At 40.9% G+C, this 245,312-nt stretch overlaps 13 protein-coding genes and 3 long non-coding RNA genes across 30 annotated transcripts; 9 read left to right on the top strand and 7 right to left on the bottom strand.

Moving 5' to 3' along the window:
• Positions 1-4,449: 4,449 nt before the first annotated feature.
• LOC125885219 (OX-2 membrane glycoprotein-like) lies at positions 4,450-37,992 on the bottom strand. 6 transcript variants are annotated; one of them, XM_049570767.1, is made up of 6 exons: positions 37,693-37,992; positions 25,953-26,291; positions 5,624-5,911; positions 5,408-5,504; positions 5,218-5,277; positions 4,450-5,031 (listed from the first exon to the last, which is right to left on the bottom strand). In XM_049570767.1, exons 1-6 carry the CDS (start codon positions 37,745-37,747, stop codon positions 4,899-4,901), a joined length of 972 nt encoding a protein of 323 aa, XP_049426724.1. In that variant the 5' UTR covers positions 37,748-37,992; the 3' UTR covers positions 4,450-4,898. The 6 variants fall into 6 exon arrangements, with proteins under 6 accessions (XP_049426724.1, XP_049426727.1, XP_049426726.1 ...); XM_049570770.1 differs by lacking the exon at positions 25,953-26,291 and adding an exon at positions 13,158-13,496; XM_049570769.1 differs by lacking the exon at positions 25,953-26,291 and adding an exon at positions 6,010-6,348.
• On the bottom strand, positions 25,512-25,868 carry LOC125885220 (uncharacterized). The gene is made up of 3 exons (XR_007448826.1): positions 25,835-25,868; positions 25,717-25,755; positions 25,512-25,609 (listed from the first exon to the last, which is right to left on the bottom strand). It is a non-coding gene; the product is annotated as an uncharacterized LOC125885220 (long non-coding RNA).
• Positions 37,993-39,271: 1,279 nt separating the features above from the next.
• Positions 39,272-43,778, bottom strand: LOC125885264 (OX-2 membrane glycoprotein-like). Its single transcript, XM_049570814.1, has 6 exons — positions 43,689-43,778; positions 40,451-40,655; positions 40,065-40,352; positions 39,819-39,909; positions 39,621-39,680; positions 39,272-39,419 (listed from the first exon to the last, which is right to left on the bottom strand). The coding sequence occupies exons 1-6, from the start codon at positions 43,776-43,778 to the stop codon at positions 39,272-39,274; spliced, it is 882 nt and encodes a 293-aa protein (XP_049426771.1).
• Positions 43,779-43,817: 39 nt separating this feature from the next.
• LOC125885263 (homeodomain-interacting protein kinase 1-like) lies at positions 43,818-49,481 on the top strand. The gene is made up of 12 exons (XM_049570813.1): positions 43,818-43,898; positions 45,887-46,141; positions 46,233-46,424; positions 47,120-47,301; positions 47,400-47,523; positions 47,733-47,849; positions 47,964-48,032; positions 48,166-48,353; positions 48,440-48,835; positions 48,950-49,014; positions 49,123-49,237; positions 49,319-49,481. The coding sequence occupies exons 1-12, from the start codon at positions 43,863-43,865 to the stop codon at positions 49,479-49,481; spliced, it is 1,902 nt and encodes a 633-aa protein (XP_049426770.1). The 5' UTR covers positions 43,818-43,862.
• A 112-nt stretch (positions 49,482-49,593) lies between these two features.
• LOC125885218 (uncharacterized) lies at positions 49,594-50,971 on the top strand. Its single transcript, XR_007448825.1, has 6 exons — positions 49,594-49,702; positions 49,784-49,936; positions 50,018-50,273; positions 50,361-50,465; positions 50,554-50,629; positions 50,784-50,971. It is a non-coding gene; the product is annotated as an uncharacterized LOC125885218 (long non-coding RNA).
• A 6,478-nt stretch (positions 50,972-57,449) lies between these two features.
• LOC125885216 (inosine-uridine preferring nucleoside hydrolase-like) lies at positions 57,450-61,443 on the top strand. Its single transcript, XM_049570762.1, has 8 exons — positions 57,450-58,037; positions 58,341-58,525; positions 58,619-58,798; positions 58,949-59,060; positions 59,170-59,306; positions 59,406-59,483; positions 59,579-59,695; positions 60,611-61,443. The coding sequence occupies exons 1-8, from the start codon at positions 57,869-57,871 to the stop codon at positions 60,761-60,763; spliced, it is 1,131 nt and encodes a 376-aa protein (XP_049426719.1). The 5' UTR covers positions 57,450-57,868; the 3' UTR covers positions 60,764-61,443.
• A 345-nt stretch (positions 61,444-61,788) lies between these two features.
• On the bottom strand, positions 61,789-66,671 carry unc50 (unc-50 homolog (C. elegans)). Its single transcript, XM_049570763.1, has 6 exons — positions 66,548-66,671; positions 64,852-65,117; positions 64,647-64,767; positions 64,334-64,473; positions 63,261-63,368; positions 61,789-62,462 (listed from the first exon to the last, which is right to left on the bottom strand). The coding sequence occupies exons 2-6, from the start codon at positions 65,111-65,113 to the stop codon at positions 62,326-62,328; spliced, it is 768 nt and encodes a 255-aa protein (XP_049426720.1). The 5' UTR covers positions 65,114-65,117; positions 66,548-66,671; the 3' UTR covers positions 61,789-62,325.
• Positions 66,672-67,025: 354 nt separating this feature from the next.
• Positions 67,026-75,494, top strand: LOC125885215 (NADH-ubiquinone oxidoreductase 75 kDa subunit, mitochondrial-like). The gene is made up of 19 exons (XM_049570761.1): positions 67,026-67,123; positions 69,521-69,597; positions 70,051-70,142; positions 70,384-70,491; positions 70,622-70,698; positions 70,815-70,896; positions 71,091-71,221; positions 71,324-71,509; positions 71,649-71,783; positions 71,911-72,025; positions 72,166-72,311; positions 72,427-72,555; positions 72,716-72,845; positions 73,000-73,160; positions 73,324-73,478; positions 74,512-74,687; positions 74,796-74,930; positions 75,032-75,104; positions 75,206-75,494. Exons 2-19 carry the CDS (start codon positions 69,525-69,527, stop codon positions 75,295-75,297), a joined length of 2,196 nt encoding a protein of 731 aa, XP_049426718.1. The 5' UTR covers positions 67,026-67,123; positions 69,521-69,524; the 3' UTR covers positions 75,298-75,494.
• Positions 75,495-76,640: 1,146 nt separating this feature from the next.
• Positions 76,641-83,190, top strand: zgc:110699 (uncharacterized protein LOC325371 homolog). The gene is made up of 8 exons (XM_049570759.1): positions 76,641-76,831; positions 77,002-77,103; positions 79,623-79,679; positions 79,763-79,836; positions 79,936-80,074; positions 80,605-80,698; positions 80,842-80,913; positions 81,482-83,190. The coding sequence occupies exons 2-8, from the start codon at positions 77,052-77,054 to the stop codon at positions 81,588-81,590; spliced, it is 597 nt and encodes a 198-aa protein (XP_049426716.1). The 5' UTR covers positions 76,641-76,831; positions 77,002-77,051; the 3' UTR covers positions 81,591-83,190.
• Positions 83,191-89,555: 6,365 nt separating this feature from the next.
• creb3l1 (cAMP responsive element binding protein 3-like 1) lies at positions 89,556-132,361 on the top strand. Its single transcript, XM_049570756.1, has 13 exons — positions 89,556-89,960; positions 101,683-101,818; positions 105,249-105,335; positions 117,287-117,441; positions 117,538-117,619; positions 118,443-118,648; positions 119,862-120,008; positions 120,443-120,501; positions 122,025-122,093; positions 126,860-126,962; positions 127,231-127,393; positions 127,885-128,041; positions 128,121-132,361. The coding sequence occupies exons 1-13, from the start codon at positions 89,850-89,852 to the stop codon at positions 128,155-128,157; spliced, it is 1,512 nt and encodes a 503-aa protein (XP_049426713.1). The 5' UTR covers positions 89,556-89,849; the 3' UTR covers positions 128,158-132,361.
• On the bottom strand, positions 132,328-134,894 carry harbi1 (harbinger transposase derived 1). 2 transcript variants are annotated; one of them, XM_049570758.1, is made up of 7 exons: positions 134,825-134,894; positions 133,915-134,080; positions 133,628-133,830; positions 133,442-133,529; positions 133,147-133,354; positions 132,883-133,058; positions 132,328-132,748 (listed from the first exon to the last, which is right to left on the bottom strand). In XM_049570758.1, the coding sequence occupies exons 2-7, from the start codon at positions 134,077-134,079 to the stop codon at positions 132,548-132,550; spliced, it is 1,041 nt and encodes a 346-aa protein (XP_049426715.1). In that variant the 5' UTR covers position 134,080; positions 134,825-134,894; the 3' UTR covers positions 132,328-132,547. The 2 variants fall into 2 exon arrangements, with proteins under 2 accessions (XP_049426715.1, XP_049426714.1); XM_049570757.1 differs by lacking the exon at positions 134,825-134,894 and adding an exon at positions 134,552-134,814.
• A 210-nt stretch (positions 134,895-135,104) lies between these two features.
• Positions 135,105-143,211, top strand: atg13 (ATG13 autophagy related 13 homolog (S. cerevisiae)). 2 transcript variants are annotated; one of them, XM_049570754.1, is made up of 18 exons: positions 135,105-135,265; positions 136,030-136,110; positions 136,853-136,933; positions 137,073-137,192; positions 137,359-137,405; positions 137,769-137,909; positions 138,046-138,086; positions 138,973-139,069; positions 139,186-139,293; positions 139,414-139,501; positions 139,674-139,772; positions 140,141-140,224; positions 140,395-140,507; positions 140,650-140,791; positions 140,924-141,001; positions 141,100-141,207; positions 141,784-141,912; positions 142,015-143,211. In XM_049570754.1, the coding sequence occupies exons 2-18, from the start codon at positions 136,042-136,044 to the stop codon at positions 142,090-142,092; spliced, it is 1,623 nt and encodes a 540-aa protein (XP_049426711.1). In that variant the 5' UTR covers positions 135,105-135,265; positions 136,030-136,041; the 3' UTR covers positions 142,093-143,211. The 2 variants fall into 2 exon arrangements, with proteins under 2 accessions (XP_049426711.1, XP_049426712.1); XM_049570755.1 differs by lacking the exon at positions 139,674-139,772.
• Positions 143,212-145,856: 2,645 nt separating this feature from the next.
• kpnb3 (karyopherin (importin) beta 3) lies at positions 145,857-157,572 on the bottom strand. Its single transcript, XM_049570749.1, has 26 exons — positions 157,429-157,572; positions 154,428-154,508; positions 153,397-153,589; positions 153,203-153,305; positions 152,979-153,075; positions 152,788-152,892; positions 152,007-152,129; positions 151,778-151,898; positions 151,603-151,690; positions 151,392-151,498; positions 151,182-151,306; positions 150,988-151,077; positions 150,721-150,894; positions 150,400-150,618; positions 150,223-150,306; positions 150,002-150,134; positions 149,800-149,921; positions 149,546-149,642; positions 149,273-149,445; positions 149,050-149,161; positions 148,879-148,934; positions 148,657-148,779; positions 148,297-148,516; positions 147,979-148,207; positions 147,751-147,892; positions 145,857-146,977 (listed from the first exon to the last, which is right to left on the bottom strand). The coding sequence occupies exons 1-26, from the start codon at positions 157,507-157,509 to the stop codon at positions 146,891-146,893; spliced, it is 3,285 nt and encodes a 1,094-aa protein (XP_049426706.1). The 5' UTR covers positions 157,510-157,572; the 3' UTR covers positions 145,857-146,890.
• Positions 151,611-201,820, top strand: LOC125885210 (semaphorin-5B-like). 3 transcript variants are annotated; one of them, XM_049570750.1, is made up of 24 exons: positions 151,611-151,709; positions 159,880-160,000; positions 168,269-168,318; positions 178,327-178,515; positions 181,272-181,371; positions 181,480-181,525; positions 182,817-182,879; positions 183,187-183,285; positions 184,383-184,596; positions 184,681-184,966; positions 185,066-185,201; positions 186,342-186,549; positions 186,654-186,861; positions 187,478-187,595; positions 188,924-189,108; positions 189,551-189,694; positions 189,803-189,950; positions 190,853-191,078; positions 191,967-192,188; positions 192,265-192,435; positions 194,582-194,731; positions 195,064-195,099; positions 197,274-197,485; positions 197,623-201,820. In XM_049570750.1, exons 4-24 carry the CDS (start codon positions 178,371-178,373, stop codon positions 197,782-197,784), a joined length of 3,279 nt encoding a protein of 1,092 aa, XP_049426707.1. In that variant the 5' UTR covers positions 151,611-151,709; positions 159,880-160,000; positions 168,269-168,318; positions 178,327-178,370; the 3' UTR covers positions 197,785-201,820. The 3 variants fall into 3 exon arrangements, with proteins under 3 accessions (XP_049426707.1, XP_049426709.1, XP_049426710.1); XM_049570752.1 differs by lacking the exons at positions 151,611-151,709; positions 159,880-160,000 and having other exon boundaries at positions 168,192-168,318; XM_049570753.1 differs by lacking the exons at positions 151,611-151,709; positions 159,880-160,000 and having other exon boundaries at positions 168,218-168,310.
• Positions 201,821-208,704: 6,884 nt separating this feature from the next.
• LOC125885207 (voltage-dependent L-type calcium channel subunit beta-4-like) lies at positions 208,705-239,365 on the top strand. Of its 6 annotated transcripts, none has more exons than XM_049570744.1 (15): positions 208,705-208,811; positions 209,001-209,309; positions 211,740-211,823; positions 220,544-220,714; positions 221,318-221,440; positions 221,585-221,712; positions 226,254-226,330; positions 226,800-226,819; positions 229,166-229,246; positions 229,952-230,010; positions 232,096-232,205; positions 232,393-232,544; positions 233,926-234,021; positions 234,352-234,537; positions 235,017-239,365. In XM_049570744.1, the coding sequence occupies exons 2-15, from the start codon at positions 209,247-209,249 to the stop codon at positions 235,263-235,265; spliced, it is 1,599 nt and encodes a 532-aa protein (XP_049426701.1). In that variant the 5' UTR covers positions 208,705-208,811; positions 209,001-209,246; the 3' UTR covers positions 235,266-239,365. The 6 variants fall into 6 exon arrangements, with proteins under 6 accessions (XP_049426701.1, XP_049426705.1, XP_049426700.1 ...); XM_049570743.1 differs by having other exon boundaries at positions 208,715-208,811; positions 235,014-239,364; XM_049570748.1 differs by lacking the exon at positions 235,017-239,365 and having other exon boundaries at positions 234,306-234,402.
• Positions 239,366-241,301: 1,936 nt separating this feature from the next.
• On the bottom strand, positions 241,302-244,649 carry LOC125885206 (uncharacterized). The gene is made up of 5 exons (XR_007448824.1): positions 244,305-244,649; positions 243,400-243,457; positions 243,175-243,274; positions 242,631-242,700; positions 241,302-241,407 (listed from the first exon to the last, which is right to left on the bottom strand). It is a non-coding gene; the product is annotated as an uncharacterized LOC125885206 (long non-coding RNA).
• Between the last annotated feature and the right edge of the window lie 663 nt (positions 244,650-245,312).

The following is a 245,312-nucleotide window of genomic DNA, read 5'->3' as shown; positions in this document are numbered from 1 at the left end:
GCCCTGCAGTTTGGTTATGAAGCCACTCACTTTCATATAAACTAAACTGGAGGAAAACCTTAGTGTTTCTGTGCTGCAGACTGTTGCCATTTGATGTGTTCTGTTCCACATCTGCAGACATGCATTATCTTGCATAGACCAAACTACTCCTCGTCCTGCGTCCTTGCAAGCATTACTGGCAGACGTGGTTTAATCTGTTTTTTTCTCAGGCCTTCCAGTGCAATAGCATGTGATCTAGACCAGGGGTCTCAAACTCAATTTAGTTCATGGGCCACATTCAACCGAATTTGATCTCAGATGGGCCGGACCAATAAAACCATGGCACAATAAGCTATAAGTACCATCAGCTCCAATATTTTAATTTTTTGTGTAAAGAATTGGAAGCACATATGTAGACATTCATCCTTTCACAAAACAGATGAACAGCCTGAGATGTCTCAAGAAAAATAAGTGCAGTTTCAATAGTGTCTGTTTCTCCACATTCAGTCAGTCTACGTCTCACTGTCATTACATGTGCATTTATCCAGACATTTCCTGAAACAGATTCTTTTGAATCTGTTTCAGGAACTCAGTCCCTTTATTGTTGGTTCACTTTTTGGTGCACTTAAAGAGTTGTTTAAAAAGGACTATATATGAAAACATCCTTACGGTACACCAAAAAGAGGACCAACAGCAAAGGGAATCAGATATAGACCTGCTGATTTCTTAAACACAAGACTCACATTCATCATTTACCCTTAGTATACATACAGGCCCCTATGGAAACCAAGAATGGCTGTGCTTACAATTATTACATTTTATTTAATAGCAGCATCATAAAAAATGGAAGAATAGCTGTTGTTTTTAGCATCCGTAGTCGCCTGTAAACATCTTTGCCATATTTCAGTTTACATATATATATAAAAAAAAAAATACAAAGAGAAGCATTCATAAAATTATGTATACATCTATACATACATAACAGTGAATTGCTGTAAGACTTTTACAGATACAGTGGTGGAAAAAAGTTTTCAGACACCCCGTGCATTTGTGATAAATCCTAAAAAAGCCATTAAAAACTTAAAATTGATTGGTTCCATAAAAATACATAAGAAATTTTGAGTATTGGGTCATTTTGGTACCAGTGATGAAGGTCGTTCTTTTTATTAAAAGACACAATTTTTGTTGCCAAGCTTCGTGTCTACATAAAGCCAGCACATTTGAAAGTTCTTCAGACACAAAAATGGCTAAAACAAGGAACCTAACGCAGGAAACACGCCTGAAGATAAAGATTCTCAGCCAGGAAGGGTACAGCTGCCGCCAGATAGCCAGGAAGTGCAGATGCAGTCCTTCAGCAGTTGGATACACTCTGCAGAAATACAGACGAACCAACAGCTTGGAAGACAAACCAAGATCTGGGCGTCCAAGGGTTTCTTCAGCAAGAAATGACCGCATCCTGATCCGCATGTGCAGGCAAAACCGCCGAATGACATCACAGGAGCTTCAGCAGCAGTGGTCAAACCAAACTGGTGTCCAGTGTCCCGACTTTTAGATCATGGCTTAAGGTCCTACAAGGCTATCAAGAAGCCCCTGATCAATGAGAGACAGAGGTTAGCCCGGCGTCGTTGGGCCCAGGCACACAAGAACTGGACAGCCAGGAAAAGATTTTGTGGTCAGATGAGTCCAGTTTCCAGCTTTATCTTCCTCCTACTAATGTGAGGGTACGCAGAAGGCCAGGCGAAGCATTATCTCCAGCATGTACAGTACCTACTGTCAAGCATGGTGGAGGCAGTATCATGGTTTGGGGATGCATGAGTGCTGCTGGTGTTGGTCATCTCACTGTCTGTGATGGCACATTGAACTCTACCAAGTATTGTACCATTCTCAAACCCACATGCTCCCTTCTGCGCGTGTACTATTCCTCGAGGTAAAAACTGGATGTTTCAACAAGATAATGCCCCTTGACACACATCCAAGGCCAGTAGAACTTGGCTGCAGGAGCACAGGATCCAGGTCTTAGAGTGGCCAGCTCAATCCCCGGACATGAGCCCCATTGAAAATCTGTGGTGGATTATCAAAAGGTCTGTTTCAAAGCATAAACCAAAGAATTTAGAAGAATTAAAAGCAGTAATTCAAGAAGAATGGGACAAGATTACCCCTCAACAGTGTGAAAGGCTCGTGGGGAACATGCCAGCCAGGATTAGAGCTCTACTACGTGCCAATGGCAGGACTACTAAATATCAATTTGATGATGTGATGGTTTATTTATTTTTTGTTCAGTTTTGAACACATTCTCTGTTATTTGTTGACTTTGATACAGACAATGTTGAGAACTGACATATTGAAACTGTCAAGAATTTAGTTTTGTTAGTTTTTCTTGTAAACAATAAACAAAAAAATATAATTTGTATTTGTTTGTATCTGTCTAATGCAGCCACACCTTTTGAAACACAAAAAAGATTTTTCCACAAATATTTCATGATAATATTTGAGATTGTGTAAAATTTTAAGGGTGTCCGAAAACTTTTTTCCACCACTGTGTGACAAAATATTTACATGAAAAGATCATGGCAGAGAATAATTGTGTGGCTAAATCATTTCATTTCTCCATCAAGTGTTACTGACTCACAGTTCTTTGTGGCAGGTTGGTGCAGTGAAATGATTTTCTAAACACTCTCATATTTTTTCAGTTATAACTATCCAGAGACATACGTCACTGGACAAACACCTGTCATAAGTAAGAATCAGAGGCAACAAAACGTGTAGTGCACAGACGCCAAATCTCTCGTGACATTAACACACTTGTTTTATAAACAAAATAAAAATAAATTAACAAACAGTCAGAGAATAATTATCAAATCTAAAACATTCGATCATTAGAAATGCGTTGGATATACTGCACAGCACATCAAGTGCAGAAACATACAGTACAGGCCAAAAGTTTGGACACACCTTCTCATTCAATGCGTTTTCTTTATTTTCATGACTATTTACATTGTAGATTCTCACTGAAGGCATCAAAACTATGAATGAACACATGTGGAGTTATGTACTTAACAAAAAAAGGTGAAATAACTGAAAACATGTTTTATATTCTAGTTTCTTCAAAATAGCCACCCTTTGCTCTGATTACTGCTTTGCACACTCTTGGCATTCTCTCCATGAGCTTCAAGAGGTAGTCACCTGAAATGGTTTTCCAACAGTCTTGAAGGAGTTCCCAGAGGTGTTTAGCACTTGTTGGCCCCTTTGCCTTCACTCTGCGGTCCAGCTCACCCCAAACCATCTCGATTGGGTTCAGGTCCGGTGACTGTGGAGGCCAGGTCATCTGCCGCAGCACTCCATCACTCTCCTTCTTGGTCAAATAGCCCTTACACAGCCTGGAGGTGTGTTTGGGGTCATTGTCCTGTTGAAAAATAAATGATCGTCCAACTAAACGCAAACCGGATGGGATGGCATGTCGCTGCAGGATGCTGTGGTAGCCATGCTGGTTCAGTGTGCCTTCAATTTTGAATAAATCCCCAACAGTGTCACCAGCAAAACACCCCCACACCATCACACCTCCTCCTCCATGCTTCACAGTGGGAACCAGGCATGTGGAATCCATCCGTTCACCTTTTCTGCGTCTCACAAAGACACAGCGGTTGGAACCAAAGATCTCAAATTTAGACTCATCAGACCAAAGCACAGATTTCCACTGGTCTAATGTCCATTCCTTGTGTTTCTTGGCCCAAACAAATCTCTTCTGCTTGTTGCCTCTCCTTAGCAGTGGTTTCCTCGCAGCTATTTGACCATGAAGGCCTGATTCGCGCAGTCTCCTCTTAACAGTTGTTCTAGAGATGGGTCTGCTGCTAGAACTCTGTGTGGCATTCATCTGGTCTCTGATCTGAGCTGCTGTTAACTTGCTATTTCTGAGGCTGGTGACTCGGATGAACTTATCCTCAGAAGCAGAGGTGACTCTTGGTCTTCCTTTCCTGGGTCGGTCCTCATGTGTGCCAGTTTCGTTGTAGCGCTTGATGGTTTTTGCAACTCCACTTGGGGACACATTTAAAGTTTTTGCAATTTTCCGGACTGACTGACCTTCATTTCTTAAAGTAATGATGGCCACTCTTTTTCTTTAGTTAGCTGATTGGTTCTTGCCATAATATGAATTTTAACAGTTGTCCAATAGGGCTGTCGGCTGTGTATTAACCTGACTTCTGCACAACACAACTGATGGTCCCAACCCCATTGATAAAGCAAGAAATTCCACTAATTAACCCTGATAAGGCACACCTGTGAAGTGGAAACCATTTCAGGTGACTACCTCTTGAAGCTCATGGAGAGAATGCCAAGAGTGTGCAAAGCAGTAATCAGAGCAAAGGGTGGCTATTTTGAAGAAACTAGAATATAAAACATGTTTTCAGTTATTTCACCTTTTTTTGTTAAGTACATAACTTCACATGTGTTCATTCATAGTTTTGATGCCTTCAGTGAGAATCTACAATGTAAATAGTCATGAAAATAAAGAAAACACGTTGAATGGGGTGTGTCCAAACTTTTGGCCTGTACTGTATAAGTGCAAACACAGAAAATATTAAGCAGAATATAACATTATGTGTGTTATTTAATACTTTGAGCTTTGAGTTAGCTTTGAATTAAGCTTTATAGCTGCATTATAGTGTGTGCTTATTTGGAATAAAATAATCACCTGACCACCTCACAGGACATTTCCTTGTTCTCATCAAAACACATCAGCTTGTATTCTGGTCATCTGCCTGTTAGATTAGTTTGAATCAAAGCTTTACTGTTGCACTGTGTTGCAGTCACTGTGACTCTGAGTTAGAGTGAAGTTACCTGCTTCAGAGCTCTACATGTGACTGTTGAAGCTCCAGGGAGCTGCTTTCTTCAAGTTCCTCTGTTTTGGTTTAACAGTCTTGTGGCTACGGTAAAAACAGCTGTCGCTGACACCCTGCTATCAGAGATGATTCTTTTGGGGAGCCATTTTCTTTATTTTTCTCAGGAGACGTCCGTTGCCGTACATTGTTCTCTCCATTCATTAAAGGTGTTTTGGACCTTCAGATAAAAACAAGATATTAGTCAGTTTCCAAATCACTCTAAACAACAGTGATGATAAACATGCTGACTATGAATACACAAAGGTCCATGAAGAGTACAGTGCATTGTGATTGACTACATAAAACACATGAGTTAGGGAGGTACAGATGAAAGTACATGTGAAAAATGAATTCAGTGACTTACTCAGTCCGTTCAGTTGTTTTTTGTGGTGTCCTGTTCTCCTCACAGTCTCTGTGTGACACACTGAAGGATTTAAGAAAAGTCAGTGCTGAACAAACATTTATTTGTGGGTTTTGTCTAAATAAATCTCAATCAGTAATTATAATATTAACTGTGAGACACTGATGTTACAACAAGGCAAGTTTAAATTTACCTTTTCTGATGTTTCCTTATAAGCAGGATGATGATGATGACTGCAGCAGCAACACAAACACAGGACACCACGACCAACACAGTGATCAAAGTGACATCTGTGAGAAGAGAGGAAAATTAGTAACACTCAACATTCATAAAGCAACTACAGATGAAATAGTGAGACTGACATGAGAACACATAAAGGTTCACTTAGTGACGCCGAGGTGTTTCTCACCATCAGCAGACGACAGTGTGACCTCAGGAATCATGGTAAACACCTCTATCTGAGGACCAGAGAGCACTCGCACTGCACATCCAACCTGTGTGCTGTTGCCATGGAGACGAGGCAGCACGGCTGTAGCAGTGACAGTGACTGTAGCGTTGGTGTTGGTGACACTAGTAGAGTTGTAGTGAGGGACAGTCAGTGTTACTGTGGGAGCAGGTCGACCTGTGGCCGAGCAGGACACAACTGCCTCTTCAGGAGAGTTTGATTCTCTGACATGTAGAACGGGTTCATGCAGCTCTGCACACACCACACATTTAAAAACATCACATCAAGTTTTTACAGGACAGACTTTAAGGATGATGGAGATGTCTTTAATAACACTGTAAGGTTCTTACCATAGAGTTGGAGGCAGGTTGAACCAGTCAGAGCTCCATCAGGGTAGGAGTTAAACAAACAGTGATAGCATCCTTCATCTTCCTCCGTCACATTATTAATAACTATGGAGCTGTTCTGCAGTCCAGCATATTTAAACTTCATTTTATCTCTAAAACCAGGGTTCACTCTCTGACCAAAGTATTTGGTGTAAGTAGCGACATTCTGCTCCTTGTCAGGTAAAATTTTCTGCCATGTGACTTGAACAACATCTTTAGGTTGCATCAGCTGACAGTTTAAAAGAGCGTCTTCTCCCACTGCTGCCATCACAGTCTGCTGAGTCTCTATCACAGCTGCTAGACCTGCAGGGAGGACAGTGTCAGAGGTGAGGCAGTGTGTTCCTCTGTTGGTCAAGTGTCCTGAGTGACTGCCTACCTTCACCTGACCATAACGTTGAGAGGAGCTGCTGAACACAACTGTCCACAGCAAATCAGTGGCACAAAAAAATATATAACGCATCACATTTCTTCACTTAAAATAGTCCAAAAACAAAATAATACAGGATTAAGGATAAAGGGGCGGGGCAAAAGTTTATACCTGATAGGTAAACCACACCTGCGTTCCCGCGCGCGCCCGTTGTTGTTGTTATTGTTGTTGTTGTCGTGATATAGGCTAATAGGCTACAATAGTCAGGTTTAACTCAGTGATGAAGTCTCATTTGTTAAGTATCTGTTGCTTTGTAAACTTCTATGTAAACAGTAATATTGTCATCAAACAAAGTAAAAGTATTTTCACAATTACCCGCCTAAAACACATTACACGCCTGCAATAATAAGAACAGAGCCGACAGGAGTCACACAGCTGTGCTTTCAGTTTCATTACAATAAATAACTTACAGGCTATGAAATGACTGTGTTATCTCTTTCTCACCTTTCTGAAGGAATCCCAACAAATAAAAGAGAAGGATGACTGCTCGGTGCACCATTTCTGCTGCTGGACTGGATTTACCGCCAAAAGTCTGAAGTGAAACTTATTAATGTAAGGGGCGTGTCCTTCTTCTTCTCCGTGGTTTTACGGTAGTTTGCATCCTTAGCGTCGCATTACCGCCATCTTCTGGAGTTATTTGACTCCTATATTATCCAGTGCCTCATATTCTCCATATCAATCCAGTTCTTTTTAGAAAGCACATCGGACACTTTCTGCCTTTCCCAGTCTCACCACACGCCAGTATGTCCTTTTTTATGCTTGATCCTGTAAGTCCTTCTCTCCTCATCTCCTCCAGCATTTCCTTCCGTTCCTTTCTGTATTTGTTGCAGTAATCACATGTTCCACTGTTTCTGGTGTCTGACAATAGTCACATAATCCATTTACATGTTTCCCTATAATGTGAATTGTCCCATTACCATACTCTAACATCCACACAGGGGTTGCAGGCCACAATACTGTCGGGCCGAACTGCATTTCATACACCCCCAGGTCTCTTGCTGTTTCATCTCCTGTCCATCCAAAACTTAAATTCATTGTTCTCTCCCTTTCCCAACATTGTTGTAACACTTTTCCGGTTGGGTGATTTTATTCATGTCCTCTTAGATTCATCCAATAATTAACTCTTCCTACATAAAGACAGTGGCATTTCTCCTGCTTCAACTTGCGAGGCACACACAGGTGATGTTCTTCTTGCCCCTACACACAGCCTAAGAGCCTGAGCCTGGATCACAGTTAATACAGTTTTTGCAGCAGAACCATACACTACACTTCCATAATCCTCCCTATCCGAAATCCACTTTGAAATCCTTCAATTAAACCATGTTTCTCTATAAAATACATCAATCTTTCATTTACCATTCTCTCCATAAGTTTGCAGATATTAAATGTTCATGCTATTGGTCTGTAAGTTGTTGGTTTACTAGCATCTTTCCCTGGTTTCCTTATGGGAACAATGACTATCTCCTTCCAATTCTCTTGTGCTGGTTTTGTGTCTCTTTATTTTGTCCTTTTTTGTTTTTGTCTTTTTGCAGTTCTTTTGCATCTCTTTGTGTAGTGTTCTAGGCATTTCGAGTCTCTTCCAGGTTGCTAGGCTATGTGCTAATTTGACATATTGTAGGTGAAGCTCAGAGGGGCCCCTGACAGTTTGGGACTTGGCTCAGTAATCCACACAAATATTCATTTTAATTCAAGGTTTATTTTGCCGACACATTTTTAATTTACCAAAAAAGCTCAGTTAAAAGCCCAGTCCCTTTTATCAGCCCGGTGTGGCAAAAGAAATGTGTTTGTAATTCCTGATCTTTGCTGAGCAACAGTTCTGTGTGAAAGGAATCAAAGGCCTGTTCCAAATATAGGCCTGTTGATGTCAGTGATTTAAATAATAGTGTGGGCTATTAAATGAGGTTTTACAGTAGCTGAATGTCTCTTTAACACAAGACTCACACACATTCATCATTTAGCCTCAGTGTACATACAAGCAAAGAATGCCATGCTTACAATTATGTTTTTTAAGGCCATTATAACAAAGCTCATTTTCTCAAAAATAATAAATAACTAAATCTTGATCTCGAGATAAGGGCATTAAAAAAATAACTGAAATAATGACTGTTCTCGGCTTCTAGAATAATTGTGTGGCTAAATTATATTGTTTCTTCAGTAGGTGTTATTAATTCAAAGTCCTTCATTGGTGCAGTGAAAAGAGGAAGATTAAATCTTTCTGAACACTCATATATTTCAGTTATGTTTTTAGAACATGGACGTCCTGGTTTCCAGACAGTTAAACGTCCTCTAACTATCCAGAGACATACATCACTGGACAATAAATAAATAAGAATCAGGGGCAACAACAACATGAAGTGAACAGAAGTGAAACCACTCGTGAAACATACAGCTGTTTTATAAACAAAACAAAAATAAATTAAAATAAACAGTCAGAATAAATTATTAAATCTACAACATTAGATCATTAGAAACACCATGGACATACAGTAATGCACAGCACATCAAGTGCAGAAACATATAAACAGACAGAAGACAACAACAAAATCCACCTGACCCACATACAGTCAGCACTTTACCACAATTACAACTACATAATGTGTCCAGACAGAAAAAAACAGAGTCAAGTGCAAAATTAAGAACACACAGAAAATATTATGCAGAAAATAACATCATGTGTGTTATTTAATATGTTAGCTGTAAATTAAACTTTATAGCTGCATACAGTTATAGTTATATACAAATGTGCTATGTGCACACACTTGGGCTCATGTGAACGTCTTCCTCCTCACAAAGCACACTAGATGGCGCTATAACCTCACAGGACATTTCGTTTTTCTCATCAAAACACATGAGGTTGTATTCTGGTCATCTGCCTGTTAGATTAGTTTGAATCAAAGCTTTACTGTTGCACTGTGTTGCGGTCACTGTGACTCTGAGTTAGAGTGAAGTTACCTGCTTCAGAGCTCTACATGTGACTGTTGAAGCTCCAGGGAGCTGCTTTCTTCTAGTTCGTTTTTTGGCGTGACAGTGTTGTGGCGCAGGTCACAACTGCTGTCACTGACACCCTGCTATCAGAGACAATTCTTTTGGGGAGCCATTTTCTTTCCTTTTCCCAGAAGACGTCTTCTTATGCACCTCGTTCTCTTGAATCATTAAAGGTGCTTTGGACCTTCAGATAAAAACATGATGATAGTCAGTTTCCAAATCACTCTGAACAACAGTGATGATAAACATGCTGACTATGAATACACAAAGGTCCATGAAGAGTACAGTGCATTGTAGTTGACTTAATAAATATGTTAATACATAATTTAGGGAGGTAAAGATGAAAGTGAAAAATGAATAAAGTGTCTTACTCTTCAGTATATGTGGTTGTTCTTTGCGGTGTCCAGAGGGGTATTCCAGAAAGTATATTAAAGTATATTAACCCTGAAATGAGGGTTTTCAGTTGCAGAAAGAGAGGTAAATCAAACTCTGAGTCAATCACCATGGCAACTGAGTCTGTGAACCTAACCTGCTTGCTGGCAGGTTTTCTTCAATAAACCCTGAGTTTTTCTCTGTCTCTTTCCTCTTACAGGCTGTTTCATTTCCTCATTCATTCAGTCCGTGTCAAAGCTTGTATCGAAGCGCATTCATTAGCGGAGATTTACCGTCTGTCACAATCTAAATCCTGCTGGATATTAGTTTGTTACTCAGGACTGTCTTAAGTTACTGAATTTATGCACATCAGTCATTTCTTTGGACATCAGTTTTTGTCTTTACATTCAAATATTACACAGCGAGAATTCATCCTCAGCTCAGAATCAAATCTCTGTCCTTTTTATATTTATTCCTTTTTATAACACTGTGCACAAGGATCAGACTGTCAGTCTGTTAGAGCAGCTCCGAAATGTTTATTGCACATAATGTGTAGGTCTAATTATTTAAATTTAAAAAATCGGTATGAAGCTTTAGACATGTAGTATCAATGACTAATGATCTCTATCACTGATGTCATTGGTCGCACTGATGGAACATAATTCCTATAGCCTAATATTGGGGATTATAGCCTATGTTAATATTTCTGAGTGAGCAATGGTGCAGCATTTCAGTGTCTTTAAATTTACTACATTTGTAGCTGAAATAAAGTCACTGAATGCTGTTGAGTCAAGATACAAATAGACGTCCAACATTTTAAAATCTACTGTATTTTAACCTCTTAATGTCTTTTCAAGTGCAAATCACCAAACATATTACTGGGTCAGACTGTGAGTTTACAGTCATGTCTTTATGTCTTTGATCTATAGCCTAGCCATTATGTTTTAAATCTTCCTATTTTTCAGTTGCTGCCTCCTGTTTTTCCCCATCAGATTAAATCTGAACAAATATATTATTATATATTATTAATATAATGTAATGTATCTACATCCTGATACACAGATTCCACCACTTTATCTTCATTAAGGAAATGTGAGTCCGATAAATGATGAATAAACGGACAACACTGAATCAAACTTTTTTATTAACTTCATGGTTAACTTATTTACACTTTCCTCGCTCTGACTCAGGCTCTTGTTTTAAAGATAAACGTGCACCGTCTGCTACACATGCATTAATATCTCTACATCCACTGGATTAAAATGGAGGCACTGTCTTTTATTTACCTGTTGCCATGGTGAATCGTGGAGTCGGAGCTCCATTGATGATGGCTTTTTATTGTCGGCTTAACCCAGAGTGAACATGCTCGGAGTTGACTGAACTAACTCAAATCAGCTGTTCTGGAACCGGTAACTCAGAGTTTCCTTCTCAGGGTAAATCAACTCAGGGTTCAGGGTTAGACTCAGAGTTTGTTGAACCCCCTACCTGGAATAACCTTATGTTCTCCTCTCTGTGTGACAGACTGAAAGATTTAAGAAAAGTCAGTGCTGAACAAACATTTATTTGTGAGTTTTGTCAAAATATATCTCAGTGAGTCATTATTTTATTAACTGTGAGTTACTGGTGTTACAAGGTCAGTTTATAATTACCTGTCACAAAGTTTCCTTATAAGCAGGATGACTGCAGCAGCAACACAAACACAGGACACCACGACCAACACAGTGATCAAAGTGACATCTGTGAGAAGAGAGGAAAATTAGTAACACTCAACATTCATAAAGCAACTACAGATCAAATGGTGAGACTGACATGAGACCACATAAAGGTTCACTTACTGTGATCACTGTTATCAGAGCCAGATTCCTCATCAAAACCTGGAAAAAGAAAGTCAAACATCAGAACCATAAAGTGTTTATCAGTCTATCAGTCAGTATCTTCTCAAGTGTTTCTCACCATCAGCAGATGACAGTGTGACCTCAGGAATCATGGTAACATGATATCACATCAAGTTTTTACAGGACAAACTTTAACCCTATGGGCCCGAACGATGCATAGTGCATCCAAATTCACACCTGTTCTTCTCTATTGATTTTCTCCGCGACCGTGCGTCATAGCGAGAAGCCACGTGAAACAGCAGAATCATAGCTTTCCGACAAGACCTGACAAGACTTGTCGGTAGTCCAATGTTTTCACAGCGGAAAAAATGATAAAGTTACACTAAAATCATGAATAACAGAGCTTTCATGCAGCTTTGCACACACATTACTCTTAGATGGATTACTCGCGAATGCAGGGTCGCACAGAAATGCCACGCATATCATATGAAAGCGCAGGACAGGAGCTTTCCAGTGATACCACATACGTCATTGTGCTGTCATCCCATCATGCTATAAATACAGATTGATTGTCTACAAAATAAAAACCTGACGAATTTCTTTACAGTCCATCTTGTTATCAGTCACTTCATATAGTGAGGAATATCGTATCTTACCACATCTTAGGCTAGCGTGTGTTTCTCCCTGTCTATCCACATTTGTAGTCCGGCTTTCAAGATGCAAATATCTCCATATTGTCCAGTTGACACTCGTCAAACTTTGTATGACAAGACCAGCGTACTTCACCTTTGCGCACCCAGACAACTGTAGCCTAATTATGCATGCATGACAGGGCCATAGTCACCATATACATTGAGGGGGACATGTGTCCCCCCTCCAATGCCCAAAATGTCCCCCCAATATATAACTGAAACTGAAAAACAACAAAAAACTTTGTTTACTGCAAACAAAGTGGTAAATATTATCTTGGAGGACAGCATTGCACTTGGTTGACTATTTTTCTATTATCTTAGATGTAAATATTGCACGTTTCTTTCAGATAAAACACATTTTTGACTTGTGAATGACTCAATGGAATTTCTTGCAATAATGAATAAATACTGGCAATTATGTCTGCCTGGCACAAACCACTTGTTTTGGACAACTGTTAAGTGACAGAATGTCCCACCATCATGGTTCTTATATTGCCAGATTCCAGAGAGTCTCCCCTCTGCATATATATAGATACATGTAATGATGTAAGAATTTAGTCACACAGATTTGTTTTTTTCATTGATATAAAAATTAATATAAAATACAGGTACATAGAAGGACATGAAATGATGGCAAATCTGGTTAGCACAGATTGTCCTGAAAAAAAACAAGATATAGCATGTGTATGTAGCCTTTATAATGACTGTGATATGAGCTTAAAAGTAAAGGCAGTAAAAATACCCAAAAAACGCCTAGGGCCCATGATGAAGATGTCTTTAACAACACTGTAAGGTTCTTACCATAGAGTTGGAGGCAGGTTGAACCAGTGAGAGCTCCGTCAGGGTAGGTGTTGAACAAACAGTGATAGCATCCTTCATCTTCCTCCGTCACCCTCCTGATAACTATGGAGCTGTTCTGCAGTCCAGCATATTTAAACTCCACTTTATCTCTAAAGTCAGGATTCACTTTCTTACCAAAGTATTCGCTGTAAGATGCGACATTCTGCTCCTTGTCAGGTAAAATTTTCTGCCATGTGACTTGAAGAACATCTTTAGGTTGCATCAGCTGACAGTTTAAAAGAGCGTCTTCTCCCACTGCTGCCATCACAGTCTGCTGAGTCTCTATCACAGCTGCTAGACCTGCAGGGAGGGACAGTGTCAGAGGTGAGGCAGTGTGTTCCTCTGTAGGTCAAGTGTGAAACATACAGTAGAAAGATAAATGTGTGATTTCATGTCTAAGTATCCTGAGTGGCTGCCTGCCTTCATCTGACCATAACATTGAGAGGAGCTGCTGAACACAACTGTCCACAGCAAATCAGTGGCACAAAAAGTAATATAACACATTTCTTCACTTCAAATAGTCCAGAATCTAATACAGGATTTAGGATAAAGGGGCGGGGCTTAACCTTTTACCTGATAGGTAAACTACACCTGCATTCCCGCGCGCGCCTGTAGTTGTTGTTGCTGCAAGACAATAAAACAGCTCCACTTATCTCTCCCACTTTTCTTTCTTTTAGTACCCCCCCCCCCCAAATTTTGTTACTGTCCATGTGAACTTACAGGTTCAGTCTGCTGGGAGGCCGTATCTGACGGCCATAACGCGAGAGAGCAGGGGAATGAGATGATGATGGGACAGCTGCTGTTTCTGAGGTCTGTGGAGAGTCAGGGGCATGTGGACCCTCTGAACCTGTCATAGAGTTTTGTGATGGTATCGGTTCTGTCATATGTAGGTTGACATGGTTGCGACGATAGAGAGAGCCCTCGACCTCCACCAGATAGGACCGTGGAGCTACTTTGCGCAGACACACTCCCCGCTGCCACATGCCTGTCCTGTTCCCAGGCAGTGGTTTCATTCGAACTGCTTCACCCACTGCAAGTTCAGGTAAGTCCTTTGCAGTCCTGTCATAGATGGGTTTAGACACCTGTTTCCTGTGGCACAATTTGTCAACTACATTTGTAATGACTCGTGGCTCAAGAAGTGCAGGAGCCACTGGCAGAGCTGACTTCAGACGCTGTGCCATCAGACGCTGGGCAGGATTGCTGTCCATTCCCTCTGTAGGGGTGTTTCGCCACTATAATATTGCTTTCCAGGAGTCCTTGCCTTCCCGAAGTACTTTCTTGCATAGATTCTTTGCAATTTTAACAGCTGCCTCTGCCTTTCCGTTGGCCTTGGGATGCCTTGGTGAGGAGGTGACATGTTCAAACTCCCATTCCACAGAAAAATGGCGAAACTGAGTACAGGCAAACTGGGGCCCGTTGTCAGTGATGACCCTGTCAGGTTGCCCGTACCAAGCAAACTGAGCCTTGCATCGTTTTATTGTAGTCTCTGCACTGAGGTCTGGCAGACCATCAATCTCCCAGTAATCTGAGTAATGATCCACCAACATCAGAAAGTCTTTCCCACTGTGTTGAAACAGATCTAGGCTCACAATTTGCCAGGGGCGTGTGGGCAGTTCATGGCTCAGCATCATCTCTTTCTCATGCTCTACAGCGTATTCGCTGCATGTTGTGCATTTACTGACAAAGTCCTTAATTTCACTCTGCATTCCAGGCCAGTATATGGTCTCCCGTGCCTGTCTGTAGCAGGCGTTGCCTCCGATGTGACTGCAGTGTACTCTGGCGAGCATTTCAGCTCGCACTGACTTGGGGATCACAACTCTCTGTCCTCTAAACAACACCCCATTTTGAACACTTAACTCCTCTTTGATAGGCCAGTACTCTCTTACTGCCTGCTCAGTTTCTCCTTGTCGACTGGCCAGCCATTCAGGATGATAGCCTTCACGGCTTGCAGCTGTGTGTCATTGTCTGTGTGTTGCTTTATCTGCAACAATCTTTTGTCAGTGACGTTGAGATAGTCAGTCATATTTATGTGCTCAATTGCCCGCTGCTCATCCACCATACTACAGACTGTGTGCTGCACATGCATAGAGCTGGGGTGTGCGTTGGGCGCAACAGCCCTGCTCAGTGTGTCACTCACGAACATTTCCGGTCCTGGCTTGTAGATAACTTGCAGGTTGTAGTTCTGGAGAGCCAGTAGCATGCTCTGCAAGCATTAAGAAGGGGCTTACTGAAGATTGCTACGAGGGGCTATGAGGGGATGGAAACGCTGGCAGGCAAACACTATGCTGAGGCACTCCTTCTCTATCTGCGCATAGTTTTGTTCAGTGGGTGTGAGTGCCCTTGAAGCAAACGCAATAGGCTGTCCCTCCTGCATCAGACAGCAGCTCAAGTCATGCTGGCTGGAGTCACTCTGCACTGTGACGGGTTTTGCGACATCATAGTATCGTAGCACAGGCGTCATGGTCACAAGCCATTTTATCTCCCTGACAGCTGCATCATGCTTTGGCAGCCAGTGCCACACTGTGTCCTTTTTGGTGAGTCTCCTCAGAGGCTCACATACTTCTGAAAGCTGTGGAAGGAACTTGGCCAGGTAAGTGACGAATCCAATGAGTCTCTGCGCACTCTTGACTTCAGATGGGGCTGGCATGTCCAAAATGGCCCTGACTTTTTCTGGGTCGGCCTTGAGTCCCACAGCTGGCAATATGTGGCCATGGAAACGCACTTCAGATACTTTAAACTGAAGCTTGCTTCATGCTGCTTCCTCTGGTAGACCTCTGGAGCCACTGACACACCAAATGGAAGTTTCAACCATCTCTTTCGGCCCCAGGGTGTCCAAAAGGTGGTCGTGAGGCTACTGACTTCATCCAGCTTACACTGCAGAAAAGCATCTCTTGCATCAACCAGTGTGAAAACTTTGGCTTTGGGCAGCTTGTAAAGCACATCCTCCAGCATGGGCATGATGTAATGAGATCGCTTGAGTGCACGGTTGAGGTGTGCAGCCATAAACATATGTGCAGCTTTTCTGGTCTTTTGACGATGACCATATTGCTGATCCAGTCCGTGGGCTCACTGACAGACGTGATATGGCCCTCCGCTTCATATCTGTCCAGCTGAGCCTTCACAGCGTCCTTCATGGCTACAGGGACATTGCGTGGTGCACACTGTACCAGCTGAACTGCTAGATCCAGCTCAGAGTGAACCTCTCCAGGGAGTGCCTCCACCGGACTCATGAAGACATCATGATATGCTGTGATGACTGCATTTCTGGAGAGAGGATTGGTGAGGCTGTCATTCACTCTGTTGAGCTCCTCCACTCTGAGCTCCTCTGGGATGGTAAAGTGTATGATCCCCATCTCCTCTGACATGGATCCTAACAGCAGTGGCAACTGCCGTGTGTTCACAACCTCAAACTGCAATTTGTATTTGTGACCCCGCACCACACAATCCGTAAAGACCCCTAGTGATGGCAGCCTGTGGTCTGAATACAGCTTAAGTGTGGTGCTGCTGTGTTTTAGCTTTTCTCTCGGAGCCAGTCTCTTCTTGTCTCTGAGACTCATGACGTTGCACGTAGCTCCCGAATCAAGCTGGCATCTCTGTAATCTTACATTTAGCCTAAGATTGACAAACCATTTTTTACCTTTTGTCCTCACTGCTCCAATGCTCTCTGCAGCATACACATCATTTGTTTCCATCACTGTGTTTTCTTTGTCAATGTTCAGTCCCTCGACTGTGTGGAGTTTTCCATCTTTTCTCTTGGTTTTGTTGCAAACTCTTGCAAAATGATCGGCTGTGCCACAAGCATTACAATTCTTGCCATATGCTGGGCAGTGTTCCTTTCCCCACCCATGTGATGTGCCACAGTACTTACATGTGGAGGGACTCTCAACCTGTGATCTGGGATGAGCACTCATTTTCTCTGCAGTGCTAGCTTGTCTTTTGAATGTTTTCCTATGGTGTTGACATTGTCCAAGTGAGATCTCTCCTGCTCCATAGATCTCAACTGCCAACCACTCAGCTCAGCTGCTCAACATGCTTCAATAGCGCTGGATAGCATCAAGTCCTTTTCCCTCAGCAGCCGTCTACGTGTGCTCTGATTAGCAATGCCGATAACTATTTTGTCTCTGATTAATTCATGAGGCACCGTATTCACAAGTAGCAGCTTTCTCTCTGAGTTGAGTCACAAAACAGTCTATTGCCTCACCTTCCTCCTGTTTACAGCAGCCGAATATGTAGCGCTTGTATATCACATTTTTGCAGGTTTAAAGTACTGTTCCAGTGAGTTCAGGATGACGGTCACGTCCGCGTCACTCAGAGTCAAGTTGTGTTTGTAGACATTTCGACACTCTGCTGCTCCCATAACATTTCTCAATGTCGCCGCCTGGACCTCCTTGGGCTTGTTCACTAGCCCCATTGCTAAAGCATAATCCTCATATTCTGCTCGGAAGATTTTCCAATTCACACTCAGGTTGCCGCTGAGCTTCATCGGAGTTGGCGGGGGTTTGTTCGCGGCCATGGCTATTTCCTGGTGCTGCTCCGGTGTATCAGGCATTATCAGTCAAAAACGTGCAAAACTCACTTGGCAACTTTATGTAGCTGTAGACACCAGATTGCATCCACTTCTGACACCATGTTTGGGTTCGTGGTGTAACAATGATGAAACTGCACATATAGCTTCGCTGATATCAAACTTTAAGAGTCGCTCAGATCACAGCACAGATTAGTGAGGAGTGTTTGTGGGGAGCTCCGAAACTATAAACTGTACCACGACACCAAAGGCAACTAAACCGAAAATTATCACCACTACGAGCCGAGAACGCCTTAAGCTGCATGCTATAGAGTGACTTTGTGACTAAAATAATATCTAAAATTGACGCTTGCAGGCGAAAGAAAGCTATCTTAGCTGCTAGCTAACCAAGCTAACACTACTTCAGATCCTGTGTTGTGTAGCACGTAGCCGCTACACCATGATGAAAAGAGTGAAAGATATTAAGGAAAAAAGCTTCACTGCTACGCAACGACATCGAGCGCTATGATGCTTTGTTCACACCGTTACCCATTACACTCACTAAAGGCCCAGACCCTAAAAAAAAAACAACAAGCAAAAGATGAATCAACTAAATGCGCTTCAAATGATGACATCCTGAAAGCTGTGCTGGAGCTAACAACCCAGTTTGCAATTCTGGAGGAGAAATTATCCAGCAACACGGATGCCATTACAGAGATATGCAAGCTAAAGCACTGCAGCTAAAAGCAGTGGAAATGCAGGTTCAACACAACCAGAAGGAAATAAAAGACATGTCGGGACAAATCACTAAACTACAGCAGAAATGTGACGACGCCGAGCACTACAGCAGACGCTGGAACCTGAGGCTATATGGGATGAAAGAAACACCCGGGGAGAGCGTCAGAGTTGAAATAATGAAGCTTTTTGCTGTGCTTGCACCCGACGACAAGGAGAAGATGGGCTTTCTCATCGACACGGTGCACAGGATTGGAGTTCCCCGTGACAACTCAAACCGACCCATCATCATCCAGTTCAACATGAGGTCCTACGGCTATGGCCTGTGATCGAAGAAGCCAGAAAACTGGGGAAACGAGCCAGCTTTCGTGGCCCCGATGCGTATATTGAAGGGAAAAAAATGACTCGCCAGTGACGTCTACAAAAACCAACAACGGCTAGCAGTGATACAGGGTGTTAATTAAGGTAAACGGTTTAAAATGTAAAACCAGAACCATGGTACTTATGGTTGAGCCAAAAGTTTGTAAGTACTACTAGTAATATTTTGCAGAGTTATTTGTTCTGCAGATATAAGCTAATTTTTGTTAAAAATGTCATGTTTAAGTTTTAAGGCACTGAATTTGTGTTCTTTGAATGTAAGAGGTCTACGTGATAATACTAAAAGGAAAGCAGTATTTTTTATTTCCCAGAAATTGCAGTACAGACATAATATTTTTGCAAAAAACTCACTCATGTAAGGAAGATGAAAGGTTTTGGAAATCACAATGAGGTGATACAATATTTTTTTTTCTCATGGCTCAAATCATTCTGCCGGTGTTGGAGTATTGTTTAACAGATTTGAAGGTGATGTTTTGGAATCCATAACTTCAAATGAAGGATGGTGGATTATTTTAGTTTTAAAGGGAAAGAAAAGAAACAGGAAAAGGAATATTACATCTCTTAACATAAATGGTATCATAAGTTCAGACCCCAACATCATCTCCAATCATATTACCTCATTTTACAACAATCGATATACATCTAAGTTTAATTAGACTAAATGTGAAACATTTTTAAATTAAAGAGTTTACACCTCTGATTTCTGAAAACTTTAGAGATGCTTGCGATACTGAGCTCTCTTGCTAACTGAACTGAACTGAAGCTGTACGCTCAATGAGCTTAAAGAAATCACCTGGAAGTGATGGTCTGACAGTAGAGTTCTATCTTTGTTTTTGGGATTTGATTAAGGATCATCTCCTACTTATGTTTAAGGATTGTATAAGGAGGCAGGAAATGACAACCACAATGAAACAAGGTTTGTTAACCTTGATTCCAAAACCTGGTGAAGACCACTTAATAATTGAGAATTGGAGACCCATCTCACTTCTAAATATAGATTATAAAATCATTGCACAAGTTTACGCTAAGCGACTAAAAAAGAACTTAGTTGAGATAATAAGTGAAAATCAAAATGGCTTTTCATATTAGTTCTAATATTACATTACTGTTAGATCTAACTGACTATTCTGATTTTATAAACTCTAACGCACTGATGCTTTTCCTTGACTTCTACAAGGCATTTCATTCGATAGAACATTCTTTTATTATACAGACCTTACATACCCTAGGTCTTGGAAGCAGTTTCATGAATGTTATTGCCATGTTCTATAAAGCTCATAACCAGCTCAGTTATCTTGTATCCCACAATGTCTAAAAGGTTTTCTGTATCAAGAGGTGTTTTCTATTTCTAATTGTTGCTGAACTTTTATTTTTGAACATCTCGCAGAATTCCAATATTCATGGTTTAACAATCTTTGAAAGAGAGGTAAAGATTTCCCAGCTAGCAGACGACACGGTTTTATTTCTTAAGAATAAATCACAAATACAAGCTGCGGTACAGACTACTCAGGAATTTTCAGATGCTTCAGGCCTTAAACTTAACATCAACAAATCTGAAATATTATGTCTCTATGAGACTGATGAACAATTTAGGTTTAATATTCCTGTCAAGCAATGTGTTAAATATTTAGGGATTCATATTACAAAAAACCTCACCCAGAGACAGCAATTAAACTTTACCCCTAAAATCAAAAAGGCGAAATCCATCTTTAAAGGTGATAGCTACAACTTTTTCATCAAAACGAATACTTTTAAAAAAATAATACATCTACAGAACGTTTAGAGGGGTGTAGAATAAAAGTATTAATTTTACTGAAAAAAATATTCATTCATTCATTCATCTTCTAACCGCTTCATCCTCTTGAGGGTCGCGGGGGGGCTGGAGCCTATCCCAGCTGACATCGGGCGAGAGGCAGGGTACACCCTGGACAGGTCGCCAGACTATCGCAGGGCTGACACATAGAGACAGACAACCATTCATGCTCACATTCACACCTACGGACAATTTAGAGTTACCAATTAACCTAGTCCCCAATCTGCATGACTTTAGACTGTGGGAGGAAGCCGGAGTGCCCGGAGAGAACCCACGCTGACACGGGGAGAACAGGCAAACTCCACATAGAAGGGCTCCCACGCCCGGGATCGAACCGGCAACCCTCTTGCTGTGAGGCGAGAGTGCTAACCACCACACCGCCGTGCCGCCCTGAAAAAAATATTATAGTATAGAAATAATTGATTTATAAATTTTGACAGGTCCAAAATATATAAATATTTACATCTGGTTACGTTGGCTACGTCGACATGAAATGATCCCTGAGCCAATAGCATGAGTACGTTGATGTCACGTGAGGCGGAGCTCAGGGGTCGCCAGATCGTGATAGCTCTGTGGAGAAATGGCATCGTCTTGGCGTTATATGTCTCAAATTCGAGCAGACCAACAACAAAGCAGGACCAGAGTGAACATCGGTCAAGCTTTTGAGCGTTGGTGCCAGCTGAAGGAAGAAAAGGGGCTAAAAAGCCACGCAGAGGTCGCCGCTTTCCTTCTGGACAGGTAAGCTAAATGTTTGCTAATGCTAACTAACATTGCTAGCTAACGTGAAGAGCAAAACTCTTGCCAAAATGCAACCTAGGATGTTTTTGTAAATGTACCCGAGTCAAACTTTAGTTTAAAACCATAACTACGACTGAAAAGCCATTTTTAAGATTGAGCATATTTTCGTTTTCAAAATGCCCTTTGAATGGGTTCTGTAGCGGCACTAACGTTACTATGAACACATCAAGAGGGCCCTAGCTCTCGTGCCCTCCTCATTTGGCCCTGTGCCCTTGAAAAAAATATCTGCCCTAAGGCCACAGTGGCCTTGATGCCCCGCCCGCACTGCCCCAGGTGATTTTGCGGTTTTCTCCTCTGCCTCTTTCCTGTCAACATGGCTTTGACACCTGCGTCTATTGAGAAAAAAATAATGCGATGACATTTTGGAGTCTTACTGAGCAACATCAAATGAGACGGGGTTTGATTTGAGCCTGGCATGAACCGTTGGGACGGGCTGTAACGACAGTTAGACACCACTTCACTCTGTAAAGATATCAATAGTTTGTTTGTACATTTTGTTTGGAAAAACAAACACCACCATCTCAAAAAAGACATCCTTAGTTTAGAGAGAGCAGAAGGTGGGTTGGAACTTCTGATTTTTTTTTTCATTTAAATTCCACTTTTAAAATCAAATGGCTTAAGAAATGTTTGGAGCAACCGACGTCACTGTGGTATTTTATTCCACACAGTTTATTTTAAATGGTAGGTGGCTTAAAATTTTTACTAAGTTGCAATTTTACTGTCGTTAAATTACCAGTTAAATTTTCAAAGTTTTATCAGCAGGCCTTATTGGCATGGAAATTGTGTTATGTGCAAAACTTCTCTCCTCATAAGGAAATAATTTGGAACAATGGCAATATTACTGTCAAAACAAGACTTTATATAAGGAAAGCTGGATTGAAAGGGGTATAATTTTTGTTGCGGATCTATTTGAAGGTAATGGCAATCTTTATAGATATGAAAATTTCTTAAAAACAAAATCCTTTCCAGTCAAATTCAAAGAATTTGCTTCTGTTGTAAAGGCCATTCCTCAGAGTATACTCGGGTTAATGAAGTGTCACTTAAATTAGCAAAAGATTGAGGTTCAGACACCTTCTCTCATGATTAGAGGGATTGATATACTTGATAGAAAATTTACCAATAAGCGTGTTAGGAATGCACTTCATAGCTATAATAAGATCTCCCCCAGAGGAAAGTTCTTCTGGAATTGACAATTAGTTAATATTAATTGCCGTAAAACATGGTTGTGCCACTTTCAATTCTGTATTTCAAATAAAATAAGAGAACTTCATTTCAAAATACTACACAACATTTATTCTTGTAACAACACAATTTCCAGGTTCACTGACTTGGACGATAAATGCACTTTTCGTGGGATTGAGTCAGAGACAATTGCACATTTATTCTGTATTTGCCCTGTGTCATCTGTGTTTTGGAGGGATTTTGAAAAATAGACATATCATCACAGTCGGTCTGAAGGATATTATTACAAAATTTGTATGTAATGATAAATCTTTGTCCTTTGTAATTAATCTTATGCTACTAATCGGCAAATTTTACTTACATAAAATGAGAATGTCCAAATCCCTGTATGTATGTATGTATGTATGTATGTATGTATGTATCCCTTGTATGCCTTGAAATTTCAAATAAAGATTAAAGATTATTTAAAAAAAAAAAAAAAAAAATCAAACTTTACTGCGTCGACTCAATAACAAAGCCGAGACTGCAAGGCATACTGGGAGACGACATGACATTTCGTAAGGTGCAGTGCCACTAAACATCCAATAGGTGGTACTATAATACCACCTATAACATTACCCGCCTAAAACACATCACACACCTGCAATAGCAAGAACAGAGCCGACAGGCTATGAAATGACTGCGTTATCTCTTTCTCACCTTTCTGAAGGAATCCCAACAAACAAAGGAGGAGGATGACTACTCGGTGCACCATTTCTGCTGCTGGTCTGGGTCTGCCGCTGAAAGTCGAAAGTGAAACTATTTATGGCCTAAGGACGTGTCCACGCCGGTCAGCTGGCATTACGTCTGTGCACATGCGCACAAACAAGCCAGAACAGCATGTATCACTGCAGCAGTGGTTTCCAACTTGTGGGTCGCGGGTCCACCCTGGATGGACCTTAAAAAGACACTTTATTTTTAAGTGCAGTGAATTTCCAACACAAAGCTTTTATTTTTAAGTGCTGTTTCCTGCTCTGGAATGAGTGACAGCCAGACATCTACCTAACAGAGACAGCCAAAGCCACATACTGTATGCCCAAATGACTAATGTTACAGTAACTAACAGTTCTGTGTTTCCATTTTTAATTTTAAAGAAAAATGAACCTACTAATCACAACACAAGAGTAGCACCATGCAGAATCAGCTGAATATAAAGCTTCCACACTTTATTCTTTAAGTCAAGTTATTGATTCAAAGTCCTTTATGGCACGTTGGTGCAGTGAGAAGAGGAGGATAAAATCTTTCTAAACACTCTCATATATTTTCAGTTATGTTTCCAGAACATGGACGTCTTGGTTAATGACCTTTGTTTCTGTGTCCCAGGACCTCCAGACAGAGAAGTTAAAGGGTCCTCTCACTATCCAGAGACATACATCACTGGACAAACACCTCACTGTCATGAATAGTGAGGTGGGTTGCTGGTTCGATCCCGGGCGTGGGAGCCCTTCTGTGTGGAGTTTGCATGTTCTCCCCGTGTCAGCGTGGGTTCTCTCCGGGCACTCCGGCTTCCTCCCACAGTCCAAAGACATGCAGATTGGGGACTAGGTTAATTGGTAACTCTAAATTGTCCGTAGGTGTGAATGTGAGCGTGAATGGTTGTTTGTCTCTATGTGTCAGCCCTGCGATAGTCTGGCGACCTGTCCAGGGTGTACCCTGCCTCTCGCCCGATGTCAGCTGGGATAGGCTCCAGCCCCCCCCGCGACCCTCAAGAGGATGAAGCGGTTAGAAGATGAATGAATAAACAGTCAGAGAAGAATTATTAAATCTACAACATTAGATCATTAGAAATGCCTTGGACATACTGCACAGCACATCAAGTGCAGAAACATATAAACAGACAGAAGATGACAACAACAAAAAAACATCTGACCCATATACAGTCAACACTTTACCACAATTACAACTACATAATGTGTCCAGACAGAAAAAAACAGAGTCAAGTGCAAAATTAAGAACACACAGAAATATTATGCAGAAAATAACATCATGTGTGTTATTTAATATGTTAGCTGTAAATTAAACTTTATAGCTGCATACAGTTATAGTTATATACAAATGTGCTGTGTGCACGCACTTGGGCTCATGTGAACGTCTTCCTCCTCACAAAGCACACTAGATGGCGCTGTAACCTCACAGGACATTTCCTTGTTGTCATCAAAACACATGAGCTTGTATTCTGGTCATCTGCCTGTTAGATTAGTTTGAATCAAAGCTTTACTGTTGCACTGTGTTGCAGTCACTGTGACTCTGAGTTACAGTGAAGTTACCTGCTTCAGAGCTCTACATGTGACTGTTGAAGCTCCAGGGAGCTGCTTTCTTCTAGTTCCTCTGTTTTGGTTTAACAGTCCTGTGGCGATGGTAAAAACAGCTGTTGCTGACACCCTGCTATCAGAGATGATTCTTTTGGTGAGCCATTTTCTTTATTTTTCCCAGGAGACATCTGTTGCCGCACCTCGTTCTCTTGAATCATTAAAGGTGTTTTGGGCCTTCAGATAAAAACAAAATATAAGTCAGTTTCCAAATCACTCTGAACAACAGTGATGATAAACAAGCTGACTATGAATACACAAAGGTCCATGAAGAGTACAGTGCATTGCAGTTGCCTTAATAAATATGTTAATACATAAGTCAGGGAGGTACAGATGAAAGCTCAAGTGAAAAATGAATAAAGTGTCTTACTGAGTGTCTGGTTGTTCTTCGTGGTGTCCTGTTCTCCTCAGAGTCTCTGTGTGACAGCCTGAAGGATTTAAAAAAAGTCAGTGCTGAACAAACATTTATTTATGGGTTTTGTCGAAACACATCTCAATGAATCATTATTTTATTAACTGTGAGACACTGATGTTACAACAAGGTCAGTTTAAAATCACCTGTTCTGATGTTTCCTTATAAGCAGGATGATGATGATGACTGCAGCAGCAACACAAACACAGGACACCACGACCAACACAGTGATCAAAGTGACATCTGTGAGAAGAGAGGAAAATTAGTAACACTCAACATTCATAAAGCAACTACAGATCAAATGGTGAGACTGACATGAGACCACATAAAGGTTCACTTACTGTGATCACTGTGATCACTGTTATCAGAGCCAGATTCCTCATCAACACCTGGAAAAAGAAAGTCAAAGATCAGAACCATAAAGTGTTTATCAGTCTATCAGTCAGTATCTTCTCAAGTGTTTCTCACCATCAGCAGACGACAGTGTGACCTCAGGAATCATGGTAATATGATATCACATCAAGTTTTTACAGGACAGACTTTAAGGATGATGGAGATGTCTTTAATAACACTGTAAGGTTCTTACCATAGAGTTGGAGGCAGGTTGAACCAGTCAGAGCTCCGTCAGGGTAGGTGTTAAACAAACAGTGATAGCATCCTTCATCTTCCTCCGTCACCCTCCTGATAACTATGGAGCTGTTCTGCAGTCCAGCATATTTAAACTCCACTTTATCTCTAAAGTCAGGATTCACTTTCTGACCAAAGTATTCGGTGTAAGTAGCGATATTCTTCACCCCCTCAGGTAAAATTTTCTGCCATGTGACTTGAACAACATCTTTAGGTTGCATCAGCTGACAGTTTAAAAGAGCGTCTTCTCCCACTGCTGCCATCACAGTCTGCTGAGTCTCTATCACAGCTGCTAGACCTGCAGGGAGGACAGTGTCAGAGGTGAGGCAGTGTGTTCCTCTGTAGGTCAAGTGTGAAACATATGGTACAGTAGAAAGATAAACATGTGTGATTTCATGTCTAAGTATCCTGAGTGACTGCCTACCTTCACCTGACCATAAGTCTGAGAGGAGCTGCTGAACACAACTGTCCACAGCAAATCAGTGGTACAAAAAATAATATAACACATCATATTTCTTCACTTCAAATAGTCCAAAAACAAAAGAATACAGGATTTAGGATAGAGGGGCGGAGCATAACCTTTTACCTGATAGGTAAACTACACCTGCATTCCCGCTCGCGCCTGTTGTTGTTGTTGTTGTTGTGATATAATAGGCTACAATAGTCAGGTTTAACTCAGTGATGTCTCATTTGTTAAGTATCTGTTGCTTTGCAAACTTCTATGTAAAACTGGAATATTGTCAATGAACAATGTAAAAGCATTTTCACAATTACCTGTTTGGGTTCGTGGTGTAACAATGATGAAACTGCACACATATAGCTTCGTTGATATCAAACTTTAAGAGTCGCTCAGATCACAGCACAGATTAGTGTTTGTGGGGAGCTCCAAAACTATAAACTCTGTGAAGTGCTTGCTTGCATAGATTAGTTGCAATTTTAACAGCTGCCTCTGCCTTTCTGTTGGCCTTGAGATGCCTTGGTGAGGAAGTCACATGTTCAAACTCCCATTCCACAGAAAACTAGCGGAACTGAGTACAGGCAAACTGGGGCCCGTTGTCAGTGATGACCCTGTCAGGTTGCCTGTACCGAGCAAAATGAGCCTTGCACCGTTTTATTGTAGTCTCTGCACTGAGGTCTGGCAGACCATCAATCTCCCAGTAATCTGAGTAATGATCCACCAACATCAGAAAGTCTTTCCCACTGTGTTGAAACAGATCTAGGCTCACAATTTGCCAGGGGCGTGTGGGCAGTTCATGGCTCAGCATCGTCTCTTTCTCATGCTCTACAGCGTATTCGCTGCATGTTGTGCATTTACTGACAAAGTCCTTAATTTCACTCTGCATTCCAGGCCAGTATATGGTCTCCCGTGCCTGTCTGTAGCAGGCGTTGCCTCCGATGTGACTGCAGTGTACTCTGGCGAGCATTTCAGCTCGCAGTGACTTGGGGATCACAACTCTCTGTCCTCTAAACAACACCCCATTTTGAACACTTAACTCCTCTTTGATAGGCCAGTACTCTCTTACTGCCTGCTCAGTTTCGTCCTTGTCGACTGGCCAGCCATTCAGGATGATAGCCTTCACGGCTTGCAGCTGTGTGTCATTGTCTGTGTGTTGCTTTATCTGCAACAATCTTTTGTCAGTGACGTTGAGATAGTCAGTCATATTTATGTGCTCAATTGCCCGCTGCTCATCCACCATACTACAGACTGTGTGCTGCACATGCATAGAGCTGGGGTGTGCGCGCAACAGCCCTGCTCAGTGTGTCACTCACGAACATTTCCGGTCCTGGCTTGTAGATAACTTGCAGGTTGTAGTTCTGGAGAGCCAGTAGCATGCTCTGCAAGCATTAAGAAGGGGCTTACTGAAGATTGCTAAGAGGGGCTATGAGGGGATGGAAACGCTGGCAGGCAAACACTATGCTGAGGCACTCCTTCTCTATCTGCGCATAGTTTTGTTCAGTGGGTGTGAGTGCCCTTGAAGCAAACGCAATAGGCTGTCCCTCCTGCATCAGACAGCAGCTCAAGTCATGCTGGCTGGAGTCACTCTGCACTGTGACGGGTTTTGCGACATCATAGTATCGTAGCACAGGCGTCATGGTCACAAGCCATTTTATCTCCCTGACAGCTGCATCATGCTTTGGCAGCCAGTGCCACACTGTGTCCTTTTTGGTGAGTCTCCTCAGAGGCTCACATACTTCTGAAAGCTGTGGAAGGAACTTGGCCAGGTAAGTGACAAATCCAATGAGTCTCTGCGCACTCTTGACTTCAGATGGGGCTGGCATGTCCAAAATGGCCCTGACTTTTTCTGGGTCGGCCTTGAGTCCCACAGCTGGCAATATGTGGCCATGGAAACGCACTTCAGATACTTTAAACTGAAGCTTGCTTCATGCTGCTTCCTCTGGTAGACCTCTGGAGCCACTGACACACCAAATGGAAGTTTCAACCATCTCTTTCGGCCCCAGGGTGTCCAAAAGGTGGTCGTGAGGCTACTGACTTCATCCAGCTTACACTGCAGAAAAGCATCTCTTGCATCAACCAGTGTGAAAACTTTGGCATTGGGCAGCTTGTAAAGCACATCCTCCAGCATGGGCATGATGTAATGAGATCGCTTGAGTGCACGGTTGAGGTGTGCAGCCGTAAACATATGTGCAGCTTTTCTGGTCTTTTGACGATGACCATATTGCTGATCCAGTCCGTGGGCTCACTGACAGACGTGATATGGCCCTCCGCTTCATATCTGTCCAGCTGAGCCTTCACAGCGTCCTTCATGGCTCATCGGAGTTGGCGGGGGTATGTTCGCGGCCATGGCTATTTCCTGGTGCTGCTCCGGTATATCAGGGATTATCAGTCAAAAACGTGCAAAACTCACTTGGCGACTTTATGTAGCTGTAGACACCAGATTGCATCCACTTCTGACACCATGTTTGGGTTCATGGTGTAACAATGATGAAACTGCACATATAGCTTTGCTGATATCAAACTTTAAGAGTCGCTCAGATCACAGCACAGATTAGTGAGGAGTGTTTGTGGGGAGCTCCAAAACTATAAACTGTACCACGACACCAAAGGCAACTAAACTGAAAATTATCACCACTACGAGCCGAGAACGCCTTAAGCTGCATGCTATAGAGTGACTTTGTGACTAAAATAATATCTAAAATTGACGCTTGCGGGCGAAAGAAAGCTATCTTAGCTGCTAGCTAACCAAGCTAACACTACTTCAGATCCTGTGTTGTGTAGCGCGTAGCCACTACACCATGACGAAAAGAGTGAAAGATATTAAGGAAAAAAGCTTCACTGCTACACAACGACATCGAGCGCTATGATGCTTTGTTCACACCGTTACCCATTACACTCACTAAAGGCCCAGACCCCAAAAAAAAACAACAAGCAAAAGATGAATCAACTAAAAGCGCTTCAAATGATGACATCCTGAAAGCTGTGCTGGAGCTAACAATCCAGTTTGCAACTCTGGAGGAGAAATTATCCAGCAACACGGATGCCATTACAGAGATATGCAAGCTAAAGCACTGCAGCTAAAAGCAGTGGAAATGCAGGTTCAACACAACGAGAAGGAAATAAAAAACATGTCGGGACAAATCACTAAACTACAGCAGAAATGTGACGACGCCGAGCACTACAGCAGACGCTGGAACCTGAGGCTATATGGGATGAAAGAAACACCCGGGGAGAACGTCAGAGCTGAAATAATGAAGCTTTTTGCTGTGCTTGCACCCGACGACAAGGAGAAGATGGGCTTTCTCATTGACACGGTGCACAGGATTGGAGTTCCCTGTGACAACTCAAACCAACCCATCATCATCCAGTTCAACATGAGGTCCTACGGCTATGGCCTGTGATCGAAGAAGCCAGAAAACAGGGGAAACGAGCCAGCTTTCGTGGCCCCGATGCGTATATTGAAGGGAAAAAAATGACTCGCCAGTGACGTCTACAAAAACCAACAACGGCTAGCAGTGATACAGGGTGTTAATTAAGGTAAACGGTTTAAAATGTAAAACCAGAACCATGGTACTTATGGTTGAGCCAAAAGTTTGTAAGTACTACTAGTAATATTTTGCAGTTATTTGTTCTGCAGACATAAGCTAATTTTTGTTAAAAATGTCATGTTTAAGTTTTAAGGCACTGAATTTGTGTTCTTTGAATGTAAGAGGTCTACGTGATAATATTAAAAGGAAAGCAGTATTTTTATTTCCCAGAAATTGCAGTACAGACATAATATTTTTGCAAAAAAACTCACTCATGTAAGGAAGATGAAAGGTTTTGGAAATCACAATGGGGTGATACAATATTTTTTTCTCATGGCTCAAATCATTCTGCTGGTGTTGCAGTATTGTTTAACAGATTTGCTTCAAATGAAGGATGGTGGATTATTTTAGTTTTAAAGGGAAAGAAAAGAAACAGGAAAAGGAATATTACATCTCTTAACATAAATGGTATCATAAGTTCAGACCCCAACATCATCTCCAATCATATTACCTCATTTTACAACAATCGATATACATCTAATTTTAATTAGACTAAATGTGAAACATTTATAAACCGCATTAAAGAGTTTACACCTCTGATTTCTGAAAACTTTAGAGATGCTTGCGATACTGAGCTCTCTTGCTAACTGAACTGAGCTTAAAGAAATCACCTGGAAGTGATGGTCTGACAGTAGAGTTCTATCTTTGTTTTTGGGATTTGATTAAGGATCATCTCCTACTTATGTTTAAGGATTGTATAAGGAGGCAGGAAATGACAACCACAATGAAACAAGGTTTGTTAACCTTGATTCCAAAACCTGGTGAAGACCACTTAATAATTGAGAACTGGAGACCCATCTCACTTCTAAATATAGATTATAAAATCATTGCACAAGTTTACGCTAAGCGACTAAAAAAGAACTTAGATGAGATAATAAGTGAAAATCAAAATGGCTTTTCATATTAGTTCTAATATTACATTACTGTTAGATCTAACTGACTATTCTGATTTTATAAACTCTAATGCATTGATGCTTTTCCTTGACTTCTACAAGGCATTTCATTCGATAGAACATTCTTTTATTATACAGACCTTACATACCCTAGGTTTTGGAAGCAGTTTCATGAATGTTATTGCCATGTTCTATAAAGCTCATAACCAGCTCAGTTATCTTGTATCCCACAATGTCTAAAAGGTTTTCTGTATCAAGAGGTGTACGTCAAGGCTGTCCTATTTCTTGTTTTCTATTTCTAATTGTTGCTGAACTTTTATTTTTGAACATCTCGCAGAATTCCAATATTCATGGTTTAACAATCTTTGAAAGAGAGGTAAAGATTTCCCAGCTAGCAGACGACACGGTTTTATTTCTTAAGAATAAATCACAAATACAAGCTGCGGTACAGACTACTCAGGAATTTTCAGATGCTTCAGGCCTTAAACTTAACATCAACAAATCTGAAATATTATGTCTCTATGAGACTGATGAACAATTTAGGTTTAATATTCCTGTCAAGCAATGTGTTAAATATTTAGGGATTCATATTACAAAAAACCTCACCCAGAGACAGCAATTAAACTTTCCCCCTAAAATCAAAAAGGCGAAATCCATCTTTAAAGGTGATAGCTACAACTTTTTCATCAAAATGAATACTTTTAAAAAAATAATACATCTACCGAACATTTAGAGGAGTGTAGAATAAAAGTATTAATTTTACTGAAAAAAATATTCATTCATTCATTCATCTTCTAACCGCTTCATCCTCTTGAGGGTCGCGGGGGGGCTGGAGCCTATCCCAGCTGACATCGGGCGAGAGGCAGGGTACACCCTGGACAGGTCGCCAGACTATCGCAGGGCTGACACATAGAGACAAACAACCATTCACGCTCACATTCACACCTACGGACAATTCAGAGTTACCAATTAACCTAGTCCCCAATCTGCATGTCTTTGGACTGTGGGAGGAAGCCGGAGGCGGAGCTCAGGGGTCGCCAGATCGTGATAGCTCTGTGGAGAAATGGCATCGTCTCGGCGTTATATGTCCCAAATTCGAGCAGACCAACAACGAAACAGGACCAGAGTGAACATCGGTCAAGCTTTTGAGCGTTGGTGCCAGCTGAAGGAAGAAAAGGGGCTAAAAAGCCACGCAGAGGTCGCCACTTTCCTTCTGGACAGGTAAGCTAAATGTTTGCTAATGCTAACTAACATTGCTAGCTAACGTGAAGAGCAAAACTCTTGCCAAAATGCAACCTAGGATGTTTTTGTAAATGTACCCGAGTCAAACTTTAGTTTAAAACCATAACTACGACTGAAAAGCCATTTTTAAGATTGAGCATATTTTCGTTTTCAAAATGCCCTTTGAATGGGTTCTGTAGCGGCACTAACGTTACTATGAACACATCAAGAGGGCCCTAGCTCTCGTGCCCTCCTCATTTGGCCCTGTGCCCTTGAAAAAAATATCTGCCCTAAGGCCACAGTGGCCTTGATGCCCCGCCCGCACTGCCCCAGGTGATTTTGCGGTTTTCTCCTCTGCCTCTTTCCTGTCAACATGGCTTTGAAACCTGCGTCTATTGAGAAAAAAACAATGCAATGACAAATTGGAGTCTTACTGAGCAACATCAAATGAGACGGGGTTTGATTTGAGCCTGGCATGAACCGTTGGGACGGGCTGTAACGACAGTTAGACACCACTTCACTCTGTAAAGATATCAATAGTTTGTTTCTACATTTTGTTTGGAAAAACAAACACCACCATCTCAAAAAAGACATCCTTAGTTTAGAGAGAGCAGAAGGTGGGTTGGAACTTCTGATTTTTTTTTTCATTTAAATTCCACTTTTAAAATCAAATGGCTTAAGAAATGTTTGGAGCAACCGACGTCACTGTGGTATTTTATTCCACACAGTTTATTTTAAATGGTAGGTGGCTTAAAATTTTTACTAAGTTGCAATTTTACTGTCGTTAAATTACCAGTTAAATTTTCAAAGTTTTATCAGCAGGCCTTATTGGCATGGAAATTGTGTTATGTGCAAAACTTCTCTCCTCATAAGGAAATAATTTGGAACAATGGCAATATTACTGTCAAAAACAAGACTTTATATAAGGAAAGCTGGATTGAAAGGGGTATAATTTTTGTTGCGGATCTATTTGAAGGTAATGGCAATCTTTATAGATATGAAAATTTCTTAAAAACAAAATCCTTTCCAGTCAAATTCAAAGAATTTGCTTCTGTTGTAAAGGCCATTCCTCAGAGTATACTCGGGTTAATGAAGTGTCACTTAAATTAGCAAAAGATTGAGGTTCAGACACCTTCTCTCATGATTAGAGGGATTGATATACTTGATAGAAAATTTACCAATAAGCGTGATAGGAATGCACTTCATAGCTATAATAAGATCTCCCCCAGAGGAAAGTTCTTCTGGAATTGACAATTAGTTGATATTAATTGCCGTAAAACATGGTTGTGCCCCTTTCAATTCTGTATTTCAAATAAAATAAGAGAACTTCATTTCAAAATACTACACAACATTTATTCTTGTAACAACACAATTTCCAGGTTCACTGACTTGGACGATAAATGCACTTTTCGTGGGATTGAGTCAGAGACAATTGCACATTTATTCTGTATTTGCCCTGTGTCATCTGTGTTTTGGAGGGATTTTGAAAAATAGACATATCATCACAGTCGGACCAAGGTACCTTTTAACCGTTTGTTTTCTGGGAATAACTGACACATTCAGAAACCAGAAACAAGTCGTTTTCTCGTTTTTTTTGTTTTTGGCAAAAAAACGAAAAAACGAAATTCAGCTCAATTTCTTGTTTTCTGATCCTACTGCAAAAAACAAATTTACCACTCCATATTTCGTTTCATTGGTGGGCGGGCTCTCAGCGCTCCCTTACTTCTGATTGGCTAACGTGCTCTGTCACTTACATTTGGGCTGTGCCCTTCAAAATAAGGTTACCTCTTGGCCTTTACGCCAGCAGGATGGCTCTGCAGACCCAGAGGCTGCAGACGCACAGACAGGCAATGAAGTAATGCGACAGCCTTTTATTGTATTGCCTGTTAATATGCAGCTGATAGACCATGAAAATGAAAGCTCTATAGTAACAGTAAGTTTTCTTCAGGATGTACAGTGAACAGTGAAGTCTGTTCTCAGTAAAACTCAACATGACAAGCAAGCACGCCGAAAGTAGTTATTAAAATGACCAGCAGGTGTCGCGCTGCATCAAAGTTGTCATCAGGTATCAGTTGTACATTTGAACACAGGCAAAGATACAGATAGTCAAATCAATTTTATTTCATACACATACCTAGATATTATTTCTTCTCTGAATATCACAAACACATCAGGTAGGGTTTGAGTGAATAGCGGCTACAGACAAAATTGTGCTAAGTGGTAAGATTAAGATGTCCTTTATTGAACCCAGGCACTGACACACAGTGCAAATATAAAAATAAGAGAAGAATACAATCAAAACAATTTGAGCAAAAATATACACATGATGTGAGAAAAGTATCAATAAAATGGAAAGTATGTACAAATGAACAGGGGATAGTATGTAGCCTATGATAGATGCTATACACAGTACAGCACAATGCTACATGTACAAAACGCTGCATGTTATATACAACACAGTGTTTCTTGGAATCTGATAAACTGTTCAATGCTGTTTAAACACACTCAGACTATTAAAGAAACTCACTTTGAAGCTACATTTTGCAGCTGCACCACGATCCTGCTCACTCACAAATATTAATAATCTCCACTATTAGACTATATGAATTATGTTCCATCAGTGCGACCAATCACATCGATAGAGATCGTTATTCATTGATCCTACGGGTCTAACGCTTCACACTGATTTTTATAATTTTAACTGAGATTACACATTTGCAATAAACATTTCAGTGCAGGCGCTGCTCTGACAGACTGACAGCTGTCTGATCCATGTGCACAGAGGCACAGACTCAGGCTATATATATATATTTTTAAAAAAACAAGATGGTTCTTCTTACTCCACCATAGCAGGTAGTGTGAATCTCTAAACTGTCTGCACAACTATTATTATTATTATTATTATTATTATTATTATTATTATTATCATCAAGTGTCTCCATGTGACCACAACTGAGGGGAAAGTCCAGTAACAGCTTAACTCTAACTGATAGTAGCCTATAGTAAATGCCTTTCCATAGATGTACATCTGTTTTTCCCATCTGGCTGTCAACATAGGCCTATTCATTCATATTTGTATTTTTGATGACAACTTTGATGCACTTTCGGCGTGCTTGCTTGTCATGTTGAGTTTTACTGAGAACAGACTTCACTGTTCACTGTACATCCTGAAGAAAACTTACTGTTACTATAGAGCTTTCATTTTCATGGTCTATCAGCTGCATATTAACAGGCAATACAATAAAAGGCTGTCGCATTACTTCATTGCCTGTCTGTGCGTCTGCAGCCTCTGGGTCTGCAGAGTCATCCTGCTGGCGTAAAGGCCAAGAGGTAACCTTATTTTGAAGGGCACAGCCCAAATGTAAGTGACAGAGCACGTTAGCCAATCAGAAGTAAGGGAGCGCTGAGAGCCCGCCCACCAATGAAACGAAATATGGAGTGGTAAATTTGTTTTTTTGCAGTAGGATCAGAAAACAAGAAATTGAGCTGAATTTCGTTTTTTCGTTTTTTTTTGCCAAAAACGAGAAAACGACTTGTTTCTGGTTTCTGATTGTGTCAGTTATTCCCAGAAAACAAACGGTTAAAAGGTACCTTGGTCCAGTCGGTCTGGGTCCGTGTATATTTTGATAGTTTGATGTTTCGTTTTCAAAATAAAACGGATTTACGGAAATACGGCCGTTTTTCCGTTTTTCGTTTTGAGACACATAACCAAATAACGGAAGTACTTCCGTTATTTGGTTTTGAAAAAACGGAAAAACCAAATCGACAAAACGGCCCAATTTTGATTTCTGCAAATTATTATTATTATTATTATTTTTTATTTTTATTTTTTTTTTTTTTTTACCGGTGACAACGACCCACGGGAAGCGGAAGTTAAGTGTAAGAACTTCAAAATAAAACTTTAGCGTGCTAACTGCTAACTTCTTATATTACAGGCTACCGCTCTCTTTCTCAACCATATGGTTCATATTTATTTTACTACTGTGAAAGTATAAGAGCTGGTTGTTTGGAAGAATGCGATAGGCATATAATTGTCATTTAAGCTTGAGTGCGTGAATGCATTTTGTGGAAAAACCTTACGTTCCCTGAGCATCTATAACGTTAAGTCACAGAGGTCCCGGTCAATAGGCTAGTGGCCTGTTAGTATTGCGATTATTATCAGCAGCAGGCATTATTGGAGGCATTATTTACAGGCTAATCATTAGAAAATGAGAACTTGTTATGGCTTTAGTGTACTTGGTGTTTAGCCACAGGGTGGCGCAGTGTTTACACAAATAGTAGACATGCTTTGAGGTTCAAAACAGCAGGCTCTGTGTCTCATCAATCATTGCATTTCAACCGAGAGGTGTGTGGAGGTCGATTCAATGGGGAGCTGCAAGGAATACAAATTGTGTTTTATTAGTCCTTTGGCGATCATTTTATCCGACTGCTAGTCATTTCTCCCGGCTTTGCACCGGGCGTCATCGGTTGCTATAACAACGGCGACAGAGACTCCTTTCCCGAGTCAAAATCCTTGAGGCCAACTGGCCGTGATGACTTCTGTATTTTAACTGCTACACTACTCAGCCGTTATAAGCAATGTAAACTGTAATGTGACCTCAATTTAACAGGCCACTAGCCTATTGACCGGGACCTCTGTGACTTAACGTTATAGATGCTCAGGGAACGTAAGGTTTTTCCACAAAATGCATTCACGCACTCAAGCTTAAATGACAATTATATGCCTATCGCATTCTTCCAAACAACCAGCTCTTATACTTTCACAGTAGTAAAATAAATATGAACCATATGGTTGAGAAAGAGAGCGGTAGCCTGTAATATAAGAAGTTAGCAGTTAGCACGCTAAAGTTTTATTTTGAAGTTCTTACACTTAACTTCCGCTTCCCGTGGGTCGTTGTCACCGGTAAAAAAAAAAAAAAAAAAAAAAATAATAATAATAATAATAATAATAATAATAATTTGCAGAAATCAAAATTGGGCCGTTTTGTCGATTTGGATTTTTCCGTTTTTTCGTTTTGAGACACAAAACCAAATTTTTTGGAAAAACCAAAAAACGGAAAAACGGCCGTATTTCCGTAAATCCGTTTTATTTTGAAAACATCAAACTATCAAAATATACACGGACCGGTCTGAAGGATATTATTACAAAATTTGTATGTAATGATAAATCTTTGTCCTTTGTAATTAATCTTATGCTACTAATCGGCAAATTTTACTTACATAAAATGAGAATGTCCAAATCCCTGTATGTATGTATGTATGTATGTATCCCTTGTATGCCTTTAAATTTCAAATAAAGATTAAGATTATTTAAAAAAAAAAATAAATCAAACTTTACTGCGTCGGCTCAACAACAAAGCCGAGACTGCAAGGCATACTGGGAGACGACATGACATTTCGTAAGGTGCAGTGCCACTAAACATCCAATAGGTGGTACTATAATACCACCTATAACATTACCCGCCTAAAACACATCACACACCTGCAATAGTAAGAACAGAGCCGACAGGCTATGAAATGACTGCGTTATCTCTTTCTCACCTTTCTGAGGGAATCCCAACAAACAAAGGAGGAGGATGACTACTCGGTGCACCATTTCTGCTGCTGGTCTGGGTCTGCCGCTGAAAGTCGAAAGTGAAACTATTTATGTAGCCTAGGGACATGGCCTAGGGACGTGTCCACGCCGGTCAGCTGGCATTACGTCTGTGCACATGCGCACAAACAAGCCAGAACAGCATGTATCACTGCAGCAGTGGTTTCCAACTTGTGGGTCGCGGGTCCACCCTGGATGGACCTTAAAAAGACACTTTATTTTTAAGTGCAGTGAATTTCCAACACAAAGCTTTTATTTTGAAGTGCTGTTTCCTGCTCTGGAATGAGTGACAGCCAGACATCTACCTAACAGAGACAGCCAAAGCCACATACTGTATGCCCAAATGACTAATGTTACAGTAACTAACAGTTCTGTGTTTCCATTTTTAATTTTAAAGAAAAATGAACCTACTAATCACAACACAAGAGTAGCACCATGCAGAATCAGCTGAATATAAAGCTTCCACACTTTATTCTTTAAGTCAAGTTATTGATTCAAAGTCCTTTATGGCACGTTGGTGCAGTGAGAAGAGGAGGATAAAATCTTTCTAAACACTCTCATATATTTTCAGTTATGTTTCCAGAACATGGACGTCTTGGTTAATGACCTTTGTTTCTGTGTCCCAGGACCTCCAGACAGAGAAGTTAAAGGGTCCTCTCACTATCCAGAGACATACATCACTGGACAAACACCTCACTGTCATGAATAAGAATCAGGGGCAACAGCAACATGAAGTGAACAGAAGTGAAACCACTCGTGACATTAACACATCTGTTTAATAAACAAAACAAAAATAAATTAACATAAACAGTCAGAGAACAATTATTAAATCTACAACATTAGATCATTAGAAATGCCTTGGACATAAAGCACAGCACATCAAGTGCAGAAACATATAAACAGACAGAAGACAACAGCAAAAAACATCTGACCCATATACAGTCAACACTTTACCACAATTACAACTACATAATGTGTCCAGACAGAAAAAAAACAGAGTCAAGTGCAAAATTAAGAACACACAGAAATATTATGCAGAAAATAACATCGTGTGTGTTATTTAATATGTTAGCTGTAAATTAAACTTTATAGCTGCATACAGTTATAGTTATATACAAATGTGCTAATTTGGAATAAAATAATCACCTGATTACTTCACATGTCAACTTTATGGATCACTGAATCAAATACACAGCTCCAGTTAGCTGTGTATTATATTCCTTAGTGAGACCTATTTTTATACAGTGTATGGGTGAGACGCACTTGGGCTCATGTCAATGTCTTCCTCCTCACAAAGCACACTAGATGGCGCTATAACCTCACAGGACATTTCCTTGTTCTCATCAAAACACATGAGCTTGTATTCTGGTCATCTGCCTGTTAGATTAGTTTGAATCAAAGCTTTACTGTTGCACTGTGTTGCAGTCACTGTGACTCTGAGTTACAGTGAAGTTACCTGCTTCAGAGCTCTACATGTGACTGTTGAAGCTCCAGGGAGCTGCTTTCTTCTAGTTCCCCTGTTTTGGTTTAACAGTCTTGTGGCGATGGTAAAAACAGCTGTCGCTGACACCCTGCTATCAGAGATGATTCTTTTGGGGAGCCATTTTCTTTCTTTTTCCCAGAAGACGTCTTCTGACGCACCTCGTTCTCTTGACTCAGTAAAGGTGTTTTGGGCCTTCAGATAAAAATAAGATATAAGTCAGTTTCCAAATCACTCTGAACAACAGTGATGGAGATAAACTTGCTGACTGTGAACACATAATGGTCCAAGAACAGTAGGCTACAATGCATCACGGTTGACTTCATAAATATGTTAATACATGAGTTACAGAGGTACAGATGAAAGCACAAATGAAAAATGAATTAAGTGACTTACTCAGTGTCTTTGGTTGTTTTTTGTGGTGTCCTGTTCTCCTCACAGTCTCTGTGTGACAGCCTGAAGGATTTAAGAAAAGTCAGTGCTGAACAAACATTTATTTGTGGGTTTTGTCTAAATAAATCTCAATCAGTAATTATAATATTAACTGTGAGACACTGATGTTACAACAAGGCAAGTTTAAAAGTTTATAATTACCAGTTGCAATGTTTTTTAATAAGCAGGCCGGCAATAATGATAGCAACACAAACACAGGACACCACGACCAACACAATGATCAAAGTGGCATCTGTGAGAAGAGAGGAAAATTAGTAACACTCAACATTCATAAAGCAACTACAGATCAAATGGTGATACTGACATGAGACCACATAAAGGTTCACTTAGTGAAATCACCTTTGTCAGACGCAGATTCCTCATTGGATCTTTGGAAGTGTTTCTCACCATCAGCAGACGACAGTGTGACCTCAGGAATCATGGTAAACACCTCTATCTGAGGACCAGAGAGCACTCGCACTGCACATCCAACCTGTGTGCTGTTGCCATGGAGACGAGGCAACACGGCTATAGCGGTGACAGTGACTGTAGCGTTGGTGTTGGTGACACTGGTAGAGTTGTAGTGAGGGACAGTCAGTGTTACTGTGGGAGCAGGTCGACCTGTGGCCGAGCAGGATACAACTGCCTCTTCAGGAGAGTTTGATTCTCTGACATGTAGAACGGGTTCATGCAGCTCTGCACACACCACACATTTAAAAACATCACATCAAGTTTTTACAGGCCAGACTTTAAGGATGATGGGGATGTCTTTAATAACACTGTAAGGTTCTTACCATAGAGTTGGAGGCAGGTTGAACCAGTGAAAACTCCATCAGGGAAAGTGCTGTACAAACAGTGATAGCATCCTTCATCTTCCTCATTTACATTATTAATAACTATGGAGCTGTTCTGCAGTCCAGCATATTTAAACTCCACTTTATCTCTAAAACCAGGGTTCACTCTCTGACCAAAGTATTCGGTGTAAGGACGTGCCCACACCTATCAGGTGGCATTCCGTCTGTGCACATGCACACAAACAAGCCTGAACAGCATGAATCACTACAGCAGTGGTTCCCAACTCATGGGTCGCGGGTCCACTCTGAATGGACCTTAAAAAGACACTATTTTTAAGTTCAGTGAATTTCCAGCACAAAGCTTTTATTTTGAAGTGCTGTTTCCTGCTCTGGAATGAGTGTTTTAGAGGTGAGGCTTTACCCGAGTGTGTCTGTAGGTGTAGCCTATAGTTTTCGTACATTTAAATATTTGTTTTTTTAACACTCTCTGCATTTTGGATGCGTTTTTCCTATTGTACTTCGAGTATGAAAAATATGGTACAGTAGGAAGATACAGCACAGATGATAATGAAGGACTGAAACATTTGCTGGTGTTGCATTTTCTTTGTGCACAGATGTTGAATAAATAGACTATTTTTGCACTGATCTCAGCATGTGAATGTTTTTGTGGACATTTTAGCCCAGTTCCATTGGTTTGCGGGTGTCCCCTCTGATTGTTTGCCTATTGTACCAACACACCCAAGACAAACTTTTTTGTTGCCAAAAGGCAAAGCAGTTTTATTCGTATGGCAGATTTCACACACCAGGGTCATTCAAAGTGCTTTACAGAGCAATAAAATATGAAACATAATAAAATGACACAGATTTACAATAAAAGACTGAAGACGAAATATTTAAAAGGTAAAGTCTGATTAATTAATAATTACTTTTTTTTTTTTTTGGTTAATAAAAGTAAAGCAGTTTCACAGCAGCCCTGAGACTTTACACTTCATGCCTTATACCCATCACTGCTCCAGCAGAAAATAAGGGGGACTATAAGAGGATATGGATAGGGGGGATAGAGGATATATTACCTATTAACACACTCAGCAGTCTTTTCCCATCACACCTGCAATGCTTCTCACAATGCTTCTCACTTTGAAAAGTTGGGTTCAAGCATATGCGTCGTTAAAGAGCAAAACCTTTCAATATCTGAATAGTTTCTCTAACTGACAGTATGCAGGAGCAGTAGTCGATTAAAAAATGTACAGGAGACCTTTCATCACTTTGTAACCTGTTTAAAAAAAAGTCTGAATGTATCAGACAGCAAAAGCACAAACACTCAAGCTGTGGTGAGGTGAGCCGACGCTGACACACCACCAAGACGAATGGCAGTTTAGAGGCAAACATCAAAACATTTAAAATATAAAAGTAATGCACATCAAGAATTATAATGAGGTGCTGATCACTGGTAATAGACTTGACTGTAGTAAACAAGTGTCACACTTTTATTTTGATGACCTTTCAGCCTTTGGGCCTTCTTCAAGATTAACAAACATACTGAGACACGGGCACACTGATCTGTTATATGGACCACACCTTTGTCACACAGCTGATGATGATTAGGTGATCATGCTTCACCATTAGGTTCAGCAAACCACAGTCACACAGCTGATAGTGGTTAGGTTGCGGGGGCAGCAGGCCAAGCAAAGCATCCCAGACGTCCCTCTCCCCAGCAACGCTCTCCAGCTCCTCCTGGGGGACCCCAAGGTGTTCGCAGGCCAGATGAGATACATAATCCCTCCAGCGTGTTCTGGGTCTGCCCCGGGACCTCCTACCAGTGGGACATAACCGAAACATGGCCAGCAGGAGGCGCCAGGGAGGATCCGGATCAGATGCCTGTACCTCCTCAACTGACCCCTTTCGACTCAAAGGAGCAGAAGCTCTACTTCGAGCTCCCTCTGGATGTCCGAGCTCCTTACCCTATCTATAAGGCTGAGCCCAGCCACCCCACGGAGAAAACTCATTCTGGTTGCTCATATCTGTGACCTCATTCTTTCAGTCACTACATAGAGCTCATGACCATAGGTGAGATTTGGGACGTACTAGATGGACCAGAAAATCGAAAGCTTTACCTTCCGGCTCAACTCCCTTTTCACTCAGATTTGGAGGTGCTGACTCTCATCCTGACCGCTTCACACTCAGCTGCAAACTGCCCCAGTGCATGCTGGAGGTCACGGTGTGATGAAGCAACAGAACCACATCATCTGTGAAAAGCGGAGATGCAATTCTGAGGTCCCCAATCCGGACCCCTTCCTCCCCATTTTGGGGCTACAGCTCAAATAAATTGAAGTTTTCTTGTCAGTGACACTGTGTCCTTGTATTCTGTATTCTGTGCCTTGAGTCAATAACCAGTCAGACGTCTTGATGAGGTAATGGTGTTATGTATGTGAGGTAGATGGACACATTGTTGTCGGAGAGTTTATGTATTAGACACTGAAAGTGACAGCTCAATAAGCAGTACAACAATAAGTCAACACTGTGTTACACTTTTACAAATGAAGCCACGCCCACTCTTGGTGCACCACGATTATTTCCTGTAGAAAATGTGAAAACAGTTCAGATCAAGAGCTCTCTCTGTAGCTTGCACACTGCAACTCACTCATCCTGTACTGGCTGCTACTTCTGCTCTGCTGGCGTCAGCCACTGATGTATCTTATACTGCTATCCTATACTCTATTACACCTTAAACAAATACCAATAACCATAAGGGTCCATGTCATTGTTTCGACAGCCCATTGGTTCGACATCCCATTAGTCCGACTGTCCGCGGTGCTGAACGGCTCGCGGCGGGCGTATGGTGCGCCGCGACCGGCTTGAGGCGGAGCAGGCTCACGGCTTATGTGTTTGTCACTTTCTTTTTCATTTTAACCCACACCATGATCTTTTCCTGACCCTAACCAAGTGGTTTTTGTGCCTAAACCTAACCAGACCTTAACCACAGGGCATCATGATGATTTCGGAACGGACTTCGTAACAATGAGTTTTATATGGTCGGAACAATGGGATGTCGAACCAATGGGCTGTCGAACCAATGGGCAGTTCCCTAACCATAATACATCTTATCGTACCAGTATGGGATGCTCCATGAATATAAAGTCATGCATCTGGAAAGCCATCAGAATTTAAATACTGTAGTAACATTCAGTGACAACTATCAAAATAACGTGAGCAAGAAAAGGTATGATAAAACATTGACCTTGGGAACATAGCTGAAGGTCACAGAATCTGATGTGTCACGAATGTTGGAATGTTTCATCATAGAGGACTCTAGAATGGAATTCCTCATGGAACTGACCAAGCCTACAAATAGCCGGTTCACCATTTCAACTGGCACACTTCGACGAGAGGGATCGACTTCAACTTTTCAACTATGACGATCTCTCAAGATACAACAAGCGACAAAATGGTAAATTGATTCAATTTGTTTGTTTCTGTGAAAATCAGTTTCCCTGCAAAGATGTATACTATGAGACACTGGCAACAATTTGTACAGTCACAGCAGAAATGAATAAATTAAAAATGTGGTTTGTCAGAAACAAATTAGGTAAGGGCTATTTTCACCCTGGTGCAAATATCAACATATTGCTATTTGTACCGGGAAACAATTAGAAGAGGATGCTATTTGTACCCTGGTGTATAGCAGTGTATGCTAACGAATCGTTAGCTATGTAGCTAACCTAGGGTTTGTCGTACCCTGGATTATAGTGACGTGTGCTGTTTATACCCACCTTGGTGCAAATATTTGTACCCTCATTTTGTACAACTAAACTATTATCTTGTCAACCTCAACCCTCAGGACTTACGTTAGCTATATAGCTAGTGGTTTAGTTAGCCCACGCCGTTGTGAGCATTTTTAATTGCGCGGTGGTCATTCTGCAGTTACACCTCCAAAACACTTGTCGGCGGTTGTTTCAGTTAAGCACTGTAAAGTTTAGTTGATTTAAAACACACCCAAAACACACATTAAACATGGCTTAATAGCAACAGTTTCAAACACAAGTACACAAATCAGCTTCACTATAACTCGCAGCATTCACAGACAAATGTTTGTGTTAATCCAGACACATTTTCCCCACAAATACAACATGCTGATGTTATTAGCACAAGCCTATGGCATTTTACATTGTATAAATTAGCCGAGCAACTAGCGATCTTTCCCTCCTCTCATATAAAACCAGGGACAACAGCAACATTTCATGAAGGTAACAGCACACAGTTTGGCTCCATTACAAGTCACAAGATTCACCGACAAAACAACTGTCATACTAAACATGTGTTCCAAACAAATACAAAATGCTAACGTTATTAGTACAAGCCTATGGCATTTTACATTGTGTAAATTAGCCGAGCGACGAGCAGAGATTTCCTCTGCTCGTATGAAACCTGGATAAATCCCAAAGTATAAATCCCTGAAGCATAAGTCACACACAAGACTTTACTATCTTCACAATTTATAGGTTTTTTGTACCCACAAAGTTTGTTGTCACACGTCATACAGGGGTGAAAATAGCTCAGCTGTGAGGCCAAGGCTATTTATACTGGGGTACTTAAATAGTCACTCTGAACAAATTATCATTAAATTTAAACAAAACCAAACTCATGGTGTCAGGAAACAGTAAAATACACACACAAGTACAAGTTGTGATAGACAATGTTATTATACACTGTAAACAAGCATCCACTGGTTTAACTTTTAAAAATTAAGGCAACAATTTGCATGCATCTTTTGAAGTAGTTCCAACTCTGGCATTATCGAGTCAATCCTATGAGTATTTAATAATCTGACAAACTCAATTAATTTAGTACAACCAACATGATTTGCTTTGACATCGAAAAGACAGGTCACCAGACTATCACGGGCTGACACATCAAGACAGACAACCATTCACACTCACATTCACACCTACGGCCAATTTAGAGTCACCAATTAACCTGCATGTCTTTGGACTGTGGGAGGAAGTTAAAGTAGACTCCAGTGATCTGCTTTTATTAACTAATAAGCAGATATGTTTATGTGACTACATACGCAGGATAAGCTGAGATAGTTGCACCCCATCTCACACCTTATTTTAAGTTTGTATTTTCATGAAGGTTGTATTAAGTCTGATAAGAAAAACAAAAAATGGCATGTGGCATCATGGTTGCTTTTCAGACAGAGATGTGATCAGTTATCTTTATTTGAAATCAGTGGGGGTAAATCTTCTAAATATAGTGGAATTTAGGAAATGGGTTTTCAAATCTTTATCTCTCTGATTTACTCTGCACTAAAACAAAAAGAGGGCATGATAAATATCATCTCTGCATGTAAACTCTTCATACTACTATTGCTGGTGTCTTGTTTTGGGACAAAATGTGACGACATGTTGTCTCCATCACTCTTTCCTTCTCCTCTAGTCTACAAGTTACCGGGACATAGTTCAGTATGCTACAACATCTGAAGAGGACACCACATCCTCCTCCTCATCTTCAGATGATGAGTCCCAGGTCATCCTTGGCGTCCTCTCCTCCCCCTCCTCAGATTACTTGATCTGCTCGTTTTTGGGGCAGGGAGTCTTTGGAAAAGTCGCCAAGTGCACCAAGTCAGCCACTAAGGAAACAGTGGCTGTGAAGATCATCAACAACACCTATAAATTTGAGGCATTGAACGAGGTAGGTATCAAAGGTTTCATTTGTACAGTGCAATGCTTCAAATGTACTTTAAATCATTTGCCTGAAATCTAACATCTGATATGTTCCCCAGGCTGCCATCCTTAAACAACTGAGAGCTTTCGACTCAGACAGATACAACTTTGTCAGATACTACGGTGCTTTTACTGACAAAGAGCGATTTTGTCTTGAGTTTGAAATGCTGGACATGAGTTTGTGCACTTTCTTGGAAAAGAGACCTCGCAACTGTTTCTCTGTGAAAGAGATCCGCCCCATCCTGCACCAGGTATGTACTGCATACAGGAGATGGTCACATTAAAATACAATTCACCAAGCCTTGTCACTGTTACTCTACCTGTCAAGTTTCCCATTCCCACAAGATACAGCTTACAATGATAACAGTGACAGTGAGTTTTCAGGCTGACCTTTTAATGTTTCCAGCCGATCAGTTTTAAAATGAGAATCCTGTAAAAGGTATCTGAAATATGCACTTGGCAGCTACATACATGCAGTGCTAACAACTGAGGCTAAAGCAACATGTCCAAGGTTAAAGGTCAGCCTCCTCACCTGTTTATGATCAATGTAGCTATTGCCAAGGTTGCCAAGGTGTGACTGGACTTTGCTGTTTGGCAACCAGAGTAGTGTTTTTGAGGGTATTCTGTGGTGCTGTCATATAGAGTCTCAAAACCTGGGAATAAGTTTGCATTTTTGATCCCTGGAGCACACTGTTGTGGTGAATTTCCTGCTATTTTGTCCACCAGGTGGACTATAATCCATATTGTACAGGACTCAGATCCACTGCATTAAATTGTCAGGTGTTTCTGTTTCTGTTCCACCAACTGGAAATAACTAATTTGCTCTGAAATTATACTCAGCTCAGATCTTACAGGGCCCTCAGCCTGGCAAAGCCCATGTTCAGAAACAAAAACTGACCTGTATACAGCGACTGACTTTATAACATGATTCATTCGTGACTTTCAGATGGCCACGACTCTACAACTCCTGGGAAGCCTTGGACTCGTGCACACAGATCTCAAGCCAGACAATATCATGATGGTGGACCATGTAAACCAGCCTTTGAAGGTTAAGATGATTGACTTTGGCTTGTCCCGTCATGCTTCCCAGATGAAGAGTGGTGAAGAAATGCAGGCGCTTTACTACAGGTAAGTAACAGATGGCAGAGTTCAGGATTTAGATTTTATATCTACTAAAGCAACTAAAACAAATAACCTAAACAATGTATTTGTATTTCTTTTCTCAGGTCTCCAGAGGTCATCCTGGGACATCCCTGCACAGCAGCCATTGCCATGTGGTCTTTAGGCTGCACTGATGCGGAGTTGTTCCTAGGCTATGCCCTGTACCCTGGCAGCAGCGAGTATGACATGGTCAGTATTACAACTAAAGGCGGATTTATGTTTGTGTGTCATTTCTACACAGAGGCTAGGCCATGGGCTCTGCTGTAATGAGCATTTATATTTGTGCAGTAGTGTGTCACTTTGCAGTTACTCCTCTAACAAAACAAATAAAACAACAAAAAGAAATCTTTATATTTAATAAGTGTAACTGACTTTGTGACTTTGTGTTGTGCCAACAGCTACGACATATGGTTCAGACCCAGGGTCAGCTGCCGCTCGGACTTCTGGACAATGGCAGCAAAACAAGGGACTTCTTCTGCAGTGGCAGACGCCATGGACGCCGCTGGAGATTGAAGGTATGAACACTGTCAGCCAGAATGGCTTCCTTTTTATCTTTGTATCCATCAGTGTCTTTGTCTTTGTCATGCTGCTCACTGTGTTTAAGCTAATCGAACGAAATTTCTCTTCAGACACATTTGGAATACGGACAAGTCACCAGGGGCAATAGCAAGTTCAACTCCCTGGATGATTTGAAGAAGGTAGGAAGTTGCATTTGGCAAATCAGATTTTTTTTTCTTCTTAAAAATGAGTACATTCGCCACAAATCATAAGCACCATTAAGATAAACAGAGATTTTTCTGACCTTTGTGATTTATTCTGATTTATTCTCAGATTAGACCAGTCTGCCATCTGTCAGATGAGGACACCATGGCACAAGTTGAAGATGTGGACAACTTCATTGATTTACTCAAGAAGATGCTTTATCTGGACCCAAGGAAACGGATATCGCCCAGCCTTCTTCTTGAGGATCCATTCATCACCATGACTGACCTCATTGACAGCTACCCCAACAGCTTCTAGTAGGTCTACATTAAAATGCTGTGTGTAGAACATCTGTGCTGGTGCGGATGGACGAATGTTGATTTAATTATTGATCTTCTCTTAGCACCAAATCAGCTTGTGAGATGATGGAAGTCTGTCGGGATCAGAGTCAGAGATCAGAAGACATGGAACAGGATTCATGGCTCAACCCGCAGGCCTCCACCAGCACAGCCACCCTGGACCAGCACAATACCCCCAGCCAGGTTGCTCCTGCTTGGCACAATCACCAGGAGCATCCCCTGGTACTGGAGGTTGCATCGGCCATCTTCAGTAGCCTCTCCATCTGTGACGACCAGAGTCCACCACGGCCACAGCAACTCAGCTGTTCCGTTGCCAAGGGAAAGGCAACGCCAGAGCACCAGTTGCCCACCACCTCTGTGGCTACATCCGATACTGGCAAAGTATCGGATGTGAGGAAACTGAAGAGGAGGTTTTCTGAAACCTCACAGAGCGGTGACAGGTGAGTGTTGTATACCCTTCCTGGTCTTACTTTGCAGTATACGTGTATATATACAGATTACCTGATATTTGCTGTTAAAATTGAAAAGACTGAAACTGTATTTGATCTATGCAGAAGTCTGGAGAGCGGCCCAGCCCCGAAGAAGAAGATGAGGATGGATCTAATCGAGACACATGCAGGTAGAATCATCTATAGCAGCACACATTTGAGATCAGCTTTAAATGAATAACACGTTGAAGCATTGTAAGCATCATAACTTTATATTTTTCATTTTTCCTTTTATGCAGAGCAACACGAAACCTCCAAAGAGGCTCCAGCTGAGGCTTCATCCAGCATGGCCACAGCTACGCCTCAGAGGAAAAGGACGTGGGCGACCTTTGTAGCCTCATACACTGGGTCAAGGTGGGTGTTATTCTATTTGTCTATACTTAATAAAGATTGCTGTTCAAGTTCAAGACATTCAAACATATTTCATCTATGCAGAACTCCATACACTGGATCACTGGAGAGGAAGAAAAGGAAGATGACAGTGATGGATTCTTTAAGCGAGGCCCAAACTGAAGCTCCGTCCACTGAGGCCAAAATTAATCCTCAGAGAAAAAGGACGTGGGCGACCTTTGTAGCCTCGCACCCTGGGTTAAGGTAAGTGTTCTTTTATTTGTCTGAACTTATTTATGCCAACTGTTTAAATTCAAGACATTCAAACACATTTCATCCATGCAGATCTCCATTCAGCAGCTCACCAGAGAGGAAGAAGAGGAAGATGAGCCTGCTGCTTGAATTGAAAGAGGCTGAAGCTCCGTCCACAATAACAACTCAGAGGAAGAGGACATGGGCCACTTTTGTAGCTTCCTATAGTGGATTGAGGTACGTGCTCTTTGATTTGTCTAAATTATTTTAAGCTAACTGCTAAAATTCAAGACATTCAAACATATTTCATCTATGCAGAACTCCATGCTCGCCAGAGAGGAAGAAGAGGAAGATGGAAGTGATGGATTCATCAAGTGAGACCCAAACTGAAGCTCCGTCCACTGAGGCCAAAATTAAACCTCAGAGGAAAAGGACGTGGGTGACTTTTGTGGCCTTGCACCCTGAGTTAAGGTAAGTGTTCTTTTATTTGTCTGAACTTATTTATGCCAACTGTTTAAATTCAAGACATTCAAACACATTTCATCTATGCAGAACTCCATGCTCGCCAGAGGGGAAGAAGAGGAAGATGAGCCAGTCACATGATTCAAATAAGGCTCCAACTGATGAGTCTGAGACACAAAAGAAAAGCAAGCTTATCTTTGACTCCTGTTCAGTGGGTCTCAGTCTCAGTTAAAAACAAAGCAGGTGGTTTTGGTGAAACCTTAAAACTTTTTTTCCCCACAGGGAAGCGCCAGGAATCTAACCAGGCATCATCCAGCGAGGCCAAAAATCCAGAGATCATTGAAAAGTTTGTATTTTGTCACTTCCCAGTTTTAAAGAGATTGTGCTGTTACTGTAGGATTCAAGATATTTAAACAACATTTCATCTTTGCAGGAACCCAGACTGCTCATCTCCAAAGAGGAAAAAAAAAGAAAAAGATCCTCTCCGGTGACAGTGGCCCAAACCAGACCTCTGAGGAAAAGGAAAGTGTCCGATTAGGTAGGTGTTGCGTCACATCCCTCTTTAGTCGGTCTGTCCCATTAGACTTTATGATTCAAGAGATTCAAACAAGTTTTGATGTGTGCAGAAATCCAGACTGCAGCTCCTCCACAGAGGAAAAAGAGAGAGAGGAGCCTGGATTGAGGGTGCACCTTCACGTGCAGGTAAGCTCTTCTAATGCAACTCACGCTCAGGATCAGCTGATTGTAAATCAAGAAACTTTAGGTCTGATACTTGTGAGGATTAAAATTTGTTACTGAAAGTTTGCTATGCAAACTTGAGAACTTGCCATAACTAAACTTTGTTGTTGTTGGACAGTGGCAGGCCACCAGAGCCACGACGGCCGACAGAGGCCGACGGAGGACGACGGAGGACGACGGAGCCAGGACAAAGGATCAGGACCACAGATCAACGGTTCAGGGTAATATCAGGTCATTAGGAGGTTGGTAAGTAACGCCTGCACAGGAGACGTCTGTTATGACTGTCTGTTTGATATGCTGCCCATAAGACACTACACTATCTCTGGAAGGGAGTTCCCTCTCGTGTGGTCCTTCCCAAGGTTTCTTCCAGCTCTCCCGTGAAGGGTGAGTTTGGGAGTTTTTCCTTGCCCGCTTGAGGGAAGTGTCATCATGATTTGGGCATAATTTTTCGTTACTCTTGACATGAGTAATTGGATAATCTAAAATAGCATAAAATTGGATGATATCAAATGAAATAAAATAAATTCATTAATTGGATATAAGGTGTTGTCGTTGTATTATTATTATAGAATAATGAAATAGAATACAAAAAATATAACGTACTACATATACAGTATTAAATTGTAAATCATTTTATGCTGTATTACTCTATATTTTATTATGTGATATAATTTTTCAAATAATATTATATAAATAATACATATTATCCTTTATACTTATTTGATATATAATGTGAAATAATATAATGTAATATATGTGTAAAAATACTTTGTTAGTTTATACATTATTACATTATATAATTTTATATTATATTGCATTATATAATATAATGTTTTTTTCAAAAATAATATAATACAATACACAATAAAAAAAATATAATATAATGTAATATATATGTAAAAAATATTTTATATTTGATATAATATTACATTATATCATATTATATCGTATAATGTAATATAATATATTAAGATAAGATAAGATAAGAAAAGATATACTTTATTGATCCCCCAGGGGAGATATTCAAGTGTCACAACAGCACAAGACAAAATCAAAGGACCTTAAATAGAATAAGATTAAAGAGAAGACATAAAATGTAAAAATTAAAGATAATAATAGATAAATAAGAGATAAAATAAAATTGCTACAACAGATGAATATAGTGACTAAAAAATGGCAGACAAAGTGTTGAATGAAATAAAGTGACAGGTGGCAGATAAAGTGTCATATTGGACGGATGCAAAATAAGTCAGTTCAGAGCTGGATGTTGCTTGTTGTACAGTCTGATGGCAGTGGGCACATACAAGCGTCTGAATTGTTCAGTTCTGCTCCTGGGTGGGATAATCTGCTGGCTGAATGAGCTGCCCATCAGCCACAGCTCGTTGTGCAGAGGGTGAGAAGGATTGTCCAGGATTGCACAGATTTTGTCCTTCACTCTCCTCTCAGCCACTGTCTCCAGACTGTCCAGGTCCAGTCCCACCACAGAGTGAGCTTTCCTCACAAGCTTGTTGAGCCTGTTGACCTCACCAGTCTTAACTCCACCCCACCAGCACACTACAGCAAAGAAGAGTGCACTGGCAACCAGACTGGTAGAAGGTCTTGAGGAGCCCACTACAAACGCCAAACGATCTGAGTCTCTTCAGGAAGAACATCCTGCTCTGTCCTTTCCTATAGAGGGCATCTGTGTTATGAATCCAGTCCAGTTTATTGTTGATGTAGATCCCAAGGTACTTGTACGAGTCCACCATCTCCACCTCCTCGCCCTGGATGGTGACTGGGGCAGGTTGCCTCTGGTTCCTCCGGTTGTCCACCACACCTCCTTAGTCTTACTGATGTTGAGTTGAAGGTGGTTTCGGTTGCTCCACGCGACAAAGCTCTGAATCAGTCCTCTGTACTCCTCCTTGTCATCATTTCTGGCGCACCCGACTATAGAGGAGTCATCGGAAAACTTTTGGAGGTGGCAGGAACCAGAATTGAACCGGAAATCAGAGGTGTAGAGGGTGAAGAAGAATGGTGCCAGAACAGTTCCTTGGGGCACCCTGGTGTCACTTGACACCACCTCAGATACGTAGCCACCCACCCAGACATACTGCAGCCGGCCCGTGAGGTAATCCAAAGTCCAGGCAGTGATGTCCGGGTGAAGTTGCATATCCAGCAACTTGTCTCTCAGGAGGCTGGGTTGAATGCTGTTGAAGGCACTGGAGAAGTCAAAGAATATGACTCACAGTGCTTCCAGCACTCTCCAAGTTAGACAGGGCCTTGTGAGTGAGGAAGATGATGGCATCCTCCACACCAATGATATATATATATATATACATATATATATATATATGTATACCAATATTATAATATATATATATATATTATAATAATATAATATAATATAATATAACATAACATAATATAATATGTACAGTACAGGCCAAAAGTTTGGACACACCTTCTCATTCAATGCGTTTTCTTTATTTTCATGACTATTTACATTGTAGATTCTCACTGAAGGCATCAAAACTATGAATGAACACATGTGGAGTTATGTACTTAACAAAAAAGGTGAAATAACTGAAAACATGTTTTATATTCTAGTTTCTTCAAAATAGCCACCCTTTGCTCTGATTACTGCTTTGCACACTCTTGGCATTCTCTCCATGAGCTTCAAGAGGTAGTCACCTGAAATGGTTTCCACTTCACAGGTGTGCCTTATCAGGGTTAATTAGTGGAATTTCTTGCTTTATCAATGGGGTTGGGACCATCAGTTGTGTTGTGCAGAAGTCAGGTTAATACACAGCCGACAGCCCTATTGGACAACTGTTAAAATTCATATTATGGCAAGAACCAATCAGCTAACTGAAGAAAAAGGAGTGGCCATCATTACTTTAAGAAATGAAGGTCAGTCAGTCTGGAAAATTGCAAAAACTTTAAATGTGTCCCCAAGTGGAGTCGCAAAAACCATCAAGCGCTACAACGAAACTGGCACACATGAGGACCGACCCAGGAAAGGAAGACCAAGAGTCACCTCTGCTTCTGAGGATAAGTTCATCCGAGTCACCAGCCTCAGAAATCGCAAGTTAACAGCAGCTCAGATCAGAGACCAGATGAATGCCACACAGAGTTCTAGCAGCAGACCCATCTCTAGAACAACTGTTAAGAGGAGACTGCACAAATCAGGCCTTCATGGTCAAATAGCTGCTAGGAAACCACTGCTAAGGAGAGGCAACAAGCAGAAGAGATTTGTTTGGGCCAAGAAACACAAGGAATGGACATTAGACCAGTGGAAATCTGTGCTTTGATCTGATGAGTCCAAATTTGAGATCTTTGGTTCCAACCGCCGTGTCTTTGTGAGACGCAGAAAAGGTGAATGGATGGATTCCACATGCCTGGTTCCCACTGTGAAGCATGGAGGAGGAGGTGTGATGGTGTGTGGGTGTTTTGCTGGTGACACTGTTGGGGATTTATTCAAAATTGAAGGCACACTGAACCAGCATGGCTACCACAGCATCCTGCAGCGACATGCCATCCCATCCAGTTTGCGTTTAGTTGGACGATCATTTATTTTTCAACAGGACAATGACCCCAAACACACCTCCAGGCTGTGTAAGGGCTATTTGACCAAGAAGGAGAGTGATGGAGTGCTGCGGCAGATGACCTGGCCTCCACAGTCACCGGACCTGAACCCAATCGAGATGGTTTGGGGTGAGCTGGACCGCAGAGTGAAGGCAAAGGGGCCAACAAGTGCTAAACACCTCTGGGAACTCCTTCAAGACTGTTGGAAAACCATTTCAGGTGACTACCTCTTGAAGCTCATGGAGAGAATGCCAAGAGTGTGCAAAGCAGTAATCAGAGCAAAGGGTGGCTATTTTGAAGAAACTAGAATATAAAACATGTTTTCAGTTATTTCACCTTTTTGTTAAGTACATAACTCCACATGTGTTCATTCATAGTTTTGATGCCTTCAGTGAGAATCTACAATGTAAATAGTCATGAAAATAAAGAAAACGCATTGAATGAGAAGGTGTGTCCAAACTTTTGGCCTGTACTGTATGTCACATATCATTTTATGTTATACTATATTAGACTATGTAATATAATATTTTTTTTAAATAATATAATAATATAAATTTAAATACTTAATTTACTTTAATTAAAATACTCTTATTATTATTATTACATATTATATTATCACATAATATGATATAGGACAAGATCACAATAGAAAAAAAACAGAAATAACAATAACAATAGAAGTGTTATGATATATATGTTATTATATATGCTATTTTCTTTTTCATGTAATATAATATATTTTATGAAAAATATACGTACAATATATTTTATTAAAAATATAAAAATATAAATTCATACATTTAAAAATTTAAGGCGGTTTTTGCATTCCATTATTTTATGTCTCTTCCTGCATTACATCTCATCATTTGTATCCTGCTAATGGATCAACAGTTTCAATTGTGTCCATACAATTCAAATGAAATACACCTATTTAGTTTGGAGAGTCTAATTACTTTAGAGAAACACAGTATAGGAGTCACAGTAAAAACTTCCTGCAGAAAGTGTGTGAATGCTGAAAGCTCAAATCAAATTTAGAAGAACTGCTGAAAATGCACAAATGTTAAATGAATGACCTTAACGATCTGGATTAAATCTGAGGTTACAAGTCCTGGTGTGATCCTAGAGTCAGATTTAAACCTTCAGGTCCCACATTAACAAAGTGACGGAAACCACCTCAGAAACATCGCTAAGGTACGACCATTTCTAAATGAAAGAGATGCAGAGAAATTGATTCATGCCTTTATTTCAAGCTGTAACTACTGTAACACACTTTTTACTGGCCTCCCAAAAACACCACTGAGAGACTTCAGCTCATTCAAAGCTCTGCAGCTCGGCTATGAACCAGCACCAGGAGGAGAGAGCACATCAGGCCACTCTGAGCTGCTCTGCACTGACTTCCTGTTCGACTTTGAATTGATTTTAAGCTCCTCCTCCTTGTATACAAAACCCCACATGGGCTGGGACCGAGCTACATCACTAACTCCCTTGTTAAGTATTTGCTTCCAAGGACACTGCGATCATCTGCTGCTGGTTTACTGGAGGTTCCCAGGAACAGCCGGAAGAACATCAGGGATGTGGCATTTGTCAATTATGGAAAGCACAGGGACGGACAGGTGAAACATATTTTATAAATGATGGCTAAGTGCCTTTAAGGTGTCCCACTAAGCCATGCCTTGAGCCAGCATGCACACTTTCAGGACCCTGAAACTGAAGGTTACTGTGCCTTTCCTGCTATGAGACGTCAAAATGTCTCCTGTGAATATGGGCTATACTGGGATTAAATAACCACAGAAGCGTTTAATTGAGAAGCTTTTAATTATCTTCTTTAATGGAATGATTTATGTGTGTAAGGAAAGTACATGAAGATGTAATGTACAGTTCTTGGGTTTGATATGGTAAACAAAAACACTGACAGACAGCAGAGCCCTAAAATCGAACGTTAGGCTCAGAGGGGTCTTGAGCCAGTTCAGAGGCTGCAGGCCTGTACTTCTCGTCAGCCAGCTTGAGAGACACTGAGGTGTTGAGCATGGAGGCCCTCAGTTTGCACCACACCAGGTGATCAGTCAGCCCGAAGATCTGCGCGGCAAACTAAGCAGTCAGGACTGAGAGATGGGCAGTTGATGATGGAATACTCCATGTTTCCTGGCACCACAGGACCAAGGCTTCTTACTTCTGCCAGCTACGGCCACAAACACGGTGGATACGCTGTCACCTGAGGAAAATCATACAGATATTATTACATACTTGATAACTAAATCCTCTCTCCTCTCTAAATTTAACATTTAGATTTCATATTTAGATTTAAAATTTAGATTTAGATTTAACATTTGACATTTAGATTTGGATTTAACATTTAGATTTAACATTTAATATTTTGTTTTAGATTTAACATTTAGATTCAACATTTAACATTTGGATTTAGATTTAACATTTGGATTTAGATTTAACATTTAGATTTAACATTTAACATTTAGATTTGGATTTAACATTTAGATTTAACATTTAGTATTTTGTTTTAGATTTAACATTTAGATTCAACATTTAACATTTGGATTTAGATTTAACATTTAGATTTAGATTTAACATTTAACATTTTGATTTAGATTTAACATTTAGATTTAGATTCAACATTTAACATTTGGATTTAGATTTAACATTTAGATTTAGATTTGGATTTAGATTTAACCTTTAGATTCAACATTTAACATTTTGATTTAGATTTAACATTTAGATTTAACATTTAACATTTAGATTTAACATTTAGATTTGGATTGAACATTTAACATTTAGATTTAGATTTAACATTTAGATTTAACATTAACGTGTCCTGAGATTTAACATTTAACATTTTGATTTAGATTTAACATTTAGATTTAAATATTGCTGTAAATGTGGTAAAAAAAAAAGTGACTTTAAAAAATTCCACTTTTTTTAAACATTGTTTGAAGCTAAATGTGGCAAAATGTTGCTGTTAATTTCAGTGTGAGCCACTTTACAAACAGCACCTCATAGAGTCTACTGTATATTAACATTGGACTGTTCTGATTATTGAAGTGTTTCGCAACACAAGGACATGACATCCTCAGGATCCCTGACTATATGTGACTGATCTTTAAAGAAAGCTGTTGTGAAAACTACAGCTAACTTCCTGTACAGACTGAAGGCTGTCTGACTTTTTTGTCACCGCCTCCCGCTGCAGCCGCCTGCTCTCGTCTGCTTTGCAGGCGAGGTACAGTTCACGAACGAACCTTGTCTTAGAGGTTTTGCAACCTGTTTTAGGGTGTGTTTTGCTGAGCAGTGACTGGGGGGCACTGAATAGTTTGCATAGTCGACAGGACATGCAAAAATAGCCCAAAAGAAAAAAAAAACGTGTGGTTTTCGACTTTACGCATTGAAACACGAGGAAAAAAAGTGCACTCAAGAAGAAAGAGGAATCGATCCGTGCCAAAAATGCCCTATAACCTGAAGAATGCATTGATAAGAAACGATTTCCAAACCAAAATAACTGCCTGCAGCTAACACAAGACCCTCAGTCTAAATACTTCTAGTAGTAGTAGTTGGGGGGGACTATGTCGTCATGCAAATCCAACAAGATCCTTTCCATCCTGAGTGTTGAGCTGACAACACCCAGTCTCAGCTATGCACGCGCTGGTAAAGATTATACGTGGACGTGGTGATACGCGTTTCCTAAGCCAAACCTTCTCCTGCCTGCAGTATTCAAGGCAGAGTGCGCCAGACAAAGGCTTCACTTCACAGTCCCTGTGCGCTCTGGGAAGGGATCGAACTTGTGGCCGAAACTTTTCGACAGGTAACTTAATCCCTCTGCTCTCTGCATGGTTTCTCACCCAGTGTTTTCAGTGATTGATCAAGACTGTGTTAAGCAACAGCATGCGCACTTGGAGCGATCCGAGTGCAACTGTAACATCTGTGTGGCTGTTTTCACCAGCTGAACTTAAGCTGGGAATGTTTGCTGCTCACATGGGCGCAAAAACAGCTGGTAGTTGAGATTTTGGAGGACATTTGCAGGGTCACAGCGACAGGGAGAGAGGATCGGACCCACATTTGTGATTTATCATCTAAATACACCCCCTCCTTCTTGACTTTCCTCCAGATACGATGAAGAAGAAGTTAATACTCGACGTGGACACAGGTGTGGATGACGCACAGGCCATCATGATGGCCCTCGCGGCCCCCGATGTGGAGATTTTGGGGATCACCTGCTCCCACGGGAACACACCCTTGGACAACGCCTGCAAGAACACGCTGCGTGTCCTGAAAGCATGCGGCAGGCTGGATGTAATGACATGTCAAAGCTTTTATGTGATGTAATAGTGACTAAAGGTGTGTGTGTGTGTGGCGTTGGCGTGTTAAACCGGTTATGCTCCACAGATCCCGGTATATACAGGCTGTGCACAGCCCATGCTGGGCCGCAAACGTCACGCTGGGGATTTCCACGGGAAGGACGGGCTGGGTGACGTCCCAGATCCAGATGCTCCAGGTCTGGAGCTGCTGCAGAAGAAAAGAGCTCCGCAGGCCATTGTCAAGATGGTCAATGAAAACCCTGGAGAGGTGGGTGGATGTTAAACCCCAAACACTGTTTCAATCCCAGTCTAAAAAATAAAAGTTTGTAAAATTAGTAGCTAAATTAGTGTATTTTTATGCCTTACACTTATTTGATGCTTAATGATAGATGTACTTGCATCTTAATATAAACTGCAGGTGAGTCTGGTGGCTACAGCGCCCCTCACTAACCTGGCCGTCGCAGTCCAGCTGAACCCTAACTTCCAGAAGAAACTGAAGGGGCTCTACATCATGGGAGGAAACACTGAGTGTACGTATATCTCTGTGTCAACATGCACTGTAAGTGTTAACCTTGACGGTCAGCGTGAAGGGTAATGTATTTGGTGTGTGTGTGTGTGTGTGTGTGTGTGTGTGTGTAGCCAGGGGTAACACCACAGTGTGTGGAGAGTTTAACTTTGTAGCTGACCCTGAGGCTGCCTACATTGTGCTGGACCGATACACCTGCCCCACCTACATCGCCACCTGGGAGTTCACCTGCAGGAACAGCCTGCCGTGGGTCAGTAATTAACTGATCAAATAGACCACCTAATTGATGTATTTCAATCAGTGTTGTGGGAGTAAAAGATGGCTTACTTCCTGTCTTTGTCTCCCCAAGTCTTTCTGTGACACATGGCTGGCGCAAGACACCGACAAGGCGCGTTTCATGGACAAGATTTACCTCCACACCAGAAAGGTACGACGGTGTGCTGCTTTATTTCAACACACACTGAACAAGAATTGGGAATAAAAGTCACTTGTATGTCTCATGTTCAATTGTTGTCACCGCAGATGGTCCAGACTGACCGTTACCAAAAGGAGCTGCTGGGAGGACCTGGGTTCAACACCTGCGACACCTACGCTCTAGCCGCAGCCATCGACGACAATCTGATAACGGAGAGTGAAGAGGTTAGGATACTGCTTTCATTCCTTTAACATGTTCTGTTGGGAAACCATTACCCAAACAGGTACAATTAAAGGAATGATTCACCCACTAAATGACCGTTTGTATATCAGTTCCTCACCCCGTGGTACTTTGAGTTGCTGAGGAAAATTTTGTTTTTCCCACATGCCTCCACGGTGAACGAAGAATCCAAAAACGGAGAAAATTCTTGATGAACTAAATTGATAGGGGTCCATGTTAAACCACAGCAAAACCGTATTAAACATCATTTACAAACTCTCACACAACTTGTGCACCATAATCCAAGTCTCATTTATGCAGTCATATGCTCAGTACTTCGCACACAAACAGCCCTTTACGACGGGGAACTTTACAGCCAGACTCCATTAACAAAAACTGTAATTTTACCTTGCTGAATACAGGAGCTGCTGGTCTACTTCTGCCTCACTCAGGTGGTTTTTTTGTGTTATTGTGTGACTTTTGTGATTTCGAACTAACCCTTTAAATCACCAAAGTCACACAATAATACAATTAAACTAACTGATTGGGGCAGATGTAGACCAGCAGCACCTGTGTGCAGTGAGGTAAAATTGCTGTTTTTGTCAATGGAGTCTGGCTTTGAAGATAGTATACTGTAGGTAAGTTTAATGAGTTAGGTGAGTGTTTCGACATAATTTTGCCGTTGTTAAACATGGACCCCTGTGACTTCAATTCATCAAGAATTTTTGGATTCTTCGTTCACCATGGAGGCACATGAGAAAAGCAACGTTTTCTTCACAAATTCAACATGACACGCACTTAATAATTGATAAACAAATTATCATTTTGTAGATTAAGTATTCCTTTAAAGTGCAGTTTTCTACTTTCACCACACATCAGAAAGATATTTCAGTATTCACAACTTCATCTCCCTCCACCAGGTTGCAGTGACAGTGGAGCTGGAGGGAACCTACACCCGAGGCATGATGGTCGTAGACCACATGGAGATGCTGAAGAAGAAACACAAGGCCGTCATCTTGAAGAAAGTCGACTTGGAGAGGCACAAACAACTGTTGATGAATGCACTGAAGTAGTTGGACATCTCTGGGCGAGTAAACATCATAACCTTTGCAAAGTCCAGTGCAGACCACTCTTTTGTAATCATTCCAGACACAACATTTCAATGTCTTGCATACAGTATGATGATATGTGGTAGTGTGCAGCGACTGAGGAAATGTTGCAGCAATAAAAACATCAGCCACATTTTAAGAGCCCTGAAGGGAGAAAACTATTCAGCTTTCCTGTTTTCTGAAGAAGTCCTTTGTGGAGACACAATGGAAAGCTCTTTTTAAGAATTTTCCTGGTATTTTATTCCTCATAGCAAAACAGGTGATCCAGCGCAGAAATTTTTCTGACTATTTCTCACTTTTTCTGACTATTGGTGTTTGTCTGTCTTTAATAGTAGGTTAGTAGTAGGTTTTAGAAACCTTAGTCTTAAGGTGGTGGTAGTCTCCCATATTTTTACATTTATTGGTTAGCATTTTCTATATTTGAGGTTTTATTGTATTTTATGGGCTGTGAGAGACATTGTCTCATCCCAGGGATGGTTTTTTTTATCCATTATTGATGGTGTAATTGTAGCAACTTGAGTGTAAAGAAAGATGACGACTCATATTGTGCTACCGTGAAATCATTACATCTATGCACGTACATAATTACTATGCAATATACTGGTTCTTTTTGTTTTTTAATCAAATAAATGAGCTGATACTCACTGTGTGTACTGTCTCACAATGTTACCTCTATTTTTCTTTGAATAAGAGCTAAAAAATGTATCAGGAAATTATTATTGATGACTGTCGTCCTGAATTAAATAAGACAAAAGGATCACACCATAAATCTAATAATATCTAATAAGATTTTTGATTAAATGCAATACTAATGTTGTGTTCTGGGGAGGTTAAGGTGTATTTGTACACTAGAATGAAAGAAAAAAAAAATCTCAGGAACATTACAAACTCATATGGTGAGGCACTTCCTGGTTGGAGGTTTAAACATCTCAGACTGGATGACCAGTAGGAAGGCACTTGTTCCTCCAGGAAGTCAAACGGAGGCAGCCTAAGTTAATAAAACCTTTTATTGAAAGTGCTCTGGAATGTACACTTTAAGAAAAAACGAAAAGGAAAAAGAAATTGCATCCCATGTTCCTCCACTTTCCTTTTTTCTCTTCAATAAGCAGGATTTGATTTTTTTTCAGTCTTTTTTTTAAAGAAAACTCAAAGAAACAAAGCAACCTTTTCTCTTCAGAAACAATCATTTGTTTATATATTACAACCTGCCAGAACAATATTTACAAGTCATACAAAAAAGAACAACAATAAAAGCTGTATGCCATCCATCCCCGTTTCTGCAACTAGTCCATACACACCACTGTTCACGGACTGTGGAGCTCCAGCTCAACATAAGAGCCAAACAGAAAGTTGATCAACAGTCAACCAGCTCAGTGTCAACCAACGCAGCTTACTGAGAGTCATTCCACACCAGATGTTGACTGACAGTAGCTGGAAATAGATTTGTAGTCACCTAGATGTGAGTTGAAAACAGATCTTGAGTCAGCCTGGAGCCAACTAGAGTCCACAGTAGAGACAAACTGGTCCTACTGCACTCTGAACTTGTAAAACCAGCAGAGACCCTTGGTGAAATTCCAGCCCAGAGACACGGAGAGGACGTAGATGAGGCCGAGCAGAGCGAAAGGGTAGAGCAGCACCACTGTGTTCTTCAGGAAGGGCAGAGCTGCATGGATAACACGAGATGAATACATGAAAACACTGATAGGCACTTTGTGCAAACATTACAGATCTATAAATTCACAGTGAAACATTAACTACATTCCAACTCCTTCACAGGAAACAGGGTATGTTTAATGGTGACTGCTTCCCCAGATGGCAATAAACACTCCAAACAATAAAATGATTTTTGAAAAGCCCAAGAACTTGCAAATGTTTGGTAGTTTTGCAGTCATTCACACCTTTGGAAAATGCAAATGTGTCCTTAGAATCAGTTGTGGTTTGTAACAGAACACCATTATTACCAGAAGTTATAAATCTTACTGCAAGAGCCAAATATGTCATTCGCTCAGCAGGCATTAATTGTATTGACCATGTATGCACACTGGGTGGCACTGTTTTGATATTTTGAGCATTACTGTTTAAAAGTCAGAACAATATTGATGCCATCGGGTGTTTCACCCCAGAAGGGCAAAAGGTTTTTGACCACTGTGGGGATTTTCTTGAACTTGCAGTGGTGAGGTGACACAGTCTGTCTCTCCTCTGCCTGTGGATAAACACCATGCGCCATAAAACGCACACTGAGCTGAAACGAACTGACTGCTCATATTTTTGTGTTGTCTTTGGCCGCAGGCGGAACAGGAGCTCAGCTGAGTGGAGGAGAAAAGGATCTTTGAGACTGTGGCTGGACATCCCTAAATCTGACCCAATCTGAAATACTGTTGCACTGATACAGTGATGTACTTACAGAAACTGTCTATTCACTGCATTTTTAGTATCATATTTAAACGTGAATGGGACTTACCGTTGTACCCAAGGAAAGTGATGTAGAGATAATAACTAATGGCGATAAGCCACAAAGTGTTCCCGACAAAGTATCCCAGGAACCAGTCGGAGTTTATTACCACCACATCTGAAACACACAAAACAAACTGTAAGAATAATGATGAGGGGGGCAGGGGTAATCCAAACAGGGGTCATTTTGACAACTGATATTGATTTAGTTTTGTCTTAGTCTTGTGACAAAAACAGACTTGCTGAAGTCACACATTGTTAGTATGATTTTTAGTTGATGAAGTAAATTAAAAATGGTCACACATGGTCACGTCATAGCTTTTCTTCACAGTGGGCAATTTGAAGACGGAGTACACGGACGTACACAGATGGAGAGCTCATTGAAATTGAAGAGCAGACGAGGAGAGAGAGGGAGCAGTGTTACTTCGGTAGCACATATACAAAAATTGCAACAGGCAGAGGAACATGTCCGAATCCAGCTAAAGGTAAACACAGACCTTTATTTCTCCTTTCTGTTATGTTGTTGGATAATTATACTAACAATCCAAGCCTATCTGTGTGAAAAAAAATGCACTTTTAGTGGACGTATTTTGACGTTGTTTGACGCTGTCTGAGTGCCCTATTAGTTAATATAGCGAGCCCGTGCTCGAACTGGAGAAATGTCAAATATTGAACATCCTATCACTCATTTAGACAAAAGTAGACTGGAAAATAGGGCCCAGGTTGAAAAAAAATGTTAGTTCCCCTTAAAGATCCAGACGTTCAGGAAGTTTTCACTGGGAGCCCTTGCCACGGAGGGGCTGGGAACAATGATGGCCAGGGCAAAAATGCAATCTGTTCTGGGTCACTGTAGAAACACGGTGGTGCAACATGGCAATCTCCATTGATGAGGACCCCGCTACCTATCGATGTAACAGCTCATTCTAAGGTAACAAAAACACGATTCTTTTTTTTTTTAGGTGATCATCATTTCTGCCAATATACCCCCCCTAAATCCTACACACTGGATCTTTAATGCCTTGTAGTGGGAGATGTAATTTCAGACATAGTTACATAAGTCTGACAGAGTCGCAATATACTCACGGTTGATGAAGAAGAGCTGCAGGAAATGAAGGATGACAAGAAGGGGATAGAAGGCATTGAGGTGAACATCAAATGCGTAGCCCCACTCCACATCAAAGTTTCTGCTGGGATGTTTCAGCAGGTACTTGTTGCTCACAACCCTAAAAAAAGAAATTCAGATATGGTAAAGAATCCGACTTAAAGTTAAATTTTAACATTAGCAAGGTAAAAAAAAAAAAAGGTTTGGCATACATAAATAAAATGTCTCAATTACAGTGACTCAAGGAAATGCTATTCATTACTTCCATCTGAGGTAGGCAAACCCACTACTCACCACATGAGGGTTGATATGAGCAGACCGACTCCTATACAGTCAACAAAGACCACCCACAGCAGCAGCTTCAGAGTTTCCACGACTCCCATGTCCAGCACCAGACCAAAGCCTATTGTTGACACTGCAGGGGAACAGCATTCACTAATGATAGCAGAGTGATAACATCAGGATTCAACTGGCTACATTTGATTGAATAAAGACTTACCACAGAGCCAGATGCTGAGCAGCACCAGGAAAGCAGGGTCGTCCCTGGCCCACTGGTCCTTTGTCTGTTTCCTGTAGTGAAAGTTGCGGTAGACTCTCTGTGGTGATGTGAACAAGTAAAGCATCTGCCACAGGGCAAATTCAAAGTCCATCTGTTTGAAGTGGAGCAGCCGTCGCAGGTACTTGTAGCGCTTGGCGCCTGCCGTGTGACGTGCAGCGTCCCTAGAACCGAGGGCACCGTTGCTGTGCGTTGTCGGCAACATGGTGCTGAATGTCAGATGAAAAAAGAGGGAGGTAGGAAACAGGGAGAGAGGAGAGATGACAGACAGGTTAAATTGCTGCAAACATCCTGAGGAGGCTCAGCACTCAAGAAACAACATAAATATAACTAAACTAAAGATTACACTGTACTATGCAATATTTTGGGTTATATAAATGCTCAATTTGAGCACCTGATGCTTTTTTTCGAACTTTGAAATTCAGTTAAGTGTAGAGTAAAACTTCCAGTCTGCAGCTGATAGTGGACATTGACTTCTGTATCTTTGAGATGAAATGTAAACTTAATCTGAACAATTAATTAGCCTGTCAGATATCTTAGTCTTCATACACTTACTATTTGTTGTGTTCAGGAGGAGACAATCTGACCTAGCATTCTCTCCTCTTAATGACTATTATATGATCAAGATTTCCTCCAAGGTATGCATTTAAACACGAATGTCAAACTCAGCAGGCTTTCTGCACAATTTAAATATTCCATATTTTGCTCAAACTGAAATTATTCTATTATATTTGTACATTTTTAGTGATCATTTTGATGTTTTGTTTATTCTGTCACTTGTCTTGTACTCAGTCTAACCTTCACAGTGACTCGGTGACAAATATAACAGCACAGTAACTGTATTTATATCAGTCAGGACAGCAAGACAATATAATATAATATATTTTAAGGCTTACATGCAATATTCAAACATTAGAGCCCCTGATATGCTATGAATAATGTACTAAGCTATATAAATGTAGGGGGACATTTAGGATTAGGGGTTGCAAGGATCAGGTGGAGCTTCATTTGTGCCATTATATAAAGTAATTCAAAAAAATAGGAATAAACCCATAGTAGTACTATTTTGATGAGCTGACATGATGTTTTTAGACCACTACTGACCTACTGACACAGAGAGAGCAGTTACTACCACGTCAAACTAGTCATGTACCTTTGTTATGACGGGTTTACAAACAATTACAGTGTCCAGTATCTCAAATTTCTTTAATATACCCTGTAAATGTGTTACATATGTCCTAATGCATGCTATAACTGAACAGTGTCGAACATTGCTAACGCAAACTGCTTAAAAAAGAATGACAACACAGAAACAGAGGATGCTATTGCCAACAATGCTACATATGGACTATGTTACATCAAAAGCCCTAAAATTAGGCATATGTGTATTCCTATATAATAGTTACATAGTATAGTCACTGCGCAGCAGCAGTTTTATCACCAAAAAGCACTGACATATTGAATTTCCTTGCTAGTTGACGCTGTGTTTGCTAGCAGACACTGTTAGCTAGATGCTAATTAGTTTAACAAGATGGGAGGGCCTCGCCAGGCTTATTTGTAATTAACTTGGCGTAAACGCAGCGGTGACAGTTTGACATTAGCTAGATAACTAAAATTCATTACTCTGGGGAATATTCACCTGTTTTGCTGCACTCCTTCGCAGGAGAAAGCACCAACTCTTGCTCGTTTCTGTAGCTGTTCGTAGATGCTTCCTGAACTGTCGTAAAAATGAACACGTAGCTACTTCCGGTATCAGCCGGTTCATCATGGGAAATGTAGTCAGCGGTAGAAGCCAGTGATGTAACTATAAAAATTAAATTAGATAACAAAATTGGATTTCATTTCCATGTGTACGCCCATCTGTCATGTAATTTAAAGACAAATAACTTAATTAATCTCCGATTTCCAGATGTAAAATTCAGGTGCTGCAGCGGCACAAAGACGGAGTACAGATAAAAATATAAATATAAAAAATAAGAATGAATAAAATAAAATGTCAATGTTATATAACACGATGGCAATTCGGATATAATATTATAGTGATGTAAATTAAAATTTCTTTACTGTTGTTAGACTGCGATATTTATTTTTATTGTGAATTTGGTGATAAACGGAAGTGGAACATTGTGCTATTTCCGCTAATACGCCATAGCTATTTGACTGGGAGTAAACTCAGATCACCGCTGTTCTGGTCCAGAAGGCCAAATAGCGAAAGGTAAGAATCAGAAACATATTTTGCACGCATAAACGCATAAAACTAGTTATTCTTTAATTGCAATATAAGCGGAAAGTTATGTGTTTGACCTTATTAGCCGCTGTTAGCCCTTTACAACATTGCAGTGCCCGTGTCCTTGAATACTCTTAGCTAACGCTGTTAGCCTGCAAGTAACGAATCCACATTGGAAGGTCCATGCTACACAGTGGCTTCGTCTACTGACCACATTACTGTAAAAACTGTACATTATCGTGTCCGACATTTTGCTATGTCAGTATGCTTTGGAATATCTCCTTTTCGTCTCTGTTCATTATCTCCTTGAAACGTTGACTTCGTGGTTGAGTGGCTTGTTGTTGTTGACAGTGCTGTTAAGATAGCTAACATTAGCTATGTAGGAATTGTTGAGTTCGTGCAGTAACGTTAACTGAAAAATAAACTCCATTGAAAGAGCCCAGTATGATTTCTTGGATAAGAGAGCAACAGTATCCAGGCTTTGTTGTCCTCTAACTGAGACCTCAACCCTAAAGATATACATATAACATAATCTCAAAGCTTTCTGAATCTGAATCCAAACTCCAAACTAAAACAGAGAGTTTTGGCATCTACGACCATGCTTCTGGCTCAAAAGCAAAATAATTATAACTTTTGTCAAATAAATATTAATGATCAAAACCTGCAGCTATGCAGCTTTGTATGAAATCTAAGCAGTGCAAGATAACGTTGATGGTGTTATTGTCAGTGGCATATTAATAATTGTTATGAAACCATGGCTGTACTTAATTATGGCTGAACCATATATCTCTATTATCTATTGTGATAAATGGCTGGATACTGTCTTCAATTTTGCATATTGGAATATTGTAAGTGTTGGCTCTTCTTGGTTAACAGTGTTTTTAATTATTTATCAAAATTCCAACTGTGTAAATATTTAGTGAAAGCACCAGTAGTCAACCTTGTAATATCATCACAATATTGATATTGGGATATTTAGCAAAACAATATATTATATTGTAACTATCAAAAAAAAACAAACATTTATATTATTACATTATATTTATATATTATATTTGATTTTCTTCTTTTTGCCAAGTGGGGTACTTAATTTTGCATAGTTGTCAGTCATTTGAATTTTGCAACTTGTTGATTAACAAGTTTATTTTGTTGAAAACATATTATGTATCCCTAGTCTCGCTCACCAGACATTTCTCAAGAAAAGAAAGGTCTGGCTGGGCCGACTCTCACTTTAAGATTGGAGAAAAAAAAAACGCCCCGGCTGCTTGTATTTCTCTCAACCAATCACAGTCTTTCTGGGCGGTGTCACACCAACGATGCGCTTGCAAAAATATTGCCGGGGGGAAACAGGTTTTGGTGTAACACGGCCACAAAAATATCCCCTACAGGATGCGAACCATGGCAGAAAAATGGCTACATCCCCACAAGACCAAACGCCGCAAAAGTTAGTAAAGGACTTGTTGAAAACGGTTGAAAACTGCTACACAACCGGAGGTTGTAGGGCGGGACTTCAGTGGGTGGTTCGTTCTGCCCAATGAGAGGCTGATCTATGCAGCGAACTTCCGCCCACTCAGACTAATGTATCCCAGACTTTAAATTTTAAAATAATGTTGTGGCAAAACAAGTTGTGCAAAACCCTCAAGATGTACAAACCCTTTTAGATGACTGTATATTCTCTATAGTACAGATTGTGAAAAGATTGACCAAATAATTTGTCAGCTTTGTTGAATTTACACCAAACAAATTCAGTTCAAGGTTATCAACAGCAAAGTAATCTGTGTAAGAATATAAATGATCAATTACTCATAATATGAGAATAAGGTTAGCTTGGTCACGTCCAAAGTCTGGCCCAGGGGCTAAGTGGATTGATTTTAAACATCTCACGGCTTGTCTTTCAAAATATACAATATGATTAATGCAGTATTGGTAAACTGGTTAAGCAAGCTCACCTTGCATTTTTTTCTTTTCACCTCATGGTGGCAGAACTGTCACACAGTTTGTAGACATGCACTAAGTAGCAACAACAGATGCAGAACTAATACAATTTCATAAACAAACGGTAATCAAGCAAACAGACTGTTATCTAACAGCAGACATTTCCGGCTAGGTGACAGATGTGGCAACAACAAAGAAGCATAAAGTCGACAGTGAGGGCTGCTGCTTTCATAAGCTGTGGAAAGATAAATAGTTTTTCACTGATAGATGAAACAGTTGCATTTTTCTCATACTTACGTGATTTTTTTTTTAATAACCCATGTGATGCAAGAAGCAGCTGGCTTCCAGGTATTGCCACGTTTATCTAGTCTGGCTCCCATTTGAAAAAGCTTGGATGCCCCGGGGTTAGCTCAGATGTTGACAGCTTTCTTTTCTGTTTTCCTTTCTCAGAGTCATGTTGCGACTGCCAAACGTCGGCCGGGCTCTAGCCGGAGCTGCCAAGAGCAGCCTGGCTCCATCCAACACTGGTAAGACGAATATGTGTGTGTGTGTCACATCTGTATGTGTGTCAAGGTCAAGGTAGCAGTTATTCTACTTAGTTTTAATGAGCAGTTTGTTAGTATACTGTTTTAAATCAGATAACTTAATGATTTTATTCTGTTATCATTTGTATTTTATTTCCTGTTTTAAACTCAGTTGTGTTTCTGTGTGTTAGCTGATTTTTCCTAGTTTATATATTTTTCAGAAGCATCCCATGAATAGTTTCCTTTATTTTGGGTTCAGTCTGTTTCCGTCATTTTGTGTCGAAACATATTCATTTACATCATTTAAAGATAGACAGTATCAGTCCAAAGCTTCATTCCCCTAAAGTCCATTTTTGTCTCACTTTTTTTTGGGAAACTGAATATACTTAGATCCATTTTATTTATCAGGTGTTGTTAAATTTCAGTAAATTTAACCATTGTGTTTATCATTTCCAGTGCGTACTCCAGTGCGTGCAGCCAGCAACATGGTGGAAGTGTTTGTAGACGGGAAACCACTGGAGGTGGAGCCTGGAACGACTGTGCTGCAGGTAAAGAAAACATCAGATTATGTTACTGCAAACCAATACAGGTATTTCATGTGGTCCCTTCCTTCATATTACATACTGTATTTTGTATGTATCGAGTCACCAATAGGCACTATTTTGTCGTATGCTGTCCTGACATGATTTAGTCCATTAATGAAGACACGTTTAAATATAATGGATGTGAACCTGTTGTGTATTTTTGGTTTCTTGTCCGTATAATCTGACTGTTGTCTTTCTCCTTCAGGCCTGTGAGAAGGCAGGAATCCAGATTCCCAGGTTCTGTTACCACGAGCGTCTCTCAGTGGCAGGAAACTGTCGCATGTGTCTGGTGGAGATTGAGAAAGCTCCAAAGGTAACAAAGCACACGCAGCCAATAGGCTGAAAGTGCATTAAACTGAACATTTAAAAGTCATTAGACTAGGTGCCTTTGCTTAGGAACACTTGCAGTACCACTGTCTAATTGATGTGTGTGTGCCTTTCAGCCGGTAGCAGCTTGTGCCATGCCTGTCATGAAGGGTTGGAACATCCTCACCAACTCAGAGAAGACGCGCAAAGCCAGGTACAAATTTAAACTTTCTAATATGATTATGATTTTTTGCAAACTTTTAAAATGTCACCCAAGTTAATAAAGTACTAAAACTGGCTTGATGAGGATCTGTGTGTGTGTCTCATCAGAGAGGGAGTGATGGAGTTCCTGTTGGCCAACCACCCACTGGACTGTCCCATTTGTGATCAGGGAGGAGAATGTGACCTACAGGTAACTGTGGACTGATGTGCAACACATCGGTGTGGGACTTATTTTTCCTTTGGACGAGAGGCTAGATCTTGAGGGTGAACTGTCCCTTAAACCTCCCTCAAATGATTACCTTTAGGTTAAACGGCTAGTTCGCCTAAATTACATGCAGATAGTTTTGATTTTGAGGTTTTATTATTTGCCTTCTGTGTTCTCAGGATCAGTCCATGCAGTTTGGTTCAGACCGCAGTCGTTTCTCAGAAGGAAAAAGGGCAGTGGAGGACAAGAACATCGGGCCGCTCATCAAAACCATCATGACCCGCTGCATCCAGTGCACACGCTGCGTCCGGTAAGTCCATCATAAACATCCTTACTTATATCAATCATCATATACTGGCGGTGGTGGACCATATGACATCCTCTAACAGCACTGTTATGCATTCCTGTGTAGTTTTGCCAGTGAGATCGCAGGTGTTGAAGACTTGGGAACGACAGGAAGGGGAAACAACCTGCAGATCGGGACATATGTGGAGAAGATGTTCATGTCAGAGCTGTCGGGCAATGTTATCGATGTCTGTCCAGTCGGAGCGCTCACCTCTAAACCCTACGCTTTCACTGCACGACCATGGGAGACCAGGTAGGGCAGGAACTATCACCACAAAAAATGTTATGAGCTGTTTTTTTGGAAACTACAGTACCTTATTTGGTTCAGCAGTGAAAGCCATTTTGTTCAGTAAATGTGTTTTCTTTAACCTCCTCCTCTGATTTCTTTGCAGGAAAACAGAGTCGATCGATGTGCTGGATGCTGTGGGCAGTAACATCGTGGTGAGCACAAGAGGAGGGGAGGTGATGAGGGTGATGCCCAGGCTGAACGAAGACGTCAACGAAGAGTGGATCTCCGACAAGACCAGGTAAAACCCAAACGTTAAAATACTTCTGACTGGATTAAAGAAGTGAAATCAGTCTTCTTTCAGAGTTAGATCAGTTGCTATGTAGCTCAACAAAGGAGAACAAAAATCACCAAATGTGTGTCCTCAGGTTTGCATACGATGGTCTGAAGAGGCAGAGGTTGACCCAACCAATGGTGAAAGATGAGGCAGGTCAGCTGACCCCGACCACCTGGGAGGACGCTCTCACTCGTGTCGCTGGAGCTGTAAGTTTGCCTGTTTATTCCTCTTCCTACAGTTGATACAGGTGATGTTTATGCCTTCTTATTTTTACAAGCCATGTTTACTGTATCGTATTTGAGTCTGTATGTATGAATATGTGTTTGTGTTGTGTGTGTGTGTGTAGCTGCAGGGCGTACAGGGCAGTGAGGTCGCAGCCATCGCAGGAGGCATGGCAGACGCTGAAGCTCTGGTCTCCCTCAAAGACCTCCTCAACAGACTCAATTCCGAAAACCTCTGCACTGAGGAGCTCTTCCCTATGGCGGGGGCAGGGTAAGACTGTGTGTGTGTCTGTAGTTGTATTCAGTTAAAGTAAATATGTAATGTACAGGGTCGACAAAGTGTCTTTAGTTGTACTGGACACAGTTTTTTCTTTCTCTTTCTTCAGCACTGACCTGCGCTCCAACTACCTGTTGAACTCTCGCATCACCGGCATCGAGGAGTGTGACCTGCTGCTGCTCATAGGAACCAACCCACGCTACGAAGCACCGCTGTTCAATGCCAGAATCCGCAAGAGGTATACTCATACATCACTCGTTGCATTTATCATTTCAGTGCTCCTCCTGGAAACAGCAGAAGTGGCTTTTATACTGGATGAGATCAAAGTTATGTAATCAGTGTTATTTGTTTGCCTCCCTCTTTTCTGTCTGTCTCTTTTCCTCCTCTTCCTCTGTCAGTTGGCTCCATAATGAGCTGCGTGTTGCCATGGTGGGTCACCAGGTTGATCTGAGTTTCTCATACGACCATCTGGGAGAGGAGACTTCAGTCCTGAGTGAGCTGGCAAACGGCACACACCCCTTCTGCCAGGTAAAGGACTTGCACACAGTCTGACTCAGAGGATGTTTGGAGGGAGCTTTGGTGCTGATTGATGAACTGATGGGACTTTCCTTTTTTGGCAGCTCTCTGATGAATTTCTGGCAATTTATGCGTAAAATTTTCCTTTCCTTTTTCCTGTCTCCAGGTCCTCTCCGCTGCTAAGCGTCCTGTGGTGGTTGTGGGCAGCAGCGCTCTGCAGAGAGAAGACGGAGCTGCAATTTTGAGGACCGTCTCCACCATCGCTCAGAACGCCAGAACCAGCAGTGGAGTGGAAGAGGGGTGGAAAGTCCTCAATGTCCTGCACAGGTAAAACTTGGCAATCGTTTTAGGTGTGGACTTGTGACGCTGTCGACAGTTTCTGCAGATTCAAGTTGTTTGTGATTGACTGTTTTGCACATGAAGTTGGCCTCTATTAGCGAAGTACAGTAGCTGCTTCCTGCTCATTCTTTATGTGTTTGTGTGTGAGCAGAGTGGCCAGTCAGGTGGCTGCGTTGGACCTGGGCTACAAGCCTGGTGTGGACGCCATCAGAGCAAATCCACCCAAAGTCCTGTTTCTGCTGGGAGCTGATGCTGGCTGCATCACCAGAGCCGACCTGCCTAAAGACAGCCTCATCATCTACCAGGGTACACACACACACACACACACACACACACACACACACACACACACACACACACACAAACACAGATATGGAGCAACATTAGCCTTCCGGTATAACTTGAGTATCAGTGAATGAATGTATAAATAATACAGGAATTAATAAATAGATACAGGGAAAAATGTATTAATAAATACATGAGTAAGTAAAAACAGAAATAGATAATTAAATGTAAAAAAAAAAATACCATAATAAATAATTACAAATAGATATAAATATATGACTAAATAAAAGAATAAATGGCTAAATATAGAAAAAAACTAAATTTATAAATAAATACAGGAATAAAAAAAATATAGAAAATTTTATAAATAAATACAGGAATAAATAGCTGGATAGAGAAATAAAAACTTAATGTATAGATAAATACAGGAATAAATAGATAAATACCTAAATAAAATAAAGAAATGTATAAATAAGTACAGGAATAAATAATTAAATAAATACGTAAATAAATGCAGAATAAAAAGGAAATACGGAAATTATTTTTAAAAAATAATTATTTATATTTTGCACCATCTTACTTTTCTTCACCACTTACCATCAAGAATTTCCACAAAGACAAAGTTCAGTCTCATCTTATCCTATCTGTAAATGCATAAATAAATGTATGAATAAATGAAATAATTAATGAATAAACATTTTTACAGTATATGTAATGCATATGGAAATAAATGCATAAATAAATAAAGGTTGATAATTAAGAGGACATAAATAAATGTCAAATACATTTAGACAGTTTTTGTAGAACTACTTTATTTATTTATTTATGTATTCCTTTGTCTGTTTGTGATGAGGTAGGAGGTCCTAACCTCTGTATTTCTTTCTTTATACATTTATTTATTTTAGCATTTATTTATTCTCATATGTATTTATTTTTATATGTATTGTATATATAGTTTTCGTCATCCATACAGACACATGCCACAAAGCACACACAAATTCAGTGGAAACCATGAGAATGAAAATATATTAAAGATCATTTTCATCCCCTCCAGGTCACCATGGTGACGTAGGAGCACCAATGGCAGACATCATCCTACCCAGTGCTGCATACACAGAGAAAAACGCCACCTACGTCAACACCGAAGGCAGGAGCCAACACACCCGAGTGGCCGTCACCCCGCCTGGGCTGGCCAGAGAGGACTGGAAGATCCTCAGGGCTGTATCTGAAGTACGCAGGACGTCACTGACATGGCACAAACTAACCTTCATACTGTTGTTAACAATTGAATCTGACCAAAAAGCAGAGTGTTTAAAAGTTATGTCTGTGTGTTTGCAGCTGGCTGGTTTGACGCTGCCTTACGACTCTCTGGATGATGTCCGATCCAGACTAGCCGAGGTTTCTCCTAATCTGGTTCGTTATGATGATGTAGAGGAGGCAAACTACTTCAAGCAGGCAAATGAACTTGCCCAGGTACACACACAAACACACACACATCCCATCCATAGAGTCAGAATGCAGAAGAAAGAAGATGATAATGATCCGTCTCTGTTTTATCGCTCTGTTCCTCACAGACTGTGAACCAGGACCTCATCGCAGCTCCTCTGGTGCCACCTCAGCTAACAGTGAAGGACTTCTACATGACAGGTAAGTGTGTCTCTTTTTTAAGTAGTGCAAACACAGACGGCAAAAACAAAAATATAAAAATGTCTCATAACCTCTTGTGACCCCTCCCTCTCTGTGTTCAGACTCTATCAGCAGAGCTTCCCAGACGATGGCCAAATGCGTCAAAGCTGTGACACAAGGAGCAGCCGCCGTCGACGAGCCGTCTGTTTGCTGAACACCCAGCACACACAGTCCATCTCTCTCCTCTGCTGAAACGCACACTTCTCAAAACAAACTCGGTGTCGCTCCTTAATTTAAAGTTGTCCTTGATGCTTGTAGTATAAATGGTTTTCACTCCTGTGAGCAAGCTTTGTTGAATAAAGCGTATAAAAAAACCTATGAAATATGAATAAAATCTTACAAATGTCTTTACTCCAGTTTCAGTGGTTTTCTTTTATTGCATGTTTGGTTGAAAATCAGCTCCTCACATACTTCATTAGTCATTCCTTCACTTATTTTACTCATGTATTAAGGCTTTAATAAGTTGTGGCCTCCAGCTTCTGCTCTTAACTGCTTTACTTCAAACATTAAAACGTCAAATTTTTAATTTTCCAGGCAGCGTTTGCCAAATCCTCTCGTATGAAATATGCTCAAATCTGGGTCCTTGCTCAGGCCTGCTGATGTGCAGGAGGCCCAGAAGAGGAACCCAGAACCCAGAGGTCAGGTCAAGGCCACTGCATGAGTAAAGGAAATAATTAAGACGTTAATGGCCTTATTGTGCTGGAAAGAAAAGTGTGACATTTGGAGGAAGAACAAGATGGATACCACTCTCATGACCGTAGAGATTTTCCGTACTTAAGCTGCTGGTGAGACTCTGGTGTCTTCTTCTCCATCAGAATACTTCAAAATTACCTCAGAAAAAGAGCCACAGATGCAAATTTTGTCAACTTGGCTCAGGAGCAGGCCCAAGCCTCAACCACACCTCTGATTACCTGCCAAGCCTACTCATACCTGCTCTGTCTCAAAGTTCTCCACCCACCCTTCATTTCCCTTTCCTTTCCCGTCATCCATCATCCTCCCAACCAACATTCCTTCATCATCTCTTCCCTTCTCCCTTTATCTCTTCTTATTAAATCTGATGCATACCACTCTTCCAATGTCTCATTCTTGGTACCATCTAGGGGGCCTGTAATCAGCTCGGGCTGAAAAACGCCTGAGACGGAACCCCTACACTGAGTCTACCTCCGCCTGATCTCCAGTTCATTGTCCCAGATCGCCCTAACAGAAGACATCCCTCTCCCATTTCGTGAATTACAATTAAACTTTGAAACGACATTGTTGTGATGCTACTTGCTAGTGGAAAAAAAGCAGCTCACATGTTGAAACTCATTTTTGGAAAATTTGGGGATTTCAGGGGGAGCAAGTTTATCTTGAGCTCGGGATTTAAGGACAAGCCTTTGGGGACTGACTGTAAGCCACCTACAATCCCCAAAAAGAGAGTGTATATGTGTCTTGAATAGATCCAGAGTGGGATACTGGTGTCTGGAGTTGGACACAGTTCCTCCAGACAAATGGCTCTTGTCATATACTGTTCCCTGAGAGAGGGAGAGAGAAGGAGAGAGCGCTTATAACCAAACAGAAGCACACACACACACACACTCACACACACACACACACTCAGAGAGAAGACAGTCCCATCTCTTCATTCCCTGTCTGCTCAGTGTCTGAGACTGAACACAGTGAGTTTTGCTCCTCTCTGTATCTTAAAGGTCAGTATTATTGCATCCTATAGTGTCGTAGTGCTACTTAGTTTGTGTCAGTTACACCTTTTTGGTTTTATATTTAGATATTGTTATATAAAGTTTGGTTGTGAGGCTGCATGTTGTTTTGTACTTTTAATTTTCTATTGCAACTTCACGATGACTCTTCCTCTCTTTAGGGTTTCCATGCAGGGACAGATAGCGGACTAATACTGGGCCCAACAGGAAAATGGTTCCAGTTAAACTCCTCATTCTGGGAGCTCAGAACACTGGAAAAACAGGTAGATGACAAACTACAGACAAACGTTAATGACACGCAGGTAGACGAGAAGGTGGAGAGACAGGATGGGAATGTGTGTGCACACACTTAGGTCAGACACACTGTCACATGTTTGTCACGTGAAAAACTTCAGTTAAAGTCATGAGAAGAGGTTAAGTTTAGGGTTAGGTTTTGGTCACGGTTTAAGAGGTTCTGCTAAATATGGAAGCCGCACACAGGTCTAAAGCTGACCCTCTTTCTCCTCATGAGCATTGGAGTGTAAATGTATCCAGCCAACTACTGCCTTATGACTTTTGTCAAAACTTTTCATGGTGGTAAAAAAGATCAGGATGAGAAATTGCTTTGTTTTCATGAGGCATTGTTGCATTATAAAGTGTGGTGTTCATTTTGCATAATTTAATAAGAGCAGTCTGATGTAAGTGACTTGTTGGGTTGTTATTCTCCATAAAATGAAAGACAGATGAGTAAACTGACTCTTTGTACAAGACACCATCACTACAGGCAGTGGTGGAGGAAGTATTCAGATCCTGTTTACACTGTGAAAATACTTAATTATAAGTAAAAGTCCTGCATTGAATATGTTACTAAAGTAAAAGTATGCAAGTATAATCAGGAAAATGTACTTGGGCAAGTGTTAACAGTGTGAGTGCTCAAGCAGAAAAACCTCCAAATTATTCAAAAGAAAGACTGAGTCAGTGAGGGAGTGACATCGTCGTGCTATGTCAAACTCTCACAAGCTCGTCCTTAATTTCCTTCTGGATTAATAAAATATCTACCTAAAAATAAAGATAAAAAGGAAAAGCAGCAAATCTTCACATTTGTGAGGCTGGAACCATGAGATGTTCTGGCATTAAAATGACTATGTTCATTAGTTGGACAGTGTTTCATTGATTTAGTAAAGGAAACTTTGTTGTTCTCTCATGTCTCTGGTGAACGAAGAATCCAAAAACACGGGAAATTCTTAACTCTTTGATGTTTAAAAGGGTTAGTTTGGATCCACTGAAGTCACACAATTACACAAGCTGACCAGCTGATCAAGGCAGAGGTAGACCAGCAGCTCCTGTGTTCAGCAGGGTAAAATAACTCATTTTATTAATGGAGTCTGGAGTTTAATGAGAGCAAAGATAAGTTTCACTGGGGCGTCGGTGGCTTGGTGGATGGAGCAGGCGCCCCATGGACAAGGCTGTCATCGCAGCGGCCCGGGCTCGAGTCCAGCCTGTGGCTCTTTGCTGCACGTCATCCCCTCTCTCTCTCCCCCTTTCACTCTTAGCTGTCCTGTCCATTAAAGGCAAAATGCCCCAAAAATATCTTTAAAAAAAAAAAAAGAAGATAAGTTTCACTTTCCCATCAGTTCCATGTCAGGAAAGGGCTGTTTGTTTGAGAGGAGCTAAGCATATGACCGGACAAATGAGACTTGGATTCAGGGTGTCCACAGGTCCTTAAAAAGTCTTAAAATATCTTAAATTCAGATTCAATATATCCGGTCACATTACTGTTAAAATTTCACCAGCCAGACAGACCTAATGACTGTTTACAATCACTGGACAGACTGAGGAAAAAAAAAAATTCCCCTGCAGTATTTCTGTGAATATTGCAATAATAAATAGCATTTATGACAGCAATTTTTGGCTATTAAAAGGTCTCACAAAGTCTTCTATTTAACTTGGTTATATCTGTAGACATGCTGGGATTGTACTGCATGAGTTGTGTAAATGTGAGTTTTTGGATTCTTCGTTCACCGTGAAGGCGTGTGAGAAAACCAAAGTTTTTTTTTTATGAATTCAGTGTGACACAGGGTGAATAACTGATATACAAATGGTCATTTTATGGATGAAGTATGTACCTTTAAATATATGGTTGGATAGCTTCATCTACACCAAAATATTCATATTGTACACAATATTTTTACAATATTTCCTCCCAAACTATTGTAGATAACAAGTACAAAGTGGCAGGGAGAGAAAAATACCTCAAATTCGTACTTAAGTAAATGTACTTTGTTACACTCCACCACTGACTACAGGACATTTACAGCAGATTTATTTCATAGGAGTTCATGTGTACACGTTTGATTATGTGCTAGAAAGACCATAAATCATATCTGTAAGGTGAGATGCTGATGTGACAGAGGCAGACAACAAGCTTTAATCCCTGAAAAATGGATGAAAAGCCGTTCATTTCTCAGCTGTAAAGGCTCAAATAACAGCTTAAGCAAGTCAGAGTAACCTTTTAATGTGTCCTGCCAAAAGGAAATACAGAGAGCCCTCAAACAGCAGACGTCAAACAAACCATCCAGACTCCTTTCATCCAAACACAGAGAAAGCACTTCTGCATTTGTTTAAATAAGGCAGGTAACATTACCAAGAGGGTGATCCTCTTAGCCACGTCACACATGAACATACAGACGGCTGCAGATCAGACGGACATATGTGAATCAAACTTCATGTGTGTGAATGCACAGTATTAGTTAGTGTGTGTTTCTGGCAGTTCATTCTGTTGGTGTCTGTTTTGTGTCTCCAGCACTGTGTGTTCGTTTCATAACCAAGCGCTTCATTGGTGAATACGACCATAAGAAGGGTAAATATTCATTCCAATAAACAGCATTGAAACGGAGGAAATAATTAGGATAAAATAAGTAACACGTGTTTATTTTACCACAGAGGTCACCTACCGATGCAGTCGGGTGGTGGACCAGGAAGCTATTGACCTGGAGATATTGGATATAGCCTGTAAGGTAAATATTGGCTTTCAATTAGTAAGTATTTCCGAAATGTCAAACAGTTCCTTTTGTTTGCACCAGTGGTAGCTTTGCACATGACATTATCTCCTCCAGGAAAACTGTGTGGCTTCTTTGGAGTCCTCCATCCGCTGGGCAGATGGTTTCCTGCTGCTCTACTCCATCACACAACGCCTCAGCTTCCTGGAGGTCCCTCAGCTCAAGAAACTCATCGACCAGACCAAACAGAGTCTGGGTAGGAAAAATTGTGGGGTGAACTGTCCCTTTAATGGGCTACACTCGTTTGACAGCATTAAGATAAAGGCCGCGTGTGTAAAAACATGCCTTCTGCAAGCTTTGGCAGGAAGTCAGTGAAATTATTTGAACTCTCTGATGTGTTTTCATAGAAAATAAAGTGTCAGCATCATCAGTTTGTGTCAACATTATTTTGGAGACACATGAAAGAGACTTTGGACAACTAACCAACACTCCAGCTGTTGAGCTACTGAAACAGCTGCACGATCTCCACAGGAACACTGTGTTCACTATGTTTGCTCTTAAAGTCCATTGAGTCTCTGCTCTCACTCAGTCTGCCTATTGTCACCTTCACACACACACACATGCACAGATGTAGCGTACATACAGTATAGTCCATGTTTGGTAAGCCATCCTGGGATCTGTAGGTAACGTGTTAACACAGACTCCCAACTTAGCCCGCCATAACATCATCCTGCCAGTTTACTGTCACCTTATTTTACCATGTGTGTGTGTGTGTGTGTGTGTCAGTTGTTCCCACAGTTCTGGTAGCCAATAAGGCAGACTTGGAAATTGGCAGGGAGGTGACAACAGAGGAAGGACAGAGACTGGCAAAGGACTTAAGGTTTGTTTGTGAGTGTTTGCAGTTAATTCCCACTTGCACTTGCATGCTTAGATTTAAAATAGTACACATCCTACACACTGTATTTCCTCCTGACTTTTTATGTTTTGTTTTGTTGATATGAATTACACTGCATGTGTGTGCAGGTGCAGTTTCAGGGAGCTGTCGGTCGCAGAAGCTGTTTTAGCTGTGGAAGCAGCCGTGTTTCAGCTCATCAGGTTTGGCTCAGTTTTTATTGATTTGTTGAAGCTCAAGCATACAACATAAGCTGCGTCGCAATTCCATACATTCATTTTATTGAGTGTTCACACTGGACATGTAACAGAATAAAGCATACAAATACAGCAGCCTGCATGCATACTTGAAACAGCTTGACTTTTGAGTGTGCTGTTGACGGACAGTGTTCTCCCACAGTGCAATGCACAGAGGAAATGAAGGAGCTTTTCGCAGCTGGAAAAAAAAAAGTAATAAATTTGGATGGTGATGAGGTAGCTCCAGTGATGCCCCCCACATTGATTGTAAGGAATGAAACATTTACCGGGAACAAGCCTTCTCAGAGCAGCTCCAGAGGAAAAAAATCTAAGAAGACATTTTGCTGTCTTTCTCTGAAGTTTAAATGGCAAAGTCACAGTTGTATAATTTCCTTTTGGAGTAAACCTGTAAAAGCATGTTGATTTCTTGTATACTATCTGCAAAACAGTAAAAAGATCAGGGCATGGTAGTGTGTGGTATGGAATTGAGACAACTGGCACTTGGTGGTGATGCTTTGTCTCTCGTGTCTGACAGGTTGGTGTTGGATCAGCAGCGCCCTCTTCCTGATCGCCGCTCCTACATGCTGACCGTTCGCCACGCTCTGACCAGGAAGCTAACCCGATCTAAGACCATGCAGTGGTGACCGCTGCAAACAAACAGTTCACTGGTTGTTATCGTGGGACATTTGAGAACACTCTTCACTTATTTGGCTGTTTTCTAGCTTCAGTCTGGAGCTCCTTGCTTTCTGTATTCAGGGTTGTTGAGACCTGTGGGTGTCACTAAGGATCATGCAGGGAAAGTGTGCAACATCAGAGAAATGCTTTGATATTAAAAGCAAATCACTGTAGATAAAAAGTGTGAGCTTGCCTGCTTTAGAGAGATGACTGAACATACAAACTCCAATTTCAGTTTGCAGTTCTGTTGATATTACTGCACAGTTCCATCTCTGAGGTTGGATCTGGATGAATACAACAATAGAGAGATAAATGTCTTCAGTTTAATGGGTGGAGGAGGCGCAAATATAAAGTGGTCCAAATGCACTTCCAAAGACAGATGATGTTCCTTTTTAAGTTGCATTTTAGATACTCACCAAGTTATTTTAGAATACAAAAATATCTGTGCAGTTGGGGTCGAAATATGGCGATAATCAGAATATATTTCTCTTATTGCAGCCCATATTTTTGTTTACTGACATGATTAAACAGTTGCACTTGGTTAAGTGCATTTGGCTCTATCCTTATGTCCTTATATGTAATGTGTTGTATTCTCCAGTAGAGGGCGGTACAGCCATTTCATCCTGTGCAGACTCACCACAGTCCCACAGTGTATCAAATTCACTATTTGACCAAAAGTATTTGAGTATCCCTGATGAGTTTGATACGGAAGAATCTGACCCAGATTAAGTCAGATCGAAAATCTGAAAGGAGGTTGTTATAGGAGATGATTAATGCCTATGGTTTTGGACTAAGAATCATATGGGTATAATGTTGGTGTCCATGTAGTTTTCGCCTGGCTGTTAACTTCATGGATCAGTTTTATAACTTTTACAAAAATACAAGGATCTAACCAGTCTGTGAGCTAGTCAGTGAAGTTGGTAAGTAAGGCATATAAACTTGTAGGAGTGCGTAGATAATATAACATTGTGTAAAGAATGAGGCTGGCTTTGATTACAGTCTTGGCCTTATTTAACTCAATGTTCCTCTCCATGCATCTCCCTCTCTTTCTCCTCATGGCACATTCTGAACTTCTGAACTTTACGATCAGCGAGAGACATCCGAACAAAGAGACACAGGAAAAGGCAACGCAGAAATTAAGAGAGACTATAACAGGGAAGGAAAACATTGGGATTCTTTGGCATGTGATTCGTCTGTACGGAGGAGAGAAAGGAACGACAAGCAGCTGTTTATATAAACTGCTCTGGCTGCTCACTCCTAAAGGCCTGATGGGAAAATTGACTGGGTACTGATTTCCATCTCACCACTCTGTCCTCCCCCATGATCATTTATTATACGTCAACTGCTCCACCCAACGACAACTAACTAACCAACCAACCTCAGAACCCCACTGGGCTCCATGTACAAACACAGAGGATGAAAATGTGCAGACAGATTTTGGCTTTAAAGATTTTCATTATACCACATCCCATTTTTGATTCTATTTATGGCTGGTATTTTTCAGCATTACCCATTCAATGTTTTGTAGTAAATCTGTCACTGGTGGGGTCCGCCTTTCCCACGTATTATTAAACTACACCTGTTTTCACCACCAGTAACCACGGGTGTCACTAAATCAGCCATGACTGAATTCTTAGAGAAGCTGTATGCGACATTCAGAGCATATCTATAATTCAGAGTCTGAGCCAGGATTGTTTGCACACGGCTCTCAACATGGAGGTGGCTGAGCCGGCAGCTAGCAGCTAATGGTGCTAAGAGTGCTAACAATGGTAACAGTGCTGACAGAGCTTACAGTGTTTACCTGGAGGGTACGCTTTTGCAACAACGTGGTCCTGTTATCAGCGGTAACAGCCATAGGAGCGCAGTTCCACACAGCAGCAATTCGCTAACCATAACTCCGCTACAGCTTTATGTAGCAAATAGTTGTTCACTGCTATATTAATTAACTAATGAGTGTCCTATACAGAACATTAAAGATTATAATCTCCTTCTTTAATCGAGGCCAAGCCCAGCATCAGGCTATCAAAGCTTCCTCTGGCACAGCCAAACAGGCAAGCCAGCGTCTTTGGATAAAGAGGAAAGACGCCATTTAGGTCCCAAAATACGACTCACAACAGCAGAGTACAAGGGAGTAAAAGCAGAGGGGGGCACACCTGGGATAGCAGGTGTTGCCAATGAGCCGTCTGGAGATGCTGAAGGGGGGTACCCACTTTATGACCACAATGAAATCTTCCTGTGCTTCTTTATGTAGCTTTTTTTCTCTGTATGCCTTGCTCCTAATAGCACAAGTTTTATTTCAGGTGAGGTGATAGGTTGGATGATGATGAGGGGGGGTCCTGCTTGGAGCCCCCAAAAGGTCTTGTGCCGGCCCTGACCACTAATTCAACAGACTGCTTGGGAACAGAAGTCAAACTTAAGTATTAATTTACATTCATCATCATGAGTGGGTGCCACAGTGAATACAATCAAGCCTCTTAACAGGGTTAGCACAGGCAGTGAGACAAACAGATGATGTGAGGACTAATAGTAATGTTTTGGTAGTGATTGTGTGATGGAGAGTGAAGCAATCATTTACTCACACAGACAAACATAAACTATATTTTCTCCACCCCGAGGCTGTGATGTTTGTTTGTGATGCCAACAAACCTGGCTGGATTTGAGAGACAGACAGGCGGAGATAGAAGAGGATGATGACAACGATGAACGTGTGGAGGGGTAATGACATCACAGCGGTCACCAAGGAGACGAAAGGTCAGAACCCAGAGTCACCTCTTCAGCTAATGCATTCATGCTCTGTCTCAGAATAGAGGATGAGTCATACTCGCTGCATCATCGCAGCAGGAGCCAATCAGAGAGCTGTCTGTCACAGCGTGCATCAACTGATAACCAACCAATCACAGAGCCATAGCTTTTGGGTTGTACAAATATTTTTAAAATACTTTTGTAATCAAATGTATTCCCCTAATCCATAATTAACACTTATATATAAAATAGGGTTATTTACCTTGTAACAATATATGAATGCTGAATATATAAAAATGACCTGTCCAGCTCTCACTCTGCATCCTGGACTGTGTCCTGTGTCCATAAGGAAGTGGACACTTCAAAAGCTGATCAGTGCAGCTGAGTTGAGTTTAAACCATAGACTGTATAAATAATGGATATAGCCACCATGATGTCACTCACTGGTTTGTGGACTCCTGTTTTCAAACCTTAAGTTTGCCATTTTGGCCATCGTCTTTTTGGATTTTGGAGCCAGAAGTGACCATATTTGGATGAGAGGGTGGAGATAACCCTGATGCTAGCTGCTAGCTTGGTTAGCACAGTGCATTTACAGCTATTTACACCGAATTATTTTAGTACAACCACATGCTGGCCAAGACTTTTAGGCGGAACAACTACATCTATGCCTATGCACTGTGAATCTGGGGTTACGTCATGATTACATTAGGTAACTGATGTCGTCGTAGCAGCTTGTTGACAAACAGCACCCACCTGTTGGCAATGCCCTTAATTATGCGTAACTTTAAGCACATTTAAATGGGTGAATTACATAAAAATTCATCCCCATACAATTGTCACGAACAGGGATATTAGCTATAGAGACCAAGACAGTTTTTTTACCAGGCTGTAAACATGTTTATTTCTGCAGGGCATCGTAACATGGGGGTCTATGAGGACTGACTTGCTCTTGGAGTCAGCCTCAAGTGGCCATTAGAGGAACTGCACTTTTTGACACTTCCACGTTTGCTTCATTTTTCAGCCCTGGAGGTTGCAGCTTGGTTTGAACTGAGTTTCTCCTACTTTGCAGACAGCCATTTGCTTCCATTGATTACACCGCAGTTTCAAAATTGAGTTTATTCAAGCAGGAGTGATGAATTATGACAGCTCTGTCAATATGACTGTGAAAAAGATGAAAAATACCATTCATAAATAATCATGAAAATAGGGTTTGATACGAGAAACATCATTAGAATGATCATTTTAATATAAAACGCAAAATGTGGGGTTTTGGCTATTTTATTTACATTCAGCATTTCTCATTGTCTGCTTCCTTCAGGCACAACAATTTTGTTAGATGCATTTCCCATTTTCTATACAACCTTCACAAAGACTTTTTGAATGTTTTGAAATGTGCTTTGTTTATGTCGACATTGCCTTCTCCTCTTTACCTGGCAAATTACTGCTTCTGACACACATTACCTTAGCAGAGTTGTGCACCACTTTATAAGTTACGCAAACAACATAAAACATTGCCCCACAGTGCCCCAAGTGGTCAAAAACTCCACAGCGTACCTTTAAATTTGAAAAAGGATTAGTTTCATTTATTGTACTCAAGGGAAGTTCACCACAGTTATGCAACACCAATGTGTGTGAGAGAAAAACAGAGACACCCTGTTCATTGAGGTGGGACACCTCCGTAAACTGATATCTGGAGGGAGAAAGGAGACAGTGAAAAGAAAAGAGGAGGAAGCACAGATAGGGGGAATGAGCGAAATGGAAAAGGCATGAAAAAAGAAAAACCAGGAAGAACAAGGTGGGAAGAGGATGCAGAGTAACAGGAGAACATTACATAACCGTTACTAACTTTTGTTTGAACTGGGACATAAAACATACCCACACACACCTGATGGTATTCATTGCTCAGTATGACAATGGGGTTTAACTCTAACACACCCTCTGCAATGACAATGATGTGAACAGTAAAGTCAGGGACAAATCCATGGAAATATCAAGTAGCACATATTAAAGGAAATGTCATTATTTATTCACTGTATGCAGTCGATGTCTTGGTAGGTATTTTATAAGCATTAAGCGCCATCATCAGGTCCAAATTTTTATTTAGCGCTGGTTCATTCTGTAAATAAATAACACTTGGAAATGCCCTTCTTACAAGCCTCTTTACTGAAATCTACCCAGATTATGTAACTGGTTTAGAGCTGCACACACACACATGCACCTCTGATACCTGCAACACACTGGACAGAGTTTCAGTCTCTCTGTCTCTGCCTCTGTCTCTCACAGGAGAAACAGTCTGGGGCAGGATGAGAGGTGAGGAATGAGATGGGCGAGCCTGAGCACTCATGGAAGAGAAAGAAATATCTGTTTCAATCCCACTTTGTGTGTTGTAGCTGCAGGTAATATATCAGGATGTCAAAACAGGCTGTCTTTTTCTGTTGTTCTTTCACACACAACACAGCCATGTATGTCTTATTTTGATTGTCTCATTTACATTAAAACATTAACTAATTAATTAATCAAATCGCAATGACTCTGTCTCACCTAAAGGGGGTAATATTACATCTGCACTCTACTAAAAGCTCCAGTTGCTGCTGGTTGACATTTCCACTAACATTTGGTCTTAAGGCAAGAAAAGCCCAGGTGGAACTAATAACATGAATGAGGGCTCAGTTCCATTTAAGTGTCCCAGGATGTCATACCAGTGAGCCGCCACACACAAAACAGATCAAACAAATGAACCCAACATGGCCTCTTAAAGGCCACTTAGCCTGGCTGATCAGACCTCTGCTCAGGTGGAAGTCATACTGACAGTGATGTCAGGTCACCAAACTTGTTGTACTAATGAGAATGATGAAGCTGTAATTTGTCCCCCCTGGCTAACAGGAGAGTGAGGGAGATGTCAAACCAGTCTGTGCACACACACAGTCCTGACAGGACAGCCAGTGAGTCAAAATAATTAAAGTCATCTGTGTGAGTGTGTCATGGGTGTGCAGGGCACTTTGATGCTGCAATAATTCCCCAAATATACATCTTGAAAACTCCTATAATGAAAATAAAACATAAAACTGATACTGCAAGATGCCCCTCCATGACGAGAGCGTCGGAAAACACTTATATTTTAGCACGCATCAGCTTTTTTCAGTGTTTTTTGCCAGTTTAAATCACCTGGGGTCTCATTAATAAACACTGCATACACACAAAACAAGGCCTGAAAGAGGTGTATGCTAATTCCCATGCAAAAGCTGTGATGTATAAAAACAGACTTTAGGGGAAAAACTTTGTCCCATGCTTACGAACATTATGGAGACAGGAAATTGGTGACGCAGATGGTGAGGTGGAAGCCTGATTGTAGAAACTGTTGAATATTTTTGGGCTTTTGACCATTTCTGGCATTTGTTCATATGTACTGTTATTTTATAGATCCTCTGGATTGTTTTGTAAATGAGACCCCTGTTGCATTTGTTTTGGAGAGAAGGAGACCTCTGCAGATAATTCGTCTGGATCTTAAGTTATGGGAGATAAAAGGTGAGCACACATCAACAGGTGCTGGTCTAGTTGCCTGTCTCTGACATGCCAAACAGCGTTGGAGAGACACTGATTTTAAACTTAAAACTGCTTTAATCAGCATTTACCGGTTTAAATCGCCGGGTCCATTTGTTTTGGAGATGAGGAAACCATCCATCCATCAATTTTCAACCACAGATCCAAAGCCAGGTTGCGGGGTCATCATGCTGACGTGAAACTTTTTCAGTGTTTTTACCAGTTTTAATCACACAATCCATTTGTTTTGGGGAGGAAGAGACCTCTGCAGATAATTCAGCACTTGGTAAAAACCTCCTGAACAGTGGTTAACCGGGTGAAGTTTCAACTGGTTGCAATCTGCAATCCTCACTGCTAGATGGCACTAAATCTCCCTAAATATTACACACTGTTCCTTTAAAGGCTAGTTCACATTACACAATTTTCATCCTGATTTTGTGTCACCTAGACTATCGTAATCTTTTGAGTGTTCATACCTGGCGACGTGTGTTTCTGTCAGCGGGAGTCTCGCCAACTGCGTTACGACCTGTGTGTGCACACCACAAGATTTCTCCACCGATCCCTCCCCAACAGAGGCCCAGATAACGCGGTGACATCACCAAACTACGTTTTTTAACTTGGAGACGACACATTGTAAAGGCATGGGTATTCTTCCCACTGTTGAATCAGATCTGCCTCCAGAGCCTTGGTCCAAACACAACGCACTACCCGTGATCCTGTGGACGCTGCCATTGTTGTTGTCGCTTGCCAGCTTGTCAGTGTTGCCAGATCTTGGGAAAGAAAGAAGCAACCAGGGCTATGGAAACAAGCCCTAAAGAAGCGATGGATATTTATGGAGAAAGGCGATGTTTCGAGAACAAGCCCAAATAAGCAACTCCACTTTCGAAACAATCCCAAAAAAACGCAACCCGTAACCTGGAAACCCTGCGGCTTGTCCTCCTCACATTTCTTCCATCCTCCTGCATGCTGACGTGGGACGTATCTCACCTCTCATTGGCTGATGCTCTTTGTCAGTCGTGTCAGACTTCTCCAGTTTTCTAGCATGCCAGATATCCAGTCCCAGTCACAAAAGAGGGGGTGACTTGCTCATAGGCTTGTTCACACATGAGGACTCGTCGTGGCAGATTATATGCCGACTCACCTCCGACCCAAGGTGGCTCTCAAGATCCTCTGCAATGTCAAAATTGCAGTGAAAAGTGGAAAGTGGAATGAAAGGTGAAAGTGGGCTACTCAGTGTGTAAAATGGCTCCAATCAGAGTGCCATACTGCTACTGCATTTTGATTACATAGTGGTATTATTAACACAGATGCAATGTATTGTTGGTGCTGCATACAAAATACGTAAGTGCTGCATTTCATATACAAAACCTCAATTTGTAAAATGATGGGTAACTTTAAAATAAGGGAAATATTTCCCTCTGAAATGTAGAATTACTAGGTAACATGAAATTGAAATACTCAAGCAGAAGTTCCCTTAAAATTATACTTAGTCACAGTAAGCAAAGCCTACTTCTTATAGCATGAAATACTGTCGTTAAGATGGGATTTGACATTAATATTAATATTTCTGTGTTTTGGGCGTGCTCGTTATTTGACGCCACGGGGCGGGGCTTCTCTGAATATTCATTAGGCGCGTGGGAGAGACAGCGCACGCGAGGAGCCAGAGGCTGAGCCGCACGCACACAGCTGGATGGATAGCAGCGTCTTCGCCACAGCAGCCAAAGGATGTGAATTTTGACATTTTTTAAAGTTTGTCACTCACAGAAAGCAGCAGCTGGAGGCAGCTCGACTCACCGGGTCCACACACAGGCGGTGAACATAACAGCTGGATACTAACACAGCACGCGGCAGCCGTCTGAATACAAACTGCTCCATTTTAATGAGTTGATTTGAAGATAGTTAGCTACTGAGCATCCGTCCAGTGAGCTGTAGACACACACACAGTCATGATGGAGTCCATCTTAGACAGTTTAGCAGCAGAGAAACTCTACCCGTCCGGCGGGACCAACCTGTTGGACCTGGAGGAACTCAGCGACGGAGATTTCCTCACTAATGTGGTGAGTTATTGCTCTAAATTTGCCCCATTTAGCTTTATGTCCCACATGTGAGCCCATAGTTTGTATATTCACTAGTATAAACTATCCACTATGCTGCTGGAAGTCAGCTGTCAGTATATCAAACGCACCTCTGCTGCCTGTTCCGCCCGGAGCCGGACCTCAGGAGGGCGGTGCAGTTGTTCAGATCCTGACTGACATCCGGGGCTCGTACCCTGTGTGTGTATGTTTGTGTTTAATTGTGCAAACCAGTGTGTGGGACTGGGAACAGCAGCACAGACTGGCGAGTTACTGGTTAACTTGTGTGTTGTGTTTGTGCTCAGTGGGCAGGTGTTGCAGTCCTCAGCTGCAGACCTGACTATTAATACAATGTGTGTGTGTGTGTGTGTGTGTGTGTGTGTGTGTGTGTGTGTGTGTTTGTGTGGGTGTGTGTGGGTGTGTGTGTGGGTCCTGAACAGTATCTGGTTTGGTGTGTCTGTGATAGAGACTATTAATGGACTAATTATTCATTAGCTATCCATTAACTCTTTCAGGGTTTCACTTCATGACACCCTAATTAAAAAGAAAGCTCATCAAACTATGGAAATGCATTAATCACAGTAACTTAAGTCAGATTTTAAGCATAATATTTGATGATCAATTCATCCTTTGACCAATTTCAAAGCGTAAATGACGAAATTTCACCTGTTGCCTGGTTTTCTCAATCGTCTATCATAGCAACCTAAATATTTTGGGGGTTTGCTCTGTTCAGTCAAAACAAGACATTTAAAGCTGCTTTTATGGGCTCTGGGAGCTTGTGACTGGCATTTTTAATCAAGTAATTGAAAAAAAAGTCAATAGATTCACTGATAATTAATTAAATGTCTAACTTTTTACATTTATCTCAACTCTATCATTGCAAAGTGAATCCCAGACAGTTATGCACTGTCAAACTGCAATCATGCGTGCCATATCTGCCTCGGACACTTTAATTAAATCTTGTCCAAGCAGCTCAGTGGTGCTGCAGAATAATAAGTGCTGCAGTACAGTTCAGGCTGTTGCGATAAAAATTCAGAGGACAGTTACATCTCCCTCCTGTCTAAAACCACCTGTTGTCACCGATCCTCTCTCCATATCCTCGTCCAAGAGCAACAGGTTCCCCTGGACAACTGCTGCACCTATCATCTCCTGTCTCACCTGAGTGATTGTGTCTTTAATTTTGGACGCTTGTGTCTGTAGAATCATGCCTGTTCATTTATGTAACAATCCCTGTGTTGCGTATAAGTGAAAGTGCTGCAACAGGAAACAATTAAGCAATCATTAAGCAACAATTAAGCAACTGTCTCATGCCCACTTTTGGCAGTCGCAACTGCACTGTTGCATGTGAACCTAGTCATATCTAAATGTAACGAGAGCCCTGGCACTAGCCCTTAATGCATGGCAATGTATTCCTCCCCATCCCACCCTTTTCCCAAGTGCACTGCATGTGTGCGGTGCACCTCCGGCCACAAAATGCCAAAAAGTACACTGCCATGCCCTCTGCGTGCGCCACGCTTGACCGAGCCTTGCACTCTAAACTCATGGAAACAGACGGAGAGCCATTTTACTGCCGCACACTGAGAGTTTAATGATAAATATCACAATATCAGCAGGAAGTACTCTTTCTTTATTTCTGTTCTCGCTGTCTCCTTTTCCACTCTGTGTCATTTCCTTTTTTTAAACGGCACAGGTTTTTTAAAGCAGACGTCTATTCTAGTCAGTGAGTCAGCCAAGCAGTCTGCATGTGGTTTAAACTCCCCCCCGTCCCTGTTCTAAATAAAGTAGTCCACTCTGCTGTGAAGCCACTAGGCTGGGCTGTACCACTGAGGGCATGGGAAAGGATGGCTGATTTATTGCTCTGCAAGATGCCATGCTGATACATATTTGAATCTCTCCTCAGTCTATAATCTGCAGGTGTGTTGTGTAGACAGGTGCTGTTGATGGAAGCATCAGAGACCTCCTGTTGCTGATGCTGGTGCTGCACAAGTAGCATGGCTTTATCGGTTTTTGCTGAAAACGGCCTCTACAGGTGGTGAGACTGAACCAAAACAGTAAAATCAAAACCAGGAGCAGAGAGGTGCCAGTGAGCTGAGAGGAACAGCAGTCGGGGTTGACTCATCACGATGAATGACTCTTTCACATTACACCACGTCATTGTATCCATTGTTAAAATAAAGATATTGATTATAGCAGCTATATGATGCTGGGAGAAGAGCACAAAAGAGGAGATCGCAATTTTCCTCATTCAGACAGTGCTGCTGTAGATGTGCAATTTTTTCTATAATGGTTAGGACATCATTACTGGACATCAGCTCATTGGATTTCGTTAAGATGTGCTTCATGCTGCAGCACAGCAGAGATTCACACATTTCCTGCTTTGTATTTTGTTTACCTCTTCCAGTAAACTGTGAGCCCTGTTGATAACCAGGAGGAAAGACTGTGTAGATAAGAAATAGGAGTTGGCATTAGAGAGCTGATGGAGGTTGCTTAAGAGAAATAATTGGGTGAATTGACATTGTCATTCAGTCATTATGTCTCATAGAATTAACCACCTGTCCCAGTATTTTGAAAAGAACAATAGTCGTTTGGACAAAAGTGTACCTCCATTCATTGATCATTTTTAATTGTGCAGGAAATTCAGCTTTCAGAAGCTCCAAACACAGGCCAAATTATCTGAGCATGAAGTACGCTTTTCTCTAACTTCACCAGCTGGCCACTAAGGGCGTTGATATGTGGTTGACTTTAGGTTGTGACACTAGATAACCAAAATTCAATGTTAGGACAAAGTCACTATTTTATGAAGAATTCTGACGACAGATGACGTTAATATTTTGTTGGTTCAGCGTCTTGATGTACAAAAACAATATGTAGGTCCATCCATGTCCCACCCCTCACCTATGGTCATGAGCTTTGGGTAGTGACCGAAAGAATGAGATTGCGGATACAAACGATAGGGTAAGGAGCTCGCACATTTGGAGGGAGCTCGGGGTAGAGCCGCTGCTCCTTTGTGTCGAAAGGGGTCAGTTGAGGAGGTACAGGCATCTGACCAGGGTGCCTTCTGGGCACCTCCTGTTAGAGGTGTTTCGGGCACGTCCTACTGGTAGGAGGTAGACCCAAAACACGTTGGAGGGATTACATGTATGGGAACGCCTTGGGGTCCCCCAGGAGGAGCTGGATAGCATTGCTGGGGAGGGTGCTTTGCTCAGTCTGCTGCCCCCGCAACCAGGCCCTGGATAAGCGGATGAAAATGGATGGATGGTATGGAGAACGTCTGCAAAACATCATTAGTTAATGTCCACGCTCCATGAAATTCTAATGCTGTTCAACATTTAAAATAGCGCCAACCCAATTTTCTCTCCAACCAAACCTGACGAAATCTGCCCAATGAAAGAGTCCAACATCTTTCGGATGTCATATTCACATCCGTTGCCAGCTAGGTCCAGTTCTCTGTAACGATAAAGAGTTATCCCAAGTTTTCCTGGCCCATATTTATGATGCCTCTCTGTATTTCTAAGGAAAACAAAAGCCTCCAACCTCAGGATCCTCTTAAGCTTCCCACACACATGAAGCATGCTGCTTTTCTTTTCTTCTTTTGTGTGCATAACAATTCCCATTATACATGAACAGGCCTTGAATACAGTTTGAATTGTGCATCATGCACACTGAACCATTTTATCCCAGTGTCAATAATCACGCATGGATAACATCATTTACCACCTAACGGGTTAGAACAGCTCTGCATACAGCTCTGCTAAACCCTGGAGGAGAAATGAGCACGAGTGCTGCAACTAATGATGATTCTCATGATGCATTAATCATTTGTGTGAAGTGGGGTTTTTGAGTGTAAAGTCATGCTGGACAAATGCAGGGGGCGAATGCCATGGTAACACACTCCACTGACCTTTCATTAACTGTCTGGCAGAGTCACTTTGAAGCACATGAGGGCCAGTTTCAAAGCATGGGCGTTAAATGGTATGAATGGAACAAAGGTCTATATATGGAAATTGAACAGCCTATAAACATTTGCATGAATATATTGTATGGATTAACACATAGATTCACACACACACGAGCACAAAGTGAGGTCAACCAGGGACAGTGTCGTGTCTATTTGATTCGATTCTACTCTGCTCGAGTCTATGTTTGCAGAAAACGTAATCCCTATAGATATTTGAACACTCTTTCCTCTATCCTTGTTATTTTGTTCTCTACATTTATATTCTAGTCCCTCTGTTCTCTCCTTTCTATTCTACTTTATTCTACTCTCCGTTCAGACCCTGTACTCCAGCTTTAAAAAGACACACCCATCTCATTTGCATGCCTGTCCCCGATTGGCCGCTGAGCTGCCAGATGGAATGTGAGCAGGCATGCAGCCGTGTGTGTGTGTGTGTGTGTGTGTGTGTGTGTGTGTGTGTGTGTGTGTGTGTGTGAAGGAAAAATACTCTTCTTCTGTTCTACTGAGGACTATAGCTGAGTCCAATTCAGTCTCAACACACACACAAACACATACACACACACTCTCTCTCACTCCTCTCTCAGCTCAAGCGAAGCCAAACACAGCCAACCCACTGTAGCCACACACCACCACATGAAGCCAAATACAGTAGAGAACATTGCCATTTTCTTATCTGTGGCAGCCAGTGTTATAGCATAATGACATGATGTTTTCAGGTCTCTCACAATTTCATTTTACACTGCAAAAAAAATCACCGTCTCAACCAGCCGTGTAGTCTTTAATTGACTTTCTTATTTAAAACCAGTAAAAAAAAAAAAAAAGTCTGCCAGTGGATTTTGTAGAAATAAAAGATTATACTAGAGTTTTTGCATGTTTCGGCCTACTTTACTATAAAAATAAATGACCTTTAGTCACTTTCCAATGCATACTGTAATATTGCAGGTGATTAAATGTAGGGCTGCCTGCAGGAGATGAATATTTGTATATATAAAATGTGAAATATGCCTATGATAATTGCTCTCTGGACGACACTTGGAAGATTAAGTAATGATCAGAATGTTTGCCATTTTCGGTTGACCAAACGATTAATTGACCAATCATTAGAGCTCTTCTCTGATAATTCCCCAGTTCATACTGCAGCATTTTAGATCCAGTGGTTCCCAACTGGTGAGTCGCGGTCCAAAAGTGGGTTGCCAGTCCGTTCTGAATGCACCACAGCTGACTCATAAACAATGGCAAATTTGTAAAAATCACACTTTATTTTTTAGTTCAGTGAATTTCCGACACAGACCTTTTATTTTGAAGTGCTGTTTCATTCTGTAGAGTGAGCGAATAACTGCAACTACCTAAAAGAGACAGCAAACTAGCTCGACGCAGCACTGAATATATTAAACTGTGTGGACCTTGAAGGAATGACTGAGGAGAAATATGGACCCTGTGTCTGGATCAGTTAGGAACCAGTGTTTAAGATGACTGAATGAACGGTGATCTTTTAGAAAGCTACTGACTGATGGAGAGACTTCAAGTCTATGTTCATGGATTGATTGATTGCAAGAGTGTGAAATGAATGCAAAGCTAAACATAGGCTAACACATGCAAAACACTTCTGGTGAAATGGTAAACAGGACTGATGTTAAAAATCTGACATACAGGGCACTACAGAAGTCAACTAAGGGTCGATGATGTCATATTTTAGGAAAAAGATTAGAGCCAAATCTGAAAAATTTCTTCTGATTTTAAGCTCAGACGGTAGCACATCATTCCACCCCTCATATTGATGTGAATATATGGAGCCCTTTTCAAATGAAAATGGTATATTCATGCAAACATTTGCCTTTTGGTGCTGTTTCCTGCAAATTGTGGAAGTACCTGCATGTCGTGCAGAGTTCATGATATGGCAAAATAAGCTATTGCTAAAATTGTGGCTGGGACAGTGATGCAGCAAAATGTAGTCACTGTGTGAAAATAAGTTAATGCAGAGAGGAAGTCTGTCGAACATGACTGAGCGTTCCCTGCAGCCTACTGTAAGATGTCTCAGGGTCTTGTGGTAGTACCTGCAAGTGCATCTAATGTACAGTAATTTATGACACTCGCTGTTTTTTATCGTCACATAAATCGATAAATTCTTTCATCATGATTTGGGTTCTTTTTAATCAGGAAAGACACAAGTAAACATGAGCGTAGAAGCTTCATTTGACACTTTGACCCTGTTGATTTGATGGTTGCATGGAGCCCTATAAATAGCAGCCAAAAACAAAGCACCATGATGCCAAGAACTGGAAACCAAGATACATTAACAACTGGAATAAGCAGAACCAGAGCCGCTGCAGTTGGCTCCCGAAGGCTGAATTTGAGACGACATGACTTGTTGAGAAAAAAATGTTTCTTCAGTGTATTTCCCTTTGGCTTTTACATGATGTTCTGGGGAGTTTACGACGGTTTCCACTGCAGCGTTCATGCCATAATGACATAAAGTTTTTGGCCTGGCTCTCAGTCCAGTTTATCCCAGTGCTTTCCTTCCTCACTCTATCAGGAAAAGCATATCACATGCACACCAACATTGGTGATTTTTTTTTTTTTTTTTTGGTGCATATTTCACCTGAACCAGTAAGGCATCCAAATGACAGGAGAGAACAGAGATATGTTGAGACTCAACACTGTTAATTACAGGCATAACAGAGTCACTCTCTGCTTTTATAATTACTCCTTGTGTCTGTCTTTCCCAGCTCTTTCCCTGTGTGGTTTACATCTCAGCCCCATCCCCCCTAATGACACACCACCAGCACCACCACCACCACTGAAATAAGCTATAAAAACTGTCAACTGCTTTTTAACACAGTTTTTCCTCCCTAATGTGATTATTTTCCCAGCAGAGAGGGTTCAGGTAATGAAAGGTCCAGACCTCTGCTCCTCTGTTCACACCAACTGCAGCTGTTCCCTCGCCAACCCCCTAACTCATTAAGCTTCCTGTCCTAATAACAACAATAACAGCTTCCACTGTATATATGTCACTGCTGTTTGTCTCCGTGTTTCAAAGCTTTGTTGCAAAGTGCTCTCCAAAGCAAATAATGAAACAAAATGTACAATATCGGAAAATAAACCGAACTGCATTTAGCACTGATGAGTATCAGGTGGTGTAGGTGTGATGCAGGGCAGCATCAGCACTGAATGTAATGCTCCACTGAGTGTTGACCTTTTCTCCAATCAATTTCATTGTTCGAGGAAAATAATATTGTATTATCCGGATACATAATTATGCTGAAATTCTCAGTCTGCCTGGTAGATTAACCCCGCAGCTGCCAAGGCAATAATTTGATGTTGTAAATAAACGCTATTTTGTGTCCATCTTATAATATTATGCTGTTTTTATAGCTGTTATAGCTTTTCACAGACATGAAATGCAACATCCTCATTTTGAATCTGAGTGTCATTTCCCTTTTCTCCCCTTGTTATCCTGTCATCTCTCGACTGTCAGAATCTCTAATAAAGACACTTTTGTCCTATTTTTTTTGGACTTTTTTGCCTTCAATGAGAGGACAATTTGAAGCATTAAAGGGGGAGAGGGCGTGCAACAAAGGGCTGCAGGTGGTAATAGAACACACGGCTGCTGCGGCAAAGACATTGTTTTTGTATATGGGGTGCCCACCCTATCTACATAGCTACAGGGCACCCCAAGTGCAACACATCTGAATGAAGATTTGAACATCTTCCTTTTAAAAAAACAATGTTTTTGTGAAACAACAATCAGTTTCTAAGTTACTGCAAAACCTCATCTCAGTGAATTCAAGACTTGCCGCAAGTTGGTTTGCTTAAACTGAAGTTAGCCCACTACAATGGCTGCTGCTCTGACCACCTACTCTGTTGACTTGAATAGGAATGTCTGTTCTATTCTCTTCCTATTTCTATGGGTCTGGCAGACGAATGACTGCAGAGGAGGACTTTGTTGCAGCAGTATTAATTGTAAGTCATTAGGAATGTTGGGAGTTCCTGATAAGATAACTTTTGGCTGCAGTACAACAGCCCATGGTTTGATTTATGGAAACAGATTTAAGAGAGTTCCCAAAACACAAACTGTAATGACTTAAAAAAACATTAATTAGTGTTTAACTGGGAGAGACACTCCATCATCCAGCCTTCTATCCCATCTGAAATCCACCTCTAGGTTTGTGCCTTTAGGGTTTGGCCACATGGATCAGTCTTAAAATTATCACAATTTCTAATTGACATATTTGACTTTGGACTATTAAACTGACACAGGAGAGGGAGGGAGATGTCAACGCAACAGTCTGTGCATGTCCAGTCCTGAGAGGAGGAGATCTTATCAGTCAGAATAGTTGAGCATATTGGGTATAAGAAAACATCTACACTGCCATGGGTAGCTACATCATGATCATGCGAGTGGCAAGTGATGGATAAGAAAATGATTTGCCTCAAACAGGACTGTGCTAGTAGGGAGGGAGAGCTGTATGGAAGGCTCCAGGTGTGCTGGAGGTGAGCAAGTGGATATCAATACCTCAACTAAGGGTCACTACTGTACTGTTAAAGAGTTAAATTCTATATAGTAGATTGTCAGTAATGCTAGAAAAGAGCAACATAAATGCTAAACTGTTACTCTAATGCAGCTACTGGAGCTAATTTTAGATGATTACTAAATCGTTTCAATTATAGACCTTTCTCTGCTTATTCTCCCTCCGTGCAGGTCTCCCAGCATCATACCAGCTTCACCCACGTTTCTCCATATGGGAAACTTTTCCCTGTTTATTTTTGAGCGGCCCAGTTTAAATGTGACCTATATTCCCTAATGGTGCAGAATTAAAGGGGCAGTGTCAAAGTTATTTAAAGGGATATTGTTCCAACATTTAGTGCAGCAGGGGAACAAGGCTGCTCTGTCACTTCTTTTTGTGGGTGCGCTTGTTTATGAATGAGTGAGTGTTCACTTGTGTGTGACAGAGCAAGTGGCTGCATGATTACTGAGTGCATGTACGCACACACCTTGTTGAGCAGCGGCTGTCAGTTGTTTTATGCTGCAGTGAGCTCTGATATGACGTCAGGAGAGTTAACAGCACCTTTAATGTCAAAAAATCAAAACGTCTATCATGAAAATTAACTTTTATGCCTCTAAGCCTTCCTCCTGGCGCACTGTTCGTACTTTACAAAACTCAACACAGTTCACAGTTGGGCTTCAAAACATCAGCAGTTTTTTATGTGCCATGTGCTTCTGTTAGTTTACCCACCATCTATGTGTCTGCCCCCTCTCAGTGTGTGAGTATGAGTGTGTGCTCCACATGGTTTCATTAGACAGCTGCATGTGTCCCAGACTTTCACACACTCTGGGTTAATGCATGTGTGAGGGTGTGAGTTTTACCTAAACTTGACTTGTTTGAACAGTATTAGAGAATATCCCAGACTCCCATGACTCTTAGCCTCAATGTAATCCTGTACCATAGGTGTAGATTTTGGGGAGGATGTGTGTCCATGTACATTTGTCCCCTTAACTAAGAATGAAAGTAGCAGAAGACTTTTATTTTGAAAGAATTAAAGACATTTACACTGTAAATTGGTGCAAAAAATCACTGAAATGCAAGAAATTGAGGGATTGATGCTCAAATTCTTTTGGCAGAGGACCCCAAAACCCCCTGTTTCATGTGCCACCATCCACTGTAAGAACTAAACCTTTGCCCTTGGCTTGTTTACTCCCAACACCCTCTCTTCTACTTAACCTCACTTAACTCAGCAGCGATAGACACGACTACCAGCACTGGAGCTTGTTGTCGTGTCATAAACCAAAGAATAAAACAGGCCTTTTTAGCACGTCCAATCCTATTTGTTAATGCCTGGGTGTAAGTACTTTTGGAGAGCTATCTACAGACAACTGGCGTCTCACTAAAACACAAATTGCTGACTTTTACCCATCAAAATTGAACTACGCACTAAAATGTTTAAAACCATTTGTGCTCTTGGCCTTATAAAGTCTAAACTAAACATTATAATGTTTTATATGAGTGCTGGTGCTGGTAGCTGGTGTGCGAAGACGGCCAAAAAGGCTTTAATTTCTTTAATGTTGATATTAAAATATATTGAATTCAGCTCTGTGTTTATTATCCCAGTCGTGTCTTTATTGTCGCAACTGGACTGATTTAATCTGCGGTGACATGTTTTTAAAGAAGCTTGAAGGTAAGTTCCAGGAATTCAACCTGTAAATCTATTTTTGTGTTTGTTGTTAATTAAATTAAGTTATTTCTGTCACTGCGTCTGTCTCGGAAGCCTCCAAGCTGAGCTTACTTGTGTATTAAATTGCTTCCAACCAATCCATTTGTGTATGTGTGTGTGCTTTTTGTACTGCTCTGTGCATGTTTGCTCAAGACCAGGGTGACTCATATTGTGTGTTTGTGTGTGTTATAACCAGTGAAATCAGAGCACCATGCTGTCCCAGGCTTCCAGAACATCGTCTCTCAGCTCAGTGACTCATCTCATCCAGACTGAGGATGAATCTATCAGTGCTCGTTCCCATTGACTGACTCTTCATGCCATCCACACAGTCTGGGCTGTGTGGTGTCTGACTCTGAGAGATAGTCTGCGGTAGAACTGAAAGAGTCAATTAAAATGATTAATCAACAGCTATTTTGATAATCGCTTGAGTCTTTTTTTTTTTACGCAAAAATGGCAATTTGCTGCTTTGCTTTGTTTCATATCACTGTAAACTGAATAGTTTCATGCCTTTGTGCTGGCAACAGCTGTCCTGTTTTCAGATTGTCTGCCTTTCTCATTCTTGTAAACATGATCTCTTAAGAATGCAATGAGTAAATTTCTTCAAATTTGGCACAAACATCCATTTGAGCTCAATGATGAACTGATGAGATTTTAGTGGTCAAAGGTCACTGTGACCTCACAAAACGTGGCCATATATCGAGAATTCATATGTTAATTATGACAAAATTTCACACAAATGTCTGGTAGGATAAAACAGAGAAGTGATGAGATTATATCCAAAAGGTCAAAGGTCAGCTTCACTGTGATGTCATAATGTCCTGCAAAACCACCTCAGGAACAGAAGGGGAGACATTTGGTGACACTAATCTTGGGTGTCTTGAAACTGCTCTGATTTAATAGATCTTCTGTGTTGCTGGGTTGAAGATGTGTGTGAAGCATCCGCGTTTGAGAATATATAGCTTCTTTGCAGCCGTATTTGAAGTGTTGTCTACCGTCGTGGTTACATATGAGGCTGGACAGACATGGATGTGAACTTTAACTGCAGCTTGACTGGTTTGCAGAGGCAAAAAACCACGAGGTGGTAATTCTAGTTTTGGATTTTGGACTGTTTGTGAGACATTTGAAGAGGTCACCTTGGACTTTACAGACAGACTACTACAGACTATTTCCAGGTCTGACGCTTAAAAATAAAGTCATCAGTCTTGCAGAAACCTCAACTTTTCACTCACATTGTCGGATCATTATACCCACAAATGCTAACTGAATCATGTCTTTCCAAAACTTCAGCTTTTCCTGAGTCACTTTTGTGAACATGCGTTATTGTCAGTTAATCCAGTGGGTTTTGAAATGGTTTATTTAGCTCAAGATGTAGGAGGATTGTCTCACCCACAAAGGTAAAACTTTCAAGTCACTAAACCTGGAGACACATGAAAAGTACCACAGTGTATGACTTCATTTGGAGTGGTAACTGTCCCATGGAAACTGTTATTTTACTGAATAAAATAACAATTTCTGTCTCCATGTGTCTCTCTGTGTGTCCAGCCTTTCTCAGGTGACCAGATGGACGACTTCAGCAGTGAATTATTCAGCAGTTTCTTTGACGACCATCTATTAGAGCGGCCCCTTCTGGCAGACAGACCTTCCCCTTTACACATGGACATGGACGACAGCAGCCCAGGTCAGCTCCTTTTTTATTATGAGAAGTTATCAACACAGCTCCTCGCAGTGTTAAAATAAAAGAGCACATTGTAAGGATAGTACAAAAAGTCCTATGCAAATGCACCAGTGGTTGGATCACAGTGGTTGTTCCTTCCAATAACATTTTTCCAGAATTCCCATTTTTTGCCAATGTAACGATAAAAATCTCATAGCAGGTAAATCTTGGTTGGTGGAAACTTTTCCAATGTCCAACCACTGTCTTGGAGATGTTTGCCTTGAAATGCTTTCAGGCCCAAAAATAATAAAGTTTTCCTCTGCGGAGGTAATAGTCACATTTGGATGACCTTGTTTCTCCGGTTAACCTCCAGCAGTGCAGCAGCCAGTTGTTCCACTCCTCAGCCAACGTCTGTGTAGAAAAGACCCCAATCCCATTATTTGGTTGGATTCAGAAGCCAAAAGCTCTGGCTCAGTCTTCCCCAGAGAGGTCAAATTCCACCATATGAGAGCCAGTTTCTGTTGCCAACGTCTGTGACTTCCAAAACTCCTGCCAGACGGAAACACACAAGACTCCTACTCCTCACCTAGCAGGTGCTGGGTCTGTAAAGAGGAGGCATGAACTAGAGCTTTGACTCTCTGCTGTAACCCAATTGGGCCTGATCTCACCGATGGGCTTGGCCCCGGGCTGGCAGTAATTTCTTAAAATTCCTCGGGCTTGAATCAGGTCAGGTTTACTCCAATTTCCTTGTGTGTTTTTTTAATTCAGACCTTGTAGTCTGTGTACTGTCATAAGTAATGTAGGGTTTTGTTTCCATCAGCCCATCCGGACTCCTGCCTCTCATTAATGAGGAGAAATATTACATAATACAATCTCTTTTTAATATAGATGGCATATGGTGTTCAGCATGAGACGGTGCATGTTGGAGATCGTGTCACAAATGTCCCAGTGAAAAGACTTTAGTGGAGTTTGATTTTTAGTAAATGTTTTCATTTAAAAACATATGTATATGTATATATATATATATATATATATATGTTTTTTTTAACAGGCTCATGCCCCAAACTGCCACCATGGTTCAGACTCAGGTAGAGCTTGGTTAGAAACTATGCAGGTTTATGTAGGGTCGGGCCCAGTCATTGCTCAAGCTGGCTGAGCTTCCATGAGGCACTCCTCTGCACACTAAGTTGTGTAAATAGGCCTTGGTTTCCCTGCTCAGTTATTGTACTGTAGGTTCTTCAGTCTGTTGAAGCTGTCACATGGATCTGCTTGCAGCGCTACATGTCACACTCATCACTTGAGACAGGCGTTGCCATGTCCACTGAGACTTGAAGAAAATGACAGTAGAAAGGGATAAAAAAAAAACTTGAGTTTTGTGTTTTAGGACAGTGATTTCAAAGTGGCCCTGGGCAAAGTGGAGGAAAGATGAGGGAACATGCTTTAAAAAGTAGAAAATAAAACAGAATTATTATTTTGTGTATTTTTTTTTATAAAATATGATTTATGATAATATATAACACATGAAATTCTTATTTGCCATGCCCATCTTTCTTATTGCCTACCAGTCAAAACATCATTAATCATGTCATTAGCTCTTTGTATTGAACAGTCTGTGCCATGCCAAGGTTCCTCTGCTTCTGAAATTTAGGATGGAAAGGACAGGACAGGACAGGACAGGACAGGATAGGACAGGATACGAACAGGACAGGACAGGATAGGATAGGACAGGACAGGATAGGATAGGATAAGCTAGGATAGGATAGGATGGAATAGGACAGGACAGGATAGGATAGGATACGAACAGGACAGGACAGGATAGGATAGGATAGGACAGGACAGGACAGGACAGGATAGGATAGGACAGGATAGGATACGAACAGGACAGGACAGGATAGGATAGGATAGGATAGGACAGGACAGGACAGGATAGGATAGGATAGGACAGGACAGGACAGGACAGGACAGGACAGGACAGGATAGGATAGGACAGGACAGGACAGGACAGGACAGGACAGGATAGGATAGGATAGGATAAGCTAGGATAGGATAGGATGGGATAGGACAGGACAGGACAGGACAGGACAGGACAGGACAGGACAGGATAGGATAGGACAGGACAGGACAGGACAGGACAGGATAGGATACGAACAGGACAGGATAGGATAGGACAGGACAGGACAGGATAGGATACGAACAGGACAGGACAGGATAGGATAGGATAGGACAGGACAGGACAGGACAGGATAGGATAGGACAGGACAGGACAGGATAGGATAGGACAGGACAGGACAGGACAGGATAGGATAGGATAGGACAGGACAGGACAGGACAGGACAGGACAGGACAGGATAGGATAGGACAGGACAGGACAGGACAGGACAGGATAGGATAGGATAGGATAAGCTAGGATAGGATAGGATGGGATAGGACAGGATAGGATAGGACAAGATAGGACAGGACAGGATAGGACAGGACAGGACAGGACAGGATAGGATAGGATACGAACAGGACAGGACAGGATAGGATAGGACAGGACAGGACAGGACAGGATAGGATAGGATAGGACAGGATAGGATACGAACAGGACAGGACAGGATAGGATAGGATAGGATAGGATAGGACAGGACAGGACAGGACAGGACAGGATAGGATAGGACAGGATAGGATAGAACAGGACAGGACGGGACAGGACAGGACAGGACAGGACAGGACAGGATAGGATAGGATAGGACAGGATAGGACAGGACAGGACAGGACAGGATAGGACAGGACAGGATAGGACAGGACAGGACAGGACAGGATAGGATAGGATAGGATAGGACAGGATAGGACAGGACAGGACAGGATAGGATAGGACAGGATAGGATAGGACAGGACAGGATAGGACAGGACAGGATAGGATAGGACAGGACAGGACAGGACAGGATAGGATAGGATAGGACAGGACAGGATACACGCCACTGAGCAACATTCAAAGGGATAAACGGAGCTCCGCCTCCAACATTGTATCCAGTTCTTTTTTTACATCCAATATCTAGCTAGCTAGTACTAACTTACAAAATGGACATGCTTTTGAAAAGGAAAAGACCTGACGAACAGGCCAACAGTAATGTCTTAATATTATTATTTAAAGTTATTGTGCATTGATAAAAGTTTTTTGGGCATTATTTTGATGGTATTGTCAATGGGATTTTAAAGACATCTTGCAGGAGGGGGGCCCAGGCCTAAGCTAATGCTCTTTGAGAGGCCTTGGAAAGGGGACATGGAAAAGTTTGGGATCCCCAGTTTTAGGAGAGAATAAATGTAATTTTCTAGCTTGTCTGAATAAAGCGACATGGAACATTGACATGACAGACACCTGTGTCTCCATGACAAACAGCCATCACTTTAACAGACTGGTGAAGACAGCGCTGTTACGTTTTCCATGTCTGAAAAGGACTTTTGAATCTCACAGATATTCAAGCAGAGCACAGCTACTCTTTAAGTGAAGACTCCGCCCCCCAGAGCCCAGCCCTGTCAATCAAAATGGACCACGAGTCTGGTAGGTCGTCCTATTCATTATAAAATAAAAAAAGCATAGTTTATGCTACCTGGAAACATGCACAGCCAACCACAACTGTGCTGCTGATGTTTAGTCTGGTTCTTTATCATGCTGGCTGTCCCCCCTGGTTATCTGGTTGGCTCTCTGCCTGAGTGATGTAATACTTAACATGCAGTTTGACCCTGGCTGCTGTCTGTCAAATGCTATACACTCTGATTGGCTGAATCAATCGTCTGTCATATGACATGTGTGATGATAATCTGTAATCCATTATATTGAATGTAAGAAGTGCCTGTAGGAACAAGTGTTTACTGCAGCACATTATAAAGTACTGCATATTTCTGTCTTTCTCTCTGACTCATCTTTCTCATTATCTCCTCATGTCTTCTTCTCTGTCTGTGTCTCTGCCCGTCTGTGCTTGTCTCTCTCACTCTTTCTGTCTGTCTGTCTGTCTGTCTGTCTGCATGCTCTCCGTTTGTCCCGGGGATCCTGCTGTCTGAGGAGCAGGATCCCAGTCTGAGCAGTTTTCCTCCAGCTAAGCCCTGCCCACCTAACACACACACACTCACACACACACATGGACTCACACAACGCTATGACAAGCATATGGTTTTGAGTCTGCAGCTTTAGCCGAAGCCAGCGGAAACTCTCTTTCTCTCCTCTGTCAGGTTATCTCTCTTTCTCCCTCTCACTTGCTCTCCTGTTTTCTATCTTTCTCTCCTCTTTCTCCCTTAATCCAATTAAATCTGCTTTATTGGTATGGATATCAGATTACCTGGACTGCCAAAATACCACACTGAGCAAAAAAGAAAAAGTCTAGCTCACATCTAAAAACAGCTGACTGTGTTTCCAGTTCAGTGCTATGAACTGTGAGTTAGAGTCACTCCAATCTATCCAAACTGAACATGTATGCTTTGGTTACAATGTAAATGTACACTCATGCCAAGACAAACAGGACGTTATAAAAACTAAACTGACGTATGAAACCACTAACTATCAACATAATATATTACCTCATAAAATTAAAGATTTACACAGCTTTGATTCTGAGGTCAGTTACTGTTTATCTATATATACATATTTCTCTCGTTCATTGCCTCCGTCTGTAGCTGCATAACTGTCATCTCAAGCTCACATATGGAACACACACACACACACACACACACACACACACACATATATCGTATATATTTGAATCTACTCCAGCCTGTGTGATATTGAACTTAATCCAAAATACATTTCACAACCTGTGCCTGCTTCATAAAGCCTCACTATAGACTTTGGGATACTTATTTTCCACTAGCATTAAATCTCTGCTTGAGTGCCTGTACTGTACAAACAGACCATAACATTTAACATCTATTTTCACTAAGATGTAGTCTGAGCACCATTTATATCACATTTGAGAGAGGTGATATACAGCAAAGTTTCAATGTTTTACACACTGACTGTCATAATACAACCCTGTCACCTCGAAATTGCGTTTATATACAACTAATGTGAAACAGCAAATAGGTTTTGAGGGAAACGTAATGCCGAAAAAATTATGTTTACTATTAAGAAAATTAGGAAATGTTGCAAATCTGAATTTTGACTGAAACTGTATTTCTGTTATCAGCATAATGTTAAATGACAATGTATTTGACTTATTTTCCACCCATATAGGCAATCTTACAATACAGCAGGCCTACACACTACAGCCCTTTTTAAAGAGGAATTGTGCAAATTTGCAGGAAAGCCCAATCAGTCTTCTTTCAGCATTGGCAGTATAAAAACAAAATTGGGGGGTGCAGCAAAATGGCGGCAGCCTACTTTTGTTTATACAAAATGTGCCTTTTTCAGGGCAATGGGGGGCATGAGAAAGTAACATAACGTGTAGCTCAGCGTTGGACATAAACAGTGACGTACTCCGAGGGAAGCCGCGGCTGGTCAGTCCTTCGGCAATTCTCTCATAAGCTGGCCCATCTTTCACCATTCCCGTCACTTGACGGTTAATGGCCTCTTCGTTTGCGAGGACAAGGAGGGCGCGCAATTCTTTGTCTCCCCAGTTGCTCATCTTTACAGCGTCTGTCAGGTTTGCGTTTCCCTCTTGCTACTAGTTGCTCATTCCTGCTGTCAGCTGTTTCCTGTTTATCCACCGCACTTGCGGTGTCATCAACAGACTCCTCCCACAAGTCACCAACAGCCCCTCCCATGGCGGAACGTGTCTACCCTACAAGGTGGAAAATTGGGCACCTCGGATCAACTCGCCAATCTGGCTCTGTGTGTCTAAACAGCTGCAGCTTGCCAGCAAAACGGCCCAAAATCGCAGAAAATCTGGCAGTGTAAAAAGGGCTATAGTGTATACAGCATTACTGTTTTTATGACCTTTTGACCTTTTTTTTAATTAACATTTAACCAAAATCACGACCTGTCTCTAACCTGATCAAAGTGCTTTTGTTGACTAAACCTAAGACAAGAGTTGGGACACAAACTCGAAGTTCTGGAGTCAAGGTCCTGTGCTTTGTACATTTTCTTTCTTAAAAAAAAAACTTGGAACTAATTTAAGGTAAAATCATGAGTGATCAGTCTGTAACCTTGTGGAACGTTGAGACTTGTAGTCAAGAGGACAGCAGGTGAACTGAGGGTTCAAACTGTGTCAAAGTTCGTCAGATACGAAGACTGAAATTTCCAATAATGACGGAATGATGATAAACATTTACTGAGGTCTAAAGGGAGTAATTTCAGTTACAGAACTTTCTTCTTCCTCCCAGAAAATCATGAACATTTACAGTGATTGCATCTTTTATAGTCGACACCCCATCCCAACATATGAGAGAATATTTGAACCTAACCTTGGCAGCGATAACATTGCCACAATGACGTAATTACATAAGAAAGCAGTTTAGGAACATGCAAACGTAATTTTTAGTAGACAGGGTTGCATTATAACCTTTTCTAATTGCACATTGATACAAACAGAATCTTCTCCGCTTGTATATGTCGAGGTCTTAGGCATCATAAGGTCTTCTGTAGGGACGAATGTTCCTGTGATTTGATTATTAATACTTCCTGGGAAGATATCATTCTTTTGCAATATTGTGAAGTTTGATTTGTAACAAAGAATAGCAGATAATTCATCACATAAATGTGTATTTTTTTTTTAACCATATTCTTTCATATTTGTTAGATTTTGTGTTAGGTTTTTTTCATAGTACTGTTCAAGTATCTTAAAATTGGGGAGAGAATGGTTGAAGGGTTTTACTGCATGCAGCAGTGGTGAAGTCTTTATTCTTTCTGTGATTTTAAGAGCCTTGTTCCTGGACTTTATTTGTGACACTGGGGAGATCATCTTCACTTGATGATCCACCTGTTGAATGCTGCTCTGAACCCCCCACTTGCTGCATAGTTTTCATTTTCAGATTTAAACCACACAGATTTTGTCCACATTTCCTCTGAAACAGCTGGACTGTTAGCTGCCATTTTGGCATGAAAAATATTTTGATAGGACTGCTGCAGCAGAGAAGTTGATCCAGTCCTTAATGGCATTTCAAGGTTAGACTTGGAAGCAGTGGAAGTGCTCAGCTACAATAATTGCAGCGTTAATGAGGTTTGGAGAGGGCAGCTATGTTTCATTGTATGTACAATATATGCTAACACACAGACACACATTGGGAAAAGGCAGAAGCTTCTGGCATGAATTGTCCATAAATACTGGGATCTCAGTTCCCGGTATTCAACCCTAATCTTCAGTGAAGCATCGTGGAGGCGTGAGAGGAACACTCTGGGAGAGAGGATCCTTGTGCCTTTTCACAGACGTTCTCAGCATCCAGTCAGAGCAGCGCAATAGAGGCAGCTGCTTGTTTGTCTTGATGAGTCAGGTTAATTAGCCACCTGGGGAGGTTCAGAAGTAGTCGACCTTTCAGAGAGAGTTTCATCGGAATTTGCGGTTCATAGTGTGTTCTCTCGGACAACAACACAGAAAGCAATTATAAGATGGTATGTTGAGCAGTGGATGTGCTCGTATACCAATTACTCATACACGGATTACAGATCAAATTTGATTGATCCGACACCAGTCATAAAATGTTTTAAGGGAAACTGCCAGATAAGAGTGAGACTGCACAAGCTGCCACTTTTGCCTCAGCTCCTAAATATAACTCACATTAGAGTTTGAATTACAGAAGTCTCAAGTGTCTTCCATGAAAGCAACAGATGCTTGCAGGGGATTAAAAATTGCTAATTATTTTTTGTTTGGTTATTTTACAGGGAAAACAGACCGTCATCAACTGTCCCAGAGCATACAACGGTTCATATGATATCTTACGAAAATGCACCTACAGTGATTTGTCCGATATTTAATGAAGAAGCGCCCCATAATTGACATTACATATTTAATGTAAGGTAAAGTACTTACTGTTAAGTTATGTTCATTAGGTTTAGGCAACTAAAGTTACAACGTACCTTAAAATAACCTCAAAGTAAGGCTGTGCAATTAATCGTCTGGTGATCGTGATTACGATTTTGAGGTCAAACGATTTCAAAAATAATGAAATCGAGGGTAAACGATTTTTAGTAGCCTAATTTTCCGTCACGGACGCCGGGAGATTTTATTTTGTCATCAACAAAATATCAAAATATCAACAACCACTGCCAGTTATAACTCCCACACTTCAGTGGTCGACTGCGACAGGCCCTAACATCAAACTAAAAGCATTGAGGACTTCTGAGGTTGTCAGAGAGTTTATTTAAAATGATTGTTTACAATTGTATTACCAACCTAGACCGAACTGCCTGCCACTGCCATCTTGGAAAGTCAATACAAGTCGAATGACGAGCGTGACGTAACGTGATCTGAAGTCTGTGGAAGGTCCCCGGGTTGTACTTTTTCATTTTCTTCCCACAGCCGGGATAAGCACATACACAAACTATTTTGTCTGTCTGTGATGATCCTTCCACTCGTCACTCATCTGTAGCTCGCATTAACTGTCATCCAATCTTGTTTGAGTTCGTCGATCGGCTTGTATGGGCTTTCCAAGATGGTGGCGATGGTATGTTGAATTTTGGGCAATAAATGATAAATACAGCATGTTTTCAAAATCAAAACATAATCGTGTGCATAATCGTGATTTCAATTTTGACCAAAATAATCGTGATTATGATTTTTTAACATAATCAAGCAGCCCTACCTCAAAGTTCACTTGATTTCACACAGTCCCAGTTATCAGTCTCCTGGGGAAAGTCCTGTGTTTGTTTGACCCATCCACCACACAGTCTGCCTCCTTGCATGCACTTTTGGTCTTTACTTCCTTCTTTGCTCCCATCAGCACATTTGTCAAGTGAGCCTTACTGATAATGTGGAATATATACGAATTGTGGCGCGTTACAGTTCGTAGATATATGAAGGAACACTGCATGAGAACAGCCTGTCCAGAGTTAGCTATATAGCTAAGTTTCCTCAGCAGTCCTTGGGCAGGCAAATCCACAAAAGAATTGCGGCTTCAAATGAATTCATTCAGAGATGAAACATTGCATCATACAAAACAAAAAGCATTTTCCATCTAAAAACATTACATCACACTTCAGAGAATTAGAGGACTCTATGTTTAGTACTTTGTGGTTAATGTAATTTTATTGATCATAATAACATTTTAATACTCCTGTAGTGGTTGATATGTCGTAAAAATGAACTCAAACTTGAGCTCATGTCTCCAATCATGGCCAGATCGTGTTTAGGGCCCCTGGAGTAGAAACTTGTTGGGCCGTTGCAGCCTCCAAGTTCCCATCAAAATAGTGCATTCAGTCAATACTTGTGTACTGGAATTCTGCCTCGCCTAATTTTAATTGTGGAGAGACTGATTACCAGGACAACAGCACAGCGAAGTCGATCAGCATTTCAATAGCACAATACGGAGGTCATCTTCAGACATTTTAAATATGTTGCTTTGTGTGATTTATGTCATTGAACTCGATCATGAGTTTTAACTTTCCTGTCCCCTTTCCCTTTTCCGTCTCACCCTCTCGCTTTCCCTCTCAGCCTGTGGTCTCAGTCCTCGTTGCACTTATCCTGTCAGGGAGAAGCTGTGTGTTTTACTGCAGCTCCTACTGCGCTGCTTTATCCATTGTTTTAATACTCCTGCTGTCCCACTGAGATCAAACACAGTCACCACCTTTACTTGTCAACCCCCCTTGCCAGGAGCCTTTGGTCATTAGCCATTACTCCATGATTGGATTTCTTACCTGGGTTTACTAGCCACACAGGCATACTTTCTTTCCTTAACAGCATCCAAAGAGATCCCATAAAGCAGTAAGAGGAGAGGAGAGGATCAGGTTTTACTTTACTACTTTCAAGCACAACATCTTTTACATTTACTTTACACAGGACCAAAATACAAATATGTCTAGAATGATGTGTAAACTCCTGCACAAACTTTTAGGGACTGAGGGAGGAGCGTCTTGCCTTCCTGTTGAGCTCTAAAACAGATTCAATCATTAAATTGTCATAAACATATATTCAAATTTGAATTCTGGGATATTTAGGCTGCTGCATGTCACCTCACTTTAATGTCCTCTGACTGGCCAAGGTTAAAGTAATGTACCGCTTGTAGCTGTAGCTTATGCAAAACTACTCAGTCTGCTAAAGTCCATATAATGACATGGAAATTATTCTTCAATGAGTAGTAGTATGTAGAAAAACTGACAAAAACAGCCCATAATCATGTACAACTGTCTAAAATGTTCTCTTTTTAATCGAACGTCCACCCTACATTCATATACAGGACCACCTTCCTATGCATTTGCTCTCAGTTTCTGGTATTCATTAAAAAAAGGTAGCGGAGGGCTTCCAATCAAACCCTGGCTTAACAAGGGCAGCAGGCTTAACGAGGCTCAGACAAGCAGCAGGACCGGCCTCATTAGCAGAGGCAGAGGCAAAGCATGTGGGTAATAGGTAAATGGTGGATCCACCCCAAAACTGAATTTTGATCCTAATTTATTTTAATTTGTCGTCAATGACTGTTGATGAGTGACAAATGGCATATTGGCAATAGCAGTGAGCTGTAATGACTTTAATCATTCAGTGAGTCTATGGAAAGATTTGCACCAAAGCATCAAACCTGGGCCATTAAAGGTCTGGTACTGATGAGCTGTTTGGAGTTGACACCACACTGTCGGTGGCCGTGGGTGCTTAACACTATAATCCAGAGCAATATACCTTGACTGGTAGCTGGGTTGCCATGATAGTATTTGATAACAACAGTGACGTGTCTCAGCTGCTTGCTCATTAAATCAAATTATTATTTTATTAGCTGCAGCTGTGTTTTCCATACTGTTATAAATGTCCCTTGAGCAAATTTAACATGTCACAGCTATAACAGTTTCCATCGGTACATTTTAATCAGGGTTAGGTTTGTCGTCTGTTGATTTTGAGACAAGACGTTTACAGCCTGCACAGTGTGTCCTGTATTTTTCAGTAGAGCTGAAACGATTAGTGAGGTGATCAATAGGTTCTTTACATATGATGTCATACGTGAGTGTACTGTCTAGATGGTAGAGAGGCAGTTGTAGGAAAAGATTACCAATGCTGCATGTGTTGTTTACGGCTGTTCCGAACGATCAAACTGGGAAAACAGGGGCCACTTATAGACCTGAAAACAGTAAGATGTAAAGGGGAGACCGGAAAAAAAACTCACTGAGTAACAGCAGCAGATGTGAGTCAACTTATTTCAAATGTAAACCTGCCTCGAGATGGCTGCACTTTCATCATGCTGTGACAAACTCTCTGTGTTTTAACCACGACCCAGATTTTTAATGGCGTTTCATCAGACCTCAGGGAACAGTTGACCTATTGGGTAGAAAATAGTAGTTAATGTTAGCAAACGTTAGCTCGTAATGTGAGTGCATCCACATACAGAGTTGAAATATGCATACATTTATACTTGCCGACCAAAAACAAGACAGCAGTTGAGCTGTTTCAGTTGTGGACCCAACCGCACAGAAAATAATCGAAGTCCACGAGACTCTTGCTCACTTTCAACTAGGGCTGCAACTAAGGATTATTTTCATTGTCGACTAATCTGTCATTTCTTCAATCAGTGGACTAATCAAAATGTGTTAAAATGTTGAAAAATGTCTCTCCAAAACCCCAAAATTATGTCATCTGATGTCTTGTTTCGTACTCACGCCAAAGAGTTTTAGTTCACCGTCATGGGAGAATGTGTAATTTGAATTTGCTCAGCCAGTCACTCTGGCAATCAGTAATGATGCTCATTACCTATGCCCATGAAACCGAGCTGCACCAATCACATCGGGGTATCTGATATAGGCAGGCCAGAGGCGAACTAAACAGATGACGACAGCGCTGCGACAACGAAGTCTGGAATCAGTCAGTAAACATGGCTACGGATGAACACCAGCTGCTTGAAACGGCTTTGGCCGTTACAATGAACGAGTTAGACTTGGCGCTCGAGTCTTTCCTTTGCAAGAAGGACGTTTTTGCTGTTTTGCCGACCGGATACGGCAAGAGTCTAATCTACCTGTTAGCTCCGCTGGTAGTGCTCTGGATACGTCACCCTGTGTATTGTTCTGATTGGTCATAGTGTTATCCAAATGCGTGCAGTGATATTTACAAATGCACGCTTGGTGCCGCCCCTCGAGTTGGGCCATTTTCATTACTCATGGCCTGACCCTAAATCCTTCTAGATTTGGGTCTGGATTTCCAGGCTAGTCCACACCAGGCAAGTCGGTTAAATTGTCGGAAATATCACTTTTCTTTATTTTGAATCAATCACATCTAACATGACTCTCAGTTTTCTGGCGAAACCTGCTGTCTCCAGGTTCATCCAACCCTTTCATGTAGTCGCTTTCCTCTATTTCCACACCACAAAGTTGTCACTCCTTGCCCTCCATCTGACTGTCACGCATTATAATAGTCACGTTATTGCAAACAAGCTTAGTAGGTCGACAGAAAATTCAGTTAATTTGCCAATTGATTAACTGTCCCAGTCAATTATGAAGCAAAAATGCTAAAATTTCCTGAGTAGCAGCTTCTCAAACATGAGGATGTGCTGCTTGTCTCTGTTTTCTATGACTGCGAGCTGGATATATTTGAGTTGTGGATTGCTGATCAGACAAAACAAGACATTTAAAGATGTCGCCCAAGGCTTTAGGAAATTATGATTGGCATTTTTGCCCGTTTCCTGACATTTCATAGACCAAACAAATCACCAGACACTCATGTACTACCCGCTGATGTAGGAACTGAGCTGAAACAAACACCACAAATAGTAATGATTTCCAGGATGAAGTTTCCCCGCTCACTATCGGGTTAAAATAAACCCCAAAATCTTGAGGTGAGTGTTTTTTCCTGTTACTGACACCACAGATTGCAGTGTTGAGTCTGCACCTATTGGCTTTAGGTTTGTCTAAGACAGCCACGGAGATTTGTTTTTAGGATGGACAGACTCGCTGCTGTAGCAATGGACAGGATAAAGCTGTCTGACGGACGGACGGACACACACACACACACACACACACACACACACACACACACACACACCTCCATCCCCCTCTGCTTCCACCCAGCACACTCGGCTTGTAAACTTCAGAGCATTTTACCAGCAGACATGTTGCTAGGAAACCAGGAGGTGATTAAAATGATGTTCACTCCCGACACACACACGCACACACACATAGCAGCAGCACTTGTCTTGTTAAACTGCTACTGCTCTTTCCATACACCACAGGAGCTTTTTGGCTGTGTGTTTGTGTGCGTATCGTGACGAACATCAAAGTCTCCGTCCTGATGCTCATGTCTTATTCTAAAATTATTTATTAAGGTATTAAAAATGAAAACACTTCTCATTCTCGACCTGTAGCTGCTTTTATTTGTGTCTATTTGACTCTAAAAATGTTTGGTTTCTTTCAATTTTACGTTAAATAAAACGCTCATATCAACTGTTCGGTAAAGTTGTGCCTAATGAGGTTCCCTTGGAGCGGTGCCTAATCAGCAGCTCACCTTTAAAATGGCCTTAATTGAAAGCATACATAGTTAACCTTCAGCTCTGGTGCACCCATTAGTGAGTCTACTATTATAAACTGTGTGGACAAGCAACGTCCAAATAAACATAACGTAATTTTGAACAAAATAACTGCGAGAGACAGTTTAAGAAAAAGACTGGTTCAAATTTATGCAGCAAAAGTTGAGATGTTCCATATTTTCGTCCCAAGTATGGGTCATTTCATTAGACCCAAACTCCCAAACCCTGGTTTGTAGTGCAGGATTTCTGATACAAATTAAAAGTCTCAAAACTAATCTGGCATTTTCTCTGATTTCTCACAGAAGGCAGCCCAGAGGAAAATTTTGCTGCTCACAATAGTCTTTTCTTTTTCTCATGAGAAATAAATCAGCCTCTTATTTGGAGGCTCCTAAATTCTGGTCTGTTTCTTCTAAAGCTTCGCCTTAGGAAAAATGAAGAGCAAAAGAATAAATCAGCATGAGTTATTTTGCTGTGCTCAACTCAAGAATATAAAAAGTACAAAGTTAAGACTTGAACTTGATCGCTGCGACAAATGTCTGATATTGTGCAGGCTCTTTTATAAGCCAGTCATATTTTCTTTTGGATCTTACTGTTATCTCAAGAGCTTATTAGTTCAGATAAATAAGGATTACTGCAGTGAGAGAGGAAAAAGCGAAAACTATCAAAATCTCACATTGATGTTATATTGAGCTCAGTTATGTCTATGAGAAATAGGCTGGACAAAGAAGAGATCTGATTTTGAATTTTATTTTCCTGTGGGAGTAAGCACTTGTCCTCACAGGCTGAGTAGTACTTCTCATGTCGAGTAAACTGATCCACATGTGTAAAATTGGTGGAATTCTTCTTTTAAACCTTTTGGGGGAAAAAAAAAAAAAAAAAAGCATAACATTGATGTCTAAATCAGAGTCCTGCATCAGGTCAGGTACCCATGCTGCGGACAAATCACCTTATTTTGTCTGAATTTTTTCACAACTATGAAAATGATCACTTTAAAGATTTGCAGTTTCTGGTCGGGAACTAACTGCAGAACTAACTGAGCATATGTGCAGCTGGCGGGGCAGGTGCTGTGTTGCATGTTGCATTGTTGGTTGGGGACAGGCCTTGAAAATAAGACCCCTTCAGGACAGATTTTGTTCCTGATATTAACCTTAAAATGTGATGATTTGATGCTGTTCATTTGATAAAGTTCAACTTTTAAATGGTGTGAAAAGTTCATGAGTTTTAAGTTCATTGCCTGCCAGGCAGGGCTGGAGCCTCTTCATCATCTAGCCCACTAGGACACCAAATACACCAGGAGTGCTGCCGACTAGTTTCCCTGCAGCCCTGCAGTGGCACTTATGTTTCTAAAAATACTTCCTGCAGGTCACAGTAGACTAAACAATGGAGTACCTGCGAGATGCTTTTATATATATATCCTTATTGTGTTTTAGGGAAACTCCTTTAAAATTGTATTGTTGGGACACCCAATTATGCATATTTTCTGCAGTGTTTAAAGGCAGCAGCCGTTTCTTTTTTCAAGAAGGATACTGAAGACGAGTTGCTGGTTCAGCCCATCTTTTATTTCAGGGCAGATACACACTCGCTGGAGACAAATTATGCACCACAGTTGCCAAAGCGTCGTCGTCCAGCAGTCTGTAATAACCAGTTTTGTCAGGAAGTGCTTGAATGTTTTGGGGGAAGCTCTTTGAAAGTGTGATTTATAAGCTACCAGTTACTTCCCATTGGAAGACCTCCCTGAAGGTCCCTGAAGAGAAATATGGTCAGGTTAGTGTTAGTTACTGATTTTAAAAGGTGGGGCTACTCTGAAGTGTTTTAAATAAAGTTATTCAGCAAGGACTGACAAAATACAGAGTTGCCCATCGCCCAACGGATCCAATTTAGCTTTGGTGTTGAATATAATGTCTTTGATTTGATGGTATTTTGTTTCTCTTACAGAATTTGAATGGAGCTTCAGTCAGGACCTGTCGGCCATCTTGGTGAAACAAGAGGAGCCAGATGTTGGTCAAAGGTTAGACCCTCAGCCTCTGGAAGGCCCACCTCTCATATTAAACCCCGCCCCACCACATCGGGGGTCACCATGGAAACACACGGTTAGCATCCATCAGACAACAAGATGCTACATATGATGTTTTTATTGATGTTAAGTAGTTAGTTCATCGGTGTTACTGTTGTTTCTGTTTCTGTAGGAGCCCAGTCAAGACAGTGTGAAGCCAGTAGCCATTAAAGATGAACCCAGAGAGATTGGACAGTACCTAAGCCTGCCCAGCGGTACACAAACACACACACACACACACACACACACACACACGTTACATTAGTATCAAAATTTAAATCACAGCAATAAGCAAGTGACACAAAGGAATGTATCCAGTCGCCACAAACAGCGGCGAAGGTTTTGTTTCAGAATTGGTGGGGGACACATAAAAAATTGTTTCGAATCCTGGCAAAGGAAATTTTGAGCGTCACACACTTTATTTCTTGCATATTGGGGAATTTTAAGCACCAATTTGAGCCTTTTCTGCAACAATTTATGGTTGAAATGTCTTTTATTTTGTTTGAATAAATGTGTCAGGGGAGACAAATTCACATGTTTGAAATATGCATCACCTGCGTCCCCCCTGAAATCTACACCTATGTCCACAAGACTTGCAATGTTTTCAAGAAAATATGGTCACAACATTCAAATGTTGACAAATTAACCCATTTTTATTCCAGTTCAGGGGAATAAAAACCCACAAACGTATGTTGATTGAAAGACTTTTATGGGTTTTTTATTCCCCTCAACTTGTCTTGTTAGGCACAGCTTTATCCCAAGCTGTCAAATGCTTCAAACTAATTCTAAAACTCACCATCTGACTGATAAACTCTCAACCTGACAGACCAATTCAGGATAGAAACAGTCTTTCAGAAGGTCTAACTTCCTGCCTTTGTATCTGTATCTCTCTACCTTTATGCCAGTGATCACAGCAATCCACTTGAGAAGTACAAAGTCACTTTTTAGTTGTGCAGCACATTGTTTCAGTTGTCAACAAAAGCATGATGTCTCAGTTAAAAGTAGCAGCACTCAGTCAACACCCTCCTCTTCTTTTAGACGACGCTCTCCAGCTCCCGCCCACCCCTCCCAGCAGTAACCACGGCGACAGTGATGGCTCCCTCCCTCCCTCCTCCCCACACCTCCCCTTACCACCGTCTTCCCCTCAACCACAACAGAGGCCAGGAGGTCGTGCCTCCTCCTCTTCCTCCTCCTCCTCCTCCTCCTCAGCCATCTCTTCTTCACCTCTCCTCACTGCACCACATGTAAGTAAAAGAAACACTCTGTATCTTTTTGCTCCCCATCTCCACTCTTGGTTTTCATTATTATTCCTGAACTGATTCGACGGAACAAATAGTTGAATGGACTAAGTGCACATTTTGGTGTGTGGCACAGCTGTCATTATGGGGTTCAATCAGCCCGATAGTCTGCTGACAAAATGGGGCCTATTCAGTGAAATTCAGTCAGTCCAGTGTCTGGCCATTGTCTGCCCGATTCAGCAGCTTTTCTCTGAACAAATGAGTCACATGTGCACTGATGGCATAATGTAATTCCTTATGACCAAATGTTTACACGCGATTGTTCAACGTCAGCAAAAGATGTTTGATTTGGTAATGATGCATCTGAGCTGCAGTAAAATCACCACATGAAGAAGCTGTGTTGTTTTGTATTGTTCAAAGGGAAAGCTGATGAGTCAGTCGCCTGCAGGGGTTATTTTTAAGGGGACCTAAATATGCTTTTCCTTATTTTCTGCCATATATACAACGTTACAATGTCAGATGTTGATATCAAACGTTGCCAGTTTCAAATAATGAGGTAAATGTGTGTTCAAGTAATCCCTGTGAGCAAAGACCACAGGCTTTAGATCGCTCTGACTGCTCTTGTTTCCAGCTGTGTTTTTTTAAGTTTGGCTACAAGCTGATGTCAGCTCATGCCAGGTTTCTATATGGTCATATGCTCCAGGCAGGTGTTTACATTATGTACACTACTACATGTAGCTACATGCTGGGAAATATGTAATCTTGGTTCCTGATGCTGTTAATTTCTCCTCAATTTCGGTTCATATTCCTGCTGGAACATTTCCAGTTGTAAAGATTTTGGTTTGCAAGCTTAATTGGAGATTTTTATCCAGAGAAAGTGCCACTCCACTCTATTACGGTCAGTTCCTGGCAGTGCAGAGATGTCAAGATGCAGAAAACCTGGAAACACTGACCAATCAGAGCAGATTGTGCTTTTTCAGGAGGGGTTCTTAAAGAGACAGGCGCTAAAACGGAGCATTTCTGACAGAGAGTGAACACAGGTGTTCCAGCACAGACAGTGTGAGGAAAATAAAGTGTTTTGTGAACATTAAAGCATGTTAACATGTTCTAGTAGAAACCCAAAGTACAAGTATAAACCTTAAAATGAACAGGTCCCCTTTAAAAAATTGTGATAACGGTTGTGAATGTATCGATGAAGTTCCTTTGTGTCATTGTGCAGAAGCTGCAGGGTTCAGGACCCCTCTTGCTGACGGAAGAAGAGAAGAGGACCTTAGTTGCCGAGGGTTACCCAGTACCTAACAAACTTCCTCTCACTAAGAGTGAAGAGAAGGCACTGAAGAGGGTCCGGCGGAAGATTAAAAACAAGGTAAACAGCGCAGCTTTTAATTGCAAGTAAAAGCCATCCTCAGATTCGCTCTCCTTTGGCGTTTCGCCTCGCCATATTTACATTTTTCCAGCGCTGTGTCTTTTGGATGCGTGCTGCTTATGGTCTGGCACCTGGTCAGTATCTTTTCATAAAGCCCCGACTTAACCTGAGCTCTGTGGGACTACACGCTCATAAATGTCCCAAGCTCAGAAAATGAGAGGAAAATAAGAAAATACAGGCAGAGATCAGAGTCTCTGCAGAGAAATATCCACCGCCACACACTTCTAGTGACTCATAAGTGATAACTGAGAGGGATTACTTCAATATGAGTCTATGCATTTTTTTTTTTTAAGGAAAATCCTGCATAATATATCTTTAATAACTTGACAAATTGTCTTTGCATCTTGCTGATATTTCTTTGTTTTTCTATCCAGATCTCAGCTCAGGAGAGTCGGAGGAAGAAGAAAGAATATGTGGAATGTCTGGAGAAAAAGTAAGGCTTGGAAAAACTCTTTGTCCCTGTGTTTCCATCCGTTTTCCACTCCTTTTGGTTTACCTTTATATCTGGCTGTCTTTTTGCGATTTCCAAGCCCTTTTTTTCTCATTATAGTTCTTTTAAATGGTATTAAAGTACAGTACATCAGTGGTTATGATTATTTAGAATTGTCCAGCCAGGAAAAACAATTTAAAAAAAAATCGATTCAATAAATAATGGTGCGACTCAGTATTTTTCTGAACAGTCAACAAATCCTATGAAAAGACCAAATTAATGGATGTTTCTTATCAAAATGTTTCTCAACCTCCACGGTCAGATGCATTCATCATCATCATTTGATGTTTTTCAGTGGAGCATGATTTTTTAAAATGCAATTTGTCATCGAATCATGGAGATAAATGTTCTACTGCTGAATTATTACTGTTATTTCAACCAGTTTCATGCCAGCCCAGCTGTTAAAAATGCTCGAACAGCCAGTTGCAAAGCAGTGTCTATGCAATAAATGAATAACTTTTCTCTTCCACTCCTCCGAGCTGTCTAACAATGTGTTTAAGAGCTTTGCATTTGGTCCAGAAAGTGGCCATGATGGCCAATGAGGTTGAGTCCAACCACAGGGCTTTTTATACATAATTTTATGTTCTTCATCTGCATTGCTCGCACAAAAAAAAAGAAAAATACAACTGAAAAAAAGGAGAAAAGATAGACTGGTGAAATGCCCAAGTGAGCCTGGGAGTTGAAGTTAGAGCTGAGTTTGGTGCCACACACACAAGCTCTGCAGCCTATCTCCTTTAGGGTCAGGTACAGATGTCCAGATGAACACATAATACGTACAGGATGTATTTCATCACTAAAAGTGAGCAGAAACTCTTTCCTCTCTTCTCTCCTTTGTTTTTCTGGCAATTCATTGCCATGGCAGGACTCCAGTAACCTGCTGAACACATGGGTCAGAGAGTGAAAGGGAGGTGAAAATGTGGGCTTGATTTTAAGACATTTCCATAGAAAAAGCACCCGAAGACATTCATACAGGTCGTACCAAACACCATTAGTCGGGGGAGATTTGACTTTAACAACAGTAAGGAAAGAGGAGGTGTGTAAAAACAGAAATCCTTCTCCGTCTTTGTGTTCTCTTTGGACAGGATTATTGAAGGACCCCTTACAAAGAAACCAGCAGGATGACTCTCTGAAAAGAATGTATATGAGTGAGCCGTACTCAGACCAAACATAGCAAGAGATCAGGAGGATTATGAGTAACAAAGCAGAAGATTAACAAGATGTTAAATTGATAAAAGATATAAACAGGATTAGCAGGAGATGACGGAGGAAGAGAAAATGAAGAGGGTTGAGAGGACAGTTGGGAAGTCTCTCATCCTGCAGATCCATTTGTGAGCTGGGTACATCAATTATTTACAAAAGAATTCAAATGTCAAAATGAATTTGGCCCTGATGAGTGAAATTGTTTGTGATCTGAGTAAAAGATCATTAAAGATGCTGACAGGACTCTGTGTCTCTTTGTCTGTCAGGGTGGAGAGCTACACGTCAGAAAACAGCGACCTGTGGAGAAAAGTAGAAAACCTGGAGACCGCCAACAGGTGAGGCACTCACACACACACACACACACACACACACACACACACACACACACACACACACACACCAGCTGACATTAGCGTTGTTCATCCATTAATATTGTACCACCTGCCTGACCTGATCGATCAGCGTTGCTGTTGATGAGTGTCTGTCACCCTAGTTTCGGGTCTCGCACTGTTGGTCATTGTTGGCCCTTGTCAGCCATCAGAGATTGCAGAGCCTGTTGATGAATGAAATCACTCTGTTCGGCAGTTCAGCTCATCGCATGAGCAGAGAAACAGAAGTGAGGAAAGTAAACAAAAGACTAAAGTCAAGAGGGCGTAAACAAACTTGTTATAATCGGTAAGATTATGTTTTTAGCCATTTAGCTCTTTAGCAGAAATGGTTCATAAATGTTTGATGTATTGTTTGCTAGTGCACAGTAAATGTGTTTTGTTCTTTCAGCATCAGGTTGAGTTGTTAATGTGCTAACTGGCTAACCAGCAGGGCTGCCCCTGACCAAACTGGGGCCCTAAGCGAAATTTTATTTGGAGGCCACCATCCCAAATGTAATGACCGTACAACAACTTGCCATTTAACTTGACAACCTTTATTGGCAATAACAAATGTACTGTAGATACAGTAGTTTGGCTGTATGAGTCAAATAAAATAAAAAATTCATCCTGAAATAAATAAATAAATATTAAATAAAAATAACTTCAAACTGAAATAAATAAATAAACAAATCTGAGTCACAAATAGCCATCAATTACTCATCAAAAGAAAATAATTTCCACCACCTCAATCCCCCACCCTTGATTAAACACTGAAAATAAAATAAAAGAGGGAGACAGGTTTTTCTTATTTAATCTTATTTTGTTATATTTCTCCCCCTCCCCTCTCTGGAGGCGTCCAATCTCCCTCAGCCCTCCGCCTCTCCCACCTTAATTAAACACTGAAAACATAAATAAAATACATAGACATTCTTTTCTATTTTCATCTTATTTAGCTATATTTCTCCCTCTCCCCTCTCTGGGAGCATCCGACCTCCCGGCCCCGCACATACCCCCGAGGCTTGGGTCTCCCCCTCTGTGGAGCCCACCTGCCCTCCCAACCCCGCACATACTCCTGAGGCTCTTTTGGACGACATGTCGACAACTCTTCACCTGCTGCAGCTCTTCAAGTGCCTGCCAGCGCATCCCTCTGATTGTTCAGATGTGGAGTGTGTCAATCATTGCAGCAACGCATGGGCGGTCAGGTCTCTTCTCTCCTTCCTTGAGCTGATTCTACACGCGCCTCACGGTATCCATTGCGTATATGCGCAAATGCATCCCCTTGCGCAAAATGTGGCCCCCCATGGAAGATGAGGCCCTACGCACAGCGCGTGTTCTGCGTTTAGGGAGGGGCGGCCCTGCTAACCAGCGTCATGACGGTCTTCCGGTTTCCCTTTTTGAATGTAGAATACAGGCCACTGCCAACTGCCAAGCCCCCAGGAGCAGCGTCGAGCTTTGAAGCTGAGCTTACATAGTGGCCAAAAGTGGAATTACAACAAGACAAGACAATGGTACAAGACTTTATACCATTAACATAAACTGGGAAAGAAACGTCTGTAAATTAGTAGCTACATTTTTTTTGTGCGCCACAACCCCCATAAAATGACTCGTTTCACTGTTGGGATTTGATCCATTTGGTCAGATAACATTTCAAAAGTTTATTAGAACCGCATGATTTAATACTTTTATCTCAATTCCAGTTAGCGGAGCACTAAACCGGAGCACTGGCGGAAGTTAGCCGCTCAGCCACACTCATCTCTTGCATACTTGCTCCATGGGTCCCACAGTGTGGAAGATCTGGGTAATTTCATATCATGGAAATGGAATTTTTTTTGGCTTTGCGCGCCACTGAGCAACTGAGAGTTATTTCCTCTCACACAGGTGCAGAATGTACGTGCTAGTTGGCGTTGGCTGTAGTCTTGGTGGCGTGTTCAAGTAAAACTTCTTGGCCGAGACACAGGCAACATTGTCACCACCAGTTTCCTGATGTCGGTTTGGTGTGTCTGGGCCTTTATGTCTCTGCTACTAATCAACAAAAGAGACTTCATATATTTATCTTTGAATAAAAAATTTAAATCATATGCCCTCGATATTTTTCAAGGTATTGTATCAAAGTTGCAAATTTCAGTATCATAACCACAGTTCTTGCTGTCGTGTCTCTGAACAGGCTGAAGCTGTTGTGAGCTGGCTCCGCACACTAATAACAAAAGGCCGACATTCTTGTAATGATGTTTGGATTATCATCACTGAAAATAGCAACGCGTTTGCAAAGAATGCAGCTTGATAAGCTGAGAGCTGAATGATCTGCGCTGCAGCAGGGCTCATTTTTCTTTAATCTCTCTTGGAGAAATAACGATTATTGTAGCTGCAAGCCGAGCTGCAGTCATATAGTCTTCACAGGACAAACGCTCTCGACTGTCGGTTATACGTGCTCGTATTCATTTTCTAAAACCCTTTCAGTTTATATGCAGTGTGTGTTAGATTGAGAGAATTCTACGAGTCTAAACAGAAATTTGTCTGCTCTCAGACTCACCCAGCTCTGTTTGTCTCCTCTGTTATAACAATATGAAACCAATCTGCTATTATCCTTGAGTGGGTAGATGGGTGGGTGGGTGGCTGGGTGGCTGGGTGTGGTGGTGTAGAGTGTTGAGGGGGGGTCTGTCTCTACGTCTGTCTGTCTGTGGTGGCCTCAGCCTGTCATTAAAGCTACGAGTTAACAGTAGCTTTCATCATGGAAGGCAAACCCCCCTCCCTTCCCACCACACACACACTCACACACACACTCACACACTGATGAATATGTTAAACCACCACACAGAGGAACAATGAGTTGGCACAAACTGGAGGAACATGAGTCAGCACGCTCACTCTCACATAAAGTCCAGAAAATGTGCAGGTCTAAAAAAAAAAAAAAAAAAAAAGCTTTTAAATGAATGAGCTAAATTTAAGTTGTGAGTTCCTAAAAATGCCCCAAATGCAGTTATTAGCGGTCGTTTTGTTCTCCGTGCAGTGGTTTCTTTTTACTGCACGTCCACTTGGATTCATACAGAACCAAGTTAGTGCCACCAGTCTATTAGGTGTACGAGAATAACTCCATATTTGTGTAATTTTTATTAGTTAATTTTGTGTCAAGCCAAACATTTGTCCCATCCCACATGGGATTACAAAACACCATCTCAGTCTTTGTGCATCTCAGAAATTTGCAACACTATTGATCCCCTGAGGGAAATTAGGACATGTTACAGCTCTTATACTGTGTATAGCCATAGAGAAATTATAACATATAGAAATAAAGGAAGTATGCAAGAAAAAATGTGCACTACACCACAATATATAACACACCTAAAAAAATCCATATCAGTTTAAGTGTACGCTATATTTAGAATATTTTCAGCACTTTACCTGGCTGTCAAAGCCACCAGATTCTGTTGACAAAAGCAAACATGTAAACTGGAATAAAAAAATTTTAGGTTGCTAAAATACATATTTATATGGTCCCCGTCCACAGCAATACAATACTATGTTTTTGTGGCGGTAGATTTAGTTTATCAAAGACGCTAGCCAACCAATAAAGTGCGTAAAAAAGGCTCAGCAGAAACGTCAGACATGTCGGACCACCGTGTTTAACTATAAATCTTGAAGCGTTACAGTTACGGCTGAAATGAAAACATTAATAAACAAGTTTACTGATTTCACATAAAATCAGTCGCCACCCAGAAGTGATTGCTGTTATAAGCATGACCTCACACTGATTCGGTCCATGTTGTTTCGACATCCCATTGGACAGATTTGGCATTCAGTGAGTATTTCAAAGTCGACTAGACCAGACACTCAAACATGGACTTTCCAGAGGTGTTTATTTGTTGTCCTCTAGCTTGAGCCAGACAAAAATTGATTATAATTTCATCTCTATGTGTGTCCAGCGCAGATAGACATTCACAATATGTTTAGCCTAGCTTAGCACAAACAATGAAAGCAGAGGGAAACCGCTAGCTCCCCCAACACACATTCATTTAATAAGTTCATTAAAATTTTCCGTTCATGTGCTGCAAAGTCACACACACACGTATTCAAAGAGCCAACCAGCATGACCTTTGGCAGTATAAAAATTGTATTAAAAGCAGTAATAACGTTAACAGTGAATCACTGTGGTTTCACATCAAAGTCCTGTGTGAGAAATGCTGCTCAGCATCATCCCATATAAGTTTATTACAGCTGGCAACTCACAGTGCAATACTACAGTCTGGTGCATGTGACAGACATGAAACATCTGATTGACCACTTTATTGTCTGCTTTAGTTTCCAGCTTATTTAACGGTTGACTGACTTGCTGCAGGCTGGTTCACAGCTGTAAGCGGTCCTCTGTCTCCACCTAGTGGTCAGAGTGAGTCCTCCCAGCCACTGACAGCTCATACCATCAGAACCCTGCTCTCCAGATCACACTCACACACTGTAGTCTACTGGTTTTACTGGTGTGCTCTGTCCAACTCTGTGGTACTCCTCACTCACTCTGGCTAGCTGACACAGCAGCAGTAAATCAGGTGGATAAAGCTGACTTTAAACTATAAGAAGAGAGAAAATACCCGAGGATTTAACTGGTGTTGTTTCCCTGAGGTGATGAAGCTGTGATTCAAGGAAGGAAAAATCCTCAACCAAACAGCGCTCTTGCTTAAATCTTTTCTCTACTTACTCTGCTTTTTTTGATTGTTAATTTCTCTCTGTTTGTCTCTCTTTAGGTCTCTCCTGCAGCAGCTGCAGAAGCTTCAATCATTGGTTTCAGGGAAAGTTGTTCCCCGTTCATGTAAAATAGCCTCAACCCAAACAGGGACATGCCTCATGGTAAATATATTGTTCTTGTTACGGTAAACCTCCTCACACACATACATTTTAATACTGTCGTTATGAAATATCTTTGGGTTGTGGACGAAACAAGACATTTGAGGCCATTATTTTGGGCTCTGATTGACATTTTATAGACCAAGTAACTAATCAATCAATCAATCAATCAATCAATCGAGAACATATTAAAAAACCTTAGTCGTAGCCCTGTTGAACTCCTTTTTGTGATAATTTACCAATGTGAGTGTTTCGCTCCTCTCTTATGCAGATGGTGGCCGTGTGTTTTGTCCTGGTGTTGGGCTCCTTCTCTCCCTGCTTCTCCCCCCTCTCCCTCCTCAGTCACACCCCCTCTTTGTCCGCATCCTCCTCTTCCTCTCATCCCTCCCCTTCTCCTCCTCTTTCATCAGCGGACCTCTACACCACCAGTCAGGGTAGGTCAAATACAAATACATCACCTGTGGTTCAACAACTTTGAATTGCAACTGCTGCTCAGCAATTTCCCTAATGACAACTCTGTGCTTTATACCTCTAATACTTAACGGTAAAATATTCCAAAATAAAAGCACACCAAGAAGAAAGATAGAGAAAGATCCCAGAAGTTTAGTCTTGTAAAGAGGACACGAGTATCAACTTTCACTCTCTGCTGCATTCCACTTCCCTATAAATTTACTTCCTTAAGCCTCTTCCCCTTGGGGAAACCCTTTTGAAACCAGAGGTTAGGCTGTCATCACGTTAAGTACCACTCCTTTCTGCCAGCAACCAGCCTTTGAGTGGTGAAGGACAATGTCTGCCAGACTGTACCCATCAAGGGCTGAAATACTGCCCTGCCCGTGGCCCCTAGACTTCATTATAACCCTGAGATGTAGTTGTATTTGGAAATGACATGAGAATGAAAACCAATGTGTGTGTTTGTGTGTTGCAGTCCGTTCCCGCAGCCTGCTCTTCTACAACGAAGGGTCTCCATTGGAGGAGAGTTTAGTGACATCAGAGGGGGAGAGGCTACAGTCTGAGGGCCACGTCCAGACAAGCCGATACACAGCTGACAACAGCAATCAGACTAGGCCCGAGTTAGACCGGAGGTAGAAAAACATGATATTTTAATGACAAACAACTTTTATTGTCCCCTTAATATTAATCAAGTGCCTTTTTTCTCCTCAGAGAAACAAAACCAGAAGGAGCCTCCGAGTTTTTCTGACACAGCCGGACCCTTCCTCCCATGACTTCTAACCTCTGACCCCTAACAAGCCCTCAACGTCCTGATTCCTGAACTCAGCGGGCTTCATATCAACATCCACCTGGACCAAAATCAATCCATCATCAACCCTTTCAGTACGCCTCGAGACAAGAATTCCTCCACCCTCCACTGCCGGTTCACTGCCTGTACATGGTGCTTCACTTCTCTGCTTCAACAGACTCTGCCACGCCTGAAGATACTTGATTTTAAAGGGACCATCTTATTGGAATTTCTGCGTTTACACATTAAAATCCAACTAATCTGTTAATATTTAATTTAAAACAGTAACGAAGAATATTTTAAAATACATTACAAACCTAAGGCTTTAATTGAAGAACATCCAGTATTCAGAAACCTAAAGATGTGACTTGTAGCATTATAACAGAAAACAGTTTATCACCACAAACTAATCACATGATCACCAAGAGAAAAGACAGATATAAGCTACTTTTGCCTGGTTTCCACATGCGTATGTGTATGGAGACGAGGCAACCAGAAGTCCATTCATTTCTATGGGAATCTCCATGATATCCGTAATATTTTGGCCTGTGCCACAAATTCCATGCCACGTACCTGGCAGGTCCTGTTCTGGTCCCAGTAATGTTCCAAGCGCATATTCCAAACTAATGGATGGCAAAAAATAGACAAAATTAGCCTCTACGTCATGGCTACAGGTTTTTTTTTCATCCGTAAAGAAATGCACTTCCTTGCGTTGGACACTATAGGCATCATCTGTATATTTACAGATATATGAACACCACTCACATACGCAAGTGGAAATGAGGCGTTAAGCTTTTGTCCAGAGGTGCGAACCAGAGTCAGACTCAAGTCACAAATTTGATGACTTAAGACTCGACTTGACAAATCCAAAAGATGAACCTAAAGACGCAATTTGTAGCATTTTCACAAAAACACTTTATCACCACAAACTTGTCAGAGCATTGTCCAGAGGAAAGACAGATAAGTCATGTGAGAAGAGTATTATCCAGAAGTGTGGACTCAGGTCATATGGCTTGGACTCAAATCAGACTCAAGTCAGAAAATTTCATGACTTTAGACTTGACTTGACAAAACCAAAAGACTTGCAACTTGACTTTGACTTCACTTGGAATTGAGCCTCTTGACTAGAAAATACTTGATACCTTCCCCAAAGCCCAAAAAAAGTACGTAATTTAAAAAGTGTGCCTCGAATCAATTCATTTCCTGGATCAACAAACATTAACACTGTTCAGTCCCAGCAATCCGACACTTAATCCCCCAACTAATCGGACAGTTGTCAAGTTGCAGGAGAGAACCATGAATAACTAATGTTGCGTTACTTAGCACTAGTTGGACAATATGTCATTTAAGATAAGTATACTGAATACCAAAAATTACAGCGAGATGCAGCAACTTTCAGCTGCATATGACATTTGAAGTTGCACCAAGAATGGTAACTTGAGACTAATAAGAACATAATTAGCTAACGTTTAGCTAACGTTAGCTTAACATCGTAAGTGCTAATATCGTAGGCAACTGGACTTGCTTGCATTTCTTGAAGACGTTTCGCCTCTCATCCAAGAAGCTTCTTCAGTTCTAAATGACTGGTACGAAGTTGCGGGCTAGCCTACAATTACCATGACCTAGATGACTGAGAATCTTCACCAACAAGTTGGCTTAACATCTTACAAATTTTTAAAAGCATCCATGAACGAAATATTACTCTGCTGCATAAAATGGCATTACCGTTCGTGAAGAGCGCATTATTACCTGTTTAGGACTCGAAACTCATAAGTTTAAATGTTGGGACTTGACCTAAGACTTGACACAGGACTTGAGTGTAAAGACTAGAGGCTTACTTGGGACTTGCAAAACAATGACTTGGTCTCACCTCTGGCGTTATCTTACCATGTCAAGACAGACCGAAAGCAATTATTAGCTGCTTTTGGCTCCCTCACTTTCTCTCCAGAATTAATGTAGCGTAGCCATTTTAGAGGGAAAGCGAGCTTTATGGGAAATGTAGTTCTAACGTCTAGAGAAACACACAATGATACGCCTTTGCACCTTTAAAGAACTCGTGACTATAAATACATATATATATGGATACTTGACGGACCTCCACTGTGGGAGTTTATGTTAGCACACGGTGCTTGGATTTTCCAAGACAAAACTAAATATTGAAAATAAACATGTCCTTTTTAAAAGGAAGTTGTGCCATTTAAAAAGTGCCTTCCACTTACTTCAGTTAAATATGACCAACTTGGCCTTACATCTAAAGCCCACACACTCACCTTAAAAACATAACTAGATCACACACTGTTTAAATCAGGGCTGGCCTCCCCCTTTTCGGGCTCATTTTGCCATCTCTATAGTTTTTGTTTCTTTTGAATAATCATAAACTGGATTAATGTTTAGGATTTATTTGGGGGAATTGTTTTATTTACACGCCTGTGGGTGTAAAAGCTTGTCAGATTCACCTTTGCTACGAGCCAGCCTTGGTTTGACCTGCTTACCAAACAGGTTTTTTTGTTTTTGTGTATTTTATTTTTCCACTTTTTTGAATCCATCTCAAGTTTTTCACATCCAGATTCTGCATAATTTTTGGGGGAACCATATTTTCATATCAAGGGACCACTAAAGGGGTCCTGACAGAGGTTGGGAAACATGACATAAAAGTATTTTTATGGAACTAAAAATTGTATATATAATATATTTGCAGCATCAAAAAAGAGCATATTTAATTTATGCAACAAAAAAAGAAATACTGAACGTGTTTTTAAGGTTAGTTTATGTTCTTGTGTTTTTGTTTTTTATAAATAATGTTTACAAAAAACACCAAAATACAACTTATAATATATTCTGAGCATCAAAAAAAGAGCATATTTATTGTATGCAAGAAAAAAAAAGGAAATGTATGTTGTGTTTTGGCATTTAGGATGATGAAGTTTTACATGATGGTGTGTAGTTTACATGCCGTTTTATGGAGTGTAAAACTTTGACATGATCTATTTGTGTCTTTTAACTGTAATACAGTGTTTATGTTCCACTGCTGTCGCATGAAAACCTGCGAGGGGCTTTTTTTGTTCCCTCGTGATTTAAAAATGCCATTAGCTTATCCAGTTACACCTTCAAAAAGCTAATTATCACTGTCAAGCTGAAGTTTCTTGACCTAAAAAGACACAGAGGATTTTTAAATAATTAAAACATTGACGATAATGCTTAATGTAGATATTTTTCTGTCATAAATTCATCAAACCAAGCAGCAACATCGATGCTAAAAGAGCTCGTGCGACAGCAGTGTATGATGTATTTATTCCTGTATGTAGAAAGTGTGTATATATTGATGAAGCCAATCAGGGGACTAAAACATTCCAAGAAGTAAAACACCACTAGCTTCATTACTCCACAATTTGAAGGAACACCGGGACATTTACAATAAGTCTTTAGTTCTTCACCACTATTCTGACAATGTGAGAAAAAATTGAACAATTAAATGTCATGGTATTCCTTTAAATTAAACGCTATAAAAACAGACCAAATCCTTCAATAAATAATTATAATTCTTACTTATAAAATACTCAGTACAATTAACACATCTTCTCAGTTTTTTTTCTTATTCATCTCTGTTTCATTTTGTGTCCGTCATCTTGTGTGTACACAAAAACATCACGTGACTGCAGCCCGTTGCACAAACATCCTGTCATTCTCACCCGTTAACAGTCATAATGCACCAGTGTACATAAATAATGACAACCTAATGTGCAGTTGTTGTAAATAAGGGCCTTGTTTTTGTATTGTGACATAGTAATCCGAGATTTTAACCTGTGGAATCAAGTTGGAAAGGAAAAAAAGAGAATTTTTGAGGGGAAGGACAATGTAAAGGGGAATTAAAAAATAAGGGAGGGTGAGTTTTTTCAACTTGTAAAGAAACCTTGATAACACAGCAGCTGCACACAGTTCAGATGGTTGTTAAACACCAGGGAGTGCTTGATTATTGTAAACCTCTTCGTGGATATGTTAGAGAGAGAATAATCAAGCACTTCCTACATATTTGAAATGTGTTTGGGTATAATGTTGTCTTGGTTTGTTGTATAGCGTCTTGCATGTTCCTCCATATACAACTATGTTATCTTAGTGTAGTCAGTAGAGTAGAAACCAGCAAAATATTAAAAAACTGCATCAGCAACACGGTGTCTGTGGATTTTCTCATGTTAAATATGACTTATACGGGTTTGTTCATTCATTCATTCATTCATTTTCCGTAACCGCTTATCCTGTTGAGGGTTGCAGTGCTAACCACTTTAAAAAAAGATGGCTTGCTCTGGTCCCAGTTTTAATGTAGTCTCGATCCCCTTTGACTCCGACCAGCAGTTCAGCTGAAGTGTTTGAGTATGAGCTGTTTTCGGAGGTCCTCTGCCTGGATGTCGCGGTCCTCAGGTCTCTGTTCGAGGCACTCGGGTTGCTCCAGAGGGTCGGTTCTCTCCAGAGTCCAGGCATCCAATCCAGACTGCAGGGAGGCGTTGTGGAGAACACAGCAGGCCAGCAGGATGGATGAACTCCTTTCTGGAGAATACTGCAGGACAAGAGAGGAGAGGAGACGAGATAAATGGATGACGGGTCTGGAACAGTGACATTGCTTGAAAAGTCATTTAACGTAAGGCTGGCGTTACCATTTTTTGACAGGGAGCTTTGCATAGATTAAAATACCTGTAAGTATCTTTTGGTGCCGTCCAAACATCTGAATCTGGTCTGTATGGCTCTGAAGGTTCTGTCCACTATCTCATGTGTAGCACTGTGAGCCAGATTATATTGAAACTCAGCAGGGGACTCTGGGCAGTCAACCGGAGTCATCAACCACTTCCTTAGAGGATAACGACGGTCACCTAGGAAACAGAAATAAGAAAAGGACTTCATTCCTGATGTTTTCAGACTGCACAGAATGATGTAAGAAGTCTGAAATATACGTCTCACCCAGCAGCCAGCCCTCCTCTATGTCCTGCAAATGTTTGCGGAGAGCAGATCTCTCTAGAACTTCAGTGTCTTTGAGTCCGCCTGGCCAGTGTGTTTCTGCGCTGAGTAACAACCCTCTGGCATCACAAACCAGCTGACAGCCCACAGAGTGAAAGCCCTTCCTGTTTACATATGACGAGTCTTCGCTGTTTGGTGCTTTGATGGTGACCTGGAGGTGAAGGGAGAAGAATATCAGTGAGGCTGTCACCTGCGTACATAGTGTCCAGTAGTGTTAATGCAGTATAATATAGTAAACCTGAACACAGTCCAGCACCCCCAGAACTCCTGGGAATCCTGCCACCCTCTGAAACTGCTGGAGGGACTGCTCTGAGCTGGCTGTATCTCTGTCAGGGAAACATTAATACTACTTTAAATTCACTTTCTCCTCCTCTTCTTGTTGTTTTTAATCTTTCATTTTGTTGTTAGTAGCATGAAGCCATACCTGTTGAACGTGATGAACTGGGGAGCTTTCTCCACAAGGGCTCTGGTTACATTAGACACGCATCTTGACATTGACGCCTGGCTGATCCCTATAGTATCTCCCATAGATGTCTGGAACGAGCCAGATGTGTAGAATCCCAAAGCAGCCAGCACCTGGACCTCAGGGCTGATGGCTCTGGACCGCTGGGTCCGTCTGCAGAGAGCCTGACACACAGAAATGACACATACATTTAAATGAATAGTTAATTGGATGTAATTGTTCAAAACTAAGGATCAGCACACGCTCACCTCTCTGAGTAACTCCACCAGATACAGAATAAACTCTCTGGGGAAGCCGAAGTGCGTGAGGAGGAAATCATCTGGGACAGAGTCCAGGTCAAAGCGGTCCAGGGTCTTGTGGCCTCGACCGTGGAGGAGTAGATCACAGTCCAAGATGGCTATAGGGATCGCCATGCTGTGAAATACATTTACATTAATAAATAACATGCATTCATTTCAGGCACCTTGTTATATTCTTATTTATACACTACATTTCCACTACATTTATAGTGGAAGATTTTCATGCCATATCCACAGTCATTTCCACTTTGTTCTTTGCCTCAGTAAGACATACTTGTGTGAATTTCACACACAAAAAAAGAGAGAATCTTAGGCACAAAATAATGATTAAGTTGAAATATAGGGATAATATATAACATTAAATCTAGAATACAGTAATATAAATTAGTGGTAGACAAATGTACAGTTGCAAATAAATTAACTGAAAGAACTGAATGTATACATTAATGTATTAAATATATGTGCTTAATGAAAAACAAAATATAAATACACAGACATGTAAGCAGTTTGTAAAACAGTAAGTACACCATATACAAGGTAAAGATACATTATAATAGTTTCTAATGACAGTTTTATTATTACAGACCTTTTTTTGAAAGATTATGACGATCATAGCATGGGACAAAAACCTGTCCCGTTTTAAAACTAACGTCAACGTTAGTTATTCCTGTATGACTGAATCACTTAAGTTAACGTGCTAACTAGCTAGCTAGCTCGCTAACATTTCGAGCTTTCTTAATTTTAGCTATGCTTGCTTGTTGAGGCAACGCTACTAATACACGTCGCTGGATAGCTGTAAATAAAAATTAAAACATAATTCCTTTCGTTTGCATTATTAAGAAAGGGGTAGGCTACTTGCATTTAAAGCAGTCATGCAGCATTTGACAACAAAAACAAGACAGGAACAACCAACCTGTGACGCACATTCGCAGATTCGACACAGGAAGTAGCGTTTTGTATTTACAGATTATGGTATTGGAGTAAAAATAAAATAAGATACAATAAAACTTGACTTTTTTGCGAATAGTATCATGGAGCACGCGTGGTGTCTTGTGTTTTACTGGCTGTATATTTTGCTGATATTTTTTTTTTTAAAAATCAACGAAAGTGCCTCTGTGAAAGTGCTGCTATCCAAACACGTCGACATGGAGAAGATAAACAGAAAAGTAGCACAGTCTCTGCTGACGTTGTGTTCATCTGGATTGGACGTGTGAATGTTTGTTCAGCGCCGCGCTGCGTGCCACCTTTCTTATATCAGTTAACGCTTAATTGAAGCTACATTGCTAAGGGGAAAGCTAATGTAAGTTTTGCCGTTTTGTTGGGAAGTTAAAGTGCGTGGTATTTAGCTAGCTAGCTAACATTAGCCACAGGCTAACGCTAGTTGCCCAGTGAGTCACCAATCTAGTGGCTGTGCCTTCTCTTTTTGAAACATAAACGTCAAGACAATATCAGTGAAATGGCGACATTTTATGTTATTAATTTGCCAGGTGGTGTGGTGCACCATTTAAGTGGTTGTCAGTGTTATGTCGTGGAACATGACCTCGAAATTATATTCGGACAATTTCATGTCAACGTGGAGGCCTCACTTGCTATCTGGTGACATAAACAGATGCTATATGGAGGGTTAAAAACAGCATTGTTATTCCGGTTAAATACCGAAGGAAGCATTCTCATTGTGTTGTATATTGCTTCCTTTTAGCATTCATTAAATTGTTAGCTAGCAGAGTGCTACATATGTGGTGAAAATGGTTTGTTTTGGTCCATACTGGGCTGGGCTTTTGGTAACTGAGCTGTTTGTGTATATGAAACGTGAGGAGTGAATGCACTGTGTAAATATTCATACATATTGCAGTTTACCTCATGTCATGAGCTATTTAAAGTTTGCATTTAAAATCAGTTAAGCATAATTTTGGGTGCATTGGCAAATTTATTATGATTCATGACCTAATTACTGAAATAACTGCAACTATATCTTGGTTATCTTCAAAATAATTTTCTTACAGTTATAGTGGATTATGATCACTGTTTTCAGTATCTGTAATGAGTTATCTTGTGTGATTGCAGGGTCGTGACAACATGGACAGTGGCCTGAGTCCCCAGGATAAAAAAGACTTGGACAAGTTCATTAAGTTCTTTGCTTTAAAGGTAAGAAGCCTGTATTATAATGCCCCTGTTCCCAACATAGGATATGAATGTCACGTCTGTGATTGCAGGTCTCTGAAGGAATATTTTGAAGCCTGGGGTGCACTCTAGTGGCTTTGTTTTGTTGCCACCCTTCTTAAATGGTTGGTTCATTAAAACATTTTCTCACTTTCTCTGTTGATAGCTATCCGCACAGAGAGTTTGGGTTTTATTTGCCCAGGTTATGAGAGACATTATTGATATTTTTGCCTCCACACATAAGGATGTGAATTGAGATCTTGTTCCAGATTGTGCGATCAATTAGAATTGTATGCCTCTAAGCTTAGCAATTCCTTTCACTGAGGAAGGCATGCTTTTCTGACAGTTGGGTATTGAGAAACAAATAGGTCAAGCTCATGTGTCTGTGCTGCTGGAAACTTACAACAAGGAGTCATTGTGGAGAGGAAGAAACAGTCCAAAGCATGCTGTATTTTATGAAGAAGACTCATACGCATACCTTTTTTATAGTGTTCCTTCACAGCAATAATAAAACTGTTGCTTGCCACAGGGATCAATTAAGACTCAGAATGATTATCAGAATTGATATCAGCTTTGGTGTCAGCTATATCTTCTAGTTTTGAAAAATTATATTTAAACATATTCAACAGCAACATGTCTTTCCATAAAAAATGTCTGTATTGCTGTTATCTGTCGCTGATACTCCTTCACTACTTACTAGTAAAGGTTTCTTATGTCCTGTTTGTAGACGGTCCAAGTGATTGTCCAAGCTCGTCTTGGAGAGAAGATCTGCACTCGCTCGTCCTCGTCGCCTACTGGCTCTGACTGGGTAAAATAATTTAGTTGTTCTTTTACCTTCTGCCATTTACTGTACATACACATACACATGTAGCTGTCTTTGACAGTTGGTCCTCTTCTGTAAAGATGTATATTAACATCATTTTGGTTGTTATTATTATTTCTTCTAGTTTAATTTGGCCATCAAAGACATCCCAGAGGTGACCCATGAAGCCAAGAAGGCACTGGCTGGCCAACTTCCAGGCATCGGACGCTCCATGTGTGTGGAGATCTCCCTTAAGACGTCAGAGGTAAAATCTCCCTCAATGTGGCCAACTCAAATCATCTACTGCTGTCAGTTTTCTTACTCTGTAAAGTGACTTTTTACTCAAAGGCCTTCAAATTGTGCAAGGACTGTAATGTAAGCTCAAATTGATCAAATAATCAGTTGTCTTCTTTTATCTCTGTCTCATTCAGGGTGACTCGATGGAGTTAGAGACCTGGTGCCTGGAGATGAATGAAAAGTGGGTGAATTTAATGGCAAAATGTGAAAGGAATGTTTATAAAAATAATGGGTTTGTCAGTGCTGGACGTGTTTCTCTGCCTCTATAAAATTTTACAGTGTGTACATGATTAGTTTGGAGGACCACAGATCTGTATCTAAGGTTGTAGACCCCCCATGACTGTGCTGCTGTTGTTGAAATTTCAATACATAATAAGATTACATAAAAACACTGAAGGAAATCATTAAAAGAATCTTGAGCTGTTCGACAAGTCAGTGTTGGATTGGTTGACTAATTGTAATATAGGTAACTTTACCCTGTTATTAACTTATCACCACACTGCTCACTTGTTATGAGTCAATGTCATTTCTGTCTCTGCTGTAGGTGTGATAAGGACATCAAGGTGTCATATACAGTCTACAACCGTCTGTCTGTCCTCCTGAAGTCTCTGCTGGCCATCACCAGAGTAACACCTGCCTATAAACTATCTAGAAAGCAGGGACATGACTATGTCATATTGTACAGGTGAGTGAACTCCACCTGTCTCCTTGTTAAACAGCTGGTTCAACTGCCAAGCTACACGCGCTTTGATCTGACTCCTGTTACATTTAATGGATGGATGACATACATCGCCACCTGTTTCTGCCTCTCTCATGTCTAGGATTTACTTCGGAGAAGTTCAGCTGAGTGGATTAGGAGAAGGTAACTGTAAACTCTGCTTCTTCAGTGACATGTTGTAAATCACTAATAACAAGCATCTGGACTAACAGCTCCAGGCCTACGTGTTGCACTGTAGACCAGTGGCTCCCAGCTGGTGCAGCTACGGAGTCCAGATTTCTCTTTAGTCATTTAGTTCAAGGTCCACATAGTTTAATATATTCCACGTCATGCTTCTGTTTGGCCATGCGGTCGAGCTAGTTTGCTGTCTATGTCCAGTAGCTGTCCATGTCCAGTAGCTGTCCATTCATCACTCACTCTGCAGCAGGAAACAGTACTTCAAAATAAAGGCTCTGTGCCACGAATTCACTATACTTCAAAATAAAAACAAACTTAACACATTCAGGAGTCACTTGCAGCCCATTCAGACCAACTTTTGGACCTTGACCCACCAGCTGGGGACCACTGCTGTAGACATTACACAAATAAGGCTTTACATAGTGGTGTACTTGAACCTTACAGTCGAAGGTGCAAAAGGACTTCAAAATAAGACTACATTCTAGTTTTTATTTTTTATTTTTAAAGAAATTAAGTTTATTGTGCCTTTTTTGCCCTGTTGTGCTCACCACATTAAAAGATGCTCAGGAACCAAAATTTGTCAATAATGGTACAGTTTTTATAGTCTTGAAAGTGAGTTACACCATTAAAAAAGGAAACACTAAGTTGCAATCATGCCCTTCTAGAGTAGTTTCCTCATTGAGGGCAAACATTACTGTAACATATGAGACCAAATGCAGCATATTTAGGATAATTGAAAGAGAAGGTACACTGAAAATGTCTCTAACATGTGGAATAAATTCATTTTAATCACATTCACTGCTTCACCGTAACTGATAGTCTTGTATCCTCAAGTTTGTTGTTTGTTTTTAAGGTTTTCAGACAGTGCGTGTCGGCGTTGTTGGCACCCCTGTCGGCACAGTCACACTTTCATGTGCTTACCGCACCAACCTGGCATTCATGTCCAACAGGTAACTAACACACTACATATGAAACAACACAGTTTTCCTGCAAAGAAAGTTATTATTGCTAATTAAAGTCAAAATGAGCATAAGTAGTCAACTGTTTAAATGTTGTCTTTCTGCAGACAGTTTGAGAGGTCAGCTCCAATCATGGGGATCATCGTGGATCACTTTGTGGATCCCCCCTGCAGCAGCCAGCGCCCTGCAAACATGGGACATCCCTGCAACTACAGGTAGCAACAGAAAGCTGTGGAAATAAATGCAGCCAGAATGAGGTTTATAACTTTGCTGCCTTCTTGCTGCAGTTTTTAAAAACTTGAATCATCTAAATTATAATGTGTGTGTGTGTTCAGAGCTCCAGATGAGGAGGACGGATATGCAGGAGTTCAGGATTCCCAGGAGGTCTGCACCACCTCATTCTCCACCTCCCCTCCCTCACAGGTGAGAGGACACACTCACTCGCTCCTCTTCACTGTCTCTTTCTTGATCCTGTGACTTCTTCTCTCCATTTTCACGGCTGTTTTTTATTTCACTTTCTCTTCTCTCTCTCTGTCTGTTTTCGTTCCTGTTGTCTTTATATCGTATGTTTATCTGTGTGTCGGCACTATCTCAGTGTGTGTGTACACTGAGTCCTTCGCCCTCTAAACTGTCTAAGCCCCTCCCGCTGGACAGTCTGCCGCTTCCATTGGCTCCCGGACTTGTCACTCACACTGTGAGTCTATGCTGGCCCCTGTGAGAGTATGACTGTGTGTGATACACTGCACTGAAAAACTCTGCTGGTCACTGTACTTCTCATTTGTTTCGGAGTGTGTGTTGCTCTGTGGTGTGTCAGAGTTGCATCATTTTTACCATCATCCCTTTTGACTGTGTTCAAAGTTTCATCACTTGCTTTATGCACTGTACACCTTTTTCGTCATGATGCATTACCATCTCCGCAACATATACCACAGTAGTTACCCTGTTCATCTTTGAGCCATCTCAAAAGCAAAACTGTGACATTCTGACAAATCTGTGTGTGTGTCCACTGCAGTATTTTGTGATCAATACTCTTCTTCTTTCTGTCTGTCTCTCTCTCTGTAGCTGTATGCTTCCAGGTTATCATATCAGCCTCCAGCTCTAGCAGGAGCTGCTGAGCTTTGTCATCCTGCTGCCAATCCAAACCAGGTAATACACCAGTCCGTCACTAAGCAGCTCACCTCCACATGCATATAAACTGATACATACAGATATATATTCCAAATCTGTTTTTGATATGATTAATATCCCACAGTATGCGTCATTTGAAATCACACATTTCTACCCATCACTATAACTGCTTTGATCCTCTGTCTTAGGCGTTGCATGCTGGGAAGGAACACGGAGGGGTTGTGTTGGTTCCCACTCAGCCTTCTCATGCAGCCGACGCTCATCTGACAGTCGAGCAAGCCGCCAACACACCTGGCAGCAGGTAATTCTCTCCTGGCATCACTGAAAGACTGCACTAACAAGCTGCGTCGTTCTCCCTCAATCTCAAATCAAGCGATCAATTTTCTGCCCCATAAAACATGACATTGTAAATCAATATCCAAACAATAACTCTGTCTTCCCAGTGGTGACGATGACGGCCTGTCGCACAGTGGAGAAAGACGGAGGGAGGAAGTGAGGAGGAGCGTTTCTCCCTCTGACCCTGTGGAGTCTCTCAATGCGTTCACAAGGAAAATCGGAGCCTTTGTGAATAAACCCAACACGCAGGTACGTCAGATATGACTGTTGATTCTGTGACTTCATACTTAAGTGTTATCCTCGCATTTTTTATGTCATGAAAGAAAAGTAAATGCTAAGGAGTACACTGATTTTAGCTGTGTGTTGTATGTGTGTGTGTAGATAACAGCAGCCAGTCTGGACCTGCCATTTGCTGAATTTGCTCCTCGAGGTCTAGACTCAGAGGAGAATGATCCCATGGTAACTACTGTGATACAGCAGATACTTTGGCTTGTCTTTCATGGATCATATAAACACAAACATTTCCTACATTTGGGGTATTCTGTGTGTGTGTTTAGGTGCAGCCTCCAGACTCTCCTCCTTGCCCGTCACCTCTGCAGGCCAGCCTCCATTCTCAGGGCTCAGAGGGATCGGGGCAGCAGGACGACTTTGTCATGGTCGACTTTGTACGTATTTATTGCTCTGTTTTCTTCTGTTCTCTCCTTACAGTTTGGACTTTCCGCCATAGGCATAAATATATATATTAGCACAATATGTCACTGTACTCAAGTGCTGAAATATGCATCATGGGGCTGAAATGAAATGCTGTCTGAACTGCTGCCTGAAAGTGTTGAGAAGTTTATAGTCTGAACAGTGCCCTGATTCTTTTTGCCAGTGTAAAACCAGTTAGTGTGATAATGATGAGGTGTTTGGAGGAAATTACTCCAGTCAAGTTGAGACATTTGCTCTTTATTCTCAACTGGAAATTTTTATATTCTTGAAGGAAAAGTTCCACATTGTGGGAAATACACACTCACTCTCTTGCCCAGAACATGAGAAGGTTGATACCCCTCTCTGTATGCTAAACATAAAGCTGTAAAGAGCAGTCGGTTAGCATAGCTTAGCTTCGCATAAAGACTGGAAGCAAGGGAAACGGTTAGCTGCGACAACAAAATCCTCCCACTGGCATCTCAGAAGCTCATGAATTAAAGGAACAGTGTGTAAGACTTTTTAATGGCAAAATAAATTGTCTCTGTGTGCAGCGTCCAGCCTTCTCTAAAGACGACTTGTTGCCGATGGATCTGGGCACTTTCTACAGAGAGTTTCAAAACCCTCCTCAACTGGCCAGCCTCTCACTACACATCAGCTCCCAGTCGATGGCCGACGACCTGGTAACACCCCTCTTGTTTTTAATCTGATGATAAAGCCTCAACGTGTAGAGCAAAACTGAATGCATGTGAGTTGTAACAGCGATTTGCGTTCTGTGTCCACAGGACTCGCTGCCGGAGAAACTGGCCGTGTATGAGAAAAACATCGATGAGTTTGATGCTTTTGTGGACATGCTCCAATAGGGGAGGAGCGAAGAAAGGAGTACTACATGTGAGAAAAGACTTAATGGATGGTGGCAAATGACACTGAAAAAAAAAAGGAATGAAAGGAAGACGCAGACTGAAGGCTCTGTAATCGTTTGTCCTGTGAGAATCAGACTAAATCACCATATTTCAATGTGAAGCTCCTCATCTCTGACATCACCCTCCCTTACCTCCCTGTCAGGCACGTTCACCTCGCTTACCAGCTTGTACAGATCACTGTAAATACTGTATTATCTCTGACACTGACATACACCCCTCTCTGGTCTGGTAGTGTTAATTTAACTATTATTTTCTATGTGGCGCAAATCTGCTCTAGTCGTCAGTGTTTAATCAGGATTTCAATCAATTCTGTCACTTTAGACAGCCATGCAATTCAAGGACATACTACCTGCACTTTTTGTAAACCGTAGCTCACTATAAATGATCCACCCTCCCTCCCTGCTGAACACTGCTGAAAGTTTCCTCGACGTGATAGCCTGTCTGATCATATCGGAGGTGAAAGATCAGTGAAAGTTCTTCAAATCTTGAAAAGCTAGTCAAATAAACTGCACTTAGCCTCACAGCGGATGCTAGTCCTTTGCAAACAAGACGTGTTGTGTTCAAGAAATGTCCTGCTTTACGTTCTCAACATCGACAAGTAGCAGTTGAGTGTTGCTCAGAGGCATCTTGGAAGTGGAAAGCCTGTCATTCATTTAACCTAGCCAGGTGTTCCCAGCTGGTCTGGGTATATAAACTGCCAACTTCAATGTTTGCAAACGGGCCGTGATTTAAATTCTCTCCTTGTATGTACAGAAAGCACATTTCTCCATGCTGAATCAACTTGTGGAACTACACTCTGATGCCAGTTTATAGTATTAGACTGCATTAGTTATAGCTACCTAACAGACCGGCACCTGAGCGTATTTACTATAGGCTGAACAACATGCATATGTATATTTTGGGGGTTTTGTAAAGGTCGGATAAACATTTCCAGCTGTCCACAGAAGGGCCCGGGTCACCATCCATGACTGTTCGAGTTTGGTTGAAAGCTTTAATTTAAACTTTTCTTTGCTGTTGGTCTAGATGTCCTAATAAAGCATGGCTGCTCTGTTGAAACAACCGATGTCTGTCAAGTGCCTGGGGCCAAACAAACAGGTAAAGAGGTTCATGTGTACAATGTCAGACCAGGTGTAGACAGTTTTATAGAGGTAGCTGCACATGGATGGTGGATGTAAATTATAAGGAGATGAACCCTACGCACTGAAGCACTGCTGGTGGAGGTTGGTTGCCAGTTTCACTGATGGTGTCTTCACAGCGGTGTCATAATGTTAGTCAAAAGCACATTTATAAATTGAAATAATGAGAGATGAATTTCATTATTTTTATTTACATTTCAGCTATAATTTCTCCGTATTAATCTTTATGCCTCCACGCCCGCGATAGCTGTGACCGGAGGCATTATGTTTTCGGGTTGTCCGTCCATACATACAAACATACGTACGCCCCATCCTTGTGAGCGTGATATCTCAAATGTCTTGAGGGAATTTCTTCAAATTTGGCACAAACTGGGCATAGCGATGAACTAATTAGTTTTTGGTGGTCATTGGGGAAAGGTCAAGCTTACTGTGACCTTGTCCGTCTCATTCTTGTGAACGTGATATCTCAAGAACACCTTGAAGGAATTTCTTCAATGTGGCACAGATGTTCACTTGGACTTAGCGATGAATTGATTCGATTTTGGTGGTCAAAGGTCCAAAGTCAAGGTTGGTGTGACCTTACATCCATCTCATTCTTGTGAACACAATACCTCAAGAACAACTTCAGGCATCTGTCACAATAATGATCGATGAGGTCACGGTCTATGTGACCTCATCGATCATTATTGTGACAGTGATACCTCAAGAATACCTTGAGGGGTTTTCTTTAAATTTGGCACAAACGTTCACTTTGACTCAACAATGAGCTCATTAGACTGTGACCTCATCAGTCTCATTCTTGTGAACGCAATATCTCAACAGCTTGAGGGATTTTTTTTTTTTTTCAACTTGGGAGTCAATGACAAACTCATTAGATTTTGGTGGTCAAAGGTCAAGGCCTTTGTGACCCCATTTGTCTTATTCTTGTGAATGTGATATCTCAGGAACACCTTAAGGGAATTTCTTTGAGGGAATTTTTAAAAGTTGGCATAAAGGTCCACTTGAACTCGAAAATAAATTGATTAGAATTTGTGGTCAAAGGTCACTGTGACCTCACATATTTTTTGCCATAACTTGAGAATTCATTTGTAAATAATGGCAACATTTCACACACGTGAAACGAGGATAAAATGAAGACTTTTTATATCCAAAAGGTCAAAGGTCGACTTCACTGTGACATCATGTTTTACAGAAACACTTTTCTGGCCATCATTAAACGCTGTAACGGTCAGATACTGAACTGGCAAAGTATAGTCAACTGTCACAGCTACAAGTTTGAGTCCTTTCCTCAGAAGTCCATGACAGGATCACTGGGTTTGCTGATATCGAGCTTCAGGTGATTGTTGCTGACCTATGTGACAAGCTTTTAGGGATGAGCAAGTACACTCTTAGCTGTGTCTGTATATGTACTCAGAATGGCCACTGTTTTAGCTGAAGTGGGTGGGATTTAACCATAAGTTATTTTAAGCCTGAAATTGATATAGGTTGATCAAAAGGTGCTATACTTATTACTAATCTCAAAAAATAATTAGAAAAAAAAAATCTCTGAATTGAGCTTCAGATCATTTTTAATCTCAAGAGTAAGATACTGAACACAGCTACCCAAATCAAGACTCTCCATCACAAGTACCTATATGGACACATTTTACTCGTACGATACTAAAAAGTTTGTTTCATCTGAGTTCTCAGCTTAACCCTATAAGCTCTATCAGTCATCTGTCCTCTGGAAAAACTGTGTCCAAGTCAAGACATGTTTCTCACTGGAAATTCGTCACTGGAATCATACATGTCAGTAGTAAAACTAGAAATATCGCCCTGTGGTTGTATGTATGCTTCCATGAACCCGTCATGTTGCAGTTATTGTTTATATCCATGTCTGAAAACATGCAGCAGCACAGAAGATCTACACAATCAGCAGTTTCAAATTGGACACCCAAGATTAGTGTCACCAATTAAGTGTTGCAGAACAGTGTGATGTCACAGTCAAGTTGAACTTTGACCTTTTGGATACAAAAGGTCATTACTTCATTATTTTATCCTGTAAGACATTTGTGTAAGACGGCCATAATGAGCATATGAATTCTAAAGCCAAAAATGTATTTCGTGAGGTCACAGTGACCTTTGACCACTAACGTCTAATAAATTCATTCTTGATCGAAGTGAACGTTTGTGCCAAATGTACATTTTCTCATCATTTGTGTAGGAATTCTGAAGTTCACCTTCGACCACACATCTCATATGCTCCAAGTGGACATTTGTGGTAAATTTGAAGAAATTTCCTGTGTTGTTGAGAGAACTGTTCACGAGAATGTGATGAACAGATGTAGAGGCATAAAAACGTACATTTCGGCAAAAATACACCTGATAGCTTTAACTGAATTCCTTCAAAGTCTTCACTACATACAAGTCTGGACAGACATGGACATAAACTGCAACTTGACTGGTTAGCAGAGGCAAACAACCACGGGTGGTGATTGTAGTTTAGATTTTGAATGAACCACATCTGTCATTTAAGTGTACTTTAAACTATTCCTTCAGAAAGGTAAATGAATCAAAGGAAAGAACGTGTCAGAATTCTCAAATGGAATTTTATTGTTGGTATTTTCCATCACATACCTGCAGGGCTGCAAAGGGTCGAAACCATAAAGTTAAGAGAATGGTAGCACGCAGTTTACAAATACTCTACAATTCATGTTCCTTCGACTTGTCACACACACACCATCTGGCTGTGACCAACTACAGGTTATTGCTCCTCTTTCCGAGAGCCCCTTACTCTGACACTGCTACCTAAAGGGCTGAGAACCGTTAAGCAAACATTTCATCTTCAGACTCATCATGTGAACAGCTATCTGGAAGGCTATGGAAGAAAGCTGCTTAAATCAAGTCTCCCAGACAACGATGACGTAATTTAACTAACTATTTATGTTTTCTAGAGTTAGCCACTTAACATGCCGTTACGTTTTGAAACATCCCCTCTGAGTTGTGGCACACAGAGTCTATTTCCCCCCAGGTAACGCCGGGAACACGGAACGAGAAAATAAACAAAATAAAAATACAAAAAAAAAAGAAAAGAAAAATAAATTCACAGGAGACAGGCAGTGATCGCCCAGTGTGCATTTCCACCTCATTCAATTGCTCAGTCCACGAGAATGTCCTGTCCCCATTTCCCCCCACTGTGGCCCCCTCTGAGACTGTCCAATGAGTTTGTGTTGGGCGACGTGGAGAATGAGTCCCTCTGGGCACGGCGAGACAAAGTCAAACATCAGGGAATGGTTGGAAACAAAACGTCCAGATAGAAGACCGATAAGACGGGGACACTTTACTCTGGTTCCCACTTCCTCGGATACAGGGTGAAAGTCTTTGAGGTGGATGGCCAATGTCCTCCATTGTCATAAATATCCAACCTGCTCCCCCAGTCGGCTGAATGTGGGCGGGGTTATATAATAGTGGGGTCGGGGTGGTGATGGGGTTGTGAAGGCTGGCGTCCTTACACACTACAGATCAGAGCAGGAGAAAGAAGAGGAGTGTATGGAGGAGGTCCAGGAGCTTGACTTTTCTTCATGGGCTTTGTAGAGAGCGGGGAGGTGACCGGGGGTTCAGGCTCAGGCGGTATTCAGTAGGTCCTGTATGGCTTTCTGCTGCGTCTCGTTCAGTGTCGATACACACTGTGTCCATAACCCTGCTGACACCTGGATGACACAACACAAGGGTCAGCTTCATACATTTCCATTGAAGGCATTTTAAGACCAGATCATTTTTAACCACATTTAAGAGAAAACATTTTTTAAATTCAAGCATTGCAAGTAAGTATAAAGGTAAGTAGTAAATTCGTATGTGGTCCTGTGCAGTGGTAGGAATATGGTGATTAATTTCAGATAGTTATATTTTACAAACCCCTCAGTGCGATTAAAATGTAAAGACAGTATAGGGTTTTAAAGATTTCGATGGGAATGTTGCGCCGTTATTCTCTGGAACTGGGGACAAGGTTGTCTCGCCTTAGAGCCTGCAGCAGCCAGCGCCATATCGATGTCTGTGTAAAAGGGACAGCTGGCAGGATGGGACGGGTGTGACCTTAGCAGCTAACTCGAAGAACAGCAGCTGAAAATGTCCACATACTGGGGACACGATGAGGCCCAGGAGCTCCCTACCATCAGACCTACCACCATATAACGGGACGGTAAATGATTGTTATTTCCATGTTATGCCATTGTTACTGGTCACAAAGTGCTGTCGACGTCTATGTTATGTCACACAAATTTTTATTTTGCTTATGGGATATCAGCATGCTATCTATAGGGGCCCTATCATACAATTTCTATGTAAATAGGGCTAAAAAGAAATCAAAAGACGGATAAATTAAGATCAAAATTAAAGCTTGTGGCAATTCAGTCCTCGCAAATTCAAATTACTACAACTACACATGTAGTTCTTTGGTTTCTTTAAGACTTAGATAGACGCTCACCTGTACTTGACGGATGACATTTGCCAGCCGTTTGCTGCATGCGTCTTCACTCTTAACCGATTCGTTCGCAACTCCATCTGCGATAATAAGGAAGATTTTGGGAAGGTTGGCGTTGTCTGGTCCGAGGACGATGGGGTTGTTGCTGTGGAGAGACGACGGAAAGGATGAATTACAAGTTTGAACATCCCCAGGTTTAAAACCAATGACGAGGTATTTCCACAGCTCTACCTTTCAATGAGGTCACACAGGAAGTCAAACGTGTGCACGGCCTCCTCTTTGTCCTCGTTGAGCGGTAGCCAGCCGAGCCAGTGGGGGAGGATCTCGTTAACGTTTACGCACTCCGGCCGAAACCTCATGACTTTTCCTACAGCGGAGATGCAGTTCTCTGTAGCGTTGACGTTCTCCTTTGAGCGAGAGTCAGCTGCCTGGATGACTCGGACCAGCAGGGGGATGGCCTCTGGATCAAACAGACACAAAGACGCAGAGTTATCGAAAAGCAATAAACTGCCAACAACACTGCAGGTGAAGACAAGCGGCAGACAATACCTGTACAGAATGGGCGGTAATTCTCTCCTCCATACTGAGCCATGACACCGACACCGTAGGCGGCTGCCTGCCGAACCTCTGGGCTCGTGTCGCACAGTGACTGCAACATCGGCCGCAGGAAATACTCGGCGTATTTGAAGGAGGCGGGGCTGCAGTGCTCTACCACGTCATCAAAGATGCACAGACCCCACTGTCTGTCCGCCCACGGCCTGTTGGGACACTAAAAACAAGAAGAAGAACAATTTCAATTTCTGGACTTGAAGTGAAGACACAGAATAAATACTAATGCACACAACATCACTGCAGACAGATATATTGATTCATTCAGTCATTGCCGATCTGAAAACAGGAAGTACTCACTATTAGCTGGACGATGAGCTGCAGCAGCTGCTCAAACCAAGGCAGCACCTTCTCTTTGTAACTGCTGAACACTGAGTGCAGGATGTCGGACACTTTGGTCAGGATGTACACGTCGTTCTCATCCTGGAATAGCAAAAAAAAAAAAAAAGAAAAATTGATGGCTCACCATTGTTTCAGATGGAACAGTTATCGGACAAAAGGTTTTCATAACAGTTCCTTTACCTCGTCTTGTAACGATTCTTCCACCTGCTCATCATAGTCTTCATCCTGTCTCTTGGCTGTGAAGGACAAACAAGTGTTCTGTGAGGACTGGGTATAAACACACTTCTCATATGAGTTTTGTTTCAGGGATAATTGTAAAAATTCAACTCTACGGCTGTAGTGAAGACGCACCCTGTCTGAGCTCCTGGTTCTTAAAATGCTCCTCCAGTTTTCCTTTCAAGATGCCGCCCAGCTCCTCAAAATGCTCGTTGTTCAGACAGCCGTCTCCCATCAACTCAATGCACTTTGAATATTTAAAAAAAAAAAAAAAACCAAAAACCCCACACCCTCAGTCAGGTCAGAAACTGTGCCACATTCCTTAACATATTCAAATGGAAAACTTCAGGAAAGTTACCTTTGCAAAAGAGTGCATGATCTCTGACAGGACATCAGAGTCTGGCTCGGTGCCGATGGCCTTGATGAGAGCGTCGCACATGAAGTGCCACATCTGGGTGAGGTACTCGGGTCCTCGCACCCGTGCGCACTCCAGCAGCAGGGGCATGGACTCGGCTGCAGCCACCCGCACACGTGAGACAGTTAAGGAAACGCCACCATCAAATCCCACATTCTTTTATAAATATTAGCATTTGTATTTAAAAAGGTTTAAAAGTCCAGTACGAAAGGATATCATCATGGAAGTAAAACTTGAGCAGAGGAACCATCAGCTTCACCACCTGCTCCGTGTACTCCACAAAGCCCTCCTTCAGCTCTTTGGCATAGCACACCTGGAACACAGCACAGAGGGCTGAAACACGAGCAATGACCTCAGTAACATCTGGTTCTATTCCAAATCTGCCTTCGACCCCCCTCAGGATCCTGACAGTCTGGCATAACACTCATGCGTCTCAGAGCTCTCCTGCTGTAGTGGACTGAACTACTCACCAGCATCTGGCAGGCAGTGGCTTTCTCCTCCAGGCCGGCTGTCTTGATGCCAAAACTCTGCTGGTCTCCCAGGTTGACAAACTCCCAGCCGTCATCCTCTGATATGTTCTCCATGTCCTGGGCTACAAGGCAGAGATGAACATATTCAGATACTGCATTTTCCAAAAGTCTGTTAGTTAAAAACAACTGCTGTGTTACTTACTGTCGAGCAGGGCCACCTCAGGCTTGATGGAGGCCGTCTTCATCAGGGGCCCCATCACCACAGGCAGGTACTGCTGAAACTCCTTGCCCAAGATCTTACACATCCTGGCCCAGGCTGAGATCATGTACGAGATCTAAACCACAAGCAACAAAAACGTGACGACGGGTTCACCATATTCCAATGGTCAAAAAGAAATGGATGGTTAAAAGTTACGTCCCCACCTGAGGATCGTCATCCTCCAGGTCATTGAAGTCTGTCTGGGTTTTGAGGAGCAGCTGCATGACGGCGGAGGCATCTGGCATGAACTAGCAACAGAACAAAAAGAGGACATATGTGAAGATGGCAGCCACCATAATTTAAGATTTCTGTGGAGAGTTTCACATCCAGTGCAGGTGTACCTTCTCCTTGCCGACAGCCAGGCCGATGAGGCTGATGCACTCGATGGTCTTGCCGCGAAGCAGCCGGAGCTCCTTCTGCACGGCGTTCTCCACGATGTGTTTGAGGGAGGGCATGAACAGGTCGTAGTATGGCACAAACTTCTCCTCGGCTGTGTCAGCCACCGAGGCGATGGACGTCACCACCTGCTCCAGGACCAGTTTGGTACCCTTCTGGATCAACTGGGAAGACAGAGGAGGACGCACTTGAGAATTCTGACAGCAATAAACAGAAAATAAATGTTCCTATTAATTTACCAAATCAAATGTATGGATTATTTGTACCTCTTGCAGCTTGGCTACCATGATGACGTGAAGGTGCTGCACCAAGCTGTCCAGGTAAGGGATCAGCAGTGTTTTGGGACAGTCCTCTGTAAAGTTGATGAGGGCGGCGGCAGCGTGCGCCTGCACCCGAGGGTTACTCTGGTCCTCCATGGTCTGAAGCAGGGCTGAGATCACCTGGAAGGGAGGAGGACGCAGGGTCAGAGTCTCCTCCTGCATCACATTTCCCCTCTAATTTATGGCATTAAATTAAACGGATGCATTGGTTACCTTGTCGTGGAATTTCTTCTGGAAGGTCGGTGCAAAGTCTGTGGCCATTTGTCCAATAGCGTTGCAGGCAGCATAGCGTACCCTTGGGTGCTGAGGAGGGAAAAGGAAGCCAAACTTACTACCATGATATAAGAACTGTGAACACAAGTCCTGTGATATGAGCGACTAAATAAGTAAATCAAGTCGTCTCTTACAGGATCGGAGCAGAAGAGGAGGACGAAGCTGACAATCTCTTGGAGGATGGCCTCCATCTGCTGGTGGCAGCCCTCACCGATGGCCGACAGCGCCATCAGCCCAGCGTGGCGGTACTTCCAGTCAGCTGGTGACAAACACAGTAGGTTGATCTCATGTTCATGTTTTACATGTGTGACTAAATATATTCCATTAACAGCGGGTTAACTTACGGTTCTGCAGCATCTGCATGATGTGCTGTTTGATCATGGGCAAAATTATCTTCCCTCCCAGACCGCAGGCGATTCTGTCAAGGGCGCTCTCCCCAGCCACAGCGTTACTGGTGAGTGACAAGAAAATCACTCAACACAAGTGTACAATCACATTCTGAAACCTCTGCGCACTTTGCAGATACACTATATAAACTGTGGATTTGTGTCTTACCTGTCAAAGTCATCATCCTCCAGCTCATCAGCCATGGCCCACTCGTCATCGTCCTCGAGGTCCACCATCATAGCCAGCATCTGGGGCACTGACGACACAAAGCGCAAGTATTACAACTATTCTATACAACTTCATTAGGTGACCGCAAGTCATTTTAAGGGATCCAGACTCTCACCACTCTGAGCCACAATGGCTGTGTGTTTCCTCAGCATGGCTGCTGCGGTCTCAGATAAGGTGACAATAACCTCCAGCGCCAACTGCCTCTGCATGTTTGTCAGGTTGGTGTCGGCACACAGCTGAAGAGACAAGGCAACATGTCGGTCACAGAGCTGACAGCCAAACAAGCCCTTAAATTAAGTTTCCATGCAAAAACAAACGTTGCTATATTACATAGTATCTCTCACCTTCAGACAGAGCTGCAGGGTGGCCTCCAGGTTGGGTCTCAGGTATTTGGGTGCTGTGTCTGCAATTTCCACCAAGGACTTGAGCACGGAGTCATCTCCCTGGTAGCACGACTCGTTCACCGCCTGATTAGAAACAACAGACGCTGGGGTTAGTGTTGCAAATGCATTCATTCGGCAGGGGCATGCTGCTGCTGAATTTACACCAGCACCGCAATCTGAGGGCTTAACCTCCACCTACCATCATGAGTCACAAACAAGAAAATACTCACGAAACACTGTTGCAATAGAGCTTAGCTGCTCTTTCCTCAATGCAAGCAGTGTCATCTCTACATACTGTAGCATGAGTAGGAATTAGAAGCCTCGCTACGCCTCTCAGTAACGGCAAACAAGCATTGCAGCTCTTATTTTGAAGCTCCATTTACGATTTGCAGATGAATTTCCTTATTTACTTTCCACATAATGACTTTATACAATTATGCACACAATATAGAGAGCAACAAGCCGCTCTAGAAGTCAAACGGGGTGTCATTTTCCCCTGGACTTTTTACTGTATGATCCAAACTAGCATTAGCTAATGCATACATATCAAACTACAGGGCATGTAACATTTAGCTTGCATTACTCGGTCTCAAGAGGCTTGTGTAGAAAACTTTACAGACTGCTTAAAAGCCTTCACTGCCAGTGCAAAACACACAACACAAAACACTGCTCTGGACGATAAACTTGTGGGAAAACTCAGATAGCATCAGTAACTAATTGAGAGGTCGCTGTGGTGTCTTACCTGCAGGATGCCTGGCAGCAGGTCGGCAAAGTGCTTCAGCAGTGCTGTGTTGCTTTCGTTTGACAGGACAAAGGATGCTGCAGCCCGAGCAGCCAGGGTGCGAATCTGAAGGATAAGTGGAAAACAAATTAATGCACAAGAATATAAACCAGGAATCTAACTACCCCAAATCCGCTCTTGTGAGACTGTACCTGTGGGTTTGCCTGGTCCTGCATGCACTGAACAAGCATGCGTTTGATAACCTCCATATAGTGCTGCTGCTGGTTGCCGAAGATTCCTGGGAAGTTCCTAAACAGGTCAGGACACAAAACTGTCAGCCAGCAGCACTTCAGTTTAAACATACAAACAGTTTGACTTAATCGTGTAACTATATGGCCTGAATAGAAGATTTGGGATAAAGCGAACAGGGGCTCACCAGAATATGTGCAGAGCAGACTCTCGCAGGTTAACATTGTCCGAGTTGACAGAGTCAAAGAGAAACTTGAGCACCTCAGGCCACTGGTTATTCCCATCGTCATCTGGATCAAAGACAAAGTGAGAGGATGAGCAGTGATGATGGCTAAAATCGTCCACACAAGACCAGTACATAAAGGAGAAGAGGGGCATTACCGATGAGGTTGCGGGTGAGCTCTGCCGCAATGTCGCAGACCTTCTTGCGGATGTTTGGCGAGGTCTCCTGCTGGATGCTGGTCAGCAGCTCCGTCTTGATGGCCGTCTGCATCTCCAGGGTCAGGCCTGGGTAGATCTCCTCGAAGGACGATGACAGCAGCCGCCGCAGCAGCACCGCCGCCATCTGTTTGACCTGAGTGGACAGAATATTTGGTTTCAGCATTATGCAATGCTTCTTTCCACAGCCCCAAAGTGACACCATGACTTAACAGATTGTTAGTTTCTGGTTTGGTCAGGCAGAGCGGCTTTTCTAGTATTTATTTGATCCCAATATGATTTTAACCCCATTTTATTACAGCTTTCCTTTAATAAAACACAATGATATCAGTAAGTGTCACTGGACAGACAGTTTGATCGCAGCTGCTAAACATGTAATGAAATGTTTATAGTCAATGGTCACTCTAAAAAAAATAATTTAACCACAGACAAAACCAGCAGCATCTCAAAAAGCAAAGTCACTCTCCCTGGGCCAAGCACCTCTCTGCCTGCTCCCATTTCAAGGCTCTAAAAATATCAGCCTTGAGGTAAAGAAAAGGAGAGAAAGCATGAGGGACCAAGCAGCTGCTGGACTCAGAGTAAACTGCCTAAATGCCAAAACCGTGACTCATAACGAGCCCTGGTGTCAGGCCGTAGCGAGGGACCACATGTGATGGCCGGACCGCATTCCTAAAATGCCGTCAATGTGGCATCTTTTCATAGCAGAGATATTACAGTAATGCGGACAGGATGCTACATCACATGGCCTCTGCACTATTCTTCAACAATGACAGTATGAATGCTTCCGACCCTTTTTCCTTCCCAACATGACAAAAGTTCATACCAAGCCTGGTGATAATACTCGTTTCTAATTGGCTAGCAGGTGTCTGTTTAAAGTCAAGTTTTAAGCGAGGCACACAGTCCATCAAAGCTTAAACATGTGAAGACAAACAAACTGAGGAGCCACAGATATGTCAAGTGTTACGTGTACAAACCTCCTCTGCAGCAGATGCATCTCTGATAGCCTGCAGCAAGAATGTGATCTTGTTCTGGCCCAGGATGGTGTCATAGGTCTCCTGCAAGGAAAATGAATGGACAGTGGTGTGGGTGAGTCATGCCTTACAGATGTAAGCACTGCAGATGCATGACTTTAGCCCCATGAAAAATGAATTTGCACCAGTGAGAGTTTCATGTTCACATTGTCGCAGTCACAGAAGCGCAATTTTGCCACACTGCAACAGATGCTGGGGTTGGTTCACAGTTTCATCAGTCTTTATGGATGAATTAAAACATGGGCGTGGCTATTAAAAAGCTGGTTTTATTCCCTGGGTGTTAATGACTGACTGTAAAACAGGCCTCACACTTGCACTATAATCGGTTTCTCTGGTAGGCAAGAAATTATTCTCAGTGGGACACACGTACACTTACGAGCTGTGTATCATAATGACAACAGAATAGAACTTTAAATTCATAGATAAGAACAAGCAATTTATGTGGGAATCATTGGTTTGTGGTTTAGTTTCCATTCCAGCTGACGTTCATTGCTGAGTGAACTCATCACAAATACCATGAGGCTGCTTCACATTAAAGTTTTCCACAGGACACCGGAAGACTTTTTGTGAAGCAGCTCAAAAGTGTTCATTAATCATCCAAGTTTGCGTCTGACTGCCAACTCCTTATTTGATTAAAAACTTCACTTCATCTAGATTTGGACATTTCCCCATCAGAGGATCAGTTAAAATATAGCAAAGCAAGAACTGGCGAAAAGAAGCAGCCACAAAGTGATTATAGCAGTTTGGACGCTTCAAATATTCAATATCATGGGACGTGAATCTCTCAGAGGGGGGAATATAACATAAATAAGGCTTGCAGTTCTGATGCATTTGCTTTGGTCTTCAGCTGCTTCATTAAAGCCACCAAAGAAATGCAAACACACGATGCTATGTAGGGATGCAGTGCAACCTTGGGTGTATAATCAGATGATCATGTGCAATAGAGCTAATGGTAAACAAAGAACTTTGTTTCCTCCATTTGTGTTTTTAAAAAGAGTACACACTTGCATGACAAAAACAGGACAGGGAGGAGCATCAGTGTGGCAACAGTATGGTGGCAGAGAAACCTGATTGCTGACCTGGGACATTTTAATGGAAACTGTAAACAAAGGCAATGTCTGACTTATAATTAAGTTATTTCCTTCATCTGCCTGACATCAAATGACATTCAAATGCTTTTATCAATCATTAAAGGAATGGTTAGGATTTTTTGAAGTGGGGTTGCACAGTAGATGGCATTCAGCATGACCCCAGTTTGCCAAAGTCACACAATAACCCAAACAAACTAAGGGATCGAGGCAGCAGCAGACCAGCAGTGCCTGTGTTCAGCGATGTTAAATCACTGTTTTCCTCAATGGAGTCTGGCTGTGAAGCGAGTAATGTAACAGCTACATTTTCCAGCTGGAAATCACTGTGTGACATTGATGAAATGTGGTGACAATACTCGCAATCTAGCATACACGTTAACTAATATTGACTTTTTGGGTGGCTATGTTTTGTTGCTGGCCCCCATCCACTGCAGTACATTGCTTAACTTCTGTGTCAGACTCCAGCCTGCTTCTCCAAATTGTGGGCATGTTGACTGCCATCTACTGTTTGTAATATATTATCTATGGATATTACCCCATTAAAAAAAAACAAAACTGAACTGTCCCTTTAATTAGCCAGTCTAAAAAAGGACAAAGTGCCATCATCTAAAAATATACTAATCAAAACCCACACAACCTCAAGATGACTGTTATCTCACAACTTTAAGAACGCAGCAATATTGTCCTTCATATCTTGCCATCCCTCTCATCATGTCTGAATGGGGTAAAATGGGGACACCTACAAATGTTTAGTAGCTGTGGTCTGTAGCTGTTAATATATGGGTTTAAACTCCTCTACAGATGGATCAATTCCCATTGTGCGTGTAAGACAGAAAGGGAGAGTTTCTATACAGGATGAAATCCAATGAGCTTAGTATCGCGGCGGACAGTCTGTGGTTTATAAAGAAAACCGCTGACGGCCAGTGAAGGGGGGGCAGTGTGATAAGATTCAACCACCCCATCCAAAAGTCTGGTGCTGAAGAGGTAAACTGTGGTAACAATGCGTTGCCGCGACAAGAGGCTAATCGTGGTGGGAGAAAAAGTGAATAGGCCAGCTAGACTCAGCCCAAACAAATCCCCTGGAGGAACTAATCCAGTGTGAGGGGATGAACCGGGACGAGCCTGTGATGGTGACGTGACTGAAACTGAGATAATTTACTTCGTGTGTAAAGTTAAACCAAACGAGGAGGACATCACATTTTAAACAGTTGTGTTTAACAGACTTTCGGATAAAATGACTGAAGGCCATTGCTCAAGCACTGCTAACGTGTCTTGCTATCTGAATGAACTTCACCTGTAACGTGACCAACTGTTTGTTAACCGTTACGTCAATAACGTGACATATATATCGGTATTTAATCTCTGAATTCCTTCTCGTATTTGTAAGGAACACCCTGTTAGCGCTAGCCTGCTAGCTAATGAAACTAGCAACACTGTATAGGTTCCTTAGCCTCATGCTACTTCCTGTACTCCACCAGCTAGAAGGCTAGCTTCACTGTCAGCTGGAGAATTTGGGATTGGTACCCAACAAACGGAACATTTCGCTTTCAATCAGCCCGACTGAGTGTGACACAAACACGCACAACCCCACGGAGTCACGACTGGGCTCCTATCAGTGTGATCTACATTATGTTCACATAACTACGCAACATGGTGGAGGTAGTTAGCCTTAGCTGACTAGTAACTCGGTGTCGGCTTCACATTGCACGTGGGCTACCGAGCCTGACGTGAAAGCTTCCTGCGCGCGCGGCCAGACTGGGCAGCTAGGCGGCTAGCCTTTGCTAACCCCGACCGCACTGTTTTCTACCACAGCCGTACTTGTCACCCACAAAATCGGCTCCGTTTCGTTCTCTCACCTCTGCTTGCTTCCTGACGTTGTTGTCAGGGCTCATCAGGTTGCCCAGCAAGAGGTAGAACTGCTGCTGCTGTTCCGCCATTGCAGTGAGATCCAAAAAGACCAGCCGGGTGGAGAAGCGGCGAAATGAGCCCGGCAGACCCTGCTTCGGTCACACAATGCTGCTAGCGTCTCATTGGCTTGCTTTATCAACTCTACTCGTCAGTCATTGGACCAGAGACGTGTGTCAAACGCATCTCATTGGCTCACACGGGTTCTCGGCTCCTATTGGATAGAGGCCACACAGAAAAGTGAATGCGTTGTTCCTGTTAGCTAATAATGAATTGCTAAAGCGCGGGAAATTACCACATCACTGCTAGCAAAACACAGTCAGCGCTTTGCTTTTGTACGTGTATATTCGCGGTGAAAAGTAATTAAGTACATTTACTCAAGTACCGTATTTAAGTACCATGTTGCGATACGTCTACTTAAGTCGAGTATTTCCATTTTAAGCTACTAGTTTAGGCGTGTACTTCACTACAGTTTAAAGGGAAGTATTGTACTATAAAATGTACTATATTTTGCAGCTATAGTTGCTTGCTTTAGTTACTTTTAAATAAAGTCCTCCACAGGGGGACTCCACAGCACAAGTAATATTACTTTAACACATTCTAAGTGCATTTTACCACTAGTACTTCTCTGAGCTACTATTTAAGGAAGTAAGTGGGGTTTATGTAATGGAGTATTTTCACACTGTGAAATTAATAACGTTATATTAGATAAAGTATCTGTAACTTCTTCCACCATTACTTATCTCTCTATGATACCATGTTGCCTACATATAGCATACCCATTTCTGGCCATTAACACACACACACACACACACACCATATTTAATTATGTTGAAATACTTAAAAAATAAAGAGCCATGGCCCTTAGGGAACTAATTGCACTGTATATATTGTAACATGACTTCCTGGAGGCCATGTTGTGTCCCTTTTTCGGGGCTTCAACCCTCCCTCCACAAAAATGGCCTGAAAACATCTCTTTCTGTTATTTTACAATCTGGATAAAATGGGTTTACAATAATAGACAACTCAAGTGTCATTTTTAATTGTTAAATGTACTTTATCTGATAATTAAGTAATATAAAATTGTCAGAATTCAAATGTTGCCTTCAAGGAACACTTTTTGTTAATGGAGCTCCACCATGACAGTTTTTGGTGTGATGTATTTAGGTTTATATGCTGTTCAAATGCACAACAGTTATCATTATTTTCTTGTTACCTCCACAACTTCACCTAGATAAGTTAGATAATGTTAGTTTTAATAGTTTTAATTTTTCATATTCCATTCCATTTTTTACTGTATTCATTTTCAGATAACTGGGATCAGCCTGTAAAGCACAAGTTTTAATTGCATTTGCAGAACGTAAGCTCCCCCACACAGTAAATAGAGGAAATAAGCTCAAGTGAAAAATAATAACTTACACTGAACATTTTTAAAATATTATTGGAATTGATAAAAAAATAAAATAAAAAATAGCTTATAATTAATTTGTTTGTTGCCTTTTTTTCCTATGGACATTATATTTTGAACTTCTAATTGAGTTTTGAATACAAAATAAAAGTGTATTATTTTCTGTAAATGTTAAACCATAAAAGAAAATTTGTGAGAAATAATCACATTATATTATATCTGCTTGTTCCAACACCTAATTGGATCTATGCACTTACTCTGACATGTCTGGTGTCTTTGGAAACTTTAGGATGAAATGCACAACAAGAGCCTTCATATATAAACGTAGTATACTGCCCACGTGAGTTATATGATTACAGCAAGTTGTGTAAACAGCTCAACCATGTCAGTGCAGGTTGCAGAGCAATGTTCCAGCAGATGGCAGTCATGCTTTTTCAGTGATGACTGCAATGCATTTTTTTTCCATTGCCAGTGAAGTCACCTGTGTGTTTGCAGATCAGATCGGCCATGTAAAAAAACAGCTGCAACAGATTTGGAAGACATTTGGTGGCCTTCGGGACAAGAAAAAGTTAATAGTGTAAAGTGGATTTTTGTCTTTTTTGTCTTAACTTATTATATTTATTTATACCAGTGCCATTGCCCATTTTATTGTTCTCTCCCAACATTCAAAATGTTACACTAGGTTACTCAGGACTTGTCTTCAAATGCACCAAAGGGTCAGTTTTATTATTTTAACATTGATATCTGTACCATAAATTTGTGCCAGCAGTGTTAACTCAGTTTTTTCACACTGATTGTTTCACATCTCACACACACACTCATGTGAAATCCTTCAGTTTTATTAATATTCTGGCTGCTCACTTTTCATACAGATGAGCCTCACTCCTACTCTAACAGATGGTGCTGCAGACTTGATCACACTTTAGGTCCACCCTGGCTCTTGACAGCACCCCTACTGGTCTGAATTAAACCTGTAACTTGTTCCCGTTCACAGAGCCGCAGCAGAGTCCAGACCTCTGGATAGCGGGCTGCTGTGAACCTGCACCACCTCCCGTCTCTGAAACCTGACTGATTAAACTCGCAGCAGGACTTCCACGATGAATAAAAAGTGAAAGGTAAGCTCGAGAACCATTTAGTTGTACAAACTTAATTTCACGAGTGAGCTTTTGCGAGACAGAACCACACTTGTTATCGCTTTTTATTCCATTTAGTCCCGGCGGTGAAAGACTTAACACCGAACTCAATTCAAAAAATAAGTTTTTATGGTGCGGAGCTTTCAGGGAACGATCAATAACCTTAAAACATTTATAAACCCATGGTTAGGGTCCGCTCTCCAATTCGGCTTACATGTACCGTGCAGCAGTTCATGCAGTAAAATGTATTTCTGAAAAACACATCGGAACGCATGCTCTGGTGCTACAGTGAAAAATAAGTACTTCTTATATCAGTGCTATCATGCTGTTGCACCGCGGTGTATTAGTGCAGAGGAAGGTTTTGGGAATTACACGAAAAGTTACATTAAAATGTCAGCTGCAGAAGCTTCATCAGCATTCATAAACACAAAAAGTACTCTTTAAGGTATGAATACAGATTAAATGGAGACTGGCATGCCACCTGTTTAAAGTGGCAGTTTGCAGAGCTGCAGTAACTATTAATCACATTTCACAGTAAATTATGCATGATAAGTTTTAGATGATAATGTCAGAATACACTGGCTGATCCTGTTAAAAGCTAATACAGTTGTGATTTGCTTCAGTATTTTGCCTTCACATTTAAACTATCATAATGAACACATACACCTGAATTATCTCCATCCTCCTTGTCAAAACTAGAGGAACGCTTGTCCCATTTTTTGTTCTGCTATGGTATTTCTCAGTTTTAAGATGTATTAAACCCTTAATTTCACATTTTTACTGATGAATGCACTATTTACTAGGCGTGGGTAAATAGTTTAATGTCTCATATCTTCATACTTTCCTGACATTTTTAACGGGGTATATGGTATATTACAGTTTTGTGTTAAAAATGAAACAACAACAACAACAAAACAATAAAGGTGAGCTATCGTTGATTGAAATCGTTACAGTGCTGTGTTTCTAATATGCAATTAGTCTACTTAGACAAGTGTTGCTAGGTTTAAGTGCTTAATGGCCTATAGAATAATGAATAAATAGGAAATAAACGCCCTTCTTGCTGGAGGACCTAATGACACTTGTTGCCATAGTGCATACCGACACATCGGTGGGCTGAACGGAGATGATTTGTTGAATAAAATCGTGAGGCTAATGAGTTGCTTTTGTAGCTGGAAGGCATAAACGCAAGATAAAGTTAAATGTGACAACACATTTTTCTTTTTTACTAGTCCTGTAATGTTATTCTGACCGCTCGCAGTCGCCATCGTTCTCAGCTCAGCTGCCTGTTCTGCCAGTAGAGACTGACCTCTGGTGGTGCGTACTGTGTACTACAACACATCGCCTCAATACAGCATCTTCGTATCAGTTTATTAAAAAGAGGAGCGTCTCTTCTTTTGACGGTATTGAATACCTTTGGGATTTATAAATACCCAAGTAAACCTTAATACCTTGACACAGCCCATGCCTACTGTTCACTTTGTTAGGTAATAATAACTTAATAAATCTATTTAAGAGACTAGGCTCCCTTACCGTGCTTTTCTAAAATATGACAAAGTGAAGGCTCTCGAATAGCTAGGGTCATGACAATTTTGCACCTAAAATGCAGGTAATTACCAGTTTAATCAGCTTTAATCCATCATGTTTCCTTTTTTTGTCAGCCATGCTTTTGTTCGTACCCCAGTAAAATGAATGGAAGCCAAAGGCTGAGGATGAAAAACAGATCCAGAAACCTCTAAGAAAAAGTAGTTAGCAAGTGGTCATAAACAGACAAGGACCAACCATGCAGGAAATATTAGATGTATTCATTGATACTTTATGGTCAAAGACATTACTGTTCAGAAGATTTATTTTTTATTATATTTTCCACCACTTTTCAAACACCAGCTTACTGGAAACAGAGCCGCTAAGAGCTTTCACTACATACAAGTGTTGGCTGCTAATATATCCCCCTAAATGGAAGTGGCGTTAAATCATTAAACTGGACGCCTGAGTGTGTTACCCACAGACCTCCGCAGTTTCACATGAGGTCAGGCTGAAGTGGAAAAGGAGAGAAAGATGGATGAGGAGAGAAAGAGCGAGTTTAGTGCTGAGGGGCTGATGGACAGGCGGCCGGGCGTTAAGGTTTTCTCCACTCACAGACCCCAGAATTTAGTCTTTGAGATGGTGTGTGTGTGTGTGTGAGAGAGTGTGTTTAACCTTTATTTATTCAGGGAAAGTTATGTGATTTTCTCGGAAAACTCAGTGGAAAGCCGCAGTCTGTGAACAATATTTGAGATTTTGCCTTTTAGCATAGTAGAAACACAGAGCAGTCATTAAGAGATTCAAACTACCAATCTTTTAATCACAAGTGAGTGACAGTTTTGGTAAGGAGTTTTGAGATGCTAACCTAACCCCCAGTCAAGAAATAGCTCAAAGGCTAACTGCTCTGAAAACCACAGTCTCTCATTTTTACATTTCTATTTCTGCACAAGTAAATAAACAACATAGGAAGTGTAAATAAGATTTTCCCCCACATTGGTCAGCCTAGTCTAGCAGCTCCCCCCTGCTCATAGCTCACGTTAAGTTAGGCAAAGCACGTCCTGGACCTACACTAACCTAGAGGAATTTGATGCGTCATATTTAGCATATTTCTCATAACTTTTCACATTAACATTTTCCCCAGAATTTTTAAACTCTCCATTTACTCTTGAGTGTCCTCGCTGGGCTGCTTGTCTAACCTCGACGCTGCTCCTCTACTTGTGTGTGTGTGAGACTCCTGTAAGCACAGTTTTATTGCTCCAGTAGAAAGGTAAACCTCAGTGACTTCTGGGTTTTAAAAAATCAACACAGCCAGGTTTGTTTAGAAAAGGAGCGAGCTGAATGTTTGAAGCGTTAAAAGTCAATATTTCTTTGTGACACACAGACCTGTTTCACAGTGGAGCGCTATGTGCCGGACAAGGCATCCATTGAGGGCTGTGACGCGTGTGGGAGGGTGGCGGTGGGAGGTCAGGTGCTGGTTTTTGGGGGTTAAGAGTTGTTGGGTAACCACTGTAGGCCTCCTTTGCAGCTGGTCATGGATTAATGGAAGTCACTGGAGATTAACTAATGTGCTTAATTCATATAAACACTTACAGTAGGTTTGTGATTAGCTGTACATTTCCTGTCTTGATTACATACACCAGCAATGTCTTTTCTAATCCAGAACGTGTGATGTTTTAGCTCCAGAGGTGGATGGGTGTACAATACACAGGACAGCAAAAACGTGATTAGCATTTTGTATATATGGTAAAGGATAACTTCAGTATTTTTCAACCTGGACCCTACTTTCCCATGTTTTTTGTCGAAGTGGCTTATAGGAACAACAGCCTTTAAAACTGGGCTTGTCATCACTTGCACCATCCAGTAGTCCTGCCCCATTTCCACAAAGCAGTACAGTACGGTTCAGTTCAGTTCGGCTCACTTTTTTCCATTTTGAAAAGTTGTGGATGGTACCAATGGAAGTGTTCAGTACCATCCCCATTTTGGACCCCCCTCTGTTGGGGTACCTAGCACACAGATCTGGTACTAACAGGTGGAGCTGTGAACACTGCAGTCAGTTGATTGATCAATAGCGGATGGTCACTCTGCTCAGGGCTGAGTTGTGGCTGGTTTGAGACTTATGTAACCACTGATCATACAATGGGGAATTATACATATATAAGTAGACTGTAACTATAAAATGAAGGATGTTTTGCTGCCTCTTGGTAACTTGTAATGTTACTAAATGCATGAGTTGATGACATGAATCCATCAACATACCTTAAATGTCATTGTGACATCTTTGACCATTAATTAGTTTTTATATGACTTACACTTTCAGTAATGAGTGGATCTCCAAGCATTAAAAAGATATATTAATTTCGGCTGGGTTGTGTGAACTGCATATATTGTTATTGTCACTTGGAGAAAAAAAAGCGTAGCGGAGCATCGTTCCTGTGGGCTCCGGCAACACCAAACGCCTGAGCCTGCCTGAGAAGAATTAAATGCACAAACTTGCTATTTTTGGTATTTATGGTGATTGTTGGAACAGTGGAAAGATGAACCAGTGTTTGAAGTGTGTTTTATACTGATAAAACTATTGTTTATTTAAGTCTGGTGGGTTTGGTGATAGCAATTTTGGGGCTGTTTCTGCTGAAACAAAAGGATCTTACTCTTAAACAAAAAGGTCTATCTCTGTAGGGATCCTTTCATAATGTTGTCAGACACTTAGAATAACGGTATGAGCCTGTCAGTGGCAAAACAACCACTTTCAGTGGACTTACACTGATGGCACATAGTTGTCCTGAGTGGTTAGATTGCAGCCTTTTTTTCAGCTGGCTGCAGCACTCTCTCTTACTACTGGTCTAGTTTTAAAAAATTTGTCTCCATGAATAACTTAGACACAAAAACATCAGCAAATAGGGTCCAGGTTTAAGTTTGAGCTCCTAAAGCCTACTTGGTAAACATTATGGGAAGATGGAGGATGCTTTAATGCTTAATTTTACGCTTTTTTTTTTTTAATGATGATCGCTATAAAGGACAGATAATCAAACACGTACACCACAAATGGTACAAAAATGCTCGTAACAGCTACTTGAGTTTAACCTAATGTGCTCAGAGGTGGATGCACCATAAATATTTTGAGCTTTTCAAAAGACGCTGGCATTTAGAGGCCATCAGAAGTAGCTGAATATGCTCTAAACTTGAAGTGATAAATTTTCAGAATCATACAAGGTGATATAGAAGTCACTATCATATTCACTCGTTAAGTTGACAGCTTGGGGGCCGTCTTTTTGCTCCCCTGAAGTGTTCTCTGTAATGCTCAAACCTGGCCATCTCTCACCGATCGTGGCTTGGTTTTCGCTCAGCACCCCCCTGCGTCTCACTGTGCCTGTAATCATTCAGCCTCAGCAGTGACAGGAGGGCTGTAAAAACAGAGCCGGAGGAGGTCATTCAGAAGTTTGCACAGGAACGAGCCATTCATCGTCTCAGGGGGGTTTGGTACGCTGCTGTGGTAAGACTGAGGCTGAGAGAGATGAATGTCCTGTTCTGTAAAGGTTGGGGATGAGGCCGGGAAGTGTTATTTATCTCTTATGCTCTGCTGGGCACACGGGAAGCTAAACGATCCTGTCGTTTTTCAGTGGATATGATTTATTAGTGCCATTAATTTGCTGAATAGGAGGTCACCCCTTCGCCTTCTCAGATTGGCACTTGTGTAGCCAGGCATGGCTAGTGTCGCTGTCAACAGTATGAAAACCTGTCACACCTTCTGCTTGTTGACACAGAGTTTGTCCATGTTAAGACAGTTAATTTGGAAGCATCATGTGTGAAAAGGACATGTGTCCACTGTAGTGTTTGAAGTGTGAAGATCTCCCTCCCTGACCAAGCTCACCTAGTCTCCTTCCAAAAGCTCTCTTTTCTCCTTCCATGCCACAAAGCCCAAGGCGCCGTCACCAGACTTATCCACTTAAGAGGCCATCTTTGAAATACTCAGACACTGTGTGCAGTGGACAGAAGGTGAAAACAGAGAGAAAATGTATCTCTGTGGCATACAAACACTGTATATGTGATAAAATAGTCCAAACTAAAGGTACACTTACAACTTTTTGAGGGAAAAAAGTGCAATTATACCGATTCAATTCAGTTTAGAAGTGAATCTTCTTGGATGAGAAGTGAAACGTCTTCAAGAAACTCAACCAAATCCAGCTGGCTATGATATGGCACTTTAGATTATCACTGAATGTTGATGACGCTTTGCATTTTGAGATCTAAAATAGTTCGAGGGTTCTCCTCTGTAAATATGGAATGTTAGACTGATCTTGCATGTATTAAATGGATAGTTCAGATCTTTTAAGGTGGGGTTGTGTGAGGTACTTAGCCATAGTCAGTACATTACAGTAGATGTTGGACGGCGTGTCCCTGGTTTGGATAATTAGGCAGGAGTACGACACAAAAGAAAAGAAAAGCACTGCTGCGGATGTATTTTAGCCAGCTAAAAAAAAAAAATAAAAGTTTAAGTGTACACTACACTGAGGATATTTTTACTTTCTTACGTTGCTGTAGACAGCCCTTTGGACGGGGAGCTTGAGTCTCCCATCTATGCTCTCGTCGAAGCCACAAGACCCCATTGACAAAGACAGCAATTTAACATGACTGAAAACAGGAGCTGCTGGTCTTCCACTGCCTTGATCTGTTAGTTAGTTTGTGTTATGTGTGACTTTGATGAATCAGAATTAACCCGTCACACAATAACACAACAAACTAACTGATCAAGGTGGTGGTAGACCGGCAGCTCCTGTGTTCAGTGATGTTAAATTACTGTTTTTCTCTATGGAGTCTGGTTTTGAAGAGAGTGGCTTCAGTTACCCTTCAGAAATTACTGTCTGACCGCAAGTTAAAGAGGTGAAAATGTTCTATATGTAGCATACACATAAACCAATAGTGATTTGGTGGTTCAAATATCTTTTGCTGCTGCCCCGTCCACAGTAGTATGTTGCTTAGTGTCCGTGTCAGCATTTCTGTCTGCTTCTCCAAACTGGGGACAAGCCAACTGCTATCTCTTGTAGGTAATATATTGACCACCATCAAAAGATCTAAGCTCTTCCTTTAATAAAAGAAAAATCTTCTTCTTCCTGGTGTTGGTTGCAGCCATCCCTATAATCTCCACTACTCACTGTGAAAGCTGCGTTCAGGGATAATACACAACTGAAGCATGTCACCATTGCACTAGTGTGCTTAAGTAAATATTACAAATATATCACAAACAAAAAACCTTTCCAGCATGAGGAAAAAAAGTGCAATTAAAGAGCTTAATTTGAATGAACCTGAAGGACTTAAAGGAACTCAGTCAACACATACAGGGAGTAGACGCTTTTTGTCTTTGATGGGTCACAGTCAATCGACTGTACCAGCAAACAGTGTGACTCTTTCTGCTGGCCATCAGGTGACTCTGGAGGCCAGACGGGGTTTCTTTGTTTAGACAAACAAAATGTTTGTCTGAGCTAATGGCATTTGCTATTGACTCTGCATCCTCGTTCATTTGCACGTTGATGATACTGCAGCTGTGCTCGACCAACACTGAGACTCATTTTGTATCCAAATGATTTAGAATTAACCTCAGATCACTTTATGTGTACTGATTCAGATGTTGATAGTTGGTTTAAAGAAGTTAGCTAACAGTTTTCAGCAGCTCATTTACTCAATGTCTTTTAATTGTTATAAGTAAACCTACATTTTTAGGGTTCTGGTTTGCACTTAAAGAGGCTGTGCTCTTCTCACAGCAGAGAGTTTCTCATAGGAAAATGTTTTGACTGGAAGTGGTTGTAAAACTGGAGCAAAAAAAGTGTTATGTGGCCTCTATCCATGATGATATAGCCTAGTTTGACTAATTTATATCCCATGAAATTTCATGGGAAATTTCCTTAACAGTAACTTCAGTGTACGCATGATTCAAGCTGTCTGTTCAGTGCAAATAGGCTTCAGAGAAACTGATCTAAAATGTCATGAATTGGCTTGCTGCTTCCTGTTTGGTGCTGGGGAGAGCTCAGCTATTGGTTATTGACAGTGTTCACGTCACTGCACTTCAGCATTTGTCGGAGCCAAGACTAAAAACTTTCAATTACATAAACATGTTTGATTTTACTGGAGCATCAAGATAAGAAAAAGAGTTTTCTGACCAACTTACACCGAACGATTGAGATCAGAGCAGCACACAAAGATAAAACTCTCATGACTTTATTCCAACATTGAACATTTGTCTGCAGCAGTAAAACCACTTGAAAAGTCGTTTGCTGCCACTAAAGGCAAGGCCAGAATGAAATAGCAAAGTCAGATTAAATGTTTGAAATATCGTGTTATCAACAAGGTATTTGCAGTTTCCTTGGATTCTTGGATGTTACTTTTTTGGCCCTCTGAATCCATTGCGGCGAGGATGTCACTGGCAGCCGGTTTGGCCGTTAACAACCTTAATCTGACCTAATTTTTGCCTAAATTTAAAACTGGATCTCCTTAGGATAACAATCCAGACACACACACGCACACAGGGCAGACATCCCTCTCTATTCAGAGAGTTAAGTTTGCTCTGCACAAACAGGAATGCTTTGCTCCCCCCCCTCCGTCTCCCCCATCACACACACACACACACCCCTTCACTCCCCCCCTCCACCTCCCTGCACACACTCTGGTCAGCGTGCCACTGTGTGCCGATGTGTAACAAGTTCTCATACCTCTTTCTTTCCCTCTCACCATGTGAAGGATCTGTGCCGGCCGTTTGTCTCCCGGATCAGTTTGGTGATGGTGAGCAAGTAAGTTTATTTTCCCGCATGTATCTCTGTGTGCAGTGTGTGTGGAGGTTGGCTGTTTCAGTGCAATTACTTATTCTTTTGTGTTGTGTCCTTTCTGGCTTTGTGTCGAAGTCGCCCACTTTTTGTGGCTGTTTTTCTGCCTGTCTGTCAGTTTGTCTTTTTACCCCCCTTTGAGGCTAGTTTCTGATTTAATGATCTATAACATGACCCCCGACCTCTCCCTCCCTCCCTGCTACCCTTTCATTCCCATCCTCAGCGCATGTCGCTCTGTCTCCCTGCGGAGACTACATGTTGCATGGACAGACATGTGTTAACATTAGGAGGTGGGGTGGGGTGGGGGGTGTTCAGGTAATGTGTAGTGGATATTTCCTTTGTTCTGTCGGAGGCATGGGTGCTGAAATTGGCATGGGGATGGTTTAGGAGAGAAAGGCAGAGGAGAGACAGAGGAAAAGCTTGGATCAATAGCTCCAGTCTGGATTCTAACATTATGTCTGAATGGGTGTAATTTCTGGAGCCGGACTATTCAATATAAGCACAATTGGCTTTTTGTCAAGTGGGAGCCACATGTTGCACTGATTATAACCTCGGATACTGGGGAATATTTTTGACTAGAAGCAGCACCTGGCAATTTGTATGTAAAAATTGCAATTATTCTCTCATTTTCCCCAAAAATAATTGCTTGCACCCTCATAGATGACTAATAGGATCAAGATAGACTTACAGATCTTTAATTTGGTTTTCTTTTTATGGCATTTTTATTGAGAGTGAGTTAGGAGCATGACTGGAAAACACTAGTCATATCTGGCATCACAGTAATCCTCTCACATGTGCTTTAGTCTGTAATAAGGACTAGATTTTATGAGCTCCCTCTCCATGACAACAGCATCAGTTAATTAGATGCAATGGATTAATCGTTGATGTACTACAACTGTTAGTCACCCAAGAGTTTCACAGACAAAGACAGCTGGTATGATAGTATTAGATTGACCCAGACTTGCACTTTTTTGTACTGGGCAGCAGAACGAAAAGCAAAACATCCACTCAAAGGTACATTTAAGAATAAATGCAAGAAGAGCTCTGGAACACAAACTCACCATCATACTGAGATAATAAAACTCAAAGCAATCATTTGTATTCTGCAGCACACCATAATTAGATACACTTAAGAAATAATGCCTGGAATATTTTTCTTCCATTTACAAAACCTCCTCATGGGTTGGACAGTATTGTGTAAACACTGTTAAAATCTAATTAAATCCAATACAATAGCTATACATCATATTACCTCTGCGAAGCTTATTTGGGACTCTGTTTTGAAGACTGTCAGAGCTGAACTCATTAGTTTTGGGAACAGTTTTGAACCTCATCTCATCTTATCTCATCTCAATATGCATATAAACTTGCGACGTTCCTGTTTAAATTCCACTTATTCATTTACGTACCACTGCACAAATTTATATTACTTTCATCATTTGTTTATATTTAAGCCCTGTATCTTGACTTGTACTAATTAAGTCTTAGATTCAGATTTTGCTTTTACTTGTGTGATTTTTTAAATATATTTAATGGGCATTGTTGGAGGGAGACGACCGCTTCTTTGATAACATGATAAGAATACTTGAACTTTGATGGAGCTTGGCCAGTTGTCAAGGAGATGGCTCAGTTGGCATCATCACATGACCTTAAGATGGAACATCAGTCATGTGATGATGAGGATTTATAGCCTCTGCAGAGTGTCTTTTTTGTTGATTACAGCTATTGTCTATTTAAATTTGAGGCAAATACATCATTTCACTCTGAGCTAGGCTTGGGTAATATGAATTTTTTTATACCTTCATGCCTTCCTGAAATTTCCTCGGATATTTCGTATTTGATGGTATTTGTGTGCAGTGTTACCCAACTCCCCTCCCGACCGGCAAGTTTATGATGTTGCGCAAGCTCCCTTAGCTTTTTCAGTCTAATAATTCTTCCACTTATTTCATTATTAAACCGAAAAATACAACCGTACATCTTCTGAATTCAAGTCTCTCCACCAAAGACTCATGTTAGCTCAATTGCCTTCTTAAATCATCTTAAAACACACTTCATTCACACTTTACAGAGCTGTGTTTCTGGCCACCTGATAAATGCAAGATGGCATTAAAGTACCATGTGCCCTAGGGCTACGATTTGTTCACAGCCCTCCGCAGGGACAATGTCCTGTAAAGCCTATGTCCTATTTTGTATCTAACAGTTCTCCAACTGGGTTCGAGTTGACTGATTCTGGTCTGGCATCATGACATGAAACGGCAGTTTTTAAGTTAAAACAAACAGTGAGTGCTGCTGGGGGACTCACGATTAACCAGTCACCGCCACAGGCAGGACTAACAGCATTGTCTAGCTGTTGTCAAGCATTGTCAAGCAGGGTGCCAGAACCAATGAGGAGTAATAACAAAGATGGCGAGCACTATAGACGAGATAGACGCTGCTATCAAGGCAGTTTTCAGTTGACATATCTTGTCATTATCACCTGACATCGTAGTTTGTTTTGCTTTGCTCGGCTGTACTCTTAAAACCCTGCTAAAATAGGTATGTTGGCATCAGTGTGGACTTAAAATGATGTTAGATTGAGGCCAGTATGTTGGTCTCTAGTGATTGGTTAGGTAAAATTCAACCCCCCTCCCCCTTGTAAATCTGTGAGAGTGAACACAGTGTCTGACTGAAGATGGAAAACGCTGATGAGTTGATGATTCTGTTTGATATCAGGCAACTTTAGCTGTCTCCATCACACTGAGACCATAACACAACTAGTATTGAGTGTAACTAATTTTCACTTCTGCCACCTAAAACTAGAAAAAAAGGCACCTTCACAACCTGTCAAACCTGGACAAACATCAGCCACGCCTTATTAGCAAACAAGAACAATGAATCAGAAAGCACTCATGACTGACGTTTAATTTTATGACTGTTAGGGCACCAACTACAAGTCATCTAATCATTTTAAGCCCATTTATTGGCAATACCGAAATGGCAACATCAAAAGGTACAGGCCAGAGCACCGCACAAAGTCAAGCATATTTTTTTCCCCTGTGATTTTTTTTTTTCCTTGTGGGCTCTGTCACATTGTCTGGCCCGTGCTTTTAAATCAGCAGTGGATTAATCTAAGTCCAATATTCAGTCTCCTTTTTGCTCTGTATTGTGTTCCAGCAACTCCTGAGGGAAATATCTGTCTTTTTAGCTGCTAAATGCTGCAACATATTCACCAGCGTTCTCCCAACTGTGTGCGTCTGCTGTGCGGTGCATGGCAGGTATTGTAAGGGATGATTGGGCAGACATTTTCAGTCATGTCTAATGACTTTCCTCCAGAGGCAGAATGTCCTGATGGTGAAGCATTTCAGAGAAAGCAAAAGGTATGCATTTGGTTATTACGCCCTGTCATTATGTCTTTCTCCCAGACAGCATAAGAAATAGAGTTGATGATAAGAGAACAGAGAGAGACGGAGAAGAGCGAGTGGAGATAGGAAGAGAGGGATCGGTGCAGCTGTGTGCCTCTTTAGGATTCCTGCTCTCTACCTCCTCTAGCCGGGGCCAAACCGGCATCATTAGGTTTGGCAAATTACCCGAGCGGCCATTGTGGCGCAGCCATGGCACGTTAGTGTGTCTTTTTAACTGTGGCTAAACTCAGTCTATTCACTTGTAAAAGAGAGCAGCCATTGGCAGATAGTTGGCAGGTTGCACAGAGAGGCCATTCACCCCGGTAGGAAGGAGCTGAGAACACTGCCTCGGAAATGGTCCTCTCTGAATATTTTGATGGAGAGACTTTGGATGCCCTCTCAGTGTCCGTTTGCTCCAACCGAACTGACTTTATTGGTAATTAATATTACTACTTTATAGGTGAGACCTGCTGTCATGTGGGAGCTGCTGCTGTAACAGTCAGAGAAATTTTTAGGAGTTTGCTTCTGGTAGCAGCTGTTGTTTTGTGAGCCGTCTTTATTTAAGGAGGAATTTGGGATCCCAGGTTTTTTCGGTGTGGGGAGGTGGGGTGGATTCACTGTTTCTTTTAATGATATTTGGCTGACGTCCAAGTACAAGAGAGTTTAGACAAGAGGCTGATACACAAAGGTCAAACGCTGGACTCCCTCCTTTTATTTTTAATGCCACGGAGGAACAACTTACCAGGCTTCTGAATGAGGAAATAATTACTTGTAATTAATTTCCCTGTCATATATCACCTTAGTAAAGAGGATTTGTCAGGATTTTAATGAAGCACACTTAACATGTAACCCAATGTCTCAGCATGCTCATTTTGTAGCCTGTGTAATCCTGGTGTAAGTGTTATTAAGCATTTTCAAGGTCTTTGTGTATCTTTTGTCATCAGATCATGACATATAATTCCCAATAATGGCTGATTTGTAAGAAATGACTGAAGGGGTTTCACTCATCCTGACAGAATAAGAAATAGCACCTTCACAGTGTCAGTATGGCTGCCCTGTTGGCGCATTCAAACTTAGTGAGCTTAGTGGTCACATGGCCACAAAGGAGATTCATCCATGCTTTACTCTCCACTCCATCGAATCAACTCATTCATCTATAAGCAGTGAAGGTATCCAAGTGACACACACCATGGGAGGGCCATCCCTTTGGCTCCTGAAAAGACTGAAATGTTCTACTGCTTCAGTTTGTCTGAAGACAAAGCCAAGAGTGCTTGAATAGAAAGTTCTTGAAATAAAGAAGGGAGGCTCACAAAAACACTCAACTTCCATGTTGCTTTAATTTTGCAAGCATGCTTTAAAATCTTAAGATCAGTATCTGTCTCTGGAGCTTGCAGACACACACGAAAAAAAAAACAACAACTCAGAGATTCTCAATTTCTGTCTCCCAACTCTAAAGTCCAATAATGTCAGCTTCTGGAAGAAAAATGGAGAGTTTCACAAAAACCTCTGCAGTGTGTAAACTTTGTAAAACTTTGATGAAGGGCTGCGGAAACACTGCTGCAGTGTCCAAACATTTGTTAATGTGTCACAGCAGTTTCAACAGAGACCACGGAGGCTGCAGGTAGTTCTGCTAACCTTTGTAGCGCAAGCATTAAAGATGATAAACATGCAATAAAATTTTTGGCTCTTTGCTTTTGCTCCTGAATGACTGGATAATTTCACAGCCACAGGTCGTGAAAAAGGACTTAAAAGGCAACTTTGGTGTTTTTCAACTTGGACCCAATGTTCCCATGTTTCTGTGTCTGAAGTGACTTATGGGAACAGCAATATTGTAAAGTAGTCCAGTCTTGAGTGAGGGTCTTGCAACTGGCAACCACAAAACAGGCTGCTTTGTAACCACTTGGGTCAGTGTACATCCACTAAAGGTGCTTGTTTTTGTCACTGACAGGCAGTCAGACAGTCTGATTATTATTCCAAGTGTCTGACAACATTATGGAAAGATTTTTAAAGAGATGGACCTTTTTGTTGAGGAGTAAGATCAGGTGATTGTGGCGATGGTAATTTATTGGCTGTTTCTGGTTGAACAATAATGATCTTACTCTGTAACAAACAGGTCTGTCTCTGTAGGGATCCTTTCCATACGTTGTCAGACACTTCAGATAGCAATCTGAGCCTGTCAGTGGCAAAATCAATCCCTTTTGGTGGACGTAAACTGACAGTGCATATTGCCGCGAGTGGTTATATTGCAGCCTGTTTTGTGGCTGCCAGCTGTAGCTCTCTTGCTCAATACTGGGCCAGTGTCCAAAACTGGTCTTCCCATTTGTCACCAAGACACAAAAACATGGACAAATAGGGTCCAGTATACACCGACGTTCCCCTATAAATAAATGAATCTGAGAAAGACAAATCACCATTTCCTTGTACCAGCCAGCATCCGTCGATATATGCAACCTGTGACAAGAGGTCACAAGTAAATATAGCTTCTTTTTTAAGGTGTTACAAGTCAAAAAGTTTGGGAGCCACTGATTTAAAGGGCTGAAGCCATCCTGATGTGTACATACATCCATAAGGGTAGTACTATAATATATATTTTTTCCCATATAGGGCTTGTAGACTTGGTCACTGCAACAAATCACATGCTGGTGATAAAAGTCAAAATGAAATAAGAGGACCGGTAAGCTGTCTATATATGGGCAAAGGTTTAAAGTAGTTAGCAGTGAGCTGTTTTTGTTGCAGGGTCTCCACATGTGATGGATAACAGACCCCTCTGCACAGTAGGACACATTTAATGACTTTAGGCCAATTATTATCATCGCTTTGGTCAACACAACTCATTTTCAGTGGCTCTAGTTTCTGGAAGACATTCAGAAGATCTGTAATCCCACTAGAATTGTAACCATAACTGCAGCTGCAATGGATGCTAAAAGATAAAGTATACACCTGTCATATATTTTGCTGTATTGATACAGTGAACCAAAGTCTTAAACTTTATTCACGGCGGCTACAGGAGGGTTAAAACCTTGGCAGTGTTCCACTCTGTGTGGAGGTCACATGTTGGCTCCGTGTTCCTGTGGTTTTCCTCCCACAGTCCAAACACATACAGGTCACATGAATCGGAGACTCTGTATTTCTAATCTCCCCACAGGTTGTTAAGGCTTTATGGTGTTTTTCCAACACAGGCTGTTACATGAATGACTGAATGTTCTGACACGCTCATGGCTCTGGGAAAACAGGCTTGAATGTTTTTCGCCTTTACTTCCTACTTTTTGGTCAACGCTGGTTTGCTCCCAAACCTAAAATATCTTACTCATTGAGAACACATTGTGATCACTCAGGTTACATTTGGAAACATCAACTTTGTAGTCTCTACTGCTGACAACACAAACAAGCTTTTGAGGTCTTTATTTAAGACTGTTCAAAATTTTAAAGTTGGAGTGCTGAACTTTTGTCTCCCCCCTCTGGCAATAAAAGCAATTACATACACAATGACTATGAATACCTGTAGGAGCACTCCCTTCAAGTATTTTTTTTTTAACTTTAATCCTTTAATCTGTTTCTTTTTTATCGGAAGCATCCTCTCCAGAAACTTTTCTTGGACGCTTCCTAGAATGTTCTAGCATAGCTTCTGCCAGAGCTCCTCCTAGCTGCTGCTCAGCCACTATGGTCTGTCCCCACTTCTTTTTGTTTCTTAATTTTTTATTTCAAACTGTCAACATACAAAGTACCAGAAGAAAACATCAGAATTATGCAAAAAAGACTGTATATAAAACTAGACAACGCATCTCCTCTTCCTCCCACTGTGCATTAATTAAGCCATATATTCAGGACATGGCTGCTGCCATCTTGCACTGGCAACGGCATTTGGAGCCAGAGTCTGCGCAGTAGCAATCTCAGCAATTTTAAGTTCTCACCCATCCAACCAGTCATGAGAACACCAGTTGGCCCACACAGTTGTCAGTCATGATGTCATTTCCCCTTTTTGTAACATCAAATTAATTAAAACCAAACTGAAAAGAAAAGTAAACGCTTGAATGTACACCAGAGTGATAAGAACTACCTAAAATGACAGAAACCATCTTTGGGAAAAATTAAATTGAGCTGTCATGTTGTCCGTCTTTATTATATAGTCTATGACTGACACCAAAACTCTGCTATACTGAGAAACAGAGAGCTTTCCCTGGTGGCAGTAAGCTTAATCAGCATTGTGTGAACTCATTTGGCGAAAGCTTGAAAGTAACAGAGGCTCATTTATATGTTAAAGTCCTAAACTCCAACTTTAAGAGGACTTGTATTTACATTTTCCTGACAAGGGACCTCTTGTGGTTATTCTGGTCATGGCTGTCCTTTCTCATACACTGAGGCAGAAGTGCTTTAATATTATTTAAATGCTGAAAAACCTCTCAGGAAGATGTTCGGGGTGTGTGATTGGGCGGACACCAAGTTTCAAGTGTCTGTTGTTTGCGTGCCATCTCCTACCAACAGTCAGTGTTGTCTTCTTTTAACCATGACTATGATCATTCTATAGCCTTAATTAAGTACTTTTAATTGATTAAGCATGAGCTTAACAGAGGTGGTGTTCCTGAAAATGCTTATATGAGTCATTTGGAAGGCACAGACAAACAACGTATTTTCTTATTCAGATATGAGGACTTGTTAAAATTAGCATGCAGACTTCATTTTTAACTAGGGCTGATTACAGAGTGAGAACCCATCTGCACATTTTCTAATGCCCCTGAAGAATCTGACTGACGTCTGCTGCTGCTCCCCCTCACTGTACTGAATAGACAAGTCTCCGAACACTAGGCCTCTCACTGGCCGGCCTTTGCACGTTGAGAGGAGCATGGCCACAGAACAAAAGCGAGGCCAGCGGTGAAGGCTCTGCTCCTGTCGCTTCGTTAAGCAGCAATGTCAGACCCAGCAGGTTGAAAAACCTCTGCCTCCACACACATTCAGTCCTCCTGGTGTGCAGTAGACAGGCACACATTCACCGCCTCCACTATCCAGAGCTGCGAGGAAATTAGTTAAAGGGTTAAAGGAGGGTGGGAGACATTTAACAAACCTGCTGAACTGTAGCTCACAAGAAGTATTTTTTGTAATGAATGTGAAATTTAAAAATAAATAAATGGTTTGATTATCATGCAAATTTAAACTAATGTATCCTTCAGTTTGATAATGAACGGTGCACACTAGGCCCGCTTATTGTTCTCTGCTGATTTCAGCTGACAGTTTAACTGCTTTCGGTGCAATTTGTTTTCATGGCTAAGACATAGACTGACACGTCTTCTGCTTTCAGCTGTTGCTCTTCAACTGTTTGATGGACATTTTAACTGCCTACAGGTATTAAAACTGCACAGAAACAAGATTCAGGCTGCACAGTTAAAGAAACACTTCAGTTATAGATTCTGTGTTGTGTTAGGAAAAGCTCATGTAGCCTCGAGCCTAAATGCTCATTTATACTCCTTTTACGTAGCAAAATAGGTCTGTTCAATTCGCTGTGATCGTCCTTTTGTTGGCATAGATACATCCACTCGATGGCAAGAGAGGGCAGAGTCAAATGTTTCTGACAATAACAAACATGGCGATGATGGAGGAGGTCGACGAGCTCATTAAATACAGCATGTTACACTGCCCCCATGATTTGTGGTGGTACTGCTGTGTATTGTCCGTATCTGTAAGCTTTTAGAAAACATTCACAACTATGGATGACTTGAACCCAGAAAACGCAGATGGCTCTGTCCATATACGCATGTAACACTGACCATAAATCAGCCATAAAGCAGAGATGAGGGGCGAGCTACGGATTCAGTCAGCAGTCTGGGATTGGGTATGTCATCCCCTGCTCAAAAATAACAGTGAGATGCTGTAACAGTAGAGTTGGCATCATCCTTTTGACCTGGATGTGCGTGTGTTCACACAGTGGTGAGAGTTTGGCATCACTGAGGGAACTTCTCAGATTGCCATCTCAGCTCTTCACTGCAGGTTGTTTAACATCATGACCAAATGTTTGACAGTATGCCCAACACAGCTGCTGGCATTGATGCAGCCTAAATCATCAGCTAATTTTTTTTGTGCCATTTTGTGACACGCTCTACGTAAAAGAGCCTTTGCTCTGGCCCCTGGACCTTTGGTCATCATCGGATCATCGTCTCTGAACAGATTTGATGTGTATAAATGAATTCTGATGTTGACACAAAGACCCTTCATGTGTCTCACAGTTCAAAGTTCACACCCCCGTTTGGCTCCGGGCCCAGGCTCGTCTTTGAATAGCTCTCCTCAGTCATGATGGCACCCTCGGTTTGAGAGTCGGCATTAGAGAGATTGGCGGCTCTGGCCTTTTGAGGTGAATTAGCCATGACTGAGTCCTGCTGACACTGAGGGGCTGGACACCCAGGGCAGATAGACAGAGCCAGCAGAAAGACCGCTGGGCTGGCAAAACTAATTTAAATGGATGGACAGGCGGACAGAGAGCAAGGAAGGGTGTGCAGAAGTGTAAAGTGCTATTACAGATGCTTAAGCTTTATATTTTGGTCACAAGATTTGTTGTCATCCTTGTTGTTTAATGTGCTTAAATTGACCGACTTCTCCTCTCCGACAGGTGTTTCCTGAGGACCTGATAGAAGACTGGATGTGGTTGTAACTATGGTTACGTCAGGGTGGGGGGCGTGGGCCCTCTCCCCCTGTGGCCTCGTGCTGATCATCTGTTCGTCTGTGTGTCTGTCCCAGCAGCCTCACATCAAACCAGCAGACTGTAGTCGAAAGGAGCATCCTGTTGTCTCTTACCAAGGTGAGTGCGTCAACATCAGTCTGCTTTTCCTTCAGCTGCACATATTTGTTGGTAAAAAAAAATCTGACATTAAAGTTATACATTTATGAGAAAAAAATTGGGATTTTCTCTCAGATTAAAGCAGTAAATTTCCAAGAAAAAACTCACAAATGTGCTGCCAGAAAGTCAGGTGACATAGTATAAAGCATAACAAAGACCATGTAGGGAGGAAAGTTGTGATGGATGAATTTGTACAGGACTTTCACCCAGGAGACCAGAGTTTGTGTCCAACATGGGTCATTGTTAGCTGTTAGTTTTAGGCTTAGCTGACTTAAAGCTGCTAAATGAGTGACTTTATCACTCTTTTTAATATGTCACCTGACTTTCTGGTAAATTTAACACTTTTATCTCAGAGAATATCCATTTTTTTTCCTCAGAAATTTAGCGTTTTAATCTCAAGGAATTTCCAACATTATTTTATTGTAAATATACAACTTAAGTCTCAGAGAAGTTTCTTTTGTGTGTGTGTGTGTGTGTGTGTGTGTGTGTGTGTGTGTGTGTAAATTTACCACTTCAATCTTAGAGAATAACCAAAATTGTTTCCTGTAAATTTACCACTCTAATTTTAGAGAATATTCTTTTCTTTTTTTAAAAAAAAATATTTTTTTGGGGCATTTTGCCTTTATTGGACAGGACAGGTAAGCGTGAAGGGGGGAGAGAGAGAAGGGGGGATGACATGCAGCAAAGGGCCACAGGCTGAATTTGAACCCGGGCCGCTGCGGCAGCAGCCTTGTATATGGGGTGCCTGCTCTACCACTAAGCCACCGACACCCCAAGAATATTCTTTTCTTTTCCTCATTGATTTACCACTCTAATCTCTGAGAAGTGTTTTCTCGTACATTTTCCACTTTAATCTCAAAGATTTTCCAGGGTTTTTTTCTCATAAATTCACCACTTTAATTTCAAAGAATGTCTGGGGTCTTTTTTCTGTTTATTTATCACGATGATCTCAGAGAATATTCAGTTTTTTTCTTGGAAATTTACCACTTTAATTTCAAATAATTTCTGCGTTTTTTTCTGTCAGTTTACCACTTAAATCTCAAAGATAATTCTTTTTTTTCCTGAATTGTCCATTAGATTGTCCAATTTTTTTTCTCGAAAATTTACCACATTAATCTTGGAGAATATCTGAGTTTTTTCTTGTAAATTTACCACCTTAATCTCTGAGAATATCTGGATTTTCTTGTAAATTTAACTCTTTAATCTCAGAGTATGTCCAAGGTTTTTTCTGTGAATTAACCACTTAAATGTCAGAGAATATCTGAAGTTTTTCCTTGTAGGTATCCAACTTTAATCTAAAAAAAATATTCCTGCTTCACCCAGCTCCTTTTTGTGTACCTCCAATGTCCTTAATACTCTGTCGTATGTCTCCTACTGAGCTGTTGGTATAACGTTGATGAATATAAGTGTGTGCATGGACTCAGTGTTGGCTGCCACAGATCGTTATGTCCACAGGCATGTGCACAAAATTAATTTGAATTCAGTAGCTCCTTCTGAAATTCTTTGTCGTCTAAGTGAAGGTTTGTATTTATGTCATATTGTTGCCCTCTTTAATGGTGTTCAAAGTGGAACAGAGACCTCAAAAATGGTGGTATGGAAGAACCAGGATTTAGTCGTTGCTCTCAAAGTGTTGCTTCACATTTAACATGAGACGAATAAAGAATAACTATTATGAAACACGAGGCTTGAGTTAATAGAGACAATAAAAGCACGGCAGTGTTAAAAGCTCTCAGGTGGCATTAATCTGTATTAAAGAGCTATCTTATGCATCAACGCTCGCAGTTAAAAGTTATAGGTTTTATTATTCTAGAATTATGTTTGGACATTTGAACAGACAGAAAGGTTTATATGAAATGAATAAATGTTTTGAGTGTCTACAGCATGGCCTCATTAAATGTCCTTATTCAGCTGTCTAACAACTGTGAAAGAATCTGTGATGATATTATTTTGACAGGATGTCAGCTTCCATTCAGCTCAAAGTGTCGCACTGGCAAACTATGTTGTTATTGTTTTGGATACTTTGTCCCACAAGCTAGGCCGTCCAATAAAAGGGACCAGCATTAATTTAGACACCAGTAAATTGCTCTGAAGCAGTGTGGGAAGGATTCATTTGTTGCACTTTATGTGGTTTGTTCACACACTACCCAAAGATGATGTAAACAGCCAGTGGCTTGTTTACTGTTCAGTTTTTGGTTTGCTGTCATCCTGCCCGGGGTAGAGGTTTTAAATCAAGTCCATTTAATTTAATCTATTGTAATAATAAACTTTATTGATAGAGCACCTTTCATAAACAAAGTCACAGCGTGCTTTCCAGGGTAAAAAACAATGTGCAATTAAATAAAGTCAGGCAAATAAAAACATAGAGAATAAAATTAAATTGAAATGTACTGCAGTACGATAAAAGAGTCATACCAAGGGCATTGCTTTTATTAATATTCCTGTTGATACTGTAATCATTTCAACCAGCCTTTTTTGAAGCCTTGTCCTGAGCCTCCATTCTGGCATCAGGTCCAATGGCTCACAGGAAGTCGCAGAGCTGAGGGATCAGGTGATTCACTGCAGAGAAATGTGACACATCAGTAAAACACTGAGGGGCCTAGAGCTGTGAGCCAGGTACCATTTGGTTGTCAGGGGTTCCCACACACTTTTTTATCATGACTCTACATGACTTTTCTCCCTTACATGTCCCACGATCCTGTTGTTCTCTCTCTGTCCAGCGCTGAGGCCGTGGATGTCGGAGTTCTCCCACCCAGGAGTGAAGGATTTCTCCCAGCTGGCCCTGGACCTGAGCAGAAACCAGCTGATTGTGGGAGCAAGGTGACAAATAAATACACTTAAAGCAGACAAACAGCATCCAGTCAACATGTTGTCAATGTACAATGTTGTCTGCTGCGTTATCTCTAACATGAAGCATCTCTTTTACAGAAACTTCCTCTTTAGACTGAATTTGAGCGACGCCTCGCTTATACAGGTAACATTAGCCCAGCCAAGAGCGTAAGTTGTAAGAGATAAGAGATGTGACACCTTTTAGTTTGTAGTTTAACTAATTTCTCTGTTATACAAGCAAAAATTTGAATTGATAAAAATGAATAAAACTATATTTGATTTATTTAAATATGTACTTTAAATACTTTTTTTTACATTTTTAAAAAGTAATGTGGTGAAAGAAATTCTGTAAATATTTATTAAAAATTTTAAGTGAATGTGTTTAATGTGTGTTTTTGTTTCACACACACGTTTTTTGCTTAAAGGAATAGTTCAACATTTTGGGCATATTTTCTGCTGCTCTTAGTGATCCTTTCAACCTTTCAAACCTTTTGAGTTTTGATACTTTAAGAAGATAAAGTCATCATGTGTACGGTTACATGAGTAAAATTAAATACATTGATTGTAATGTATTGATTCAGCATCCCACATGTATGTAGTCTGGCTTTTTAAGATCAATACCATGAGAGTTACCTCTTCAGCCTTGTGTTGCATTCATGTGTTGTTGGAGTAATCTGGAAAATGGGCTCTTCATCCTATTTCATGGCTCACCTGAACTGTTTCCTTTCCTCTTTGTTACCAACGTGTTGTTTAAATGCTCCTAGTTTGTAGTATCCATGTTGTTTCCGCATTACAGCTTAAAGCACATGAACACACTGAAGTTGGAAGATTTTTTGAAGTAGCACGTAAATGTACCATTGACTTTGGTTAGTGGAGGTCTCTCGAGGACTCAAGTCCGATTTAATCGATCCTGGCTCGTTCACACTTCATTTGCTCTCGTTCAGTGAGTGTAGCTGCCTGGCTGTCGAGACTTGAGTCTGATTTAATCACATCTCATTCACCCACCATAGTGGGCACCGTGAGCAGAACCCCATGATAAGAGGGCGAATTGGAAAAGTTGGGTTTCAGGAACGCTCGGACGTTCCTCAGACTGACCCGGTTAATACTGGACACCAAAAAACAGTCGTTAAAAATGATTTGTTTGGTCTCTTTCACACATCACTAGCTGTCAGGTCTGATAGCTTAGCTTTACATAGAGACTGGAAGTAGGAGGGAAACAGCTCTTCTGTCCAAACGCAAAAAAAAGTGAATAAGCATATTTACCAAAATGTTTAACCAGTCCTTTAAATTTTGTGCAAATGTTCCAGGTGTGTTTTCTGATTTTCTTATTACATGTAGCATGAAGTGCCAGTACCTAAACTTCTGTCTGTGCTGTGATCCTGTATAAGTTAATTTTGTTGTAAACAAACCAAAACATTAATATTTTTGTTCCCCAGGAGGCAGAATGGGCGCCCGATGAAGACACAAAGCGCTCATGTCAGAGCAAGGGGAAGTCTGAGGTAGTGTGTCATGTCATGTAACAGTCCTCTTTCACTCTATTCAACATGCGGATCACCTGAAATAAGGTTTTATTAATAGACCTTTTTCACAGAGGACATTTTGACATGTCACAGTTCGAGAAGCACAGGTGTAAATAATGAAAATAATGATGGCTGAATTCCATTTAGCTGCTTTAATCACATGTTGTTGGTATTGTGCATGCTTCCTCACTGTCACAAGTACTGTGACTGCTGCAACAAGTCAAAATGCCTGCTGTGTGAAAGGCTAATGATGAACAAAGCTGAGTTGTGGTGTGTTTGTCTACAGGAGGAGTGTCAAAACTACATCCGGGTTTTGCTTATAAGTGGGGGGACGCTCTTCATGTGTGGGACCAATGCTTTCACCCCAGTCTGCATAACCAGGCAGGTTGGTACAACAGTTGACCATCATGAGATGTGATGAAGCGAGTTTTGTTGAGCCATCGGGATCAAAATTAATCAGAAAAAATACAAGTGAGAACTCATTCACAACAGAATCTCAAGACAATTTAAAGCCTCTTCAAGTTATTTTTTGTACTGTAATGAAATGCCTTAAGGTAGAAAAAACACATTATGCAATCTTTGAAAACTGTCAATAGAAAGTTTTTTTTTCAAAATCACAGGAGTAGAAACTGATGGTTATTTTCATTTCTCATTTTTGATTAATCCGTCAAATATTTTTCTTATTGATTAATGAAATGTTTAGACTATGGAATAGAAAAATAGTTTAAAAAAATTCCTGTTAGATTTCTTTCAAATCAAAAGATTTTCCATTTACATGGCATAAAAGAGAAAAATTCATAAAATCCTCACATTTGAAAAGATGGAACCAGTAAATTGTGAAGCATTTCTGTGCAATTAAAAAAAAATGATCAATGACTCATCATTTCAGCCCTAAAAAGGAGGCTCTTCTGTGAAATGAATGCTTATGAATAATTGGTTTTGTTGGCTTTATGACCCTAGAAGTTATTAACATAAATAATAGGTTTTTATAAAGACACCTTTCACCACCACAAAAGTTAAGTAAATTAAATTGCAACCCACAGTGCGAATCAAATATTAAAACAGAAGCTGCAGATTCTGTATTTCCCTCTGACAGAGTTCTGCAGGAATGAGTCCTAAAACCCAAAAATAAGTTAGCAGTTTAGCACTTCCTGGTGTCCATGAAAGTTAATGTTTTTTTTTAAACTGGTTTTAAAGTTAGATGCCTGAAATAAGGTCTGTGTAAAACAAGCTTCAGAGACTATACTGTTTTGTTTTAGCAAAACGGGTTTGTATCATAAACGTTTGTTTGCCACTGGGCTAATTTTCTGCAATGATAAAAAAACTCCAGTGAAAAAATACCACTGGCTTGTTGTCGAGGGAACCAGACCGACGCTAACTTCCATGTTGGCTTTAAAATAAACTGTATCACCGTAGCACTCTTTCATTTCTTCGTTTGTTGTGAATTCAGTTGTGTTTTTATACGTTTCCACCTCCTGTCAGATTGATAACATCAGCCAGGTGTTGGACACAGTGAATGGTGTTGCCCGCTGTCCCTATGACCCACGCCACAACTCCACTGCCATGGTAACAGAGCGGGGCGAGTTGTATGCTGCTACAGTGATCGACTTCTCAGGACGTGACCCCGTCATCTACAGGAGCCTGGGGAACATGCCGCCACTGCGCACCGCCCAGTACAACTCCAAATGGCTCAACGGTAAACAAACACTAACTTCTCTTGTCTTCTCTTGATGTGTGTGGGTGTCATATGTTTTCATTCCTCCTCTCATGTGTCTTTTAGAGCCTAATTTTGTGTCTGTGTATGAGATCGGTCGGTTTGCCTACTTCTTCCTGAGAGAAACTGCTGTTGAAAACGACTGTGGGAAGATAGTGTTCTCTCGCGTCGCCCGGGTCTGTAAGAACGATATGGGTGGACGTTTCCTGTTGGAGGACACCTGGACCACCTTCATGAAGGCCAGACTCAACTGCTCACGCTCAGGAGAAATCCCCTTTTATTACAACGAGCTGCAGAGCACCTTTTACTTACCAGAGCAGGACCTGATCTATGGCATCTTCACCACTAACGTGTGAGTAATAATGTTCATTGTGGGTTAACGTTCTTTCTCAAACAGAAAATGGGAGTGCTGTTGTTTTGTCCTGTCTAATCACACCCTCTCGTCCTTTAGGAACAGTATATCAGCTTCTGCCGTCTGTGCCTTCAATCTGAGCTCCATCACCCAGGCCTTCAACGGACCCTTCCGCTACCAGGAGAACCCCCGCACCGCCTGGCTCTCCACCCCAAACCCCATACCCAATTTTCAGGTAACTCACATGTTTAAACAACCTGGCTCCATACAGCTATTCTTCTCTGACAACATGGTGTTGATAGCTGAGAAAATGTGAAGCAGGAAGTCTTGTCCTTCCACAGTTTCCTATCCTTCCCTCCGAGAAGTTTTCTAAAGACTGACACTCATTTCGTGTTACGGTGCCAAGTGCAGAGATAGCTTATTGCAGTATGGCACAAAGAAAGTTCTAGCTCAGCCCTGTCAAATATATCTGCAACAATAAGTGCTTGGCAAGTTTCCCAACACATATACAAAATGTTCCCCAATATGGGCTGCAGGGACATTGTCGTGACATTTCAGTTTATGTAATCTCTGCATTTCATGTGCGGTACTTTAGTTATTTTAAAATTCAGATTTGCTTTTATTTAACATACACTGTGATGGCCTCCTGCAGCTTTCACACTCCTTTCTCCTCTAGATTCAGACTTTGCATGTGCTCCTCTGTGTGAATGTCAGGGTAATCACCGGTAAGCACAGCCAAGGCTACATAGCTTGCAAATGATATTTTACCTGGGGGTCTGCTGTTGCCTGTGACTGGTATTTTCCCAAGGATCTGTTTGACAGATGGGAGAATCCATCATGGAGATATGCAGCATTTCTTCCACCACATATCCAGCGACAAGCTTCATTAGTCATTTGTTCCTTGTAGCCTGCAGCTGTCCACAAGTAAAATCCAGTTTTGGTTGTTTAGCCAGTGTAGGGTTACAGGCATCCTTCATAGCTACAGCGGGTTCATCTTTGGTGGGGTGTATTTCCTGGAGCTTCAGGTTGTTGTGCAGTTAGTTGTAGTCAGTGTTTTCTTTTCCACTATACTGAGAAAAACACAGGCGTCAGAGGAGCGACAGAGGTGACTGCTCCAGATAGCCTTCTGGAAATAGCTGTTTTTCAGACTTCTGATTGTCCAACATTTTTCTCTTCCTCTACTTCTTTGCATGATTGGCCAACATGGCTTCAGGGGCTACAGTTATATTGCCACTTTTTGGTTTAGCATGCATTTTGATTTGTGCTTGTGCGCACAGGATTTGTTTTTTGAGAGGAAGGATTGTTAAAAAAGATATCAGAAACATGTTTGAAAACCACCAGCCTATGTCCTTAATACGTGACATTACTCCCTCAGTGTGGCACACTGGAGGAGGGAGGTCCCGGGGGGAACCTGACAGAGCGTAGCCTCCAGGATGCCCAGCGACTCTTCCTCATGAACGATGTGGTCCAGCCGGTCACCATCAACCCTCTGCTCACCCAGGACAACCTGCGATTCTCCAAGCTGGTGGTGGACATCGTGCAGGGCCGAGACACCCTCTACCATGTCATGTACATTGGCACTGGTGAGCAAGACGGGAAAAAGCTGGGGTAAAATTGAGTAATAATAAACTCAGATGAAGAGAGTAGATCAGTTTCATCCCAGAACTTTTCTCATTTGTCTAATCAGAGTACGGCACCATCCTGAAGACTCTCTCCACAACCAATAAAAGCCTTCAAGGCTGCTACCTGGAGGAGCTCAGGCTCCTCCCTCAAGGGCAGATCGGACCAATCAAGAGCCTGCAGATCCTCCACAGTGACAGATCTCTGATCGTTGGGCTTGATGACAGACTGGTGAAGATCCCATTAGAGCGCTGCTCCAGCTATCCAACTGAACGGTATGACCCAGTGTACAAAACTGCAACATAATATTTCCGAAAAGTAAATGAGGCTTTCAGTAATGAGAATTGGATTTATTTCGTTTTTCTGCAATCAGTCCTTTGGTCCAAGTTGCAGTTTCAAATTTGGGAGTCATCTCACTTTGCAGGCTTGCAGCTACTGCTAGTGTCAGTGTGCAAATTACTAACTCAACTTGAAAATACTTAAAAAGATTGATGAAGTTAGTGCCATTAAAGAGACAAACACATGTGGGTGGCCAAGTCTGAAAGGCCCGCAATAAACGCTGACAAAGATGATTATGTTAAGAGCCCAGTTTATTTCCCCCGTAAAGAAACTGCTTTTGAACTGTCAGTCCATATTTTGGCAGAGCAGACATTACATAAGCAGGCATTAAATGAGTTTGTTGACGCTACTAGAATATGTTGACAACCTTACAAAATATTGTATGATGTCTCAGTATCAGTCCCTCCAGCAGCACTCCCACTTGAAACAGGGAAAACAATGATTATCTTGAAACATCCTGCTGAATGCACACTGTAGAAATGTGAAGACCATCGGAGCTTTTGACTTGACGTTTATGCAACTGTAACAAATGGTTGTCTGCACTCACATTAGTCAGTGCATGGAAGCTCGGGACCCTTACTGCGGCTGGGATCACAAACAGAAGCGCTGCACCACCATCGAGGAGAGCTCCAACATGAACCAGTGGACCCAAAACATCACTGAGTGCCCAGTAAGATGCACACACAGTCAGTCTGGTGCATTGGTCCTTACTTTATTAACACTGTATTTTAAAATACTGGAGGAGTTCATGAAAAATGTCTGAAAGAATTGCTCTTAGATTTCCGTGAGGTTATTGTCAAAAAAAAAACATTGTCAGCAATCTTATAATTTATAATGAATTAAAGGGGACCTATTATGCTTTTCCTTATTTTCTGTCCGATATAAAATGTTGCAATATCAGATGTCCATATTAAATGTTGCCAAAGTTTTAATTAATGAGGTAAACACATGTAAAAGTAATCCCTGTGGGCAAAAACCTCAGGCTTCAGATAATTCTGAATACTCTGTTTACAACATTATTTTCTACTTTACCTACAAGCTGACGTCAGCTTGTGACAGATTTCTTTTTATGGTCTTCTGCTCCAGGCCCGTGAATGCAAGTATTTGCATTACATACACTGCTACATGTAGCTACATGCTAACTTGATGGGAATATCAGGGAAACATGTAATCTTGGTTGCCGGTGGAGCTAATTTCCCACCAGTTCCGGATCTTATTCCTGGTGGAACATGTCCGGATGTGTTTAAAAGCTTTTATTTTTTACAGATTTTTGGCAGTTTTCATGCTTTACTGAGGGACAGAGACAGTTGTGAAAGGGAGGAGTGAGCAAAGGACCTGTAGCAAAGGGCAATGGGCCGGACTCCTGACTTGGGTGCTGGGTAAGGAATTAGCCTTAATAATAAATAGGCTGTAGCTACCGGGGTGCCCTATATAGAAGCTTTTATTGGCAATTTTTCATTGTGAAAAGTGCTTCTACGCAACACTACAGTCATTCCCCAGCTGCAAGTACACTGCTACATGTAGCTACATGCTAACATCAAGGAAACATGTAATTTTGGTTGGCCGATATTGCTAATTTTCCCCCAGTTTCGGATCATGTTTTTGCTGGAACAGTTTCCAGGTGTCAAGATTTTGGTTTAAAATCTTTTAGTTGTGATTTTTCACAAGCTTAGCATTTCAGACAAAAGGTGAATACAGGTGTTCCAGCACAGACTGTATGAAATATAAAGCATTCTTTGACCATTAAAGCATGTAAACATGTTCTAGTAGAAACCCAAAATATAAGTATGAACCTGACAGTGAGCATAAAAGGTCCCCTTTAAATTCATTTGTATTTGTTTATTACACAGTGCTATATTAAGTAATAATATTTTGGCAATATTTATAATTACAGGGCATCAAGCAGTAGATTTAGACCAATTTGGTGCATTAAGGCAAATGTGACATATTCATGTGCACATGGTGTGGACTTTAATCCCCTTAAATTCTCTCTTCGAGGTGAGGAACTTGACACAGGATGGCGGTTTTGGTTCTTGGGCGCCATGGCAACCTTGTAACCATGATGACGGCGAGGGCTCCGTCAGCAGCTGTGTGTGCCGGTCGCGCTCGTGTGACGGACCTCTGGCCCGATGTGGCGGGGTCGAATGTAAAGGCCCAACTATCCAGGTGGCAAACTGTTCCAGGTACAGTCTCTTTATGCAAATATACAAACATAGGGGTAGTCATTAGGAAGCTGCTGATTTTATATCAGGGCAAAGCTGGAAATAGTTAAACCAATGCGACCTTACCGTTTGATCATTAAAGTACCTGCTAAGAGTTAATACTGGACGAATAAACATTTTAAAAGTGGGCAAGTTGGAATGACAGTAAAGCTAGTTGTGTAGTCTGTGAAGCTGAATTAGCTAATTGTGAAATATGTGGCTCATAATCTTGATAATGTTGAATTGTTGCTACATTTCCAAGCTAAAAATGTCCCCAAAATGTCCATTTCTATATATATGTATATTTGGGGGTTGAAGTATTCCTGAAACAATAGCTAACAACTGCTGGTGCTTGAAACAAGTTTAAAGAGAGTGGAGCTTTTGTGTGTCCTAAAAAACATGGATTTCCAATTCTGTCCCTCAGGAATGGTGGCTGGACTCCCTGGTCTTCATGGGGCCAGTGCAGCAGCAGCTGTGGTATCGGATTTGAGGTGAGGCAGCGGTCCTGCAACAACCCCTCTCCTCGCCACGGCGGTCGAATCTGTGTTGGCCAGGGTCGAGAGGAGAGGTGAGGAGGAATATGCTGACGTGATGTTTTCGCACTGGGAGGCAGAATGTACACAACGGAGTTAATATATCACCACTTTGTATAGGATTGATCTCTCTGTGTTTGCAGGCTGTGCAATGAGAAAAAACCGTGTCCCCTGCCCGTGTTGTGGACAGCGTGGGGCCCCTGGGCTCACTGCAGTGCTGAATGTGGAGGGGGCGTCCACTCCAGGACCAGAACCTGCGAGAATGGCAACAGCTGTCCTGGATGCTCCACGGTACTGTAGTGCTTGGAATCAAAGAAATGAGGTTAAGATGTTGAGAACCATGCTGAAAAGTGGTTCTTTTACACTGAATATTTCAGTATATTCTGCAAGATAAATATGGTTTAATTTTCTCCTCTGTGTCTGATTGATCACAAAAAACTACCGGCCTTTTCAAACTGGATACGTTTGTTAAAATACATGTTAAATTGAAGAGTCTTGCGATATTTATTATCGCAGTCCGCTTCTTATTTATGTTTCTCTGCAGAGAATAAATGATTTAGTTTTAATCGGTCCTTTAGGCTTTAGTTGCTACAGGACGGATAATTGGTTTATGAAATTAAAAGATTAATCCCCTTGGGGGCATGAATGTGCTCCGTAAATTGTAACCAGATGGATTATGGGATTTTTCTCCTCCCAGTTTTTATGACCAATTCTTTTGTGCCATGGCCTGGCCAACTGCCGTTTACACTGTCCCTCCAAGAATCCACTTCTTTCCTCTCATTAGCCCTGATCTATAGGTTGTAGTTGCTAGTGGCATGCTCCCTCACTGGCTTCCCACCCAAAAACATTGAGAGTTGTGTTTCTTGAACCCACGACAGAACTAGGAGAAGTCATTGTGCATCTGCAGCAAGATGCAGCCTTAAGTTTTGCTTCTTCACAGCCACCAGAAGAGTTTAAGAGGTTCTATTAAACACAGTAATTGGCTGCATAATGAAGTCCCTCCAGACAGAAATGCAATATTTGTGTTGTTTGGTGTTGTTTATTAAGGCAGCATTGTGTCTCTGCAAGCTGTTTACAGTGAATTACTGAAACAATGTGATCCTATGGCTTTGAGAGGTAAAGAAAACAAAGGGCAGCAGCAGCTCAGTTTATTCTACATTAATGGTGATAAGCGCCCTCCGTCCTGTTTGCAGGAGTATAAGGCCTGTAACCTGGAGGCCTGCCCTGAGGTGCGCCGCAACACCCCCTGGACTCCCTGGATGCCAGTCAATGTCAGTCAAGATGGGTCAAGGCAGGAGCAGAGATTCAGGTACACCTGCCGGGCACTGCTCCCCGACCCCCAGCAGCTCCAGCTGGGCAAGAAGAAGATGGAAACCCGGTTCTGCCCCAATGACGGGTCTGGAGCCTGCCAGACTGACTGTGAGTGTGAGCCTTGATTTTTGGATGAAAGCAGTCTAAAAACAAAATGAACCCTGGTTTAACTCTACAGACCAGTCTAATATACTGTATCTGTAAAACCTGCTGAACTCGAGCAGCATCTGATTGGGCTTTAAGGAGAGCTGCTGGTGGCTGAGCTCCCAGTTTGCCACAATAAACACAGCTGGTCTCATCAAAAGCAGGATGCAGCCAAACTGTTTTGTAGACATCAATCGGCAGATTGATTAAACATCATTGAGCCATTATGGGGACACACATGTCCATGGCTTTTCCTTCTTTGCTTTCACTGAATTTTTCAAACAAAACCAAGCGAAATAAAATCATATTTAGGTATTTACTCCAACATAGATGAAGCTGACAGGCTGATAGTGTCATTTTATTGTTTCATATTCTGTCACTGCTCTCGTCCTGAAATATTTCTGCTGTCCCCATTAAGAGCCTCAGGAAGCACTTCTTATTCATATGTAAATAATTTCTGATTGTGGATGCCTGTGTGTGGCGGGTGTAACGGAAAACGAGTTCATTTTCCAACGTGGCCCAGATTACACCTCACTAATTAATGTTTCATAACAGGCTGTCTGTCTGCAGAGTTTGGCAATGAAAAGATAAAATCCTGCGCTTTATGTTTGAGCTCATTGAAAATTTAGAAGTTTAGATTTTCTGAACGATTCACTCATTCAGCAGGGCAGATCAAAAGATGCTGGAATCAACATTCAGTCATTTCTTTTGAATCAAAGTCATGTCAGTCATGTTTTCTCTTCCTTAGCGCTGCATGTGAAAGGGATTTTTAAAAATCAGTTTTTATGGTGCATTTTAAAGGCATCTGGATATTAATAAAGCAAATGACAGGTGTTTTCTGTGTATCTCCAGCTCTGGTTGAAGACTTGGTGAAGACTAGTGGGCGAACTCTGTCCCAGCCCCAAGGTGTGCGCTGGGGATTGTGGGAAACCTGGTCCAGCTGTTCTCAGCAGTGTTCCAGAGGCTTCCGAACCCGCAAACGTAGCTGCTCGACCGCAGAGGGCAGGACCAACCCCAGCGCCTGCGTAGGATCCCCAGTCGAGTATCAGGACTGCAACACTAAACCGTGCCCAGGTGACAGGAAGTTTCAGTCTGTCAGTGTAGTTCTGACTATAAACAATACATAAATAAAGCTAATTATGTGTTCCAGTGAGTGGAGCCTGGTCCTGCTGGTCCTCCTGGTCACAGTGCTCGGCCAGCTGCGGGGGCGGACACTACCAGCGGACTCGGACGTGCAGCAACCCACCACCCGCCAGCGGAGGAGACATCTGTATAGGCCTGCACACTGAGGAGGCGCTGTGTAATACACATGCCTGCGAAGGTAAATCAGCAAGTTCATCAGGTTTTCATGTAAAACTAGCTGGCTTCTAATCACAAAATGTGGCTGAAAAAAAAGCTTTTGATTTAAATAACGTGAATCATTGCATTATGTGTAAAAGGGATAGTTTGGATTTTTTGAAGTGGGGCTGTATGAGGTACTTATCCATCGTCAGTGTATTTCCTACAGTAGATGGTGGTCGGCATGTCCCTTGTGTGCAGAAGCAGGCGGGAGTATTGCAACAGAAGCTAAGCAGTAAACTACTGTGGACAGGGCAGCACGTTCTGGCTCCGTCCCGGGGCCTCCTACCAGTTGGACGTGCCAGGAAAACCTCTAATGGGAGGCACCCAGGAGGCATCATAATCAGATACCCAAACCACCTCAAGTGGCGCCTTTCGACATGAAGGAGCAGCGGCTTTACTCTGAGCTACCTCTGGGTGTCGAAGCTCTTCCCTCTATCTCTAAGGCTTAGCCCAGCCACCCTACAAAGGAAACTCATTTCAGCCGCTTGTATCCGCGACGTCACTCTTTTGGTCACTACCCAAAGTTCATGACCGTAGGTGAGGGTTGGGACGTAGATGGACCAGTAAATCCAAAGCTTTTATTCATATTCTTATACAAACTCCAGACAATGCCCGCAGAATCAGGTCCAGACATTATCTGGAGTTTCTGTTTTACACATAAACCAGGAGATTGTTTGTGTCAAAAGTGTTCTCCCCTACTGGAAGTACTCGATGTGGTTTTGGTGAGGGTTGGTGCATGGGTAGATCTTGCACGAAGCAGGACATGATGCGGATACACCATGGTCACATAGCCGGCTCATGATTTGGTCACGAACAACAGAGTCTCTTGCCAGTCTTTTAATTTGTCTGACGATTTCAGCTTCGGCAGAAGTTCCCAAATCTCTCCGGTCAGACATTTTCGTTGCTGTCTTTGTGTAAGTAACTCTTCTTCTTCACCCTCAGATGTTTGTTTTCTTCCAGTTTTGCGCAGGCCGCATGATAGAAATCTCCATCTCCTGTAGGTGATACACTGACTCTGGATAAGTACCTCATTCAACCCCACCTCAAAAAATCTGAACTATCCCTTTAATCTCTGCTCTGGTGCTTTTCTTTGTCATGTACTTTGTAAGTTTGTTTCCAAAAGTGCTTTCAAGTTTATTGTCATTTATCATAATTGTAACACCATAAATACACTCCAGAGATTCACCCTGTCTCTCCAGATTAAATAATGGTGTTTGTATGGGTACTGGTGGGAAATCTCCCCTACACAGCAAATGGTGAATCAATATTTGTGTTGAGGTTGTTGGAGCCCATCCCAGCATGCACTGGATGAAAGTCAGAAAATAAACAGGAAAAAAGACAGCTTATAAAGTAGCCTGAATTTTTTTTTATTCACCCCGATATGGAGGCATGCAACTTGTGTGCACCTTCATTTTTCTGTGGTCTGGAAAGCAGATTGGTGTCATCAACTACTCATCTATTCTAAGGTTTTGTTCAATAAACAAAGGAACACAAGGAGGCTCAACTGTGACTGGTGGTTGACTGATGATGACCACTGCGCCCTGGCCAACATTACTCAACCCGCAGTCCTGCACACTTGGTGATCCTGACATGAATAATATTATGTTATTGAAGTTTAAAAAAAAAAACAAAACACCTTCTGCTTTTCCTGAGCCCTGTCATAGATAGCGGGTTTGGTTACATAATTTAATTACATTCTTAAATCCCTTGTTTTTTAATCCTGGGGACTTTCTTTTGAAGTGGAGAGATATTTCATAATTGTTTGATAGTGACATGCTGATGCTGCTTTTATACTACAGGAAATAAAACAGGGAGATAGAGACACAGGAGCAGGTCCCAAAACATCTGCGTCCTGCATGTTATATTTAAGAGTATGTCAACTTTTCTACCTCAGCCAGCAATTTATAGTGTTTCTATTAAGGCTTTGTCTGGCAAATTCAACATAACGGGGAAAAGTGATCAACAAATGGTCGTTAGAGGAGTGAGGTATTAAAAACAGGCTGGACACTAATTTATTGACATTAAATTAGAAGAAAAATTAGAATTTTTGCCCAAAATAAATCCTGGATTTACTGCAAAGCAACAGCCAACAACATAATGCAATGTGCAAATCCACTCTTCATCAGATTGGGGTGAATGGACAGAGTGGGGGGACTGTGATGAAGACGGTCGGCAGCATCGCACTCGTCGCTGCAGCGAGGACCAGCAGGCTGAGGCCAGCCTCTGCCAGGGTAACATCACCCAGTCCCGGCCCTGCCAGCCTCACGAGGTGCCAGGTAAGCACATGCTTTTGTTAATAAATTGCTGGGACAAATTTGCTGCATATAGTAAATTGCTGCGGACTGTTGCTGATATAAGCCGGAAAAATCCGGTTATACAAAAGTTTAATCAGACACAGTAAATGCTGACTTGTTCACTCTGTGTCGAAATTAAAAAGATGAATTAATGGAGATGTCAGCATTCTGCCTACCTCGAGAACAGTGAAGCCTTTGAGAGAAATTAACAGGTCTTTTTGTTGTTTGATCTCTCGGAGCTGTAATGATTTTACTTCACTACATTGATGTTTTTTTCCGTCTCTCTGTTTTCATTCCTTTCTGTCTCCTCTCAGTTATTTTACCCGGACAGGAGGACCAGAGCTGTGGAAGTGAGTGAAAACAAGTGATGTCTCTATTCAATCTCCTAGAGTTATTATTCTTTGTTCCCAGCTCACACACACACCTCCTCAATTCTCCACTTAAATTCTGTCGGGTTTTATGCCTTCACTGTCCTCCTGCATCCACAGTAAATCAATGTCACTTTGATTTAATTGCAGTTTCTGAGCATGTAGCAGCACCAAGTTACTGTTGCAAAGTTATTGGCTTTCCTCATCACCTGATGCGTCCCACACAGCTGGTAGAATATTGACTTTTGTTTGTGGCTTTTTCCCCAACACGACATGGGACCGGGCAAAGTGTGGGATTAGTATTGGTCTTTTGATAAAGTTAGATAGCAGCCAGATGGTGACATCAAGTCAAATTATGATGGTGGTTTCTCCTGTCCTGCATCACTGGCAGCAGGGCCTCAGGATGCCAATAACTGTCAGACGTCTGTCCAGCAGTTTGTCCTTCTCTGACTTTAGTTCAAGGCAAGACATCTCATGTTTTACTGGCCGGACCGCAGTGATTCTTGGTGTGGTGAAGCATGGCTCCCCAAAGATGGTTCCTCATAATAACTTTGACCCCCTGTTCCCTGAAAGTTTGTCTGGAGTCACCATCTGACAAAAGCTTCCCTGTTTAGAAACCTCTGAAAGCTATGAGATTAGTAAGACACAGGGTTCCCACAGTCATGGAAAACCTAGATAAGTCATGGAATTTTTGGCAATCACATTTTCCAGGCCTGGAAAAGTCATGGAGTTAGTAAAAATCATTGATAGTTTTTGAAAAGTCATGGAATTACTATTAATACTATTTATTGTCACATATGTTTCTTCATTTTCACCCTGCGTCCCCTGTCCCCCTCTTCATGTATGCCAGCTAGTTGACATTATGTTTGAATAGAATTTGAATCTGATATGTTTGAAAAATACCCAGCAAGCGGGGCAAGGGAAAAAAAAGTGTTCTTGATAAATCATGGAAAAATTTTGAAAATTTGTCCATAAACATGAAAATGTGTGAGAACCCTGAAGACATCTGCTGTGGATATTCATGGTCCCCAGAGGATGAATCACAGTGACTACATGTCATGCACATGAATATTCCACAATTATTGCAAATATGACATAATACAAATTTGATACATAATGTAAACAGCACACTGTAAAAAGGTTGCTGTACATTTACAGTAACTCACTGGCAGCTGGATGCAAGTAAGTTACTCTAAAAGTTTTTCATAGTATTATTACTGTAATTTAATTTTCAGTGTCATTACTGTATTTTCATTTACAGCACTTTAACTGTTTTTTAACTTCAGTATTATCACTGTTTTTTGTTATTTACAGTTAGTTTCATTATCTTTTAACAAATTTACAGTACATGATTGAAATTACAGTTTCTACTGAGAAATGACAATATGTTAGTGTAAAAAAAAATGTCCAATTGCAGTACTTTTTGAATATACCCGTGCACAGTGGGTTTTTTTGTGGGCAGGCATACTATTGTAAATTGATTTAGGGTAGACAAGAATTACAATTGTGACCAAGTATTTCCCCACAATGCTTTGCTATTTACAGTAACATACTGTATGTACCGTTCACAGTATCTTATTGTAATATTACAATAAAATACTGTTCAGATTACAAAATTTGGTTACAGTGCATATTTAGTTTAGATACTGCAAAGTAGGCCTTTTTCTGAAAGTAGCATTTTCTGATTAAGAACATGTGGGATATCATGCTATTATTCGGGTTTTAGGAGCATTCTTTGGACACGTATACAGTGCATTTGGAATATGCATCTCAGTTGGATTTCTTGCAGTTCGTTAGACAGCGTATCTTGCCTGTTTATAGTCAGCTCTGTTTGTTGTCATGGATACGTTATGCACAAACCAAGGCTGTGGTCGAGATGCATGCCTAAAAGAAAAGTCCACATTTCTGGTCTGAGGAGAAACACACCTTCTGAAAAACTTGGATACAAAAAGAATTTTGGAAATGCGGAAATATTGCAACTCCGACCTTTTCAAGAACATGGTTGAGGTAATGAAAGAGGGAGGCTGTGTTTACTCGCTCCACAATTTCCGCTTCCAATGTACACAAGAAGTATAAAAATTTGAATAGACGATTGGTGTTTGTCTTAAACTCTCTCTTTGTCTTCTTTCCCTCCAACCCCCCTGTTTTGTTCCCAGCCTTTACTTTGTTCCAGTTAGTAGCTGTGGGCTCAGCCAGTTTCTTCGCAGCAGCATTACTGTCAGCACTGGCCTACACCTATTGCCACCAGCTGAACCGACCATCAGCAGAGTCTGCGGTCATCCACCCCAGCACACCCAACCACCTCACCTACAACAAGCAGGGCAACGCCACGCCAAAGAATGAGAAGTACATCCCCATGGAGTTTAAGGTGGGCTGGTTCAATTGTGTCATGACTCTCCTGTCACATTCATTAGACCGTTACGGAAGAATCCATTTTGGAAAGGTGATTTTTTTTTTGTGCCTTTATCTAAGGACCCAAACTGTCTTCATGTCTCCACACTACAGACTCTAAACAAGAACAATCTCCACGTGAACGACGAGACGTGCAACCACTTCCCCTCCCCGCTGCCCTCCAGCAACATGTTCACCACCACCTACTACCCACCCAGCCTGAGCAAGTACGACTTCCATCCAGACTCCCCCTGCAGGACCTACATGCACAGCTGAGAGGAGGCCAGGCTCTGAAAACAAACCAGCCCTCTTCACTCACCCAAACACCACCCTGAAGTGTTTACACATTCAAAGAATACACCAAGATTTTTGATCCTGTTACTCCAGAAGTAATCACTGAAATTGCTCTCATGTTCCTCACAAATTTTTGGTTCTGTTAATGAGATCTTAAAGTCTTGCTTCACCCAAATTACTCTTATTTTTTGTGGTATCTTGCCATGCAGATGGTTTTGGTTTGATTTGCCCAGGTGCTACGGTACCAGAATTTCGTTTCTTGCACCGACATCAACTAAAAATTACATTTTAAAACAATTCATCATCTTTTCCAGAAACATTGTTTTCTTTCCATCATGCACAGTTGCTACATTACATGCAGTTTTCGTTTGTGAGTAACGACAGCAGAGAAGTTTAAAGCGGGAATGCAGGACTATTACATATAAATAATGTCTGTTTCACACACAGTGCTCATCAAGCCTATGCCGTCTGATAAAGCTCTCTGTATTATTCACTATAGCAGAGCTGTGGTGTCTGTGGCAACTTTGCCACACTGGCACACTGGGAGTAATGTGTTTCATACCAGCAGGCGGCGGTAGTCTGTATTTGTGATTAAAAAAAGGGAAACCAGAGGACCGACGGGACAGATTAAAGATGCTAATTAGCCAGCTAGCACATTAACAACACAACACATTGTTAAAAGAACAAATGATATTTACTGTGCACTCGCAAACATAAATACAAACAAATACATAGCCTACTGGCTAAAAAAAAAATATCTTACCTGATATAAAAAGTTTGTGTTAATCTCACACCCTCTTGACTGAGGCTGTCTGTTTGCTGTCCTCACTTCTGTTCCGCAGGACACAACAAAATAACTAGGGCAACAGACGCTCACTGTTGCGCTGACATTGACCAACGGCCAGCCATCAGCGTGGTGTTTCAGGGCCCTCAAAAATACCAAGTTTAGTACCCAACCGGGAGGGGGAGAGTCCATAGCGACAGAGCAGCAGCTAGGATTGTGACAGAAAATCCTAAGAAGTGCCCAGGAAAAGTTTCTGGAGTGGGTGCTCCCATTAAAAAAAAACCTTGATGTTCAGAGAATGGACTAAAGTTAAAAAAAAAAGAAAGAAAGTGATCGCGGGAGCTCATCTGCAGGCAAACGTCATAAGCGCGTCGATAGTGTTTGTGTAATTACTGTTACTTCCGGAGGGGGGAGACAAAAATTAGACTTGGGCACACACCGAAACACTCTTGAATTTATCATTGCATTAAATCTTATCCAGTAGCATTAATGTGACTTTGGGTGTCATTTTAGTTGTTTAGTAACCAGGAGCTGAGTTTAGTCAGGTCAACCACTGTCCTTGTTTCAAATTTCAGGATGCATCTGCGTGTAAGCCACAACCAACACAGAAGGTATGCAGCAGCCTTTACCTCCCCATGTTTTCATCTGTTCTCTAAATGAAACCAGCACCTACAGTTCAGGTGCCCCCCTCTCCTTCTTACGTCACCCACCCTGAGGTGCTCTGTTTGTGCTCAGGGCAGTTTGAGAGCAGGGTAGGACTCAGAGCTCCAGGTCTTCTGGTAGACTTCCTGGACAATGTGCGTACCTGGATTTCCACTGGACTGAGAAGAGACTCATCTGCTGGTTGTTATTTGGGGGATTTTCCTTTTCCTCATTTTCAGCAGGTGTGTTCGGAGGACTCAGTGACACTGTAAGATATTGTAGCTTGGACACTTAAGTGTGGGTTTGCCTCAGTAAAGACAGTGATGTGAATGAAGTGAAGAAACGAACAGAGACTTACAGACTTCTGAATTATTTGCTTTAATTTTCCTGTTTAGCAGAAACCACAACAACACTGAAGAGGACATTTCGGACACACCTCACTACGTACTGTACTGTGTTAAAAAAATGAACATCTGTTGACTTCTCTGACAGCAGATTATATGAGTTATTTTAGGTGTATTCACAGATGTCACTGTTTGTATTTGTATCTGTATCTGCTGAGAAAAAATGATTTAATTTTACGAACATGTGGGTTATTTTTTTTGTCAGTCACACATATTTTCTGGATGTTAATGCACTGAAGGAATACTTCACCAACAGAATGGCTGTTTGTTAATCAATTACTCGACACGAGTTACATTGAATTTGTGAAGATTTGTTTCTCGTGTGGCACCACGTTGACAGGAGAATCCAAAAAGGCGAACATTCTTCATTACTCAAAGTGAACAGGGACAACAATTAGTGAAAATTAGCATGTGTTTGGGAAGTACTGAGTATACAACTGGATAAATGAGGCTTGGATTATACTGTTAGAGTTGTGTGACAGTTTGTAAACTGATGTTTTTAATATAGTTTTGCTGTTAAACGTGGACCCCAATGACTTCATGAAGAATGTTTGTCTTTTTTTTGGATTCTTCATTCACCATGAAGACATGCAAGAAAAACAAGGTTTTCTGGAAGAATTTTAGGTAACACGCCATGAGTAATTGATACACAAACGATCACTTTGCGGGTGAAGTATCCCTTTAAGGTTATTGTTCAAAGATCACCAAATATAATGCAGCTGTACCTGTATTTTACAGCGCCTCTCACCAGAGCATGAACACACCATAAATCAGCCACAAACTTTTCAACTGCAGTGCCACGCATCACGAAGGTAACTCAACCATGTGTATAACTGTGATGGATTTACTTGCTCAAGCAGGTCTCAAGTCTCTATATTTTGTTTTATAGTGTACTGAAATGAATGGGAAACAATGGCTGCTCAAAGGCAGGGAAAACAAGGCAGGAAAAGCTTTTGTATGTAGAAAATGTTCTGCATTAATGTAATAAGTTATAACTGAGGTTTTATTAGATGAAAATATGGCAAACACTTGTTGACTTGTTAATTGTTGACAATTAAGAAAAGCATGGAGGACTATAACTGTTTTTTTTTTTTTTTTTTTACATTTCTGAATACAACTACTAATGTGTAAAATTTTGCAAGAACAAAAACACAACAAATGTGACCTTTTGCATTCTTCTGTATCTGCATGGATTTCCTCCAGGTGCTTCAGTTTTCTCCCACAGTCCAGAGACATGCAGGTTCAGTGAACTAGCCACACTAAATTGCCCATAGATTTGAAAGTGAGTGTGAATGGCTGCCTGTCTATATGTGTTGTGTATGAGGTGACATTACTGGTGCTTGTATAAATATGTTTTTCATATTTCTGTCGTTTATGGAGGCATTATGCGTGCAAGTATTTTACATGCCCCCTGCAATTCAAATTTTAGGATCACCTTCTTTTAGGGGTCAATAATTTCAGAATAATTTCAAAAAAATATCCTGTAGTTTGGTACAAGTTATAGGGGAATGTCCTTGATTAAAACATTTTCCATTTTCCAAAATGACATAGTTCTTTACAGGATACGTCTTGGATATTATTCTGAAATTACATATTCAAGGAAATAAAATAGTTTCACAAGCTCATTGAGATACCTCCAAAATAGTGGGCTATTAAAACAGGACAGTATTGCTAATATTTAAGTTACTCCGTGCTGTAAAATGTATATTGCATATCTTCTCTTTCTAAATTGTAAATACCAAGAAATGAATCCAGGTGTTTTTCACCATCTGCAGTGTTATGTAGCATGAAACAAACAGCCCTGATAATATGTGTTCACGTTTGGGTGCTCGACTGCATGCACTGACACTCTTATGCGAATACACAGTACATGTTTATGTAAAGTGTACACATGTGTGCGTATGTGTTTGGCCCAGACAATGAAATATTAATTTTTAAAGGGGCACCCTCAGCCTGTGCTGTGGCAAAAAAAGGTTGTGTTTTGTATTTAAATATCTTCAAACGGGCCCCTAAATGGATTTGTTTTGCTCCCAAGAGACACTTCTGCTGTTATAATATGATGTGAATTTGACTAAACACTGCCTTTTGGACACTGTGAACTTTTGGTACTCTATATTTTTGTATAATGTACACTGTAAAAAAAAAAACAAAAGATGAATAAATCAATTCTTTGTGTCAATATTTTGATTATCCATGCTATAAACTTAATGAAAAAAATTACAAATGCCCTTTCTTTCCACTAAAATTAGCAAGTATATGCAGGTTTTTTAAATTATCAGTGTTTAGGATGTAGGGGGATATACTGGCAGAAAAGCAATATGATATAATAAGCATGTTTTTTTCATGTTTCCAATATCTTCAAATGAACTGTTTATTTCTATGTAGGGAGCACGTCTTTGTCGACTGCCATGTTTTTCAGCAGCCCCGAACAGACAAACCAAACACTGGCTCTAGACAGGGCCTTCACATTTTCGCATTGGCCACAATGGTTAGCAGCCCCTCTGTGATGAGAGTGCCGAAAAACACTGATTTTTTTTTTAATGCAAAACTGCTTTATTAAGTGTTTTTACTGCATGGTTTAAATCACTATGTCAGTTTGTTTTGGAGACAACGAGATCTCTGCAGATAATCTGACTCCCAGTAAAAACCTCCTGAACAATCAATTCTGACTGAATTCTTACCTGGAGAAGTTTCAGCTGGTTACAATCTGCCATCCTCACTACTAAATACTTCCAGATCACCCTAAATCTTAAGCACTGAACTTTTAAACCCCGCTAAAAGTAGGTAGCAGATGCCTTTCTTATTTCCAGTTGATGAATGTGTGCCAGAAAACAGGTTAACAATAAGAAATTAGCAATAGAAAGCAACATGAAGGCCAGGGAGAATATTACAGTGGCTTTTTTTATGTACCTGTACAATACAATGATAAGGTGTGTCGTTGCGTGCTGATGCAGATTATAACTGCTTCTACTAAATATACAAAAGCCAGATGTTAGTGGGTGTCAGTGAGGTTTTTTGTCCAGTGAGAAAGGGGAGTTTTTTTCACACCACAAGCAGTCACTAGCTTTTTAAGATAAGCTTTTCATACATATATATATTGGTATTCCTAATCACAAGTATTGGAACACATGCACATTAGCTTTAACTATCTTAATCTTTGCACCACTTTGGTTGTAGATAACTTAAAGTGTATCAAAGCATAATCAGTTATACTAAAAGTAGGGGAAGTTTCAGTATCTCTGACAGCACTTTCCAACAGGGTAAAAGTATTCACAGTTGAGAAGCAACAAACCAACAACATGGGCACGGAGATGTTTCTTTGTCAGTAGCTTTTTGTCAAGTCAGATGTTGTTTAAGGTGGGGTTTTTTCTGTCTTTCACAGTAAGTGGTTTGACTGATGCACGAGCAGGAAGACAAGGGTTACAAGGTGCTCTTTTTAGTGACTTAACTCTCTCAGCCTCCCTTATGTCTTTAATAATTGAGAAGAGAGAAGACAGACATGCAGGTAAGTCACGTCCACCATTTTGTCCTCTATACCATGGTGATTATGTTTCTATTTTTCATGTGGTCAAGAAGACACTGATGAATAATAGAAGCACCTGGTGGATGGAAGGGCAGTTTGAGTAGATGCAACCAGAGAAACACAGTTATCTGTTATTTATTTAGTCATATAAATTAGTTAATTAGTTGTTTGGCTGGGATTGGAAGAAACAATGTGTAAAGCAACAACAAAGACGGTCATTTATCTTTTAAAATGGCACACAAGCAAACAGATACCCACCCTACCTTTTGCAAACCCATAGTCACTATACTGTAAATAGACACAGGGGGCCCATTTGGTACGTTAGGATGAATGCCCACACAGTCTCCACTTTGCTGTTCTTGGCCCCATAACCCATATAGGCACGCATGGAGCTGACATAGACATATATGTTGTGTTATAGATGTCGTCATACTGTATGGATGATTTCTGCAGGAGGTAATACAGTTTCTTACTGCCAGTTAAAGGCATTTCCACCTTAAACTGATGCAGAAAAGGTACTAATTAGTGTATGAAAATTAACCAGGATGCAGGAATGTAAGTGTTTGATGCTCAAAATCTCCTGAGGGAGAACCCCCAACCCCTCTGTTTTATGTGTTCCTCCCAAACACTGCAACATAACCTACGCCCCTGGGCACTGTTGGGCTCAGTTCTTGGAAATCCTGCTTTCCGTCATTGGGGCTGTAATCCTGTTTGTGTTTCTGTTTGACATTGGGCAGGTGGTTTAGCAGTGCAGCCCAATCCCAACACTAACAGCCACATTTTTCACTCAAAAAAACCCAACAGTGTCTACCCATCTACTGCCAAATATTTCAAGCCACTTAGTTCTCACATCATTGCTCTGAACAGACTGCACTCCAGTGTTTATTGTTCATAGCCCAGTGAGCAGCACTGCTCTGCTATCTGAGAGTTTAATCTGCTGGTAAAACCACTGGGTCACCCATGCACTATATTTATTTATTTATTTATTTATTCAACTGAATGTCTTTTTTCCCTTCCATTTAGCAACCGGGGGAATAAATAGAGCAAAAGCCCATAAATATTGCACATAACACAGAAGATGCATTCAAGAAAATCCCCCAACAAAGTCTGCTCCCCTTCAAATTTGACGCCTGGAGTTTTGGGGAATGTTTCCCATGGGTGAAAGAAGTATTCAGATCCTCTACTTAAGCAAAAGTTCTAATTCCACACAGTGAAAACACTCAATTCTAAGTAAAAGTCCTGTATTCAGAACTTAACTGTACTTATATTATGAAAAAAGTATTAATTGTGCGGTAAAATGCTCCCTTTCAGTGTTTTACCATCATAACTGATGTTTTTGGATTCATATTACTGCTGCATTAATGTGTATGTTGCATTTTAGAGCTGCAGATGCTTAAGGTTGTGCTAATTTTAACTCCTTTATATACTGACGGGTAGTGTGGCGTGCCTGTCCTGTGAGAACCACGAATCTCTAAAAGGTCAGCTTTTCATGGTGTCAGAAAAACAGCCCTGTTTTCAGTTTTGTGACGACGCTTTCTCCAGAAGATCCCAGAGGGTTTTTAAAGAGTTTATTTAGCTTGAAAGAATTAGGTGAATTTTCTCAACACAAAAAGAAACAGTTTATCACAAACATTCAAAATCAATACATCTGGAGATACTTGGTTTCCACTGGACAGGAAGGGGATAAGAAGTCACTAAAGCTGTCAGACAAATGTAGTGCAATAAAAAGTACAAAATTCACAATTTATTAAAAAGTTGTATTTAATAGAAATACCTACGTGCAAGTACCTCGAATTTACATTTTAGGAAATGCGTCACATTTCACCACTAGTGTTTCCAAACCTAATTCCTAATTTTAACCATTCTTAAAGGGAAAATTCACCCCCAAATCAAAAACACATATTTTTCCTCTTACCTGTAGTGCTGTTTATCAATCTAGATTGTTTTGGTGTGAGTTGCAGAGTGTTGGAGATATCGGCAGTAGAGATGTCTGCCTTCTCTCTGTTCTAACTTACAGTTCAATATACTGTGAACACATCTGAGCTAGCTTACGTGTTTACATCTTGTGCACAAGCCTCTTGTCCATGAGTAGATGCACGCTTCCTTCTGCTCAATGATACTGTTGGTGAGTGTACTTTGGGAGAAAGAAAATAGTTCCTACATGAAAGTGTGCACAACAAGACAACAAGGTGTGTGGATTATCTCGAGTAATTGGGTCATGATTTGTGCAAAGAGACATTGCTGTTGACTTTTTCAAGGGTATTTTTTGGTGTTTGAGTGCCATCTTGTTCAATTACATTGAAGAAAAGGCAGACAACTATGACTTTGGACTGAACTGTCCCTTTAACCTCTACCTAAACATAATGTTGTACCATAATTCATAACCATTTCTACAGTTAAACTACTAGGACAATAGTTTTTTGCTCCAGTTTGATGACAGTAAATGTATTTCATGAAGGAGCCAGTTGTAGTGGACCGACTGATCTACCCTGCTCCTGACATGGCTAAAAAGAGAGAAAAACAACTTAATCCTTCCTTCTTTTAATTTAGCTAATCCACTACATCCACCCTTAGGAGATTTGCCTGATCAAAGTGTCTCTGAATACATGAAGACATAAGTCCGTGAACCAAAGTAGGGGCTTTTCATTTGTTCAATGAACAATGTATAAAAGTGCTCAGAGACATATAGAGCTGTTACCATGACATTTGTAGCTTCTGGGATGATATCACGCTTCTTCTATATAAGCCACAAATAAAGTTTCTGCCTACTTTTCTTATCCGTGCCACTGGACCATGAGGATGTCTAAACTGGGATTCATTCAGAGTCAGGCAACAAAGTGGTTTGCATGTGGGCCATTCCTTCACATACACAAGTTCAACAGGAGGAGATGGCTATTTAAAGCATTAGATATTTTAAAGGTTGCCCATCTCACTGCTTTGGTCAACCAGGTGAGTGCAGAGACACTCAGGTACAGTAACTTGCAGAAAAAGCCGATGAGAAGCACTCAGTAGTGAAGATGGATGGAGGAACTTGCCAGATCAACGGCAAAGTGTTCTTGGTTATTCTCGTCCCCCGGAAGTTTCGAAATAGAAAAGTCAGAGTTACAAATTGCTCAAATGTAAAAAAAAAAAATGTGTCTGTAGCTAAATTCCTGCAGGGCTTCTTGACACGCAAGAAATGTTCTGTACCACAAAAAATGTCCTGATAATGTGAGCAAGGTTGATGGCTTACACTTCCATAAGACAAACAATAGATTGTGGGCTTTCATGTTCTGCATAAGTTAGTGTGCCCTATTTCAGAGACTGGACCTTTATGAAGCCCATGAAGGAACAACATCTCCCTCTATACCTGCAACAGTGAAAACACACCTCGTCCTGCAATGTGCAAAGGACAGTGACATCCTCAGCTGCTTTTATTCTTGCTTTTATTTTGATAATGCTGCCATCTGCTGGGCAAAGGGAGAGATAGCATGGAGTTTACTGCAACTGTCCTCTGTTACTGACATGAATATTAGCAACTAAAATGAAGCCACCTTAAATGCTCCTAAGATCTAAAGGAAGGTTTTGCACAGTCCACTGTCCACAGCACAATCTGCACGGAAGTACCATCAGACAGAAACTTCACCAGTGATCTCAACACAGAGAAAAAAAGTGTTGGAAATTTTGGAACAAAGTTGTGGGGACTGATAGAACAACAGCTGAATTATTTGGCCACACTCACCAACAGTGTGTCTAGGGAAAAATAGGATTTGAATAAAAGAACTTCTTGGCAGCCATTGAGCATGGAGATTCATCTATTATGCTTTGTGTGTCTGCCAGTGGTACAGGAATAACTGTGCATGTGTTAAGGGAAGAATATATTCCTGGTGAGGGTAAAATATCAGCTAAATGTTTGCTACAACAAGACAAAACTTAACTAAAAATAAATCATGAACTACATAAACTAATTAAAGAGTACAATTTTTCAGAGTTTTTTAGATAACCTGCAGTGAGAGCTCAAAACATACATGACCTAATTGCCTACTTCTGAACTAGCAGCATTCAGAGTGGAAGAGAGGCAAGGAAGCATAATGCAACTGTAAGCCTGCTGCAAGAAGCTGACTCCTGAAATTAGTGATATTTTCTGTTTCAGGTGAGCTGTTTTCGGGGGCTGGGGTATTTGGAGGTGTCCCTTGACAGCTTCTGTAATATTCAATTATTTAAATTAGGCGCCTAATGAGTAATAGTGGATTAAGATTTGCATATATGCATAATTCTATTTCCTGCAAGAGTTGTCTTTTCACTTGGACCAGTAGTTCCTAACCTGCAGGCATGAATGGATTACTGAATGGGCCTACCAGGCATAGGCTCTGGGGCTCAAAGTGGCAAACCCCCCATGCCCTTTGCTTGCAAAATGTTTCTCAAACATGTACCCACCTTAAAGAGACACAAATTGCCCGCAAAGAGATGCAAAGGAAATGCAAAGAGACACAAAAAACCTACAAACAGGGGCAAAATAACCACAAAGACACGAAATGGTCAAAAGAGACACAATATTACCTCAAAGAGAAACAAAATGACCTTAAAGAGACACAAAGTAACTACAAAAAAGGGGCAAAACAAACACAGAGACACAAGACGACAGATACAGTCACAAAATGACCTCAGAGACACAAAATGAGACATAAGAGATGCAAACAACAACAACAAAAAAGCCTGTAGCCCCTTTTACACTGCCTCTTCAAGGCAGGAATTTCTTGCCCTTATTCCACCTCACCCTTCTGTATAAAGGGCACAATCGCAGACTTGTCTCGCCTTTAAGCCAACATCAGAGTTAGTGACAGCCCTAAAACAGGATGCCAGGATGGGATCATGGGCGGCACGGGTGTGACATTTTGATGACATATTATATGCATGACCCATTGTGGGAGTAGCTGGTAGCAATTAGCAGCTAACTCAAGGAACAGCAGCTGAAAATGTCCGCAAATTGGGAAACAGTGAGGTCCATGAGCTCCTTACTCTCTGAGTGATGAGATCAACCGCCATATAACAGGAATGAGTAATTATTATTGCCATGTTATGCCATTGTTTTTGTTTATAAAGAACTGCCAAGCATATGTCATATGTCACACTCGATGCTGACGTTGTTGTCTCACTTGTTATGCCCGTCACGCTTCTTTTGCCTCTAAAATCACACACAGGGGTTGAATGATGCTGCCATTGTGTGGTTCTGTGTATAATTCGTAGCAGCCCAATAGCGTGACCAAAATGCTAGTGTGTCTTGCCCCTATGTAAGAGAGGTGGTGGGGCCTTTTACATATCTGTGCCCAGGGTCCCATTGTCTCATTGTACGCCCATGTCTGCGGGTTAGGGGTTTGAGAGACAAATAACTTATAAGGGGATGCAGGACAATGCAGCACAACAGAACACAACAGGAACAGAAAACATATAAATACAAAAAACTACATTACTCTAATATTTGCTTTTTTTGTAAATTACTGGTTAATATTGCCTTCCCAGGCTTCTAAGATACCTACATTTCTATTTAGTTGTATTAACCTTTGACAATGGGCTGCTTCATTTTAAGAGGTCTCAAGCCAAAAAGTTTGGGAGCCAGTGACCATCAACAGCAAAACATCTGTGTTAGACAGACTTGAACCATTGCTCTATATTACAGGTTAGCAATGTCTGTATTCTTATAATAAAAGTAGCTTAAATATGTGTCTTTAATCACTCCTTGTTGGTGGTTTCAGTCTAAAATAGTTCCCCTTAGAGTCCAAAATAGTTACCTTGTTCCTCTTTAAGACAGTTATCCTACTCCTCAGGCTAATTTAAGGTTCCCTCCCCCCCTTCGTTTCTAAAATAGTTCCGTCCATCATCTGGTTTTGAGTGGCTCGAGCGGCAGCAGTGTGCATGATCAACCTCCCGGCGCGCGCCAGCAGGAGCCAGCGGAACACCTGTCTCGTGAGGTGGACAGTTGAGGAAGCAGCAGCTCGCGAGCGCTCATGTTCTGCTGTGTGGTGTGAAGCTGGAGCACGCAGCCCGGAACCCGCCACCCCACCGCTGGACTGGACCGGAGCAGCCAGCCCTCTGGACCGATGTCCTGGCCGAAATGTCCCGACACATCTACATACGGAACAAGATTGGCGAGGGCATCCAAGCGCCCATCTTTCAGGTAGGTCATCTCCTGCTAGCTAAGCTTCTATGCTAATTACAAAATATGAGAGTTTACCTGCTTAGCGGCAGAAAATAAACACAAGAACACACTACATTTAATTAACACTGTTTATCCCGTGTATTAACACACTTTACCTGTTACAGTTATTAAGTTTTTAGATAGAAGTAGTACATTTTTAAATTTCAACACAGTGTACAAAAAAGTTATTAGCTAGAAACGACGCCATGACTCCCTGTGACAACTTGCCCCGACCGTTAGTTCGGGTCTCAGTTGGTTCATAGACTTAGTGTTTGGCTAAAGTGCCTCAGTATGTCAGAGTCTCAGTATTTAACTGGTCTTTTAACTTTTACTTTACCTTTATTTAACCAGTAAGTCCCTTACAGGAGAGACCTGGCCAAGGTAACAGCCATTAAAACACATTAAGATGCAACAAATGCAACTTATAATACAAAAATCCACAATTAAACAACAACTCAAACATGGTGGCCTCTCAAGAAACACAAGCACATGTCTCTGTCACCACATTCTCTTTGATGCCCTTAAATTCATCAGTGGATATAAGTGTTCCTAATTTCAGATCTTTTTGAAGATTGTTCCATGTCCCCCAGATCTCTTTAAACCAGGGTACATTAAAAAGCAACCACTACCAGACTTGACACACAGAAGGGAGCAGAGGTAGGCTGGAAGTTTACCTAATATTGCTTTATAGCTGTTGAGTGGTCAATGATGTCCAACCCACCAAATTACAAAGAATGCAGTGATGAGTAAGGCTTTGCATTTGTAATAAAACGCAGAGATGCATGAATCAAGGCTACGTAAAATGGAGGAAGTTGCATGCATGTACAGTATTTTTTAATTTTCTCTTGTTTTGTGTTCTATATTTCTTGTTTTGGAGTTGCATATTTGCATTTTGTATTTTTGGTCTATGCTTTCTGTCTGTCTGTCTGTCTGTCTGTCTTGGCGAGGACACTCTTGTAAAAGCTGCTGAAATAAAGGTTAGATAAAATTAATAGACTTTTTTTCCACATAAAAACAGTAATAAATAGGCATGACTTCTGTTGTTAAATTGGTGTAAATTTTGCATTTTATAGCAGAGAGGCAGAGATTTACTGTTACTAACTATGTTAGAGGTGTGAGTATTAAAATGATAAAAAATTAATAATTCAAAAACACCAGAAAGTTAAATTAGTAAAGTGCACACTTGAGGAAGTCGATGCTGCCATGACTGGGTGTAGTGCATCTATTTGCCTCAGACATAAATATGTAAATTTGTGTTAAGGATTTCCATGTACAATTGTTGTAAATGTTTCTGGTACAGCAGTGCATATGGCTCAGACATCGAAACCCTTTCTAAACTGTTTAATTGCTGTTGTCTAGGGGAGCAAGAGGATAAAGGGGAGGCATCAGACTTTTATTGTTTTTGATCTTTTGACATTCAGAAGGCAACTTTAAATTTTCTGCATCTTGTTAAGGTGTCTTTTAAATAATGGAAGTTATTATGATCATAGTTTAAAGTGTTACGGTATTAATTGACTAGATGTCTCAAAAGACAGAATCAGTCTTATACTTGAGGACTAAAATGCGCACAGACATTTGAATTAGTCTGCATTTTCACTTCAGTTACAGTTGGTTGAACAGTTACAGTCTTCTTCCTCAGAAACGGCACCATGGTGGGCTTTAGTGACCAATACCAGCTGTAAAAACTTGACATTTTATTGAAATCAAATGGTGCTAGGTGGACCTCAGGGTGTGCCAAGTATACCTGAGTATTTTAAAGATTATCTTTATGAGGGCTTAAATGTTGTTTCAGGTGTAGAGTGTCTCACAGTAGATTTTAGCAGAGGTAAAAAAAGAGATGTGAATGTATGAGCCCCTGCTAGATAACTCGTGTTTCTTCAGCTTGATTGATCAGTGGAGGCTACAGGCTGGTATAAATAGCAGGGTATTCATAGACTTCGCCAACTTTATCCTTCATATCTCTTCTTGGCTTTTGGCTGTTGGCTTGAATTGAAAGAGACAGGAGAGAGATGGTGACCCAGATTAATGGCCCTGTTTTATAAATTCAGGGAAGTAGGCTCTGACTTTTTAACAGTGACATTGTCATTAACTCTGGAGACTTGAACAGAAATGGGGCAAATCACTGGCAGATAATTAATTTGGCTCCCCAGAGATGAACTCTGCTGGTTATATTTGGACTTCATATTTGGACTATTTAGAAGGGAACGAGAAAGTCAGGTGGTTTGGAAAAAAGTAAGGAGGCAAAGCAAACATATAATGCGAAAACATCCAGTATAAGCCACGTGTGGTCATGTTACATGTGTCTTGTGACAACTTACAGATGTAACAGGTCATGAAGAAAACCTCAGCGACACATGTAGATAAAAAGGTGTTTCTGCAGGTTGAAATGTTGTTGTTTTTTCCATACAGGTGAATCGAGGGACTTATTCCAGGAGGAGTCGACTAAAGAGGTCTGATGGCAGCACCACCTCCACCAGTTTCATCCTCAGACAGGTACTGAAATCCAAAGAAAGACTGGGATCTAAAATAGAAAGCAGGGACTGTCACTGGTTGTGAAATTTGTGGATTGTCAATGGAATTTCTGAGTGTTTATTCCAGTTAAGGAAAGACAGATGATTTTATACATTTATAGCTTCAATTTTAGGATTATTACACATTGGTTTTCAACTGAAATGATGACAAGGTTCTTATATTCATAGGAAAAACAAATTCATGACTTTTATTTCAATGCCATGGTAAAGCTGGGAGACCTGAAACTGTTTCCATGGTTCAGTTGGTAACTTCATTGAGAGGACTGTACGACCTGCTTAAAAACATGTCATTATTATGAGAGTTTAATGATCAGGCCATGTTACCATAGTAAGTTCATAGACACAGTCACTGACAGTTAACCTTTTGTGCACATTGTTTATGGTTAAAGGCACCCTGTGGAGTTGGTGGCCACTTGCGGCACTGAGCAGCAATGTTTAGATGAGCATAATTCAGAGCTGTATGCATTTTCTATGCGCGTGCATGACTCAAGCACAGGGTGACGTGATGTACACTGCTGGCTGTCAACTGCAGAGGGCAGTAAATTGCTGTCAGTAGAAGGTAGCAAGTGCAAGTAAAGGAGGAGACAAAGAAGACTGCAAGCCCAAAGATTTGTCTTACACTGACACAGGATTTTTCCTTGATAAGTAAGAATTGATTTTACATCAGTGTAGAAAAACATATTGCACATATTTTTCAAATGAAAAATAGGCCCAAAACCTATAAAATATGTTGCAGTAGAAGTGAGGTCAAATGCAGATTTATCTTTTGGTGATCTCTCTGTTTAGATTAGAAAAACATGCTTTTATTATTTCCCTGGCTACTGACGTCACGTACAGTGCTCCAGTGAAGAGACCAAAGAGCGAGACTTTTGCTCTCTGCTTCAGCAAAGTGTAGGCTGTAGTTGGAGTGTGCAATTTTAATAGTGTATGCAATTTAGAGCTGTATTATATAACTTTATTTGTAACATAATAGATATGTATATTAATGTTGACAGGTATTAATGGCCATTTCTTACAGGTTGTTATAAGTAGTATCCAAAGAAGATGAGTGAAAACCCTCTGGGAAAGGTCTTTGACACGTTTTACCAGATACTAATGGACTTTAATGGGTTCTAGGATTGTTTAAAGCACCATCACATGGTTGCTGTGGCTTTCTGTTTGATGATGCTTTAATTGTGCTTAATTGCACAAAGGTTTGGTATTTAGTTAGACTCGAATCTGGGTCCCTCTGTTGATTTTGTCACATCTTGTTTCATCATCATCGTTTTCTGCTGTGACATTATGGCTTCAGCTGCTGAGGTCACGTAAGTGTTTTTCCCCTGGCTACTAATTATATCTAGTATCATTATTTAAGCAACCGTCCCTTAAAGTGACATAAATTATTTATTAATCCTCATTGAGGAATCTTTCCCCTGACATTTGAGAAGCAGTGGGCAGTCTCTAACAACCAACTTCACTTCTGAGACTGGTGCTTTGCTTAAGGGCAACAGCAGGAGTATTCCTGATAACACAAGCTGTCCCTAAGATTTAGCATACAGAAAAGTTAAACATTTACAGCAGGTGTGTGATATAAGCAAAAATTACTGTAAAATAAAATGACTGTATTCTGTTTAAGTTAGCTGAAATCATATATTTTCAGAAACAACAACAAACCAGCTATTTGAGACATTAGTGTAAAGTGTAAAGATGACATAGAGATTAGTCAGTCGTCACATAAATAATCAACAATTTTGATTATCAATTAATACTTTAAAGGTAGATTTCATCTGCAGTCTTTTCTGGGTTTTTCAAAAGAAAAATCATGTAAGTGTACTGTTAGTAAGAGGCAGTAACATCAGTTAGAGCAGCGAACGCAGATAATAACAAAAATAACTGAAAGGAATAGCTCAAATTTTTTTAACATGGGTTTTATGAGGAATTTATCCCAAGTCACTGTAGTACCTAGATGGCAGTCAGTTCACCCCAAGTTTGAAGAGGGGCGTGAGGAACTGATGCTGTTATCTGTTCTCTTCAAAGTCACCAGACTCCTTTGACAGAAACAGTAACTTTACCTCACAGAACACAGGAGTTGCTGGTCTACCGTCACCTCAATAGATGAGTATGTTTGTGCTATTTTGTGACTTTTTGATTAGAACTAACATGGCATGCTCAGCAATACTTTGTTTAGCTTCCATGGTTGTTAGCAGGTTAGGGGAATAAAGCCAATTTGGAGGATTGATGACACAGTTGTCTAAGAAGGTTTGACGTCATGTAGTGGCACATTGAGCAGGCTATTGGGTTTATATGAAGCAGCAGCATCCTGCAGAAACCTACGTCAGGGATGTAGGTGGGAAACTTTTCTTTTTAGAAGGGCTTGGGAAATAGAGTTTTGACCCTTGAATGTCCAGACTTGATTACGTGAGGCACACTACTGGGAAGCTACAGAATGACATTAAAAAAACTGAAAAAATAATGGACCTGTTCTTTAAGGTGCTTATCAAACAAAAATGCCAAAACATTTGCCGCTTCCTTGTCAAATGTGAGAATTTGCTGCTTTTCGCTATTTATTAGTACTGTATAATTGAAGTGTTGGACTGGTAATCTGATTTTTTTAAAAAAAAAAAAACAGTGTGAATGTAACCATGTGATCACACAGTTGTCACATGGTGGTTATTTCACAGGTTTATCCCACTATGTGTAGATGAACTTAAATTTAACTTATTTTAGCCAACAAAATAAAAATAAATAAAGCATTAAGAGGATGTGTCAATACAATACCCTACTCTTGGGAAATGAAATATTTATTTGATGATTTTTTTTATTTAATAAGATATCATCAGTGTCAAATAAAAAAAGGGTGTTGCCTTAATAAAATCCTAACATCAGAAAAGATTTATGATTTAGATTCGGAAATCTAAAATAATAATAAATAATAAAAAATCTGAATAAATAAATAAAGGTGGGGTGCAGTGGTGGTAGTTTGATTTCAGTATTTCTTAAATCCTGACTATAGTCCTGGACCAAAGTTTCCCATTTACTTACACTAAATATCCCTAAAACATCAATACGTGTGTATGTGTCGAGACCAAAACATGTAATGCCTGACTTTTGAAATTTTACTTTAGTAGTATGTACATTTTCAATTAATTATCAGTCAAAATGTATTTGTATGGCACCTTTCATACAGGTTAGTGCAGTTCATAGTAGTTCACGAAGCATAACAAGCCATTAATGAGGCAGAACAAAAAATAAATTAAATTAAATAAAAAAATCAACAGACAATGAAAGGATGTAATGATAGCAGTAGTAATAAAACAAAATGGAATAAAGACTGGACCACAGGACTAGATACATTGGATTAAAAAGAAAAACAAGAATAAAAATGATGACAATGAAATACAATAAAATTGATTTTAAAAGCAATAATGATAATAATAATGATAATGATAGTAATAACAATTAATAAAATTCCAAAAATAGATTAAAAAGGCAAAATTGAACAAAGAGAAATAAAATCAATAACAAAGATAAAAAATAATTCATAATTTTCTTATCCAGTAGAATTAAACTGCCATATTTTAAATACATCTAATCCAGTGTATAAATTCATTAGGTCTCTTTGTTTCATCAGGACCACACTGAATGTATCATTCTGCTCTCTCTGGAGAATAAATAAGCAGAGTGAGGATGAGCTTTAACAGGGAAATGGAGGATGCTTCTCCCCTCTTTTACTCCTCCATCTCCCTCCCCCGATCCTCGCTACCTCCCTGCACTAAAGAGAAAAAAAAAAATCAAGGAGAGCGCTCATCCAAGCTGAGTGGACAGCCAGCCAGCCAATCAGCTCCTTGCACATTGGCTCTGTCATCAGGCTTGGATATTGAGGAAGGATCCACTGCTCTGCTGCTGCCGCCGCCGCTGCTGCTGCCGCCACCTCTGCTGCTCGTTGTGTATATGTATATGTGTGTGTCTGTGTGGGTGTGTGCGTGGAAGCCTGATGAAGTGAAATGCCAGGATTGGGCTACCTCCAGGGAGAGCCTCTCCAGCCTATAATGTGAGCCAGCCAGCAGCACTGTGAGATCAGGGAGAAGCTGCATCCATCAAGCGACGGGCCTCAGGAGGACCGAGCGTGATCCAACGGGAGGGGAGATTTTTTTTTAAAAAAAAATTTTTTTTATTCTTCTCTGCTGTGGAGAGAAGGGATTGTCGTCATCCCCCCATCCATCCTTTTTTTTCTCTGTGGTGCCCCCTCCTTCCTCCTTCGCTTCCACTCTATTTTTTCCCCCTCATTCTTCTAGAGGTGCTCGTTGGAATATCAAACCTCCATGTATGACAATTTGTACCTGCATGGATTTGAAGACTCGGAGGCGGTGAGTGTTTGGATGCGTGTGTGAATCTGCTTTTGCGCTCCCCTGCTGTGTGTTTATTGATGGAAGTAGCTCAGCTGTACACACACACACACACACACACATAGGAGGCCTTTGATGGGTTAGCCAACGGTACAGCGTAGCGTGATTGTGGGCTATGCTTGGCTGGAAGGGGGTTGGGTGGGTGGGTGTTGGTGGTGTGTGTGAAGGGGGGGTGCACATTAGGCAGATGGCTTCTGACGTGTGACATTCACACAGTTATGTATGTATCTCTCTGTATCTGTATGTGCATGCGATGTGGTTCAGTATATGTGGCTGGTATCTGCCTATAAGCCTGTAAGAACGGACGCCAGGAGACCACCAGAGCCAGGAGGAGCCATTTAGCGTTCATCACACTCTGTACCTCTCAGAGATGGACTGAGCCGTGATTCAAAGAGGAAGATGGAAACATGTTAATCACCCATTTCCTCCCTGAGGCCCTTTATATGGTCACATTCTAATGTTAAATTCCCATGTGTCACATTTCTACATTTATTCCTTTAAAAAAAAATGCAGCCGGGTATTTTTTATCTGACCCTGCGACTGCGTGATGTATAGGCTCTGCTGAGGCTCGGAGAAACATGCATCGTGATGTCATTAAGTGGATTGTGATGTTGATGAGTCACATGCTGAAGCTACTCCATTGGATAATAGCTCGGATGCTACAGTGCAACCCCAAAGCTTACACACAGATGCATCAAATGAGGGTCAGAATGAAGGATTTATAAAAATGAAGGCAAAATAATCATAAGAAAAAAAATTACATTATTTATTGTTGTATAATTGGAGTCAACACTTCTTATGCTTGCATGTGTGCATGCATATGTAATATCACAAATCGGAATGTGTTGTATTTAAAATTAGACTTTTATAGGCAACTGTAAAAGTAGTAGTTTAGCAATGTACTCTTACATTTCCATAAAACTGGTGGACCGACATGAGACAGATTAACAAAGACTGGTCAAATTGGAAGCAGCAGAGGCCAAAATGTCCTCGCTTTTAATTCCTTTTACGGTTTAGGGCCTGGATCATCCATTGCCCTATTTTTTGCTGTGTCCCGCACCCTTGGCACTAGTCAGCCCTTGTCGGCTGTTTTTTGGCTGATGAAGCATGTTCCCTATCGGTCCATCGGTGAATGAGATCACTCTGATTGGCAGTTCAGCGCAAAAGAAGAGGGCGTGAGATCTAAACAAACTTGTTTTATTAAGTAAGATTAGGATAAGCTCTTTGGCAGAAATGGTTCATAATTGTTTGTGACATTGATTGCTGGCACTCAGTAAATATAATTTGTTCTTTAAACATCATTTTTAAATGAATTAACTGGCTAGCTAGTCTCTTTTTGAATGATGAAAACAGACAACTGCCGCCTGCTGGTGTGGAGAGCAGCTTGAGTATCATTTTCCTCGACCATCCCTGCCTGGTAGACACCCACATCGTGCAAGACAGAAGACACAATACAACCAGTTTTACAAACTCTAGTCGTACATATTATGACGAGGAGACTGAGCTTGATGTGTAAAATTGGTGGAACACCCCTTTAATAAAAACAGCAGTATTATGAACAGTCCAGCAGAAACATTAGACTGTTAACCTATGGCAGTGATGAATCTGTCACTCTGTGGCACCTTGTTTAATTTTGAAAATTATACAAAGACCCAGTGTGCTAAATATTTCCTAAAATTAAGAAAACATTTAAGCTCCCCAAACGTGCCACTCTGTGATTGGGTGCACACGATCCAGACGAGCAGTGTGCTGAAGTCAGACCTTGCTGCTGCTAGCTTGTTAAAAAAAAAAGTGCTTAGCTGTGATGACTAGCTTGATTGATCTTCTCGAGACTAATGGTCTTCCTTAATTGAATCATCGTTAGTGGCTGATTGTTTAGATTAACACAGCAGAAGGAAGCACTTGGTCCAGTCATGTCCCAGCAAAAAAAAAAAAAAAAAAAAATTGCATTACTGGAATTCTTGCTGTGTGGCAGGGTGCCGGACTGCTGCAAGTCTAGCATGTCTCAAGGCACTAAAGTGATAAAAAAAAAAAAAAAAAAAAAAAAATCCCTGACAGCGTGCAAGAAAATGGACAGCGAGGAAACGAAACAAAAATCTAAGCACAAGACACAAAATACCATTTTTCATGTCTACTGTGGGTGCCTCTCTTGCATCCTTTGTTGGCCAACATTGTGTAGGGTTAATACAAAGATATGTAAAAACTGAATGATAAAAGTATTGGTTATTTTACAGTTTTGTCATCCTGCTATTCCTGCTTCCATAACGTTGCTCATGCTGGATAACATTGATTGTTTAGCCCAGTCTAGACTACAGTGTGCCATCATTTGCAATTTATTTTTGATTTAAAAGGCTTTCAAAATTATTTATTTATTTATTTATTGTATAGATGGAAAAACATTGAGGTAATTGAAAAAGCTTGTAAATCACTGTTGGCCTTCAAAGACTTGGTTAACTACTGGTAGCGTCAATGTTAAAAATCCAATTTTCTGGCATCCACCATCGATTCTGTGATCTGGGGTTTTGCACGTCAGTGTAGCTGATCATGGCATTACTTGTGTTGTTGAAAACACTACAAAATCTCCAAAAATAAAGCCAAAATTCAAATATTGGCAGGACAAATTATAGCCAGTCTATGAATGAAAGGCCCGAGGATGAAAGGTTTCACCAAGGGGTACATTTCAAACACATCTCTCTTCTTTATATATCCTGTCCTATCCTACTGTGTGTCTGTTTTGTATGTTCATATCATACCTGCACCTGCTCATCTCAGTGCATGTTGGCTTTGGTTAGCAGGAGGCATCTAAAACCCACCAATTTTTCCCAAGAAAATAAAAAAAGAATAATAAATTAAAACCTGGCCGTAATTTAAACAAAAAACTGTTAAACATGCTAAGTCAGATAGTGAGATACTAAGTAGAAGTTTTGGCTTAGTATGGCATAATTTTGCTTTACAGTTTTGACCTAGTTTAATTTTCACTTGGTACATGATTTTTACAATTCTCTCTAAAAGATTCTATTGCATGGGCTTGGGATCTTGTGATTGGTGCTCTTTTCTAAACTGTAGCGACAACACAATCAAATGTCACATAAATTATAACACACGTGTACTCAGGTATGGGATAATATTACAAATGTGAAAGCTGAGTGGCGGGGGAGTGGAGGCGAATTGGGAGATTGTACTAAAGCATGGTACGAATCAATTGTACCTACTGATAAAAGGAAAACACCCTTACTACTTCATAACTTTGACTTAATATCCCGTAATTTTGACTTACATGAAGGGAGAGGTTTTTTTTTAATCATACATTTTTTTCCTTCCCTGGTGGATATGGTCTTCCATATATCATGACTAACCAGGACGTTGATGTTCACAGACACTTTAATCTCAGTGATTATGTACAATGTAATGTGTAGAAAATGTGCACAGAGCATGGATACTGTACTGTGGTGTCGGTGTCGCATTTCATGAGAGGAAAAATTTAACATCCTGGTCCAAAAGATGCAGAAATTGGTCCACCCCTTCCTGGGGGCAACAATCAAAGTCGTCACTATCCCGAATTGTCTGAAGTGTCAGATTGGCTGTGTGTGGTCATACAAACTGCTGACAGCACAGGAATGGAAATTCCACTTTGTCTGAGATGCTCCTGGCAGTCGACTCTTTTCCACATCATCCATTTCACCTGTTCTGCATTCACAGTGCCAAGCCTCCACTCTGGACTTGGCAGCACAAGTTGATGTGAATCCCAAACTCAGGACAGTCAATGGTCCCATAAAGAAGCTTTTTCTTAAGTGGACCTCATTGTGCTTTTCAGTGCTGGTCCTTTGGCTGTTCGTGGGATGAAGCTACAGTGCATGCTCCTTTTATGCTGTTAGAGCCTGTGTGCTTTTGTCTTTTCACAGACAATTTGGGTCATTCTGTCCTCCCTTTTTCTGACTTTAAGTCCTTGATATTGAAACACGTCTCACTGAATTTACCCTAGAAGACAAAGTGTGCTATTGTTAATCTGCATTAGCCTTGATCACACATTTACAGGACTGTAGCCATTTCCTTTTGCTCTAAATGCAGCTTTGCCCACTGTGCTGGTTGGGAAGGTCTTGACTATTTTTAACTGCCTTCAGCAGGGCTCCAGAGACACACTTTGGTGGTGACCAAATGCTCCCAATACCCCCCCCACAAGATCCCCTAATAATCAAGTCTGTGTCGCCAGTAATCAAAGATGAAGCAGATCGCAGCATGTGAGTTTTAATCCTAGCTCTACAGTTCCAGTAACCAACTGTGTGATCTCTGTTTGCAGGGCTCAGCTGATTCATATACTAGCAGACCATCAGACTCAGATGTCTCTCTGGAGGAGGAGCGGGAGGTGCAGGCCCAGGTCCAGAGCCAGAGCCCAAGCCAGAGCCAAGGACCGGGACAGAGCCGCCAGGAGAGGGAGCAGCAGGCCGCCATTCAACTGGAGAGAGCCAAGGTGGCCAACCTGTGACACTATATAGCCAAATTCATCTGTGGCTATGTGCATTTACACATACACAGACTAGTATTGGTATTGGTCGCCCTGGACTCAATGTTATTGTGGTCCTTAAAGAGATGCTATGTAGGATTTTCCTTAAAAAACAACTTAGTGTTGAAAAACACAAATTCTACGCCTGCCCAGTTAGCCCAAGCATATAGTTTAACAGTCCCAAAAAACACAGAAATGAATCGACCGTGTCATTAAACCCGTTAATATGTTAAGTAATGTTAGCCGTATGATACTAATAGTTCATCTAATGATAAACAGAGAGAGAGAGACAGATTTAGCCATTTTAAATATTAGAAAAATATATAAAAGTCATGTTTACACGTGCAAGATTGGATGGCGATTACATATTAAATCAATACTGACATCCAAATGGAGTGCTTGAGTATTCAAGCACTCATGCCCATCCCTAATAGCTAGGCAAAACGAGAGTGAATCTGGGGCTGGCTTTGAGTTCTGCATAATTTTGGACAATTTGTGCATAGTATACCTCTGCTTAGGTGCATAATTATATTTTCTATTACTCACTAAGTGTGTGTTTCTGTCCTCCAGACTAAACCTGTGGCATTTGCAGTAAGGACCAACGTGAGCTATTGTGGCGCACTGGATGAGGATGTTCCAGTACCAGCCACAGCCATCTCCTTTGATGCCAAGGATTTCCTCCACATAAAAGAGGTACATGTGCACTTTTTATAAATATGAAACCTATTCTATATGCTGCTGTGATTATTTTTTTTGACACATAAATCTGGGAATTCACTGATTTAAAAGATTTTTCTTGTGTTTTTATTCCTTCATTCTTTATGTTACGGCGTTCAGAAGTTCAACAATGACTGGTGGATTGGTCGGTTAGTGAAAGAGGGCTGTGAGATCGGCTTCATCCCCAGCCCTCTGAAGCTTGAGAACATCCGGCTCCAGCAGGAGCAAAAGAGAGGACGAGTCCAAGGGTAAGTAACAGAAAAACACCCTTGTCTCAGTTTGTCTTAGAAATTAAGTATTTTATGGTCACACTTAACTGCTGTGATAAACACACACACAAAAAAAGACTATAAGCTTCTGTGTTTTATTCTTTAAAATATTTGGTAATATCATGTACTGACAATACAATAAACTGTGTATACAAGCTTTGTAAGAATCACTGAAAGGAAGGAAATAATTAGTTTGTCTTTTCCATGGAAAAGAGACACATTTTTACTCTGCTTGCTTATGAGCAGCTCTTAAATAGCAGCTGAACAGCTCGCTGGCTGAAGTGACCGTCTGTGACCCCCTGCAGTTGGTCAAAAATAACATCCAACCATTCCTTTCATTGCCTTTATTTTCATCTCCATGCTGAAGCTTTATGTTTTACACTTCTCTTCAAACAACTTTTGATTTTATGCTTTGCTCATTACTGCAGCTTTTGGTACCACAGTTTAACCTCCACCTTATCACATTACCTTCTCTTGTGATGCTTGTCATGCAACTCCATGGGTGTTGACTTTTGTTTTCACTGTCCGATTGACAAAACAGAAACATGCCACTACTAGTGTGGTGCAAGAATCCGTCTTAAAACCCAGAAATGAGTTGGCATTTTGCACTCCCAGTTCCCGCGTCGTGAGGTCAATGAGTTTTGGTTAGATGCCTGAAATAAGGTCTTTGGTTAACACAAGCTTAAAAAGTGGCGTTCATTCGTGAAGATTATTTTTGTTGAACAAGATGTGTAGGTATCATAAATGTTTGTTTGCCACAGAGTTTATTTTCTGCCATAATCCAAAATCCAATGCAAAAATCCTGTAGGCGTTTTTCCGAGGAAATCCGAGGACACTAACTTCCGTGTCAGCTTACAGAAAAAGGTCATCCTTGCAGCACTCTATTGGTTGATTTGGTACAGGGCCTTAGCTACCACTGGGCACACTGAGGTCATTTCCTCAGTATTGCTTTCTGACAATTTGGACATTTTAATGACTTAAAGTGAAGTTTATATTTTACAGTTTTACCAAAGTTTTTTTTCCTTTGAGACAAGCTGACGTCAGCTCGTGATGGATTTCCTTACATGGTCAACTGCTCCAGGCATGCGACTGCAAGTGTTGACATTACAAACACTTCTACATGTAGCTACATGCTAACGTCAGGAAAACATTTAATCTTGGTTGCCGATATTGTTAATTTCTCCCCAATTTCGGATCATAATCTTGCTGGAAGATGGCCAGTTGTGTTTAGAAGCATTAGTTGGTAGTTTTTGAGGTAGAATGTAATGTGATACTTTGTTAAGTCATTCCCCGGCTGCGAAGACGATGCGATAATGCAGAGGCCCACTAGATGGAGGGGGGCTTAAGAGACAGGTGCTTTAGACTGAGGGTGAAGACAGTTATTCCAACACAGACAATATGAGGAAAATAAAGTGTTTTTGAACATTAAAGCATATAAACGTGTTTAGTAGAAACCCACAGTACAAGTATGAACCAAAAATTGAGCATAAGAGGTCCCCTTTAAATCTAAACAAACAAACTTTGACACTTTAAAAAATGACTTTCAGACTATTACTGTATGGGCAGGATTATTATTGATGAGAGATAAAAATTTACAAAAACTAACCTTGAACTAGAGCTTAACAATTAGGCAATTCATCTTCAACTATTTTGACAATTAATTCATTTGCCAATCTTTTTTTTCTATTTTCTGACATTTTATAGACATTTTTACACATTTTCATGAAGAACAAACACTATGGAAGCTCTATTCTGTTGTCACAGTCACAGTCAGTGTCTGTCCCTGCAGCTCCTGAGCAAACCTGAGTTACACTGATATAGACAAAAAAAATTATTCAGATGCAGTAACATAGAATCTGTCCAATAACTCATTGGTAAAAGCTTGTAAGCTGTTAGGTTCTGTTAATCTCTATAATTTATTTTGAATTTTACTTCGACCCAGGTCTGCTCATGACTATTTACTCCATCACTTCTGCTCATGCCGACTGTACCAGTGTAACAGTTTCAGTAGCTGTAATTAGCGGTCCTATCAGTGTCCTAGTCTGTGTGTGTGTGTGTATGTGTAATGTGTGTTGAAGGTTCTGTCATCCAGAGTTTGTACAGTAACTCACGTGCTCTTCCCCGAGTCTTGTTATAGAGTTAAACACTGATCTTACCAGACTGGAGGGCTTCAGCGCTTCACTTACTAGCTTGGCTTCTGTGGCGTTTTGTCACCAAGCCTCACAGACGAGGAGAGCCATTTGAACCCCATTAACGAGGACTACATTTTCACTTTAACTGGAAAACAGTAGCCCGACAGTACGCAAAGTGTGCTGCCTTCCAGAGATGTTTGGAAGTCTGAAATTGAAAATGATAATAATGGAAAAGCCCCTTGAGATAGAATTTGAAGTTACAGCTGAAAAGGTAAAATGGTAAATGATAAACTGAAATGAGTAAATGCAAAAGGGAGTGGGAGAAACAAACATGACTCAGATACCAGCTGTCTTTGTTTGTTTTCTTGTTTGTTTTTGTTGTTGTTCTTTGTATATATTTTTTATATACATTTATTTATGTTTACCCACACTGCTGCATAAAATACTTGTTTTTACTATATTTTGCACTTGTATGTTACTTTTAATTTTTTGGTTTTATTTTCTCCAGTTTTTTTCTGTGTGTGAAATGATCCTGTTACCCATCATGGAAACAGAAGAAGGAAAAGTTATCCAAATACAGCCAGTAGGGGTTGAGAAAACCACATTTTCTGCTCATAGTCAAGCCCCAAGCAGTTTCACCCATTACTGATGTACTCAGTATTGATTGCAAGTGCTGTATTAAAAAATGTAGCCCCCACCTCTGCCCTACTTACTGATGTTTTAGCTCACTAATGCTTTAGGTTGTTTAGGAGCAAGCATTACTTACATAGCCAACACATTATTTCATGTCACACATCACCCAGGACATCTCTGCAGCTTGACAAAATTTAATTCAAAAGGGTATTTTAACACACATTTAGCCTTTAACAAGTAATGCTCCTCCTGCGATTTGAAAATTACGGTCAGCCATGTTGCGATTTTGATAAAAATCATACAAACATCGGTTATGTGCAGCTGTAAAACATCAGTTGAAACAATGAATATCCTCATATTGGGAAAGTGACCAAAGTCAAAAGTGATTATGGATTTATTTTAGTAGAATTTGACAAAAAATGACTGGAGCCCTGTTAATGAAGTTCATACTGTTTTTGTCCTTGCTAATAGCTCTGCTTGAGAGCTCAGCTGTCGGCCTTAGTTGCTGCACGGGGAGCACATTTTACATCATCCAAATAAAAAACCTCTGGATTATGGTCCTCTGTAACTGTAACTGATCAGCTGTGAATTTCAGACTTCCAACTTCTGTATGGAACTCAGCCTTACATACATTTGGCCTTTTCACCGCATGCTGCTCACATTCTCTCATCCTGTGTAAAGCCAGCCCAGGTCATAATTACTCTTTAATTACAGACGAAAAGTCTTCATAGTTCGTCAGTATTACTGTGAATATAACTTAACTTTTATGACCATGGTCTGCTGACATCAGTGGATTTACTGCCTGTGTTGAAAACCTTTGTGATGCCAAGTAGAAGATGTTATCACCCTAAAAAATTGTCATTGTAATCATTAAAGGCCTTTCCACACCAGGGGCGTTATATTTGTACATTAATCGGCTATATTTCTCCAAACTGTTGTTTTTGTCATGATGCTTTCATGTAGAATTCAACTATTACGTGGCAAAAAAGGAACGTAATTTTTCAGAAAGAGGTCCATTTTTTGGAGCGTACGCACTGTGAATCAAGACATCAACCACTCATGTTGTGCGTATTTATGAGGATTATAAGACTACACTGAGGCTCCATAGCATAGTCCAAACCAAGACGGCAAACTTAATTACTCCTGTCAGCCTCGACAAAAGCAGCACATTAAAAAGAAACTCAGTAAAATAGCTGACAGAAGTTTCGGGTGTACAACAACTTACCTCAGACAGACTGCCAGGCGCTGTGCTGGGTCAATGGGATCCCAGAAGCCGTTGCAAATTCGCATCACTGCCGGCAGATCTATTTGCATCAAAATCCTTTTATTGAAAAAGCACAACTGGTGCAAATTTACATCGGTACTGGTATGAATAGCTTTGATGGGAAATATTCGCAATGCGGTTTTGTGTGGTTTAATTGTCACACCCTCATTGTGTAAAGGCCTTTAGACGTGAACAGTTTGCAGCTGATAGCTCATATTTACTGTCAATCTGGCACAATTTGAGCGCACCACTTTTTTATTTTTATTTTTTTTTACTTTCTGTGCTCTTGTAAACCCTGCAACATAAAATTATCATTAAACAATATTTTTCTTCCACATTTCCTCTGCAGTCTCAGTTTAAGTCTTGCCTATTTTATTTTATTTTAGGGTTTGTTTGTTTTTTTGTTTTTTTTTTTTGTTTTTTTTTTACATTTTCCACATTAATACCACGGTATGTTTCTGTCTTTCTTTATCCCCTCTTGTCTTTTTCAGTAAGTCTGGAGGGAACTCTTCTTCAAGTGTAGAGGATGAGGTATCTGCCTCGATCCGACCCCTCATATCCTCGGCAGGTGAGGACATCGGACAGGGGGAGAGGGCTGTTATTGGCCAGCTGCCAGCTTAGAGCCAAGCTTCCTGAGCCACAACAACATAGAGAGAATAAGACTCTAAAGCCTTCCCATGTCTCTGCATAGAGCATAAGTTCACTGCGTAGAGTTGCTGGTACATTTTCCCATGATCCTCCTCTTCCTCCAGTTGAGGACTGCAGGCGTTCTGAGACTGGGGCTTACCACAGTGTGAACCCAACGACAAGACTATGAACCCCCCCTGAACTGCACTCATGTGACTTTGTGAATATAACCTTAGGACAATAGAAATACTTTTTATATTTGTTTATAATGCCGGTTGTTAGGTTTCATTTGCTGTGATGAAAAATTGCTTATATGAAGCATGTTTGAATGTTTCTGAGATATTATGGTGACGCCTCCTCTAGCAGCAGCTACTGACGACACTGTCACTGTCTTCTCTCCCCTCCTGCAGGAAAGCAGAAACAGAAAGTGGTAAGTTGGTGACGGTAAAACCCACTCATTTACCATCCTCTAGACTCTTGTTGCTGCCGCCATTATGAAATGACAGGAACCAGTAGCACTGGCAGAAAGTTGCAACTTCATGTCACGTCCTTGGGCACGTAATACTTCAGCCCTACTGAAGTATACAGCGCCAAGTCATCACCATTCCTGTGATGCCAAAGTATTGTAGCGCTAAGTGTTTATAACTGCAACTTCCTTTTTTTTGTTAAAGTTTTGGGGGAAAGCAGTACATGTTTTTGAAGTTGCTTGATACATCCATTATATCAGATGGTGTTTTTCAGCCCAAGTGTAGAACATATAAGAAAGAAATGCAATATTAACATGCTGTCATCAAACTCCGCAAAAAAGCAGATAAGTGTTTTTCCCAAAATGTCAAACTCTCTCTCTCTTTCTCCTTATTAAATATAAACAAGACTGAGGGGCAAATTCAAAAAGAATGGAGCGGCTGCTGGAAGCGCCATGATTTTTGCGTCACATGCAGCCAACATCTGCCCTGTCTGATTCACAAAAGATTTCGCGCAAACACGGCCATAAAGTTCTGCAGCTGAGTGCAGTTTGCCCCTTTTTTGCATCTGATTGCAGTTATCCAAGTGGCAAAGTATAAATGTTGTCTTTATGCCAAGAACACAAGAACAATTACAAGTTGCAGAGGCATTCCTCAAAACTTCAGGCAAAGAATTTTTCAGCGCAGTTAGGGGAGTTTTTCACCCTTTGTGGGTGCTTTGAAAAGACTTCATGGATACAAAAGCCACAAAATCCTTTTGAGAATTCCCCGTTGAGAGTTTAGAGCAAAGATGTGCTGGACAGAACAAGCAACACACTGAGATATTTGCTGTTATTTAAGCCATGCCAGCAGTGAGACTAAAAATATGTGTCCTGAGGATGATGCTAGAAGAAAGGCCATGGAGTCCTAAAAATCAAAATGGATGACCCCCACAGAAGAATTCATGACGGTGAAGGTACCGTCGGCCACTATGGAAGCAAGAAACGCAATTAAATACCTAATTGTAAAATGAAATATTATACATACGGAATATTTAATGGTGAACCTGAAATACCAGTCAGTTTACAGCATAAAAATATTGCACTCATAAAAACATCCCTCTGAATTTATGTGGTTTGAATTTATAGATATAGCTGTACAATAATAATAGTAATAAATATTTAAGTTGCTTACTAAGTTGGCCATTTTTTGGATCTAAAAATTGAAGTCAATACAAAAAAAAATCAAGTTGCTGTAATTGGAGTGGTAAAATTCAAGATGAAAACTTAATTAATCATTAGTTATTACCTCAAACCACAATTGCCCAAAAGTCATGCGTTTTATTTTAATAATTTGCAGTCCATTTCAATACTTCCGCTTTCAGTACTTACAATTAATATATTCCAAGAAAACTGCATCAAACTGCATCCCCCTAACAAGCATCAAGTTAGGGATATCCCGTAGAAGGGTACTGGTCGCATGGCAACCAGCGGCACCTCATGAGTGTTGCAGGAATCTATTAGTTAAAGTTAGAAATTTTGGTGGAGAGCTCACAACTGCCCTTTCACTGTGTAGCCCTTAATCATATGCTTAATTTACCTAAATTGTAGAAATGCCTACTATAAATTCCAAACAATAATTACATTAATACAGACCAATTAAAATATTCCATTATTATTTTAATTTGTTGTTTCAACATTAATATTTAGTTGTGATTAAAATTCACAACTTGGTGCTCAGTTACATAGCCAGTCCAGGGTGTAACTACATAACATCCAGTAAAATGTAGTGTTACCACTTTGGCATGGTGTCGTGCTGCTACTTCTTATCGTGATACTTGCTCTGGTATTGTGTTAATTGGTTAGACTGTAGTTTTGTGACTATTTTGCAACATCAGAATAGCCATCATATCCATTCATCAATGTAGTAAATGATAAAAAAAATGTATTAATCTGTCAAAATGTAATAACGTGTCCTTTTAAATATGTCAAAATATGTTAATTAAGTCACGTATAATGTATAAATTATATGTGCTGCATTATCAGGAAAAATATTTAAGTTAAAACATTTTCACATTTTGCAGAAATGAATTGCATCAATTCATTTTTGCCGTTTTATTTACATTACATTTTGACAAGTTACATTATCATTTGCTACTCGCCTCAACATGGCAGTGCACCATGTAACACATGTGATTGTAGTTCAAGGTCAGCTGACTCAGCAGCCCATTGCAGCTGTCTGCTCTGAATATTTTGGTTCAAAGTTATTTTTGGTCCATTGTCTTGTTTGTGATGAATCGACTGCTGCTGATTAAAGTGTGTTTGCGTTAACAGACAGAGCACATCCCCCCGTATGACGTGGTTCCCTCCATGAGGCCTGTAGTGCTGGTAGGACCCTCGCTCAAGGGTTATGAGGTGAGCTGCCAATCCTTATGGTTGGACAGAAACGGAAGTGTCCTTTTACTTTTTGTCTCTGATTTGTTGTCCAAACACTATAAATAGCTCTGATTCAGCGCCACTGAATGACACCCAGAAAACAGAGATTATTACATGCGATGTTTACCAGTGCAAAAAGGACAAGATTACTGAAAGGAGATGAGTCCTGCTCGTCTTTCCCTGAGTCCCCCAAAATAGCTCGCTGTTGGCGCAGTTAATTGTGAGTGTGTCAGCGCCCACGTAACATCCAGATTGCAGCCAGACTAACGAGGAGACTAAGAGGTCAGAGGAAAATATGTTTTGTAATTGGCAGATTTTGGCCTTTAACTGTCTCATTGCTTCCTCTACTGTTGTAATGCACCAAATAATGGGGACAGCATCCAGCACTGTAATTGTCATGGTGTACACAGATGATGAGGGGAGTACAAGAGCTATTAATAGTCATTGGAGGAGGCTTAGAAAAACTGATGCCGACTGGTTAGATTTAGGATTTTTAAAGACATGGACTGTGGAAGAGGGGCTTCAACTCATTATCAAAGTAGTTAGGTTGTGGGCTTTTAAACCAAAATAATAAATTAAGGGATGTTCCATAGAGCTGAGGGGAACCCAATAACTACACAGGTAACAAAGACCAACTCCTTTTCTTTTGCTTCTTTTGCCAAACTCTCCTTTTTTTCTTTGCAGGTTACAGACATGATGCAGAAGGCACTGTTTGACTTCCTCAAGCACAGATTCGATGGCAGGTAAGATAAATGTGATTCTGTGTGATAGTTTGGCAAATATATTGGTCATATTTTTAACACAAAATTTCCCAGAATTATGAACCTCAACACAAATTACAACCACTTAAGAACATAGACTGTATAAAAATAATAACTGTAGCCACTTTGATGTCACCTGTTTGTTTGTGGACTCCTGTTTTAAAGCCTTGAGTTTGGTATTTTGGTAGTCGCTATCAGTTTTTTAGAGCCAGAGGTGACTCAAGGTGACCGTATTTGGACGAGAGGGTGGAGCTGTGGAGGAGCAAAGGGTGGATGTGACTCGTAGACTGTGGTGACGCCTCGCAGGTGGTCAAAGCGTCACTCAAAGCAGCCACACCCTCAGTTATGTGTAGCTCTAAGCCTTATTGAAATTTAAATGGTTGACTTAAAAAATTTAGGAGAGAAGATTAACCTAGCTAACTGCTATTATAAGCTAATGTAGAAGATAAAATGAGCATAGCGGACTGCTAGTAAACATTAATAGCTGCTATCGATTAATTCAGGGTTCCCTCGGTCATGGAAAACCTGGAAAAGTCATGGAATTTCACAATCATATTTTCACAATCACTGTAATTAAACTATTACAGTCATCTTACGTAATCTTACATGTCTAACATTGTACAAATGTATTTTCTGAAGCTGTCGACGTAATGTAGCTCTGATATGCATTGTCTGACAGTGTTTTGTTTACCATCACATTTGTTTCTTCATTTTCTCCCTGAGTTCTGTCTCTTCATCCATGTATGGCCAGCTAGCTGAAATTATGTTTAAAAAGAGTTTGATTCTGATACGTTTCAAAAATGCTGAGCCAGTAGGGCATTTTTTTATTCATTATTATGGGTCCTTGAAAAGTCATGGAAAAGTTTTGACTCATTTTTGGAGCCAGCCCCAAGTGGCCATTAGAGGAACTGCAGTTTTTGGCACTTTCAGCCCACAGAAATATATATATATATATATATATATATATATATATATATATATATATATGTATTGGCAGGTTTAGAAAAGAGCAATAAGTAATAAAAGAGCTACAGTGTGCCCTAAACCTAGGGCTGCTCAATTAATCGAATTTTAATCTAGACTACGATTTGGGCTTTTAACGATTATGAAAACAAAATAATCGACATAAAACGATTATGCGCTTCTTGTCAGTTTACTCTTGTTGTCTTGCGAGCCGTGTGAGAGATGTTGGTCTGTGTGTGTGTGTGTGTGTGTGTGTGTGTGTGTGTGTGTGTGCACATCAGGGCCGAACTCCGCCGTGCACAGTACAGAGAGCAGAGGAGAATTGTAATGCATTGTTTGCGTAATCGTGATTTCCATTTTGACCAAAATAATCATGATTATGATTTTTTCCATAATCGAGCAGCCCTACCTAAACCTGCATTCTTTTATTGGTCAGCAGGGGGCACCAACTGGTCTGATAATATACAAGTCTGTGAGAAAATGGCCCTACTTCTCACTTGATATAATACTTCAGTGACCATGTTCCTATTGAGATTATGGCCTCAGTTGCTAGTTTCAAGACTTCTTCAACACAGCATGATGTTTGTTTTGTAAATTATGATCCCATTTTGAGTACAAAAGACAATAAAGCATCATAAGTTTAAGGGTGTGGCCACACTGTGGTTGACAAGTTGCTACCACAGCAACCTGCCGATCATGATAGAAGTGAAGCAAGGAATATCCTTGCAGCTGCACCATCTTGTCCAAATGTTGTCACTTCTGGCTCCCAAAAACTAAGATGGTGAAAGCTAAAATGCCAAAACTGTGATGTCACAGTGGCTACGTCCACTTTTTTTATACAGTCTATGGTATTTATTCAACATGAAGATGAAAGTTATGGGAAAACCATTTCATTATACAGCAATATTTCAAGAAATTATGGACAAAATATTCGCCAATCACCAGGAAATACTTTAGGCTTGTAGACTATTTGACAGCATTTATTTTGTTCATAAGTTGGACAAAATATATTTTCTCTGCACACCACTGAGAATCCATCTTATTCATCTTAGCAAATCTGTTTTTAGGTATGAACATGCTTAATATCTCTCAACATTTTTACAGGATATCTATCACACGAGTCACGGCAGATATATCATTAGCCAAGAGGTCTGTTCTCAACAACCCCAGTAAGAGGGCCATCATTGAAAGATCCAACACTCGCTCCAGCTTAGGTAAGAAACTTTAGTCTGCTTCAAATGAAAAAGTACTTCTTTTCTACATCATTGGCACATGTAGAACTTAAAAATGTGGACTGGAATTAAATAAACAGTTTTGATAATGGTCAGTGGGTGAGTTATTTCCATTGTTTACACAGGACTGTGCAAATATCATAATTTGTATTGTATCTTGTCTCATCAGCTGAGGTGCAAAGTGAGATTGAGAGGATCTTTGAGTTGGCCCGCTCCTTGCAGCTGGTTGTGCTGGACGCTGACACCATCAACCACCCAGCCCAGCTCCTCAAGACCTCGCTGGCCCCCATAATTGTTCATGTTAAAGTCTCCTCGCCAAAGGTACTGAGTGTGGGGAGGACACAGCCAAACATGAAGAACACTCCTCAGATCAGTTTAAGGCTACATCCGCACTAATACTGTCATTGTGATATGCCTAACTATTGCAAAGTTTACGTGTAGCACCTACAGTACTCCGGCGTTTTGGAACCCTTAAACAAAGACATTTAAAAGCACTGCTGACCCCATTGGCACACACACGCCCAGTGTACATGAATAGGCATGCTAGTTCAAAATAAACACATATTAGTGTGGATGTAGCGTAACTCTCTGTGACAAGCTCAGAAGCTGGTTCACCTGAAAGGGATTTTTGATGGTAAATACAAACTCAGCAGCTGGTTCTATTTAGTCTTTATCTGGTAACATCTGTTTTTATTTTCTGGGTTACAAAGGCTAATCAAAATGTCAGTCCTGGACGAAACAAACCGTAGCATAAGGAAATTAAGCATGTGATATAATCTCCACAGCGACTGTCCCACAGAGTCATTCAGTCGGTGGAGACAAACAACCAGAACACCTAGACATGTTAAAGGTAACGGTCTTTATAGGTTGACATTTATTCTTCACTGGTGTAGCAGCTCAGCACGAGCACAACGTTGCCAACAAAACCAGCATGAAATACTGTTCTTTAAAGCCACTGACTAACATGCAAGGCTTTTTAATTTAGACTGCACCATGGCACCTTTGCATGGAAGAGTACATCTCCTGCACTTCTTCCCTCTACACTGTGACTACAGCAGTGACCAGAGCAGACAGAGAATGTCCCAAATACTCCCACAGATCAGTAAAGATGTGTCTTTAAAGTTTGATTGAAACGGTGCACTTTATTGCAGTCACAACCTGGTCAGGTGACTCTCACACTTGTTTAACACCACACCTCTCCTAGCATGCAGAATGCTCTTTTTCTGACAGCTGACCAGGACGACTGACCAGTCTACAGATTAAGGACAGGATTTAAGAAGTATTAAAAGTAGTCAAATCACATTAAACATTTCAGTTTTGGGCCCAAATGCACTAAAGTAGGCAGTAAATGATTAAATGGGTAATCAATCAGTTCACCTTATTTCCAACCTACAGTCCATAAAAGATAACGATAATGAAACATAATAGACATGTAAAACGTTCCTTTTTTCTGCCTCTATATTTATGCTAACAAACATAGCATCACTAAATCTCTGCACACACAGTACAGTCCTCAATTGTTTTATGTGTCACTCTGAAAAAATGTCTCTCGTTGCACATAATGAACTAGAATCCCTTCATTTGTGCACTCATGGTGTGATGAGGAGAGTACTGGGTGACCTGAAACGAGTGTACCCAGTGCTTTGATCCTTTTGGTTCAGTGTAACTGGAGCATCATGTGCTGTCCCACCCTGTCGTCCAGGTTCTGCAGAGGCTAGTCAAGTCCAGAGGGAAGTCCCAGAGCAAACACCTGAATGTGCAGCTTGTGGCAGCTGACAAATTGGCCCAGTGTCCTCCGGTAAGTGTCCATTATATACTGTGTTTGTGTACTTGTTGTTCTCCTACTTTAACTATTTTTTATATGTTTAAAAATGAAGTTGTTTCAACCAACCAACCACAGCAGGTTTCTGGTATTTAGTCCAACCAATCAGCTCCAAAATCTTCACATTGTATGTTTCCACTATGTAAACATGTACAATACTGCTATTATGCAACAACAGTCTTTCCACAGTGAGACAACAGGACCTCACATATTTCAGTGTCAGTGTGGAGATCATTCACGTTTCATCTCATTTCCATCAGTAGCTCCATCCCTGCCTTCCTCCCTCTGACCATCTGCCGCTAACAGGAAATGTTTGACATCATCCTGGACGAGAACCAGCTGGAGGACGCCTGTGAGCATCTCGCCGAATACCTCGAGGCCTACTGGAAAGCAACCCATACCTCGATGGCGACGCCCCTGAACCCCCTGCTGGGACGCAACCTAGGTCCCACCACCCTCACCCCCTACCCCACCAGCATCTCTGGACTGCAGGTACACATTCAGTCAGCCCAGGGCCCCCTAGGGGATGTTTAGGGTATTGTTTTCATTTGTTGTTTATCAGTGCTGAGCTGTGAGGAGATGAAGATAAGAGAGGAGAGAATCATTTTCCTATGCAAAACATGTTCTGGCTTTGCTGTTAGGTATATCCTCAAATGTAAGGAACACTGACTGCTTTGGATATTTTCAATTTCATGGTAATTTTATGAATTTTACTTTTTGCTTTTTTGCCATTTTCCCATTTTCGTCCTGGTTGTGCTTCTTGTAGTCTCAGTATGTGTGTCAGTTTCTCCATTGAAAAGATTTCTCCCACAAATTGTCAGCCATTGGTCCTTCGTAGGTGATGACAGTTTGTATAATTTCATCTGGGCAAATGAAATGAATTTGCTTTGCCTGAATTAGTGGGAAACAATGATTTTACTGTGCTTTGACGATGCTTTCCTGTGTCCTTGGTCTGTTCATCTGATCAGCAGAGCCAAAGAATGCGACAGAGCAACCACACGGGAGACCACTCCACCCCGAACGAACGACGCAACCTGATGACATCAGACGAAAACTACCACAACGAGCGGGCGCACAAGGGACGCAACCGCATGTCTTCTGGCTCACAGCAGCAGGACCCCTACCAGGACTACCAGGACCCCTATCAGGATGCATACAAGCCACATCGCAATCGCAGCTCACCGGGCAGCTACAGCCATGACTCCCGGCACCGGCTCTGAGCCCACTCCTGTCACCACCAGGGCTCAAATGGCCCAGATTCCAAAATAAACGCTGCAACAGAGCCAAGGCGGTCCCAAATTGTACCTTTTTGTTTCAGTTTGTGTTAATTTGTTTTGTCTGCCTGGCTATTTTTCTCTTTAAAAGTCCAACAAAATCAGGTGTTTGTTTTTAATCAAGCTGCCAGGGTAAACCCCCGTCAATCAACAGCGCGAGTAGCCGAGAGGTTCAGGATGCCAACATTAACTAAAAATGAATTCCTTTAATTTCTGTTCCTGGGACCTTTTGGGATTGTACTAACACAAAGCTCAGCAGACATGCAGCGCAGATCGAGCTTGTTGCCTGTGTCAGCAAGCTAATTACGGATAGTGGTCAGATGTGATGGTGTACGGGCTTCTAAGTGCCTGGGACATCGCACCAGGCCGGAGGGGAGTCCACTGCACACAGACTGCTGAAGGCTGCTGACCCAAACACTGGGCCGTGTATAAATCCTCTCACCATTTAGCTTATTGCATGCTGATAGATGATCAACCTCCGCACTCCACTTCATCGATATTTTGTACCTAGCATTCTGGATTCTCCTCTAATGAGGTGTAGATACGGAGGTCCAATTTTCTAAATCACCTGATTGTGTGGTTAGGTGGCGTCAGGCGGTGGGTTTGTGTGGGGGTGTGCAGATGATATCTGGCTGCTAGTTTTGAAAACTGGTGCTTCACATTCCTAAACTATTTTGCTATTTGAAAGTCGATTTGAGCAAGGCCAGCTTTTCTGTAGCATAGCTTTAGGATTTCATTTGACCCTCACCGTCATGAGCAGAGCAGACTGATGGTGCTGGGATCAGATCTCAGTTACACTCTAGGAGAAGGCAATACTGCTTCTGTTGTTAACAGCTAGCACTTAGAGAGTTAGAGAAGGCAATAGCAGTGACTGTGAGATAGTATAGTGAAATACAATAGCAAAATACTACTTGAGATGCCGTTTGATGTTGTTGAGATGAGCATAAACCAATGCTGTGAGAGCCTTTTGAGCAGTTTTTGGCCCTGCCAGCGTGAAGAATAGGACCGGGATCAGTTTTTTTGTGTTTGATAGACCTAACAAAGCATCTGCTGCTGAAACTACAGGTTGTTTTGCATTTATAAGCATCGAACTCAAAGTCGAACAGCGTTAAAACGAAAGTACAGATGGTGGTGAAGTCATGCCAGTCATGGTCCACAGCCGTTGAAGTTCCTTCCTGTGGTTTTTGGGGGATTAAAGCATTAAAAATGAGACATGGCAGGATCGGTTGCATCATGTTCATTCTCTGTGTAGCTGGCATGTTGTCCTGACTGCAGAGCATGTTCCCTCCAAACGTAAAATAGAACCCTACTGTAATCAAGTTGATGTTTGTAGAAGTATAGGGCGCATCTCTCCAAAAAGACAAAAAAAAAGAAAAGAAAAGATGGCCCAAATTACAGATAAATGATTTCTGGATCGCTGCAGTTTGTTACTCAGTACACTGAAACAGCTAAACAGAAAAGTGTTGGTTTGTGTTATTCTGAAAGTTCAGAGTTTCAGCAGATTGCATGACTCAAAGAGGAGTCGCCATGATGATAATAATTATTCAGAATTATGTTAGAAGATAGAAACAATTGTCTTACAGCCCTCGCTAAAAGGTTTATTATGAGGAAAAGTTTACCTTACCCACTTTGTATGGAAGCAGGAAGCTGCTTTAATAATGTTTTAAGGCTTGTTATCATTCTCATAATTCACTGTATATATCTTATTCTGTGATAACGACTTGATTATCTCATCTCCAGATAACAAACAGTTCTAGAGAGCTACTTTTAAGCCCATTTTCAGGCTTGAATTAATATAACATTCGGCTAAATAGAACTTTAAATTGAATAGAGCACTTGCTTTTTGTCTTATTACACAGGACAAAGGTCTTCCATAGTTCACAGAGAGAGAAAAGGCACCAGGAGAGAGTACGCAACATTTGTTATCTTGAAATGATGAGATGCTTCAGTTTTTATTGTAGCGGGACAAAAATATATGAAGCCACAAGAACATAAGTTGTTTTCTGAACAATTGGTCATGGGGCTTTCTGTGGATGCTCATGGCTTCTGTAGATTGTTAAAAGGTGTGTGTCACTGATTCATGTGTGCTCCTGGCAGTGTGTCTTTGTTTGATGAGAAGAAGAAGGTATATATAATGATGAACAAGCTCATCTTCAGTCTAATTCCACAAAAAATAATAATAATATTCTTTTATCTTCCAAGCAGGACCAAACCTGACAAAACCAAGACCAAACCTTCATGTTCTAGCCTCAGCCGAGACAGACTTCCCAAAAACACACTGCCAGGAAAAATGTGTTTGTATCGGAAAAGAAATCACAGTGAAACATGTAATTATTGTCCTCATTTGCTCTCTGATATCAGAATTGTACCATATAACAAAGCATATTTGTCAGGAGAGTTTTCTTTGACGCCACTCTATAACACCGAAACCCTCCTGACAAACGTGATGTAGTCGTGACCGCTGCAGCACCAGATTAGCTTGGTGCCTTAGAAAACGCTCAGAAGGAGGATCCATTCCCTCAAAATACAATGAGCTATAATACATATTTTTTGTCTTGAGATCTATACAGAGTGCTGTCTTAATAGTTCAGATTTGAATCCTCAGAAATAAGATGTAAATTCTGTCCTATTTAAGAGACATTTGACTGGCCCCAAGAATTTTACAGCCTGACACAGTTTCAAGGGAGCTAATTTGTGAGACCTAATTGGAGCAACTTCCGAAAAAGCGTTGACGGACTCCTCCTTTTTATACCCTCACATCAAGATGTTTTCCTGTGGAGCAAAGCAGCTCTTAGTTTATTGGTTTAAATGCCAAATAGGTGTAAGGTACTTCCTCTTAATAGGTCACTTTGTATAGATCTGGATGAAAGGGGAAAAACTTGTATAGCACAAAAGAAAAAGCAAAAAACGACAGTGTTTTTTGAGCAACTGTTCCCGTAATGTGAATCCGGTGCAAGGGCACAGATTATTATATATATAAGTTTCTTTGCCCACAATTCCCTTGTTGTACACTGTTTGTTAACGGACTGAAACAAGACTGCAAATGAGAGTTTCAAAGTTTACACGCACGCTTCTCTGTCTCATCCCGCCCCATAGCATCAATCCCATTGGTTGATTGAACAGGGAGCCATTTTCCATCCAAAATCAAACCAACCAATGTTGAGCTGGGCTGCTTGAGACAATCAGAAGGGATTTCCAGACCAGCGTCCCACCCATCCCTCTCTTTGTGAATGCCCCAAAATGATGAGAGATGTCCGCCCCCGTTGAGTCGTGGAATCGGATCGGAGCAAAAATAACGCCACGCTCACTCACAGACCTCAAAAACAAACTGTCCGTCCTGGTTTTCTTTTCCTTTATCACCTCTACCTATGGCCAAACTTTTGTCTCAAAATGAAAGTCATGACTTATTTTACTTCTCACAGATTAAATCTCAAGGTGTCCACAAAATACAGAATTTATGGGGAGGGTTTTATTTGGTGAAGTGTAAAACAAAAGAGGTAAAAAAAAAAAAAAAGAAGAAGAAAAAGAACAAATATTTATTCCAGTAGAAAAGTGATAGATGAATATTTGCTGGCGATTATTTTTATAACAAATAAATGTACATAATGTCTTTGAGAGATGCTATTTGCTGTATACATGTGCTGAAATGAGACAACGACGACGACGGCGACCCATGTGGGACACTTGGAACGACAGCAAGGTCCAGTATACAAAGTTTCAGTAATGTGCAATACAAAACGGCATGCTGTTTTAAAATGAGGAACTTCATGTACTGTACTATGCAACCGCAAACTGTGTACATCGCTTCATGCTGTGGCTTCTCCAACCACCCTTTTCCAAGCAGCTTCATCTGGACTTCTAAGGGATTTTTGTGTTTTATCTTTTTCTTTTCTGTGGAAGATGAAAACCTAAGCGGCTAATGCGGTATTGCATGCATAATATACCATTCTAATTTATAAAAAGGAATAAAGAAAAATACATGAAATTGGAGGTGATTGTGTTTAAGGCAAAGCAACAAGTGACTTAAAACATTTCTTTTTCAAAATAAAAGAGTCGTTCTAAAGTTGGCTACGGCAATTTTTTTTTTTTTTTTCACTGCAATGAATGTTGGCGTGTGCTGTATTTTATTGATGTTTGTATTCTCTTGAGTTTCAAATCATTAACCAAGAAAAATATAAATTATACTTTCCTTGTCAGTAACAAGGAAATAAAAAAATTTGGGGACTTGGGTGCACCACTATAAAATCAGTTACCGAACTCTAAACTTGAGCAGTGTCAAGCAGCTTTTTAGTATACATACATAAGTTTGTATACATATATAATTTATTTATTTACATTTTTAAGCATGTACTACCTGTTATTGTTGACACTTGTAAACAGAAAGTACTCAGTTGCTTTAGAATCACTAATTTAGCAGTGGGCGATAGTTTGAGCTCGCTTTTTTGCCTATATTTGTTCACATTTTGGCAAATTTGCACCATTAAAAGTATGCCAAATTATTTACTAGCAGTTTGTGTGTGCAGTGTATCCACACATCTATCACTGGATTATTTTACTACTGAAGAAAACTTAAAATATGATTCTCACTCAAGTTTGCAATTCGCACTGGTCAGTCCCCATTTTCATTTGCACATTCCCTTTGTAAACCAACCAACTGAAGCGCACAACCCAGTCAGATGTACCACTATCAAGATGAATGATAAGTGATAGCTTTTTGATGATAGGACCCTATTTTGGCAATGACACCCATGATGACACCATACAATGAAAGAAACTTACACCCCATTCCTGTGTTGGTAAGCTTGCCGAGGCGAAGCTTGGGTTGGCGAACTGACCCAAAGACACGTTTACAACTTGAGTGAACCTTTATTTCAGTCAAAATTTTAGATATTTTACATAACCTGGCTCTTTATGAAGCTGCTCCTAAAAGCTGTCTGGAGAACAAGCTGTAAAAGGAAAGAGTCAAATATGCTAAGAAGCAGCAGTGACTTGTCTCTGATTGAACGTCTCAGGGGATCTGTGTGGAAGTTTGTTGACATTCAACACGCAGAGGAAAGACTGAAAGGTTCTTCAAATGATGCTTTCAGTGCCCATGGCCCTGTAGCCAATCGTGTTTGATCTCTAGTCAGATATCTTGAGGACATGAGCTCAAGCCTTAAGCAAGTCAATGACTTTTGAAGTCCAACACACAACATGAAGATCCAAAGGCTCTATGAAACAATGGCAAAACATCTCTGGACAAATAGCTCAGAGTAAAAGACAACTCCTCTGGTAACTTGTGGTTGAGAGTTCAAGCCTTGTATTGCAATGACTTTTGAGGTCACACACCCAAAGAGAAGGAGACAAGTACGCCAAGACACAATAATGACATGTTGGTAAAGATAGCTCAGGCTGATACAAGGATGTTCCTGAGAGTGAAGAGCAAGGGTTCAACTCTTATTAGTGAACTTTGAAGTTGTAACACCCAAAGTGAAGAAGTCAAAAGTTCAAAGAAACACATGTGAAGTGTCCGATCAGATAGCTCAGTGTGATAAGTCACTGGTTTGCAGACTGGAGGCTGTGGGTTCAATTCTTACATGGTGCAGTGGATTTTGAAGTCCTACACCCAAAGTGAAGAAACCAAAAGTTCTATGAAACAGCTACAGTGTCAGATCAAACAGCTCACGGTGATAAAAGGTGGGTCTGCAAACCAAAGGTTCAAGAGTTCAATCCTCATTTGGTGCAGTGAATTTTGAGACATCATTCCCAAAATGAAGAAGACAAATACACGAAGAGAACAGTTCCAAGTGTGCGTGGCATGGTGGCGTGGTCTGTCAGTTCCCGGTTTGGAAGGCGCCAGAGCTGGGTTCGGTTCTCACCGTTGTGAGGGCACTGTGTCCAGAGCTCCACTGTGGAGGTGGAAAAGGGAGTTGAGATGTGTGTCTCCTCCCGGTGTTTCAAAAAGATAAAAACAAGGGATTATGGAACAGTGAGTTTTATATATTTATTTATAATTAATGAAAAAGCGCTTTAAACATGAGTATAGGAGACACACAGAACAGTAGAAGAAGACATCGACTTCTGATGCTGGGTCTTCTTGAGCTTCAGTCTGGAGAGGAAAAGGAGGGACAGTATAAGAATTTGCTTCACATACATGTCTACAAACTACAACTAATAAAACTATGACATATAACAGCTATTATGCATGCCATTTTCTTATGAGGTACTATACTATGACAAAAATTAAATTTCATTATGATATACTATCATTTTTAAAACTATATTTTTAATTAAATATTACTTTAAGATTTATCTTTTTTTTAAATTTATGAAATACTATTTTTTTTTTTAGTTTTTCTAATCTGTCACTTTTGACATACTATACCATGATTTTTTTAAAGACATACCATAAAATCATTTTTAATTTTTTACTTTTTTATGGCATATTATACTATGACTTTTTTTTCCCTTTTTGTGATATACTCTCCTGTGACTTTGTATGATTTTTTTTAATTTACTATGACTAATTTAATGTACTATTTTTTTGGACTTTTTATGCTATTATGATTTATTATGGCATACTAGACTATGGTTTTTTTCCATAACTTTTCTATAACATGCTTTACTATGACTTTTTTAAATGATTTTCTTTTACATACTATACCACAACACTTATTTCTTATAACATTTTTATGACATACTATACTTTTTTTTTTTTTAACTTTTCTATGACATACTTAACTGTGACTTTTTATGATTTTTACATACTATACTATGACATAGTATACTATGACTTTTTTTTTAATAAACTTTTTTATGACATACTTGTATTATGTTGTTTTTTTATGATTTTTTTGACATACCATATTATGACTTTTTGACTTGACATTTATTTCTTCTAACATTTTATAGCATATTATACTATTTCCACTTTTCAATTACTTTTTATTTTATTTTTGTATGACATACTATGACTTATTTGTACACTTTTACTGACATAATATATTATGACTTTTTTTATTAGTCTTTGACATTTATTAATCTATTGCTCACAGTATTTTTATGGCATACTAATTTTTTCAATTTTTATGTCAAACTATATGACTTATACTATGACATTTATTTTCACATTTTTATGGCATACTATACTTTTTCATGATTACCACTAGAACTTTAATATCTACTATCATATCAACTAATATTTCTACAACTAAAATAACAACTTCTACTGCTACAACAATTACTTCTATGACTACAATGACTCCAACTACTACTAATTCTACAACTACAAAAACTAGTGCTACAACAACTACTAGTTGATTTGATAGTTACCAAATGTTTGTTCCATGTGCTCCAACTCATCACTCTCAGGCCCTTTTAGTCTCTTTGTTCATCGAGCAGTCTGGACAGAAAACAGATACATTTACACCAACATTTCTAAAATACATAAAGTCTCTCCTGCTCCAACAATAGATCCTGGTTTGCCATTTTTAGACAGACTTTTTGTATCAGTTTTCATGCAAGATAGGTCAAAACACAGATGTATACTGGGTCACACTTTGACAATCAGATCATGTAATCACAGTGAGCCTGGTATGATGGTGACAAGGAGTTAAAAGCAACTTAGATTTATCACATCTGAGGTACTTTAAGGGACAAAATGACTCACAATAATTAAATGGGACCTTCACTGTCTATCAGTCCATTCATTTGGTAACAAAGGTGACAAATAAGAAAATAAAATCAAAATTAAAACATGTATGTCCAAGTAGTCAAGTGGTTTTGACACATACCACCATCAACTATCACTCAAAAGCTGAAATGCCACATAAATATCTTTTTAAAAAAAAAAGGATCAGGAGAATATTCTGCTTACTCTGAGTTTGTCCGGCATCCTCTGCTTCTCTTCTACTTTGTCCCAGAGGCGACTGAGCTGCTTCTGCCTGTGTCCCTGTGGTTCTCCACCTGCTACTTTTCTGAAGCACAGAGATGCAAAAAAAAGAGACACCCAGTCATTCAAATTTAAAAATCATGTCATTTGACTGTTGCAGTTTGCAGCTGTGTAGAAATGGTTGTGTTTTTCCGGTCCACCTCTCCTCACCTTGAAGTCCTCTTCTCTTTCCAGTCTGCTGCTCCTCCACCAACACCTTGTGTCTTTCCTGTGGGAAACGACAAAGACAAAGTAATTCCTTAAATCACACTGATTAAACAGCTTATATGTTGTAGTCATCAGAATTTTGAGTTGCATTAGTTTCAAGTTGAACCCTGTTGAACACATTCAAAGCAATCTGGCGTCATAATCATGCCATTATGGGGACAAACCAAAAAAAGTCAGGATCTCATTATGATGGCATCAGGGTCTCACAGTGAAGACATGAGGATCACATAATGAGTTAATTAGTGTATCCAAAAATCTTTTACATCACTGAGTAACCTGATATATTGCTAGGATACATCTGCCAGCTTATCATGAGCATGGTGCCAGTATTTCCAGCAGGTGGTAAAGTGTGGCTATGACAGAAACAGGCTCATCATGTATGTAAATTAAAACTGAGCCATAACTTATTAAACTACAGCTGAACATATCTAATGCGCACATTAATTACTCAAAGTATTCATATTTATCGACACAAACGATACAAAAAAGAACCACGTATGACGTCTGTACAGTAACTATAGCTGCTGGCTTCCTGTCTATCGGCCGCCATCTTGCTTTCCTCCTGATGTTCAGAGTCTGAAGCTAACTGCTCATCCACAGGTGCAGATGATTTACTCTGACAACAGCAGCAGGAAAACTGTAATTAAATCGATTTAAAACGTTTTGTTAATTCTCACAGTAATGTCTAATTTTCGCCTCGTTTCATTCAGGTGCATTTACCGCCGGGTCGTTTGTTTATTTACCCCCAAACAGTTAATGTATCATCTGTACAGCTGCTAGCTTAGCTGCTAGCTTAGCTGTAAGCTAGCTAACAACTGACCGCGTGTTTGTTTGTGTCCCTGACTGACCTCATAACTCACAACAAACTACACGTGCTTCCATTCCCCTCCAGTTTATCTCCCTTTACATCTCGTCCTGCAGACGTATTTCTGAAGCAGCCTCACAAAGAGCCGACATCAGCGCCAGGTATCCGCTCAGGTTGTTGTCAGTTCGTCGTAAGCCGCGCTCAGCCATCAGCACAGGAAGAAGGAGGTGTCTGGGTGTCGCCCGCTGTGTGGCGTCATTGCAAAAACATGGGTGCCTTCATCAAAAAGTATTCATTTAAAAAGTATTCAGATTGTTTATTTGAGTAAAATACTCCATTATAAATAACAAGATCTTGAGCAAGTTTTCTGAGAGGTGCACAGTACTGTGTTAATGAGTTATGAAACAGTGTACATATCATGTATATTATAAATGTAAATAATTGCGATCCTTGTTTTCTTTTTCTTGATTTTTCTTCTTCCTTTTTATCTCTAGTATTTCTTGTTTGGAAATTATATTGTATTTTATTTTTTCCTTAATGTTTTTAATGTCTAGTATTACATGCTTGGAAATCATATTTTTTTAATCACTAGTATTTAGTAGAAATTATATTTTATTTTTTCCCTCCCATATTATTAAATCTCTGGTATTACTTGTTTGGAAATCATATCTTTTAAAAATTATTTTTAATCATTGTTCTTCTTCTTCTTCTTATTATTATTATTATTGATGATGATGGTAATAATAATAGTAATAATAATAATCTGTAGTTTAGTCTATGTGTCTTTTTCAGATAGGCCTAAATGAAGTTTGCAAGTTGTATTCTTTTTTATTTTTATTTATTTATTTTTATCTATCTAGTAGTTTTTCTCTAGATTTTTTCCTTCTTTTTCTTCCCCTGTCTTTTTTTTTTAAAAAAAATCCCTAGTAGCCTACCACCTGTTTGGAAATTATATTCTTTCTTTTTTCCCCCATCTCTCTATTACGTTTTTTTCCCTTATCTTTATTATCAATAATATTACTTGATTGGATGTTTTTTTAAAGATATATTA

This window comes from Epinephelus fuscoguttatus, linkage group LG24 (assembly GCF_011397635.1).
Source record: "Epinephelus fuscoguttatus linkage group LG24, E.fuscoguttatus.final_Chr_v1".
NCBI classification, from domain to species: domain Eukaryota; kingdom Metazoa; phylum Chordata; class Actinopteri; order Perciformes; family Serranidae; genus Epinephelus; species Epinephelus fuscoguttatus.
This window is presented reverse-complemented; position numbering and strand designations above follow the sequence as displayed.

Excerpts from the sequence above, each read along its gene's own strand:
- LOC125885219 (XM_049570767.1), bottom strand. The coding sequence starts at position 37,747 with ATGGTGCACCGAGTAGTCATCCTCCTCCTTTGTTTGTTGGGATTCCCT. Across the intron at positions 5,505-5,623 it reads CACACTGTCGTCTGCTGATG|ATGTCACTTTGATCACTGTG; the intron begins GTGAGAAACACC and ends CTCTTCTCACAG. Across the intron at positions 5,032-5,217 it reads AAAACAACTGAACGGACTGA|GTCCAAAACACCTTTAATGA; the intron begins GTAAGTCACTGA and ends TTTTATCTGAAG.
- LOC125885264 (XM_049570814.1), bottom strand. The coding sequence starts at position 43,778 with ATGAGGAATTCCATTCTAGAGTCCTCTATGATGAAACATTCCAACATT. Across the intron at positions 40,353-40,450 it reads AACCTGCCTCCAACTCTATG|AGCTGCATGAACCCGTTCTA; the intron begins GTAAGAACCTTA and ends TGGTGTGTGCAG. Across the intron at positions 39,681-39,818 it reads ATTAAAAAACATTGCAACTG|GCTGTCACACAGAGACTGTG; the intron begins GTAATTATAAAC and ends TAAATCCTTCAG.
- LOC125885263 (XM_049570813.1), top strand. The coding sequence starts at position 43,863 with ATGACGATCTCTCAAGATACAACAAGCGACAAAATG. Across the intron at positions 47,850-47,963 it reads GACGCCGCTGGAGATTGAAG|ACACATTTGGAATACGGACA; the intron begins GTATGAACACTG and ends ATTTCTCTTCAG. Across the intron at positions 49,015-49,122 it reads TCTAATCGAGACACATGCAG|AGCAACACGAAACCTCCAAA; the intron begins GTAGAATCATCT and ends CCTTTTATGCAG.
- LOC125885216 (XM_049570762.1), top strand. The coding sequence starts at position 57,869 with ATGCACGCGCTGGTAAAGATTATACGTGGACGTGGTGATACGCGTTTC. Across the intron at positions 59,307-59,405 it reads GCAGGAACAGCCTGCCGTGG|TCTTTCTGTGACACATGGCT; the intron begins GTCAGTAATTAA and ends TGTCTCCCCAAG. Across the intron at positions 59,696-60,610 it reads TGATAACGGAGAGTGAAGAG|GTTGCAGTGACAGTGGAGCT; the intron begins GTTAGGATACTG and ends TCCCTCCACCAG.
- unc50 (XM_049570763.1), bottom strand. The coding sequence starts at position 65,113 with ATGTTGCCGACAACGCACAGCAACGGTGCCCTCGGTTCTAGGGACGCT. Across the intron at positions 64,768-64,851 it reads GCTCAGCATCTGGCTCTGTG|TGTCAACAATAGGCTTTGGT; the intron begins GTAAGTCTTTAT and ends GTTCCCCTGCAG. Across the intron at positions 64,474-64,646 it reads CTCATATCAACCCTCATGTG|GGTTGTGAGCAACAAGTACC; the intron begins GTGAGTAGTGGG and ends TTCTTTTTTTAG.
- LOC125885215 (XM_049570761.1), top strand. The coding sequence starts at position 69,525 with ATGTTGCGACTGCCAAACGTCGGCCGGGCTCTAGCCGGAGCTGCCAAG. Across the intron at positions 71,510-71,648 it reads GCACGACCATGGGAGACCAG|GAAAACAGAGTCGATCGATG; the intron begins GTAGGGCAGGAA and ends ATTTCTTTGCAG. Across the intron at positions 72,556-72,715 it reads AATGCCAGAATCCGCAAGAG|TTGGCTCCATAATGAGCTGC; the intron begins GTATACTCATAC and ends TTCCTCTGTCAG.
- zgc:110699 (XM_049570759.1), top strand. The coding sequence starts at position 77,052 with ATGGTTCCAGTTAAACTCCTCATTCTGGGAGCTCAGAACACTGGAAAA. Across the intron at positions 80,075-80,604 it reads CCAGACCAAACAGAGTCTGG|TTGTTCCCACAGTTCTGGTA; the intron begins GTAGGAAAAATT and ends TGTGTGTGTCAG. Across the intron at positions 80,699-80,841 it reads AGACTGGCAAAGGACTTAAG|GTGCAGTTTCAGGGAGCTGT; the intron begins GTTTGTTTGTGA and ends ATGTGTGTGCAG.
- creb3l1 (XM_049570756.1), top strand. The coding sequence starts at position 89,850 with ATGATGGAGTCCATCTTAGACAGTTTAGCAGCAGAGAAACTCTACCCG. Across the intron at positions 118,649-119,861 it reads CTCTCCTCACTGCACCACAT|AAGCTGCAGGGTTCAGGACC; the intron begins GTAAGTAAAAGA and ends GTCATTGTGCAG. Across the intron at positions 127,394-127,884 it reads CCTCTACACCACCAGTCAGG|TCCGTTCCCGCAGCCTGCTC; the intron begins GTAGGTCAAATA and ends TGTGTGTTGCAG.
- harbi1 (XM_049570758.1), bottom strand. The coding sequence starts at position 134,079 with ATGGCGATCCCTATAGCCATCTTGGACTGTGATCTACTCCTCCACGGT. Across the intron at positions 133,831-133,914 it reads TGGTGGAGTTACTCAGAGAG|GCTCTCTGCAGACGGACCCA; the intron begins GTGAGCGTGTGC and ends TCTGTGTGTCAG. Across the intron at positions 133,059-133,146 it reads AGAGGAGGGCTGGCTGCTGG|GTGACCGTCGTTATCCTCTA; the intron begins GTGAGACGTATA and ends TCTGTTTCCTAG.
- atg13 (XM_049570754.1), top strand. The coding sequence starts at position 136,042 with ATGGACAGTGGCCTGAGTCCCCAGGATAAAAAAGACTTGGACAAGTTC. Across the intron at positions 136,111-136,852 it reads TTAAGTTCTTTGCTTTAAAG|ACGGTCCAAGTGATTGTCCA; the intron begins GTAAGAAGCCTG and ends TCCTGTTTGTAG. Across the intron at positions 139,294-139,413 it reads GGACATCCCTGCAACTACAG|AGCTCCAGATGAGGAGGACG; the intron begins GTAGCAACAGAA and ends GTGTGTGTTCAG.
- kpnb3 (XM_049570749.1), bottom strand. The coding sequence starts at position 157,509 with ATGGCGGAACAGCAGCAGCAGTTCTACCTCTTGCTGGGCAACCTGATG. Across the intron at positions 153,306-153,396 it reads GCTCACCCGCAACCTCATCG|ATGACGATGGGAATAACCAG; the intron begins GTAATGCCCCTC and ends TCTTTGATCCAG. Across the intron at positions 148,780-148,878 it reads AAGAATCGTTACAAGACGAG|GATGAGAACGACGTGTACAT; the intron begins GTAAAGGAACTG and ends TTGCTATTCCAG.
- LOC125885210 (XM_049570750.1), top strand. The coding sequence starts at position 178,371 with ATGGTTACGTCAGGGTGGGGGGCGTGGGCCCTCTCCCCCTGTGGCCTC. Across the intron at positions 181,526-182,816 it reads GCGACGCCTCGCTTATACAG|GAGGCAGAATGGGCGCCCGA; the intron begins GTAACATTAGCC and ends TTTGTTCCCCAG. Across the intron at positions 192,436-194,581 it reads TAATACACATGCCTGCGAAG|ATTGGGGTGAATGGACAGAG; the intron begins GTAAATCAGCAA and ends ACTCTTCATCAG.
- LOC125885207 (XM_049570743.1), top strand. The coding sequence starts at position 209,247 with ATGTCCCGACACATCTACATACGGAACAAGATTGGCGAGGGCATCCAA. Across the intron at positions 220,715-221,317 it reads TTCAACTGGAGAGAGCCAAG|ACTAAACCTGTGGCATTTGC; the intron begins GTGGCCAACCTG and ends TCTGTCCTCCAG. Across the intron at positions 226,820-229,165 it reads GAAAGCAGAAACAGAAAGTG|ACAGAGCACATCCCCCCGTA; the intron begins GTAAGTTGGTGA and ends TTGCGTTAACAG.